Source organism: Narcine bancroftii, chromosome 2 (genome assembly GCF_036971445.1).
Source record: "Narcine bancroftii isolate sNarBan1 chromosome 2, sNarBan1.hap1, whole genome shotgun sequence".
In the NCBI taxonomy this organism is placed as follows: Eukaryota; Metazoa; Chordata; class Chondrichthyes; order Torpediniformes; family Narcinidae; genus Narcine; species Narcine bancroftii.
Window position 1 is genome coordinate 201,234,733 of NC_091470.1, and position 255,190 is coordinate 201,489,922.

A 255,190-nucleotide genomic window follows, 5' to 3' on the forward strand; every position below is an offset into this window, starting at 1 on the left:
CACATAAGCATTTCTTGACAGTGACTTTGCCAAACTATTATCGGGTTTAGATCTTGTTCCAACCTTTCTTTTGAATGAAATAAACCTACTTTAGGTGTTTTTTCTTGTGTCAAAATATACACATTAGAAATAAATTCTTTTTTAATTATCCATCGACTATAATTTGGTCCAAATTTGAAGGATCTTTCAAAACCACTTTTGATCTTAATTTCTCTTTTAAATAAGCACTCAACTGAAAATAACAAAATAGGATACCATATTTAATTATTCTTTGATGAAAGGGACATTAATCGACCGTTATCATAACAATCTCCCAGTTTTGAAACTCCTTTATTATTCCATATATTTTTTAAAGTTATCTTTTGAAAAAAATTATTCCAAATATTAAGCAATTACTTTAATATCGGAGCATCGAGTCGACTTTGGCAACCATTGATAAATAAACTCCTCTGGTATAACTTCTCCTATCTTAACTTAATTCAATGTCCACCCAAGATGGTCTAATTTTGACAAATTAGAAATCTTAATTGTGCTACCTTATAATAAGTTTTAAAGCTCGGAAGTTCCCCCCTTCCCTTTCCAGAGAAATTCCCTGACTTGTTTATTTCAATCTTGGAGCCATTTTTGAGGTGTAGATTCTCCAATGTGTCTTTCTCGTCCCTGCTGCCTTAGACACTCTCCAAGGTTCTACATTCCAATATCCTCCCATCCCATCCCCAACACCTCTCACCTCCTATTGGATTGTCTTGTTCCTTCCTGAATCTTCTCTTCCCACACGACCCACCTCAATGTCCCACCCCCCATCGCTGGCGGACCAACGGCCAGGAACGAGTCCACGCCGAGGCTCCTTTATCGCCCGACGACAACGTTTGCCTGCCTGAAAGGCTAACAGCGGGGTCGCCAATGAGCACTGCCCAGTCTCCCCCGATAGTCGGAGAAAGCCCCTGAGAGCCCAAGCTGCACGTCCAAGCCACCGACATGATCAGCCCCCTCTCGGTCAGAGCTCACCGTCCCCACCCCTTCCAACTTGGCCACTTTTTGCCTGGTCCAAGGGATCCGTTCACAGATGGATTTGCCCCTGGGGCGAGAGAGTGAGTGGATGATTCTGAGAGGGGGGGGGGTTAAATCTCCCCAAGCAGGGGGCCCTTGGAAAAGTCTTGGCCACCTAACGTTCATGAAAGGAGATCACTGGCATGGGACAGGCTATAATTGGGAGGTTTGACAGCAGAGAGGGTCGCTGTGGCCGAGTTGACGGGGGCACCAGCGGGCGAGGCCCCGATCCTGCTCAGAAAACGTCGGGGGCCGCGTTGCTGCGCTCCGGGCAGGACGAGGTGGAGCGCACCGACTGCCAGCGGCCGCGGAAGGTGAGGGAGCTCTTGACGGTGCTTCGGAAGTTCTCTCCCACGAAGTAGTAGAGCAGGGGGTTGAGGCAGCTGTTGGAGGCGGCCAGGCAGAGGGTCACCACGATGGCCTTCTGCACCAGGATGGTGCGCGGCCGGCAGGAGCCTCCCTGCACCATGAGGTGCAGGTGGACGGTCCGGAGGACGTGGTAGGGCAGGAAGCAGAAGAGGAAGGAGGAGAGGACGATGAAGATCATACACACCGGTCTCCTCCTGGACGAGCGCGCCGAGCGGGGCAGCTGGTGGCTGGGGGAGCACAGGCGGCGGACGATGCGGGCGTAGCAGACGATGATGGCCAGGAAGGGGGCGAGGAAGCCCAGCACCAACGCCATGTAGTTCATCTTCAGGATCTGCTCCCAGCTCATGTTCCGGGGCTCGAAGCAGCGGTACCTGCCCTGGCGCAGGTGCGGCGAGGCCAGCAGGAAAGGCACCGAGGTCAGCCCCACGAAGAGCCAGATGGCCAGGCAGACGGCCAGGGCTCTGCGCACCGTCAACAGGCTCCTGGCCCGCACCGGGTGCACGATGGCCACATAGCGGAAGATGCTCAGCGCCGTGAGGAAGAAAATGCTGGAGTAGAGGTTGAGGTAGAAGGCGTAGGTGGAGATGCGGCAGAGGAAGGAGCCGAGCCGCCACTCGTCCTGCCAGTAGTAGGTGATCCGGTAGGGCAGCGTCAGGTTGAAGAACAGGTCGGACAGGGCCAGGTTGATCATAAAGACGGTGCTCGCCGACTTGCGCTGGGTCAGTCGCACGAAGACGTACAGGGCGCTGGAGTTGCACACCAGCCCCACGGCCAGTACCACGCTGTACACGCTGGTGAACACGGGGAACTTGAAGGCGTCGATCCGGCAGCTGTTCGTGGCGTTGTTCCTGTCCATCGCAGACCAGTCCATGACCCGTCACTTCATCTCCCCCCGCCCCACTTCTGCTCCCGCCCGGGGGCCGCGGCGGAGACACTAGTTCTGGGGGGGGGGGGGGGGAACAAAAAGAGAGGTTAGAGTTTTGCTGTGGAGGGGAGGGGTGGGTGGGAGAGAGAGGGAGAGGGGAGGGAGAGTGAGGGGAGGAAGGGGTTGGGGAGGAGACGAGGGAGGGGGAGAGAGGGGTGGGGTGTGTGGGAGAGGGAGGGAGAGAGAGGGGTTGGGGGAGAGCGGGAGGTTGGGGAGAGGGTATGAGACTGAGGGAGGAAGAGAGAGGGTGGGAGAAGGGGGATAGAGACAGGGAGGCCAGGGAAGGGGAAACTCAAGGAAGGACAATTGGATCATTGACTGTAACGGGAAGGATGGTGGTGGTCAGGGGTTGTTTTAGCTTGGAAAGGGGTCCCAACCCCAGAATCTGTGTGTTTCTTGAGCTGAGTTCGGACAGAACCAATGAACAGAATGGAACACTTGGAGATGTAGTGACATGTGCAGGAATGGGGATAAACGTCAGGATACAGATGAGTGAATGAGTGGCCGGAGAGCTGGCCCAAAGCAAACTGAGATTCTGACAAGGTTTCTCTTTCCTGTCCACGCCTCGTATGATTTTGTGAACTTCTATCACGCCGCCCCTCCCCCTTCTTCACTTCCGGCAAAACAAACCCAGCCTGTCTAGTCGCCTCTTACAAATGCAGTTTTCCCATCCAGATACCATCCCTCGTGTGGAGACCAGAACTACACACTATACTCCAACCGCAATCTAACGCTTGCACCTGCACCCCCTCCCTCACCCCCTCCATCACCGTCTCCCTCACCCCCTCCCTCTTCTCTCCGTCAACCACCCCCCCCCCCCGTCCAGCACCGCCACCCCCTCATCCAGTGCCGCCAATCTCTGTCCAGCGCTGACCCCATCCAGCACTGCCACACCCCCGTCCAGCACCACCCCCCTGTCTAGCACACCCACCACCCAAGAATTAGACACACACCTGCTAGTGGGACATTTTGATCAGCTTGGGGAAGTTTGCATGTTGTATGAGGACTAACTCTCTCCCCCCTCTCTTCCCACCTATTCCCCTAGGCTGAGCTTGCACTAACAACTGCCCTTACATTCTCTGCCGATCTTCCACCTAACTTCCCATCCTGCTGGAGAGGTGGACACGACTCACACGTCCACCTTCTTTCCTTGCATCCAGAGACCCAACCCAGACATTCTCCATGTGTCACCTACAAGGACCCTTGAGGAGCACCAACGTGCACATTCTCCCATAACTGACAGTGGACAACAAATATTTGGTTTTGTGAACACTTTTGGGTGCATTTATGGATTTTGATCATAAAAATGTTCCTATCACGTACCACATTTTAGTTATTTTTGTGATTTTCTGTTATTTTAAGTCTACTTCAATGTCATTGAAAATTTATTTTCTGCTTTCCCTCTTGGACGTCTTCCCTGCTCAGCTTGGTGCGGTCATTGACGAACACAGTGAAAACTTTCACCAGGACCTTGGCAAAACGGTAGCAGGACAACTGGAAGCCATCAATGCCGGCCGACTATTGTTGGACACTGACAACGAGGGGCATCAGATGCCGAGCACATGTTAAAATCAGCGGGAAAACATTTTTAGTTTGGTTGAACTGATACAATGTGTGCGATTAATACGTGCTAAATTCACCAAAAGTTCATCTTTCTCCAACTTCCTACGTGATGCAGCAGATCTTAAGCTATTTTTGTGTTCAGCTTGAAGCTGTCGATCGTAATCACTCATTCTTTTCAGGAAGCGTACTTTCTGAGAAAATTACGTTATCCAGTGTAATTAGAGAGGGCATCTGGCATTCTCAAAATCCCTCTTCTGGAAAAAAGAGGGATTCATTCTCCCAGGACCAGAGAGCCTGAGAGGATTAAGGGATTCAAAAATCACGAATGGCTTGGACAGAATAACCGATGGGGACATGGAACAACCAAAAGCACTTGAGATGTATTTGTAATGTAATGTGAGACTGTGAGAACAAAGTTCATTGAAATACTCAAGGGAGTCATGAAAATTTTTCTTGTGGTGTGATGGGGACGTGACAAGGAGAAGTGGATGGGGAGGATTGCTCTCAGCTAGGGATGGACCTACCCAGCTAATGACCTTCCTCTGCGCAGAGCCCCAACGAGTCTGGGAGAGGGGGGCTCTGTGACTCCCCCCTGGATACCTGCTCTCTCCCTCCTGGTCCGGATCCGCAGGTCGGGAACTATGGCTCCACTGGAATCCTGCTGCCCAGAAGCAAGGTATCAGAAATCCCCGGTAGAATGGCAGGCAGGGCAGGGCTGGGCATGTGGCCAGAGCAGCTGGCCTGTGCTGGACAGGGCAAGTGGGCTCGGCAGGGGTGGGCTGTGCTGGGCAGGGCTGAGCTGGACAGGGCTCAGCATGACTGGGCAGGGCAGGGCTGGGCTGGGAAGGACAGGACAGGGCTCGGCAGGGCTAGTGGGCTGGACAGGACAGGTGGGCTGGGCAGGGCTGCCCATGGAGGGAAAGCTCGGGAGTCTCGTCGGGGAGGGGGGTGGGGGGGGGAAGGGGAAATATCTATAGGGGAAGAGCCCCAACGGGGGGGGGGGGGGAGGAGAGAGACCCATCGACGGGAGGAGGGGGAGCGACCCCGGGAAGGCGGGAAAGACCCATCCGGGTGGGCAAACACATTTCCCCTGAATCCGAGGTCGTTCGGCCCTTCGATCCAGGACTAACTGCACGCAGCGACGGAGAACTGGCACATCTTCCCACCTCCCTCCCCAGCCGTTACCGGAGAGCCGGCAGGAAGCCCCGCAGCCCCAGAGGGCGAGTGGAGACCCAACCTCACCTTGTACCCGGCGCTGCCTGTCCCGACTGAAGCGGCTTCGGCGCCGTGTCTCCACTCCGGGGGAAGCGAATGGTTCTGGGCGGGGAGGGGAGGGAGATGGAGAGGGGAGGAGAGAGGAAGGGCTGGACGAGTGGGGAGGGGGGAGTGGAGGGGAGAAAGATGGGGAGGGAGGGAGATGAGGAGGGGGAGGAAGGGAGATGGGGAGGGGAGGGCGAGGGAGATAAGGAGGGAGGGGGAAGATGAGGGGAGCGAGAGAGGGAGGGAGGGGTAGTGGAAGTGGGAGGAATGGGGAGGTTTAGGAGTGGCAAGGAGAGGGGTATGGGAGAAGGAAGAGAGTGAGGGGTAGGGGAGACTGGGGTAGGGAGGCAGTGGAAACGGGTGAAGGGGTAGAGGTTACAGGGGTTAAGAGATAGGGCAGATGGGGAGGGGTAGGGGAGAGGGATGGAAGGGTTTGAGAGGGAGAGGGGAGGGGCAGGTAGGACAAGGAGGGGTAGGGGAGAGGGGAAGAGAGGTCGTAGAAATGGGGAGGGGTGGAAGAGTTGGGGAGGGAGAGGGGTTGGAGAATAGTAGAGGAGAAAGGAAGAAGGGATGGAAAGAGGGTTGAGGTAGAGGAGTGGTGCAGGGGAGAGAGTGGAGGGAGGGGTAGGGGAAGGAGGGGAATGGGAGATGGAAGGTCGGGGAGCAAGGAAGAGGAGGGAAAAGGGAGGGAGAGGATAGGTTGAAGGGTGGCAAAGGGGGCAGAGATCATGGAGGTGTGAGGAAGGGTATTAGAGAGGAAGATAGGAATGGGAAAGTCAGTGAGGGAGGCTCAGTTTACCATTACTGAAATATGCTCTGACCAGAAGTTTGGGAAGAGAGTTGCAGAGATAGGTGGAGGAGTGGGTCGTGTAGATGAAATGCAGAGACTGCAGAAGATCTTAGATTAGGAGAATGGCCTAATCTAGGAGTGGCAAACGAAATACCGTGTTGTAAAGTGTACGATCGTGCACTTTGGTTGAAAAAAATAAGCAAGCAGATTTGTTTTCTAAATGGGGAAAAAATTGAAAATCCCGAGGTGCAAAGGGACCTGGGAGTCCTCATGCAGGATTGGCTGAGGGCAAAGTTGCAGGTTGAGTTGGTGATGAAGAAGCCAAATGCATCGGTGGTGTTCAGTTCATGAGGAGTAGAAGAGCAGGGATGTGATGCTGAGGCTTTATAAGGCCCTGGCGAGACCTCTTGTGCACAGTTTTGGCAAAGACGGTCAAGGTTGGAGCGGCTTCAACGGAGGTTCACTAGGATGACGAGCATTTGATGGTTCTTGGACTGGATTTGTTGGAATTTAGGAGAATGAGGGGCGGATCTCATTTTGAATGTTGAAATGTGTGAACAGTGTAGATGTAGAAAGATAGTTTTCCCACGGTGGGAGAGTCTTGGACAAGAGGGCGCAGCTTCAGGATTGAAGGGTGTCTGCTTAGAACAGAGAATGCTAAGCAATTACTTTAGTGAGAGGGTGGTAAATCTGTGGAATTCGTTGGCGCAGTTTCTGGGTTTCCCACACCACATTCCATCATCATCCCTCACTGGCTATGAAGGGCTCTGGACCATCCCAAGGTGGTGAACAGGTTCTGCTGACCCTCTGTCGGGGCTGTCAGACCATATGCACGTTCCACCACCAGTGGAGAATGAGACGTTGCAGGGGGTCAGGCAGAAATGGTCAGACAACTGCCCTCCCACCAATCTCCCCACTTGTCAGGAAGGCGCAGTGACTGCACATCCTGAAAAAGCTGAAGTGGGCGAGGCTACTGGCTGCCATCATGTCAACCTTCTTCAGGACCTCTATTCAGTGTCCGGCTGCATCACAGTGTGGGTACAGTTGCCCCAGAGAAGTGGATCAGAGGTCAACACTAGACCATAAGAGTGGCAGAGAGGATCACGGGGGTCTCCCCCCCCCCCCCATCGATGTGATCTACTGAGATCATTATCTGAAAAAGGAGTGCAAAATCATCAAGGACCCCCTTCCACCCCCGCACGCAGTATCTTTCAGCTGCTCCCGTCGGGGGAAGAGATCCAGGAGGATCAGAGCCAGCACCACCAGGTTGAGGAACAGTTTCTTCCCATGGGTAGTGAGAATGGTGAGCGACCAAAGGATCTGCTCACACTAACTGCCTGAGACTCTCAAATTTACTAAACAATATTTATTTGTGTATGTGAATAGTTGTCCTGAATATCTATATGTGTGTTATGTCTTGTTGTGTTAACATGTTTTTGCACTGAGGACCGGAGAATGCTGTTTTGTCGGGTTGTACTTGTACAATCAGTTGAAAATAAACTTGATGACTTCTTGGCTATGGGCCTGTGCCCCTCCCCCTCCTGTTTTTTCAGGCGCCTGCCTGTGCTTTGCTCAGGCCTGATACGTGCTGTAAAGAACAGTGTATGATTTCTGTGTTTCTCCAGCACCACAGCATCTTTCTTGTTTAACAGGAGAAGATTTTCTGCGTTGGGTGGGTCCCAAAATTAGCCACCTATCGATGTTGTGGGGACCTGGTATGCAGCCGCAATATTCACAAGCAATGGACCTCACGCTATATTTCAAGTTTCCTTTTATTTCAAACATTTCAGAAAGACACATTACACGTATGCACACCCATGTCTAAGTGAGTCTGGGTGTGTGCAAGTGGGAGTGAGCAAGTCTGTCATAATGTTTCCAGAGAAAACAAATTTCTACTTTATAACACATTGTGTTTGCCTCAACAAAATAATGCAATCCCTACAAAAGGTTTCTCTTGCTCCTGAAGGTAAGGTGGTGAATGCTGTGCTGGACATCACGTTAAAGGCTGTTAGAAAAAGTCCACGTCCTCTGGGGCGTCCAGATCTCTGTACTCCACAACGTTTCTGGGATCCCCCCGCAAAATCCTGCAACCAAATCAAGAGGCGTCATCAACGTGGCGTCGACGTGCAACGGGGGAGAGGGGCAAAGACAAAATTACGTCCGTTAAGGTCTGGTCTTTCTTGAGAAGCCAGATGACAAAGATTAAAAAGAAAATTTGACTAAAAAATGTTAAAATTTAGACATACAGCACTGTAACAAGGCCATTTCGGCCCACGCCGCCCAATTTCCGCCCCATTAACCTACATCCCTAGTACGTTTCAAAGGGTGGGAGGAGACCGGAGTCCCTGGGGAAACACCTGCAGACACAGGGAGATGGTACAAACTCCTTACAGACAGCGCGGGATTCAAATCCTGGTCCCAATTGCTGGTGCTGTAAGGGCGTTGCGCTGATCACGACGCCAATCATGTCGCCCTACTATATAACTCCTGATAAAATTTATTCTGGGGACTGCTGCAGGACACAGAGCAAGAACCTCACGTAGTTACCAGAACTGAGCATTTATAATTCAAGATGCTTGTTTTTTTGCTTCATGGGAGATAGCGATCACATCCTACTCATTTATGTAACATTTCACAACACGCAGCTAAAGCTCTGCAACAATTTTCAACAGAAAACTTCCTTTTTAAAATGAATTTTGTGGTGATCAGAGGAGAGAAAAATGATGGTAAGCAGACTGCACAAACATGAACACAGGTCCCCAACTTGAAACGCTGATTCTGTCCCTTTCTCCATGAGTTTTTGCAGCATTCCCTGTTACACATGATCAGTTTGCTGGGTAAGACCATTGCACATTGAAATGTTTCAGCAGATCAGGCAAAACGTGAGCACCAACCACACGAGGGGTTGTCAGGGAAGGTGACCAACGGGGACAGATAGGGAAGAGACAGAGGAACTGAGAGCAGGGAATAGCATCCCCACAGGAGACTGGGTGGGAAAAGGTATGGTCCAGGGGGCTTGTAAAAGATGTTGGTAGATGGTCTGTCTTCCAAGATGGAGACAGAGAGATCAAGGAAAGGGAGAGAGGTGCCGGAGATGGACCAAGTGAATTTGAGAGCAGGTTGGAGGTTGGCAGTGATGTTGATAAAATTTGGGTGCAGGATGCAGCACCGATATTGTCATTGATGTAGCTGAGGGAGTTGCGGAGTGTTGCCCATGTCAGCTTGGAACATGGATCGCTCTATGTAGCTAACAAAATGCCAGGCAGAGCTAGGCCAGTGTGTGTACCCTTGATCTGGAGAAAGTAGAGAAGGCATTGAGGGTGTGTACCAGTTCTGCTGGACAGACGAGCGTGGTGATGGAGAGAAATGACGGACCTCTTATCAAGGAAAAAGTGGACAGCTTTGAGGCCTTCCTTGTGAAGGATGGAGGTGTAGGGGAACTGGAATAAGACTGTCAGGGCCAGGGATTTGAAAGTTTGTTAAAGTGATGGAGAGCATGTGAGGCGTGTTGATGGGTCATCTTCTACTCCCCCACCCCCCAGACGGAGGTCCAAGGAAAGCATGGCAGTGCGACTAGCTCTGGAGAAATACACAAATTGCTGCCTGCAACATATACTCCCAGTTCCAAGCGTTGAAGAACACATGGAAGAGATTTTATGAAGACTAACACCGTCATTCTGTGAAAGTAAGTTTGTGCTGCAGCTTTGACACTGATAGTTGGTGAACAGGGTCTGTTCAGCGAGATATTATTTAGAAGTTAAGCCTTAACCGTTGTCACAGACGCTGGCAGTGTGATTATTGACACTCTTTCCTTTATGTTAAACAAAACTAAAAATTTAATACAAAAATTGTAGTAAAGGTATCAATGTCATTTTTGATGGATGTGTTCCATGACAATCCTATTTTCTGAAACAGCTGGTTTGTCTTTCTGTATAAACTTGTGCCTGTAGAAGTAGATTTCAGTCTCCATGATGCATTATATGAAACAAAGGCTGTAAGATAGTACTCCAGGCCCCCAATCAGCTCATTTCATTGGATGAACCTGTTTACATAGAGCTAAAATTTAAAGTGAACTCCTCCCTCGATTTAATCGTTTGAGCCATTTCACAACATAAGCATTTCAGACCAATGGCCCATTTAACCCTCTCCACCTTTCAATAAGATCACGGTTGATTCAAACTAGGGTAAGCGTGATGCCATTACAGGGCCAGAGAACCGGGTTCGAATCTGGCACTATCTGGAAGGAGTTTGTACATTCTTCCCGTGTCTGTGTGGACTTCCTCCGGGCACCTTTCAAAACGTAGGTTAATCGGGGTATTTGGGCGGCACAGGCTCGTGGGCCGGAAGGACCTGTTAGTATGCTTTGTGTCTAAATTACTTTCCTGTTCTCTTCCCACACCTCTCAACATTCTTGTAAGGCACTTTCAGGTGGCTAAAATCCCCGATTGTAAAGCTACATATTATGCCAATATGCGGCTGTTGGGAGGCCACTTGAAAGCGCAGGAGGCGCCTGCGAGGCGAACTTTGTAACCCTCCTCCGGGAGGGATAATCGCCGGAGCACTGAGGCCCTCCACGCACGTGAATGCAAGCCGCCTGAAAGCAGCTGCTAAGGGGATGACAGTCAGCTGGTGAGCGCCTGACAGCTTCACTTCCAGCTGCCCCTGCCTCCCCCCCCACCCCCGTCACAGGACGTCAGGGCAGGGGTGGCCGGCGTGGGCTGTCAGAGTTGGGCCGCCCCGTGGTGTGGGGGCTTGTGTCGGGCGGATGTGGGGACTCGCGTAAGACTGTTGGGGGAGCGGGTGTGGGGGCTCGTGTCGGGCTGTTGGGGGGATGGGTGAGGGGGTTTGTGAAGGGCTGTTGGGAGAGCTGATGGCCTGCGCCAGCCGCCCCACAGTGTGGGGACTCGTGTTGGGTTGTTGGGACTCGTGTTGGGTTGTTGGGACTCGTGTTGGGTTGTTGGGACTCGTGTTGGGTTGTTGGGAGAGCGGGGCAGTGGTGTCAGTATGGGGACATCCCGCACTGATAGCCAGCTCTGACAGCCAGCCACCCCAAACCTGATAGCCAAAGGGACAGGAGCCAGAGTGCGCTCAGAGGCGTATCCGGTGCAGCTGTCCCATCAGGTGGCCAGCGCTGCACTTTTAGCGCTGCCAACTGAACGGCAATGCAAAGGGGCGCTTCTGCAGGCGCATTCTTGGCGGAGAACGCACCTGAAGAAGCCTGTAGTTTAAACATGTCAATTTTTTCCTCAAATATATTTAATTCACTGCATCAAGAAGACAATTCCGGGGAGTCATGTGATGGAGTAGTGGCCGGATGGTGAACTCCAGCCCTCTCCAGAAAAGTCAGAAAAAACAAAGCAAAACACAAAGGCACAAAAATAAAAATCAAAGTAAAGTGAATATAAAGGTGGAAAGAAGATGGCAACGAAAAATGAAAAGTCGAAACCAACGGTAAGAAGAGAGGAAGAGAAGACAACGGAAGATGAAGGAGAAGGCCTTACCTGTTCGAAGAGGCCCGCGGTGGAGAGAGAAACCCGCTCCCTCAGGTCGGGAGAAAGTGGACGACAAAAATGGCTCGCTGAGCCGAGTAAAAGTGCGCTGCGCATGCAAAAAAACACACCGACGGGAGGGGTGACCAGCTGGGGAGTCGATCTCCACAGCCGGCAATGACAGCTGCAGAATACCTGCAGCAAGAGGAGAACATAGAAGACAACGAAAATAAGAAAGAAGAGAAGAAAAGGGCAACAAAGAAACAACAGATGGCCAACCCAGAGGAAGAAGAAGAGGAAGAGGAAGAGTACAGTGAAATAGAAGAAGGGAAAGGCAAGACAAAGGATATACTTTCTCTTATTAAAGATTACATGGAGTCATTTAAAGAATGGCAAGCGCAAGAATTTAATGATTTAAGAAGAAGAATAAACAATACAGAAGAGAAAATGAATAAAATAGATATGACCTTATCAGAAATGGGAAAAAGAATGGACAAGGTGGAAGAACGAGAAGCAGCAGTAGAAATGGAGGTAGAAGACTTAAAAAAGAAATTAGAGGAATCTAATAAAAAAGTTAAAGAAACACAAGAACTGTTAGCTCAGAAAATAGATATAATAGAAAATTATAACAGAAGAAATAACATAAAGATAGTGGGCCTTAAGGAAGATGAAGAAGGCAAGAATATGAGAGAGTTTATAAAAGATTGGATCCCTAGGATCCTAGGATGTCCAGAACTACAGCAAGAAATGGAAATAGAAAGGGCACATAGAGCATTGGCCTTTAAACCACAATCACAACAAAAGCCAAGATCTGTTTTAGTAAAATTCCTAAGATATACTACAAGAGAAAAGGTACTGGAGAAAACAATGGAAAAAGTAAGAGAGGACAATAAGCCACTGGAGTACAAAGGGCAAAAAATCTTCATTTATCCAGATATAAGTTTTGAACTCCTGAAGAAGAGAAAGGAGTTCAATACAGCAAAGGCGATTTTATGGAAGGGTATAAATTTATACTAAAGCATCCAGCGGTATTGAAAATATTTATTCCAGGACAACAAAACAGACTATTCTCGGATCCAGAGGAAGCACGAAAATTTGCAGAACAATTACAAAATAGACTGAGAGATGAAGACGTGTAACGAGAGTACAAAAGACTATGAACTAAAAAGACAAAAGTTTTGAACTCCTGAAGAAGAGGAAGGAGTTCAAAACATCGAAAACGATCTTATGGAAAAAAACTATTCTCGGATCCAGAGGAAGCAAGGAAATTTGCAGAACAACTACAAAACAAACAGAGAGATGAAGACATGTAATAAGAGTAAAAATGACCACGATTTATATGTATGTGGGTAAAGAGGTATATGTGTGTATATGTATAATGTGCATACATGAATGTATCCGTATTTAGAGGAAAATATAGATAGTATAGACAAGAATTAATAAGGGAAGGAAAAGGAATAGAGGGAATAAGGAGGGAATTAAAAGTGACCTTTGTCACATATGAAAAGTGAAATCTTTTCTGGGGGGGCTGGGTGGGGGGGTGTTACGGTCACTGCAAAATCAGCTGACGCTTGCGAGTGAATTCGCAAATCCAAATGGAGAGGGGAGATGTGGTTGTCCGACAAGGGATAAAGGACAACTCAGGAGGGGAAGGGGGGTTTGGGGCTAAAGAAGTTATAAATAGGAGAATAAGGAAAATGTTTGATGTTTTAGGAATGTTGTCTTATAAATTATTAATTAGTAAAATATAAAATATTTTATATATAAAATATATAAAAAATTATTAATTAGTAAAATATAAAATACTAATTAGTAAAAATGTGCCATTTAAAATAGAAGAGGAAATAATAGATCCAGCAGGGAGATATGTAATGATAAAATGTCAGATATATTCGGAGTTTTGGAATCTACTCAATGTATATTCACCTAACGAAGAAGATCAAAAGTTTATGCAAGATATCTTTTTGAAGATAGCAGATATGCAAGGGAACATATTAATAGGAGGGGATTTCAACCTGAATTTGGATTCAAATATGGACAAAACTGGGAAAAAAATTAACAGAAAGAACAAAGTAACCAAATTTATAATTAAATCGATGGAAGAAATGCAACTTTTGGATATATGGAGGAAACAACACCCAAAGGAAAAGGAATATTCATATTACTCGGCTAGACATAAAACATACTCAAGAATAGACCTATTTTTGTTATCAGCTCGTATGCAAGATAGAGTAGAAAAAACAGAATATAAAGCTAGAATACTATCGGACCATTCACCCTTAATATTGACAGTAAAGTTAGAAGACATCCCTCCAAGAATGTGTAGATGGAGATTAAACCCCATGTTACTTAAAAGGCAGGATTTTAGAGAATTTATTGAAAAACAAATTAAAATGTATTTTGAAATAAATACGGAATCAGTGGAAGATAAGTTTATACTATGGGATGCAATGAAAGCATTTATTAAAGGGCAAATAATAAGTTATGTAACCAAGATGAAGAAGGACTATAATCAGGAAACAGAGCAGATGGAAAGGGAAATAGTAAATATAGAAAAAGAATTAGTGATGAAGGAAGATATAACTAAAAGAAGAGAATTGGCGGATAAAAAAATAAAATATGAAACACTACAAACATATAAGGTGGAGAAAAATATAATGAAGACAAAACAGAAATATTATGAATTAGGTGAAAAAACGCACAAAATCCTAGCATGGCAGCTTAAGACAGAACAAGCTAAGAAAATGGTATTGGCATCAAGGAAAAAAGATAAACAAATTACATATAATCCAAAAGAAATTAAGGAAAACTTTAGAGAATTCTATGAACAATTATACCGAACTGAAAACGAAGGGAAAGAAGGGAAAATAGATGAATTTCTAACTAAAACTGAACTACCAAAACTGCAAATAGAGGAACAAAATAAATTAACAGAGCCATTTGGAATAGTAGAAATACAAGAGATAATAAAAAAATTACCAAATAATAAGACACCAGGAGAGGATGGATTCCCAATAGAATTCTATAAAACATTTAAAGACTTATTAATTCCGCCCCTCCTGGAAGTAATCAACCAGATTGATAAAACGCAAAGCTTACCAGATTCATGTAAAACAGCAATAATTACAGTAATACTAAAGCAAGGGAAAGATCCACTCACACCAGCGTCATATAGACCAATATCTTTACTTAACACAGATTATAAGATAATAGCTAAATTATTAGCAAACAGATTAGCAGAGTATGTACCGAAAATGGTAAATCTAGACCAAACTGGATTTATCAAAAAAAGACGCACAACAGACAATATTTGTAAATTTATTAACTTAATTCATGCAGTATAAGGGAACAAAGCACCAACAGTACCAGAGAAGGCCTTTGACAGAGTAGAATGGAATTATTTGTTCAAAGTATTGCAAAAATTCAGTTTACCGGAGAAGTATATTAATTGGATTAAAGCATTATATAAGGGACCGTTAGCGAAAGTGACAGTAAATGGACATGTATCAAAGCAATTTAACTTAAGCAGGTCCACGCGGCAGGGATGCCCACTATCACCTTTATTGTTTGCGCTAGCTATAGAACCACTAGCAGAATTGATAAGAATAGATAATAATATAAAAGGAATAAAAATAAAAGACAGGGAATATAAAATCAGTCTATTTGCGGATGATGTTATAGTGTACTTAACAGAACCAGAACTATCAATAAAAGAATTATATAAGAAATTGAAGGAATATGGAGAAGTGTCGGGTTACAAGATAAACGTAAATAAAAGTGAAGCAATGCCTATGAATAATGCGGATTTCTCAAAATTTAAGAAGGAATCACCATTTAGATGGCAAATGCAAGCAATAAGATACCTAGGTGTACAAATAAACAAAAATCTAGGCCAATTATATAAACTCAATTATAATCCACTAATGAAAAAATTACAGGACGATTTAGAGCATTGGAAAGATCTACCACTAACACTGATAGGAAGGATAAACTGTATTAAAATGAACATTTTTCCAAGGATATTATACTTATTTCAGGCATTGCCAATACAACTGACAGAAAAATTCTTCAAAGAGTTAAAGAAAATAATAAGGAAATTTTTATGGAGAGGGGGGAAACCAAGGATAGCACTAGATAAATTAACAGAATGGTATAAACAAGGAGGCTTACAATTGCCAAACTTTAAAAATTATTATAGAGCCGCACAATTAAGATACCTATCAGATTTTTATCAAACAAGGGAAAAACCAGACTGGACGAGATTAGAATTAGATAAAATAGGGGAAAAGATACCTGAACACATATTATATAAATGGGATGAAAAATTGGTACAACATAGAACTTCTCCAGTATTACATCATCTCCTCAATATTTGGAAGAAGATTCATGTAGAAAGAAATGAAACAAATTATCAATTACCAAAACTAATATTGACGCAAAATAAGCTACTCCCTTTTACAATAGATAACCTTTCCTTTAGAGAATGGGAAAAAAAGGATTAAAAGAATAGAAAATTGTTTTTCAGGAAGTAGATTCTTATCCTTTGAACAAATGAGAGATAAGTACAATATAACTGGAGATACAGCACTGGCATATTACCAACTGAGATCCTACTTGAAGGATAAATTAGGAAGCAATTTGAGTTTACCAGAGGGAAGTAACCTTGAATATGTGATTACAGATACAATGTTAATCAAAAGATTTATAACAAATATGTATATTAAACTGCAAGAAAAGGAGAATGAGGAAACAAATGGTAAAACTAAACAAAAATGGGAACAAGATTTAAATATAAAGATAAAAAAGGAAACATGGGAGAAATTATGTTCTGGAACGATGAGAAATACAATAAATACGAGGCTACGTATGATACAATATAATTGGTTACACAGACTATACATTACACCGCAAAAGTTAAATAAATGGGACCCAACAGTATCTGATAGATATTTTCGATGTAAAAAAGAAATGGGAACAACAATTCATGCAATCTGGACATGTGAGAGAGTAGAAAAATTTTGGGATGATCTCAATCAGATATTAAATAAAATAATAGAAAACAATATACCAAAGAATCCAGATATCTTTCTCCTAAGTAACATAAAAAACAAAGAATTTGGAATTGATTTGGAGGATGCACAAAAAAGATTTGTTAAGATAGCCCTAGCCATAGCAAAAAAATGTTTTATGTCAACCTGGAAATTGGAAGATAATTTGAAAATACAACAATGGTATATAGAAATGAATAAATGTATTCCATTAGAAAAAATAACATATAGTTTAAGAAATAATATTGAAATATTCGAAGAAATATGGGAGCCTTACATTAAATACAATAGCGAAAACCTACCGGGGACAAACATTACCTAAGTTGATGGAAGGAGAAGGAAAGAAAAGAATGGACTCAGTAGAATTTCTGGTGAATTTTTGTTGAATGACAACATTGTCTGACTGGTTTAATGCAACCTAGATTGTATACCTAAAATGGATGAGGGGGGGGGGTGGGGGGGTGGCTTGGGAGGAGGGAGTGGGGGGGAGAAAAAGTCACTGTAAATGTGTGAAAAAGAAAAAGTGTATATCATGGCTAATGTGATTGGTGTGAAAAATAAAAAATTTAAAAAAAAGTAGTTCACCGGAGAAGTATATTCATTGGATTAAAGCATTATATAAGGGACCATTAGCGAAAGTGACAGTAAATGGACATGTATCAAAGCAATTTAACTTAAGCAGGTCAACACGACAGGGATGCCCACTATCACCTTTATTGTTTGCATTAGCTATAGAACCACTAGCAGAATTGATAAGAACAGAAAAAAATATAAAAGGGATAAAAATAAAAGACAAGGAATATAAAATCAGTTTATTTGCGGATGATGTTATAGTATACTTAACAGAACCAGAACTATCAATAAAAGAATTATATAAGAAATTGAAGGAATATGGAGAAGTGTCGGGTTACAAGATAAACGTAAATAAAAGTGAAGCAATGCCTATGAATGATGCGGATTTCTCAAAATTTAAGAAAGAATCACCATTTAGATGGCAAATGCAAGCAATAAGATACCTAGGTGTACAAATAAACAAAAATCTCGGCCAACTATATAAACTCAATTATTATCCACTAATGAAAAAATTACAGGATGATTTAGAGCATTGGAAAGATTTACCATTAGCACTAAAAGGAAGGATAAACTGTATTAAAATGAACATTTTTCCAAGGATATTATACCTATTTCAGGCATTGCCAATACAACTGACAGAGAAATTCTTCAAGGAGTTAAAGAAAATAATAAGGAAATTTTTATGGAAAGGGGGGAAACCGAGAATAGCACTAGATAAATTAACAGAATGGTATAAACAAGGAGGCTTACAACTGCCAAACTTTAAAAATTATTATAGAGCCGCACAATTAAGATACCTATCAGATTTTTATCAAACAAGGGAAAAGCCAGATTGGACTAGATTAGAATTAGATAAAATAGGGGAAAAGACACCTGAACACATATTATATAAATGGGATGAAAAATTGGTACAACATAGAAGTTCTCCAGTATTACATCATCTACTCAATATTTGGAAGAAGATTCATGTAGAAAGAAATGAAACAAATTATCAATTACCAAAACTAATATTGACGCAAAACAAGTTACTCCCTTTTACAATAGATAACCTTTCCTTTAGAGAATGGGAGAAAAAAGGGATTAAAAGAATAGAAAATTGTTTTTCAGGAAATAGATTATTATCCTTTGAACAAATGAAAGATAAATACAATATAACTCAAGATACAGCACTGGCATATTACCAATTGAGATCCTACTTGAAGGATAAATTAGGAAGCAGTTTGAGTTTGCCAGAGAGAAGTAACTTTGAAAATGTGATTACAGATACAATGATAATCAAAAGATTTATAACAAATATGTATATTAAACTGCAAGAAAAGGAGAATGAGGAAACAAATGGTAAAACTAAACAAAAATGGGAATAGGATTTAAATATAAAGATAAAAAAGGAAACATGGGAGAAGTTATGCTCTGGAACGATGAGAAATACAATAAATAGGAGGTTATGTATGATACAATATAATTGGATACACAGGCTATACATTACACCTCAAAAGTTAAATAAATGGGACCCAACAGTATCTGATAGATGTTTTCGATGTAAAAAAGAAATGGGAACAACAATTCATGCAATCTGGACATGTGAGAGAGTAGAAAAATTTTGGGAAGATCTCAATCAGATATTAAATAAAATAACAGAAAACAATATACCAAAGAATCCAGAGATCTTTCTCCTAAGTAACATAAAAAACAAAGAATTTGGAATTGATTTGGAGGATACACAAAAAAGATTTGTTAAGATAGCTCTAGCCGTAGCAAAAAAATGTATTATGTCAACCTGGAAATTGGAAGATAATTTGAAAATACAACAATGGTATATAGAAATGAATAAATGTATTCCATTAGAAAAAATAACATATAGTTTAAGAAATAATATTGAAATATTCGAACAAATATGGGAGCCTTATATTAAACACAATAGCAAAAACCTACCGGGGACAATCGCTACCTAAGTTAACGGAAGGAAAAGGAAATGAAAAGAATGGACTCAGTGGAATTTCTGGTGTATTTTTATTGAATGATAACATTGTCTGACTGGTTTAATGTATCCTAGATTTTATACCTTAAATGGACGGGAGGGGGGAGGTGGGGAGGGTGGGAGGGGAGGAGTGAGGGGTGGGGGGGAGAAAATGACATTGTATATGTGTGAAAAGGAAAAAATGTGTATCATGGTTAATGTGATTTATGGTGTGAAAAATAAAAAATTATAAAAAAAAAGAAGACAATTCCAAACAATCACAACACTCAGTAGAAATTCCTCCTCATCTCCAACCCTAACCCTTTAGAACCATACAACAAGATAGCACAGAAACAGGCCCTTCTGCCCTTCTAGTCAGTCAAACCACTTTTTTTGTCTAGTCCCACTGACCTGCACCCAGTCCCTAGCACTCCATACCTCTATCATCCATGTACCTGTCCAAATTCTTCTTAAACATTAAAATTGAGCCCGCATTCATCCATTCCACACTCCCAATACTCTCTGTGTGAAGAAGATCCCCCTAAACTTTTCCCCTTTCACCCTTAACCCATGTCCTCTGGTCTGTATCTCACCTACCCTCAGTGGAAAAAGATTATCTATATTTACTCTGTCTGTCCCCCTCAATTTTAAATACCTCGATCAAATCTCCACTCATTCTTCTACGTTGCAGGGAATAAAGTCTTGACCTGTTTAACCTTTCCCTGTAATTCAGTTTCTGAAGTCCAGGAAGCAACATCCTCGTAAATCTTCTCTGCACTTGTTCTACCTTATTGAGACCTTTCCCTTAGTTCGGTGACCAAAACTGCACACAATGCACCAAATCTGACCTCACCAATGTCTTGTACAACTTTACCATAACATCCCAACTCCTACACTCAATACTTTGATTTATGAAGGCCAATATGTCAAAAGCTCTCTTTACAACCCGATCCACCTGGAATACCACTTTCAGGGAATTATGTATCTACATTCCCAGATCCCTTTGTTCTACCGCACTCCTCAGTGCCCGACTGTTCACTGTGTATGCCCTTTCTTCATCTGTCCTTCCAAAATGCAACAACTCACACTTGTCTGCATTAAACTCCATCTGCCATTTTTTCAGCCCATCTTTCCAGCTGGTCCAGATCCCTCTGGAAGCTTTGATCCCTCGATGTCCACCACACCTCCAATCTTAGTGTCATCTGCAAACTTGCTGATCCAGATTATCAGGGACGTCAGGGCAGGGGTGGCCGGCGCAGGCATTATCATCCAGATCATTGATAGAGATGGCAAACGACAATGGTCCCAGCATCGATCCCTGAGTCACATCACTAGTTACAGGCCTCCAGTCCCAGAAGCATCATCCACCACTACTCTCTGGCTTCTCTCGTCCAGCCATTGTCGAATCCAGTTCACTACTTCACCTTGAATACCTCACATCTGAACCTTCCTGACTAACCTCCTAGGTGGGACCTTGTCAAAGGCCTTTCTAAGTCCAGGTAGACAACATACACAGCCTTTCCTTCATCTACTTTCCTGGTAAATTCCTCGAAAGACTCTGTAAGATTGGTTAAACACGGCCTACCATGCACAAAGCCAGGCCGACTCTCCCTAATCATTTTCTGGCTATCCAAATAACTGTATATCTGATCTCTTAGAACACTTTCCAATCACTTACCTACTACTGACATCAGGCTCACTGGCCTATAATTTCCAGGGTTACTTTTGGAGACTTTTTTTAAAACAACGGAATCATGTGAGCTATCCTCCAATCCTCTGGCATCACACCCACGGCAAAGGACATTTTAAATACTTCTGGCAGAGCCCCTGCAACTTTTCTACACGAGCCTCCCTTAAGGTCTGAGAGAATATCTTGGGGATTTATCCACTCTTATTTGCTTTAAGACGACAAGCACTTCCTCCTCTTTAATCTGTAGAGTTCCATGACCTCACTGCTTGTTTTCCTTACTTCCCATAACTCTGTTCCTGTTTTCTGAGTGAACACTGATGAAAAACATTCATTAAATCCCCCATTCGTTCTGGCTCCATACAAAGCTGACCACTCTGATCTTCAAGGGGACCCATTTTGTCCCTTACTATCCTTTTGCTCTTAATATACCTGTGGAAACCCCTTCCTTCACATTATCTGCCAAAGCAACCTCATGCCTTCTTTTAGACTTTCTGGTTTGAGGTTTTTCTTGCATTTTTTATACTCAAGTACCTAATTCTCTCCATGTTCCCTATACCTGTTATACACCTCTCTTCTTCCAAACCAGATCCTCAATAACCCTTGAAAACCATGTTTCCCCATGCCTTCTAACCTTGCCGTTAATCCTGACAAGAATATACAAACTCTGTACTCTCAGAATTTCACCTTTGAAGATCCTCCACTTACCTCAAATGATATTATCCTGAAATAATATCTCTCATTTGCTCCTCAAAACATTTTGGGTTTCAGTAAGATCTTCCCTGCTAAGCTTGTATATCAATGAACACCTTGAAACTGACCAGTTTGCTGAAAACAGGATACCCCCTAGAACAGTGGTTCTCAACCTTTCTCTTTCCATTCACATATCACTAACTAATCCCTCTGCCATCGGTGCTCTGTGATTAGTCAGGGGTTGCTTAAGGTGGTATATGGGTGGAAATAAAAAGTTTGAAATCCTCTGTTTTAATCGTACCTAACCTAATTGACCTGTTATGTGAATGGTTTCAGAGCTCCAAAGAAAATGGGCCAATGACAATTTTACTCCAGCAAAATATTTCAGTAACAATCGGGTCTAGAGCAGTGATTCTGAACCTTCCCTTCCCATCCACATCCCACCTTAAGCAACCCCTTACTAATCACAGAGCCCCGATGGCATCGAGATGACTTAATGTGGGATGTGAGTGGAAAGAGAAAGGTTGAGAATCACTGGTTTACATTTTGGACTTGTCTCTTGTCTTTGAAACAATATATTCTTATTGCAGGTGTATCAGTTAACCGGAAAATTAGCACGTCCGGCATCCATGATCCCCGCAGGTGCCAGATAATGGGGATTTTACTGTATTAGGTAGAAAGATGAAGGGAGATGTAAAATGTCTTTCATCCAATAGGTGGTGGGATCTGCTATTTCACTGTCTGACAGGATGATGGAGGCAAAACCTCGTACTCCATTTAAACAGTACCTTGGACAAATGTAACCTGCGCACCAGTGCTGGAAAGTGGGATTAGGCCATGTTGTTTTCTCTCAACCGACACAACAGAATGGACGTAACAGCCTCTTGAGTTGCACTGATTCCCAACTCTATACTATATTTCAAGGGTCCAATAACTCTGGGCGGCACGGTTAGCTCAACACTGTTACAGCACCGGCGACCGGAGTTCGAATCTGGTGCTGTCTGCAAGGAGTTTGTACATTCTCCCCTTGTCTGCGTGAATTTCCTCCAGGTTCGTTTAAATGTATGGGAGTTGTAGGTTAATTGGGAAACACGGGCTCATGGGCTGGAAGTGCCTGTAACCGTGCTGTATGTCTATATTTTAAAAAATGAAAAATAAAATTAAGTTTTGGGCTGATAATCTGATGCTTCTTCCCTTTGGATGGACCAGGTTGAGGAACCTGCGTCAGCACAAAGCAAAGAAAATGTAATAAGGGATTTAGCTCTCTGCAAGAAACATTACTTCACATCATTCCTGCAGTGACTTCATGCAGCCCCCGAGCCAGGTAACAGAATGCAGTTCAAAATAAAGGAAATCTTTATGTACAGAGGATATACCAGAATGTTAGAAAGAGAGAAGCCAAATCAACAAAAGTGTGACCAACAATATTTTAAATTTAAAACTTTAAATTAAAGGAAATTTTAAAAAACATTTTTAAAACTTAAATGTAGCCACACCGCAGTTACAGGCCACGAATCCGTGTCGCCCAATTTACACCCAATTAACCAAGACCCCCGGTACGTTTTGAACGGTGGGAGGAAACTGGAGCCCCCGACACGGACACAATGAGAAGCTCTCTACAGACAGGGATTTGAACCAACTGCTGATACTATAAAGGCGTTACGCCAACCATGCCACCTTTAATACCCTTCAGAAACAAACAATAAATGAATAAGAGAAGCAAGGGTCAGTGACTGAGGGAAAATTGCAATTATTTGGAAAGATGACATATGTTTCAGGAAGGAAAGGTCTTGACGAGCAATTCTACACTTCCTCGGTGGAGGGATGTCACTTGGATGTATCTAAATCAAGCTATAACCAACAAATTCAGCTGGAGCCCCTCCAAGGTATTTCACAACAAATTCTTCATAAACAGATGCCCACACTGACCTGTTTCTCGGCTTTCCTGGATAGCCCCCTTGACCGCGGTAAGCATCGTAGGATCCACGCCCGGCATACTGAGGAGGGGGATAGGCAGGGCCCGCTAAAGACAAGGCAGAAACATAATAAACTAGCGTTTGCTAATCACCAGCCAGTAATCTCGTGCTCGCTCCGTGACCAGGTCAAGCAGACAGACAACGAGCAGCAGAAGCAAAATCATTTAGATGTTGGAATTCCAAAATCGAATTAAAAAATGCAGGAAATATTCAAAAGGTCACGCAGCATCTGTGTTCTGATGAATGATCATTAACTGTTTCTCTCTTCCACAGATGTACCCGACTTGCTGAATATTTGCAACATTTCTTGCTTGACATTGCTTGTTACTCCATGATAGGTTTGTAGCTCTCTACAATGTCCCATCCAGCACTTCTAGGGCAGGGATGGCACAGTTAGCTAGAATAAAATCCTATCACCCTCCTCCCTGGCCAACACAGCGACTTAAAGTATGTTCAGGTGCAGCAAGTTCACAAGGATTGGTTTAAACGGATCACATATTGGCAAGGCTGATATAGGAGGCAAGGCTGTCACCCACCATATCAACCTTCTACAGGAGCTCTATCGAGAGCATCCTGGCCAGCTGTCTCGCAGTGTGGAACAGTTGCTGCATGAAAATAAATCGGAAGTCAATCCTCTCGACCATAAAAGTGGCAGAGAGGATCACTGGAGTCTCCCTCACCCTCCATTGATGTGATCGACCGGGGATCATTGTCTGAAGAGGGCGTGCCAAATCATCGAGGGCCCCTTGCACACAGCATCATTCAGCTGCTCCCGTCGGGGGAAGAGATCCAGGAGGCTCAGAGCCAGGCTGAGGAACAGCTTCTTCTCACGGGCAGTGAGAACACTGAACGACCAAAGGAACTGCTCACACTGACTACCTGAGACTCTCATATTCACGAACAAAGTCTATTTATTTATTTGTATACTGGTCCTGCATGTTTATTGTCTTTCTGTGTGTTACGTCTGGTTGTGTGTCCGCCTGTTTTGCATCGAGGACCGGAGAACGCTGTTTCGTCAGGTTGTACTTGTACAATCAGATGACTTGCTTATTATAAAGTTTCTGCAAAATCTGCAAGATAGTCAAATAGGAATCTATAATAATATGGTCACCTTAAACATCCGCTTTGCAAATAATCTAAAAAATCTAGCTCACAAACACAGATAAAGATGAGCATGTGAGGTCAAATTCTTCCTGTCACACTGGTTAAAATAGTGAGCACAGCATTTTGCAAGGATGCTTGATAGTTGCATCTTTGGACTGAATCTGAATTAATGGCCATCAGTGCTGCCACTTTGCAGCAATGGGGCTGCTACAATTCCCTCTCACCAACATACCCTACGTTCATGCTCCCGTCTGAAAAACAGCCGGAAGAGAAGCTGTTAATCGACAGAAGCTGTTAAAACTCTGCCTTGATAGTAACCTCATTAAATGAGGTCACATTGGATGGAATTAAATAATAATTTGTTTGAATCTATATCTTCTAAGATGCTGAGATAATGAGTTTATTGTCTAACACAAATATAATGTACACATGCCCCAAAATTCTTGCTTGCTTCAGTCAAACAGGTAACATTAAATTATCCCAGGTGCAGAAAGAGGTAACAAATATAAAGGACAGATGGATAAATACCATATATTTCTTTTGCTTGGCTTTGCGGACGAAGATTTATGGAGGGGGTAAAAAAGTCCACGTCAGCTGCAGGCTCGTTTGTGGCTGACAAGTCCGATGCGGGACAGGCAGACACGATTGCAGCGGTTGCAGGGGAAAATTGGTTGGTTGGGGTTGGGTGTTGGGTTTTTCCTCCTTTGCCTTTTGTCAGTGAGGTGGGCTCTGCGGTCTTCTTCAAAGGAGGTTGCTGCCCGCCAAACTGTGAGGCGCCAAGATGCACGGTTTGAGGCGTTATCAGCCCACTGGTGGTGGTCAATGTGGCAGGCACCAAGAGATTTCTTTAGGCAGTCCTTGTACCTTTTCTTTGGTGCACCTCTGTCACGGTGGCCAGTGGAGAGCTCGCCATATAACACGATCTTGGGAAGGCGATGGTCCTCCATTCTGGAGACGTGACCCATCCAGCGCAGCTGGATCTTCAGCAGCGTGGACTCGATGCTGTCGACCTCTGCCATCTCGAGTACTTCGACGTTAGGGATGTAAGCGCTCCAATGGATGTTGAGGATAGAGCGGAGACAACGCTGGTGGAAGCGTTCTAGGAGCCGTAGGTGGTGCCGGTAGAGGACCCATGATTCGGAGCCGAACAGGAGTGTGGGTATGACAACGGCTCTGTATACGCTAATCTTTGTGAGGTTTTTCAGTTGGTTGTTTTTCCAGACTCCTTTGTGTAGTCTTCCAAAGGCGCTATTTGCCTTGGCGAGTCTGTTGTCTATCTCATTGTCGATCCTTGCATCTGATGAAATGGTGCAGCCGAGATAGGTAAACTGGTTGACCGTTTTGCGCTTTGTGTGCCCGATGGAGATGTGGGGGGGCTGGTAATCATGGTGGGGAGCTGGCTGATGGAGGACCTCAGTTTTCTTCAGGCTGACTTCCAGGCCAAACATTTTGGCAGTTTCTGCAAAGCAGGACGTCAAGCGCTGAAGAGCTGGCTCTGAATGGGCAACTAAAGCGGCATCGTCTGCAAAGAGTAGTTCACGGACAAGTTTCTCTTGTGTCTTGGTGTGAGCTTGCAGGCGCCTCAGATTGAAGAGACTGCCATCCGTGCGGTACCGGATGTAAACAGCGTCTTCATTGTTGGGGTCTTTCATGGCTTGGTTCAGCATCATGCTGAAGAAGATTGAAAAGAGGGTTGGTGCCAGAACACAGCCTTGCTTCACGCCATTGTTAATGGAGAAGGGTTCAGAGAGCTCATTGCTGTATCTGACCCGACCTTGTTGGTTTTCGTGCAGTTGGATAATCATGTTGAGGAACTTTGGGGGACATCCGATGCGCTCTAGTATTTGCCAAAGCCCTTTCCTGCTCACGGTGTCGAAGGCTTTGGTGAGGTCAACAAAGGTGATGTAGAGTCCTTTGTTTTGTTCTCTGCATTTTTCTTGGAGCTGTCTGAGGGCAAAGACCATGTCAGTAGTTCCTCTGTTTGCGCGAAAGCCGCACTGTGATTCTGGGAGAATATTCTCGGCGACACTAGGTATTATTCTATTTAGTAGAATCCTAGCGAATATTTTGCCTGCAATGGAGAGCAACGTGATTCCCCTGTAGTTTGAGCAGTCTGATTTCTCGCCTTTGTTTTTGTACAGGGTGATGATGGTGGCATCACGAAGATCCTGAGGCAGTTTACCTTGGTCCCAACAAAGCTTGAAAAACTCATGCAGTTTGGCATGCAGAGCTTTGCCGCCAGCCTTCCAGACTTCTGGGTGGAATTCCATCCATACATGCTGCTTTGCCACTTTTCAGTTGTTCGATTGCCTTATATGTCTCATCCAGGGTGGGAACCTCATCCAGCTCTAGCCTTAGGGGCTGTTGAGGGAGCTGGAGCAGGGCGGAATCTTGGACTGAGCGGTTGGCACTGAAAAGAGATTGGAAGTGTTCTGACCATCGGTTGAGGATGGAGATCTTGTCGCTGAGGAGGACTTTGCCGTCTGAGCTGCGCAGCGGGCTTTGGACTTGGGGTGAGGGGCCGTACACAGCCTTTAGAGCCTCGTAAAAACCCCTGAAGTCGCCAATGTCCGCGCTGAGCTGCGTTCGCTTGGCGAGGCTAGTCCACCACTCATTTTGGATCTCCTGAAGATGGCTGCATGCGTGATGGAAGGCTTGTTTCTTCTCTGGCCAGGACGGCTTTTTAAGGTGAGCCTGGTGGGCAGCTCGCTTCTTTGCCAGTAGCTCCTGGATTTCCTGGCTGTTTTCGTCAAACCAGTCCTTGTTTTTCCTGGAGGAGAAGCCCAGTACCTCTTCAGTGGATTGCAGTATGGTAGTCTTCAACTGATCCCAGAGGGTTTCAGGGGACGGGTCCGTGAGACGGGTTGCATCGTCGAGCTTTGCTTTGAGGTTTGCCTGGAAGTTTCCTCTCGCTTCGTCTGACTGCAGGTTTCCAACATTGAACCTCTTTCTGGGGGCTTTATTGTTCCTGGACTTTGGTTTGAAGTGAAGGTTGAGCTTGCAGCGAACCAGCCGGTGGTCAGTGTGGCATTCCGCGCTAGGCATGACCCTGGTGTGGAGCACATCTCGTTTGTCACTTTCTCGCACCAGGATGTAGTCCAGGAGGTGCCAGTGTTTGGATCGGGGATGCATCCAGGTGGTCTTAAGGCTGTCCCTCTGCTGAAAAAGGGTGTTTGTAATGACAAGCCGCTGTTCTGCGCAGAGCTCCAACAGGAGGCGCCCATTGTCGTTGCACTTGCCGACGGCATGCTTGCCCAGGATTCCTGGCCAGGTTTCTGAGTCTTTGCCGACACGAGCGTTGAAGTCGCCCAGGATGACAACCTTGTCGGCTGTAGGGGTGCGTTGGATGAGGTTGCGCAGGTCGGTGTAGAACTTGTCCTTTTCTGCTGGTTCCGCCTGGAGGGTTGGAGCATAGACACTGATGAGGGTGATGTGACGCTTGTTTTGAAGGGGGAGTCGCATGGACATGATTCGGTCCGAGAGGCCTGTCGGAAGGTTTTCGAGTTTGGAGGCAATGAAGCTCTTGACCATGAAGCCTACACCAGATAGGCGTCGTTCATCCGAAGGCTTGCCAGACCAGTAGAGTGTGTAGCCCGCGCCGCGTTCTTGGAGGCTGCCTACATCTGCCAGGCGGACTTCACTGAGAGCGGCTATGTCGATGTCAAGTCTGAGGAGTTCATGTGCAATGAGGGCAGACCGACGTTCAGGTCGGTGGCTGTCAGCCTTGTCTAGCATGGTTCTGATGTTCCAGCATGCTAGCTTGAGTTTGTGAGCATCTTTTGAGGGGGAGGACGTGGAGGGGGAGGACGTGGAGGGGGAGGACGTGGAGGGGGAGGACGTGGAGGGGGAGGACGTGGAGGGGGAGGACGTGGAGGGGGAGGACGTGGACCTGTCCTCGGGCCTGCGCAAAGGAGCTTTTAGGTGGAGTGCAGTGCGCGCAGTACTGGCCCCACCCTTTACACCCATGGTTCGTGTGCCGTGGCCAAGCAAGCTGGGACGTGGCAGCGAGGTCCTTGGGTCGTAGGTTTTATATCGGAGTGGCCTTCTCCTATGCAGGTTTCTTACCCGGGCTGGAGGGGCCTGCCTCCCCTCCTAGGTCGGTCCATACTGCCCGGACCGGGGCCGAGGCCGCCGCAGTTCACCCTGTGCCTGGATTGGGGCCTCGCTCGACCGAGGCCGAGGGCCGCCGTCTCCCCCTTGCTCCTGCCCGTATCGGGGCCGCCGCCGTCTACCCTTTGCCCGGACCGGGGCCGGGGCCGCTGCTGCTCTCCCTGTGCCTGGACTGGGGCCGCCGCCTCCCACTCCCTGTCCGGACCGGGGCCTCCGCCTGCCTCACTCGACCGAGGCCGGGGCCGCCGTCTCCCCCTTGCTCCTGCCCGTATCGGGGCCGCCGCCGTCTACCCTTCGCCCGGACCGGGGCCGCTGCTGCTCTCCCTGTGCCCGGACTGGGGCCGCCGCCTCCAACTCTCTGCCCGGATCGGGGCCTCCGCCTGCCTCACTCGGCCGAGGCCGGGGCCGCCGTCTCCCCCTTGCTCCTGCCCGTATCGGGGCCGCCGCCGTCTACCCTTCGCCCGGACTGGGGCCGGGGCCGCTGCTGCTCTCCCTGTGCCTGGACTGGGGCCGCCGCCTCCCACTCCCTGTCCGGACCGGGGCCTCCGCCTGCCTCACTCGACCCCATATATACCATATATACCATATATACTCATGTAATAATTGACCTCTGTTGTATGTTTTCTGTGTGACCAGTGAAAAAGTAAACCCACCCCACCTGCTCACTTTTGCCTCGGCCACCCTCCCATTCAAGCTCTTGATGCCCCGACTGTGATTCCTCATCCCAGCTGCCTACCCACTGGAACTCCTGTTGCCCCGACCAGAAACCCTTGACCTGGCTGGCTGCCCACTGGACTTCCCAACGCTTCGACCGCAGACCCTCGTCCGGCTGCCTGCCCACCAGTGCTCTCGGCCACAGACTCTCTCCTAGGGCCCCCCCCCCCTCATTCTGAGCTCCTGATGCCTTGAATGATGCAGGTACTTACCACAGTCATAAGTCTGACCAGTATAAGAGTTGACCCCATCAAATTTGACCTGAAAAATTGGTCCAAAAAAATGTGACTATTACATGAGTATCTTTGGCTTGGCTTCGCGGTCAAAGATTTATGGAGGGATAATGTCCACGTCAGCTGCAGGCTCGTTTGTGGCTGACAAGTCCGATGCGGGACAGGCAGACACGGTTGCAAGGGAAAATTGGTTGGTTGGGGTTGGGTGTTGGGTTTTTCCTCCTTTGTCTTTTGTCAGTGAGGTGGGCTCTACGGTCTTCTTCAAAAGAGGTTGCTGCCCGCCGAACTGTGAGGCGCCAAGATGTACGGTTTGAGGCGATATCAGCCCACTGGCGGTGGTCAATGTGGCAAGCACCAAGAGCTTTACATGAGTATATACAGTAAATATTCACATTCAGGTTGGGCAAGAAAAAAATGGCATTTCAATAGTACAGACTGGTCTTTTAGTGGTCCTCGTGTAGCTTACAGTCAGCCTGCAGACATCCAGTAACTGTGCTGCCTTAAGACACAGGAGCAGAATAGGCCATTCAGCCTCAAGTCTGCCCCACCATTTAATCGTTTTCCCACTCGCCCCACTTCTCTCCTTGGCTAGTCAAGAACTGATCAATCTCTGCTCTAAATACACCCAATAACCTGGCCTCAACAAATTTCATAGAGTCACCACTCTCAGTCTGAAGGAATTCCTCCACATCTCTGTTCTAAGTGGACGCCCTTCAACCCCAAAGTTGTGCCCTCTTGTCTGAGGCTCTCCCACCATGGGGAACAACCTTTTTACATCTATTCCATCCATGCCCTTCAATATTCAAATATCCCTCTTTCTCCTAAATTCTGAGGACAGGCATGAGCTGCCAAACACGCCTCATAACTCTTTCGGTCTTAGAATCATCCTTGTGAATCTCCTCTGAATCCTCTCCACCATCAGTACATCTTTTCTTAAAAGAGGAGCCCAAAACTGCTCACAATACTCCGGTGGACACCTCCACACTTCACCAGCCCTGTCCCACCTCCCCCTCCTCCACTGCATCACCAAGGAGCAGATGAACTTCTCGCATCCGCATGAAGGAAAGCCAAAAAGGTGCATATACTGCAAATTTGAAATCGTCACAAAAAACTGCTGCAGATGCTCTGCTTTTGTTGAGGAAAGGTCAGTTCCTTTCCTTTACCTACCTCCGTATCCCATGACAGGGGGGCGTGGCTGACCGAATCCCAGCAAGCCTTGAGGAGTAGGATGAGGGTAACCCATGGCTGGAGTCAAACCTGCAAGCAAACACATCTGGCTGCTTAATTGATCTTGCAACAAGCTGTACAATCATGTCACCGCACATGTCTGAAGAGAAAAAAGGTGAGGAATGACCACAGAATAAACCTCAAGGTAGAGTGAGCCTTATCGTGTAACCTATGCCCCACTTGTCCTGGATTCATTGATGGGAAGCAGTAATATAGGTCAAAACAGAGGTCCCAGTCTCCAGCATTTCAGATCTGTACTCCCTGCATCCAAGTCAGTTAAAAATCCCCACACTTGCAGCAAGGTTGGAATAGCGGTTAGCGCAACACCTTTACAGCGCCAACGATCAGGGCCAGACTGGGGTTCGACTCCCCAGTGCTGTGTCTGTGTCTCCCTGTATCTGCGTGGGTTTTCCCACCATTTAAAACATGTCGGGGATGTAGGTTAATGGGGTGTAGATTGGGTGGCACGGACTCATGGGCCAAAATGACCTGTTATCATGTTGTATGTCTAAATTTAAAATTTTTAAAGTGCATGGTCCCAGATGAGGTGAAATCGAGCTGATCTGTACAGGTCCCACCTTCCCCAGAACGGTCCCAATGTCATAGAAATCGCCCGTCACACATCCATCATTGTATATTCCCATTTCTATCCCCACTGGCACGTACCATTGGAGTAATAGAAGATTGCTCAAGGGTGGCACGGTTAGTGTAGCAGTTAGCACAACACTGTTACAGCGCCCGTGACTGGGGTTCGAATCTGGCGCTGTCTGCCAGGAGTTTGCACGTTCTCCCCGTGTCTGCGTGGGTTTCCTCCCACTGTTCAAAACGTACCAAGGTTGTTGGTCAATTGGGCAGTGTGGATGTGGGCTGGAAGGGCCTGTTACTGTGCTGTATGTGTAAATTTAACCCACTAATTACTGCCTGCCCTTTTCCAACCATGCTGTTGGTACCAATATTCCCCTCGAGAAGGTTACATCAAGAATAGACTGCTTCTGCTCTTTACCTTTCTCTGCCATCCTTTACAGCTGAGCCACCCACCACATCATGGCCTTGCTTCCAGCTGCAATACCCAAGGGAACCATCTTCCTCCCTAGGATTTAGATCCTAAAATGGTACTCCAAAACTGGCCAGTGCTGCTCAGTTGGCATGTTCTCGAACCATGGGGGTGACAACCTGTTGCAAAACGAATCTCAGGGTAGAGAATACTGAGGTTAACCATTGTTCAACCTCTATTAGGTGGAGTTGAGCTCCTCCAGCTGATGATATGACCTACACCTCAGTTAGACAGCACAGAAAGAGGTCCTTTGGCCCACTTTGTCTGTGTTCTTGTTGTGTTGAAACTCCATTCTCAATAGGGGGTTTACAGACCCCCCCCCTGGGAACCACAGCACATTAAATTGGGGGGGGAAAAACAGACTGAAATCCTTAATGGGGGGGAGGGAGCCAAAGTGTATGGGTAGGGCAGGCAAACTGAACGGATTAAACTTTCTTGGGGGGGGGGGTAAGGAAAGGACTTTGCTGAATAGTTGCCATGCCATGCAAGTGTTTTTCCATGTTGGAGGCATTTGGAGAATGACCTTGATAAATGCTTTCAGAGCATCCCTTGGTTTGATGACTGTGTTTGATAGCTTTGGTGTAGTTTTGCTCTCTTTTTTATATCTCCTTCAATTCCAGAAAATAAAAATGCAGGCCGAAGTTTTGCTCCTATTTTTCGCATCCACAATCATCCTCATTTTGCTTCGAGTTTTTGTGGTGGGTAGGGCACAAGAAAGAGTCCTTAAACGAGTCTCCGATTGAGTTTGTCGTTGAGGAGTTTGATGGTGGAGGAAAGCCAGAGGTGCACAATCCAGTGGTCATTGGGAGCCACTAACCTGGAGGAACTTTCTTGGACCCAACACACCAATGGCATTGTGAAGAAAGCACGTCAGAGCCTCTACTTCCTCAGGAGTTTGCGGAGGTTTGGTACGACACCAGAAACCCTGGCAAATTTCTACAGAGGTGCGGTGGAAAGTGTGCTGACCAAATGCATCACAGTCTAGTACAGGGACTCCAATACCCCTGAGCATAAATCTCTCCAAATGGTAGTGAACAAAGCCTAGGATTTCACAGGTAAAACCCTCCCCACTATTGAGTACATCTACAGGGAATGCTTCCATCAGAGAGCAGCAGCAATCATCAAAACCACACCACCCAGCACATGCTCTGGTCTCACTGCTGCCATCAGGAAAGAGGTAGAGGGGCTGCAAGACTCGCACCACCAGGTTCAGGAGGCAGCCGCTCCCCCTCCACCATCAGACTCAACGGCAAACTCAATCAGGGACTCATTTAAGGACTCTTCCGTGTGCACTTTATTGATTTACTTTTTGTTCTCTCAGTTTGTTTGCATTCATTATCTGTTTACAGGTCTTTGCTTACATGTTTTACACTGCATGCAGTTTATTTTTTGCACTACCAATTCGTGGTAATTCTGCCGCACCCACAGGAAAAAGGAATCTCAGGGTTGTATGTGATAAATCTGAATCTACATCTCTTCTGCTAGCTTTTATTGGAGAAAGTAAGCATTGTTCATTAAAAACAAGCCAACTTTTGAGCTTACCCTTGTAAGAAGTGCTTTTGTTTTGCAACAGTTAAATTTTGCCACTTTCAGAAATCTTTTACTGATGAGTTCCTGGGCAAAAATGAACTGTTGGCAATATTCAGTGGAACATTTATGTGGAACATTTCAGTGGAACAATTACATCTCTGCAAAATCCTTCCCTCCCCATATGTTTGTTTTGTTTGAATACATTTTTAATTGGAAACATGAGGCCCAGCAATCTGAAACATTTAGAGTCTGTATATAAAAGGAAGAAAGATAAACCCTTGGTTAATTCAAAACCCTTGGAGATAATTTTGAGAAGTCTGACGCTCAAACAGATGGATACTGAACCAGTGGGTGCTCTGTGACTAGTAAGGGATTGCTTAAGGTGGGATGTGGGTAGAAAGAAAAAGTTTGAAAAACACTGTTTTAATCGTACCTAAATGACTCGTTACGTGCATGATTTCAGAACTCCAAAGGAAATGGGCCAATGACAATTTTTCTCAAGCAAAATATTTCAGTAACAATGGGCTCAAGAGCAGTGAGATTCTCAACCTTCCCTTCCCACTCAAATACCACTATAAGCAATCCCTTATCAATCATAGAGCACCGGTGGTATAGGGATTACTTAAAGTGGTATGTGAGTGGAAAGAAAAAGATTTGAGAACCACTGGTTTAAGGGTAGATAGGTTTCCCGGACTAGATGGAATGCATCCTCAGGCTCTGAAAGAAGTAGTTATAGAGATTGTGGAGACACTAGCAACAACCTTCCAAGAATCAATAGATTCTGGCATGGTTCCAGAGGAATGGAAAATTGCAAAGGTCTCTGCTATTTAAAAATGGAGGGAGGCAGCGACCTTGATGGAGTAGAGGTTAGCGCAATGCCTTTACAACACCAGTGATCAGGACACAGATTCAAATCCCAAGCTGTCCGTAAGGAATTTGTATGTTCTCCCCGTGTTTGCATGGGTTTTCCCCGGGGGGCTCCAGTTTCCTCCCACCGTTCAAAACATACCTGGGGGTGTAGGTTAATTGGGTGGCACACACTCGCGAGCTGAAATGGCCTGTTACCGTGCTGTATGTCTAAGTTTTTAAAAAAATTAAAATTTAAAAGAAATTATTGATCTGTTGGCCTAACATCAATGATAGGGAAGTTGTTAAGAGTCGATTTCAAGGATGAGTTTACAGATGACAAGATAGGCCAAAGTTAGCAGGGTTTCCTTAAGGGAAAATCCTGCCTGACAAACTGACTGCAATTTTTTAGGAAACCACAAGCCGGACATGCAGTGGATGTTGTATATTTGGGCTTGAAAAGGTGCTGCACATGAGTGAGGCTGCTTCACGAGAGCCCATGGAGTTAGAGGAAAGATACTTACATGGATAGAGCATTGGCTGACTGACAGGTAAAGAGAGAGCAAGAATAAAGGGATCCTATTCTGGTCGACTGCCCGTTACCAGTGGTGTTCCGCAGGAGTTATGTTGCATGTTAATGATCTGCAGAATAATTAGCTTTGTGGGGAACTTTGCAGATGATACAAAGATAGGTGGAGGGGCACGTGGTAAGGAGACAACGGAGAGGGTGCAGAGAGAATTAGATCGATTAGGAGAATGGGCAAAGAAGTGGTGAATGAAATTCCACCTTGGAAAGTTTTCGGTCACGCACTTTGGTCAAAGGAATAAAAGGGCAGACTATTATTTGGATGGGGAGATCGTTCAAAATTCAGAGGTGCAAAGGGACAGAAGTCCTTGTGTAGGTTACCCTAAAGGTTAACATCCAGGTGAGTCAATGGTGAAGAAGGTGAATGCAACGCTGGTATTCACGTGAGGAATAGGACACAAGAGCAGGGTGTAATACTAAGCTTTCTTGTGAGGATGTTCAGAGTATGGGGAACAGTTTTGGGCTCCTTATTTAAGGGAGGATGTGTTGGCATGGGAGGAGGTTCAGAGACTTACAAGGATGATTCCTGAAATGAAGGGATTAGCACATGAGGAACATTTGATGGCTCTTTAACTGGACTCTTTGGAGTTCAGAAGAATGAGGGGAGACCTCATAGAAAGCATTTTAAATGTTGAAAAGCCTGGACAGAGTAGATGCGGCAAAGTTGTTTCCCCTGGTAGAGGAGTCAAGGACAAGAGGGCACATCTTCAGGATTGAATGCAGAGGAATTTCTTAAGCCAGAGTGGAGAACCTCTGGAATTTGCTACCACGGCTGGCTTAAGAGACTAGGTCGTTGGGTACACAGAAGAGATTGCTAGGTCTGAATAGGTTATGGGGAGAAGGCCGGGCAGTGGGGCTGAGCAGGAGAATGGATCAGCTCATGGTGGAATGGCTCACCTCTGCTCCCATATCTCATGGTCTTGACTGCTTCATCGGGAAGGGGGCCCATTAATCTTGAGCAGTCCCGAAGGGGGCATAGCTGAAAAATTGTCGAGAATGGCTGGTGTGGAATACATGAGGTATCCTGGTGTTCCCCCATGGCACAGGCTGTACTTTCTATGGCCATGCAGTAGCTCATCTCTATTTATTATCTCATAATTCAAATGTGAAAGAACATTAAAAGTTTGCTCATTAAAAGTAATTCCTGAATTTCATGATTGGTAGGAGAGACCAGGCCCTCCACCGGCTAAACTCCCCTGTGTTTATCCTAAAGGCTCGAGTCAACCACTAAGTAATTACTTAGTAAAGCAGTGCTCGCTTGCCCTCTCATTAAATGTGCAGCAGGCCTTTAGTTTATCACCAACTTAACACCAAGGAAGAAACAGAAAGGTTCAACGTTATCTTAAGAACACATCCAAGTTTCAGAGATCAACATTCTCTACTACTCATTAAAATACTCTAGCTGGTGTTCCGAGGAAGTACAGACACCATGACACTTGTTCTGCATTGAGAGCCTGAGAAGTGTTTGACAGGACAGTGCAGAGGGAGATTCTGAATCTGCTCTCAGTTTGACACGAGAGTGCATGAGCTTTTTCATGCTCTCTGGGTTGTGTGAGCGCATTTTTCCTGCCCCAGGGGGGCCCGACAACTGAAGAGGCTCTCCTTTGCTTTCCGAATGGAGTTCTGTGGGATTCTCCCTCACTGTTCCCCATGTGTAATCTCAAGATTTATGACCATGCCCTTCCCCCCACCAATTTGTTTGGGCATCTGCCTACATTTTGTTCATACTTTGATGAAGGGCTCAAGCCTGAAACGTTGGTTATGTATCTTTATATTTGCTATATAAAGTACACTGTTCGACGTGGTGAGTTTCTCCAGCTTTGTGTTTTTACTTAGTGTGGATGGTGGTTTTCTCCATTTGTAACACATGATCTTCCTATCCTGGATGTCTGACACTGAAATAGGAAAGTGACTGATAATAAACTCACCCATTGCCTGGGCCCCTGGTGCAGGCGGCTGATTGGGTTTGATCTCTGGCAGAGCAGGTCGTTTTGCATCCATGAGGAAGTGATTGAAGAAGGAAACTTCCTTTTTAACCTCTTCAATCTTTTCGCTGTGCTTGTTGAAGATGTGTTTACGCACAAACTCTGGCCCCTGCACACAAAGTTCAGATTGTTAAACACGATGCAAAATAAAAAAACAAAGATAGTGAACGTGGTGATGCTGTGTGACCTGCTGAGTTGTTTCTCCAGCACTTTTGTATATTGCACTGCAATCACAGCATCCAGACTTTCCTGTTCGACAACAAAAATGGTGTATTTTCTCCAGTGGCTCCAAAGCAGCTCATGTGCTTAAAGGTAGTAACTGACACTTCTCATTCCTGATCCCTAATCTCTAGAACTCTATAGAACCCTTCTCTGAGATCTTTCATTCCAGCAGAGAAACCGAGCACAGGATAAAATGACTGCAAATGGAATGACTTTCTATCTCTATTAAGAGGGATTATTTCCACCCTCCCTCCCAAAAGGTGAAACCGCCTGCTCTCCCTTCCACTGGGGAAGACTGCCCACTCTTCCTTCTCCAAAAAAGTTCACTTTTTTTTTTAACTGTGAGATAAAGCCAACTTTTGTTGTTCAAATATCGGCATGGAGGGGACTTGCAGCTCATCGAGATTCCTTTGCTGCTTGACATTCAGGGCCATACTGTGCACGTGAAATGTGCTGCGGTCTTTCCTTCCACTGGATGCAGAACTAAATCATGGCGCTCTTAGGTAATGCTCCAAGCTGAGCTCAACCAATGCTTCAGATAATTTAAATTTTATATCATTAAATTTAGATATATAGCACAGTATCAGGCCCTTCCAGCCCACTATCCCGTGCCACCCAATTGGTGGGAAGAAATGGAGCACCCGGAGGAAACCCACGCAGACACGGGTAGAACGTACAAACTCTTTACAGACAGCGCCAGATTCAAACGCCGGTTGCTGGCACTGTAACAGCGTTGCACTAACTGTGCCGTCCATAAAGCAAGCCAAAACTCCAGGATCCCAAACTGCAGGCCAACACCGAGGATGCAGTCGATTAGTTGCCAACGGAGTACAAAGGAATGACAGAAGGGAAAGTTGGAGATCCTGGTTAGCACCAATACACCGGCCTAAAGCAGACTCAAGGACCTTCACTCACCTTGAACTTCTTTCCACTCAGAGGACACAGCCACTTGTCCTTGGCAAGCTCCTGCGTGTTTGCAACAATAAATTTCTCCACCTCCTGCTCAGAGTCCTTCTTGCCCATCTTTGCTGCCTCTTCCTCGGAGAGACTTTCCCTCACACTGAACAGAGGGGTCAACTTCTCCTCAAACAACTTCTGCCACTCGACAACTAAACAAAAAGCACAAGGCAAATTAATAACTGGCCCTTGTGGTAGGCAGCGGACATGAGGAGAAAAGCGCACTCGGACACTGGGGCACAAAAATCATGGTTGGCTCTTTCACATCTTGACACATGAGCATTGGGCTGAAGATTTAGATAAACTGTCAGCATGTCTAGTTACCACGATCAGGGACAGAATTAGGTGGGAATATTTGCGAGGCCCTAGTGCCAGATGATGAGGATATCCAACAAGTGAAAATCCACCATCGCCTCTTGACATTCAAATAGAATCCTTAATTATCAGTATCCTGGGGGTTACCAGCTCAACTGGGGTATCTGGATACATAAGGAGGCTACAAGAACAGGTGAGAGGGAAGGACTCCTGCAGCAGTTAACCACTCCCCCCACCCCAGAACTTCAAGGATGGAGCATGACAAAATACTCTCCACTTGGCTGGATGAGAGCAGATTTAACAGTAATCCAGGTTGAGGGTGGCAATGATATAGTGGGCCGAAGGATCTACGTCTGTGGTTGTACATAATGTGGCTTGTAACTGGATCCATTCTTGGTACTGCGTGTAGGAAACCACAAGACATAGGAGCAGATTAGGCCCTTTGGCCCATTGAGTCTGCTCCACCACTCCACCGGGCTGATTTACAATCCTCTTTAACCCAATTCTTCTGCCTTCTTCCTGTACCCCTTGATTCCCCCCCTGATCAAGAATGCATCTACCTAACCTTAAATATCCCCAATGACTCCACAGCCTTCCGTGGCAATGAATTCCACAAATTCACCACCCTCTGCATAAAGAAATTCCTCCTCATCTCTGTTCTAAAAGGATATTTTGGTACAGCCTCTCCCCGACTTACGACCATCGTACATACGACTGAAATAAAATAATGGCTGCTTGGGTACGATAGTGACCGTCTCCCAGTTGCCATTCGTAAGCTCGCCAAAGAAAATGGCGAGTAAGAGAAACAACCCATCCCCTGCTGATAGATCTGGCAAGAAGCCGAGGAAGACACTTGATTTGGAATTGAAAATGACTTGATTTACATGCCACACTAGCATACTTCCAACTTGCGTCTATTTCGAGGTGTGACCGGTCAGTCAGAATGGAACCTGGATATATGTACACTGTGCCTTCTGGTTCCAGTCTACCCCATCATAGGAAACATCTACTCCACATCCACTCTATCCAAGCCTTTCAGCATTCAATAGGTTTCAATGAGATTCCACCCCCCCACCTTCGTTCTTATAAACCTAATACGCTGAAAGTTGTGACCACAGTGCATTGCTGTTTCATAGACAGCCCTTCAGGTGGTGGGCACTCAATTCAGTGTCACACCTAATGACCACTGTTGAAAGTTAACATCCTCCCATCATAAACCATCCCCCCACTTCACCACAACACAAATCAGTATGATGGCTCAGCGACTATCTCCAAGGGTACCTTCGTGTTGTGAAACTCGGTTCGGAGGCAGAGGTCCACGAACGTGTACAATCCCACACCGGTTGGGCATTTCATCCTCATTTGGGTATTCACACGTGTTGTAGTAATCAATGGAATGCACAATACGCAGATAAAGCAGCAGTTTATCGAGAACCTGTGTAGGAAGTAGAGAATTATGAATAGTTAACACAATGAATTAACTTTATGAAGGCCCCCTTGTTCACAATTCTCTTAAACGAACCAAGCAACCTTGTCCCAAGCCTACTACCATTGCAGCACTCCTAATAAAAAGCTAACATGTGAGTTAATATCACCCACATGGTCTACAGTCACTGTAGTGATAACATACGAAACACTCCAGTCAGTGAATTGCACGCACCCATTTTCTGCAAACATGAGATCATCATAACCTGCTGTTAAATGTTGGCTGCGATTATTAGCACATGATAGTGTGCACACCACACTATCATCTGGGGATGGGGACAAAAAGAATACAGTGCGGGTCTCCCTCAGTATTGCCCCTCCCACAGTGGGCAGCTCCCCCAGTACTGCCCCTCCCACAGTGGGGGGCTCCCTCAGTACTGCCCCTCTCACTGCAGAGGTGCTTCCTCAACACTGAACGTTGTACTACTCTCTAAATACTGTTGCTCTCCCACCCAATGATGTTAGGCAGCCACTGTACTGATCCAGCATGTGAACTGCATTCACCAGGAGTAGAATCATTTTATTACACAGCTTCACTCATTAAGACACATCCTACACTTGCATATTTTAAAATACATGACGTGCAATCAAAGTGCAGGGTGTTTTCATACTTAAATTTGATTTGGAACAAATATGACATTTCATTGTTATGTCCATGCCACTTTTGTTAACAGCTTCCATACACTAACATCCTCTGAATATTTACATTTCAATTTATATTGATTAGATTTTAATATGTATATTTAACTTTTTAAAAAAATATTCTTTCTTTTTTCTGGCTCTCGCTGAAGGGGGGGGGGTTCTTTCCTTTTTTCTATATATTAAAAAAATGCTCATGTTTAATTGCTGTATATGTCATATATTATTTGTTTTTTGAACGAATAAATAAAGTTTTTAAAAAAGTACACCATTTCCATGGTGGGTTGCATTGAGGCACAACTGACAGTGAATGTAAATGAAGTCTGCTAAGCTATGGTAGTACAGTAAAACTTTGTTAGAATGCAGTAGTTGAGGTCCAAGATTTCATACCGTGTTACAGCCAAGTCGCAGAACAGATGCATATACGTTATGATATCGGAAGCAGGAAAACAGAATACTGTGACTCAAACCCTATAATAAGACCTTTAAACTCCACATATTAACATACACATCTTGTAAATTAATCGTAAGAGTCCCTTTTTGAGTTTGTGGCTGTTAGCCTCTGTTAAGCCTGGCATCCTAAAATCAATGTTTAGGTTCCAGACACCCGCGCTATAACCGATTCGCAGATTAACGAATCGTGTTCTAACGATGTTTCACTGTATTTCAAAGCTCAGTGAGCTAGCGGTGCTCTAACTGTCCATGATCAGTTTTAACGCTGACCTTACAAGATTTGAATTTCCCAGACACCCCACGTTGTTTTAAGACTAATTTCTGTGCTAAGAAAACACAACTTGCCTTAATGAGCTTCTCGTCTCTCTCAATGTTGACCTCTGGGTTTCCTTCTTTTGGTCCATCATCCACAGTATCAGTAGGATTTCCAAGTAACTCTTCTTCCTCCGCACTCACCTCCTCAATCAGGTAATCTGTGATGTTTTTTAGGATGGGGTTCTGGGAGGACAGACTCTGTGTGGGGTGGGGGGGAAATCACAGTGAGTGAGAGCAAACCTGTCTCTTTTAGTCGGATCTGATGTTGGACTGACAGCTCCAACTGTTAATATTGGTATGAGCAATCAGACATGACTGGGAAGGCTGTGGAGCTCAGTCATCACCAAATTTCACCTTGTAGTTCTAATGTGGCGCACACATTGGCATTGCAGCCTCACTGCTCCGGGAGCCATAAGAGATAGGCTATTCAGCCCATTGAGTCTGCCCTGCCATTCAATTATGAGCTGATCCATTTTTCCACTCAGCCCCAGTGCACGGCCTTCTCCCCATAACCTTTGATGTCCTGGCTGATCAAGAACTCATCAATCTCTGCCTTAAATGCACCCAATGACCCGGCCTCCACAACTGCCTGTGGCAACAAATTCCAGATTCACCGCCCTCTGGCTGATGACCTTCCTCCGCATCTGTTCTAGTCGGACGCCCTTCAATCCTCTTGTCCTGGACCCATCCACCAGGGGAAACAACCTTTCTACATCTACTCTGTCTACACCGTTCAACATGTGACATGCAGGTCACCGGAAATTACCCCCCTGTGCATGTTAATGTCCAAACTAAGCAAAGGAGACTTGTTGGGGATGGGAGCTTGCAGAACTGCTCCAATTCTTCCTATGAAACTCGCTCCTCACACGAAATGCCTGGAGATTGAGTAACAGTAAAATTACTGTAAAAACATGTCATATTTTAATCATAACACTTCTACTTTGAGAGAAGGCAGAATGAATACTATCTATAGACAGATGTAAATGGTTGTTGAATGAATTAAATGACAGTTTGTGGCAAGTTGTTTTTTTGCTCTCACGCTGATCAGAACACAGATAAAAAGATTTCAGTGTGTCTGGTTCACAACCTTCCTGATACATTGATTTCATAGTCTAATCTCAGCCATCAATCTCGATCAATCGGTTTGCAACAAACACAGAGAAGGCGAGAGAAACCCCTCAATGGCTGAGAGCTTTGGGATGAATGTACCATGAGAGTAGTCGGTTAAATTACCAGAAACCAAAGTCCAACAAACAAACATAATTTTGTGGACGGATGTTTATGTAAAAAGATAATGAATGATAACATGGATTCTGTCTGGGCAGCATCCAACATTGACTATTTTCCATGGGCCCCTTCTCCCATCTCTCTTGTTCCCTGACCATCTATCTCCTTTCCTCCAGCTCTCCACTCCTTCTCTCTTTCTCTCCCTCTGACTTCTTTCCTCCAGTGCATTTACCCTCCCCTGATCAGTCTTCTACCCCGCCATCCTATCCATGTCCACCTATGGCCTCTTGGCTATTGGCCTGCTCTCCTTCCCTTGCCCTGTCTTCCACCACACACCACATCCCCCACACCTGCTTTTTGCTCACACCTTGACAAAGGTGCTTGCCTCGGAGAGACGTTGCAGGACCTGCTGAGTTTCTCCAGCGCTTTTGTGCATTGAATGATAATGCCCATTTCTGGAAAGAGCGACAGGATGAACCCACTACTTAAACAACTACTTGCAACTATCCAGAGCTCTTTAAATAGCAACTCCTTCATGGGTCAGTTTCCATGTACAATTCAACACTGAACCGGGCAAGAGTATGGGTGACTCAGGATTGGAGGCAGAGTAATAAGGAGGAAGACAGCTGGGAGGAGAGGGAGAGAGAGACTGCTGTGGGTTGGGTGGGGGCTGGGATATGGAGGAGTCACACAGAAGTGAGGGATAGTCGGGCAGCAGTGTGTGGAGGGGACAGGTGGGAAAGCAGGATAAGACATAGTAGCACAAATAGAATATTCGGCACATAGAATCTGCCACCATTCAATCATTTCCCCAATCAGCCCCACTCCCCGCCTTCTCCCCATAACCTTTGATGCCCTGGCTAATTATGAATCTTTCAATCTCTGCCTTAAATACATCCAATGACCCAGCCTCCACAACCGCCTGTGGCAACAAATTCTACAGACTTACAACCCTACGGCTGAAGAAGTCCCTACGCATCTCTGTTCTAAGTGGACGCTTTCAATCCTGAAGTGGTGCCCTCTTGTCCTAAACTCACCCACCATGGGGAAACAACCTTTCTACATCTATTCTCTCCACGCCTTTCAACGTTCAAAATGTTTCAATGAGATCCTCCTCCTCCTCATTCTCCTAAATTCCAATTTAATGCCAAGAGCCATCACATGATAACCCTTTCATTCCTGGAATCATCCTTGTGAACCTCCTCTACAGTTGGCAAGGAGAGCTTTTGTAGATATGTAAAAAGAATAGCAAGGGCAAATGTGAGCCTCCCAGAGACAGGAAAATTCATTTATTGAGAATAAGAAAATGGCAAATGGACCAAGGAGTAGATACAACATCTGCTAGATATACAGAGAACCCAGGGACTGGTGCAGGGGTTCTCAACCTTTTTTGCCGAGGAGTCATGTAATGGAGTAGTGGCCGGAAGGAGAATACCAGCCCTCTCCAAAAAAGAAGAAATAAAGTGAAGAAAGTACAAAGTTCAAGAAACACAAAACATGACAAATAAAAGATAAAGTTGTAGATAAAAGAAAGAAAATGGCACCCAAGAAGGAAAATGTAAAAACAATGAGAAAAAAAGAAGAAAAGACGCCGGAAGAGAAAGGAGAAGGCCTTACCTGCATGAAGAAACAGGGAGCCGCCGTGGAGAAGAGAGCCCGTTTCCCAAGGTTGGTGGTGACCCCGCAAAGTCGCGACCTCCCGATTGCAAAAATGGATCTTTGAGCCAAACAAAAGTGCGCTCACTAAGGAAAAGGAGAACACCGACGGGAGGGGGGCCCAGCTGAGGAGCGGGCAAACACAATGCGACCACCTGAGGGATGCCCGACACCATGGCTCTCAGCTGGAAGAAGAGGAAAGCAACAGGAGCAGGAGGCCCAACAGATGAGTAGCTCAGAAGAAGAGGACCAACAGCAAGAAGCCAAGCAAGAAGAAGCCCAGCAAAGTGAGACAAGCAACTCAATAAGAAGTCAGAAGAGACACAGACACAAGTAAGAAAAGAAGAAGAAGACACAAACACAGGTGCAGACACAGAAGAAGAGGAACGAGAAGACCAAAATCTGCATAGAGAAATAGAAGGTAAAATAGATGGAGAGAATACAGAATTTTTTTTTTCAAGAACAATTGAGAGCATTAAAAGAATGGTTGTCATTAGAATTTCGTGAAATGAAAAGAAAAATGAAAAGTACAGAAGAAAAAGTGAGTAGAATAGAGCTGGTCATGACAGAAATAGGGAAAAGATTAGAAAATGTGGAAGAACGAGAAATAGCTGTTGAAATGGAAGTGAATGACTTAAGAAGAAAATTGGAAGAAATTGACAAAAAAGTTAAAGAGTCACAGAGTTGTTAGCTCAGAAGATTGATACGATGGAAAATTATAGTAGGTGAAACAACATAAAGATAGTGGGCCTAAAGGAAGATGAAGAAGGCACAGATATGAAAGAATTTATAAAAGAATGGATCCCAAAGGTCCTGGGAATGACAGAAATACAGGAAGGAATGGAAATAGAAAGGGCTCACAGAACATTAGCCCCAAAACCACAGTCACAGCAAAAACCAAGATCCGTTTTAGTAAAATTTTTGAGATATATGACAAGAGAAAATACACTGGAGTGGGCAAGGAATAAAATTAGAGAAGACAAAAAACCATTGGTATACAAGGGTCAAAATTTTTCTTTTACCTAGACATAAGTTTCAAACTCTTAAAGAAAAGGAAGGAGTTTAATGCAGTAAAATTGATCCTATGGAAAAAAGGTTATAAATTTATGTAAAGACATCCAGCTGTGCTTAAAATATTTATCCCGGGGGAGCAAAACAGATTTTTCTTGGATCTGGAGGAAACACGAAAATTTGCAGAATGCCTGCAGGACAGAAGGAGAGATGAAGAGATGTAACAAGAATGAAGATAAAATACATATAAAGATGTAAAAATAATGTATATGTAAGAACTGAAGAAGGGAAAGAGAAGGGAAGAAAGGAAGTAAGGGGGAAAAAAGAGGGTGAACTTTGATATATGTAAAGAAAAAAGTCTTTTCTGGAGGGGGTTGGGATGGGGAGAGAATAACAGTCACTGTGAAATCAGTTGATGCTGCGAGCAGGTTCGCAATCCAAATGGAGAGGGGAGTTGTGGTTGCCCGGCAAGGGATAAGGGGCAACTCAGAGAGAAGGGGGGACATTTGGGGTTAAGGGAATATTAGATGTGGGAGTTGTTGAAGTATTTTATGTTTTAAATGTGTTGTCATACATTGAGTTCAAAAAGGGAAAACTGAGAGATGAAAATGGGGAAAAGGGTGGTGGTGAGGAAGCGGAAATGAGATGTAAACAGGATATGAGATGGCCATGTTGAACTATATAACTATAAATATTAATGGAATACATAACCAAATTAAATGAAAAAGGCTATTAAATTTCCTGAAAAAAAAAAGAAAAAAATAGATTTAGCATTTGTGCAGGAAACGCATCTAACTGAAGTGGAACATAATAAATTAAAGAGAGACTGGGTAGGGAATGTAGCGGCAGCATCATATAATTCAAAAGCCAGAGGTGTAGCTATATTAATTAATAAAAATGTACCAATCAAAATAGAGAAGGAAATAATAGATCCAGCAGAGAGGCATGTAAAGATAAAGATATATTCAGAATTTTGGAACCTAATGAAGAGGATCAAAGTTTATGCAAGATATTTATATTTTTTTTTTTAAATTTTTCACACTATGAACCATACTGACCAAAATACACACAAACATTTCCCTCTTGAGTATACACAGTGTCATTTTCTCCCCTTTCCCCCCCTCCCTTCCCTCCCTCCTTCACCCCCCCTCCCCACCCACTAAATGTTCAACATACATGATACATTAAACCCGTTAAACAATGTCATCACACAATGAAAATAAACAAGAAATTTGTGTCATCTACTTTTACATACTGGGTCAGTTCGTTTCGTATTCTTCTCCTTCTGTCATTTTAGGTGGTGGAGGTCTGTGGTAGGACTTCTCTGTTGTGTTCCATGTACGGTTCCCAAATTTGTTCGAATACTGTGATGTTATTTCTTAAATTATATGTTATTTTTTCCAATGGAATACATTTATTCATTTCTATGTACCATTGCTGTATTTTCAGGCTATCTTCTAATTTCCAGGTTGAGATAATACATTTTTTTTGCTACAGCTAGGGTGATCATAATAAATCTTTTTTGTGCTCCATCCAAATCGAGTCCAAGTATGCAAGATATTTTTTTGAAGATTGTAGATACGCAGGGGAATATATTCATAGGAGGGGATTTTAACCTTAATTTGGATCCAATGTTGGATAAAACTGGACAAAAGACTAGCAAAAAGAATAAAGTGGCCAAATTTATGGTTAAATCAATGCAGGAAATTAAACTTATGGATATATGGAGGAGGCAGCTCCCAAGGGAGAAGGAATTATTTGAGTAGGCATCAAACATACTCAAGGATTAATATGTTTTGTTGTCAGCCCATATTCAAGGGAGAGTTAGGAAAACTGAATATAAAGCTAGATTACTATCTGATCATTTACCTCTGTTATTAGCAACAGAAATGGAGGACATCCCACCAAGAACATATAGATGGAGGTTAAACTCCATGCTCCTTAAAAGGCAGGAATTTAGAATTTTATTGAATGCCAAATTAAAATGTACTTTGAAATAAATACAGAATCAGTGAAAGACAAATTTATATTATGGAATGCAATGAAAGCCTTCATTATAGGGCAGATAATAAGAAAGATGAAAAAAAGACTACAATCAGGAAACAGAACAGTTGGAAAGGGAGATAGTAAGTACAGAAAAGGAACTAGAAACAAGGAATGATATAACAAAAAGGAGAGAATTGGCGGACAAAAAAATAAAATACGAAACATTACAAACGTATAAGATGGAGAAGAACATAATGAAAATAAAGCAAAAGTATTATGAACTAGGAGAAAAATCACACAAAATATTAGCCTGGCAACTTAAAACAGAACAAGCTAAAAGAACTGTATTGGCATCAAGGAAAAAGGACAAACAAATTACATGTAATCCAATGGAGATTAATGAAAACTTTAAGGAATTTTATGAACAATTATACCAACTGAGAACGAGGGGAAAGTTGATAAAATAGAGGAATTTTTAGCTAAAATTGAACTGCCAAAATTGCAAGAAGAGGAACAAAACAAACTGATAAAACCATTTGAAATAGAGGAAGTACAGGATATATTAAAAAAAGGTGCCGAACAATAAAACGCTTGGAGAGGATGGATTCCCATTACAATTTTATAAAGCATTTAAAGAGTTATTAATTCCTCCTCTCCTGGAAGTAATGAACCTGATAGAAGAAACACAAAACTTGCCAGATTCATGTACAATTATTCAGCAATAATTACAGTAATACCTAAGATGGGGAAGGATCCACTAACACCAGCATCATATAGACCAATATCTCTACTTAATTCAGATTATAAGATAATAGAAAAATTATTAGCAAACAGATTGGCCGACTGTGTACCAAAAATAGTAAAACAAGATCAAACTGGATTTATTAAGAAAAGATGAACAGCGGATAATGTCTGTAAATGTATTAATCTAACTTATGCCGTTCAAGGAAATAAGATGCCAACAGCGGCTGTAGCTTTTGACGCAGAAAAAGCCTTTGAAAGGGTAGAATGGAATTATTTATTTATTCAAAGTATTACAGAGGTTCAATCTACCAGAAAAATATATTAATTGGATTAAAGCATTATATAATGGACCATATCCAGTAAATGGATATGTATTGAACCAATTTAAATTAAGTAGATCAACTAGGCAGGGATGTCCACTATCTCCCTCACTGTTCACTTTAGCAATAGAACCATTGGCAGAATTGATAAGATCAGAAAATAAAATAAAAGGGATAAAAATAAAGGAGGAGTATAAAATCAGTTTATTTGCAGATGACATCATAGTATACTTAACAAAACCAGAAATATCAATAAAAGAACTACATAAGAAATTGAAGGAATATGGAGAAGTATCGGGGTACAAGATCAACGCAAATAAAAGTGAAGCAATGCCAAATTCCCTTTTAGCAATGCCAAATTTAAGAAAGAATCATCATTTAGATGGCAAACACAAACAATTCGATGCCTAGGTATACAACTAGATAATAATCTCGGACATCTATACAAACTAAATTATCAGCCATTAATGAAAAAATTACAAGACGACTTAGAGCACTGGAAAAACTTACCACTAACACTGATAGGAAGGGTAAACTGTATTAAAATGAACATCTTCCCAAGGATACAATACCTATTTCAATCATTACCAATTCACCTAACAGAGAAATTCTTCAAGGAGCTAAAGAAAATAATAGGGAAATTCTTATGGAAAGGGGGGGAAACCGAGGATAGCATTAGATAAATTAACAGAATGCTACAAACAAGGGGGCTTACAGCTACCAAACTTTAAGAATTATTATAGAGCAGCACAATTAAGATACCTATCAGATTTTTATCAAACAAGGGAAAAACCAGATTGGACCAGATTCGAGCTGGATAAAATAGGGAGAAGGTACCTGAACATATACTATATAAGTGGAAGAAAAGTTGGTGCAACATAAGAATTCACCAGTATTGCACCATCTGCTCAACATTTGGAAGAAGATTCACGTAGAAAGGAATAAAATAAATTATCAACTACCAAAATTAATATTGACACAAAATCAATTAATCCCTTTCACAATAGATAACCTTTCCTTTAGAGAATGGGAGAGAAAAGGATCAAAAGAATAGAAAATTGCTTTTCGGGTAATAAATTATTATCTTTTGAACAAATGAAGGACAAATATGGTATAACTCACAGTATAATGTTTGCATATCATCAACTGAAAACCTACTTGAAGGACAAATTGGGAAGCAGACTGAGGTTACCAGAAGGAAGCAATTTTGAATATGTGATTACAGACACAATGATAATTAAAAGATTTATAACAAACATGTACATCAAACTGCAAAAGGAGAGCGAGGAAACAAGCTGTAAACCTAAATAAAAATGGGAACAAGATCTAAACATAAAGATAAAGAATGAAACATGGGAAAAGCTATGCTCCAGAACTATGAGAAATATAATAAACACGAGGTTATGCATGATACAATATAATTGGTTACACAGGCTATACACCACGCCCCAAAAGTTAAATAAATGGGACCCAACAGTATCAGACAGATGTTTTCACTGTAAGAAGGAAACGGGAACAACAGTACATGCAATTTGGGCATGTGAGAAAGTGGAAAAATTTTGGGAAGATCTAAACCAGGTATTAAATAAAATCACAAAAAGGAACATACCAAAAAATCCAGAGATCTTTCTTCTAAGTAATATAAGAAATAAAGAACTTGGACTCGATTTGGATGGAGCACAAAAAAGATTTATTATGATCACCCTAGCTGTAGCAAAAAAATGTATTACGTCAACCTGGAAATTAGAAGATAGCCTGAGAATACAGCACTGGTACATAGAAATGAATAAATATATTCCATTGGAAAAAATAACATATAATTTAAGAAATAACATCACAGTATTCGAACAAATATGGGAACCATACATGGAACACAACAGAGAAGTCCTACTGCGGACCTCCACCACCTAAAATGACAGAAGGAGAAGACAACAAAATGAACTGACCCAGCATGTAAAAGTAGAAGACAAATTTCTTGTTTATTTTTATTATGTGACGACGTTGTTTAACAGGTTTAATGTATCATATAGAATGAACGTTGAATGAATGGGGAGGGGGGGTGAGGGAGGGAGGGAAGGGAGGGGGGAAAAAGGGGAAGAAAATGACACTGTGAATATTCAAGAGAAAAATGTCTGTATATATTTTGGTCAGTATGGTTCATAGTGTGAAAAATAAAAAATTTAAAAAATAAATGAATGTCTTCCCAAGGATACAATACTTATTTCAAAAGTTATCAATTCCCTTAACAGAGAAATTCTTCAATGAACTAAAGAGAATAATAAGGAAATTTTTATGGAAAGGGGGGAAACCGAGGATAGCGTTAGATAAATTAACAGAGAGATACAACCAAGGTGGTTTGCAGTTACCAAACTTTAAAAATTATTATAGAGCACAATTAAGGTATTCATCAGATTTTTATCAGACAAGGGAAAAACCAAATTGTTTTTTTTTTAAACTTTATTTAAGATTTTATAACATGAATAACATATAGGATTACATTAAAAAAAAATTAAGAATAAAATAATAAAATACAGTATCAGTAATCTAAATAAACTATACCTTCCCCAATAATTATTACACATTAATAACCCAACTCAAATTAGTCCAACCTCCCCTTCCCCCCAAAATAAAGAGTGAAGAATTAATAAAGTTAATAATATATGTGAGAAAAAAACCCACTTACAAAAAAAACAAAAACATAACTGATTAAAATACTAACAAAAAGGAAAGTCATTAATACTAAGATATCAGACTTAAAAAACATATTTAAATCAAACTTAAATGCATATATTTAACAAACGGAGTTAAGCTGAAACATACAAACTCAAACTTAATATAAAAAATTAGTAAAGTTAGTAACATTATCTATCAAAAATTCTTAAACAATAATCAATACTTAAAAAAAATTGTAGCATGAAAAAAAAGATAAAAAAAACCCTTTATCTATAGAGATAAACCTTCACCAAATATCAACTAACTTCACATCTATCATCATATTAGTCACATAAACCACCATCTTAAAACAAAATTCAAACCTCATTAAGCATTGTACAATTCAATTTTAGTACTCTTCCACCATTTTTCCCTTACTCTTGAAGTTATCCAATAAAAGCTCCAATACCACATTTAAATATCCCCAATCATTACGTTAAAATTCAGATATCCAAATAATAAAAACACATCTACAACGAAATCTATATCTTCAACAAATGGAGCATAAACCACAAACAAAATTCAAGCCTCATTAAGAATTGTACAATTCAATTTATAACTTTCACCATTATTCCCTTCGTTCTATAACTAAAATAGCAAAATAATATACACCAGAATTACCACTCCTTTCACCTTAAAGTAAAGAAAAAATTAAAAAAACTTATCCATCCCATTCACATTTAAATTTCAGATATTCCTTATCTACTGAATAAACTTTACAAAAAAAAACCACATCAATTTTTAGTTTTTTAAACAATCAAATACTTTCTTATGCTTTTTTAAAATATTTAAACAAAAAAAACCCCTTCACTCTTTAATCTAATATACAAAAAAAGGGAAAAAAACGGGTAGGAGGTTAAAAATACCCCCTCCCGTCTAAACCGCGCAATGCGGTAACTCCCAAAAAACAAATGGGTGTGAGATAACTCACACGTAGCAGATGACTTTCAGGAAATAGTGCCTAACCAGTTCTCTCCCACAACTCTCACTTCATCTTAAACTAACATCATCATTATTTAATATCCCTTTTTTAAAAAAAAAATTAGAAAAAAAAAGGACAACTCTTCTTTTAATCAGCTCCAACTGCCGAGTCACCATTACAACCATTCCTTCTTGGAGCACGGCTCTTTTCTTCCATCTCTTGTCTCCTTAGAGATCGCGGCGGACTATGTCTCTGTTGAAACTGAGTAATTGGCAGCTCTTGAGCAAATGCTATAGCTTCCTTTGGAGAATCAAAGAACTTTGGTTGGTAACCATCTTGAAAAACCTTCAAAACAGCTGGATATCTAAAGGTTGCCTTGTAACCTTTCTTCCACAACAACTCTTTAGCAGGGTTGAATTCCTGTCATTGGAACATAACTTCTTGACTCAAATCCGCATAGAAGAAAACTTGATTATTTTGAATCATCAAGGGTGATTTTCTCTGTTGTGCATTTCTAATAGCCACTCGTAAAATTATTTCTCTGTCGTAATAATTCAAGCAACGAACCAAAACAGGTCTTGGACTTTGACCTGAAATAGGTCTACTACGCAAGGCTCTGTGAGCACGTTCCAGTATTATACCTTCCGGGAAATGTTCTTGATCCAGCACCTGCGGAATCCATTCAGTAAAAAATTTTCTTGGGTCTGGTCCCTCCATACCTTCCGGCAAACCAATAATCTTTATATTGTTCCGTCTGGATTGGTTTTCCAAATAATCAATCTTTTTCACCAAATTTTTATTTTGAGTTTGTAAGTCTTCGACCATTTTGGTCACATCAAAAACTTAATACCGTATTTCGTCTATATCTTCTTCACACGAATGAAATTTATCTCTCACTTCAAGCTTAAAAGCTCCAAACTCAGCCATCTGTTGAGAATGTATTTTCACCAGAGTATTAAACGTAGTACCAAGTTCAGTCATAATGTTGGATAATACCTGCATTGTATAAGATAATTTAGATTCAAGATTCAATTGGAAGAGATTTTGGCTCAACAAATTCCTGCTTCTTCTGCATAACCAAAGGATCTTCTGTTCCTTCCTTCATTCTGGTTGCCTTCCTTGTAGTATGACTGCGTGTGGAAACCCCAGCCACAGCCTCTCCAGCAGTGACTGGAGGACGCTGGCCGGGGTTTTCCCCAGTCCATAAGTGGGCCCCAGTCCGGGCACAAGGAAAGCAGCGCCGGCTCCGGCCCGGGCAGAGGGTAGGCGGCGGCCCCGATCCGGGCAAGAGCTAAGGGGAGGCGGCAGCCCCGGCCTCGGTCGAGTGGGGCAGGCGGAGGCCCCGGTCCGGGCAGAAAGTAGGAGGCGGCGGCCCCAGTCCGGGCACAGGGAAAGCAGCGGCGGCCCCGGCCCCGGTCCGGGCAGAGGGTAGGCGGCGGCGGCCCCGATCCGGGCAAGAGCTAAGGGGAGGCGGCGACCCCGGCCTCGGTCGAGTGAGGCAGGCGGAGGCCCCGGTCCGGGCAGAAAGTAGGAGGCGGCGGCCCCAGTCCGGGCACAGGGAAAGCAGCGGCGGCCTCGGCCCCGGTCCGGGCAGTATGGACTGACCTAGGAGGGGAGGCAGACCCCTCCAGCCCGGGTAAGAAACCTGCATAAGAGAAGGCCACTCCGATATAAAACCTACGACCCAAGGACCTCGCTGCCACGTCCCAGCTTGCTTGGCCATGGCACACGAACCATGGGTGTAAAGGGTGGGGCCAGTAATGCGCGCACTGCACTCGACCTAAAAGCTCCTTTGCGCAGGCCCGAGGACAGGTCCACGTCCTCCCCCTCAAAAGATGCTCACAAACTCAAGCTAGCATGCTGGAACATCAGAACCATGCTAGACAAGGGTGACAGCCACTGACCTGAACGGCGGTCTGCCCTCATCGCACATGAACTCCTCAGACTTGACATCGACATAGCCGCTCTCAGTGAAGTCCGCCTTGCAGATGTAGGCAGCCTCCAAGAACGCGGCGCGGGCTACACACTCTACTGGTCTGGCAAGCCTATGGATGAACGACGCCTATCTGGTGTAGGCTTCATGCTCAAGAGCTTCATTGCCTCCAAACTCAAAAACCTCCCGACAGGCCACTCGGACCGGATCATGTCCATGCGACTCCCCCTTCAAAACAAGCGTCGCATCACCCTCATCAGTGTCTATGCTCCAACCCTCCAGGCGGAACCAGCAGAAAAGGACAAGTTCTACACTGACCTGCGCAACCTCATTCAACGCACCCCTACAGCCGACAAGGTTGTCATCCTTGGCGACTTCAACGCTCGCGTCGGCAAAGACTCAGAAACCTGGCCAGGAATCCTGGGCAAGCACGGTGTTGGCAAGTGCAACGACAATGGGCGCCTCCTGTTGGAGCTCTGCGCAGAACAGCGGCTTGTCATTACAAACACCCTTTTTCAGCAGAGGGACAGCCTGAAGACTACCTGGATGCATCCCCGATCCAAACACTGGCACCTCCTGGACTACGTCCTGGTGCGAGAGAGACAAACGAGATGTGCTCCACACCAGGGTCATGCCCAGCGCGGAATGCCACACTGACCACCGGCTGGTTCGCTGCAAGCTCAACCTTCACTTCAAGCCAAAGCCCAGGAACAGTAAAGCCCCCAGAAAGAGGTTCAATGTTGGAAACCTGCAGTCAGACAAAGTGAGAGGAAACTTCCAGGCAAACCTCAAAGCAAAGCTCGAGGATGCAATCCGCCTCACAGACTCGTCCCCTGAAACCCTCTGGGATCAGCTGAAGACTACCATACTGCAATCCACTGAAGAGGTACTGGGCTTCTCCTCCAGGAAAAACAAGGACTGGTTCGACGAAAACAGCCAGGAAATCCAGGAGCTGCTGGCAAAGAAGCGAGCTGCCCACCAGGCTCACCTTAAAAAGCCGTCCTGGCCAGAGAAGAAACAAGCCTTCCATCACGCATGCAGCCATCTTCAGGAGATCCAAAATGAGTGGTGGACTAGCCTCGCCAAGCGAACGCAGCTCAGCGCGGACATTGGCGACTTCAGGGGTATTTACGAGGCTCCAAAGGCTGTGTACGGCCCCTCACCCCAAGTCCAAAGCCCGCTGCACAGCTCAGACGGCAAAGTCCTCCTCAGCGACAAGATCTCCATCCTCAACTGATGGTCAGAATACTTCCAATCTCTTTTCAGTGCCAACCGCTCAGTCCGAGATTCCGCCCTGCTCCAGCTCCCTCAACAGCCCCTAAGGCTAGAGCTGGATGAGGTCCTCACCTGGGATGAGACATATAAGGCAATTGAACAACTGAAAAGTGGCAAAGCAGCAGGTTTGGATGGAATCCCCCCAGAGGTCTGGAAGGCTGGCAGCAAAACTCTGCATGTCAAACTGCATGAGTTTTTCAAGCATTGTTGGGACCAAGGAAAGCTGCCTCAGTACCTTCGTGATGCCATCATCATCACCCTGCACAAAAACAAAGGCGAGAAATCAGACTGCTCAAACTACAGGGGAATCACACTGCTCTCCAATGCAGGCAAAATCTTCGCTAGGATTCTCCTAAATAGAATAATACCTAGTGTCGCCGAGAATGTTCTCCCAGAATCATTTCGCGCAAACAGAGGAACTACTGACATGGTCTTTGCCCTCAGACAGCTCCAAGAAAAGTGCAGAGAACAAAACAAAGGACTCTACATCACCTTTGTTGACCTCACCAAAGTCTTCAACACCGTGAGCAGGAAAGGGGTTTGGCAAATACTAGAGCACATCGGATGCCCCCCAAAGTTCCTCAACATGGTTATCCAACTGCACAAAAACCAACAAGGTCGGGTCAGACACAGCAATGAGCTCTCTGAACCCTTCTCCATTAACAATGGCATGAAGCAAGGCTGCGTTCTCGCACCAACCCTCTTTTCAATCTTCTTCAGCATGATGCTGAACCAAGCCATGAAAGACCTCAACAATGAAGACGCTGTTTACATCCGGTACCGCACGGATGGCAGTCTCTTCAATCTGAGGCGTCTGCAAGCTCACACCAAGACACAAGAGCAACTTGTCCGTGAACTACTCTTTGCAGACGATGTCGCTTTAGTTGCCCATTCAGAGCCAGCTCTTCAGCGCTTGACGTCCTGTTTTGCGGAAACTGCCAAAATGTTTGGCCTGGAAGTCAGCCTGAAGAAAACTGAGGTCCTCCATCAGCCAGCTCCCCACCATGACTACCAGCCCCCCCACATCTCCATCGGGCACACAAAACTCAAAACGGTCAACCAGTTTACCTATCTCGGCTGCACCATTTCATCGGATGCAAGGATCGACAACGAGATAGACAACAGACTCGCCAAGGCAAATAACGCCTTTGGAAGACTACACAAGAGTCTGGAAAAACAACCAACTGAAAAACCTCACAAGATAAGCGTATACAGAGCCACTGTCATACCCACACTCCTGTTCGGCTCCGAATCATGATGGGTCCTCTACCGGCATCACCTACGGCTCCTAGAACGCTTCCACCAGCGTTGTCTCCGCTCCATCCTCAACATTCATTGGAGCGACTTCATCACCAACATCGAAGTACTCGAGATGGTAGAGGCCGACAGCATCGAATCCACGCTGCTGAAGATCCAACTGCGCTGGGTAGGTCACGTCTCCAGAATGGAGGACCATCGCCTTCCCAAGATCGTGTTATATGGCGAGCTCTCCACTGGCCACCGTGACAGAGGTGCACCAAAGAAGAGGTACAAGAACTGCCTAAAGAAATCTCTTGGTGCCTGCCACATTGACCACCGCCAGTGGGCTGATATCGCCTCAAACCGTGCATCTTGGCGCCTCACAGTTCGGCGGGCAGCAACCTCCTTTGAAGAAGACCGCAGAGCCCACCTCACTGACAAAAGACAAAGGAGGAAAAACCCAACACCCAACCCCAACCAACCAATTTTCCCCTGCATCCGTGTCTGCCTGTCCCGCATCGGACTTGTCAGCCACAAACGAGCCTGCAGCTGACGTGGACATTTACCCCCTCCATAAATCTTCGTCCACGAAGCCAAGCCAAAGAATGTATTAAGTTCTCCCAGTACATCAAGTTGTATAGGTTCTTCTATCTCAAGAGGTGCAGTTTGCAGCGCATCTCTACAGTTGACAAATGCCTTTGAGTAACTCTTTGTTCCAAAGGCTGTTTGGCACCCTCTTTAGGGGGCTCTACCGATGTAAAATAGAGCTCTACATCCGAACACTGTACCTCTCTCCTGGGATCCATTTCACGCTGAGTCCCGGTGTCTTTCTTGCAGGTAGGCTAAGTTTTAGAAAATATAGTTTTTTGATGATCTGTTGTCGTTTTCTTTTGCTCTTTTTCACCAATTGTACCATCATAAGTTAAATTAACAGCACTGAAATTATCTAAACTTTTAAAGAATTTTAACGGGCATTTCTAGACAAAACAATAAGAGAGTCAGGAGAGGACTGGAAGGCATGTCTGATCCTTACGCCATCTTGCCACGCCCGGAAAAAAACAAATTGGACTAAGATAGAGCTAGATAAAATAGGGAAGAAGGTACCGGAACATATAACTTATAAGTGGGATGAAAAGCTGATGCGATATAAAAGCTCTCCAGTATTGCATCATTTACTCAATTTATGGAAGATTCACTTAGAGAGGAAAAAAATTTACCAAATACCAAAATTATTATTGATGCAATATCAGTTAATCCCTTTTACAATAGATAACCTTTCCTTTAGAGAATGGGAGAGAAAAGGAATTAAAAGAACAGAAAATTGTTTTGGGAAATAATTTATTTACATTTGAACAAATGAAGTACAAATATGGAATAATTCATGGTACAATGTTTGCATATTATCAACTGAAAGCCGACTTAAAGGATAAATTGGGAATCAGACTGAGATTACCAGAAGAAAGCAGCTTTGAATATGTGATTACAGACACAATGATAATAAAAAGATTTATAACAAACATGTACATCAAGCTGCAAGGTAAGGAAAATGATGAAATAAGCTGTAAACCCAAACAAAAGTGGGAACATAAATTAAACAAAAATAAAAAATGAAACATGGGAAAAGTTATGTTCTGGAACTATGAAGAATATAATAAACACAAGGTTACGCATGATACAATATAATTGGTTACACAGGCTATATATCATGCCCCTTTGGCTTGGCTTTGCGGACGAAGATTTATGGAGGGATAATGGCCACGTCAGCTGCAGGCTCGTTTGTGCCTGACAGGTCCGATGCGGGACAGGCAGACACGGTTGCAAGGGAAAATTGGTTGGTTGGGGTTGGGTGTTGGGTTTTTCCTCCTTTGTCTTTTGTCAGTGAGGTGGGCTCTGCGGTCTTCTTCAAAGGAGGTTGCTGCCCGCTGAACTGTGAGGCGCCAAGATGCACAGTTTTAGGCGATATCAGCCCACTGGCGGTGGTCAATGTGGCAGGAACCAAGAGATTTCTTTAGGCAGTCCTTGTACCTCTTCTTTGGTGCACCTCTGTCTCGGTGGCCAGTGGAGAGCTCGCCATATAACACGATCTTGGGAAGGCGATGGTCCTCCATTCTGGAGACGTGACCTACCCAGCTCAGTTGGATCTTCAGCAGCGTGGATTCGATGCTGACAGCCTCTGCCATCTCGAGTACTTCGATGTTGGTGATGAAGTCGCTCCAATGAATGTTGAGGATGGAGCGGAGACAACGCTGGTGGAAGCGTTCTAGGAGCCGTAGGTGATGCCGGTAGAGGACCCATGATTCGGAGCCGAACAGGAGTGTGGGTATGACAACGGCTCTGTATATGCTAATCTTTGTGAGGTTTTTCAGTTGGTTGTTTTTCCTGACTCTTTTGTGTAGTCTTCCAAAGGCGTTATTTGCCTTGGCGAGTCTGTTGTCTATCTCATTGTCGATCCTTGCATCTGATGAAATGGTGCAGCCGAGATAGGTAAACTGGTTGACCGTTTTGAGTTTTGTGTGCCCGATGGAGATGTGGGGGGGCTGGTAGTCATGGTGGGGAGCTGGCTGATGGAGGACCTCAGTTTTCTTCAGGCTGACTTCCAGGCCAAACATTTTGGCAGTTTCCGCAAAACAGGACGTCAAGCGCTGAAGAGCTGGCTCTGAATGGGCAACTAAAGCGGCATCGTCTGCAAAGAGTAGTTCACGGACAAGTTGCTCTTGTGTCTTGGTGTGAGCTTACAGGCGCCTCAGATTGAAGAGACTGCCATCCGTGAGGTACCGGATGTAAACAGCATCTTCATTGTTGAGGTCTTTCATGCCTTGTTTCAGCATCATGCTGAAGAAGATTGAAAAGAGGGTTGGTGCGAGAACACAGCCTTGCTTCACGCCATTGTTAATGCAGAAGGGTTCAGAGAGCTCATTGCTGTATCTGATACGACCTTGTTGGTTTTCGTGCAGTTGGATAATCATGTTGAGGAACTTTGGGGGACATCCGATGCGCTCTAGTATTTGCCAAAGCCCTTTCCTGCTCACGATGGAAAATGTATCAATAGTTCCCAATAGTCGTGTTTGGGTCTTTCTATTTCATCTTGTTAGATAGCCACGTCCTGGTGCCTTCCAGTTTGAACAGAATTCATCATGCGGTAACTCAGATAATCCCTCTTGGTTTTGCACTGGAACTTCAGATAAGTCCACCAACAATGGCTGAGGGAAAATCCATGGCCTTTAAATCATAAAATCTACCATTGAAGTCAGTAACCAACATTTTCAAATGATCAACAATGAGATTTGTAGCAGCGTTAGTTACTTCACACATTCAACCAATAGAATTGTCTGAAATTTCTTGCAGAAATATTCCTTGGGCAGAATTCTAGAAGTGTCATGAATCCAAATATCTTTGTTTTTGCATCAATGAGCATCATATTTGCTTGTTCAATGTAGTTAATTTCTCAAAAATGTCCATCAAGTAACTCACAAGAGCTTTGCCATCTGTTAGCAAGAGCTTCATGTCAGGTTTGCCCTTCAAAAACTTCCTGAGGAGATCAAACAGTTCCATAAACCTTCTGAAGCAGTTTCCCTTTGACAACCACCTTACTTCAGTGTGAAGCAATAATCTCACATGTTCTGCATTTTTATCAACACAAAACTGTTTACAGACATTAACATTTGGCATTAGGTTTGATAGCATTGATACACGACCACAGAATGAAGTATCTCATGTAGAAGAGTGGAAACTTTCTTGGCAACTAAGTTTTCTCAGTGGATAACAATGCACAACCAACATGTTTGGATTTTCATCCTTCATTAAGTTTAAACATTTTGGTTTTTTTTATCCATCATAGCAGGGCACCATCTGCAGCACAAGACACAATCTTTCCTTTTGGTATTTCATTTTCATCCAAATAATTTTTGAGCTGTAGTTAGAGGCTATTTCTAATGATTCACAAAACAACCTCTCTCTTGAAATTCTTCCTGATCAATATATTTCACATACGCCAATAACGGAGCCTCACTGTCCCGTACGGTAGATTCATCCAGTTGTATTGAGAACTTTCGTGATTTCAACTTCTCAATAAGCTGTTTTTCAACATCTTAACCCATGTCATCTATTCTGTTGCAGACAATGGCATTACTCGGACACATTTATTATCCTTTTACAGAACTGTTTTGAGAAACAATCATATTGCAGGTTTAATCATTTCCTCCCCAATCGTATGATTCTTCCCATGTTTTGCTATCAGCAGAGAAATTTCATAATTATCTTCAAGGGTATGATTCAGGGCTGTAGTTTGCACAGCGAATAATGAAGTGATTTTTGATCTATTTTCAAACTTCTCTTTCAGTGATTTAAAATATTCCAATTTCGAATTGACAGGGTTTGGATGTTTTACCCTCAAATGAGCTTCAAGACAGCCTGCTTTCATTGATTTATTTGTCAAAATCTGTTGGCATAAGAGGCCACTGTGTACAGCAAGTATCAACCCAAACCAAGAACTCCACTGAATATTGATGAACCTTTTGCTTGCTTGGTCTGCTTATTTTGAATATACAACAGCGCGAGCTCACTGAGACAGATTAATACAATTGTGCGAGCTCCCTGAGACAGATTGTGGTGAAACCACTTGTATATGTAAATACTTTGACCTTGTATGTTCAACCCTGCTTTCTCTGGCCGGCTCATGATTCCTCCCCTTTATTTCCCCGTAAAGGCTGTCATGCCACAACCCTGCCCCCAGCTGAAGTGTGAGTGTGAGTCGGCAACTCAAGGGATGCTCTCCATCTCTAGCTAATAAAAGCCTTCAGTCTTTTGGTTAATCACAGATTAATCAATTTTTTATTATGTCTTAGAATTGAAAAATGTAATAAAAGTAATGATCGAATCAAAGGAAGAAAACTGACCCTAAAAAAAGGAAACAAAAACTAGCACGGTTTCTGACATTTATTTCTTGCTTTACTTTCTGGGGTCCCTATTTTTTTTCCCCAATTTTGGCGTCCCCCTCACGCTGGCGCAGGACCCCCCCACCACCCCCCGCATCAATACACTAGTGGACAAAGATATATAAAGATACAGGTCTCACTCAGTACTATACAGAAAAAGTAAAGGGGTCTGGATGGAGACACAATTGTGGAGACAATTTTAAGATAACAACAGTTAAAATAAGAGAAACATCGGAAGAGCAAAAACACGTTATGAAAAGAAAAAGAACAAAGTGATTTTACTTGGAAGTTATCACGATTGTGTTCTACTGACAATGTTAGAAAGTCACATCTTTCACACCAACATAACGAGTTTATTTTTTTCAAACCAACTTTTTAATTATTTCCCAAAATATTCCCACACCCCACTAAAATATTCAAGAGCCTCTTGAGAATCTATAGTCTAGTGAGTATGAGAACCAAAATAATCCTAAGTCAAAAATTGCATTTGAGAACTTGGTGAGCTTAAAAATTGATAACTTAACGATCTACATCCCAGAGTTTTGAAAGATGATTTCAAGATGGCGGATGCTTTAGTTAGAATTTTCCAGGGTTCTGTGTATTTTGCACACTGGACGATAGCAAATGCAATCCTCACCAGTTAAAAGACGAAGAGCAAAAAACAAAAGGGGAACTGCCAGTATCAATGGAAGGGAAAACCCTCGGATCAGTACTGAAGAAATACAACAGGACACCTTGACAAGAATAAAAGGATTGACCAAGTAGATGTCAAATGTTTGACCAATCTGCTGCATTTTCTCTGGGAACGTGACTAGTTGAATCGGTCAAATTAATTGCATGATATCACATACAACCCTGAGATTCTTTTCAGTAGGGAAGGAGGAACCAGTGGTTGTGGCATATTTGGATTTCCAGGGCTTTTATAAGGTCGTGCACAAGAAAGTGGTGGTTAATGAACTGACATAAACTGCTGCTGTACACCGAGCAAAGGGTGGGAATTAATGAATCGTTCCTAGATCAGCAGATGGTGGTAAGTGGTTACCTCTGGGATGTATGATTGGGCCCTGGCTGTTCACGATTTGGCTAAGGGGAACAAAGCGTCTTATTTATAAGTCTGCTTCCAATTCTAAACTAGCTGGTAGAGTGTCAACATAGGCGGTAAATTGGGACTCCCCTCTGATGCCGGAAATCAGAAATCACCACAGGGAGTTATGGAAATACTTGGGCTGGCTGCATCTGTGGAGAGAGAAAGAATGCTGACTTTACTGACCTCAACTCTCCCATCCTCGTTCACAGTCTCGGATGACCAGAGTTGTGAGCGGTCATCCAGCGAATGGATGAGTTTAGCCGCCAGTTTGATGTCGTTGCGGACGATCTGCTTGTGTTGCGTAATGCCATTGATGCTGCGGACACGCCTGGCCAGGTCGCGGTTCACTACTGGGCTCAGTTCGCAGTCTCGCAGCTGCAGGAGGGAGAAGGATCACACTGCTGTGGTTATCCAGTCGGCAACACATAGACAGGCCAGCCCGGGGTTCGAGCTCCAAACCAGTCCAAGCACGATAAACCAAATCACCTAATAATGATTTGTCACCAACCACCGTAATTCATATGAATTCCTGCAAGCGTCAAGACTTGCTGAAACACAGCTCTCAAACCTCAGTGGCCAAATTAATTTCTATCCATGGTTACTCTTGCTTATTAAAGGCTGCAGACCAACTGCAGACTGGTAGTGAGCTGTGGAGACACAACTGCTGACCAGGGCTCCGTCCCCATGCTTCAAGAAAGCTTTGTCCTTTAGTGTGGAGTATTCTTCTTCAACTGAGTAGAGGGCAGCATGGTTAGCACAGAGAGCGGCAGTTAGTATAGCGGTTAGTGCAGTGCTTTTAAAGCGCTAGTGACATGGGTTTGAATCCAGCACCGTCTTTAAGGAATTTGTACATTCACCCCTGTCTGTGTGGGTTTCCTCCAGGTGCTCTGGTTTCCCGCCACCCTCCAAAAAACGTACTGGGGTTATAAGTTAATTGGGGTACAAGTAGCCTTCGACTACCTCAACTTCTGACCTAAGCGAGTTATATCCACCCACACATACTGCCAAATTTAAAAAAAATCTTTATTAAAACTACTGTACATGTACAGTAGCTCAAAGTCCCTGCTCCCTGTGGCTCCCCGTGGCACCCTGAGGTCCCCGTTCCCCGGCAGAGGCCCGAGGTCACTGTTCCCAGAGGCAGCCAGAGTTCCCCGTTCCCCACAGCACCCCTAGGTCTCCTTTCCCAGTGGCAGCCTGAGGCCCCTGTTCCCCGTGGCAGGCTGAGGTCCCCGTTCCCTGACTTATACCAACCCCAAGTTACAACCAACCTTTCGGTCCCCATTATGGTCGTAAATCAGGGACTACTTGTATTAATTCTGGCTCGTGTGCTGGCAAGGCCTATTACCTTTCTGTATGTCTAAATAAAAAAAATTTAATAAGACAGAAAATGGATAGTTGACACATGCGCAATAGTTATTTCAATGTCATCAGAGCACTCAACTCTTGCACATCCACCAACTGAACTCCAATACGTGAACTCATTGTGCATGGCCCAACCAGATTCATGCATGCTCACGGGAACGAAGATGACTGCACCCAGCCTATGAACCCCAGAATGCTGACTAATAAGTACGCACGTTTTGGCTCTTACATGCCCTGTATCTGGTTATAGTTTGTCAAGTGCAACATAAACCACATAAATTTTATGTATTTTAAAAAATTTGGTTGTATGTGTAGATGGACGCAAGTCGAGTAAGTCAGGGAGTAGCTGTATTGTGGAATGCTAAGAGAGGTCCCCATTCCCCAATGGCAGGCCGAGGTCCCCATTCCCCAATGGCAGGCCGAGGTCCCCGTTCTCTGTAACAGCCCAAGTTCCCTTTCCCCGACTTCAGAAGGACAGAACAGGCTAGTAGAATAGGCAAATAACGGCCAGAATCATTTTAATGCAAAGAAATGTGAAGTGATGCATTTTATGGGAAGAACAAGAGATAAGACAGAATAAATGACAATGTTCTGAAAGGATGGTGGAGCAGAGAACCCAGGGGGGTGGGGATGGTTCATATTCACAGATAATTGAAAGCAGTTAATCGTCACATACCATTCTGTGCTTTCTCAATCGAAGCATAGAATTCAATTGTAGTTGTCACTTCATAGGAAGGATGTGAAACCATTAGATCTCATTCAGCAAAGATCTTCCTGGGTCAAGGGACTACAGTTACAACGATACATTAGAAAAGCTGGATCTTTTTTCTTTAAAGAAAAGGCTGAGGAGAGTACATAAAATGATGAGGGTCTGGATATTCATTCATTAAGGACCCTCACCACCCAGGCCATGCCCTCTTCACTCTGCTACCATTGGGAAGGAGGTAAAGGATCCTGAAGATGAGCATCTAGTGGCACAACTTCTTCCCCTCCGCCATCAGATTCCTGAATGGACAATGAACCACAGACACAATCTCACTTTCTCCTATTTCCTTGCACCATTAATTTAATTTGAAATGAATTTGTGACATGCTCATGACAATAAATTCTGATTCTGAAGATGATACGAACTGCAAACATTATTGTGAAGTCTGCAGGAGATACTGCCCTCACAACAATCGAGCCAGTGACAGGATTGCTACAGCTTCCAAGACCAGATGGAGTCCACCACGGAGATGTGCAACTGAGCATGTGATAGATCAGATGGAATGAGGCACCCCTCTTCTGCTGGTGGGAAGGGTGCTGTTGGAAGGGGCAATGGGGTAGAATATCTCCCTTTCTGTGCCGTCCCTGGCCCAGGAGTGGTGGGGGAAAAACTTTGTATCTGACCTATCTGGAAATGTAGGAAGCCATTCTCTTTTATGGAGGGTTTGAGTATCATTCCAAAATATTTATATATATTGATTTTCAATCATATCTTCGCACATGTGTGTGTGTGCGAGAGAGTCTGTGTGGTGTGTGTGTACATGTGCGTGCAAGTATGTGTTTATGTTTGAGTATGGTCTGAACAAACAATGTATGTCTCGGTTAGATTATAATAGACTTGAACTAGGGATCAGTGGTTAAGAGGGAATGGGAAGAGCCAATTTCAGATTCAAGTTTACTACTGCACTGTGTGTGATTACAATTTGGAATGTACTGTTAGCAAATGTGGCGAGGACTCTACATTGTGGGCTTGAAGAGGGAAATGGAGGAGGAGTCACGTGATGGAGTAGTGGCCGGACGGTGAACTCCAGCCCTCTCCAGAAAAGTCGGGAAAAACAAGAGAAAACACAAAGGCACAGAAATAAAAGTTACAGAAAAGTGAGTATAAAGGTGGAAAGAAGATGGCGACAAAAAAAGAAAAATCGAAAGCAACGGCAAGAAGAGAGGAAGAGAAGACAAAGGAGGAAAAAGGTGAAGGCCTTACCTGTCCGAAGAGGCCCGCTGCGGAGAGAGAAACCCGCTCCCTCAGGTCGGTAAATAATGGACTACAAAAATGGCTCGCTGAGCCGAGTAAAAGTGCGCGATGCGAATGAAAAAAAACACACCGACGGGAGGGGGGACCAGCTGGGGAGTCGATCTCCACAGCCGGCAACGACAGCTGCAGAACACCTGCAGCAAAAAGAGACCACAGAAGACAATAGAAACAAGAAAGAAGAGGAGGAAAGGGCAACAAAGAAACAACAGATGGTCAACCCAGAGGAAGAGTACAGTGAAATAGATGAAGGGAAAGGCAAGGTAAAGGATATACTTGCTCTTATTAAAGGATACATGGAGTCATTTAAAGAATGGCAAACACAGGAATTTAAGGATTTAAGAAAAAGAATAAACAACACAGAAGAGAAAATAAATAAAATGGAGATGACCTTAACAGAAATGGGAAAAAAAATGGACAAGATGGAAGAGCGGGCAGTAGCAGCAGAAATGGAGGTAGAAGACTTAAAAAAGAAATTGGAGAAATCTAATAAAAAAACTAAAGAGACACAAGAACTACTAGCTCAAAAAATAGATACAATGGAAAACCATAACAGAAGAAATAACATAAAGATAGTGGGCCTTAAGGAAGATGAAGAAGGCAAGAATATGAGGGAGTTTATAAAAGAGTGGATCCCTAAGACCCTAGGATGTCCAGAACTACAGCAAGAATTGGAAATAGAAAGGGCACATAGAGTATTGGCCTCTAAACCACAACCACAACAAAAACCAAGATCTATTGTAGTAAAATTCCTAAGATATACTACAAGAGAAAAGGTACTGGAGAAGACAATGGAAAAAGTAAGAGAGGGCAACAAACCACTGGAGTATAAAGGGCAAAAAATCTTCATTTATCCAGATATAAGTTTTGAACTCCTAAAGAAGAGAAAAGAGTTCAATACAGCAAAGGCGATTTTATGGAAGAAAGGGTATAAATTTATACTAAAGCATCCAGCGGTATTGAAAATATTTATTCCAGGACAACAAAACAGACTATTCTCGGATCCAGAAGAAGCACGAAAATTTGCAGAACAATTACAAAAATAGACTGAGGGAGGAAGACGGGTAATGAGAGTTAAAATGATCACGATTGATATGTATGTGGGTAAAGACAAAAATAGACTGAGGGATGAAGACGGGTAATGAGAGTAAAAATGATCACGATTGATATGTATGCGGGTAAAGAGGTATAAGAGTGAATAGAGACAATGAGCATACATAAATGTATCTGTACTTGGAGGAAAATATAGATAGTATAGACAAGAATTAATAAGGGAAGGTAATGGAATAGAGAGAATAAGGAGGGAATTAAAAAAGTGACCTTTGTGACATATGAAAAGTGAAATCTTTTCTGGGGGAGGCGGGGTGGGGGGAAATAGCGGTCACTGCAAAATCAGTTGACGCTTGCGAGTGGATTCGCAAATCCAAATGGAGAGGGGAGATGTGGTTGTCCGACAAGGGATAAAGGACAACTCAGGAGGTGAAGGGGAGATTGGGGATAAATAAGATAGAAATAGGAGAATAAGGAAAATGTTAGATGTTGTAGGAATGTTGTCTTATAAAGAGTTGAAAATAAGAAAACAGAAATGGAAAAGGAGGAAAGGTAATGATGGAAAAACGGAAAGAGAAGATAAACAAAATATAAAAGGGCTACGCTGAACTATATGTCTTTAAATATTAATGGAATACATAACCAAATTAAAAGGAAGAAACTACCAAATTTAAATGAATAAATGTATTCCATTAGAAAAAATAACATATTGGTTAAGAAATAATATTGAAATATTCGAACAAGTATAGGAGCCTTACATTAAATACAATAGCGAAAACCTACCGGGGACAAACATTACCTAAGTTGATGGAAGGAGAAGGAAAGAAAAGAATGGACTCAGTAGAATATCTGGTGTAATTTTGTTGAATGACAACATTGTCTGACTGGCTTAATGCAACCTAGATTGTATACCTAAAATGGATGAGGGGGGGGGGTGGGGGGGTGGTTTGGGAGGAAAGTGGGGGGGAGAAAAAGTCACTGTATATGTGTGAAAAAGAAATAGTGTATATCATCGCTAATGTGATTTATGGTGTGAAAAATAAAAAAATTTTAAAAATTTAAAAAAAAAGAAGAGGGAAATGGATAAATTTATGCTGGAGATAAATTTGCAAAGGTAAAGGGAAGGAGTCAGTGGGTGGAACGAGAGGGATGCTCTGGTAGGGAGCTGGAGTGCACCATCCACCATGCTGTAACCATTAGATGATTCTATAAAGACCCAAACTGAAATGCAAGAGTTAAAATTCCGTCCCGCTGGGAATTCACAGGGATTAACTTACTCGGATATTCTGGAGATTCCAACAAATTTCCTTAATGTTGACACTTCGGTCAAAGGTGACCCACGCTCTCCGGAAAAACCTGACAGAAAATGATGTTGAAATCTTTCAGCATTCACTGAAATCGCCTCATTGCCTTGTCATTGCACTACTCCACCAAGTGGTGCACAGCACCAGGACAGGCACTCGCTCCCACGAGCTGAGACCCAAAAGCCATCGCACCTAACACCCTCCCCTTGGCACCAGGAAAGGCAATGGCTCATCCCAGTGGACAGGAGCATCCCAGAACTACATGGATGGAGTAACTTTGATCACATGTTGGCATTAGACTTGAAGGAGACAAGTGTATCATGTGGTGCCTCTCCTCTAGAACATTATAAGTAGAAACAGGCCATGCATTAAAATGGTGACTGGAATTCATTGCAGCTGTGGAGGCAGGATCTTTGGGGGAATTTAAAGAGGAAATTAATAGGTATCTAATTAGTCAGGGTACCAAGGGATTATGGGGACAAGGCCGGAACCTGGAACTAGATGCGAGAACAGTTTAGCTTGGGGAGGTTTCACGGATGGGCCAAATGGTCTGCTTCTGTTCCTTTTTCTTGTGAACTTTTCAGCTCCATTTCTGAAGACCTAGGATTTGATCAATCTAATTTGAATCTTGTGCTCCAAGTTTAGCACAAGATTTTATCACCCACCTGCCCACTGTTATGCCATTCCAGTGCAACTCCACGACACTCATCAATCCTGGCTCGAGCACAGGAATGTACACGATTGGCCATTGGCTGCAACTTCCTGCCTCTAGTGCCGTTTAATTCAGAATACAAAGGTGAAGGACAAAGAGAATGGGCAGTATTAGAGAGGTGCACGGAGGGGGTGGCTAGGTTTGGAGACCTGAGGTGGAGTTCAATGGCACACTGTCAAGCTTTTATTCACTGGCCCTACATTCCTTTACAGCCTCTCTTCATGCAGAGAATTTTACACTCACCTGCGTTCCGGCTGTGGCTCAGATAATGCCACTCTCATAAAGCCAGGGAAACGTTTACAAAGCTGCAATGAAAGGAAAACAAAACTTGTTTATTATACTTTTAAAAATCAGCAGAAGAATCCCAGCCCAGCTCAGTGAGAGGTAGGTTTTCAGGCTGAGTTGTGGTCTGCAGCTACGTTCACCCTGACAGGTAGTTTGAGGACCATCATCATTTGGTCTGGTTGCATTACTGACTGGTGCAGAGGTGCCAATGCATAGGACAGAGAGTGGCGAACAGCCCGTGCCATCATGGACATTAGTCTTCATTCCATCAAGGACATCCTCAAGAGGCGGCGCCTTGAGAAAGCAGCCTCATTCATTAAGGACCCTCGCCACCCAGCCATGCCCTCTTCACTCTGCTACCATTGGGAAGAAGGTAAAGGATCCTGAAGAAGAGCATCTAGTGGCACAACTTCTTCCCCTCCGCCATCAGATTCCTGAATGGACAATGAACCACAGACACAATCTCACTTTCTCCTATTTCCTTGCACCATTAATTTAATTTGAAATGAATTTTGTGACATGCTCATGACAATAAATTCTGATTCTGAAAATGGTACGAACTGCAAACATTATTGTGAAGTCTGCAGGAGATACTGCCCTCACAACAATCGAGCCAGTGACAGGATTGCTACAAGCTTCCAAGACCAGATGGAGTCCACCAGGAGTGCTGGGGGAAAAAACTTTGTATCTGACCTATCTGGAAATCACACTCGAGTTGTTTGCTCCTGCGAGTTAAAGTTTATTGTCATTTGATTGCACAAGTACAACCCGCTGAAACACCATTTTCTAGTCGTTGGAGCAACACATGCTGCCACACAACCAGACCTAACACACAACCAATACATGGGCAGAACAAATATACAACGTGCATGAAAATAAATATTGCTTCGTGAATGTGAGAGTCCCCTACAGCCAGTGCAAGCAGCTCCTTTGGTCGTTTAGCGTTCTCGTTGCCTGTGGGAAGAAGCTATTCCTCAACCTGGTGGTGCTGGCTCTGATCCTCCTGGATCTCTTCCCCGAAGGGAGTAGTTCAGGCAGGTATAGTAAATACAGTAAAAAAACCCGTTATCCAGAATTCAAGCAACCGACAAAAAAACCCCCGCACAAATTAAATAGGCAAAAATACGCAAGGTTAAAATTGGCGCACCTCACCTTAGATGGCTAATTATGCACTACGCAATCTCAAGCAACTGGAAAATTAATTTATCCAGCATCTACCAATCCCCCCATGGGTGCTGGATATCAGGGTTTTACTGTACATCAAATTCACTCACCGATATGATTTCTGCCTTTGAGATATTTGGAGCAATGCTCCTCATAAACAATGAGCAGGTTTTGTGAAGTGGCCGAGGTTTAGGAATGACATCCACTTCCTTGTCTTTCTTCTCCTCCTTGAGCTTCTCTTTGTGCTTTTCTTCCTCCTTTTTCTCCTGCTTAGGCTCTTCTGTGAAGCATTTTTAAAAAAAAGATCACAGTTAAATCCCCCATGGTCCGGAATTCATGCCACCAGCAGCTTCAAGCAACCAATAAGAAGAATCGCAGAAAATAAATAGGTAAAAATACAGAAGTTTAAAACTGGTGCCCCCTATTGGACAGATCCATCCAACCAGCAAGTCTACTTACTCTGCGTCTACCAATCTCCATCTGTGCCAGATACCGGGGGACTTTTACTGCAATTTTTTTGGCAGATTGAATCGAATCAGAATTTATTGTAATCAAATTTATTGTTTTGCAGCAGCATTTGAGGTTTAAGATTGAAAAATAATTAGTGCAAAAGAAACGTGAGGTAGTGCCGAAGTTCATTGTCCATTCGGACAACCCTATTGCAGTGCCAGCGACCCGGGTTCGAATCCCGCGCTGTCTGTTTGAAATTTGTAAGTTCTCCACATATCTGCCAGAGCCCCAAGGGCTCTGGTTTCCGCCCTCCCTTCAAAAGAACGTATGGAGGTTGTTGGTTAATTGGGAGACACAGGGTTCATGGGGCAAAAGGGCCTGTTACTGAGTTGTTAAGTCTGAAATTTAAATTTTTAAAACTTAAATTTAAAATTCTGATGGCAGAGGGGAGGAAGCTGCTTTTGTACCATTGGGTGTTTGTCTTTGGGGATGAAGAAGGCGAATGCAATGTTGGCATTCATTTCTAGAGGAATAGCATTCAAGAGCAGGGATGAGATGTTGAGACTATAAGGCACTGGTGAAACCTCACCTGGAGAAATGTGTGCAGTTTTGGGCACCTTATTTGAGAAAAGACATAGTGGCATTGGAGAGGGTTCAGAGAAGATTTACTCAAATTATACCAGGAATGAAGGGGTTACCATATGAGGAACGATCGTCAGCTCTTGAGCGTGCAAAAGGATGAGGGGGATCCTCACAGAGACATTTCAAATGCTGAAAGGCCTGGACAGAGTAGATGTGGCAAGGATAGTTTCCCATGGTAGGGGATTCGAAGACAACTTCAGGATAAAAGGGCATCAGTTTAAAACAGAGACGCGGTCAGAGATTTGAGTCTGGAACATTGCCACAGGCAACTATGGAAGTGAGGTCATTGGGTATATCTAAGGCAGAGATGGACAGATTTTGTCTGATTAGTCAAGGCATCAAAGGGTTACGTGGAGAAAACCAAGGAGCGGGGCTGAGTGGAAGAATAGATTAGCTCATGATCAGAATGGCAAAGCGGACTCGATGGGCCTATATCTTAAGATCGTGTACCACCTTACAGATGTGCAGCCAGCTGTCTTCATCCTGCCAGGGCAATGGGCATGTGGGCTAGAAATCAGGTCAGAGCTTTATTGGGCTTTAGAGGGTCAGCACAGCAAAGGCCTGGCATGGAAATGAACCCTCTCTAGTTTGGTGTGGCATAAAGAGGGTCTTACCTTCTTTCTGTGTCTTCTCATTATCTTCCTTTTGCTTTCCTGAATGAAGATATGGAGACCATAGGAAAAATCAATTCAAGCATCAACAATCTGGCAGTAATACTTTAAAAAATCAAGAGGAAATGGTGCTGCCAGTATTGGTTTGAAGGGAGATTGAGTGCTGCTGGTATTGGGAGGGAGATTGGGTACTACTGGTACTGGGGAGATTGGGTGCTGCTGGTACTGGGAGGGAGATTGGGTGCTGCTTGTACTGGGGGGGAGATTGGGTGCTGCTGGTACTGGGAGGGAGATTGGGTGCTGCTGGTACTGGGAGGGGGAGATTGGGTGCTGCTGGTACTGGGAGGGAGATTGGGTGCTGCTGGTACTGGGGGGTAGATTGGGTGCTGCTGGTACTGGGAGGGAGATTGGGTGCTACTGGTACTGGGAGGGAGAGAATGGTTTGTCAGATTATACATTATAATGCCTATGGGTCTGTACATGTTTTTAAAGGCCTGTTAAAGAGCCAACGGAGTTTTATTTTAAAACCCTGCAACTGCGGTATCTGTGCCTTAAATGGCATTGCCCGTGCAAGGCAGCGGCCACGAAGGACTGCAGTCTCTGGGGAGCAGTGGATCCACACAAGAAACTGGGAAATCACCCCGTTGAAAAGGAGAAGTAGAAGGGATGAGCCTACAGGACGGCGACCACAGTGGTGGACCAGCGAGGGTCCCACACAGGCTGTGGGCGACTTGTGGACCAAGGACTCAAACAGGCAGGGAAACCAGGGATTTGAGAGGACGCTGAGGACAAGAAGGGCTCCCAAAGGACCTTGGGTGCTGATGGTATCCTGATCGTGTCAGATGTTTGGATCTGGAGCTTGGGTTGCCAATGAATCAAACAGGAATCTGTTGTGGAGCAAATCCACGGACACTCAGTGTCTCTGAAGGGACTCTTTTTTTTGTTTCTCTCACTGTAAGAGGCACAGGGCAACACTAATCCTGACTCTTTGTCTTTCTTATAGCAGGCAGAAGGCAACTGTGTAATATTACATGTTCTGCACTATTACATGAGGGAATCTTGGAATACGTAGTACAGTGAGGATTCTTCTGTGAGGAGTCTATCAGGTTATCTCTAACATTCATTTAGCTGTGTAAAGACAATTTACAGAGAATAGAGTTATAATGAAAGGAAAGATCAATTAATACCAAATAAGGGTAGCAGGATAGCACTTTTAAGGGGTTAATTCAGGAGCCTGATAGCTGCAGAGAAGAAACCGCCTTAAAGACTGCTGGTTCATGCTTTAACATTTTTGAGCTTTTTCCTCGATGGGAAGAGAGAGAGAGAGAGAGAGTGTGGCCAGGTTACCAGGTCAGTACCTTCCCTAGTTTTAGACTAAAGGGCACAGGTTTAAGGTGAGAGGGGAAAGAATGTGATTTTATCTACATCCATCATGACATGGAACCTTCCTCAAGAGTGATGGAAGGAGAAATAGGATAATCCTTTTTTTTTAAATTTATTTTTCACACCATAAATCACATTAGCCATGATATACACTTTTTCTTTTTCACACATATACAGTGACTTTTTCTCCCCCCCCTCCCTCCTCCCAAGCCACCCCCCCACCCCCCCTCTCATCCATTTTAGGTATACAATCTAGGTTGCATTAAGCCAGTCAGACAATGTTGTCATTCAACAAAAATACACCAGAAATTCTACTGAGTCCATTCTTTTCTTTCCTTCTCCTTCCATCAACTTAGGTAATGTTTGAGGAGTCACGAGATGGAGTAGTGGCCGGACGGTGAACTCCAGCCCTCTCCAGAAAAGTCGGGAAAAACAAGAGAAAACACAAAGGCACAGAAATAAAAGTTACAGAAAAGTGAGTATAAAGGTGGAAAGAAGATGGCGACAAAAAAAGAAAAGTCGAAAGCAACGGTAAGAAGAGAGGAAGAGAAGACAAAGGAGGAAAAAGGTGAAGGCCTTACCTGTCCGAAGAGGCCCGCTGCGGAGAGAGAAACCCGCTCCCTCAGGTCGGTAAATAATGGACTACAAAAATGGCTCGCAGAGCCGAACAAAAGTGCGCAACCGCGCATGCGCGAAGTTTCGCGCATGCGCGATGCGAATGAAAAAAAACACACCGACGGGAGGGGGGACCAGCTGGGGAGTCGATCTCCACAGCCGGCAACGACAGCTGCAGAACACCTGCAGCAAGAAGAGACCACAGAAGACAATAGAAACAAGATAGAAGAGGAGGAAAGGGCAGCAAAGAAACAACAGATGGCCAACCCAGAGGAAGAAGAAGAGGAAGAGTATGGTGAAATAGAAGAAGAAAAGAGAGGCAAGGTAAAGGATATACTTGCTCTTATTAGAGGATACATGGAATCATTTAGAGAATGGCAAACACAGGAATTTAAGGATTTAAGAAAAAGAATAAACAACACAGAAGAGAAAATAAATAAAATGGAGATGACCTTAACAGAAATGGGAAAGAAAATGGACAAGATGGAAGAGCGGGCAGTAGCAGCAGAAATGGAGGTAGAAGACTTAAAAAAGAAATTGGAGGAATCTAATAAAAAAACTAAAGAGACACAAGAACTACTAGCTCAAAAAATAGATACAATGGAAAACCATAACAGAAGAAATAACATAAAGATAGTGGGCCTTAAGGAAGATGAAGAAGGCAAGAATATGAGGGAGTTTATAAAAGAGTGGATCCCTAAGACCCTAGGATGTCCAGAACTACAGCATGAAATGGAAATAGAAAGGGCACATAGAGTATTGGCCTCTAAACCACAACCACAACAAAAACCAAGATCTATTGTAGTAAAATTCCTAAGATATACTACAAGAGAAAAGGTACTGGAGAAGACAATGGAAAAAGTAAGAGAGGGCAACAAACCACTGGAGTATAAAGGGCAAAAAATCTTCATTTATCCAGATATAAGTTTTGAACTCCTAAAGAAGAGAAAAGAGTTCAATACAGCAAAGGCGATTTTATGGAAGAAAGGGTATAAATTTATACTAAAGCATCCAGCGGTATTGAAAATATTTATTCCAGGACAACAAAACAGACTATTCGCGGATCCAGAAGAAGCACGAAAATTTGCAGAACAATTACAAAAATAGACTGAGGGAGGAAGACGGGTAATGAGAGTTAAAATGATCACGACTGATATGTATGTGGGTAAAGACAAAAATAGACTGAGGGATGAAGACGGGTAATGAGAGTAAAAATGATCACGATTGATATGTATGCAGGTAAAGAGGTATAAGAGTGAATAGAGACAATGAGCATACATGAATGTATCTGTACTTAGAGGAAAATATGGATAGTATAGACAAGAATTAATAAGGGAAGGTAATGGAATAGAGAGAATAAGGAGGGAATTAAAAGAGGGACCTTTGTGACATATGAAAAGTGAAATCTTTTCTGGGGGAGGCGGGGTGGGGGGAAATAGCGGTCACTGCAAAATCAGTTGACGCTTGCGAGTGGATTCGCAAATCCAAATGGAGAGGGGAGATGTGGTTGTCCGACAAGGGATAAAGGACAACTCAGGAGGTGAAGGGGAGATTGGGGATAAATAGGATAGAAATAGGAGAATAAGGAAAATGTTAGATGTTGTAGGAATGTTGTCTTATAAAGAGTTGAAAATAAGAAAACAGAAATGGAAAAGGAGGAAAGGTAATGATGGAAAAACGGAAAGAGAAGATAAACAAAATATAAAAGGGCTACGCTGAACTATATGTCTTTAAATATTAATGGAATACATAACCAAATTAAAAGGAAGAAACTACCAAATTTAAATGAATAAATGTATTCCATTAGAAAAAATAACATATTGGTTAAGAAATAACATTGAAATATTCGAACAAGTATAGGAGCCTTACATTAAATACAATAGCAAAAACCTACCGGGGACAAACATTACCTAAGTTGATGGAAGGAGAAGGAAAGAAAAGAATGGACTCAGTAGAATTTCTGGTGTAATTTGGTTGAATGACAACATTGTCTGACTGGCTTAATGCAACCTAGATTGTATACCTAAAATGGATGAGAGGGGGGGGTGGGGGGGTGGTTTGGGAGGAAAGGGGGGGGGGGAGAAAAAGTCACTGTATATGTGTGAAAAGAAATAGTGTATATCATGGCTAATGTGATTTATGGTGTGAAAAATAAAAAAATTAAAAAAAAAAAAAAAAAAAAAAAAAAAAAAAACTTAGGTAATGTTTGTCCCCGGTAGGTTTTCGCTATTGTATTTAATGTAAGGAGAAATAGGATAATCCTTTACGGCACATGTAGAAACATGAGCAGATGGAGGTGAAAAAAACATTTCCAGATAGTTGGGATATGGATTTTTAGTTGCAATTAGATCATTTATAATTTTATTAAAGAATGGAGCAGCCTTCTGGGGACTAATCCTGATTCATTTGACTGTATGTATCCAACCATTTGAAGTTCAGAGGGATCTGGGATGTGTCTGAGAGTGGCAGCACAGGTGGAGAGGGTGATACTTACCTTTATAAGTTGTAACATTGAGTGTAAAAGTTAGGAAGTCAGCTCTAAAATAGGCAATATTTGAAGTTTGTATGCAGTTGTGTTACCACACTCAGAAAAGATGTGGAGGCTTTAGAAAGGGTACAGGAGGTTCACTGAATGTTATTGAACTAGATGAAAATAGCAAACACTAGAGATCATAGCTTTAAGGGGAAAGGGAAAATGGTTAAAGGAGATTTGTGAAGCGTTTTTTTGAAACACAGGGAGTGATAGGCACGTGGAATGTGCTGCCAGGTAAGATGGTAGAAGCAAATACAATAATTAATGTTTAGACAAGCAGAAGAATAGGCAGTAGGCAGAAAGATATAGATCACGTGCAGACATATAGGGTTGGTTCAATTTGCATCAGTCGGCATAGACACTGTGGGCTGAAGGGCCTGTTTCTATGTTGTTCTGTTCTATGTGAAGGTCAGGATAATAGAAGTGCCCAAGGATATAAAGAACATGAGTGAAGTCAGTGTGTCAGAAGGTAGTTTTCATGAATTTGCAGTACAGTACCCCCGCCCTTATCTGTGGGATATATGTTTCAAGACTCCCAGTGTATGCCCAAACCTGTGGATAGCACCGAACCCTATACAGGGTATGCACCACTTAACGTCCACGATTTGTTCTGTGAAATTGAGTGTCATGTGATGTGGACGTTGTGCAAACGCATATTATTTACTTAGCAAAGCTATATGAGATTTTGTAGTGTACCTGTAAACTTTTTATTTCTAAATAGGGATCATTGTGAGGACCGACACGGGGCTGTGGGCAGTGAGCAGGGCAGTGGGATCAGTGTGGGGGATGTGGACAGAGAGTGGGGCAGTGGGATCAGTGTGAGGACCGACACGGGGCTGTGGGCAGAGAGCAGGGCAGTGGGATCAATGTGGGGACTGACATGAGGCTGTGGGCAGAGAGCGGGGCAGTGGGATCAGTGTGGGGACCGACATGAGGCTGTGGGTAGAGAGTGGGGCAGTGGGATCAGTGTGGAGACTGATATAGGGCTGAGGGGATAAAGTGGGGAAATGAGATCAGTGTGGGGACTGATGTAGAGCTGTGGGGAGAGAGCAGGGCAGTCGGATCAGTTTTGGACCGTGGGTAACTGCAACCACAGAATGTGAAACCGCGGATAAGGGCGGAGGGGGGGGGGGGGGGGAAACCACTGTACGTATATTTATGATACTTGGTTCATTAACTACAGTCCTCGTCTGGTATCCCTTCTGCCCGAAAGCCCCAGCCCGTTGGCTGGTGATTTTTCAAGCGAACTGAGCTTGGCTCACACTCTTCCTCAACCAGCGGAGAAACTGAATATAAAGCAGGGCAATGAGGATCAAAGTTGAGTACTGTGACTTGAATGACTTCAGTGTGAGACATGCTAAAGGTTTGTCGCTGGGGGAGGACTGTGTGTGTGCATTTTTCCCTTCAACTGTCACAGCTGCTGGTGTTATAAAACTTTACAGTACCTGGGTTCTCATCTTCCTTCTTTTCGACTCCCGGAGGCACTATTTCAGGCTCAGATTCTGAGTCGGAGGCAGTGACATCATCCTCGTCATAGCTATCATCTCCACTGTGCTTCCTCTTTCGCTTCTTTGCAGCCTGCATAGTTGCGTGGGGACATAGCATTACTTACCCAGCAAGCACCCACGTTACATCCCTCCTGCCATCGCTCAGAGACCCACAAACTACAGTCGCAGCTACAGGAAGGCAGCAGCTAGATCTCCAGGGATGGACAGTCTCAGCCCTCAGTGGAATATTGAAGTTCAAGAGAGGCTCTGGTGGTGAATTAAGGGAAGAAGGTAGTTTTTCCATTGATTGGGATCAGGTCAAGGACAAGGAGGTGATCAATTCTTTAAATCAGAGCCATTTCTTCCCAAACCGAATGCTAAAGAATAAGTGGCATGGTTAGCGCAAAATATTACAGTGCCAGTGTCCGGGGTTTGAATTCTCCGCTGTCTGTAAGGAGTTTGCATGTTCTCCTTGTGTCTGCTTGGGTTTTCCCCCCGGGGGCTCCTGTTTCCTCCCACCACTCAAAATGAACGGGGGTTGTAGGTCGATTGGGTGTAATGGGGCAGCACAGCTCATCAGCCGGAAGGGCCTGTTATTGCATTATATGTCCAAATTTAAAATTAAAAACGTAGGTGCTACCCTCTGGCCAAGTCAGCCTTTAAGTGGACAGGGAAGGAGTGAGGAAGCAGTGCATTAATGACACAAACAACATACCAAGAGACCACAATAATGACTGAACATATCACCTTTACAGGGACAGAACTCTCCTTGGCAGGCTCACACGGTCCAGCTTCATCCTTCTCTTCCCCGTCCTCGCCTTTCTCTTCATCAGGCACCTCCTTTGATTTGCTGTCGTCTTTATCCTGCTGCACCTTCACTTCGACCGACTGCTCACCACCTTCTGCCTGGAAGGGATTAGCACACACAGCATTGCATGGCCGCTTAAACCCACACACTTTGGTCCTACACGTGCACAGATGATACCAGTGAACACACACGCGCACACTGTAAAACATTCAGAAGGTGATGTATTGGGATATTTGCATATTACACACTAGAGGTCAAACTAAAATAAAATGCCAACTCAGCCTTCTCCCCAGTCAAGTTTTAAAAGAGTGAGGTGCTACAATTTGGAAGAACAAACCATCGAAAGGGATACATAGTGAATGGTCGGGCACGGAGGAGTGTGATAGAACAGAGGGATCTGGGAATACAGATACATAATTCCCTGAAAGTTAAGGTAGGATTGTATAAGACATTGGTGAGGCCAAATTTGGAGGATTGTATGCAGTTTTGGTCACCGAACTGGACAAAAGGTATCATTAAGATGGAAAGAAGGCAGAGAAAATTTGAATAAACAAACAGCACAATAACAGGGCCTTTAGGTCCGTGAGCCCATGCCGATTAACTACACCCAATTGACGTACAACCCCCAGTACGTTTGAACTGTGGGAGGAAACCAGAGACCCAGAGAAAACCCATGCAGACAAGGGGAGAACAAACAAATTCGAACCCCTAGCGCTGGCGCTAACAGCATTGCGCTAACCGCTAACTGTGCTGGGAATTGAATTACATGGAAAGATGAAACAGGTTGGGACTTTATTCCCGGGACCGTAGAAGAACGAGGAGTGATTTGATAGAGGAATGCAAAATGATGAGGGGTACAGAGTAAATACAAGTAGGCTTTTCCCTCTAAGAAAGGTAGGTAAGATACAAACCAGTGGACGTGGGTTAAGGGCGGAAAGGAAAACATTTAAGAGGAATATTAAGTTGCCATGGTTAGCGCAAGACTATTACAGTGTTAGCGACCTGAATTCGAATCCAGCGCTGTCTGAAAAGAGTTTGTGTGTTATCCCTGCATTGGTTTCCTCCCACCCTTCAAAGAAAAAAGCACAAGGGTTGTAGGTTAATTGGGGAGCTGGCCGGCACGTGCCTCTGTAAGTTAAATTTCTATCTTCAAACGGAGAGCAGTGGGTGGGCAGGAGGAGCTGCCCAGCTGAAATGATGAATGCGGAATCAATTTTAACCTTTATGAGAAATTTGGACAGACACTGCATGGGAAGGGTATGGAGGGATAGGGTCCGGGTGCAGGTCAGCAGTACTATCCAGAATAATAGTTTGGCACAGACTAGAAAGGCCAAAGGGTCTGTTTCTGTGCTCTAATGTTCTATGGTACTATATAACTTGGAACGGTACGCAGAGGAGCATCCCTTTCAACCCACCATGTCTAATGGATTCTACCTGTCTACATGTGGACCTATCCCTTCATTCTCTTTACTGTTCACGAGTCCGTATAAATGCTTCAGATGTCGCTATCGTACCTGTGTCACCACCTTCCCCTGGTGCCCTCTCCAATGCTTAAAATTGAGGAGAGAGATGACGACATCCGACACGTAGTGACAATGCCCCCCCAACCCTCCTATTCAGGGGCCTGCCAGCTTTTTGCTCATACCTTGACGAAGGGCTCCGGTCCGAAATGCTGCTGCGTAGGAATGCTGCGTGACGTGCTGAGTTTCTCCAGCACTTCTCTGCGCTGAGCTACAATCCTAGAGTCTGCAGACTTTCTCATGCAATAATGGCACAGCTGCATTTCCAGGTTCACCAGAAGTCAGTGGAGGAGAGTTACCTTTTTGGTGTCTTCTTCCTTCTCTTTCTCCAGCACCTTCCTGTCGTTATCCAAAATCTTCCCCTCTTCCTTCTTCACAGGCTCCATTTTGTCGTTCTTTTCCTCTTCATCCTCCAGGTCTAGAATTTTTACATCAATTTGTGTTCCACCCTCCATCTTTATTACAGCTGCTCAACAGAGAGAGAATGACATGATGTTTATTCCAAGTGAACAGAATGACCCAGTAGATAGTGCTCAGCTAGTTCAGGCTGGGTACACTCGTTACTCTGGAACTAGAGACTTGCAGGACTACAGCATCACCAGAGGACACCACGGTATCTCACAGCCAATAGCTATTATTGCAATGAATTACACTTCCACAAGGAGCGTTCTTTCAACGCTGACTGTCCCAAAATAAAACAATCAATACAGTCAAGTACAAAATTAGGTTCACTTTTTCTGCTGGTAAAAACACAATGCTGGGGAAACTCAGCAAGGCAAAGAGCGAGTTTTCTACAGCAAAGGTAAAGAAGGGCTTGAGTCCTTCATCGTTGGTTATGTGTCTTTATCTTGCAGAGGCTTGTATGACATCAGAAATCCTGGAAAATTTCTACACGTGTGAGGGAAAACGTGCTGGCTGCATCGCGGTCTGACACGGGACACCAATAGCCCACGTGTAAAGCCCCCACAAAATGTAGCAGACACAGCCCAGGGCATCAGGGGCAGAACGCTGCAGCAGCAGGAATCATCAAGGTTCCAGCACACGCTCTGTGGGGACGGAACAGGAGGGAGGACATCAAGAGGGAGAGAGGGACAGGGGCTGCAACAATTACCTGCATCTAAAGCCTTCATAATGATGTTGGCTTTGTCGATGTCGAGGGAGAGACCATCAAACCAGCCATGCTCCATCAGATAACAGTACACGCTGAGCCGTGTGCGAAGGCCAAAGTCAGCCTCCTGTTTGCGTTTCCCAGCCTCATCTGGGTGATACTTAGATCGGAACCTTTAAAAAACGCAAAGAGAACTGATCGTTGGTACAGTTTGGAGCATGGAGCCATGACAAATGTAGCAGTGACGATGAATAGAAAACATGCAGCAAGCAGGGATTTGCCAGAGAGGGAGAGATGAAACAAGGCAGGATAATCGCTCAAACACGCACTGCTGTTTGAGGGTGATGTGATTATACTTATTTTAACTGTCAGACTGGGTTTTGGAAGGGGCAGGGGAGCACTTTTCAACACATGATCTGGTGGTTGAACTGACTTTGTTATAGGTTCTGCCTTTGGGTTGGGGACCCAATCCAGAAACGTGAACTGCCAATTTCCTGCACATTCTCCAACGCAATGCATCACCTTACAATGAGGCCTGCAAGCAGGGTCCCAGGGAGTTTAACACTCAGGGAGGAGGGCCAGTTTAGAAAGTTCTTTGCTTTGCATTTTCTCCACTTATGCTTGATACAATGGGTTCCAACCAGCGCACTGCCATCTCGCCCCTTCAGCAACGGTTGGATACCCCAAACCCACTTGAATTCTATTACTGTGATTTGCATTAGATTGGGTCAGGCCAATGGCTCATCACCGTCAGCTTCTTTAACAGGCTGTTTAGAGCAGAGGTTTTCAAACTTTTTCTTTCCATTCACATACCACCTTAAGTAATCCCTCTGGCATAGGGAAAACAACTGGTTTGGACATTTCAAGGAATAAGAAGGTAGAGAGACAATTTCCTCCTGTTTAGGGAACACAATATTATGATTCCAGATGAACTTCAAACTTTGAATGGAAATCTGGAATTTTTCCCACACAAAACCAGTGAAGTTGGACGTCAATTCCAATTTTGGAGGGGAAGAAGGTATAGGATGTTGGAATCACTCAGGCAGCACCTGTGGAAAAAGAAGCAGTTGACATTCCACATTTAGAACCAAAATTCTTCACCTGAAATGTTAATAGATTCTTTCTCCACAGATGCTGCCTGACCACACCCCCCCGCCCCCCCACCATTGTTTCCAGCATTTTCTGCTTTTATTTCAGATTTCTAATGTCTGCAGTTTATTTTTATTTTTATTCACTGAGATTGATTGAATTTTGTGGGCGAGGGCATTTATGGATTACAGGTTATACCTCTCTTATCCAGCAACTCCCACGGTCCATCGCCATTAGTACAAATTCCTTACAGAGAGCGTGGAACTCGAACCCCAGTCCTGATTGCTGACGCTATAAAGGTTGAATCAGCTGCGACTGTGACTAGGGTTTGAATCCCGCGCTGTCTGTAAGGAGTTTGTACTAACAGCAGCAGATTCAACCTTTAGGATGCCAGCGATCGGGACCGGGGTTTGAATCCCGTGCTGTCTGTAAGGAGTTAGTACTCACGTCCGATCGCTGGTGCTGTAGAGGCATTGCGCTAAGCGCTACGCTAACTGTGCTGCCCCACAGTATTATTTTCTGTTTTAAGCTTTGTTCTATCTTTGATATGTTTCCGGAATTTTCTGTGGTCCGGCAATGGCCAGGTCCCAATGCCACCGGATTAGAGGTTCAACCTGTACAGTTCAAAGTAGGTGGCTGGAACTATGATAACAGATCAGCCATAGTCTCATTAAACAGTGCCACAGCACTGAAGAGCTGAATGGCTTCCTGCTGTCTTCCTGTCACTCAGCTGATGTGAGGGGTTGCTCAAGACAGATGTAGAAGAGAGGCCAAAATTTACGATGGTGCCAGGGCGAGGGATTTCAATTCCGAGATTATTTTGGAGAAGCTGGAGTGTTCTCAGAGTAAGGTTTGGGGCGATTTCATAGAGGTGTACAAGATCAGGGAAGTTATGAATCAAGGACCAGGAGAGAGATTTAAAATTTCAGCAAAACATCAAGAAAAGGCTCTTTTCACTGATATCTGTGAGGAAAGGGAATTGGATCGGTGGGTTGAGTGAGTGTAATTTGCAGGATGACGTGGACAGGACAGAGGAATGGGATGGAGAGGACAACTCTTCTAGGAGTTGGCGTGTGCCACAATTCTTGATGGAAGCTGGAGGGACTCCTGCCTTTTCAAAGCCCTCCTTTAATCCACTCCACTACGTCCTCGCTGCATAATCGAGGAGCATGGATGGGAGAGGTGGTAACTGCAGGCTCCTTCAGATCGTGCAGTCCCAGTTGGGCCTTGTTTGTTTGTCATGAGCTCCTGCCTTGCTTTTTTCAATCATCTCTGGAGAACCCCAAACAGTTAAGACCAAAAAAAAAAGAGAGCCCTAGCAAAAGAACATGAACAAATCACCAATTTTAATTTGATGCTTTTTTTTTTAAAGAAACCTTTTACTTCAAGAATTATTGTTTTTGGCAGCTTACGTACGGATAAAATAATAATACTTAGGTGTCGAAGTCATCTTGAAGAATCTCAAGTGTGCGAGCGAACGTTTTGTAGCTTCTTTTCATTAGGCAGTGGTTGTGACCCCTCACTGACTATACACTAACACTTTCGGATTACTAGACACTGCATTGTGCGCAGTGTGTGGCTAACTAGTAGATCTCATACAAGGGTCTCCACTGCAGCGTGCCAGGATTTGCTTCACATTGCCCTCCTGCACCTTGTCTTCGAAGGGGAGGAAGAAAGGTGTCAGAATTAACATTATACAAACAAAAATGACTACAAACTCCAGATAACAAAAGGACAAAAAAAGGAAGAGGTTAGTTAAAATCGATATTTCCCCGTGTTGCTCATTTCAGTGAAAAAGCACACTGCTGGTTCCCACGTATGAAACACACCAACGAATTCCCTAGGCAAAATTAGCAAATGGAGAAGAGTTCTCAAGTCGGGGAGAAAGATGCAGAGAGGGAGGAAGTGTGCTAATAGTTTGGATCTCATATTTTGACATCACTGTATGCATCATTGAGACGATTACAGGAATCCCATCGTCCTGGCTCAGAGATTAGCTGCTGAAGTTTGTCCTGACTCATCACTGATATTGGTCAGTAATGAAGATCTGATATCCCACTATAGTGATCCCACCATTTCCTCACAGGCATACTCCCAAAGGGAGCAAGGTTTGCAGGAGAGTGAATCCTGGCTGGCAAATTCCTGCTGGGATAACACTCCATTTGTGTTGGGGCGAAGACACCAGTGGCCAGTGCAGCACAGAAGGCTTGCTGTGTTACCCAATGCTCTATCTTCATTGGTCACTGCTGCACCCAGCTATGAAGGTTAGATAACAAAGAATATTTGATGTTAAGTTTGAAAGAAATCTCAAATAAAATGGGGTGACACAGAGAGCATAGAGGTTAGCACAATGCTGTTATGGTCCCAGCGACCCCGGCTCGACTGTGGCGCTCTCGGTAAGGAGTTTGCACGTTCTCTCTGTGACTGTGTGGGTTTCTTCCAGATGTTCCGGCTTCTTCCCACCCTTCAAAATGTTCAAGGGTAATGGGTTAATTGGGTACGACTTAGCAGGCCAGAATTTCCTATTCTTTGTGTGCACAGCATTTAGAAATCAGAAGGATTATGGGCAAAGAAAAAGGTGCAAGAGATGGAGACAGAGCAAGACAATAAAGTCAGAGACAAAAGGGAGAAAGAGAGGAGAGAGCGAGAGGGTAAGCTAGCGTTTACAATTAGCAGATTTGTACAAACCAGACCATGGAGGGGGTGGGGGGGGGAAGAGAGAGAGAGAGAGAGAGAGAGAGAGAGAGAGAGAGAGAGAGAAGTTGGGTAACAACCCTCTAACAGAACATGGCAGGAACATAGAGCCCTCTCCCACAAAAGTGGTGGGCACAGATAGTCAATTCCTAACATGATATTGGAATTTTAAGTTTTTTGCTGCTCAACAGCATGAAGTTACTTGAGGGTGAGTAGACAGGCTTGGTTTACAGATCTGGAGGGGCTGAATTCCTTCCTGTGATGCTGTTCCACAATATCACTCCTCGTTCCAGCACCAGGTGCCCCACTAAGGCTTAATTTTATGCTTCAGCTCTCTATCAGCTTAATTGTTTGATGTTAAATTCCAGCATGTATCCTTTCAATGTGCAACAGAAGAAACGTCTGAAGCAATACAAGATCCAAACATCCTGCTCACGCCCCTATCATGGCCATCCTACACCTGGAGTGGAAAAGAGGTGCTGCACTCATGGGTATCCGTCATCCAGAACTCAGCAGTGCCCATATTACAGAGGTGGAGCAGTACGACTGGTGAGAGAGAAGGAGAGCACCGGAAACCATTGCACAAGTCCCCTTAATGCGCTCCATCACATGAGGAATTCTAAACCAGAAGCCGTTTCCCTTTGAAACACGAATGGATTCCAGCATTTTAGTTTCACCTCTCCCATACTGGACAGCAAACACATGGGGACGTGATGCTCAGCATCGGCCATTCCATTTCCCAAGATGTGGTTGCCAGTCTTGAGACCAGCTTTTACTCCCCACCTTGAATCACTGGTGGAGAAGATGGTGGTGAGCCACCTTCTTCACCTGCTGCAGCCGAGTGAATTGTACCCTCAGGGTTCGGAGGTCCAGATTTAGGCCCAGTGATGATGAAGGAATATGTCATGGCAGAGGAAACTGCTGAGTATCAGGGAAGGGCAGATCACAGCGAATGCCCGTCAACACATCCAAGTGCAGTCACTGGATAAAGACAAAGCTTTGTCATTTACCCACCTCACCCAGTGTAACTCTGGACAAACCCCAAGGTGCCAACTAGAAATGCTCAATGTGGGCAAAAGTTCCAAAAGGGCAAAGGGCACGGGCTGAGAGAGGTTTTTGCAGAGGCGAAGAGTCCTCTGTGATTAATGTGGACTCTAGCACTGTGGGGAAGGACAGGAAGATGTTCACAACTGGTGACCCAAGGATTAGGGCCCTTCAAATATTCCACGTGGAGCTCAAGTAGAGGTAAGAACACCCAGGGGAATTCAGTTCATCTCAAGAGATCCTCATCTCAACAATCTGAGGCTCAGAGTTGTTGGAAAAAGGACACTAGGTCCAGAAAGCTTTGGAACTCCAGTCACATAACATGTTAACAATCTCAGTAACAGTCAGAAAGTCCAAGAGAAAGCATTAAGGATCATTGAGACACTATTTTCTACCAATGGAATTCAATTTAATGACAAAAGTCTCAATCATAAATTATGAATTAAACGGCATGGCCTCATGCAGCAAGGGCCCACCAATGCTGGGACACGGTTAATGAATGAGTTTCATCTCCAGCTGTAGACTTGCCCTAACAAGGTCTGGATTCAGGGACTCCAGAACCAGAAGCAAGGAAGATCTCTACATTGGGCTAGCTGGAACTCAGCAGAGACAGGCTCATCACAACCACAGATCTCCCACACAGGATAATGTGAAAGACATCTGCGGGAGCCCGGGATACTCTTGCACCATTTTCTCTGCCACCTGCTCAGTCCTCTCGGGAAGGCTGGAGTAGGCACTCACGGGGAAGAGAGAAACCTTACAACGGTCACAATTGGCTGCACTTGTTAAGCAAATCCAAAACAAAATGGCTAACAATACACATGATCTGGCCTTTCAACGTGTAACCTCACCATTCTTCATCCTTGTGGGCCAGGAAGAAATCCTGCATCTGCTGCCGACGGAACTCAATCTTGTAGTCGTTGTAACGCTTCACTGATTCGGTCTCATCCACAGAGTCGTCCAGTGACAGCAGGAATTCTTTAAAGGTCTTCATCACTGGGGGTGGGGGCCCCACCTCCAACTCGTGCAGGTTGCCCAGCCTAGGGGTCAGAAGGAGACTAACAGCATCGGTACAGCATGACCACAAGCTTCACCGGAAAATGGTGCTAGATTCTACTCCTCACTTGCAGCTAACCCAAATAACATTTTAAATGGTATTTTTGTGCATTAGTCAGGCAATGTAAGTTTAAGACTCAAGCAACTAGAAAATACACTTATCCGGTATCTACCGAACCCCATAGGTACTGGATATCAGCCGTTTTACTGTACACAGAACATTCTCTTATGTAGCTGGATAAATATAAATACACACTGCCACCTGCCGGCCAGAGGGCTCCTTGGCAAACAAGTGCTGAGACCTGCTAGGGACATTTAGAATTCTGCTCCCTTTCAGCCGCGGGGCTCTGCCCCAATTGTGATCTCACCTGGCCTGGATGGGAATCCCATGGTGCTGTTGCATCATGTGAATATCCGGATGACCCCAGGGTTGTGGGGGTCCATAACTGGGGCCTCCCGCGCCCGCGTATGGCATTTCATACCCAGTGTGATAGGGATCTGCAACGTGGTCCTCCCTAAGAGGAAAGGAAACAGCTCATTAACACATCCTTCCCAACCATGTTGACACGGAGTCACAAAATGGGTGGGAAATGAAGAGCTTGAAGACAATATAGACAAAGGCGTAAAAGGCAGCAAGGTGAGTTATTAAGTTTACCAAAGTTGTCTGGACTCTCAGCAGGTCCCAGTGGAGGCAAAAGGCAGGGAACTATAGGCCAGTTAATTTAACATCTGTTGTAGTTGGGAAAATGCTTGAACCTATTATTAAAGAAGAAATAGCGAGGCACCTGGAGCGAAATAGATCCATCAGACAGACGCACCACAGACTCAGCAAAGGAAAGTCCCGTTTGACAAATTTACTAGCATTCTTTGAGGATATAATGAGTGCATTAGGTAGAGGGGAGCAGGTGGATGTTATTTACCCAGATTTCAGAAGGCATTCGATAAGGTGCATGCAGAAGATAAGGATGCATGGAATTGGGGGTGATGTAGTTGCATGGATGGAGGATTAGTTAACCAATAGAAAGCAGAGAGCTGGGGTACAGGGGTGTTTTTCTGGTTGGCAATCGGTGGTGGGCAGGGTGCCGCAGGGGTCAGTGGTAGGGCCCTCAACTGCATACATGAACGATCTGGAAGAGTATACAGAGTATAGAGCATCTAAGTTTGCTAATAACAGTAAACTGAGTGGAAAAGCAAATTGTGCAGAGGATACGCAGAGTCCGGAGAGAGATAGAGATAAGTGAATAGGGAAGGGTCTGGCAGATAGAGTACAATGTTGGGAAGTGTGAGGTATCCACTTTGGAAAGAAGAATGGAAGATCAAAAGGGAATGCAAAAGGTTGGCTTGCAGGTGCAGTGGGCTATTAAGAAGGCAAATGGAATGCTGGCGGGATTGAATTTAGGAGCAGGGAGGTTATGCTATAATTGTACAAGGTACTGGTGAGGCCGCATCTGGAACACTGTGCGCAGTTCTGGTCTCCTTATTTGAGGAAGGATGAAGGGGTTGGTTAATGAGAGATCAAGTCATCAGGGACTGTACTCGCTGGAATTTAGAAGAATGAGAGGGGAATCTTATAGAAATATATAAAATTATGAAAGACATAGATAAGACAGGGGTAAAGTTGATCCCATTGGTGAGGAGACCAGAATGAGGGGACATAGCCTCAAGATTCAGGGAAGTAGATTTAGGATGGAGATGAGGAGGAACTGCTTTTCCCAGAGGGTGGGGAATCTGTGGAATTTGCTGCCCATTGAAGCAGTGGAGGTGACCTCAGTATATAGATTTAAGATAAGGTTTAGTAGATTTTTACATACTGGGGGAATTGGGGGATATGGGGAAAAGGCAGGTCGGCGGAGATGAGCCGATCATCAGATCAGCCATAATTGAATGGCGGAGCAGGCTTGATGGGCCAAATGGCCGACTCCTGCTCCTATTTCTTATGTTTTAAAAACATCTGAGTCACCGAGCTGTTCACAGAAGCAAAGAATTTGAATGAGGAGTTTGCTTGAGAAACATATGTAAATAATGGTGGTAATCTGGAACCCTCAGGACTTGGCACTAACCAGCAAACTTTGCAGACCACTGCTCTTATTACAACCCATACTCAGTTTTTAATAGTCCTTTACTAGCCCCCATCTTGACAATCTTTTACAGGAGCTCAATTGTGAGTGTTCTGTCTGGCTGCATCATTGTGTGGTATGTTGGCTACAAAAGATCAGATCGAAGTCTATCCTTTCATTCAAGTGCTTTGCCGTTCGGCGTAGATCACGTCTCTCCATCCATCATTGTCTCTGACCCTCTGAATTGTAGTTGTTGCCTCGCGTTTCTAACCAAGTCTATACAGAGGATCATTAAAACAGCCGATGATCACTGGGGTCTCCTTTTCCTCTATAGACAGCAATTACTGGGAGTGTTGTCTACATAGGGCTCAATGAATTCTAGAGGTCCATTTCAACCCACTACCATCAAGGCTGCAGTACAGGAGCATCCAAATCAGGACTGCCAGTTTGGAGAATAGCTTCTCCCTGCAGTCTGTGGGACTGGTGAACAGTATCCTGTAACTGGGACAAACATCCAAAATATTTATATTCATTTAGTTTATTTACCTGATCATTATGTACTCTGTATTGTCTATTTTTGTGCGTGCACCATGGTCTGGAGAGGTGCTGCTTTGTCAGGTTGTATATGTCAATCAGATAATAATAAACTTGAACTTCAGATGCTGCCCAGTAAGCACAAGGATGAAGTTCACAAGCAGCAATAAAAAGCCCGAGTAAGTCTAAAGCAGTGGCTCTCTATCTTTCCACTCACATCCCACTTTAAGTAATTCCTAGGCCATCGGTGCTCTGGGATCAGTAAGGGGTTGCTTAAGGTGGAAAGAAAGTTTGAAAACCACTGTTTTATTCGTCCCTCATGGACTCATTATGTACATGGTTTCAGAGCTCCAAAGGAAATGGGCCAATGGCAATTTTTCTCAAGCAAAATATTTCAGTCACAATTGGGTCTAGGGCAGTGATTCTCAACCTTCCCTTCCCACTCACATCCCACCGTAAACAACCCCATACTAATCACAGAGCCCCGATGCCATCAGTAAAACACAGGATTCTGTTGACACTGTGGTTCAGTGAAAAAAAACACACAAATGCTGAAGAAACTCAGCAGGTCATACAGTGCCTTTATGTAGCAAAGGCTTGAGCCCTTCATCAAGGTGGGATGTGGGTGGGAAGATAAAGGTTGAGAACCACTGGTCTAAAGGGAACATAGGACCTGAGTTTCAGCACTCCAAATAAGCCAAAACAAAAGCACTCCGGACTCTGGCTCCAGCATAAAATATTCCCAATTTCCTGACCCTCTGGAGATCCAGGCCTCATCCACTCACTGACCTACACCGTAAGAGTGGCAAAGAGAATAATTCTCAGCGACCCCCCCCCTGCCCCCAACTATTGACATGATCTACCGGGATTGTTGTCTGAAGATGGCTCACAAAAATCATGGAGGACCCCCTACCACCCCACACGCAGCATCTTTCAGCTGCTCCCATCTGGGAAAGAGATACAGGGGTATCAGACCCAGCACCACCAAGCTGAGGAACAGCTTCTTCCCACGAGCAATGAGAATGCTGAATGACTGATGAACGGCTCACACTGACCATCGGAGCTTTTCATATTAACAAAGCAATATTTATTTATTTATATATATGAATACTTGTCCTGAATATGTGTATGTCTGGTTTTGCATTGAGGAGGGGAGAACGCTGTTGCATCAGGTGGTACTTGTAGTAACATACGTTAAATTAAGTTATCAAGTCAAGATTATTGTCATCTGTACAAGTACCACCCGACGCAACAGCGTTCTCCTGTTCTCGACGCAAAACACATGCAGACAACAATATATATGCAATACAAGTATTTTACCTATAAAAATAAATAAATGGATATTGATTTGTACAGATCGATATTAAACCGAATGAACCGACATTAAATTACTGGAGTGCTGAGGAGTCACGTGATGGAGTAGTGGCCGGTCGGGGAACTCCAGCCCTCTCCGGAAAAGTTTTAAAAAAAACACAGAAAACACAAAGGCACAAACACAAAAATTAAAATAAAGTGAAAGTAAAGGTGGGAAGAAATTGGCAGCAAAGAAAGAAAAGTCGAAAGCAACGGGAAGAAGAGAAGAAGAAAAGACATCGGAAGAAGAAGGTGAAGGCCTTACCTGTCCGAGGAGGCCCGCCGCAGAGAGAGAAGCCCACTCCCTAAGGTCAGTCGAAGTCCCGATCTCGGGACTACAAAAATGGCTCGCGGAGCAAAGCAAAAGTGCGCAACCGCGCATGACAAAAAAAAAACACTGACGGGAGGGGGGACCAGCTGAGGAGTCGATCTCCACAGCTGAGAATGACAGCTACAGCACAACAACAAGAAGAGAACATAGAAAACAACGAGAACAAGAAAGAGAGTAAAAAGAAATCAAGGAAACAACAGATGACCAACCCATTGGAAAAAGAACATAGAGAAATGGAAGAAGGGAAGAGCAAGACAATGGATATATTTTTTTGAAAGAATATATGGAATTAGTAAAAGAATGGCAATTACAAGAATTTAGTGAAATAAAAAGAAGAATTAAAAGTACAAAAGAAAAAGTGAATAGATTAGAGATGATCATGTCAGATATAGGAAAAAGAGTGGACAAGGTGGAGAACGAGAAACAGCCGTAGAAATGGAAGTAGAAGACTTAAAAAAGAAATTAGAAGAATCTAAGAAAAAAGTTAAAGAGACACAAGAGCTGTTAGCTCAGAAGATAGATATAATGTAAAATTATAATAGAAGAAATAATATAAAGATAGTAGGCCTTAAGGAAGATGAAGAAGGCAAGAATATGAGAGAATTTATAAAAGATTGGATCCCCAGGGTCCTAGGAAGATCAGAATTACAGGAAGAAATGGAAATAGAAAGGGCACATAGAACATTAGCCCCTAAACCACAGCTACAACAAAAACCAAGATCCATTTTAGTAAAATTCCGAAGATATACAAGAGAAAATATATTGGAGAAAGCAATGAAGAAAATAAGAGAAGACAAAAAGCCACTGGAATACAAAGGTCAAAAAAATGTTTTCTATCCAAACATAAGTTTTGAACTCCTGAAGAAGAGAAAGGAGTTTAATACAGCAAAAGCGATCCTATGGAAAAAAGGATATAAATTTATGCTAAAGTACCCAGCGGTACTTAAAATAGTTATTCCAGGGCAGCAAAAAAGTCTATTCTCGGATCCGGAGGAAGTACGAAAATTTGCAGAACAACTACAAAACAGACAGAGAGATGAAGACATGTAACGAGAGCAAAAATGACCACGAACGATATGTATGTGTGTATATGGGTATACCCCCCCTGAAACCCTCTGGGATCAGCTGAAGAGTACCATACTTCAATCCACTGAAGAGGTACTGGGCTTCTCCTCCAGGAAGAACAAGGACTGGTTCGACGAAAACAGCCAGGAAATTCAGGAGCTGCTGTCAAAGAAGCGAGCTGCCCACCAGGCTCACCTTACAAAGCCGTCCTGGCCAGAGAAGAAACAAGCCTTCTGTCGCGCATGCAGCCATCTTCAGCGCAAACTCCGGGAGATCCAAAATGAGTGGTGGACTAGCCTCGCCAAACGAACCCAGCTCAGCGTGGACATTGGCGACTTCAGGGGTTTTTACGAGGCTCTAAAAGCTGTGTACAGCCCCTCACCCCAAGTCCAAAGCCCGCTGCGCAGCTCAGACGGCAAAGTCCTCCTCAGCGACAATATCTCCATCCTCAACCGATGGTCAGAACACTTCCAATCTCTTTTCAGTGCCAACCGCTCAGTCCAAGATTCCGCCCTGACCCAGCTCCCTCAAAAGGCCCTAAGGCTAGAGCTGGATGAGGTCCTCACCCGGGAAGAGACATATAAGGAAATTGAACAACTGAAAAGTGGCAAAGCAGCAGGTATGGATGGAATCCCCCCAGAGGTCTGGAAGGCTGGCGGCAAAACTCCGCATGCCAAACTGCATGAGTTTTTCAAGCTTTGTTGGGCCCAAGGAAAGCTGCCTCAGTACCTTCGTGATGCCATCATCATCACCCTGTACAAAAACAAAGGCGAGAAATCAGACTGCTCAAACTACAGGGGAATCACGCTGCTCTCCATTGCAGGCAAAATCTTCGCTAGGATTCTCCTAAATAGAATAATACCTAGTGTCGCCGAGAATGTTCTCCCAGAATCACAGTGCGGCTTTCGCGCAAACAGAGGAACTACTGACATGGTCTTTGCCCTCAGACAGCTCCAAGAAAAGTGCAGAGAACAAAACAAAGGACTCTACATCACCTTTGATGACCTCACCAAAGTCTTCGACACCGTGAGCAGGAAAGGGCTTTGGCAAATACTAGAGCGCATCAGATGCCCCCCAAAGTTCCTCAACATGGTTATCCAACTGCACGAAAACCAACAAGGTCGGGTCAGATACAGCAATGAGGTCTCTGAACCCTTCTCCATTAACAATGGCGTGAAGCAAGGCTGCGTTGTCACACCAACCCTCTTTTCAATCTTCTTCAGCATGATGCTGAACCAAGCCATGAAAGACCTCAACAATGAAGACGCTGTTTACATCCGGTACCGCACGGATGGCAGTCTCTTCAATCTGAGGCGTCTGCAAGCTCACACCAAGACACAAGAGCAACTTGTCCGTGAACTACTCTTTGCAGACGATGCCGCTTTAGTTGCCCATTCAGAGCCAGCTCTCCAGCGCATGACGTCCTGTTTTGCGGAAACTACCAAAATGTTTGGCCTGGAAGTCAGCCTGAAGAAAACTGAGGTCCTCCTTCAGCCAGCTCCCCTTCATGACTACCAGCCACCCCACATCTCCATCGGGCACACAAAACTCAAAACGGTCAACCAGTTTACCTATCTCAGCTGCACCATTTCATCAGATGCAAGGATCGACAACGAGATAGACAACAGACTCGCCAAGGCAAATAGCGCCTTTGGAAGACTACACAAGAGTCTGGAAAAACAACCAACTGAAAAACCTCACAAGATAAGCGTATACAGAGCCATTGTTATACCCACACTCCTGTTCGGCTCCGAATCATGGGTCCTCTACCGGCATCACCTACGGCTCATAGAACGCTTCCACCAGCGTTGTCTCCGCTCCATCCTCAACATTCACTGGAGCAACTTTATCCCTAACATCGAAGTACTCGAGATGGCAGAGGCCGACAGCATCGAATCCACGCTGCTGAAGATCCAACTGCGCTGGGTAGGTCACGTCTCCAGAATGGAGGACCATCGCCTTCCCAAGATCGTGTTATATGGCGAGCTCTCCACTGGCCATCGTGTCAGAGGTGCACCAAAGAAGAGGTACAAGGACTGCCTAAAGAAATCTCTTGGTGCCTGCCACATTGACCACCGCCAGTGGGCTGATATCGCCTCAAACCGTGCATCTTGGCGCCTCACAGTTCGGCGGGCAGCAACCTCCTTTGAAGAAGACCGCAGAGCCCACCTCACTAACCAAAGACAAAGGAGGAAAAACCCAACACCCAACCCCAACCAACAAATTTTCCCCTGCAAACGCTGCAACCGTGTCTGCCTGTCCCGCATCGGACTTGTCAGCCACAAACGAGCCTGCAGCTGATGTGGACATTTAACTCCTCCATAAATCTTCGTCCGCGAAGCCAAGCCAAAGATATATATATATGTGTGTATGTATATATGTGTGTACATGAGTGTATCCGTATTTAAAAGAAAATATATAGAGTATAGATAAGAATTAATAAGGGAAAGAAAGGGAAGAGAGGAAGTAAGGAGGGAATTAAGAGAGTGGCCTTTGTTATATATGAAAATTAAAATCTTTTCTGGGGGGGTTGGGTGAGGAGGAGTTACGGTCACTGCGAAATCAATTGACGCTTGCGAGTGAATTACTAACACTAATAGAAAGGATAAACTGTATTAAAATGAACATTTTCCCAAGGATACAATACCTATTTCAGGCATTGCCAATACACTTGACGGAGAAATTCTTCAAGGAGCTAAAGAAAATAATAGGGAAATTCTTATGGAAAGGGGGGGAAACCGAGGATAGCACTAGATAAATTAACAGAATGGTATAAACAAGGAGGCTTACAACTGCCAAACTTTAAAAATTATTATAGAGCCGCACAATTAAGATACCTATCAGATTTTTATCAAACAAGGGAAAAGAGGGGGCATGGCAAGATGGCGTAAGGATCAGACGTGCCTTCCAGTCCTCTCCTGACTCTATCTTATTGTTTTGTCTAGAAATGCCCGTTAAAATTCTTTAAAAGTTTAGATAATTTCAGTGCTGTTAATTTAACTTATGATGGTACAATTGGTGAAAAAGAGCAAAAAAAAAACAACAACAGATCATCAAAAAACTACATTTTCCAAAAGTTCAAGTTTTGGAGCCTACCTGCAGGAAAGACACCGGGACTCAGCGTGAAATGGATCCCAGGAGAGAGGTACAGTGTTCGGATGTAGAGCTCTATGTTACATCGGTAGAGCCCCCTAAAGAGGGCGCCAAACAGCCTTTAGAACAAAGAGTTACTTAAAGGCATTTGTCAACTGTAGAGGTGGCGCTGCAAACTGCACCTCTTCAGATAGAAGAACCTATACAACTTGATGAACTGGGAGAACTTAATACATTATGGACTGGGGAAAACTTTGGCCAGCGTCCTCCAGTCACTGCTGGAGAGGCTGTGGCTGGGGTTTTCACACCCAGTCATACTATAAGGAAGCCAACCAGAATGAAGGAAGGAACAAAAGATCCTTTGGTTATGCAGAAGAAGCAGGAATCTGTTGAGCCAAAATCTCTTCCAATTGAAAAGATTTTTGTGAATCTTGAATCTAAATTATCTTATACAATGCAGGGATTATCCAACATTATGACTGAACTTGGTACTAGGTTTAATACTCTGGTGAAAATACATTCTCAACAGATGGCTGAGTTTGGAGCTTTTAAGCTTGAAGTGAGAGATAAATTTAATTCGTGTGAAGAAGATATAGACGAAATACGGGATCAAGTTTTTGATGTGACAAAAATGGTCGAAGACTTACAAACTCAAAATAAAAATTTGGTGAAAAAGATTGATTATTTGGAAAACCAATCCAGACGGAACAATATAAAGATTATTGGTTTGCCAGAAGGTATGGAGGGACCAGACCCAAGAAAAATTTTTACTGAATGGATTCTGCAGGTGCTGGGTCAAGAACATTTCCCGGAAGGTATAATACTGGAACGAGCTCACAGAGTCTTGCGTAGAAGACCAATTTCAGGTCAAATTTCAGGTCCAAGACCTGTTTTGGTTCGTTGCTTGAATTATTACGACAGAGAAATAATTTTACGAGTGGCTATTAGAAATGCACAACAGAGAAAATCACCCTTGATGATTCAAATTAATCGAGTTTTCTTCTATGCGGATTTGAGTCAAGAAGTTATGTTCCAATGACGGGAATTCAATCCTGCTAAAGAGTTGTTGTGGAAGAAAGGTTAAAGGCATCCAGCTGTTTTGAAGGTTTTTCAAGATGGTTACCAACCAAAATATTTTTTTTTTAAATTGATTATTGTTTAAGAATTTTTGATAGATAACTTTACTAATTTTTTTATATAAAGTTTGAGTTAAATATATGTTTCATCTTAACTCCGTTTATTAAATATATGCATTTAAGTTTGATTTAAATATGTTTTTTAAGTCTGATATCTTAGTATTAATGACTTTTCTTTTTGTTAGTATTTTAATCGGTTATGTTTTGGTTTTTTTCTCACATATATTATTAACTTTATTAATTCTTCACTCTTTATTTTGGGGGGGAAAGGGGGGGTTGGACTAATTTGAGTTGGGTTATTAATGTGTAATAATTATTGGGGAGGGTATTGTTTATTTAGATTACTGATACTGTATTGTAATTTTATTATTTTATTCTTTTTAAATGTAATCCTATATGTTATTCATGTTATAAAATCTTAAATAAAGTTAAAAAAAAAGGGAAAAACCAGATTGGACTAGATTAGAACTAGATAAAATAGGGGAGAAGATACCCGAACATATATTATATAAATGGGATGAAAAATTGGTACAGGGGAGGAGTCACGTGATGGAGAAGTGGCCGGTCAAGGAATTCCAGCCCTCTCCCGAAAAGTTAAAAAAAACACAAAAAGCACAAAGGTACAAGATTAAAATTTACAACAAAGTAAAAATAAATGTGAGAAGAAAATGGCAGCGAAGAGAGAAAAGTCGAAAACAACGGGAAGAAAAGAGGAAGAAAGAACGTCGGAAGAAGAAGGTGAAGGCCTTACCTGTCCGAAGAGGCCCGCCGCAGAGAGAGAAGCCCGCTCCCGCAGGTCAGTGGAAGTGCCAGGCTCGGGACTACAAAAATGGCTCACAGAGCCGAGTAAAAGTGCGCAACCGCACATGAAAACAAACACACTGACGGGAGGGGGGAACAGCTGCGGAGTCGATCTCCACAGCTGAGAGAGACACCTGCAGCACAGCAGCAGGTGCAAAACACAGACAATAACGACAACAAGAAAGAAGAGGGTAAAAAGAAAACAAGGAAACAACAGATGGTCAATCCAGAGGAAAAAGAAGAAGAACAGAAAGAAATGGAAGAAGAAGAGAAAGGCAAGACAATGGATATATCTTTTTTTAAAGAATATATGGAATCAGTGAAAGAATGGCAATTACAAGAATTTAATGAGTTAAAAAGAAGAATTAAGAATGCAGAAGAAAAAATGAATAAAATAGAAATGGTCATATCAGAGATAGGAAAAAGAGTGGAAAATGTGGAAGAACGAGAAATAATCGTAGAAATGGAAGTAGAGGACTTAAAAGAGAAATTAGAAGAATCTAATAAAAAAGTTAAAGAGGCACATGAGCTGTTAGCTCAGAAGATAGATATAATGGAAAACTATAATAGAAGAAATAATATAAAGATAGTGGGCCTTAAGGAAGATGAAGAAGACAAGAATATGAGAGAATTTATAAAAGATTGGATCCCCAGGGTCCTAGGAAGACCAGAATTACAGGAAGAAATGGAAATAGAGAGGGCACATAGAACTTTAGCCCCGAAACCACAACCGCAGCAAAAACCAAGATCCATTTTAGTAAAATTCTTAAGATATACAACAAGAGAAAATATATTGGAGAAAGCAATGAAGAAAGTAAGAGAAGACAAAAAGCCACTGGAATATAAAGGTCAAAAAATTTTTTTCTATCCAGACATAAGTTTTGAACTCCTGAAGAAGAGGAAGGAGTTCAATACAGCAAAAACGATCTTATGGAAAAAAGGATATAAATTTATGTTAAAGTACCCAGCGGTACTTAAAATAGTTATTCCAGGGCAACAAAACAGACTATCTCGGATCCAGAGGAAGCAAGAAAATTTGCAGAACAACTACAAAACAAGTAAAGAGATGAAGACATGTAATGAGAGTAAAAATGACCACGAACTATATGTATGTGTGTATACATATATACACTATATGTATATATATATACATACACACATATAGTGTGTATACATGAATGAATCCGTATTTAGAGGAAAATATATAGAGTATAGACAAGAATTAATAAGGGAGGGAAAGGGAATAGAGGGAATAAGGAGGGAATTAAAAGAGTGACATTTGTTACATATGAAAATTGAAATCTTTTCCGGGGGGGGCTGGGTGGGGAGGAGCTATGGTCACTGCAAAATCAGTTGACGTTTGCGAGTGAATTCGCAAATCCAAATGGAGAGGGGAGATGTGGTTGCCCGACAAGGGATAAAGGGCAACTCAGGAGCGGGAGGGGAGAATGGGGTTAAAGAAGTTTTAAATAGGAGAATAGGGAAAATGTTTGATGTTTTAGAAATGTTGTCTTATAAAATGTTCAAAACAAGAAAGCAGAAATGGATAAGAAGGAAAGGTGATGATGGAGAAACGGAAACGGAAGATAAACAAAGTATGAAATGGGTACGCTGAACTATATGACTTTAAATATTAACGGAATACATAACGAAATCAAAAGGAAGAAACTGCTAAATTTACTGAAAAAAGAAAAAATTGAGATAGCATTTGTGCAAGAAACACATTTAACTGAATTGGAGCACAAGAAATTAAAGAGAGATTGGGTAAGACATGTAACAGCAGCGTCGTATAATTCAAAAGCAAGAGGAATAGCTATATTAATTAGCAAAAATGTCCCAATTAAAATAGAAGAGGAAATAATAGATCCAGCAGGGAGATATGTAATGATAAAATGTCAGATATATTCGGAGTTTTGGAATCTACTCAATGTATATTCACCTAACGAAGAAGATCAAAAATTTATGACAGATTTTTTTTGAAGATAGCAGATACACAAGGGAACATATTAATAGGAGGGGATTTCAACCTGAATTTGGATTCAAATATGGACAAAACTGGGAAAAAAATTAACAGAAAGAACAAAGTAACCAAATTTAAAATTAGATCGGTGCAAGAAATGCAATTTTTGGATATATGGAGGAAACAAAACCCAAATGAAAAGGAATATTCATACAACTCGGGTAGACATAAAACATACTCAAGAATAGACCTATTTTTGTTATCAGCTCGTATGCAAGATAGAGTAAGAAAAACAGAATATAAAGCTAGAATATTATCGGACCATTCACCCTTGATATTGACAATAGAGTTAGAGGACATCCCTCCAAGAATGTATAGATGGAGATTAAACTCCATGCTACTTAAAAGGCAGGATTTTAGAGAATTAATTGAAAGACAAATTAAAATGTATTTTGAAATAAATACGGAATCAGTGAAAGATAAGTTTATACTATGGGATGCAATGAAAGCGTTCATTAGAGGGCAAATAATAGTTATGTAACCAAGATGAAGAAGGACTATAATCAGAAACAGAGCAGTTGGAAAGGGAAATAGTAAATGTAGAAAAAGAATTAGCAATGAAGGAAGATACAACTAAAAGAAGAGAATTGGCAGATAAAAAAATAAAATATGGAACACTACAAACATATAAGGTGGAGAAGAACATAATGAAGAAAAAACAGAAATATTATGAACTAGGAGAAAAAACGCACAAAATTCTAGCGTGGCAGCTTAAGACAGAACAAACTAAGAAAATAGTATTGGCATCAAGGAAAAAAGACAAACAAATCACATATAATCCAACAGAGATCAAGGAAAACTTTAGAGAATTCTATGAACAATTATACCAAACTGAAAACGAAGGGAAAGAAGACAAAATAGATGAATTTTTAACTAAAATTGAACTACCAAAATTACAAATAGAGGAACAAAATAAATTAATAGAACCATTTGAAATAGTACAAATACAAGAGATAATAAAAAAATTACCAAATAATAAAACACCAGGAGAGGATGGATTCCCAATAGAATTCTATAAAACATTTAAAGATTTATTAATTCCTCCCCTCCTGGAAGTAATCAACCAGATTGATAAAACACAAAGCTTACCAGATCCATGTAAAACAGCAATAATTACAGTAATACTAAAGCAAGGGAAAGATCCACTCACACCAGCGTCATATAGACCAATATCATTATTTAACACAGATTATAAGATAATAGCTAAACTATTAACAAATAGATTAGCAGAGTATGTACCGAAAATGGTAAATCTACACCAAACTGGATTTATTAAAAAAAGACGAACAACAGACAATATTTGTAAATTTATTAACTTAATTCATGCAGTAGAAGGGAGTAAAGCGCCACCAGTAGCAGTTGCTTTAGACGCAGAGAAGGCCTTTGACAGAGTAGAATGGAATTATTTATTCAAAGTACAACAAAAATTCAGTTTACCAGAGAAATATATTAATTGGGGCCATTGGCGAAAGTGACAGTAAATGGATATATATCAAAACAATTTAACTTAAGCAGATCAACAAGGCAGGGATACCCACTATCGCCCTTATTGTTCGCGTTAGCCATAGAAGCACTAGCAGAAGTGATAAGAACAGAAAATAAAATAAAAGGGATAAAAATAAAAGACAAGGAATATAAAATCAGTTTATTTGCAGATGACGTTATAGTATACTTAACAGAACCAGAAATATCAATAAAAGAATTACACAAGAAATTGAAGGAATATGGAGGTGTCGGGTTACGCAAATAAAAGTGAAGCAATGCAAATGAATAATGCGGTTTTCTCAAAATTTAAGAAAGAATCACCATTCAGATGGCAAATGCAAGCAATACGATACCTTGGTATACAAATAAATAAAAACCTCGGCCATCTATATAAACTCAATTATTATTCACTAATGAAAAAAATTACAGGACGACTTAGAGCATTGGAAAGATTTACCACTAACACTAATAGGATGGATAAACTGTATTAAAATGAACATTTTCCCAAGGATACAATACCTATTTCAGGCATTGTCAATACACTTGACGGAGAAATTCTTCAAGGAGTTAAAGAAAATAATAAGGAAATTTTTATGGAAAGGGGGGAAACCGAGGATAGCACTAGATAAATTAACAGAATGGTATAAACAAGGAGGCTTACAACTGCCAAACTTTAAAAATTATTATAGAGCCACACAATTAAGATACCTATCAGATTTTTATCAAACAAGGGAAAAGCCAGATTGGACTAGATTAGAACTAGATAAAATAGGGGAAAAAATACCTGAACACATATTATATAAATGGGATGAAAAATTGGTACAACGTAGGAGTTCTCCGGTATTACATCATCTACTCAATATTTGGAAAAAGATTCATGTAGAAAGGAATAAAACAAATTACCAATTACCAAGACTAATTTTTTTTTTAATTTTTTATTTTTCACACCATAAATCACATTAGCCATGGTACACACTTTTTCCTTTTCACACATATACAGTTCCATTTTCTCCCCCCCCTCCCTCCTCCCATCCCACCCTCCCTACCTCCCCACTCCGTCCATTTAAGGTATGCAATCTAGGATACATTAAACCAGTCAGACAATGTTGTCATTCAATAAAAATAAACCAGAAATTCTACTGAGTCCATTCTTTTCATTTCCTTTTCCTTCCGTTCACTTAGGTAATGATTGTCCCCGGTAGGTTTTCGCTATTGTATTTAATGTAAGGCTCCCATATTTGTTCGAATATTTCAATATTATTTCTTAAACTATATGTTATTTTTTCTAATGGAATACATTTATTCATTTCTATATACCATTGTTGTATTTTCAAATTATCTTCCAATTTCCAGGTTGACATGATACATTTTTTTGCTACGGCTAGAGCTATCTTAACAAATCTTTTTTGTGCATCCTCCAAATCAATTCCAAATTCTTTGTTTTTTATGTTACTTAGGAGGAAGATCTCTGGATTCTTTGGTATATTGTTTTCTGTTATTTTATTTAATATCTGATTTAGATCTTCCCAAAATTTTTTTACTTTCTCACATGTCCAGATTGCATGAATTGTTGTTCCCATTTCTTTTTTTACATCGAAAACATCTATCAAATACTGTTGGGTCCCATTTATTTAACTTTTGAGGTGTAATGTATAGCCTGTGTATCCAGTTATATTGTATCATACGTAACCTCGTATTTATTGTATTTCTCATCGTTCCGGAGCATAACTTCTCCCATGTTTCCTTTTTTATCTTTATATTTAAATCTTGTTCCCATTTTTGTTTAGTTTTACCATTTGTTTCCTCATTCTCCTTTTCTTGCAGTTTAATATACATATTTGTTATAAATCTTTTGATTATCATTGTATCTGTAATCACATATTCAAGGTTACTTCCCTCTGGCAAACTCAAGCTGCTTCCTAATTTATCCTTCAAGTAGGATCTCAATTGGTAATATGCCAGCGCTGTATCTTGAGTTATATTGTATTTATCTTTCATTTGTTCAAAGGATAAGAATCTATTTCCTGAAAAACAATTTTCTATTCTTTTAATCCCTTTTTTCTCCCATTCTCTAAAGGAAAGGTTATCAATTGTAAAAGGGAGTAACTTATTTTGCGTCAATATTAGTTTTGGTAATTGATAATTTGTTTTATTTCTTTCTTCATGAATCTTCTTCCAAATATTGAGGAGATGATGTAATACTGGAGAACTTCTATGTTGTACCAATTTTTCATCCCATTTATATGATATGTGTTCAGGTATCTTTTCCCCTATTTTATCTAATTCTAATCTCGTCCAATCTGGCTTTTCCCTTGTTTGATAAAAATCTGATAGATATCTTAATTGTGCGGCTCTATAATAATTTTAAAAGTTTGGCAATTGTAAGCCTCCTTGTTTATACCATTCTGTTAATTTATCTAGTGCTACATTAGGGTATTACATCATCTGCTCAATATTTGGAAGAAGATTCATGTAGAAAGGAATAAAACAAATTACCAACTACCAAAACTAATACTGACGCAAAATCAGCTAATCCATTTTACAATAGATAACCTTTCCTTGAGAGAATGGGAGAAAAAAGGGATCAAAAGAATAGAAAATTGCTTTTCAGGGAATAAATTATTATCCTTTGAACAACTGAAGGATAAATATAACTCACGATACAGTGTTGGCTTACTACCAGCTGAAATCCTACTTGAAGGACAAATTGGGAAGCAGTCTGAGGTTACCAGAGGGAAGTAACTTTGAATATGTGATTACAGACACAATGATAATCAAAAAATTTATAACAAACATGTATATTAAACTACAAGAAAAGGAGAATGAGGAAACAAATGGTAAAACTAAACAAAAATGGGAACAAGATCTAAACATAAACATAAAGAAGGAAACATGGGAGAAGTAATGCTCAGGAACTGAGAAATACAATAAATACGAGGTTACGTATGATACAATATAACTGGATACACAGGCTATATATTACACCTCAAAAGTTAAATAAATGGGACCCAACAGTATCTGACAGATGTTTTCGCTGTAAAAAGGAAATGGGAACAACAATTCATGCAATCTGGACATGTGAGAAAGTGAAAAAATTTTGGGAAGATCTAAACCAGATATTAAATAAAATCACAAAAAGCAATATACCAAAAAACCCAGAGATCTTCCTCCTAAGTAATATAAAACACAAAGAATGTGGACTTGATTTGGATGGTGCACAAAAAAGATTTGTTAGGATAGCCCTAGCTGTAGCAAAAAAATGTATTATGTCAGCCTGGAAATTAGAAGATAACTTGAGAATACAACAATGATATATAGAAATGAATAAATGTATTCCATTAGAAAAAAATAACATATAATTTAAGAAATAATATTACAATATTTGAACAAATATGGGAGCCTACAGGAGACATCTACCACCTAAAATGACAGAAGGAGAAGGGAATGAAAAGAATTGACTCAGTGGAATTTCTTGTTTCTTTTTATTGAGTGACAACATTGTCTTATTTTTAAAATTTTTTATTTTTCACACCATAAACCACATTAACCATGATACACACTTTTTCCTTTTCAAACATATACAGTGCCATTTTCTTCCCCCGCCTCCTCCCATCCCGCCCTCCCTACCTCCCCCCTCCCGTCCATTTAAAGTACAAAATCTAGGATACATTAAACCAGTCAAACAATGTTGTCATTCAATAAAAATAAACAAGAAATTCCACTGAGTCAATTCTTTTCATTTCCTTCTCCTTTCGTTAATTTAGGTAGTGAATGTCCCCGGTAGGTTTTCGCTATTATGTTTCATATAAGGCTCCCATATTTGTTCAAATATTTCAATATTATTTCTTAAACTATATGTTATTTTTTCTAATGGAATACATTTATTCATTTCTATATACCATTGTTGTATTTTCAAATTCTCTTCCAATTTCCAGGTTAACATAATACATTTTTTTGCTACGGCTAGAGCTATCTTAACAAATCTTTTTTGTTCATCATCCAAATCAATTCCAAATTCTTTGTTTTTTATGTTACTAAGGAGGAAGATCTCTGGATTCTTTGGTATATTGTTTTCTGTTATTTTATTTAATACTTGGTTTAGATCTTCCCAAAATTTTTCTTCTTTCTCACGTGTCCAGATTGCATGAATTGTTGTTCCCATTTCTTTTTTACATCGAAAACATCTATCAGATACTGTTGGGTCCCATTTATTTAACTTTTGAGGTGTAATGTATAGCCTGTGTATCCAGTTATATTGTATCATACGTAACCTCGTATTTATTGTATTTCTCATTGTTCCAGAACATAACTTCTCCCATGTTTCCTTTTTTATCTTTATATTTCAATCTTGTTCCCATTTTTGATAGTTTTACCATTTGTTTCCTCATTCTCCTTTTCTTGCAGTTTAATATACATATTTGTTATAAATCTTTTGATTATCATTGTATCTGTAATCACATATTCAAAGTTACTTCCCTCTGGTAAACTCAGACTGCTTCCTAATTTGTCCTTCAAGTAGGATCTCAATTGGCAATATGCCAGCGCTGTATCTTGTGTTGTATTGTATTTATCTTTCATTTGTTCAAAGGATAATAATCTATTTCCTGAAAAACAATTTTCTATTCTTTTAATCCCTTTTTTCTCCCATTCTCTAAAGGAAAGGTTATCTATTGTAAAAGGGAGTAACTTATTTTGCGTCAATATTAGTTTTGGTAATTGATAATTTGTTTTATTTCTTTCTACATGAATCTTCTTCCAAATATTGAGTAGATGATGTAATACTGGAGAACTTCTATGTTGTACCAATTTTTCATCCCATTTATATATCTGTTCAGATATCTTTTCCCCTATTTTATCTAATTCTAATCTGGTCCAATCTGGCTTTTCCCTTGTTTGATAAAAATCTGATAGGTATCTTAATTGTGCGGCTCTATAATAATTTTTAAAGTTTGGCAGTTGTAAGCCTCCTTGTTTATACCATTCTGTTAATTTATCTAGTGCTATCCTCGGTTTCCCCCCTTTCCATAAAAATTTCCTTATTATTTTCTTTAACTCCTTGAAGAATTTCTCTGTCAGGTGTATTGGCAATGCCTGAAATAGGTATATTTCCTTGGAAAAATGTTCATTTTAGTACAGTTTATCATTCCTATTAGTGTTAGTGGTATATCTTTCCAATGCTCTAAATCGTCCTGTAATTTTTTCATTACTGGATAATAATTGAGTTTATATAGTTGGCCGAATTTTTATTTATTTGTACACCTAGGTATCTTATTGCTTGCATTTGCCATCTAAATGGTGATTCTTTCTTAAATTTTGAGAAATCCGCATTATTCATAGGCATTGCTTCACTTTTATTTACGTTGATCTTGTAACCCGACACTTCTCCATATTCCTTCAATTTCTTATATAATTCTTTTATTGATAGTTCTGGTTCTGTGAAGTATACTATAACATCATCCGCAAATAAACTGATTTTATATTCCTTGTCTTTTATTTTTATCCCTTTTATATTATTTTCTGTTCTTATCAATTCTGCTAGTGGTTTTATAGCTAACGCGAACAATAAAGGTGATAGTGGGCATCCCTGCCGTGTTGACCTGCTTAAGTTAAATTGCTTTGATACATATCCATTTACTGTCACTTTCGCCAATGGTCCCTTATATAATGCTTTAATCCAATTAATATATTTCTCTGGTAAACTGAATTTTTGTTGTACTTTGAATAAATAATTCCATTCTACTCTGTCAAAGGCCTTCTCTGCGTCTAAAGCAACTGCTACTGTTGGCGCTTTACTCCCTTCTACTGCATGAATTAAGTTAATAAATTTACAAATATTGTCTGTTGTGCATCTTTTTTTAATAAATCCAGTTTGGTCTAGATTTACCATTTTCGGTACATACTCTGTAGTCTGTTTGCTAATAGTTTAGCTATTATCTTATAATCTGTGTTAAGTAAAGATATTGGTCTATATGACGCTGGTGCGAGTGGATCTTTTCCTTGCTTTAGTATTACTGTAATTATTGCTGTTTTACATGAATCTGGTAAGGTTTGTGTTTTATCAATCTGGTTGATTACTTCCAGGAGGGGCGGAATTAATAAATCTTTAAATGTTTTATAGAATTCTATTGGGAATCCATCCTCTCCTGGTGTCTTATTATTTGGTAATTTTTTTATTATCTCTTGTATTTCTACTATTCCAAATGGCTCTGTTAATTTATTTTGTTCTTCTATTTGTAGTTTTTGAAGTTCAATTTTAGTTAGAAATTCATCTATTTTCCCTTCTTTCCCTTCGTTTTCAGTTTGGTATAATTGTTCATAGAATTCTCTAAAGTTTTCCTTGATCTCCTTTGGATAAAATGTGATTTGTTTGTCTTTTTTCCTTGATGCCAATACCATTTTCTTAGCTTGTTCTGTCTTAAGCTGCCATGCTAGAATTTTGTGCGTTTTTTCACCTAGTTCATAATATTTCTGTTTTGTCTTCATTATATTCTTCTCCACCTTATATGTTTGTAGTGTTTCATATTTTATTTTTTTATATGCCAATTCTCTTCTTTTAGTTGTATCTTCCTTCATTGCTAATTCTTTTTCTATATTTACTATTTCCCTTTCCAACTGCTCTGTTTCCTGATTATAGTCTTTTTTCATCTTGGTTACATAACTTATTATTTGCCCTCTAATGAATGCTTTCATTGCATCCCATAGTATAAACTTATCTTTCACTGATTTCGTATTTATTTCAAAATACATTTTAATTTGTCTTTCAATAAATTCTCTAAAATCCTGTCTTTTGAGTTACATGGGGCTTAATCTCCATCTATACATTTTTGGAGGGATGTCATAACATAACATAACAATTACAGCACGGAAACAGGCCATTAGGCCCTTCTAGTCCGCACCGAACCAAACACCCCTTTCTAATCCCACCTCCCTGCACAATGCCCATAACCCTCCATCTTCTTCTCATCCATATACCTGTCCAACCTTTTCTTAAATAATACAATTGACTCCGCCGCCACTATTTCTCCCGGAAGATCATTCCACACAGCTACCACTCTCTGAGTAAAGAAGTTCCCCCTCATGTTACCTCTAAACCTCTGCCCCTTAATTCTTAACTCATGTCCTCTTGTTTTCAACTCTCCTCCTCTTAACGGAAATAGTCTATCCACATCCATTCTGTCTATCCCTTTCATAATCTTAAATACTTCTATCAAATCCCCTCTCAACCTTCTACGCTCCAAAGAATAAAGACCCAATCTGTCCAATCTCTCCCCATACTCCAGATGCTTAAACCCAGGCAACATTCTGGTAAACCTTCTCTGCACTCTCTCCACTCTGTTTATATCCTTCCTATAATTAGGCGACCAGAACTGCACACAGAACTCCAAATTAGGCCGCACCAACGTCTTATACAATCTCAACATCACCTCCCAACTCCTATATTCCATGCAATGATTGATAAAGGCCAGCATACTAAAAGCCTTCTTCACCACCCTATTCACGTGAGTTTCTACCTTCAGGGAATGATGTACCGTTACTCCTAAATCTTTCTGCTCTTCTGTATTCCTCAATGCTCTCCCATTTACCACATATGTCCTATTCTGATTCTTCTTACCAAAATGAAGCACCTCACACTTATCAGCATTAAATTCCATCTGCCATTTTTCAGCCCACTTTTCTAAGCAGCCCAAATCCCTCTGCAATCCTTGAAAACCTTCTTCATTATCCACTATTCCACCTATCTTAGTATCGTCTGCATATTTACTAATCCAATTCACCACCCCATCATCTAGATCATTAATGTATATAACGAACAACAATGGGCCCAATACAGATCCTTGAGGCACACCACTGGTCACCGGCCTCCAACCTGACAGACAATTATCCACTACCACTCTCTGGCCTCTCCCTTTCAGCCAATGTTCAATCCATTTGACTATCTCAAAATTTATACCTAAACACTGCACCTTCCTAACTAACCTTCCATGTGGTACCTTATCGAAGGCCTTACTGAAGTCCATATAGACAACATCCACTGCGCTACCCTCATCCACATTCCTAGTCACCTCTTCAAAAAATTCAATCAGATTGGTCAAACATGACCTTCCTCCCACAAATCCATGTTGAGTGTTCCTGATCAGACCCTGTCTATCCAGGTGTTTATAAGTACTATCTCTAAGAATTTTCTCCATTAATTTACCTACCACGTCAAACTTACAGCCCGATAGTTGCCAGGCTTCCTCCTTGAACCCTTTTTAAATAACGGAACCACATGCGCAATGCGCCAATCCTCCGGCACTATCCCCATATCTAATGACATTTGAAAAATTACCGCCAGAGCCTCTGCTATTTCCTCCTTCACTTCTCTCAATGTCCTGGGGAAGATCCCGTCTGGTCCCGGAGTCTTATCCACCTTTATATTCTTCAAAAGCCTTAAAACTACACCTTTTGTAATCTCTATATTCCCCATATTTACCCAATTTGCTTTTTTTATCCCACATCTCCCAATATCCTTCTCCTTAGTGAATACCGAAGAAAAGAAACTGTTCAATATCTCCCCCATTTCTCTAGGTTCCACACACAGTTTTCCACTCTGATTTTCTAAGGGACCAATTTTGTCTCTAGCTTTCCTCTTACCATTAACATATTTGTAGAGCTCTTTTGGATTAGTTTTCACCCTGCTTGCCATAGTTTTCTCGTACCTTCTTTTAGCTTTCCTAATTCCTCTCTTAAGATTCCTCTTACATTCAATGTATCTTTCAAACATCTCCTTAACTCCATGCTTCTTATATCTAATGTACGCCTCCCTTTTTCTTCGAACCAAGTTTCCAATATTCCTTGAAAACCACGGCTCTCTCAAACCTTTTGCCCCTCCTTTTAACCTAACAGGAACATAAAGCTTTTGCACTCTCAAAATCTGATCTTTAAAAGACTTCCATCTCTCTACTACATCCTGCCCATAAAACAAATTGTCCCAATGCACACCCTGCAAGTCCTTTCGCATCTCCTCAAATCTAGCTTTTCCCCAATCAAAAACCTCAATCCTTGGCCCTGATTTCTCTCTTTCTATAATGACATCCTCTAACTTTATTGTCAATATTAAGGGTAAATGGTCCGATAATATTCTAGCTTTATATTCTGTTTTTCTTACTCTATCTTGCATACGAGCTGATAACAGAAATAGGTCTATTCTTGAGTATGTTTTATGTCTACCTGAATAATATGAATATTCCTTTTCCTTTGGGTGTTGTTTCCTCCATATATCCAATAGTTGCATTTCTTCCATCGATTTAATTATAAATTTGGTTACTTTGTTCTTTCTGTTAATTTTTTTCCCAGTTTTGTCCATATTTGAATCCAAATTCAGGTTGAAATCCCCTCCTATTAATATGTTCCCTTGCGTATCTGCTATCTTCAAAAAAATATCTTGCATAAACTTTTGATCTTCTTCGTTAGGTGAATATACATTGAGTAGATTCCAAAACTCCGAATATATCTGACATTTTATCATTACATATCTCCCTGCTGGATCTATTATTTCCTCTTCTATTTTAAATGGCACATTTTTACTAATTAATATAGCTACTCCTCTTGTTTTGAATTATACGATGCTGCTGTTACGTGTCCTACCCAATCTCTCTTTAATTTCTTGTGCTCCAATTCAGTTAAATGTGTTTCTTGCACAAATGCTATATCAATTTTTTTCTTTTTTGAGTAAATTTAGCAGTTTCTTCCTTTTAATTTGGTTATGTATTCCGTTAATATTTAAAGTCATATAGTTCAGCGTAGCCATTTTATACTTTGTTTATCTTCCCTTTCCGTTTCTCCATCATTACCTTTCCTTCTTATCCATTTCTGCTTTCTTGTTTTGAACACTTTATAAGACAACTTTTCTAAAACATCAAACATTTTCCCTATTCTCCTATTTAAAACTTCTTTTACCCCAATCTCCCTTCCCCTCCTGAGTTGTCCTGTATCCCTTGTCGGACAACCACATCTCCCCTCTCCATTTGGATTTGCGAATTCACTTGCAAACGTCAACTGATTTTGCAGTGAACGTAACTCCTCCCCACCCAGCCCCCCCAGTAAAGATTTCAATTTTCATATGTAACAAAGGTCACTCTTTTAATTCCCTCCTTATTCCCTCTATTCCATTTCCCTCCCTTATTAATTCTTGTCTATACTCTATATATTTTCCTCTAAATACGGATACATTCATGTATGCACACTATATATATACACACATATACCCCTTTACACACATACATATAGATCGTGGTCATTTTTACTCTTATTACATGTCTTCATCTCTCTGCTTGTTTTGTAGTTGTTCTGCAAATTTCCTTGCTTCCTCTGGATCCAAGAATAGTCTTTTTCCATAAGATCGTTTTCGCTGTATTGAACTCCTTCCTCTTCTTCAGGAGTTCAAAACTTATGTGTCTTTTTAGTTCGCAGTCTTTTGCACTCTCGTTACACGTCTTCATCTCTCAGTCTATTTTGTAATTGTTCTGCAAATCTTCGTGCTTCCTCTGGATCCGAGAATAGTCTGTTTTGCTGTCCTGGAATACATATTTTCAATACCGCTGGATGCTTGAGAATAAATTTATACCCTTTCTTCCATAAAATCGCCTTTGCTGTACTGAACTCCTTTCTCTTCTTCAGGAGTTCAAAACTTATATCTGGATAAATAAAGATTTTTCGCCCTTTGTACTCCAGTGGTTTGTTGTCCTCTCTTACTTTCTCCATTGTTTTCTCCAGTATCTTTTCTCTTGTAGTATATCTTAGAAATTTTACTAAAATAGATCTTGGCTTTTGTTGTGGTTGTGGTTTAAAGGCTAATGCTCTATGTGCTCTTTCTATATCCATTTCTTGCTGTAGTTCTGGAGATCCTAAGATCCTGGGGATCCAATCTTTTATAAACTCTCTCATATTCTTGCCTTCTTCATCTTCCTTGAGGCCCACTATCTTTATGTTATTTCTTCTGTTATAATTTTCCATTATATTTTCTGAGCTAACAGCTCTTGTGTCTCTTTAACTTTTTTATTAGATTCCTCTAATTTCTTTTTTAAGTCCTCTACCTCCATTTCTACTGCTGCTTCTCGTTCTTCCACCTTGTCCATTCTTTTTCCTATTTCTGATATGGTCATATCTATTTTATTCACTTTCTCTTCTGTACTGTTTATTCTTCTTCTTAAATCACTAAATTCTTGTGCTTGCCATTCTTTAAATGAATCCATGTATTCTTTAATAAGAGAAAGTATTTCCAGTGTCTTGCCTTTCCCTTCTTCTTCCATTTCACTGTACTCTTCCTCTTCCTCTTCTTCTTCCTCTGGGTTGGCCATCTGTTGTTTCTTTGTTGTCTTTTTCTTCTCTTCTTTCTTGTTTTCGTTGTCTTCTATGTTCTCCTCTTGCTGTTGCTGTTCTGCAGCTGTCATTGCCGGATGTGGAGATCGACTCCCCAGCTGGTCGCCCCTCCCGTCGGTGTGTTTTTTTGCATGCGCATCGCGCATGCGCGAGGAGTCGCACATGTGCGTTTGCGCACTTTTACTCGGCTCAGCGAGCCATTTTTGTAGTCCACTTTCTACCGACCTGAGGGAGCGGGTTTCTCTCTCCACCGCGGGCCTCTTTGAACAGGTAAGGCCTTCTCCTTCTTCTTCCGTTGTCTTCTCTTCCTCTCTTCTTACCGTTGGTTTTGATTTTTCTTTTTTCGTCGCCATCTTTTTTCCACCTTTATATTCACTTTACTTTAATTTTTATTTTTGTGCCTTTGTGCTTTCGTTTATTTTTTTCAACTTTTCTGGAGAGGGCTGGAGTTCACCGTCCGGCCACTACTCCATCACGTGACTCCTCTCAGTGACAACATTGTCTGACGGGTTTAATGTATCTTAGATTCTGAACTTTAAATGAATGGAAGGGGAGGTAGGGAGGGTGGAATGGGAAGAGGGAGGGGGGGGGAGAAAACGACACTGTATATATTTGAAAAGGAAAATGTATGTATCTTGATCAATGTGGTTTATCGTGTAAAAAATTAAAAAATTTTTAAAAAAATTACTGGAGTGCTGCCGAAAATCAATGGACAGTTCTCAGCAGGAACACTGGGGGACAGTGAGAAAAGACATAAAAGTATTCCAGGATCAGGGTCTCCAATTACAAGGAAAAGTTCTGAATATTCAAACTATTCTTTTTGTCAGGGGTACAAACAATGGGCAGCTGGAAGAACTCAGTGGTTCAGGCAACATCCATGCACAGAAACGGTCCGTTGACACTTCGGTTCAACACCCTTTATCAAGGCATTGGCGGGCCATTTTTGCGTATGGATGCTGCCTGATTTGCAGAGTTCCTTCAGCAAGATTTCAGCAGCTGCAGTTTCTTTTGGCGTTTCGTTAGTAAAGAGGTGGTGGGAGGTTCTCGTAAAATCTGAGTGATAAGCTTAGGGCTTGAAGTATAACTGATCTACAGAGGACACGTACAGTGGGCCATAAAATGCTCACTCCACAACTCCAGTACTCACCATTCCCGGCGCACTCGCTTCTGGGGTGGGCTGAGGTCGTGTCGCGGAGGGGAGAAACGCTCCCTTCTCCCTCGGTCGTAGTCACGGTACTCTCGACTTCGCCGCTCTCTCCCCCTGTCCCACTCCCTGCAAGGCAAGGCAAGGCTCAGAACAGTGCAGAGCACAATCCAGTAACAGATGAAGCATGCCCTCACCTCACTGAACTCTGGCACCAACAGCACGCAGCCTGGGCACCGCATTAGTGTGAAGACGATGGGGCAGATCAAGGAAGCTATGTTTGATCAGTCCAAAGCCCAGTGTTTAATATCTAAACCCCACTCCACAAAGTCCAAGGGTCTGCCTACCAGGCATATGCAAGAAGTGTGATTCATTCCCTGGTTGAATCTCACTATATCCCCCAAAACTACAAAGGGTCACATGCATCCCTGGAAAACACAGGCCACTTTCCATGTGTTGGGAGCCACCTCCCAGTCTAGCCAGACATTGATGGTGAAATTCATCATTATTTTCAGTGTACCACCACTGCCTTGGGTCAACTGGGGAAATGGGTGCTTGAATCAAGACCTCAAGCATAAAGCTCATGGTCTATGAGGAGGCAGTAACCCCTGGCCTTCTAAGAATGGAACTAGAACCATAGAACACCACAGCACAGAAAACAGACCATTCAGCCCCTCTAGTCTGTGCAGAAACATCATTCCACTAGTCCCACTGACCTGCACCCATTCTATAACCCTCCAATCCTCTCCCATCCATGTATCTATCCAATTTATTCTTAAAAATTAAGTGTGAGCCCACATTTACCACATTAGATGGCAGCTCGTTCCACACTCCCATCACTGAGTAAAGAGGTTCTTCCTAATGTTCCCCTAAACCTTTCCCCCCGCCGAAAGCCATGTATTTATCTCTCCAAACCTAAGAGTCTCTTCGCATTTATTCCTCATAATTCTATAAACCTCTATCAAATCTCCCCTCATTCTTCTTCGTTCTAAGGAATAAAGTCCCAAACTGTTTAATCTTTCCCTGTTACTCAACTCCTGAACACCTGGCAACATCCTAATAAATCTTCTCTGTACTCCTTCCTATAGTTTGGCGACCAGAACTGCACACAATACGCCAAATTTGGCTTTAAAAATGTCTTGTATAACCTCACCATAACATCCCAACTCCTGTACTCAATACTTTGATTTATAAAGACCAAGATAACAAAAGCTTTCTTTACAACCCAATCTACCTGTGTCGCCACTTTCAAGGAATTATATATCTGCGTTCCCAGATCCCTTTGTTCCGCATGGTCTACGTGGAGGTAGTAATCCTGGCCTTCTAAGAATAGAACTACTTCAAGGCACTAGCGATATCCACTAGGAGTATAAACAAACCAAGAGCTGCGTCCGTTCCCAGGTTAATAACTCCAACATTGTATGGGCGACACAGCTGGCATAGCGATTAATGCAATATCTTTACAACACCAGCAATTCAAATCCTGCACTATAAGGAGTTTGTACCTTCTCCCCGTATCTACGTGGATTTTCCCTTGGGGCTTCGATTTCCTCCCACCGTTCAAAAATGTACCGGGGGTGTAGATTAATTGGGTGCAATTGAGCGGTTCGGGTTCGTGGGCCAAAATGGTCTGTACTGTGCTGTATGTCTAAATTTATTTATTTTTTTTAAATCCAATGTCTTAATTTCAGTAAGGTCGCTCCATTTATCAGGTCTCGTCATTCACGAGCACGCCACCAGACACTATTGAAAGATCTCAGGATATAGAAGTAGGCCCAATGATTCTGCTCCGTCATTCTAATCATTCTGACCCATCCTCCCACTCAGTCCCACTTCCGGATTTCCCTCCATAACCCTTGATGCCTCGACTGAGTTCTCCTTGTCCGAAATGCATGGGACCAGAAGTGTTTCAGATTTTGGATTTTTTTGGACTTTGGAATACTGAGTAGCACAGTAGCATCAGCAGAATCCCTGTATCATCTGTTAAACAACAAATGGCAGGGTTTCAGTCTCCACTACGATACTGCTTTTTCATCAAAAGGTTACAGAACACCGTATTTTTTTTCTATGCAATAATGTTACATTCATACATGTAATTTTAGGTGGAGATGAATTCAAGATTTTACATGAAAATAATGGTTTGTATTTACTTTGATTCAGCATCATTTTGACTATTTCACCATTAATCATTTTTCAACAATACCACAGAGAATAAGCAAAAAAAAACAGTGGCCTGGCAGTGGCGATGGCCCAAATAGAGCCTCACGTGGGCAAGTGAGGTCAGGTGTGGAATTTTCCACCCATGACGCTGTGTCTGCGCTCAAAAGGTTTCGGATTTTGCAGGATTCCGGATAAGTGGTACTCAACCTACACCTGTCAATCTCTGCCTTAAACACATCCAACGATCTTGCTTCCTCAGCCATCTGTGGCAACAAATTCCAGACTCATGACCCTCTGACCATAGAAACTTCTCGTCACCTGTTCTAAATCAACATTCTTTTATCCCTGAAGTTGTGCCCTCGTCTTTGAATCCCCTACCATGGGAAACATCCTTGCCACTTCCACGCTGTCCAGGCCTTTCAGCATTCAAAATGCCTCTGTTCCACCCCCATCCTTCTGTACTCCAACGAGTCCAGTCCAAGAGCCAACAATCATTCCTCATATCCTAACTCTTTCATTCCTGCTATCATTCTAGTAAATCCTCTCTGAACACTCTCTATACCAGCACATCCTTTCTCAATTAAGGTGTCTAAAACTGTACACAGTACTCCAAGTGAGGTCTCCCCAGTGCTTTATAGAGCCTCAATATTACATCCCTGCTCTGAGATGCTATTCCTCCAGCAATGAATGCCAACATTCAAGTATCTTTGAAAAAAATGCCTCACCCCATGAATTCCCAGGAATCCCTGGCCCATTTCCACTGACGGTGGAGAAGGAGAGGTCAGGATGGCACAGAGAACCTTGAGCCCACAAAACACATGGAAGCCCAACATAAATGATGCGTGACACACCTACCAGCCAGCCCCATCAGACACTTCCAAACCTATCTGTGAAAGTGCTCACATTAGCCTGATTGGTCACCTCAGAGCTGGAATGGAAACAACCCATCCTTCATTCTGAGGGTGGCTCAGGGAAGTGGAGGAAAATCCCACCCTAACCTGTCATTCCAGTCATCTCGCCGCCTGTCGTCCCTCTCCCGGGACCTATCGTAGTCACTCCTTTCTCGTCGAAATTTATCTCTGCGTCGCCTGTCATATTCGTCGTCACTGTCGCCCATAGCTCATAGATCTATGTTAAATGAAAGACAGTAATGTCAGGCAGTGGGTCCTGTACTGCAGGAGGGCCGATGATGCCCTAGGGTTACTGTGGGGTGACATAGTGAGGAGTAATGTTATACTCAGATAAGGAAGATGCTGGGACTGTTGCCCTCAGAAGAGAAATTTAATAGCAGGATTCAAAAATAAATGCTTGGATTGAGTAAATAAAAAATGTTTTTTTCCTCTAGTGGCTGGAGGTTCAGTGAAGACTGCAAATGGATTCAGCAAGAAAAAAAAAGGACAGTGAAACATGAAAGTCTGCAAACAATGTGATTGTAGTAAAATCACAGAAACACTGGAACACAGGAACTCTGCCGGTCCCACAGCATCCAAAAGGGGTAAAGATATAAAACCGATGTTTCAGGCCTGAATCTTTCTAAAAAGCAGGCAGGCATCTGGATTAAAAGGAAAGAAAATGCAGGGTGAGGAGTACTCCTGGACTCTACGCCTCCCACTGGCCGTATTTCCCTTCTCTCCAGCCTTTAATTCAGCTACTTTTTGCTTATACCTTGAAGGATTCAGGCCTGAAACATCCGACTTTACCCCCCCCCCCCCCCATGGACACTGCAAGACTGGCAGAGTTCCTCCAGCATTTCTGTTTCTACAGAATTTAAATTTCAATTTTAGACATGCTACATGGTAAAAGGCCCTTCCAGTCCACGAGCCTGTGCCACCCAGTTTACACCCAATTAACCTACAATATCCCCCACCCCCACCCCGTACATTTTGAACGGTGGGAGGAATCCGGAGCCCCCAGGGAAAACCCACGCAGACAGAGGAAGAAAGTACAAACTCCTTACAGAAGAGTAGGCAATTCAACTAAAAGCCTATTTCACTGATGTTTACCTCCAATAATATATTTTGCCCAATAACCTTCGATTCCTTCAACATCCATACTTCATTTGATTGGTTTCAAATGAATTCCATCATTGAACGTCCATAGCCCTCCGGGAGAGACCATTCTTGAGATCCATCTGAGAAAAGAGATTTCTTCTCTCAGTTCTAAATGGTCTTCCCCTTATTCTGAGACTGTACCTCTTCAGACAGGAGAATCATCCTACTTATACCACAAAGAACTGGGGACACTTCAATGAGATCACTTCTTATTCCTTTAGCTTCCTCTCTCCTAAGGCCAGACCCACCAGTCCAGAAACCAGTCAAATGCATCTTTGCTGCATTCCCTCGAAAGAAGGTAAACTCAATTTCAGGAAAGCAGGCTAAAACTGAATACACTATTCTCAGAGAGGTCTCCACCAGGCACTATTCAAGTGTAGTTACATTTCTCCACAGTGAATTTATACTCAGACAGCATGGAAACAGACCATTTCACTACCACGGACATAATCACTAGTGAGCGTCCATCTGTATTAATCCCATAATCAAAAGCACTTTGTCCCATCCAAGCCAATCCAGATAGGTTCAAGGTCCTTGCTTCCCCCACTCCCTCAGGTACTCCCCACTCTGGGTGAAGGAGGTCCCCTCCAAATCTCATTCACACCCACCCCCACCCCTCATACCTTGTAGATTTAACTAACTCCAATGAGGGAAATAGATTCCTCCAGTCTACGCTATCTGAATTCCTCCATTTCAGTCATGACCCATTTCAGCATCCTCTGCTCCATGGAGCAGAGACCTGTCACCAGAATGTAGTACAAGGAAACAATGTGGAGGTCATTTAAGCCTGTCATCCAAAGGTTCTGATGGCCAACCCTGTCCCAGACCCACTGCCCTGTTCTCTGGCTAAAGAAATTTTTCAGCATCTCTGTTCTAAGTGGACACCTTTCAATCCTGAAGTTGTGCCCTCTTGCCCTAGACTCTCCCACCATGGGAAACAACCTTCTACATCACGATTAGAGTAGGGGTGGCACGGTGAGCGTAACAGCTGTAGCGATCGACTCCGGGGTTCAAATCCTGTGTTGTCTGTAAGGAGTATGTGCATTCTCCCTGTGTCTGCATGGGTTTTCCGCGGGGACTCTGATTTTCTCCCACTGTTCAAAACACATTCCAGGGTTGTAGGTCAATTGGGCGGCCCAGGCTGTGGGCCGAAAAGGCCTGTTACCGTGCTATATGTCTACATTTTTTTTAATTAAACCGATTCTGTCCACGCCTTTCAACTTTTGTGTGGATCTTCAAGTGGCCACCCATTCAGGTTCCCCGCCCCAATCCCTTGCTAACATATCTGTAAACAGTCTCATGCACTGCCAGACTGAGACCCCCCTCCCCAGCAAATTGGAGGAACACCTCATCTGCTGTCTGGGCACCCTCCAAACTGGATGGCATTAACATCGACTTCTCCAGTTTCTGTGAAACATCCCCCCCTCTTCTTCCCCTGTCGCCTTTCTCCCAGCACTGTCTGTCATTCCCCTCTCCCCCCGCCCGCCCCCCATTCTCCTTTCACAGCCAAAATGAATTCTGACCTCTCTTCTTATTGTATACAATTAATTTTTCTTTGTTGGTCTGGACTCCTCCCCCAGCCATTCGTCCCCTTTCTCTTTTCAATCTCCAGTCTGAGATTTCCTGCCTCGAGGAAGGGCTCAGGCCAAAAACATTGGTAATATACCTTTACCTCCTCTGGATGCTGCGAGACTGGCTAGGTTCCTCCAAAATTTCTGTGTATTTATTGTTGTCCGGTCACTCATCTGAGAGCTACCGGTACCATGTAATCCAGTACTACCCGTTGCACGCTCAGTGACAAAACTGGCTCCCCCACCAGGCTTGCCTGGTGCAGAGGGTGGCTAGACACCCTGCAGGATAAAACACAAGACCCGTTAAAGGGCAGACGAACCCTCTCGTAGGGTCAAACGGCCATCCATGAGGCGCGGAATGGGCATCCCTTGCATTGAACGTTGGTCTGGACCCCCCCCATCCCTCTCGGACATCACCGTGCCATTGGATCTGGGAGGGGATGTCGAGAGGGTGGGCCTGGACCTGGGAACCCTCTCCCCCACCTAAAATTCATTCCTGCACACGTTGCTCCTTTCTGAGGAGTGGGGAATCCTCAAATCAAACCGATTGAAGGGAATGATCATCGCCCTTGTGGGACAGAGAACCAGAAGAGTATTGACTACAAAGTCTGCAGACTTTGGCATTTCACCCTGCTTAACCAAGGAAGGCTTACAGTAAGATCGAGAGAGCGCAGAGAAGATTTACTAGGGATGTTGCAGGGGCTACAGGGAAAGGTGAAACAGGTTGGGACTTTCTTCCTTGGAGTGAAGAAGAATGAGGTTTACACAATTATGAAGGATTTAGACAGAGTAGATGCCAAAAGCTTTTTCCATTTAGATTGGTGGAGGGGAGGTAAATACGAGGGGTCACAGATTTATGTTGAACGGGGGAAGGGATTTGGGTGGGAGGAGAAGGTTGGGGGAGGAACTCCTTCACAGAGGGGTTGTAGGGGGAAACGAGCCGCCTGGGGTGAATGCGGGCTTTCAGAATAAATTGGGTGGGCAAGGCCGAGCAGGGTCATGTATGGGCAGCAGGACGACGGCCTGCACAGACGAGAGGGGCCGACTGGCCTGCTTCCCGGCCCACGTGTCGAACGCGGCCAACAGGGCCCGGCACCAGGAACTGGAGACATAATCAATTGCTGCTCAACCCCTTTAAAGGGCGAGGGTCCGCGGAGCTGGGACCCCACTCCAGGCCGCGTCCGAAGCCTGGGCAGCGGCGGCCCCTCCCCCGCAGGCCCAGCTTTTTAAAAAGGTAAACGGGGCGGCTCATCGAGAACGCGGTGCAACCCCCACCCCACCCACCCACCGACCGACGACCACCTCCCCGGGGCCGGCAGGAGACAGGGGAGCCGACCTCTCGATGCCGCCGATCCCACCGTCCTTCCGTCCGTCCGAGGCGTGCTGTGGCAGCGGCAAGAGCGAACCCCCTAGTCCTTGTGCTTCCTGGGGACGTCCGCGGCAGCGCCACCGTGTGCCTGGAGGCTGCAACCTCCCTGTGTTCTGTCCAGGCTCAAACAGTTTCACCTGGTGAGCACACACCATGGTCCAGGGAAACACACTTTCACTTGGTTGTGAACACACACCATGGTCTAGGGAAACACAGTTTGACCTGGTTGTGTACATACACCATGGGCCAGAAAAACAGTTTCACCTGGTTGTGAACACACACCATGGTCCAGAGAAACACAGTTTGACCTGGTTGTGTACACACACCATGATCCAGAGAAACAGTGCTTCACCTGGTTGTGAACACACACCATGGTCCAGGGAAACACAGTTTCAGCTGGTTGTGAACACACACCATGGTCCAGGGAAACACAGTTTCACCTGGTTGTGAACACACACCATGTTCAAGAGAAACAGTGCTTCACCTGGTTGTGTACACACACCATGGTCCAGAGAAACACAGTTTCACATGGTTGTGAAAACACACCATGGTCCAGAGAAACACAGTTACACCTGATTGTGAACACACACCATGGTCCAGGGAAACATAGTTTCACCTGGTTGTGAACACACACCATGGTCCAGGGAAACACAGTTTCAGATAGTTGTGAACACACACCATGGTCCAGGGAAACACAGTTTCAGCTGGTTGTGAACACACACCATGGTCCAGGGAAACACAGTTTCACCTGGTTGTGTACACACACCATGATCCAGAGAAACAGTGCTTCACCTGGTTGTGAACACACACCATGGTCCAGGAAAACACAGTTTCACTTGGTTGTGAACACACACCATGGTCCAGGGAAACACAGTTTCACTTGGTTGTGAACACACACCATAGTCCAGAGAAACACAGTTTCATCTGGATGTGTACACACAACATGGTCCAGAGAAACAGTGCTTCACCTGGTTGTGTACACACACCATGGTCCAGAGAAACACAGTTTCACATGGTTGTGAACACACACCATCGTCCAGAGAATCACAGTTTCACCTGGATGTGTACACACACCATGATCCAGAGAAACAGTGCTTTACCTGGTTGTGTACACACACCATGGACCAGAGAAACACAGTTTCACCTGGTTGTGAACACACACCATGGTCCAGGGAAACACAGTTTCACTTGGTTGTGAACAGACACCATAGTCCAGAGAAACACAGTTTCACCTGGATGTGTGCACACAACATGGTCCAGAGAAACAGTGCTTCACCTGGTTGTGTACACACACCATGGTCCAGAGAAACACAGTTTCACATGTTTGTGAACACACACCATCGTCCAGAGAATCACAGTTTCACCTGGATGTGTACACACACCATGATCCAGAGAAACAGTGCTTTACCTGGTTGTGTACACACACCATGGTCCAGAGAAACACAGTTTCACCTGGTTGTGAACACACACCATGGTCCAGGGAAACATAGTTTCACCTGGTTGTGTACATTCACCATGGCCCAGAAAAACAGTTTCACCTGGTTGTGAACACACACCATGGTCCAGTGAAACACAGTTTCACTTGGTTGTGAACACACACCATGGTCCAGTGAAACACAGTTTCACCTGGTTGTGAACACACACCATGGTCCGGAGAAACACAGTTTGACCTGGTTGTGCACATACACCATGGTCCAGGGAAACACAGTTTCACCTGGTTGTGAACACACACCATGGTCCAGAGAAACACAGTTTGACCTGGTTGTGTACATACACCATGGTCCAGAAAAACAGTTTCATCTGGTTGTGTACACACACCATGGTCCATAGAATCACAGTTTCACCTGGATGTGTACACACACCATGATCCAGTGAAACAGAGTTTCACTTGGTTCTGAACACACACCATGGTCCCGGGAAACACAGTTTCACCTGGTTGTGTACATTCACCATGGCACAGAAAAACAGTTTCACCTGGTTGTGAACACACACCATGATCCAGAGAAACAGTGCTTTACCTGGTTGTGTACACACACCATGGTCCAGAGAAACACAGTTTCACCTGGTTGTGAACACACACCATGGTCCAGGGAAACACAGTTTCACCTGGTTGTGTACATTCACCATGGCCCAGAAAAACAGTTTGACCTGGTTGTGAACACACACCATGGTCCAGTGAAACACTGTTTCACTTGGTTGTGTACATACACCATGGTCCAGAAAAACAGTTTCATCTGGTTGTGTACACACACCATGGTCCATAGAATCACAGTTTCACCTGGATGTGTACACACACCATGATCCAGTGAAACAGAGTTTCACTTGGTTCTGAACACACACCATGGTCCAGGGAAACACAGTTTCACCTGGTTGTGAACACACACCATGGTCCAGGGAAACACAGTTTCAGCTGGTTGTGAACACACACCATGGTCCAGGGAAACACAGTTTCACCTGGTTGTGAACACACACCATGGTCCGGAGAAACACAGTTTGACCTGGTTGTGCACATACACCATGGTCCAGGGAAACACAGTTTCACCTGGTTGTGAACACACACCATGGTCCAGAGAAACACAGTTTGACCTGGTTGTGTACATACACCATGGTCCAGAAAAACAGTTTCATCTGGTTGTGTACACACACCATGGTCCATAGAATCACAGTTTCACCTGGATGTGTACACACACCATGATCCAGTGAAACAGAGTTTCACTTGGTTGTGAACACACACCATGGTCCAGAGAATCACAGTTTCACTTGGATATGTACACACACCATGATCCAGAGAAACAGTGCTTCACCTTGTTGTGTACATTCACCTTGGCCCAGAAAAACAGTTTCACCTGGTTGTGAACACACACCATGGTCCAGTGAAACACAGTTTCACTTGGTTGTGAACACACACCATAGTCCAGAGAATCACAGTTTCACTTGGATATGTACACACACCATGATCCAGAGAAACAGTGCTTCACCTTGTTGTGTACATTCACCTTGGCCCAGAAAAACAGTTTCACCTGGTTGTGAACACACACCATGGTCCAGGGAAACACAGTTTCACCTGGTTGTGAACACACACCATGGTCCGGAGAAACACAGTTTGACCTGGTTGTGCACATACACCATGGTCCAGGGAAACACAGTTTCACCTGGTTGTGAACACACACCATGGTCCAGAGAAACACAGTTTGACCTGGTTGTGTACATACACCATGGTCCAGAAAAACAGTTTCATTTGGTTGTGTACACACACCATGGTCCATAGAATCACAGTTTCACCTGGATGTGTACACACACCATGATCCAGTGAAACAGAGTTTCACTTGGTTGTGAACACACACCATGGTCCAGAGAATCACAGTTTCACTTGGATATGTACACACACCATGATCCAGAGAAACAGTGCTTCACCTTGTTGTGTACATTCACCTTGGCCCAGAAAAACAGTTTCACCTGGTTGTGAACACACACCATGGTCCAGTGAAACACAGTTTCACTTGGTTGTGAACACACACCATAGTCCAGAGAATCACAGTTTCACTTGGATATGTACACACACCATGATCCAGAGAAACAGTGCTTCACCTTGTTGTGTACATTCACCTTGGCCCAGAAAAACAGTTTCACCTGGTTGTGAACACACACCATGGTCCAGGGAAACACAGTTTCACTTGGTTGTGAACACACACCATGGTCCAGAGAAACACAGTTTCAGCTGGTTGTGAACACACACCATGGTCCAGGGAAACACAGTTTCACCTGGTTGTGAACACACACCATGGTCCGGAGAAACACAGTTTGACCTGGTTGTGCACATACACCATGGTCCAGGGAAACACAGTTTCACCTGGTTGTGAACACACACCATGGTCCAGAGATACACAGTTTGACCTGGTTGTGTACATACACCATGGTCCAGAAAAACAGTTTCATCTGGTTGTGTACACACACCATGGTCCATAGAATCACAGTTTCACCTGGATGTGTACACACACCATGATCCAGTGAAACAGAGTTTCACTTGGTTCTGTACACACACCATGGTCCAGGGAAACACAGTTTCACCTGGTTGTGAACACACACCATGGTCCAGAGAATCACAGTTTGACCTGGTTGTGTACATACACCATAGAAACATTGTTTCACCTGGTTGTACAATCATGCATTGCTTAACTTCCGCAATTCATTCTGTGAAATTTGGTGTTATGTGATTTGGACATAGTGCAAGCACCATGTAATATCCTTGGCAACGCTCTACGGGATACTGTAGTGTAGCCGGGCAGATGAATCTGCTGATCAATGGCCAGGGTTTTCCATCTAGTATGGACACTGCAACTGGAGATGACATCGGGAAATTGCTTCAGTATTTTTCCCCTTGTACAATCATAAACTCAACATCGACTACAGTCGCAGCCAAAAATGAAGCCTTCACCAAAGGAGATCAGGGGAGGCAACAATTACAATTTGGAGGGCCAGAGATCGTGACTGATGGAGAGGCATGATCGCCCACACTGAACGGCAAGGCATCTGAATGAATGAAGTGTACCTTCATTTACTAAATAGCCAAGATTCAGTACTGTATTTCTGCTAATGTATCAGTAGGTTAATACTGTACAATACTGTAAATCTTTTATTTGTAAGTAGGAAAAGTTAACGTTAAAATAACAACAGAAAGTACAGTGCATACAAACCATTAACATAGGCATTTATTATGACTGTAAAGACCAATTGGTTTTATATATATATATATATATGCTGTACCATTATACACCTGGCAGCACAATCGCTTTGTAGACAAAAGATACACGTGTTTCATGCAGGAAGCTGTAGCATTCACTACGGCCAGTTATGTCTGTTACGTCCCGTTTTCCGATCAGGATTTTTGAACTCTATTATAACCGTATGGGACCACGGGTGTATATTGTGGTCGGACGATGCACGAATGAAATCTATGCAGAGTCTGGCTGCATACGTACAGTTGATGTGATTTGGTAAATTCCACTGCTCATTTATTGGCCCAAATTCCCAATTCCTCTCGGTTCTGTTGTATTATCAGATTACCTTCTTCTCCCTGGCCACTAAACCAGCAGTTTTGATGGTAGGTACAAGTAGTAATTGTATTATCAGATTACCTTCTTCTCCCTGGCCACTAAACCAGCAGTTTTGATGGTAGGTACAAGTAGTAACTGCATTCACTTTGCATCCCTGATACCCGTGGACATCCTGCCCACTGCTCATGTCTCTCACAGTGAAGACTGATGCAAAATCCTCATTTAGTTCCTCTGCCATCTCCTCGATTTCCATCATTATTTCTCCAGCATCATTTTGTAGGGTCCTATATCGATTCTCACCTTTCTATTCTTGGGGAAAAAAATTGTATCTTCTTTGGTATTTTTGCTAACTAACTTCGTCATTTCCCTCATGAGTTTTTAGTTAACTTCTGCAAGCTTTTACAAACTTCCCAATCCTCACTAATATTTGCTTCATTGCATGCCCTCTCTTGGCTGTAGCGCTTATCGATCAGCCACATTAGACAGGGAGTTGTGATTAAAAGGCTTTAATCACCTTAAGACATTGACACGTCTCGCATGTTGCTGACCCGGATCCAAGGAGGGTACTGAGGGAGGAGTTTGGGGGTAACTGCCCTTATGGGGATTTCCGGGAGGGGGCAGTCCATACAGTACTTAGACAGTGCTAATAGCTGTACAGTGGTTCCACCACACTGGCTTTGACTTCTTTATCAGTCACAGTTGTGACATTTTTCCAGTTGAATATCTTCCCTTGTTTCGGTCTGTACCTATCCTGCACCTTCCCCATTTTTCACAGAAACTCCTCCCATCGCTGATCTGCCATCATCCCTACCTGTGGCCCCCTTCCAATCGGCTCTGGGCAGCTCCTCTCTCAAGCTGCCATCGTTCCCTTCACTGAAAAACCGACACATCTGACTTCAGTTTCTCCTTGTTAAATCTCAAATTGAACTCAACCTTAATGTGATCACTGCCCCTGAATGGTTTCTTTACTCTCCAGTCCAGTGGTTCTCAACCTTCTTTCCACTCACATCCCACTTTAAGTAATCCCTATGCCATTGGAACGCTGGGATTGGTCTGTGGGATGTGGGTGGGAAGGGAAAGTTGAGAATCACTGATCAAGACCCAATTGTTACTGAAATCTTTTCTTGAGAATAATTGTCATTGGCCCGGAGTTATGAAACCGTGCACATAACAAGTCAACGAGGGATGATTAAAACAGTGGCTTTCAAACTTTTTATTTCCACCTTAACCAATCCCTTACTAATCACAGAACACCGATGGCATCAGGATGACTTAAAGTGGGATGTGAGTGGAAAGAACCGCTGCCCTAGTTTAAGCTCTCCAGTCACCTCTGGTGTATTATGCAACACCCAATCCTCTGGTGGGCTCATCAACAAACTGCATTAAAAAAAAAGACACGCCATCTAGTAGGCTTTCTCGTGAGATCCAGTCCCAACCTCTTTTCCCGATCTACTTGCATGCTAAAATCCCCCGTGACTATTAGAACGTTGCCCTTCTGACACGTCTTTTCTATTTGCTGCTGTAATTTGTTGTCAACTGTGGGGCAGCACCGTTGGCGCCATGCCTTTACAGCACCAGTGATCAGGGCCAGGGTTCGAATCCCATGCTGTCTGAAAGAGCTTTGTACGTGCCTGCGTGGGATTTTCCTCCAGGAGCTCTGGTTTCCTCCCACCGTTTGAAACTTATTGGAGGGGTCTAAGATAATTGGGTGTAAATTGGGCAGCACAAACTCGTGGCTGAAATGGCCTGTTATGTCTAAATTCGTTTTTTTTAAAATTTTTTATTTTTCACACTATAAACCATATTGATCAAGATACATACATTTTCGTTTTCAAATATATAGTGTCGTTTTCTCCCCCCCTTCCTTCCTCCCCTCCCACTAATTTAAAGTTCAGAATATAAGATACATTAAACCCGTTAAACAATGTTGTCACTCAATAAAAATAAACAAGAAATTCCACTGAGTCAGTTCTTTTCATTATCTTCTCCTTCTGTCATTTTAGGTGGTAGATGTCCACAGTAGGTTTTCTCTATTGTGTTTCATGTATGGCTCCCATATTTGTTCAAATATTGTAATATTATTTCTTAAATTTTATGTTATTTTTTCTAATGGAATACATTTATTCATTTCTATATACCATTGTTGTATTCTCAAATTATCTTCTAATTTCCAGGTTGACATAATACATATTTTTGCTACAGCTAGGGCTATCATAACAAATCTTTTTTGTGCTCCATCCAAATAAAGTCCAAATTCTTTGTTTTTTATATTACTTAGGAGGAAGATCTCTGGGTTTTTTGGTATATTGCTTTTTGTGATTTTATTTAGTATCTGGTTTAGATCTTCCCAAAATTTTTTCACTTTCTCACATGTCCAGATTGCATGAACTGTTGTTCCCGTTTCCTTTTTACAGCGAAAACATCTGTCAGATACTGTTGGGTCCCATTTATTTAACTTTTGAGGTGTAATGTATAACCTGTGTATCCAGTTATATTGTATCATACGTAACCTTGTGTTTATTGTATTTCTCATGGTTCTGGAACATAGTTTCTTCCATGTTTCATTCTTTATCTTTATGCTTAGATCTTGTTCCCATTTTTGTTTGGTTTTACCATTTGTTTCCTCATTCTCCTTTTCTTGTAGTTTAATATACATATTTGTTATAAATTTTTTGATTATCATTGTATCTGTAATCACATATTCAGGCTGACTTCCAGGCCAAACATTTTGGCAGTTTCCGCAAAGCAGGACGTCAAGCGCTGAAGAGCTGGCTCTGAATGGGCAACTAAAGCGGCATCGTCTGCAAAGAGTAGTTCACGGACAAGTTTCTCTTGTGTCTTGGTGTGAGCTTGCAGGCGCCTCAGATTGAAGAGACTGCCATCCGTGCGGTACCGGATGTAAACAGCGTCTTCATTGTTGGGGTCTTTCATGGCTTGGTTCAGCATCATGCTGAAGAAGATTGAAAAGAGGGTTGGTGCGAGAACACTGAAGGTGAAGAAAACTGAGGTCCTCCATCAGCCAGCTCCCCACCATGACTACCAGCCCCCCCACATCTCCATCGGGCACACAAAACTCAAAACGGTCAACCAGTTTACCTATCTCAGCTGCACCATTTCATCAGATGCAAGGATCGACAATGAGATAGACAACAGACTCGCCAAGGCAAATAGCGCCTTTGGAAGACTACACAAAAGAGTCTGGAAAAACAACCAACTGAAAAACCTCACAAAGATAAGCGTACACAGAGCCGTTGTCATACCCACACTCCTGTTCGGCTCCGAATCATGGGTCCTCTACCGGCACCACCTACGGCTCCTAGAACGCTTCCACCAGCGTTGTCTCCGCTCCATCCTCAACATCCATTGGAGCGCTTACATCCCTAACGTCGAAGTACTCGAGATGGCAGAGGTCGACAGCATCGAGTTCACGCTGCGGAAGATCCAGCTGCGCTGGATGGGTCACGTCTCCAGAATGGAGGACCATCGCCTTCCCAAGATCGTGTTATATGGCGAGCTCTCCACTGGCCACCGTGACAGAGGTGCACCAAAGAAAAGGTACAAGGACTGCCTAAAGAAATCTCTTGGTGCCTGCCACATTGACCACCGCCAGTGGGCTGATAACGCCTCAAACCGTGCATCTTGGTGCCTCACAGTTTGGCGGGCAGCAACCTCCTTTGAAGAAGACCGCAGAGCCCACCTCACTGACAAAAGGCAAAGGAGGAAAAACCCAACACCCAACCCCAACCAACCAATTTTCCCCTGCAACCGCTGCAATCGTGTCTGCCTGTCCCGCATCGGACTTGTCAGCCACAAACGAGCCTGCAGCTTACGTGGACTTTTTACCCCCTCCATAAATCTTCGTCCGCGAAGCCAATCCAAAGAAAGAATCACATATTCAAAATTACTTCCTTCTGGTAACCTCAGACTCTTTCCCAATTTGTCCTTCAAGTAGGATTTCAGTAGTAGGATATTATGTAGTATGACTCCTTCAAGTAGTATGCCAACCTTGTATCGTCAGTTATATTATATTTATCCTTCAATTGTTCAAAGGATAATAGTTTATTTCCCGAAAAACAATTCTCTATTCTTTTGATCCCTTTTTTCTCCCATTCTCTAAAGGAAAGGTTATCTATTGTAAAAGGGATTAGCTGATTTTGCGTCAGTATTAGTTTTGGTAGTTGGTAATTTGTTTTATTCCTTTCTACATGAATCTTGTTCCAAATGTTGAGCAGATGATGCAATACCGGAGAATTTCTACGTAGTACCAATTTTTCATCTCATTTATATATGTTCAGGTATCTTCTCCCCTATTTTATCTAGTTCTAATCTAGTCCAATCTGACTTTTCCCTTGTTTGATAAAAATCTGATAGGTATCTTAATTGTGCAGCTCTATAATAATTTTTAAAGTTTGGTAGTTGTAAGCCTCCTTGTTTATACCATTGTTAATTTATCTAGTGCTATCCTCGGTTTCCCCCCTTTCCATAAAAATTTCCTTATTATTTTCTTTAAATCCTTGAAAAATTCTAAATTCATTTTTAAAATTTTTTAATATCCCTGCTACTATTTGAATGTCTGAATACCCCAACCATTTCTTAATTCAACCCACCATGATCTTATATCTTCTGATCTGGTCACCTCTTTCCAATAAATTAATGTTGGTCCTCACCACACCACCCCCTCTGCTTACCGTCCTATCCGTTCGATACACCGTCTATCCAGGGTTGACACCAGAACAAGAGTTAAAGGAGGGTAACCAAGGTGGGGGTGGGCAGTCCAACTCTCAAACTCACTCAGCAGGTGAGAGGGGGGGTGCTGGTACCTACCTTCCGATCACTGATGTCCTCTGTCCCTCTGGCGTAGCAAGCAGAAGCACATACTAGGTGCTGCTGATGCTTGACGCGCGCGAGTGAAGGGGCTGGTCTGACAGCGAGCATATGGGGGCACACCACCTCGCTGGGTGGGTAGGGCAATCCCACCCCCTTAGCACTGACCCTGCATCTATCCTTGGACATTCAGCTCCCAATGACATCCATCCTTTAGCCACGTCTCCGTGATGTGTAGCAGTACTACAAGGTCATCTACTTTATTGCTTATGCTTCGTGTGTTAAAATGAAAAACCTTTATCCCTGAATTAGTTACCTTTTTTTTTGACTGTTGTATTGCAACTCATGCCAATGGCTGCTATTTTACCCTATTTGCCAGCCCTTTCACACAAACTCCCCACCTCCTTGTTCATCCATCACCTCTTCCTCATCATTTTGGTTTCAACCCCCTCCCCCAAGAGCATTATCAAACCTCCCTGCCAGGATATTGGTTCCAGTTCAAATGCAACTGTACAGCTCACCACCACCACCCCCCCCCCCGACTTCCCCAGAAAAGGTTTCAATGATCCAAGAACCTGAAACCCTGCGCCATCTTCCTGTTCCGACCTTCCCCGGCTCTGGGAGTGATCCAGAGACAACCATCCTGGAGGCCCTGCTCTCCAGCCTCTTTCCCAATTCCCTAAACTGACTTTGCAGGACCTCTATCCAACTCCTGCTTGTACCATTGGTGCCAATATGAACCACGACCTCTGGGTGCTCACACTCCCCCTTAAGAATATTCTGCATCCACTCTGAGACATCCTGGACCCAAGCACCTGGGAGACACCATGCTATCCTGGAGTTGCAGAATATTCTCTCCATTCCCCTATCGAGTCCCTTGTGACTATCAACCTTCCCTTCTGAGGCACAGAACCAACCACAGGGCTATTAGTGTGGGTCCGCTACCTGGCCCAGTTGTACTATCCAAGGGGGTACACTTGGTTGTTGAGGGGAATGGCCACAAGGGTACCCTGAACTGCCTGTTCCTTTTCCCTCTCCTGTCACCCAGCTACCATCCTCCTGCCTTCTAAGTATGACTGTTTCCCATCTATCACCCTCTCAGTCTCCCAAATCCAGTTCACCCCGCTCCAATGCCCAAACATAGTTTGTGAGGTGGTGCATTTAGATGAAGTCGCCAGGAATGTTGTTAGCTTCCCTGACCATCCCACATTCTGCATGTCTCTGGCTTCCCTTCCCTCTATGAAAATAGCAAAACAGGTTAGAAAAACATGTCCTTCCTTGCAAGAATCAACACTGTTGCCCTTACTTTAGCCCAACTCCTGCATGACTACCTCAGCTCTCTGAAGCCTCTAGAGCCAGCCTCAAATTCCCACTTCTACACTCAGCCGACACACTGGCCACTGCACTCGAGCTTCCTTTTATTATCTACGATTTAAACAAACATCGACCTTTCCTGGTGCTTTTTAAGCTCCTCATTCAGTCCCACTCTCACAGTCCGTGACAATTAAGCCAATTATGGTTCCTCCTTGTAGAATCCTTTTGTCCTTCAACGTGGTTTCCATTACCTTACCCCAAACTCCTGCATTACCACCTCAGCCTTTGCGGCCAGTCCCACTCTGACACTCAGCCACCTACATACTGGTCACACATAATCAGTTCCCATCATACTCCTATGCCAACTGACCTTCCGCACCAACATGCAAGCCTCCACTAAAGAGAAGCATGGTTGGAGTACCGGTCAGCCCAATGCTGTTACAGAGCCAGTGATAGGGGCCTGGGTTCGAATCCCACACTGTCTGTAAGGAGTTTGTATGTTCTCCTGTGTCTGCGTGGGTTTTCCAAAGGCTCTGGTTTCCTCCCACCGTTCAAAACGTGTAGGCTGAAAGGTCCTGTTACCACTCTGCATGTCTAAATTTATTTCAATGAAGTATGTAGAAAATATCTCATCTTCAAAAATCTCCATCATATTGGGTATTATGAAGGGTTTGGTAAGAATGTATAGGTGTGCACAACATCGAGGACTTCAGGGCCTGTTCTGTGCTGTAGTGTGAGAATTTATTTTAACTGAAAGGAGACACAGGGAAAAAGAGAGATGGGGAAAGATGGTGGGGGGGGGGGCCTTGTAAACTGAAACCACAGAAATTCATATTCATACCATCTAAGGTAATCCTCCTCACACCCCCCCTCCCGCCCCCACCACCACCCCCACCTTTCACCAGACTAGTAATCCAGAAACTCATTCACATCCCACAAGGATGCTTTCAATCCTAAATACAAATTTATATTCTGGAAAATAAAGGTAGTTCCTTCTGAACCTTATCTGTTCTTCAGGGAAGCCCATTGTTACCTGCTCTGACTATGCCATTCCAGACCTATCAACGAGGTGGACTCTTACGATGCTATCAAAAACATTCTTACTTGCTGGTTCAAGGGCAACAAGGACAGGGAATATACAATGGCATTGCAGTGATGCCTGGAACTATTTTCTACAATTTCAAGATAATGGCAGTTCTGCGTAAACATGCTTACAGGGTGCCCAGACCTGCCAGTCACACCCAACTCTGCCAAAACCCTTCTGAATTAATCAATTCCTTACCCTCACCCACCAGATGGCATGAATATGAATTTCTCCAGTTTCAGTTTACACTCCCACCCACCATCTTTTCCCATCTCTCTCTTTTTCCCTGTCTCCTTTCAGTCAAAATCAATTCTTACACTACAGCACAGAACAGGCCCTTCAGTCCTCGATGTTGTGCACACCTATACATTCTTCCCAAACCCTCCATTTTCCTTCCACATGCCTGCAAAGATAGTCTCTTAAATGCCCCTAATGTTCCAGCCTTCACCACCACCCCTGGAAATGCATTCCAGGCACCCACAATTCTGCATTAAAAAATACTCCTGATGTCTCTCCTCAACCTTCCTCCCCTCACTTTGCACAGACATTCTCTGGTGTCTGCTATTCCAGCCTTTAGAAAAAGGTGCTCTCAATCTTGTACGATATCATCTTCATCTTCATCTTCTCCAATTAACACTATTTGTTGGTCTGGACTGCACCCCCTGCCATTCTTCAGATGCCTTCCTATTTTTTCCTTATACTTTGAAGGGTTCAGGCCCGAAATGCTAGTCATGTATCATTGTCTCCTATGACGAGTTCCTCCAGTATTTGTTTTCACTACAATCACAGCATCTGCAGACTTCCACATTTCACAAGGACAGTCAGTAAATTAGGGCAGAGGGGACCTCAACTGTACCCCCTCAGTATTATATATCCAAGAGTGCACCACTATCCCTGTGACACCCTCAGTGTTTCCCCTCTGACAGAGACATGCCCTCAGTACTGCAATGGCCACTCAACACAATCCCTTTGCTAGCCCAACATTCTATTGACACTGCCCTCCACCTGCCCAGTTTTACCCAGTACTACCCTCTGACAGAGCAGTACTGCATTTCCTCCCTTTCTGCAGTATGGCAGGCGATTATCACCCCCCCCCCACCACTTCTGACAGCTTTCCTCAACATTGCCTCCGCTCTCAGCACCATCTCTCGGCTCTGCACCTCAGTTGTACAGTGCTCCCTTGTCACTACAGCTCCTCCACATGGGGTGCCATCCAGCAGTACTTAAAACCCTCGGCATTGCACAAGGTCATCACGTGTTTAAATCCCACTCTAGACAAGAATTAAGGCCCTGACATGATTGAAGAAGGACAGGCAGGCCCAGGTGGTGGGTTTAAGAATCAGAAAGCTCAATGATTTACAATGAGACAGGTACATATTTTTATTGCTGTTAAATACAACTTTTACAGTATTGCAAAAGCAGCCAGTACACACTTTACTTCTCAGAGTTCGGGAACTCAAAAGTAAATTTCAAACCAAATGCCAGTCAACCTGAGGCAGTGACCAAGGGGACATGAATGGTCTCATTCGTAATGACAGCACAGCATGTGAGTGATGGCAGCCAGCCCGAGTGTGAAGGGTGGTATGGGCAGAGGCAGGACGTGCCCTCTGTGTGCCAGCACCAGAGCAGGTTTGCTGCCAGCTGTTCTGCACGATTCCATGCTGTTTTAATGCCAATCCACCTCAATGCAGTGGAAGTAGTGAGGTGCTCCAGCCTGGGCCTGCCTCAAACACCAGAGGCGAGCTTAAAACACCTGGCGGTTGGTTGAGCGCAACCTCGAGGTGCAACAAGAACTGCCCAATGAGGTCAAGGGAGAAGTGACAGGTCTGGTCCCTCATCCTTCCCTTCACCACGCCATCGACCAACCAGGGCAGGATTAGAGAGCACTCGTGACATCTCCCCCTCTCACAACCTATGTGCCAGCTCCAGCTGTTTGCAGTTCCTTGGTGACAAGTCTGAAGCCCTGTCAGGCTGATTATTCCAGTGATCACAGATAAACTCAAAGCATACTGTGGTGGCAACAACGTGGCAGACCCTGACCTGTTCAGCTTGTGGTAACACATGGAAGCTGCACTCTCTGAACCACTACCAGAATGTCAGAGATCAATGATCTACATGGTGGTGGGCACAAAAAATAAAGCAGCCCAGGACACGACATAATCCCAACACATAATAATGACATATTGATCTATTGATCACCACAACTGGAGAATCAGCCCCCTGCTCCTTACTCCACAAGACTTCCAGATTGTATATGCTGGTGTGGGAAATAACAAGCAGTGCCACACTGGTACAGGAAGGCACAAGGTGGACACAGCAGAGGCACCTTTACTCTGCTTCGGAGGTTATACCAGAGCTGGGAGGGCTGCATACAGTATCTGGAATGCAAAGATTTTCCACTCTTGGTGCAGCTATGAACACCGACTTATAGAAATAATTTAATTATCAGTCCAATAACTATCATTTTCTTTTGATTATAAAAATAATTGGACAGATACCAATACTACAAGGATTGATATGACACAGGTGGAAAGCATGAATAGCTGTCCCAGGGCAGAGAATGTAGTCATAACGTACAACAGTGCCCACTACCATGGCCAAGAACACACCAGAGAGCATCTCACTGTCCAGTGGACAGGGACCATTTTCCACACTGCAGCGAGGTGCTTCACTCGAGAGGAACGGTGCTGAGGGAACATGTGGAGTGTGAGCAGCCGAAATAGTCGGTGGTCCCATGGTGAAAACCTGCTATGTTTGGGGGGGTGAGGGGAAAAACGGTGGAACTCATTCCTCTCAGCAGGCAAATCTGTCAGGTGGTTGGGGAATTGGTCCCAAGAGATCAGCTCCTGTTGCCAGGGGGAGGGAATGATGCACTGCACAAGAGGATGGAGATGAATAAATTGCAGAGACCCAGCACCTCACAAAATTCCAGGAATTCCCAAGGAAGGAAAAAAATTTCCTTCATTAAACGTGGTGACAAAGAACAGGTTGAACTCTAATCAGAAGGGATCCAACAGTCCCCATAGGAATCTCCACAACAAGAGTCCAAGTCCAAATCCCTCACAGTATACAATCAGGTGGTAGACCCAATAACCCACTGGTCTACAGGATTCCTGCAGTACATTTAGATTTTAAAACCAACATGCAGATTCATACTGTATCTTGTTCCCATTTCCATCTAAAACTACAAACTAAATGTGGGACTAAATTTGGAAGTAACCAGACCCAAATGGCAAGGCTTTTGAGCAAAATGCGATTCCTTCAGAGGCAGTGCCTTCACGTGGCCAAGGTCGAACTGCAAGGTGTGCAAGGCAGTGGAGGAAAACCCAGGCAAGCCTCCAGCACAGAGACCGAGTCTATGACAAACCCAGGGTCACTACGTTAATAGGGTCGACATTGCCAGGAATCCAGGAGAGGTAACACCCGGGACAGTCAAGGCCTAGTCAGTGTGCTCACAGGGACGAGTGGTCAATTATTTCATTAGGCTCAAGAGTGCCAGAGAATTAATGTTGCTTCAATTCTATAAGTTATATAATATATATTTATATATAATCACTGTCTATAAGGTGCACCCGCCTTGCTTATACTGGTTGGAGATTCTAATTTGTTTTGATGTCACTAATTTTGTAAGACAAGAGGTTCGTTCTTCAGTCCAGACCAAGTCAATCAGGAATTAGAGTCTGAGAGAATGAGCAAAAGGAAAGTCAGCAGGTTGGCATCTGAAAAACTGCTCCCACCAGCTGGCCATCCTTCAAGCCCCCATCCGGATGCTCTGGATAATCTGAAAGATTGCTGGAAATGAAGGAGCGAAAGAGACAAGGATTAGAATAAAGTCCATGGACCCAAATCTCCAGTTGTTTGTACCCTTGGATACAGGTGGCTCACAGACACCTCAACAAAAGCTGGTTGGCCCAACTCTCAATGCTCTGGGCCCTCTCACTCACTGGGGAGTGGGGGTGAAAAGATGCTGCTCCTACTCCAGCACCTCTACACCTGATTTGGCCCCAATACAAAAATAAAAGCCACTTTAAAAGTCACTCGAGTAAATAGATACCCTACACAAACACCGATTTGTTGACTGAAATACAGTTTCTCCATTAAAGTGTTCACACTATCACGAGGCAAATGGGAACCAATTTGCCTTGACTGGGAGCAGGGGGACTAAAGCAGGGCCAGGGCTTCTAGGATGAGGTTTAGAAACACGTCGACACATTTGGAACTACTCCTGCAACTGGGGGAAAAAAATGGCGGTTCTGCCACTGGTGTGGACCTGGGGAGAACAAGGAGCTCAGTCTCAGCTGGTGGTTTGGACCCAAGATGGCAATGCCTGTGATCAGCAGCAGCCACGAAGAGACTAAATTTGGTGACTACAAGGGGAGCAGAAGACTGGCACAGGGCACCAGAAAATAGGGAGACCACCCCCTTTCTCCCCCAATTTGAGAAGGAGAAGCAGAGGAGATGACCCACAGGATGGTGACAGAAAAGTGAGGGGCTCAGAGGCTGAAGAACACACAGGCGGGCTGTTGGTGACTCAAGCCAAGCAAACACACATAGGCTGCGAGCTGCTGGCAACAATGGTCAAAGGACTCTCACCAGGCCAGAAACTGGCTGAAGGGGGACCAGGTATCAGAATTGAGAATAGAGAGGGTACAGGGCACTGGAGGCCTGATCACGTTGGGAGCTCGGGTTACCGATGGCTTCAAATTTGGAAGGCTGGGTGCCTGTGGGAATGCCGGAGGTGAACTCAGCGACCTCCCTTTGACTGTAAAGGGTTTTGATAGTAAATCTTTGGCTTAGGGTAGATATCTTCTTTTATTGCATGACAATAAACAATACAGCACAGGACAAGCCCTTTGGCCCTTGATGCTGTGCTAACCCTTAAAAAAAAATCTTGAGCTGGCAATGAATTGAGGGTGAAGACTGCCGAGATGAAATACAAGGTATTGCTCCATTGTGGCCTCGTGTACTGCCACATTGAACCCATCCACAAATTGGACACCTGTCCTATCTTGGCAGTCCCCAAACATTAATATCAACCTCCAATTTAGGTCTGTCAAAGAAATACTCTTCTCAGCCCTCTCCCTCCCACCTGTATCCACCTATTAGTCTGTGCTCCCCATTCCCCCCCCTCTTTTTTCCCCAAGGATCCTCTCGTTCCCCGCCCCACCCGATTCCCGATGAAGGGCCCAGGCTCAAAACATTGGTCGTTTTATTTCTTATGGATGCTGCGAGACCTGCTGTGGTTCAACAGCGTTTGTGTTTAGTGCAGACCAACTGGACAGAACGATGAGTTCTCCCACAGATCCAGTGCAGGCTTTAATGGGAGGAATGGTCAACCTCGGTGTTCACCAATCCACAAACAGGGAACGAGCACAAGTGAGACACCCACCTGATCCACACACCACAAATACAAAGAGAGCCAACAACCAGGGAGCAACTGGGGCCTTCTCCTCCTGCAGGGGCCGCTTGAAAAAAAAAACAGACCATCAATATGTACAGAGTCAGCCAAGCAATGCACCACCCTCCCTCACCATTCACCGATACCATACACCCCATGCCCAAAGGCAAATGGCGCAGCAAGTGTTGTGGTTAGCACGAGGCTGTTACAGCGTCCCGGGTTCAATGTCTGTACTGTTCATTAGGAGTTTGTATGTTCTCCCCTGTATCTGCGTGGGCTTCCACTGGGGGCTCCAGTTTCCTCCCGCCATTGAAAATGAACGAGGCTTGTAGATCAATTGGGGGAGGGCACGGGCTTGTGGGCTGGAAATGCTGGTTTCTGAGCTATACGTCAATTTAGAAAAACATATCATTGGCTGTCAGAGCATTCTCATCTGTCCCTCCCTCTCTCCCCCCATCCCCCAATCGTTTCCTTGGTAAATGTTCTGTCTCACACCAATCTCCACCCCCATCTTAATTTTCCTGCCTACCCACCTACACTTGGGGCAATTTACATTAGCTGTGAAACTGCCAACTAGCAAATCTTTGGCACACAGAAGGAAGCCATAGCATGCAGGTGAATCCAAATAGACAAAGGGGGAGCATGTATTCCTCATACAGAGGGCACCAGAGGATAAGGATATAAAGGCACCTTATTTGAGAAAGGATGGGCTGGTATTGGAAAGTATTCAGAGAAGATTTACTATAATTATACCAGGAATGGGTGAGGATATTGGACTGTACTTGTTGGGAGTACAGAAAGATGAAGGGGATCCTATAGACATTTCAAATGCTGAAAGGCCTGGACAGAGTAGATGTGGCAAGAATATTTCCCATGGTCAGGAAGTCAAAGACAAGGCAGCACAACTTCAGGCTAAAAGAGCATCAATTTAAAAGAGAGGAGGAAAAATATCTTTAGTCAGAGGGTCGTGAGTCTGGAACTTGGTGGCTGAGGTGGTTGGGTGTATTTAAGGCAAAGATTGACAGGTATTTAATTAGTCAGGATATCAAGGGTTACAGGAAAAGGCCGGGAACTGGGGCTGAGTGAGAGGATGGATCACGAGAGAATGTCAGGGCAGATTCGATAGGCCTACTCTGCTCCTATATCTTGTGACCAGTTCAGACTGATCCCAAGTCACCACTACTGTAAAGCAAAAACACAGCATCTCTCTGCCACCATTAAATGGCACAAGTTCATTACATTTATACAAATATTCAGGCAGAACTTTGGGCAATGTCCTATCTGAATAATGGCACCTCATCCCTCCCTCAAGGTGGTTTCAGCAAAGACTTGGCAGCTTTGCACATCAGGTGCTCAATTCCCTGGATGAACAGAATATATTCTGACTCAATGCCCAATATCATGAGACACAAAGCCACTGGATCGCAATGGCCTCTATCACAGACGTAGGGCAAATGAACTTAACAGCAGGGGAGATTTGATAGAGGTACAGGTATGCACCACTTAAAGTCCAAAATATGTTGTGAAATTAGCCGTTAGGCAACGTAGACATTGTGCAAACACCATATTATATACTTAGCAAAGCTATATGGGATACTGTAGTGTACCTGAAAACTTTATTTGGAAGTAGGGATCAGTGTGGGGACCGACATGGGGCTATAGGGAGAGAGCAGGTCAGTCAGATCAGTGTGGGGGATCATCACTGGATTGTGGGAAGAGAGCAGGTCAGTGGGTTCAGTGTGCAGACATATACAGGGCTATGGGAGAGAGCAGGGCAGTGGGAGAAGTTGGGACTGACACAGTACTGTGGGGAGAATGCAGGGCAGTGAGACCAGTGTGGGGATTGACAATGGGGAGAGAGTGAGGCAGTCGGATCAGTTTGGGTGTACAGTATACAATTTCCTATAGCTAGCGATCACTTTTTCTACACTGTTGCGGACTTGCTCGCAAAAACTAAATAATTATGGCACCACAGATGTATATGCGGTAAGACCCATTGCCCGAATGGACGTATCTGTATACAAAATTATGAAGGATGAGTATAGATTGAGCAAGTGCGAGTAGCCTTTTTCCACCAAGGTTATGCGAGATACAAGCACGAAAATCCGCAGACACTGCGGTTGAAGTTAAAAAAAAAAACCACACACACAATGCTGGAGAAACACAGCTGGTCAATTACCAGCCAGAGGATGTGGGTTAAGGGCAAAAAAAAATTTTTTTTGAGGGGGGGATCTTTTAGGGAGCATGGCACAAGGTGCCAGCTGAAGTGGCAAAAGTGGGCTCATTGTGAAGTGTTTGGGCAGGTGCACGGATGGGAAAGGTGCAGAGTAATATGGACTGGATGCAGGTCAGTGGGTCGAGGCAGAATAGCAATTTGGCACAGATTAGAAGAGCCTGTTTTTGGTGTTGCAACTTCTATGGCTCTCCAGGTTGATGATGGAAGAACTTGTGCTAACACTGCGTCCTCCATGATAACATGCCACAGTGCATAGTGGGAGAGCTCCTGTACAACTGGGGGGTGGGGGGAAGGGAATCCACCAGTACCCCCCAGCTCCGACTGGGTCTCTTTCCTCCACCACTGCTGAGCTGGCACTGTATAACCCGCCCCACCTCCCCAGTCATTGGCTCCCATGGCAAAGCAGAGAGGCAGAACAATGAGCTATTGACGTGCGGATCCACCAACCAGCAACCGTGGCCGCACAAACAATTGGACGAGACGAACGTCAATCAATCGTGAGGACGCAATCCGGCCGATAGCCACGTAAACAGGTTCCCCGGTTTCGGGCTGGCCACCGCCCCCCACCCCCACTCCCACTCCCACTCCCACTCCCGGGCTCAGTCGGCCGCGGCGCCCCGGAGACGACGGCTACTCACGGTGCTCCGCGCTACGTTGCCCCGCTGGGTGATGTTTTTACTGTGTTTCTCATTGGCCATCCGGATCCGCTGCTTTGCCACCATCTTCTCACAGCCGCTGTTCAACTGCCAGAGAGGTGGCGACCGGAACCGGGACTATATGAGGGCTGGGGCAATTACTCCCCGCCCACCATCATCCATCATTGGACAACTAGACGTCAATCAAATACTAGACGGGCTCGCCCCCTTCTTGTGCAACCACGTGGCATAATTCTGCTGTCAATCAGATTTTTTCTACTCCATCCATAGTTGGCATTACTTTATTAGTTCAGATTTCACAGGACCACCTCCTGTGGGTATTACTAGACCAAAAGAAAAGCTATCTATGGTGCAATGCTTAGATTATTCTGTGCATCCAAGGATGCATGCTTAGCCCACTGCTCGACTCGTTCTACACTCACGACTGTGTGGCCAGGCACCATTCCCATGCCGTCTAAAAATTTGCTAATGGCACCACCGTTGTCGGCAGGATCACTGACGATGATGAGGAAGTGTGCAGGAGGGAGAGGGATCAGCCCGTTGAATGGTGTAATGGCAGCAACCTCGCGCTCAATGTTAGCAAGACCAAGGAGATGATCGTGGACTTTAGGAGGAAGGCGGGGGGGGGGGGGGGAGAAACACATGATCCAGTCCTCAACAAGGGCTGGGTAGTGGAGAGGATCAACATCTCTGAGGATCTGTCCTGGAGCCTCCATGTTGATGCAATCACAAAGAAGGCTTGCCCAACGGCTGTACTTTGTTAGGTGATTCGGTACGTCACTGAAGACTCTCGTAAACCTCTGCAGATGTACCGTGGAGAGCATTCTGGCAATATTAATGCCAAACGGTTGGAGGGTGCCCAGTTAGAAGATGAGGTATTGTTCATTCAATTTCTGGGTGGTCTCAGTCTGATAGTGTATGAGACCATGGACAGACATGTCAGCAAGGAAATGGGGTGGGGAATTGAAATGGGTGGTCACTGGGAGATTCACGGTATTGTGGTGGACAGAGCCAAGGTGCTCAACAAAGTGATCTCCTTGTCTGCATCCAATCCCTCCAACGTACATCTGGGAGATCCATGCTCTTTGCGGATCTTCCCCCAGCTCTGTCTCTCTCCCTTTTTCCCCCGTCCGCCGCAATAGCGTGAATCTCCCAGTGGCCACCCATTTCAATTCCCCGTCCATTCCCTTGCTGATGTGTCTGTCCATGGTCTCATACACTACCAGACTGAGACCACCACATTTTCTGACTGGACACCCTCCAACTTCACTCACATTCTGGTAAAAAATTTCTATGCACTCTTTTGATCTTATTGGTTTCCTTTCCTGTAGTTAGGTGACCAAAACTGCACACAATATTGGCCTCACTAATGTCTTCTACAACTTTACCATAAGAACCCAACTCCTATACCCAATACAGTAAAATCCCTGGTGACAGACACCTATGGGGATTGCTGGATGCCAGATACGCACATTTTCCGGTTGCTTGAGACTCATTCATTCAATGCCTAACTAATGCAACAGCATTATGAATAAACAGTTTAAAAGACAAAAGACAGTGCAAAATATAAAGTAATTTGGAAAAAAAAACAGTATTGTAGTCCTTAATTATGTAAAGTTCACTTTAATCAGGTAATTTCTGTAATTTACAAAATTTAAATTTAAATTTGAAACCTGGTCGCTGGTTCTGTAACCAGGGTTGGTGCCAGAACGAATGTTAGAGGGTGGCTTTAGCGTGTTAGAAGGGGCTCGTTCAGCGGTGGGGGGGTGGGGCAGGGAGGGGTGCTAGCCGGGACCTACCTGTTGATTGGGTTGGTGGGGTGCTAGCTGGGACCTACCTGTCAATGGGATTCGGGGGTGCTGTTGATGAGGTGGGGGAAGGGGGGTTGTTAGCCGGTGATATGCCATAGACATGGACCAGACAAGTGTTATACTAAATGTTGTGGTACACCACCGACCAACTGCAGGGGGAAACCACTGTACCTGCAGGAGTGTACCACCGGCCTACTGCAGGGGGCAACCTCTGTACCTGCAGGAGTGTAAGGGGACAGGACAACACCTGGCCGGCTGTCAATCACCCTCCGGGATATAAGACTGCGCCGACCTGACGAGGCCTCACTCAGAGTTGCTGCAGCTACAGCCAGCCTGGCTCTGTGGAAGTCTTTGTGGATTGAAGCCTGTTGTACAGTCTTTACCTTGTGTGTGTCTGATTCTGGCTAACAGCGCACCATACTAATACTGGGCTTTTATTAACAGACTCTAGCCACCTCTATAGGGAAAGTATCTCCATCTGTTATACCAGTCGGATGGAGCATCTCTACAGCCAGAGCCAATAGCAAGCAACTCCATACATGAGAAGCAGCCAGTATAATACACCCCCATTACATAATCACATTCACCCCCCCCCCACAAAAATTGACCAATTTTAATAAAATATAATACTGACAAAAGGAAAAAAAACTAAAAGTAGACGAGTTTTTAAAAATTCAGAAGGTAAAGGGTTACAGCGGGATAACACAAAAACTGAATTAATTCAGACACATACCAGAAAACAGGCTACAAGCCTGAGATAACAGAGAGTAGCCATGGTAAATATGTCTATGACTAGAAATGGTCATAGCACAGCCTCTAGGGAGGTTTAGAGATTCGCGAAGATCTGCGCGTGGGAGAGGAGCTTCATCTCCAAACGAAAGACATTTCTCACCAGCTGTGGAAGAGAGTGGAGAGTGTGAGGCAACATTTTCACGTAGAGAGTATTGTTCCTCAGGTTTTTCTCATGATGGGCAGGGCAGGGAAGGAGCCAGGTTAGTGGAAGGGCTAGTAGACTGTAGACCAGGTCCCTGAGGGAAATGGTGTCCTCTCTCACATCAAGAAAAGCAACATGAGCATACTGCAGGTTAGCACGAAGCAGTTGAACACGGGTCAGATTTGCTGGGTCGAACATGTTTTCTTAATAAAACTTCTCACGGTTTAGATAGCCAAGTTGGCAAGGTTGATCCAGACTTCAATTTTCCAGGGAAAGTAAAAACACATTGATAAGGACTTTCATTGGTAGATGTACAAAGCAGTGTATGGATAGAGTTTAATACTTCTGGCAGCACCTCTTGCCAGCAGCTGGTGGGGAGACCTTTCAACTTTAGTGCAAGAGTGATAATTTTCCAGATCGTACCGTTACTGTGCTCCACCTGACCCTTACCCCATGGGTTATAGCTTGTAGTATGACTAATAGGGATTCCCCTATCAAGGAGGTATTGCCTAAGTTCTGTACTCATGAAAGCTGACCCTCTGTCACTATGAATGAAGTTAGGATAACGGAAAATACTGAAAATCATATCAAGACATTTAATAACAGTACTAGCAGAAACGTCAGCACATGGTATAGTGAAGGGAAAACGAGAGAATTCATCAATGATGTTAAGGGAGAAGATATTGTTTGAGGGTAGCGGTCCTTTAAAATCCACACTGAGGTGTTCGAAGGGTCTAGATGTAGAAGTGGAAGGTTTGTAATAGACCATCGCCTTCCCAAGATCAAGTTCTATGGCGAGCTCTCCACTGGCCACCGAGATAGAGGTACACCAAAGAAGAGGTACAGGACTGCTTAAAGAAATCTCTTGGTGCCTGCCACATTGACCACCGCCAGTGGGCTGATATCGCCTCAAACTGTGCATCTTGGCGCCTCACAGTTCAGCGGGCAGCAACCCCCTTTGAAGAAGACTGCAGAGCCCACCTCACTGACAAAAGACAAAGGAGGAAAAACCCAACACCCAACCCCAACCAACCAATTTTCCCTTGCAGCTGCTGCAACCGTGCCTGCCTGTCCCGCATCGGACTTGTCAGTCACCAACGAGCCTGCAGCAGACGTGGACATACCCCTCCATAAATCTTCATCCGCGAAGCCAAGCCAAAGAAAGAAGAAGTTTACACTCCACACAGACTGGACACTCGCTAGTCAGTTTCTTGATATCTTCTAGTGAGTATGGCAAATTGAGGGACTTAATGATAAAATCTAGTGACCCTGGGTGACATAATTCATCATGAAGGCTTTTCAAACGGTCCAGCTGCAGAATTGCACAGGTCATGCGAGAAAGAGCGTCCGGGGAGTCATTGAATTTTCCCAGGTGATAGAATATAATGTAGTCATAAGTAGAAAGTTCAATTTGCCAGCGCATAATCTTATCATTTTTAATTTTGCTCTCCAATTTAGTGTTGAATTTGTGGGCAACAGATTGTTGATCAGTCAGTAATGTGAATTTCTTTCCAGCTAAAAGGTGTCTCCAATAGTGAATGGATTCTACAATGGCTCACGCTTCCTTTTCGATAGAGGATTGCCTGACCACGAAATGTCCAAGAGAAAAAGGCCACAGGTTTACCAGCTTGATTTAGTGTTGCTGCTAAAGCCCAATTGGACGCGTCATATTTCATTTAGAATGGTAAATCCTCACCAATAGCTGACATCAAACATCCTGTTTGATGTGTTCAAAAGCACGGAGGGCTTCTTCAGACTAGTAGTTTTAAACAGTGGCCTCGACTTATCTGTGTAATTGGGCACCCAGTGAGTGTAATAGGAGAAAAAACCCAGGCTGCGCTTGAGGGACTTTTGTGTCGCAGGTGAGGGCAGCTCCATGAGTGGTCTCATTCCCTCTGGGTCAAGGGCTAATCTCCCCTTTACTCACTACGATATGGCCAGTATGGCCAGATGTTTAATGCGGTATACATACTTGTCATTGTTCAGAGTCAAGTTGAGATCCTTGGCCACCTGAAGGAATTTTTGTTAAGTTTTTCCGATTGTGATCATTTAAGTCCTTGTCACATATTGGGACATGGTCCAGATAAGGGTAGGTGGCTTGCAAGTTGTGAGCGTCTACTAGCTTATCCACCTCTCTTTGGAAAACGGAAGCACCATTGGTACTCCAAAAGGGACCCTTTTAAATTGAAATAGTCTGCTGTCTGCCTCAAAAGCAGTAAAACTGCCTTCGTCCTTGTGAATAGGTACCTGGTGGTTGGCTGATTTCAGATCAATTGTGGAATATATTTTGTATTGTGCAATCTGGTTTACCACGTCTGAGATACGAGGCAGGGGATAAGCATCTAAATGCGTAAACCTGTTTGCAGTTTGGCTGTAGTCCATGACCATCCTAGGTTTCGCGCCATTTTTTCCGACTACTACTTGTGCGCGCCAAGGACTTGTACTGGGTTCGATTATTTTTTTCTTTCAATTAATGTCTAACCTCATTCATAATAAAGAGTCTGTCCTCTTTGCTATAATGCCTACTCTCTGTAGCTATCGGGTTCCAATCCAGGGTTAGATCGGTAAAAAGACATGGAGGTTTAATCTTAAGAGTTGATAACCCACAAACAGCCTGTTGGGGTACTGTGATCAATGGTAATGGGCCATTAAACGCCAGTATAATACTTTTCATTTGGCACTGGAAATCTAGTCCTAATATCATCGGAGCACACAGACCAGAGAGCACATGTAATTTGAAATCTTTGTACTCGTTTCCCTGTACCTTCAGGGTTATCCTACAGCAATTTGTAACATCTCATTTTAGTCCAGAACAAGCCATAGAAATTTTGTGTTTAGATGGATACAGGTTAAGGTTCAGGTAGGGTGGATATAGCTGTCAGTACTGTCCAAATTAAACATTCAACAGGCTTCCCGTTTACCTCCACCTTCATCGTGGAATGCTTCAGCCCGTGGGGTTCATCTTGGTTTATCGTCACGAAAGGTAGAATAGGGACTCCCTGCGGTGATCTGTCAGAGTTTGCCTTGTCGCTGGAAGTTCCACTCATGATTTCAGAAGAAGTAGAAGGAGAAGAGTAAGGTGAATCACTGGCTCTCCAGGTCAACACAGCAGAGTTGCGGCGGGGCCCCTGCTTATTGGTAACGCTTGAGCTCTTCTTCATCTTCTTACTCTTCAACTCACGGCGTGAGCTAGGCAAGGACCCTCGCGCCCGGCAGGCTCTAGCCCAGTGCCCTCACTTTTCGCAGTTGGCACAATCGGCTTATCGCATGGGGCACTGAGAGCGAACGTGCAGCACCAATCTACAGAAGTAGCAACTTCTGTAGTGGCCTCTACGCTGGGATGGATTTGGTCACCATGGACACTGGGATGGATCTGGTCTCCCTGGTCACTGCAATGGGTCGGGCCTCCCTGGACACTGGGATGGCACTGGACTCCCTGGATACTGGGATATGTCTGGTCACCCAGGACACCATGATGGATCTGGTCACACTGGACAGTGGGATGGCTCAGGTCTCCCTGGACACTGGGATGTCTGGTCACCATGGTCACTGGGATGGGTCTGCTTACCATGGATACTTGGATGGGAGTGGTCACCTGGACACTGGGATGGGTCTGGTCACTGTAGATCCTAGCATGGGTCCTTTCAGTCTGTCTGGGTTACTGATGGGACATTTGTTACATTCCCAGTGTGTGAAACTCAGTATTGACTGAGCTGGTTTACACACAGGAGCCAGCCTGTTACCGCTGGTTTCCTTCTGCTGAGGTCCTCGGGGAGTTTACATCAGAACTGCTCACATTCCAACAACTTTTTCCCTTTCTGCCAGTGAAGAACAAGTCCCTCTCACACACAGAAACTCTCTGCCAGTTACAGAAATCCACAACCATACAAGGAGCAGTACACAAAGACATGCACCCTGACACGTGCATACAGGCACACAGGCTCCAAACACAGTCTCTTCCACGTTTCTTTGCCTGTCCTCTCGTCCCTCCGTGAGACCCATCTCGGGACCCTTCAGAGTGCCATGGCCCACCTACCCATGCTAAATCCCACCACACACACTGTCCTCTCCAAAGGTATCTTCAATTCACTTCAACCCTGCCAAACATTTAGGAGTGATTTTAGACTTTCTGGGGTTATGTCTGGGTCAAATATAATAGGCAGGCCCTGATAGGTCTGCACGAAAACCCAAACGTTATGCAACAAGACTGGATTTAACTTCCAGTCTCTTCACCCAGCACTTTTTACACCTATCTCCACCGTCCTCACCCCTCCCTGTCTCCATAACCCCCTCCAGTCCCCTACACCCTTCCCTATCTCTGTTACCCACTCCAGTCCCCTACTCCCCCCTCTCTCTCTGTAACCCCCTACACCCTGCCCTGTCTCTGTAACCCCCACCAGTCCCCTACTCCCCTCTCTCTCTGTAACCCCCTACACCCTTCTCTGTCACTGTAAACACCTCCAGTTTCCTCCCCCTCTCTCTCTCTCTGTAACCCCCTCCCCATCTCTCTCTGTAACCCCCTCCCCCTCTCTGAAACCCCTTACATCCCTCACTGTCTCTGTAATCACCTCCCCTCTCTCTCTGCAACCCCCTACACCCCTCCCTGTCTCTGTAACCCCCTCCAGTCCCCTCCCCCTCCCTGTCTCTGTAACCCCCACCAGTCCCTTTCCCCCTCTCTCTCTGTAACCCCCTACATCCCACCCTGTCTCTGTAATCCCCTCCCCTCTCTCTCTGTAACCCCCTACACCCCTCCGTGTCTGTAACACCCTCCAGTCTCTTGCCCCCACCCTCTCTCTGTCACCCCCCGACACGCCTTCCTGTCTCTGTAACCCCCTCTCTCTATCTCTGTAACCCGCTACACCCCTCCCTAACCCGCGGGGATGGACAGGTCCGCTCGGGAATGCTGCCTGGTCGCTGGTGACTGCGTAGCTCAGTACAGGCGGCGTTCACTGCACCGATGTGCCCGCAAGCAGCTCCCCGCCTCCACGCTCCTCCAGGACGGCCCACACCCTCAGGGGGAGGGAGGGAGGTGCTCGGCCGTTCGCAGACGCTGCTGAGAGTTTCCAGGAGTGACTGGTCTCTACGGGTGAGTGTGATCAGAGGGGGTGAGAGTGATCAGAGGGGGTGAGTGTGATCAGAGGGGGTGAGTGTGATCAGAGGGGGTGAGTGTGATCAGAGGGGGTGAGTGTGATCAGAGGGGGTGAGTGTGATCAGAGGGGGTGAGTGTGATCAGAGGGGGTGAGTGTGAGCAGGGACAGCGGTGCGTGTGAATGAGTGCATGTTATCTTGCTGGCGTGATCCGGGGGTCGTGAGTGAGTAGGTGAGTGCGATCAGTGGGGGGTGGGGTGAGTGTGAGCCCGGGGGCGAATGTAAGCGAGTGAGTGTGATAAAAGGGGCGAGCGTGTGCGAGTGTGTGATCCGGGGGTGATTGTGAGCGAGTGAGTGTGATCCAGGGGGCGTGTGAGCGAGTGTGATCCAGGGGTCGAGAGTGAGTAGGTGAGTGTGATCGGTGGGGGGTGAGTGTGAGCCCGGGGGCGAGTGTGAGCAAGTGAGTGTGATCCAGGGGGCGAACATGAATGAGTGAGTGCGATCCAGGGGGTGAGTGTGTGTGATCCAGGGGGTGAGTGTGAGCGAGTGAGTGTGATTCAGGGGTGATTGTGAGTGAGTGAGTGTGATCCAGGTGGTGAGCATGAGCGAGTGTGTGTAATCCAGGGGGCGAGTGTGTGTGATCCAGGGGGCGAGTGTGAGTGAGTGAGTGGTGAGTGTGATCCAGGGGGCGAGTATGAGCGAGTGAGTGTGATCCAGGGGGCGAGAGTGAGCGAATGAGTGTGATCTTGGGGGGAGAATGAAAGGGTGAGTGTGATCCAGGGGGAAAGTGAGTGTGTGTGATCCGAGGGCGTGTAAGTAAGCAGGTGTGATCTGGTGGGGGGGGGGGCATGTTCCAAGATGTGAGTAATGATCCCACAGAAGGGCACCCAGGCGGTTGAAGGAGAAGGGGCAGTGGGCATAGTGTGGTGATCTCAGTGACCTGTCCCACTCTTCAGCTTGGGCCCAACGACTGAGGTAGTCAATAACTCATGCCGAGCTCAGTCCTAAGGGCTGGCACAATCAGCCGTCACTGGCCACTGATCCCTAGGTGTATGTGTGAGAAAGAGGGGGATTCAGCCCTGGTTCCTGCTCCCCATCGCTGCCTAGTGAACCCTGAGTTAGAGGGAGGGGGATATCGGCCAAAGTTCCTGCTTCCCATCGCTGCCCAGCGATGCAGGGGTTGGGGGAGACAGACCCATACCTACAGTCAAGTAGCAGGGTGTGAGTTGGGGGGGGGTGTGGTGTCAGAAACCTGACCCGTGTCCCTAGTCTGGGTTAGCAGGGTTCGTCACTGTTCATCCTTCACAGCACCGTCAGGTGCGCTGTCCAATGGCCTCAGACCGCTGGTGCTGAGCCCCAAGGAAAGGACTCTCGTTTGACCTCACCTGCGTTGTCTTCCGCAGTGTCTGTCCGTCTGGTGATGGGTGTGAACGTGCTGAGGTGTTTCCGCTGGTACAACAAGCGCAAGGGGCAAAGCAAGATGGCCAAAGGCCGCAACCTGGAGGGTAAGCGTTCCCTCTCCAGCTCGCTCACGCCTCACTGTCTCAGCAAGTCAGGCGCTTGGGCAATCTGGGGGTACCCAATGAGAAGAGGAGGAGCAGCTGTGCGACCCCTCGAGTCTGTCCCATTTCCTCCACAAATGCTGCCCGGCCTGCTATTCTCCTTTTGTTTTGGTGTTAATTTCTTCTACAACTACAACGCCCAATGTGAGGTTTACGGTGAAGGGTGTGAGGTTCACGGTGACGAGTTTGAGTGTAAGGTTTACGTTGAGGGGTGTGAGTGTGAGGTTAATGGTGAGGAGTGTATGTGGTTCATGATGATGGGTGTGAGTGTGAGTTTCACGGTGATGGGTGTGGTTCATGGTGAGGGGTGTGAGTGTGAGGTTCACTGTGATGGCTGTGAGTGTGAGGTCTACAGAGATGGGTGTGTGTGTGTGTGTGGTTAACGGTGACAGATGTGAGTGTGTGGTTTACATTGAGGGGTGTGAGTTTGAGATTCACAGGGAGGGTTGTGAGATGGTGTAGTTCATGGTGATGGGTGTGTGTGTGGTTCACGATGACGGGTGTGAGATTCACGGTGACGGGTGTGAATGTGAGGTTCATGGTGAGGGGTGTGAGTGTGAGGTTCACTGTGTGGGGTGTGAATATGAGGTTCATGGTGACAGGTGTGAATGTGAGGTTCACAGTGATGGGGTGTGAGTGTGAGGTTCATGGTGAGGGGTGTGAGTGTGAGGTTAACAGTGAAGGGTGTGAATGTGAGGTTCACGGTGAGTGGTGTAAGGTTGAGGGTGACGGGTGTGAGTGTGAGTTTCACGGTGATGGGTGTGAGTGTAAGGTTCATGGTGAGGGGTGTGAGTGTGAGTTTCACGGTGATGGGTGTGAGTGTAAGGTTCATGGTGATGGGTGTGAGGTTCGCAGTGATGTGTGAGGTTTAAGATGAAGGATGTGAGTGTGAGGTTTCAGTGATGGGTGTGAGTGTGAGTTTCATGGTAATGGGTGTGAGATTCACGGTGATGGGTCTGAGTGTGATTGTCACGTTGAAAGATGTGAGTGTGAGTTTCACGGTGATGGTTGTGAGTGTGAGATTCATGGTGATGGGTGCGAATAAGGTTCATGACTGGTGTGAGTGGGTATGGTTCACAGTGATGGGTGTGAGGTTTATGGTGATGGGTGTGAGTGTGAGGTTCACGGTAATGGGTGTAAAGTTCACGGTGATGGATGAGAGTGTGTCTCATGGTGATGGGTGTGAGGTTCACGGTGAGGAGTGTTAGTGTGAGTTTCATGGAGATGGGTGTGAGTTTCACAGTGATGGATGTGAGTATGTTTCACGGTGATGGGTGTGTGTGAAGTTCACTATGAGGGGTGTAAATGTGAGATTCACAGTGACAGGTGTCAGTGTGAAGTTCACGGCTAAGGGTGAGAGTGTGAGTTTCAAGGTTATGGGTGTGAGTGTGAGGTTAATGGTGAGGGGTGTGAGTGTTCGATTCACGGTGAGGGGTGTGAGTGTGTGGTTCACAGTGAGGTGTGTGAGGTTTACGGTGATGGATGAGAGTTTCACAGTGAGGGGTGTGAGGTTTACGGTGAGGGGTGTGAGTGTGAGGTTTCAGTGAATGTGTGAGTTTCATGGTGATAGGTGTGAGTGTGAGGATAATGGTGATTGTTGTGAGTGTGAGGTTCACGGTGATGGCTGTGAGGTTCACAGTGATGGGGTGAGGTTCATGGTGACTGGAGTGTTTACAGTGAGGGTTGTGAGTGTGAGGTTCATGGTGATGGGTATGAGGTTCATGGTGATGGGTGTGAGTGTGAGGTTCATGGTGATGGGTGTGAGGTTTACTGTGAGCGGAGTGTTTGGTTCATGGTGAGGGGTGTGAGTGTGAGTTTCACGGTGATGGTTGAGAGTGTGCGTCTCACGGTGATGGGTGTGAGGTTCATAGTGAGGGGTGTTAGTGTGAGTTTCATGGTGATGGGCGTGAGTGTGAGGTACATGGTGATGGGTGTGAGTGTGAGTTTCACAGTGAGGGGTGTGAGTGTATGGTTCACAGTGAGGGGTGTGAATGTGAGGTTCATCGTGATAGGTGTGAATGTGAGATTCACGGTGAGGGGTGAGAGTGTTTGGTTCATTGTGATAGGTGTGAGTGTGAGGTTCACGGTGAGGGGTGTGAATGTGAAGTTCATGGTGATGGGTGTAAGTGTGAGGTTCACAGTGAAGGACGTGTGTGTGAGGTTCACAGTGAGGGGTGTGAATGTGAGGTCCACGCTGATGGGTGTGAGATTCACGGTGATAGGTGTGAGTGTGAGATTCATGGTGATGGGTGTGAGTGTGAGGTTCATGGTGTGGGGTGTGAGGTTCACGGTGAGGGGTGTGAGTTTGAGGTTCATGGTGAGGGGTGTGAGATTCACAGTGACAGGTGTGAGTGTGAGTTTCACGGTGATGGGTGTGAGTGTGAGGTTCATGGTGTGGGGTGTGAGGATCACGGTGAGGGGTGTAAGCGTGAGGTTCATGGTGAGGGGTGTGAGATTCACGGTGACAGGTGTGAGTGTGAGGTTCACGGTGATGGGTGTGAGTGTGAGGTTCATGGTGAGGTGTGTGAGTGTGAGGTTCACAGTGAGGGGTGTCAGGTTTATGGTGATGGGTGTCAGGTTCTTGGTGATGTGTGTGAGATTTAGGGTGACGGATGTGAGTTTGAGGTTTCATTGATGGGTGTGAGTGTCAGTTTCACAGTGAGATGTGTGAGATTCATGGTGACAGGTGTGAGTATGAGGTTCATGGTGATGGGTGTGAGGATAACAGAGATGGGTGTGAGTGTGTGTTTCAGGGTGATAAGTGTGAGTGCGAAGTTCACAGTGATGGGTGTACGATTTATGGTGATGGGTATGAGGTTCACAGTGACAGGTGTGAGTGTGTGTTTCACGGTGAGGGGTGTGAATGTGAGGTTCACATTGATGGGTATGAGTGTGAGGTTCACAGTGAGCGGTGTGAGATTCATGGTCAAGGGTGTGAATGTGAAGTTTATGGAGATGGGTGTGAGTGTGTGGTTCACATTGATGGGTGTGAGTGTGATGTTCACTGTGAGGTGTGTGAATGTGAGATTCACTGTGACGAGTGTGAGTATTTGGATCATTGTGAGGGGTGTGAGTGTGAGATTCACAGTGAGCGGTGTGAGATTCATGGTCAAGGGTGTGAATGTGAAGTTTATGGAGATGGGTGTGAGTGTGTGGTTCACATTGATGGGTGTGAGTGTGATGTTCACTGTGAGGTGTGTGAATGTGAGATTCACTGTGACGAGTGTGAGTATTTGGATCATGGTGAGGGGTGTGAGTGTGAGATTCAGGGTGATGTGTGTGAGTGTGAGATTCACGGTGATGGGTGTGAGTTTGAGGATAACGGTGATGGGTGTGAGGTTCAAGGTTATGGGTGTGAGGTTTAAGGTGACGGTTGTGAGTGTAAGGTTCACAGTGAGGGCTATGATTGTGAGGTTTGGATGACAGGTGTGTGTGTGAGTTTCACAGTGACAGGTGTGAGATTCACAGTGATGGGTGTGAGTGTGAAGCTCAAAGTAATGAGTGTGAGGATAATAGTGATGGGTGTGAGGTTCATGGTGATGGGTGTGAGTGGGTGTGGTTCATGGTGACGGGTGTGAGGCTCATGGTGATGGGTGTGTGTGAGGTTCATGGTGAGGTATATGAGTGTGAGTTTCACGGATGGTGTGAGTGTTTGGTTCATGGTGAAGGATGTGAGTGTGAGTTTTACGGTGATGGGTGTGAGATGCACAGTGACGGGTGTGAGTGTGAGGTTCATGGCAAAGGGTGTGAGTGTGAGTTTCAAGGTTATGGGTGTGAGTGTGAGGTTCATGGTGAGGGGTGTGAGTTTCACGGAGAACAGTGTGAGGTTCAAGGTGACAGGAGTGAGTGTGAGGTTAATGGTGAGGGGTGTGAGTGTTAGATTCATGGTGAGGGGTGTGAGTGTGTGGTTCCCAGTGGGGAGTGTGAGGTTTACGCTGATGGATGTGTTTCACAGTGACGGGTGTGAGGTTTACGGTGAGGGGTGTGAGTGTGAGGTTTCAGTGAGGGTGTGAGTTTCATGGTGAGAGGTGTGAGTGTGAGGATGATGGTGATGGGTGTGAGTGTGAGGTTCACGGTGATGGGTGTGAGGTTCATGGTGAGGGGTGTGACTGTGAGGTTCATGGTGAGTGGTGTGAGTGTGAGGATGATGGTGATGGGTGTGAGTGTGAGGTTCACGGTGATGGGTGTGAGGTTCACGGTGAGGGGTGTGAGTGTGAGGTTCATGGTGAGGGGTGTGAGTGTGAGGTTCCTGGTGATGGGTGTGAGTGTGAGTTTCACAGTGAGGGGTGTGAGTGTGAGGTTCACAGTGAAAAGTGTGAATGTGAGGTTCACGGTGATGGGTGTGAGTTTCACGGTGATGGGTGTGAGTGTGAGGTTCATGGTGTGGGGCGTGAGGTTCACGGTGAGGGGTGTAAGCTTGAGGTTCATGGTGAGCGGTGTGAGATTCACGGTGACAGGTGTGAGTGTGAGGTTCATGGTGAGGTGTGTGAGTGTGAGGTTCACAGTGAGGGGTGTCAGGTTTATGGTGATGTGTTTGAGATTTAAGGTGACGGATGTGAGTTTGAGGTTTCATTGATGGGTGTGAGTGTCAGTTTCACAGTGAGATGTGTGAGATTCATGGTGACAGGTGTGAGTATGAGGTTCATGGTGATGGGTGTGAGGATAACAGATGGGTGTGAGTGTGTGTTTCAGGGTGATAAGTGTGAGTGCGAAGTTCACAGTGATGGGTGTACGATTTATGGTGATGGGTATGAGGTTCACAGTGACAGGTGTTGAGTGTGTGTTTCACGGTGAGGGGTGTGAATGTGAGGTTTATGGAGATGGGTGTGAATGTGTGGTTCACATTAATGGGTGTGAGTGTGATGTTCACTGTGAGGTGTGTGAATGTGAGATTCACTGTGACGAGTGTGAGTATTTGAATCATGGTGAGGGGTGTGAGTGTGAGATTCAGGGTGACGTGTGTGAGTGTGAGATTCACGGTGATGGGTGTGAGTTTGAGGATAACGGTGATGGGTGTGAGGTTCAAGGTGATGGGTGTGAGGTTTAAGGTGACGGTTGTGAGTGTAAGGTTCACAGTGAGGGCTAAGATTGTGAGGTTTGGATGACAGGTGTGAGTGTGAGTTTCACAGTGACAGGTGTGAGATTCACGGTGATGGGTGTGAGTGTGAAGCTCACAGTAATGAGTGTGAGGATAATAGTGATGGGTGTGAGGTTCATGGTGATGGGTATGAGTAGGTGTGGTTCATGGTGACGGGTGTGAGGTTCATGGTGATGGGTGTGTGTGAGGTTCATGGTGAGGTATATGAGTGTGAGTTTCACGGATGGTGTGAGTGTTTGGTTCATGGTGAAGGATGTGAGTGTGAGTTTTACGGTGATGGGTGTGAGATGCACAGTGACGGGTGTGAGTGTGAGGTTCATGGCAAAGGGTGTGAGTGTGAGTTTCAAGGTTATGGGTGTGAGTGTGAGGTTCACGGTAATGGTTGTGAGGTTTACAGTGACGGGAGTGAGTGTGAGGTTAATGGTGAGGGGTGTGAGTGTTAGATTCACGGTGAGGGGTGTGAGTGTGTGGTTCCCAGTGGGGAGTGTGAGGTTTACGCTGATGGATGTGTTTCACAGTGACGGGTGTGAGGTTTACGGTGAGGGGTGTGAGTGTGAGGTTTCAGTGAGGGTGTGAGTTTCATGGTGAGAGGTGTGAGTGTGAGGATAATGGTGATGGGTGTGAGTGTGAGGTTCACGGTGATGGGTGTGAGGTTCACGGTGAGGGGTGTGAGTGTGAGGTTCATGGTGAGAGGTGTGAGTGTGAGGATGATGGTGATGGGTGTGAGTGTGAGGTTCACAGTGATGGGTGTGAGGTTCATGGTGAGGGGTGTGAGTGTGAGTTTCACAGTGAGGGGTGTGAGTGTGAGGTTCACGGTGAAAAGTGTGAATGTGAGGTTCACGGTGAGGGGTTTGAGTGTGAGGTTCATGGTGATGAGTGTGAGTGTGAGGTTCATGGTGACGCATGCGGTTCACGGTGATGGGTGTGAGTGGGTGTTGTTCACGGTGACGGGTGTTAGGTTCATAGTGATGGGTGTGAGGTTCATGGTGAAGGGTGTGATTGAGTTACACAGTGACGGGTGTGATTATGAGGTTTCTGTGAGGCGTGTCAGTGAGTTTCATGGTGATGCGTGTGAGTTTGAGGATAACGGTGATGGGTGTGAGGTTCAAGGTGATGGGTGTGAGTGTAAGGTTCACAGTGAGGGATATGATTGTGAGGTTTGCATGACAGGTGTGAGTGTGAGTTTCACAGTGACAGGTGTGAGATTCACGGTGATGGGTGTGAGTGTGAAGCTCACAGTAATGAGTGTGAGGATAATAGTGATGGGTGTGAGGTTCACGGTGATGGGTGTGAGTGGGTGTGGTTCATGGTGACGGGTGTGAGGTTCATGGTGATGGGTGTGTGTGAAGTTCATGGTGAGGTATATGAGTGTGAGTTTCATGGATGGTGTGAGTGTTTGGTTCATGGTGAAGGATGTGAGTGTGAGTTTCACAGTGAGGGGTGTGAGTGTGAGGTTCACGGTGAAAGGTGTGAATGTGAGGTTCACGGTGATGGGTGTGAGGTTCACGGTGTGGGGTGTGAGTGTGAGGTTCATGGTGAGGGGTTTGAGTGTGAGGATCACGGTAAGGGGTGTGAAAGTGAGGTTCCTGGTGATGGGAGTGAGTGTGAGTTTCACAGTGAAGGGTGTGAGTATTTGGTTCACAGTGAGGGACGTGTGTGTGAGGTTCACAGTGAGGGGTGTGAGGTTCATGGTGAAGGGTGTGATTGAGTTACACGGTGACGGGTGTGATTATAAGGTTTCTGTGAGGCGTGTCAGTGATTTTCATGGTGATGCGTGTGAGTTTGAGGATAACGGTGATGGGTGTGAGGTTCAAGGTGATGGGTGTGAGGTTTAAGGTGACGGTTGTGAGTGTAAGGTTCACAGTGAGGGATATGATTGTGAGGTTTGCATGACAGGTGTGAGTGTGTAGTTCACGGTGAGGGGTGTGAATGTGAGGTTCATCGTGATGGGTGTGAATGTGAGGTTCACGGTGAGGGGTGTGAATGTGAAGTTCATGGTGATGGGTGTAAGTGTGAGGTTCACGGTGAGGGACGTGTGTGTGAGGTTCACAGTGAGGGGTTTGAATGTGTTCACGGTGATGGGTGTGAGATTCACGGTGATGGGTGTGAGTGTGAAGCTCACAGTAATGAGTGTGAGGATAATAGTGATGGGTGTGAGGTTCACGGTGATGGGTGTGAGTGGGTGTGGTTCATGGTGACGGGTGTGAGGTTCATGGTGAAGGATGTGAGTGTGAGTTTTACGGTGATGGGTGTGAGATGCACAGTGACGGGTGTGAGTGTGAGGTTTATGGCAAAGGGTGTGAGTGCGATTTTCAAGGTTATGGGTGTGAGTGTGAGGTTCATGGTGAGGGGTGTGAAGTTCACAGTGATGGGTGTGAGTGTGAGTTTCACGGTGATGGGTGTAAGGTTCTTGGTGAGGGGTATTAGTGTGAGTTTCATGGTGATGGTATGAGTGTGAGGTTCATGGTGAGGGGTGTGAGTTTCACGGAGAACAGTGTGAGGTTCAAGGTGACGGGAGTGAGTGTGAGGTTAATGATGAGGGGTGTGAGTGTTAGATTCATGGTGAGGGGTGTGAGTGTGTGGTTCCCAGTGGGGAGTGTGAGGTTTACGCTGATGGATGTGAGTTTCACAGTGATGGGTGTGAGGTTTACGGTGAGGGGTGTGAGTGTGAGGTTTCAGTGAGGGTGTGAGTTTCATGGTGATAGGTGTGAATGTGAGGATAATGGTGATGGGTGTGAGTGTGAGGTTCACAGTGATGGGTGTGAGGTTCACGGTGAGGGGTGTGAATGTGTTCACGGTGATGGGTGTGAGATTCACGGTGATAGGTGTGAGTGTGAGGTTCACGGTGAGGGGTGTGAGTGTGAGGTTCACGGTGTGGGATGTGAGATTCACAGTGACAGGTGTGAGTGTGAGGTTCATGGTGACGGGTGTGAGGTTAACGCTGAGGGGTGTGAGTGTGAGGTTTCAGTGAGGGTATGAGTTTCATGGTGATAGGTGTGAGTGTGAGGATAATGGTGATGGGTATGAGTGTGAGGTTCATTGTGATAGGTGTGAGTGTGAGTTTCACGGTGAGGGGTGTGAATGTGAAGTTCATGGTGATGGGTGTAAGTGTGAGGTTCACGGTGAGGGACGTGTGTGAGGTTCACAGTGAGGGGTGTGAATGTGTTCACGGTGATGGGTGTGAGATTCACGGTGATAGGTGTGAATGTGAGATTCATGGTAATGATGTGTGAGTGTGAGGTTCACGGTGAGGGGTGTGAGTGTGAGGTTCATGGTGAGGGGCGTGAGTGTGATGTTCACAGTGAGGGATGTGAGATTCACGGTAACAGGTGTGAGTGAGGTTCACGGTGACGGGTGTGAGGTTAATGCTGAGGGGTGTGAGTGTGAGGTTTCAGTGAGGGTGTGAGTTTCATGGTGATAGGTGTGAGTGTGAGGATAGTGGTGATGGGTATGACTGTGAGGTTCATGGTGATGGGTGTGAGGTTCAGATTGATGGGTGTGAGTGTGAGGTTCATGGTGATGGGTATGAGGTTCTCGGTGATGGGTGTGATTGTGTAGTTCACGGTGAGGGGTGTGAATGTGAGGTTCATTGTGATGGGTGTGAATGTGAGATTCACGGTGAGGGGTGTGAATGTGAAGTTCATGGTGAGGGGTGTGAGTGTGAGGTTCATGGTGAGGGGTGTGAGTGTGATGTTCACGGTGAGGGGTGTGAGTGTGAGGTTCACGGTAAATGGGTGTGAGGTTCATGGTGACAGGTGTAAGTGTGAGATTCACGGTGATGTGTGTAAGTATGTGGTTCATGGTAAGGGGTGTGAGTTTCAGGGTGACGGGTGTGAGTGTGAGGTTCACAGTGATGGGTGTCAGTTTTATGGTGATGGGTGTCAGGTTCTTGGTGATGTGTGTGAGATTTAGGGTGACGGATGTGAGTTTGAGTTTCAGTGATGGGTGTGAGTGTCTGTTTCACAGTGAGATGTGTGAGATTCATGGTGACAGGTGTGAGTATGAGGTTCATGGTGATGGGTGTGAGGATAACAGTGATGGGTGTGAGTGTGTGTTTCACGGTGATAAGTGTGAGTGTGAAGTTCACAGTGATGGGTGTACGATTTATGGTGATGGATATGAGGTTCACAGTGACAGGTGTGAGTGTGTGGTTCACAGTGAGGGGTGTGAGTGTGAGGTTCAGGGTGACGCATGCGGTTCACAGTGATGGGTGTGAGTGGGTGTTGTTCACAGTGACGGGTGTTATGTTCATGGTGATGGGTGTGAGGTTCATGGTGAAGGGTGTGATTGAGTTACACAGTGACGGGTGTGATTATGAGGTTTCTGTGAGGCGTGTCAGTGTGAGTTTCATGGTGATGGGTGTGAGTTTGAGGATAACGGTGATGATTGTACGATTTACGGTGATGGGTGTGAGGTTCACAGTGACATGTGTGAGTGTGTGGTTCATGGTGAGGGGTGTGAATGTAAGGTTCACATTGATGGGTGTGAGTGTGAGTTTCACGGTGATGGGTGTGAGATGTACGGTGATGTATGTGAGTGTAAGCTTCACGGTGAAATGTGTGAGTGTGAGTTTCAAGGTTATGGGTGTGACTGTGAGGGTGATGGGTGTGATGTTCATGGTGATAGGTGTGAGGTTTAAGGTGATGGATGTGAGTGTGAGTTTCATGGTGATGGCTCTGAGTGTGAGGTTTCGGTGATGGGTGTGAGATTCACTGATGGGTGTTAGTGTGAGGTTAACGGCGAATTGTGTGAGTGTTAGGTTCTCGGTGATGGGTTTGAGGATCATGGTAAGGGGTGTGAGTTTCATGGAGAACAGTGTGAGGTTCAAGGTGATGGGAGTGAGTGTGATGTTCACTGTGAGGTGTGTGAGTGTGAGATTCACGGTGACATGTGTGAGTGTGAGGTTCACGGTGACATGTGTGAGTGTGAGGTTCACGGTGAGGGGTGTGAGTGTGAGGTTCATGGTGAGGGGCATGAGTGTGATGTTCACAGTGAGGGATGTGAGATTCACGGTGACGGGTGTGAGGTTAATGCTGAGGGGTGTGAGTGTGAGGTTTCAGTGAGGGTGTGAGTTTCATGGTGATAGGTGTGAGTGTGAGGATAGTGGTGATGGGTATGACTGTGAGGTTCATGGTGATGGGTGTGAGGTTCAGATTGATGGGTGTGAGTGTGAGGTTCATGGTGATGGGTATGAGGTTCTCGGTGATGGGTGTGATTGTGTAGTTCACGGTGAGGGGTGTGAATGTGAGGTTCATCGTGATGGGTGTGAATGTGAGATTCACGGTGAGGGGTGTGAATGTGAAGTTCATGGTGAGGGGTGTGAGTGTGAGGTTCATGGTGAGGGGTGTGAGTGTGATGTTCACGGTAAGGGGTGTGAAAGTGAGGTTCCTGGTGATGGGAGTGTGTGAGTTTCACAGTGAGGGGTGTGAGTATTTGGTTCACAGTGAGGGACGTGTGTGTGAGGTTCACAGTGAGGGGTGTGAATGTGATGTTCACGGTGATGGGTGTGAGATTCACAGTGATAGGTGTTAGTGTGAGATTCATGGTAACGGGTGTGTGTATGAGGTTCACGGAGAGGGGTGTGAGTGTGAGTTTCACAGTGAGGGGTGTGAGTGTGAGGTTCACGGTGAAAAGTGTGAATGTGAGGTTCACGGTGAGGGGTTTGAGTGTGAGGTTCATGGTGATGAGTGTGAGTGTGAGGTTCATGGTGACGCATGCGGTTCACGGTGATGGGTGTGAGTGGGTGTTGTTCACGGTGACGGGTGTTAGGTTCATAGTGATGGGTGTGAGGTTCATGGTGAAGGGTGTGATTGAGTTACACAGTGACGGGTGTGATTATGAGGTTTCTCTGAGGCGTGTCAGTGAGTTTCATGGTGATGCGTGTGAGTTTGAGGATAACGGTGATGGGTGTGAGGTTCAAGGTGATGGGTGTGAGTGTAAGGTTCACAGTGAGGGATATGATTGTGAGGTTTGCATGACAGGTGTGAGTGTGAGTTTCACAGTGACAGGTGTGAGATTCACGGTGATGGGTGTGAGTGTGAAGCTCACAGTAATGAGTGTGAGGATAATAGTGATGGGTGTGAGGTTCACGGTGATGGGTGTGAGTGGGTGTGGTTCATGGTGACGGGTGTGAGGTTCATGGTGATGGGTGTGTGTGAAGTTCATGGTGAGGTATATGAGTGTGAGTTTCATGGATGGTGTGAGTGTTTAGTTCATGGTGAAGGATGTGAGTGTGAGTTTCACAGTGAGGGGTGTGAGTGTGAGGTTCACGGTGAAAGGTGTGAATGTGAGGTTCACGGTGATGGGTGTGAGGTTCACGGTGTGGGGTGTGAGTGTGAGGTTCATGGTGAGGGGTTTGAGTGTGAGGATCACGGTAAGGGGTGTGAAAGTGAGGTTCCTGGTGATGGGAGTGAGTGTGAGTTTCACAGTGAAGGGTGTGAGTATTTGGTTCACAGTGAGGGACGTGTGTGTGAGGTTCACAGTGAGGGGTGTGAATGTGATGTTCACGGTGATGGGTGTGAGATTCACAGTGATAGGTGTTAGTGTGAGATTCATGGTAACGGGTGTGTGTATGAGGTTCACGGAAAGGGGTGTGAGTGTGAGGTTCATGGTGATGGGTGTGAAGTTCACAGTGATGGGTGTGAGTGTGAGTTTCACGGTGATGGGTGTAAGGTTCACGGTGAGGGGTATTAGTGTGAGTTTCATGGTGATGGGTATGAGTGTAAGGTTCATGGTGAGGGGTGTGAGTTTCACGGAGAACAGTGTGAGGTTCAAGGTAACGGGAGTGAGTGTGAGGTTAATAGTGAGGGGTGTGAGTGTTAGATTCATGGTGAGGGGTGTGAATGTGTCGTTCCCAGTGGGGAGTGTGAGGTTTACGCTGATGGATGTGAGTTTCACAGTGACGGGTGTGAGGTTTACGGTGAGGGGTGTGAGTGTGAGGTTTTAGTGAGGGTGTGAGTTTCATGGTGAGGGGTGTGAGTGTGAGGTTCATGGTGAGGGGTGTGAGTGTGAGGTTCACAGAGATGGGTGTGAGGTTCACGGTGAGGGGTGTGAGTGTGAGGTTCATGGTGAGGGGTGTGAGTGTGAGGTTCACAGTGAAAGGTGTGAATGTGAGGTTCACTGTGATGGGTGTGAGGTTCATGGTGAGGGGTGTGAGTGTGAGGTTCATGGTGAGGGGTTTGAGTGTGAGGATCACAGTGAGGGGTGTAAAAGTGAGGTTCCTGGTGATGGGTGTGAGTGTGAGTTTCACAGAGAGGGGTGTGAGTGTGTGGTTCACGGTGAGGAGTGTGAATGTGAGGTTCATCGTGATGGGTGTGAATGTGAGATTAACAGTGAGGGGTGTGAGTGTTTGGTTCATTGCGATAGGTGTGAGTGTGAGGTTCACGGTGAGGGGTGTGAATGTGAAGTTCATGGTGATGGGTGTAAGTGTGAGGTTCATAGTGATGGGTGTCAGTTTTATGGTGATGGGTGTCAGGTTCTTGGTGATGTGTGTGAGATTTAGGGTGACGGATGTGAGTTTGAGTTTCAGTGATGGGTGTGAGTGTCTGTTTCACAGTGAGATGTGTGATATTCATGGTGACAGGTGTGAGTATGAGGTTCATGGTGAGGGGTGTGAGTGTGAGGTTCATGGTGAGGGGTGTGAGATTCAAATTGACAGGTGTGAGTGTGAGGTTCATGGTGATGGGTGTGAGTGTGAGGTTCACGGTGAGGTGTGTGAGTGTGAGGTTCACTGTGAGGGGTGTGAGTGTGCAGTTCATGGTGAGGGGTTTGAGTGTGAGGTTCACGGTGAGGGGTGTGAGTGTGAGGTTCATGGTGAGGGGTGTGAGTGTGAGGTTCATGGTGAGCGGAGTGAGTGTGGTTCATGGTAAGGGGTGTGAGTTTCAGGGTGACGGGTGTGAGTGTGATAATCACAGTGAGTGGTGTGAGTGAGTTTCATGGTATTGAGAGTGAGGTTCACCGTGATGGATGTGAGGTTCATGGTGAGGGGTGTGAGTGTGAGTTTCACGGTGAGGGCTGTGAGTGTGAGTTTTACAGTGATGAGTTTGAGATTTACAGTGATGGGTGTGAGGATAACGGTGATGGGTGTGAGGTTTACAGTGATGGGTGTGAGTGTGAGGTTCATGGTGAGGGATGTGAGTATGATAATCTCGGTGAGGGCGTTTCACATGTGATGAGTGTGAGGTTCACGGTGAAGGGAGTGAGTTTTACGGTGAGAGGTGTGAGAATGAGGTACACAGTGATGGGTGTGTGTGTGTGGTTCATGGTGATGGGTGTGAGGTTCATGGTGACAGGTGTGAGGTTTATGGTGACGGGTGTGAGGTTAATGATGATGGGTGTGAGGTTTACAGTACGGGAGTGAGTGTGAGGTTAATGGTGAGGGGTGTGAGTGTGTTTCATGGTGATGAGTGTGAGGTTCACGGTAATGGTTGTGAGGTTTACAGTGACGGGAGTGAGTGTGAGGTTAATGGTGAGGGGTGTGAGTGTTAGATTCACGGTGAGGGGTGTGAGTGTGTGGTTCCCAGTGGGGAGTGTGAGGTTTACGCTGATGGATGTGTTTCACAGTGACGGGTGTGAGGTTTACGGTGAGGGGTGTGAGTGTGAGGTTTCAGTGAGGGTGTGAGTTTCATGGTGAGAGGTGTGAGTGTGAGGATAATGGTGATGGGTGTGAGTGTGAGGTTCACGGTGATGGGTGTGAGGTTCACGGTGAGGGGTGTGAGTGTGAGGTTCACGGTGAAAAGTGTGAATGTGAGGTTCACGGTGAGGGGTTTGAGTGTGAGGTTCATGGTGATGAGTGTGAGTGTGAGGTTCATGGTGACGCATGCGGTTCACGGTGATGGGTGTGAGTGGGTGTTGTTCACGGTGACGGGTGTTAGGTTCATAGTGATGGGTGTGAGGTTCATGGTGAAGGGTGTGATTGAGTTACACAGTGACGGGTGTGATTATGAGGTTTCTGTGAGGCGTGTCAGTGAGTTTCATGGTGATGCGTGTGAGTTTGAGGATAACGGTGATGGGTGTGAGGTTCAAGGTGATGGGTGTGAGTGTAAGGTTCACAGTGAGGGATATGATTGTGAGGTTTGCATGACAGGTGTGAGTGTGAGTTTCACAGTGACAGGTGTGAGATTCACGGTGATGGGTGTGAGTGTGAAGCTCACAGTAATGAGTGTGAGGATAATAGTGATGGGTGTGAGGTTCACGGTGATGGGTGTGAGTGGGTGTGGTTCATGGTGACGGGTGTGAGGTTCATGGTGATGGGTGTGTGTGAAGTTCATGGTGAGGTATATGAGTGTGAGTTTCATGGATGGTGTGAGTGTTTGGTTCATGGTGAAGGATGTGAGTGTGAGTTTCACAGTGAGGGGTGTGAGTGTGAGGTTCACGGTGAAAGGTGTGAATGTGAGGTTCACGGTGATGGGTGTGAGGTTCACGGTGTGGGGTGTGAGTGTGAGGTTCATGGTGAGGGGTTTGAGTGTGAGGATCACGGTAAGGGGTGTGAAAGTGAGGTTCCTGGTGATGGGAGTGAGTGTGAGTTTCACAGTGAAGGGTGTGAGTATTTGGTTCACAGTGAGGGACGTGTGTGTGAGGTTCACAGTGAGGGGTGTGAGGTTCATGGTGAAGGGTGTGATTGAGTTACACGGTGACGGGTGTGATTATAAGGTTTCTGTGAGGCGTGTCAGTGATTTTCATGGTGATGCGTGTGAGTTTGAGGATAACGGTGATGGGTGTGAGGTTCAAGGTGATGGGTGTGAGGTTTAAGGTGACGGTTGTGAGTGTAAGGTTCACAGTGAGGGATATGATTGTGAGGTTTGCATGACAGGTGTGAGTGTGTAGTTCACGGTGAGGGGTGTGAATGTGAGGTTCATCGTGATGGGTGTGAATGTGAGGTTCACGGTGAGGGGTGTGAATGTGAAGTTCATGGTGATGGGTGTAAGTGTGAGGTTCACGGTGAGGGACGTGTGTGTGAGGTTCACAGTGAGGGGTTTGAATGTGTTCACGGTGATGGGTGTGAGATTCACGGTGATGGGTGTGAGTGTGAAGCTCACAGTAATGAGTGTGAGGATAATAGTGATGGGTGTGAGGTTCACGGTGATGGGTGTGAGTGGGTGTGGTTCATGGTGACGGGTGTGAGGTTCATGGTGAAGGATGTGAGTGTGAGTTTTACGGTGATGGGTGTGAGATGCACAGTGACGGGTGTGAGTGTGAGGTTTATGGCAAAGGGTGTGAGTGCGATTTTCAAGGTTATGGGTGTGTGTGTGAGGTTCATGGTGAGGGGTGTGAAGTTCACAGTGATGGGTGTGAGTGTGAGTTTCACGGTGATGGGTGTAAGGTTCTTGGTGAGGGGTATTAGTGTGAGTTTCATGGTGATGGGTATGAGTGTGAGGTTCATGGTGAGGGGTGTGAGTTTCACGGAGAACAGTGTGAGGTTCAAGGTGACGGGAGTGAGTGTGAGGTTAATGATGAGGGGTGTGAGTGTTAGATTCATGGTGAGGGGTGTGAGTGTGTGGTTCCCAGTGGGGAGTGTGAGGTTTACGCTGATGGATGTGAGTTTCACAGTGACGGGTGTGAGGTTTACGGTGAGGGGTGTGAGTGTGAGGTTTCAGTGAGGGTGTGAGTTTCATGGTGATAGGTGTGAATGTGAGGATAATGGTGATGGGTGTGAGTGTGAGGTTCACAGTGATGGGTGTGAGGTTCACGGTGAGGGGTGTGAATGTGTTCACGGTGATGGGTGTGAGATTCACGGTGATAGGTGTGAGTGTGAGGTTCACGGTGAGGGGTGTGAGTGTGAGGTTCACGGTGTGGGATGTGAGATTCACAGTGACAGGTGTGAGTGTGAGGTTCACGGTGACGGGTGTGAGGTTAACGCTGAGGGGTGTGAGTGTGAGGTTTACGCTGATGGATGTGAGTTTCACAGTGACGGGTGTGAGGTTTACGGTGAGGGGTGTGAGTGTGAGGTTTCAGTGAGGGTGTGAGTTTCATGGTGATAGGTGTGAATGTGAGGATAATGGTGATGGGTGTGAGTGTGAGGTTCACAGTGATGGGTGTGAGGTTCACGGTGAGGGGTGTGAATGTGTTCATGGTGATGGGTGTGAGATTCACAGTGACAGGTGTGAGTGTGAGGTTCACGGTGAGGGGTGTGAGTGTGAGGTTCATGGTGAGGGGCGTGAGTGTGATGTTCACAGTGAGGGATGTGAGATTCACGGTAACAGGTGTGAGTGAGGTTCACGGTGACGGGTGTGAATGTGAAGTTCATGGTGATGGGTGTAAGTGTGAGGTTCACGGTGAGGGACGTGTGTGTGAGGTTCACAGTGAGGGGTTTGAATGTGTTCACGGTGATGGGTGTGAGATTCACGGTGATGGGTGTGAGTGTGAAGCTCACAGTAATGAGTGTGAGGATAATAGTGATGGGTGTGAGGTTCACGGTGATGGGTGTGAGTGGGTGTGGTTCATGGTGACGGGTGTGAGGTTCATGGTGAAGGATGTGAGTGTGAGTTTTACGGTGATGGGTGTGAGATGCACAGTGACGGGTGTGAGTGTGAGGTTTATGGCAAAGGGTGTGAGTGCGATTTTCAAGGTTATGGGTGTGTGTGTGAGGTTCATGGTGAGGGGTGTGAAGTTCACAGTGATGGGTGTGAGTGTGAGTTTCACGGTGATGGGTGTAAGGTTCTTGGTGAGGGGTATTAGTGTGAGTTTCATGGTGATGGGTATGAGTGTGAGGTTCATGGTGAGGGGTGTGAGTTTCACGGAGAACAGTGTGAGGTTCAAGGTGACGGGAGTGAGTGTGAGGTTAATGATGAGGGGTGTGAGTGTTAGATTCATGGTGAGGGGTGTGAGTGTGTGGTTCCCAGTGGGGAGTGTGAGGTTTACGCTGATGGATGTGAGTTTCACAGTGACGGGTGTGAGGTTTACGGTGAGGGGTGTGAGTGTGAGGTTTCAGTGAGGGTGTGAGTTTCATGGTGATAGGTGTGAATGTGAGGATAATGGTGATGGGTGTGAGTGTGAGGTTCACAGTGATGGGTGTGAGGTTCACGGTGAGGGGTGTGAATGTGTTCACGGTGATGGGTGTGAGATTCACGGTGATAGGTGTGAGTGTGAGGTTCACGGTGAGGGGTGTGAGTGTGAGGTTCACGGTGTGGGATGTGAGATTCACAGTGACAGGTGTGAGTGTGAGGTTCACGGTGACGGGTGTGAGGTTAACGCTGAGGGGTGTGAGTGTGAGGTTTACGCTGATGGATGTGAGTTTCACAGTGACGGGTGTGAGGTTTACGGTGAGGGGTGTGAGTGTGAGGTTTCAGTGAGGGTGTGAGTTTCATGGTGATAGGTGTGAATGTGAGGATAATGGTGATGGGTGTGAGTGTGAGGTTCACAGTGATGGGTGTGAGGTTCACGGTGAGGGGTGTGAATGTGTTCATGGTGATGGGTGTGAGATTCACAGTGACAGGTGTGAGTGTGAGGTTCACGGTGAGGGGTGTGAGTGTGAGGTTCATGGTGAGGGGCGTGAGTGTGATGTTCACAGTGAGGGATGTGAGATTCACGGTAACAGGTGTGAGTGAGGTTCACGGTGACGGGTGTGAGGTTAATGCTGAGGGGTGTGAGTGTGAGGTTTCAGTGAGGGTGTGAGTTTCATGGTGATAGGTGTGAGTGTGAGGATAGTGGTGATGGGTATGACTGTGAGGTTCATGGTGATGGGTGTGAGGTTCAGATTGATGGGTGTGAGTGTGAGGTTCATGGTGATGGGTATGAGGTTCTCGGTGATGGGTGTGATTGTGTAGTTCACGGTGAGGGGTGTGAATGTGAGGTTCATTGTGATGGGTGTGAATGTGAGATTCACGGTGAGGGGTGTGAATGTGAAGTTCATGGTGAGGGGTGTGAGTGTGAGGTTCATGGTGAGGGGTGTGAGTGTGATGTTCACGGTGAGGGGTGTGAGTGTGAGGTTCACGGTAAATGGGTGTGAGGTTCATGGTGACAGGTGTAAGTGTGAGATTCACGGTGATGTGTGTAAGTATGTGGTTCATGGTAAGGGGTGTGAGTTTCAGGGTGACGGGTGTGAGTGTGAGGTTCACAGTGATGGGTGTCAGTTTTATGGTGATGGGTGTCAGGTTCTTGGTGATGTGTGTGAGATTTAGGGTGACGGATGTGAGTTTGAGTTTCAGTGATGGGTGTGAGTGTCTGTTTCACAGTGAGATGTGTGAGATTCATGGTGACAGGTGTGAGTATGAGGTTCATGGTGATGGGTGTGAGGATAACAGTGATGGGTGTGAGTGTGTGTTTCACGGTGATAAGTGTGAGTGTGAAGTTCACAGTGATGGGTGTACGATTTATGGTGATGGGTATGAGGTTCACAGTGACAGGTGTGAGTGTGTGGTTCACAGTGAGGGGTGTGAGTGTGAGGTTCAGGGTGACGCATGCGGTTCACAGTGATGGGTGTGAGTGGGTGTTGTTCACAGTGACGGGTGTTATGTTCATGGTGATGGGTGTGAGGTTCATGGTGAAGGGTGTGATTGAGTTACACAGTGACGGGTGTGATTATGAGGTTTCTGTGAGGTGTGTCAGTGTGAGTTTCATGGTGATGGGTGTGAGTTTGAGGATAACGGTGATGATTGTACGATTTACGGTGATGGGTGTGAGGTTCACAGTGACATGTGTGAGTGTGTGGTTCATGGTGAGGGGTGTGAATGTAAGGTTCACATTGATGGGTGTGAGTGTGAGTTTCACGGTGATGGGTGTGAGATGTACGGTGATGTATGTGAGTGTAAGCTTCACGGTGAAATGTGTGAGTGTGAGTTTCAAGGTTATGGGTGTGACTGTGAGGGTGATGGGTGTGATGTTCATGGTGATAGGTGTGAGGTTTAAGGTGATGGATGTGAGTGTGAGTTTCATGGTGATGGCTCTGAGTGTGAGGTTTCGGTGATGGGTGTGAGATTCACTGATGGGTGTTAGTGTGAGGTTAACGGCGAATTGTGTGAGTGTTAGGTTCTCGGTGATGGGTTTGAGGATCATGGTAAGGGGTGTGAGTTTCATGGAGAACAGTGTGAGGTTCAAGGTGATGGGAGTGAGTGTGATGTTCACTGTGAGGTGTGTGAGTGTGAGATTCACGGTGACATGTGTGAGTGTGAGGTTCACGGTGACATGTGTGAGTGTGAGGTTCACGGTGAGGGGTGTGAGTGTGAGGTTCATGGTGAGGGGCGTGAGTGTGATGTTCACAGTGAGGGATGTGAGATTCACGGTAACAGGTGTGAGTGAGGTTCACGGTGACGGGTGTGAGGTTAATGCTGAGGGGTGTGAGTGTGAGGTTTCAGTGAGGGTGTGAGTTTCATGGTGATAGGTGTGAGTGTGAGGATAGTGGTGATGGGTATGACTGTGAGGTTCATGGTGATGGGTGTGAGGTTCAGATTGATGGGTGTGAGTGTGAGGTTCATGGTGATGGGTATGAGGTTCTCGGTGATGGGTGTGATTGTGTAGTTCACGGTGAGGGGTGTGAATGTGAGGTTCATCGTGATGGGTGTGAATGTGAGATTCACGGTGAGGGGTGTGAATGTGAAGTTCATGGTGAGGGGTGTGAGTGTGAGGTTCATGGTGAGGGGTGTGAGTGTGATGTTCACGGTAAGGGGTGTGAAAGTGAGGTTCCTGGTGATGGGAGTGTGTGAGTTTCACAGTGAGGGGTGTGAGTATTTGGTTCACAGTGAGGGACGTGTGTGTGAGGTTCACAGTGAGGGGTGTGAATGTGATGTTCACGGTGATGGGTGTGAGATTCACAGTGATAGGTGTTAGTGTGAGATTCATGGTAACGGGTGTGTGTATGAGGTTCACGGAGAGGGGTGTGAGTGTGAGGTTCATGGTGAGGGGTGTGAAGTTCACAGTGATGGGTGTGAGTGTGAGTTTCACGGTGATGGGTGTAAGGTTCTTGGTGAGGGGTATTAGTGTGAGTTTCATGGTGATGGGTATGAGTGTGAGGTTCATGGTGAGGGGTGTGAGTTTCACGGAGAACAGTGTGAGGTTCAAGGTGACGGGAGTGAGTGTGAGGTTAATGATGAGGGGTGTGAGTGTTAGATTCATGGTGAGGGGTGTGAGTGTGTGGTTCCCAGCGGGGAGTGTGAGGTTTACGCTGATGGATGTGAGTTTCACAGTGACGGGTGTGAGGTTTACGGTGAGGGGTGTGAGTGTGAGGTTTCAGTGAGGGTGTGAGTTTCATGGTGATAGGTGTGAATGTGAGGATAATGGTGATGGGTGTGAGTGTGAGGTTCACAGTGATGGGTGTGAGGTTCACGGTGAGGGGTGTGAATGTGTTCACGGTGATGGGTGTGAGATTCACGGTGATAGGTGTGAGTGTGAGGTTCACGGTGAGGGGTGTGAGTGTGAGGTTCACGGTGTGGGATGTGAGATTCACAGTGACAGGTGTGAGTGTGAGGTTCACGGTGACGGGTGTGAGGTTAACGCTGAGGGGTGTGAGTGTGAGGTTTCAGTGAGGGTATGAGTTTCATGGTGATAGGTGTGAGTGTGAGGATAATGGTGATGGGTATGAGTGTGAGGTTCATTGTGATAGGTGTGAGTGTGAGTTTCACGGTGAGGGGTGTGAATGTGAAGTTCATGGTGATGGGTGTAAGTGTGAGGTTCACGGTGAGGGACGTGTGTGAGGTTCACAGTGAGGGGTGTGAATGTGTTCACGGTGATGGGTGTGAGATTCACGGTGATAGGTGTGAATGTGAGATTCATGGTAATGATGTGTGAGTGTGAGGTTCACGGTGAGGGGTGTGTGTGTGAGGTTCATGGTGAGGGGCGTGAGTGTGATGTTCACAGTGAGGGATGTGAGATTCACGGTAACAGGTGTGAGTGAGGTTCACGGTGACGGGTGTGAGGTTAATGCTGAGGGGTGTGAGTGTGAGGTTTCAGTGAGGGTGTGAGTTTCATGGTGATAGGTGTGAGTGTGAGGATAGTGGTGATGGGTATGACTGTGAGGTTCATGGTGATGGGTGTGAGGTTCAGATTGATGGGTGTGAGTGTGAGGTTCATGGTGATGGGTATGAGGTTCTCGGTGATGGGTGTGATTGTGTAGTTCACGGTGAGGGGTGTGAATGTGAGGTTCATCGTGATGGGTGTGAATGTGAGATTCACGGTGAGGGGTGTGAATGTGAAGTTCATGGTGAGGGGTGTGAGTGTGAGGTTCATGGTGAGGGGTGTGAAGTTCACAGTGATGGGTGTGAGTGTGAGTTTCACGGTGATGGGTGTAAGGTTCACGGTGAGGGGTATTAGTGTGAGTTTCATGGTGATGGGTATGAGTGTAAGGTTCATGGTGAGGGGTGTGAGTTTCACGGAGAACAGTGTGAGGTTCAAGGTAACGGGAGTGAGTGTGAGGTTAATAGTGAGGGGTGTGAGTGTTAGATTCATGGTGAGGGGTGTGAATGTGTCGTTCCCAGTGGGGAGTGTGAGGTTTACGCTGATGGATGTGAGTTTCACAGTGACGGGTGTGAGGTTTACGGTGAGGGGTGTGAGTGTGAGGTTTTAGTGAGGGTGTGAGTTTCATGGTGAGGGGTGTGAGTGTGAGGTTCATGGTGAGGGGTGTGAGTGTGAGGTTCACAGAGATGGGTGTGAGGTTCACGGTGAGGGGTGTGAGTGTGAGGTTCATGGTGAGGGGTGTGAGTGTGAGGTTCACAGTGAAAGGTGTGAATGTGAGGTTCACTGTGATGGGTGTGAGGTTCATGGTGAGGGGTGTGAGTGTGAGGTTCATGGTGAGGGGTTTGAGTGTGAGGATCACAGTGAGGGGTGTAAAAGTGAGGTTCCTGGTGATGGGTGTGAGTGTGAGTTTCACAGAGAGGGGTGTGAGTGTGTGGTTCACGGTGAGGAGTGTGAATGTGAGGTTCATCGTGATGGGTGTGAATGTGAGATTAACAGTGAGGGGTGTGAGTGTTTGGTTCATTGCGATAGGTGTGAGTGTGAGGTTCACGGTGAGGGGTGTGAATGTGAAGTTCATGGTGATGGGTGTAAGTGTGAGGTTCATAGTGATGGGTGTCAGTTTTATGGTGATGGGTGTCAGGTTCTTGGTGATGTGTGTGAGATTTAGGGTGACGGATGTGAGTTTGAGTTTCAGTGATGGGTGTGAGTGTCTGTTTCACAGTGAGATGTGTGATATTCATGGTGACAGGTGTGAGTATGAGGTTCACAGTGATGGGTGTACGATTTATGGTGATGGGTATGAGGTTCACAGTGACAGGTGTGAGTGTGTGGTTCACAGTGAGGGGTGTGAGTGTGAGGTTCAGGGTGACGCATGCGGTTCACAGTGATGGGTGTGAGTGGGTGTTGTTCACAGTGACGGGTGTTATGTTCATGGTGATGGGTGTGAGGTTCATGGTGAAGGGTGTGATTGAGTTACACAGTGACGGGTGTGATTATGAGGTTTCTGTGAGGCGTGTCAGTGTGAGTTTCATGGTGATGGGTGTGAGTTTGAGGATAACGGTGATGATTGTACGATTTACGGTGATGGGTGTGAGGTTCACAGTGACATGTGTGAGTGTGTGGTTCATGGTGAGGGGTGTGAATGTAAGGTTCACATTGATGGGTGTGAGTGTGAGTTTCACGGTGATGGGTGTGAGATGTACGGTGATGTATGTGAGTGTAAGCTTCACGGTGAAATGTGTGAGTGTGAGTTTCAAGGTTATGGGTGTGACTGTGAGGGTGATGGGTGTGATGTTCATGGTGATAGGTGTGAGGTTTAAGGTGATGGATGTGAGTGTGAGTTTCATGGTGATGGCTCTGAGTGTGAGGTTTCGGTGATGGGTGTGAGATTCACTGATGGGTGTTAGTGTGAGGTTAACGGCGAATTGTGTGAGTGTTAGGTTCTCGGTGATGGGTTTGAGGATCATGGTAAGGGGTGTGAGTTTCATGGAGAACAGTGTGAGGTTCAAGGTGATGGGAGTGAGTGTGATGTTCACTGTGAGGTGTGTGAGTGTGAGATTCACGGTGACATGTGTGAGTGTGAGGTTCACGGTAATGATGTGTGAGTGTGAGGTTCACGGTGAGGGGTGTGAGTGTGAGGTTCATGGTGAGGGGCGTGAGTGTGATGTTCACAGTGAGGGATGTGAGATTCACGGTAACAGGTGTGAGTGAGGTTCACGGTGACGGGTGTGAGGTTAATGCTGAGGGGTGTGAGTGTGAGGTTTCAGTGAGGGTGTGAGTTTCATGGTGATAGGTGTGAGTGTGAGGATAGTGGTGATGGGTATGACTGTGAGGTTCATGGTGATGGGTGTGAGGTTCAGATTGATGGGTGTGAGTGTGAGGTTCATGGTGATGGGTATGAGGTTCTCGGTGATGGGTGTGATTGTGTAGTTCACGGTGAGGGGTGTGAATGTGAGGTTCATCGTGATGGGTGTGAATGTGAGATTCACGGTGAGGGGTGTGAATGTGAAGTTCATGGTGAGGGGTGTGAGTGTGAGGTTCATGGTGAGGGGTGTGAAGTTCACAGTGATGGGTGTGAGTGTGAGTTTCACGGTGATGGGTGTAAGGTTCACGGTGAGGGGTATTAGTGTGAGTTTCATGGTGATGGGTATGAGTGTAAGGTTCATGGTGAGGGGTGTGAGTTTCACGGAGAACAGTGTGAGGTTCAAGGTAACGGGAGTGAGTGTGAGGTTAATAGTGAGGGGTGTGAGTGTTAGATTCATGGTGAGGGGTGTGAATGTGTCGTTCCCAGTGGGGAGTGTGAGGTTTACGCTGATGGATGTGAGTTTCACAGTGACGGGTGTGAGGTTTACGGTGAGGGGTGTGAGTGTGAGGTTTTAGTGAGGGTGTGAGTTTCATGGTGAGGGGTGTGAGTGTGAGGTTCATGGTGAGGGGTGTGAGTGTGAGGTTCACAGAGATGGGTGTGAGGTTCACGGTGAGGGGTGTGAGTGTGAGGTTCATGGTGAGGGGTGTGAGTGTGAGGTTCACAGTGAAAGGTGTGAATGTGAGGTTCACTGTGATGGGTGTGAGGTTCATGGTGAGGGGTGTGAGTGTGAGGTTCATGGTGAGGGGTTTGAGTGTGAGGATCACAGTGAGGGGTGTAAAAGTGAGGTTCCTGGTGATGGGTGTGAGTGTGAGTTTCACAGAGAGGGGTGTGAGTGTGTGGTTCACGGTGAGGAGTGTGAATGTGAGGTTCATCGTGATGGGTGTGAATGTGAGATTAACAGTGAGGGGTGTGAGTGTTTGGTTCATTGCGATAGGTGTGAGTGTGAGGTTCACGGTGAGGGGTGTGAATGTGAAGTTCATGGTGATGGGTGTAAGTGTGAGGTTCACAGTGAGGGACGTGTGTGTGAGGTTCACAGTGAGGGGTGTGAATGTGAGGTTCACAGTGATGGGTGTGAGTGTGAAATTCATGGTGACGGGTGTGAGTATGAGGTTCACGGTGAGGGGTGTGAGTGTGAGGTTCATGGTGAGGGGTGTGAGATTCAAATTGACAGGTGTGAGTGTGAGGTTCATGGTGATGGGTGTGAGTGTGAGGTTCACGGTGAGGTGTGTGAGTGTGAGGTTCACTGTGAGGGGTGTGAGTGTGCAGTTCATGGTGAGGGGTTTGAGTGTGAGGTTCACGGTGAGGGGTGTGAGTGTGAGGTTCATGGTGAGGGGTGTGAGTGTGAGGTTCATGGTGAGCGGAGTGAGTGTGGTTCATGGTAAGGGGTGTGAGTTTCAGGGTGACGGGTGTGAGTGTGATAATCACAGTGAGTGGTGTGAGTGAGTTTCATGGTATTGAGAGTGAGGTTCACCGTGATGGATGTGAGGTTCATGGTGAGGGGTGTGAGTGGAGTTTCACGGTGAGGGCTGTGAGTGTGAGTTTTACAGTGATGAGTTTGAGGTTTACAGTGATGGGTGTGAGGATAACGGTGATGGGTGTGAGGTTTACAGTGATGGGTGTGAGTGTGAGGTTCATGGTGAGGGATGTGAGTATGAGAATCTCGGTGAGGGCGTTTCACATGTGATGAGTGTGAGGTTCACGGTGAAGGGAGTGAGTTTTACGGTGAGAGGTGTGAGAATGAGGTACACAGTGATGGGTGTGTGTGTGTGGTTCATGGTGATGGGTGTGAGGTTCATGGTGACAGGTGTGAGGTTTATGGTGACAGGTGTGAGGTTAATGATGATGGGTGTGAGGTTTACAGTACGGGAGTGAGTGTGAGGTTAATGGTGAGGGGTGTGAGTGTGTTTCATGGTGATGAGTGTGAGGTTCACGGTAATGGTTGTGAGGTTTACAGTGACGGGAGTGAGTGTGAGGTTAATGGTGAGGGGTGTGAGTGTTAGATTCACGGTGAGGGGTGTGAGTGTGTGGTTCCCAGTGGGGAGTGTGAGGTTTACGCTGATGGATGTGTTTCACAGTGACGGGTGTGAGTTTCATGGTGAGAGGTGTGAGTGTGAGGATAATGGTGATGGGTGTGAGTGTGAGGTTCACGGTGATGTGTGTGAGGTTCACGGTGAGGGGTGTGAGTGTGAGGTTCATGGTGAGAGGTGTGAGTGTGAGGATGATGGTGATGGGTGTGAGTGTGAGGTTCACGGTGATGGGTGTGAGGTTCATGGTGAGGGGTGTGAGTGTGAGTTTCACAGTGAGGGGTGTGAGTGTGAGGTTCACGGTGAAAAGTGTGAATGTGAGGTTCACGGTGAGGGGTTTGAGTGTGAGGTTCATGGTGATGAGTGTGAGTGTGAGGTTCATGGTGACGCATGCGGTTCACGGTGATGGGTGTGAGTGGGTGTTGTTCACGGTGACGGGTGTTAGGTTCATAGTGATGGGTGTGAGGTTCATGGTGAAGGGTGTGATTGAGTTACACAGTGACGGGTGTGATTATGAGGTTTCTGTGAGGCGTGTCAGTGAGTTTCATGGTGATGCGTGTGAGTTTGAGGATAACGGTGATGGGTGTGAGGTTCAAGGTGATGGGTGTGAGTGTAAGGTTCACAGTGAGGGATATGATTGTGAGGTTTGCATGACAGGTGTGAGTGTGAGTTTCACAGTGACAGGTGTGAGATTCACGGTGATGGGTGTGAGTGTGAAGCTCACAGTAATGAGTGTGAGGATAATAGTGATGGGTGTGAGGTTCACGGTGATGGGTGTGAGTGGGTGTGGTTCATGGTGACGGGTGTGAGGTTCATGGTGATGGGTGTGTGTGAAGTTCATGGTGAGGTATATGAGTGTGAGTTTCATGGATGGTGTGAGTGTTTGGTTCATGGTGAAGGATGTGAGTGTGAGTTTCACAGTGAGGGGTGTGAGTGTGAGGTTCACGGTGAAAGGTGTGAATGTGAGGTTCACGGTGATGGGTGTGAGGTTCACGGTGTGGGGTGTGAGTGTGAGGTTCATGGTGAGGGGTTTGAGTGTGAGGATCACGGTAAGGGGTGTGAAAGTGAGGTTCCTGGTGATGGGAGTGAGTGTGAGTTTCACAGTGAAGGGTGTGAGTATTTGGTTCACAGTGAGGGACGTGTGTGTGAGGTTCACAGTGAGGGGTGTGAGGTTCATGGTGAAGGGTGTGATTGAGTTACACGGTGACGGGTGTGATTATAAGGTTTCTGTGAGGCGTGTCAGTGATTTTCATGGTGATGCGTGTGAGTTTGAGGATAACGGTGATGGGTGTGAGGTTCAAGGTGATGGGTGTGAGGTTTAAGGTGACGGTTGTGAGTGTAAGGTTCACAGTGAGGGATATGATTGTGAGGTTTGCATGACAGGTGTGAGTGTGTAGTTCACGGTGAGGGGTGTGAATGTGAGGTTCATCGTGATGGGTGTGAATGTGAGGTTCACGGTGAGGGGTGTGAATGTGAAGTTCATGGTGATGGGTGTAAGTGTGAGGTTCACGGTGAGGGACGTGTGTGTGAGGTTCACAGTGAGGGGTTTGAATGTGTTCACGGTGATGGGTGTGAGATTCACGGTGATGGGTGTGAGTGTGAAGCTCACAGTAATGAGTGTGAGGATAATAGTGATGGGTGTGAGGTTCACGGTGATGGGTGTGAGTGGGTGTGGTTCATGGTGACGGGTGTGAGGTTCATGGTGAAGGATGTGAGTGTGAGTTTTACGGTGATGGGTGTGAGATGCACAGTGACGGGTGTGAGTGTGAGGTTTATGGCAAAGGGTGTGAGTGCGATTTTCAAGGTTATGGGTGTGAGTGTGAGGTTCATGGTGAGGGGTGTGAAGTTCACAGTGATGGGTGTGAGTGTGAGTTTCACGGTGATGGGTGTAAGGTTCTTGGTGAGGGGTATTAGTGTGAGTTTCATGGTGATGGTATGAGTGTGAGGTTCATGGTGAGGGGTGTGAGTTTCACGGAGAACAGTGTGAGGTTCAAGGTGACGGGAGTGAGTGTGAGGTTAATGATGAGGGGTGTGAGTGTTAGATTCATGGTGAGGGGTGTGAGTGTGTGGTTCCCAGTGGGGAGTGTGAGGTTTACGCTGATGGATGTGAGTTTCACAGTGACGGGTGTGAGGTTTACGGTGAGGGGTGTGAGTGTGAGGTTTCAGTGAGGGTGTGAGTTTCATGGTGATAGGTGTGAATGTGAGGATAATGGTGATGGGTGTGAGTGTGAGGTTCACAGTGATGGGTGTGAGGTTCACGGTGAGGGGTGTGAATGTGTTCACGGTGATGTGTGTGAGATTCACAGTGATAGGTGTGAGTGTGAGGTTCACGGTGAGGGGTGTGAGTGTGAGGTTCACGGTGTGGGATGTGAGATTCACAGTGACAGGTGTGAGTGTGAGGTTCACGGTGACGGGTGTGAGGTTAACGCTGAGGGGTGTGAGTGTGAGGTTTCAGTGAGGGTATGAGTTTCATGGTGATAGGTGTGAGTGTGAGGATAATGGTGATGGGTATGAGTGTGAGGTTCATTGTGATAGGTGTGAGTGTGAGTTTCACGGTGAGGGGTGTGAATGTGAAGTTCATGGTGATGGGTGTAAGTGTGAGGTTCACGGTGAGGGACGTGTGTGAGGTTCACAGTGAGGGGTGTGAATGTGTTCACGGTGATGGGTGTGAGATTCACGGTGATAGGTGTGAATGTGAGATTCATGGTAATGATGTGTGAGTGTGAGGTTCACGGTGAGGGGTGTGAGTGTGAGGTTCATGGTGAGGGGCGTGAGTGTGATGTTCACAGTGAGGGATGTGAGATTCACGGTAACAGGTGTGAGTGAGGTTCACGGTGACGGGTGTGAGGTTAATGCTGAGGGGTGTGAGTGTGAGGTTTCAGTGAGGGTGTGAGTTTCATGGTGATAGGTGTGAGTGTGAGGATAGTGGTGATGGGTATGACTGTGAGGTTCATGGTGATGGGTGTGAGGTTCAGATTGATGGGTGTGAGTGTGAGGTTCATGGTGATGGGTATGAGGTTCTCGGTGATGGGTGTGATTGTGTAGTTCACGGTGAGGGGTGTGAATGTGAGGTTCATTGTGATGGGTGTGAATGTGAGATTCACGGTGAGGGGTGTGAATGTGAAGTTCATGGTGAGGGGTGTGAGTGTGAGGTTCATGGTGAGGGGTGTGAGTGTGATGTTCACGGTGAGGGGTGTGAGTGTGAGGTTCACGGTAAATGGGTGTGAGGTTCATGGTGACAGGTGTAAGTGTGAGATTCACGGTGATGTGTGTAAGTATGTGGTTCATGGTAAGGGGTGTGAGTTTCAGGGTGACGGGTGTGAGTGTGAGGTTCACAGTGATGGGTGTCAGTTTTATGGTGATGGGTGTCAGGTTCTTGGTGATGTGTGTGAGATTTAGGGTGACGGATGTGAGTTTGAGTTTCAGTGATGGGTGTGAGTGTCTGTTTCACAGTGAGATGTGTGAGATTCATGGTGACAGGTGTGAGTATGAGGTTCATGGTGATGGGTGTGAGGATAACAGTGATGGGTGTGAGTGTGTGTTTCACGGTGATAAGTGTGAGTGTGAAGTTCACAGTGATGGGTGTACGATTTATGGTGATGGATATGAGGTTCACAGTGACAGGTGTGAGTGTGTGGTTCACAGTGAGGGGTGTGAGTGTGAGGTTCAGGGTGACGCATGCGGTTCACAGTGATGGGTGTGAGTGGGTGTTGTTCACAGTGACGGGTGTTATGTTCATGGTGATGGGTGTGAGGTTCATGGTGAAGGGTGTGATTGAGTTACACAGTGACGGGTGTAATTATGAGGTTTCTGTGAGGCGTGTCAGTGTGAGTTTCATGGTGATGGGTGTGAGTTTGAGGATAACGGTGATGATTGTACGATTTACGGTGATGGGTGTGAGGTTCACAGTGACATGTGTGAGTGTGTGGTTCATGGTGAGGGGTGTGAATGTAAGGTTCACATTGATGGGTGTGAGTGTGAGTTTCACGGTGATGGGTGTGAGATGTACGGTGATGTATGTGAGTGTAAGCTTCACGGTGAAATGTGTGAGTGTGAGTTTCAAGGTTATGGGTGTGACTGTGAGGGTGATGGGTGTGATGTTCATGGTGATAGGTGTGAGGTTTAAGGTGATGGATGTGAGTGTGAGTTTCATGGTGATGGCTCTGAGTGTGAGGTTTCGGTGATGGGTGTGAGATTCACTGATGGGTGTTAGTGTGAGGTTAACGGCGAATTGTGTGAGTGTTAGGTTCTCGGTGATGGGTTTGAGGATCATGGTAAGGGGTGTGAGTTTCATGGAGAACAGTGTGAGGTTCAAGGTGATGGGAGTGAGTGTGATGTTCACTGTGAGGTGTGTGAGTGTGAGATTCACGGTGACATGTGTGAGTGTGAGGTTCACGGTGACATGTGTGAGTGTGAGGTTCACGGTGAGGGGTGTGAGTGTGAGGTTCATGGTGAGGGGCGTGAGTGTGATGTTCACAGTGAGGGATGTGAGATTCACGGTAACAGGTGTGAGTGAGGTTCACGGTGACGGGTGTGAGGTTAATGCTGAGGGGTGTGAGTGTGAGGTTTCAGTGAGGGTGTGAGTTTCATGGTGATAGGTGTGAGTGTGAGGATAGTGGTGATGGGTATGACTGTGAGGTTCATGGTGATGGGTGTGAGGTTCAGATTGATGGGTGTGAGTGTGAGGTTCATGGTGATGGGTATGAGGTTCTCGGTGATGGGTGTGATTGTGTAGTTCACGGTGAGGGGTGTGAATGTGAGGTTCATCGTGATGGGTGTGAATGTGAGATTCACGGTGAGGGGTGTGAATGTGAAGTTCATGGTGAGGGGTGTGAGTGTGAGGTTCATGGTGAGGGGTGTGAGTGTGATGTTCACGGTAAGGGGTGTGAAAGTGAGGTTCCTGGTGATGGGAGTGTGTGAGTTTCACAGTGAGGGGTGTGAGTATTTGGTTCACAGTGAGGGACGTGTGTGTGAGGTTCACAGTGAGGGGTGTGAATGTGATGTTCACGGTGATGGGTGTGAGATTCACAGTGATAGGTGTTAGTGTGAGATTCATGGTAACGGGTGTGTGTATGAGGTTCACGGAGAGGGGTGTGAGTGTGAGGTTCATGGTGAGGGGTGTGAAGTTCACAGTGATGGGTGTGAGTGTGAGTTTCACGGTGATGGGTGTAAGGTTCTTGGTGAGGGGTATTAGTGTGAGTTTCATGGTGATGGGTATGAGTGTGAGGTTCATGGTGAGGGGTGTGAGTTTCACGGAGAACAGTGTGAGGTTCAAGGTGACGGGAGTGAGTGTGAGGTTAATGATGAGGGGTGTGAGTGTTAGATTCATGGTGAGGGGTGTGAGTGTGTGGTTCCCAGTGGGGAGTGTGAGGTTTACGCTGATGGATGTGAGTTTCACAGTGACGGGTGTGAGGTTTACGGTGAGGGGTGTGAGTGTGAGGTTTCAGTGAGGGTGTGAGTTTCATGGTGATAGGTGTGAATGTGAGGATAATGGTGATGGGTGTGAGTGTGAGGTTCACAGTGATGGGTGTGAGGTTCACGGTGAGGGGTGTGAATGTGTTCACGGTGATGGGTGTGAGATTCACGGTGATAGGTGTGAGTGTGAGGTTCACGGTGAGGGGTGTGAGTGTGAGGTTCATGGTGTGGGATGTGAGATTCACAGTGACAGGTGTGAGTGTGAGGTTCACGGTGACGGGTGTGAGGTTAACGCTGAGGGGTGTGAGTGTGAGGTTTCAGTGAGGGTATGAGTTTCATGGTGATAGGTGTGAGTGTGAGGATAATGGTGATGGGTATGAGTGTGAGGTTCATTGTGATAGGTGTGAGTGTGAGTTTCACGGTGAGGGGTGTGAATGTGAAGTTCATGGTGATGGGTGTAAGTGTGAGGTTCACGGTGAGGGACGTGTGTGAGGTTCACAGTGAGGGGTGTGAATGTGTTCACGGTGATGGGTGTGAGATTCACGGTGATAGGTGTGAATGTGAGATTCATGGTAATGATGTGTGAGTGTGAGGTTCACGGTGAGGGGTGTGAGTGTGAGGTTCATGGTGAGGGGCGTGAGTGTGATGTTCACAGTGAGGGATGTGAGATTCACGGTAACAGGTGTGAGTGAGGTTCACGGTGACGGGTGTGAGGTTAATGCTGAGGGGTGTGAGTGTGAGGTTTCAGTGAGGGTGTGAGTTTCATGGTGATAGGTGTGAGTGTGAGGATAGTGGTGATGGGTATGACTGTGAGGTTCATGGTGATGGGTGTGAGGTTCAGATTGATGGGTGTGAGTGTGAGGTTCATGGTGATGGGTATGAGGTTCTCGGTGATGGGTGTGATTGTGTAGTTCACGGTGAGGGGTGTGAATGTGAGGTTCATCGTGATGGGTGTGAATGTGAGATTCACGGTGAGGGGTGTGAATGTGAAGTTCATGGTGAGGGGTGTGAGTGTGAGGTTCATGGTGAGGGGTGTGAAGTTCACAGTGATGGGTGTGAGTGTGAGTTTCACGGTGATGGGTGTAAGGTTCACGGTGAGGGGTATTAGTGTGAGTTTCATGGTGATGGGTATGAGTGTAAGGTTCATGGTGAGGGGTGTGAGTTTCACGGAGAACAGTGTGAGGTTCAAGGTAACGGGAGTGAGTGTGAGGTTAATAGTGAGGGGTGTGAGTGTTAGATTCATGGTGAGGGGTGTGAATGTGTCGTTCCCAGTGGGGAGTGTGAGGTTTACGCTGATGGATGTGAGTTTCACAGTGACGGGTGTGAGGTTTACGGTGAGGGGTGTGAGTGTGAGGTTTTAGTGAGGGTGTGAGTTTCATGGTGAGGGGTGTGAGTGTGAGGTTCATGGTGAGGGGTGTGAGTGTGAGGTTCACAGAGATGGGTGTGAGGTTCACGGTGAGGGGTGTGAGTGTGAGGTTCATGGTGAGGGGTGTGAGTGTGAGGTTCACAGTGAAAGGTGTGAATGTGAGGTTCACTGTGATGGGTGTGAGGTTCATGGTGAGGGGTGTGAGTGTGAGGTTCATGGTGAGGGGTTTGAGTGTGAGGATCACAGTGAGGGGTGTAAAAGTGAGGTTCCTGGTGATGGGTGTGAGTGTGAGTTTCACAGAGAGGGGTGTGAGTGTGTGGTTCACGGTGAGGAGTGTGAATGTGAGGTTCATCGTGATGGGTGTGAATGTGAGATTAACAGTGAGGGGTGTGAGTGTTTGGTTCATTGCGATAGGTGTGAGTGTGAGGTTCACGGTGAGGGGTCTGAATGTGAAGTTCATGGTGATGGGTGTAAGTGTGAGGTTCATAGTGATGGGTGTCAGTTTTATGGTGATGGGTGTCAGGTTCTTGGTGATGTGTGTAAGATTTAGGGTGACGGATGTGAGTTTGAGTTTCAGTGATGGGTGTGAGTGTCTGTTTCACAGTGAGATGTGTGATATTCATGGTGACAGGTGTGAGTATGAGGTTCACAGTGATGGGTGTACGATTTATGGTGATGGGTATGAGGTTCACAGTGACAGGTGTGAGTGTGTGGTTCACAGTGAGGGGTGTGAGTGTGAGGTTCAGGGTGACGCATGCGGTTCACAGTGATGGGTGTGAGTGGGTGTTGTTCACAGTGACGGGTGTTATGTTCATGGTGATGGGTGTGAGGTTCATGGTGAAGGGTGTGATTGAGTTACACAGTGACGGGTGTGATTATGAGGTTTCTGTGAGGCGTGTCAGTGTGAGTTTCATGGTGATGGGTGTGAGTTTGAGGATAACGGTGATGATTGTACGATTTACGGTGATGGGTGTGAGGTTCACAGTGACATGTGTGAGTGTGTGGTTCATGGTGAGGGGTGTGAATGTAAGGTTCACATTGATGGGTGTGAGTGTGAGTTTCACGGTGATGGGTGTGAGATGTACGGTGATGTATGTGAGTGTAAGCTTCACGGTGAAATGTGTGAGTGTGAGTTTCAAGGTTATGGGTGTGACTGTGAGGGTGATGGGTGTGATGTTCATGGTGATAGGTGTGAGGTTTAAGGTGATGGATGTGAGTGTGAGTTTCATGGTGATGGCTCTGAGTGTGAGGTTTCGGTGATGGGTGTGAGATTCACTGATGGGTGTTAGTGTGAGGTTAACGGCGAATTGTGTGAGTGTTAGGTTCTCGGTGATGGGTTTGAGGATCATGGTAAGGGGTGTGAGTTTCATGGAGAACAGTGTGAGGTTCAAGGTGATGGGAGTGAGTGTGATGTTCACTGTGAGGTGTGTGAGTGTGAGATTCACGGTGACATGTGTGAGTGTGAGGTTCACGGTAATGATGTGTGAGTGTGAGGTTCACGGTGAGGGGTGTGAGTGTGAGGTTCATGGTGAGGGGCGTGAGTGTGATGTTCACAGTGAGGGATGTGAGATTCACGGTAACAGGTGTGAGTGAGGTTCACGGTGACGGGTGTGAGGTTAATGCTGAGGGGTGTGAGTGTGAGGTTTCAGTGAGGGTGTGAGTTTCATGGTGATAGGTGTGAGTGTGAGGATAGTGGTGATGGGTATGACTGTGAGGTTCATGGTGATGGGTGTGAGGTTCAGATTGATGGGTGTGAGTGTGAGGTTCATGGTGATGGGTATGAGGTTCTCGGTGATGGGTGTGATTGTGTAGTTCACGGTGAGGGGTGTGAATGTGAGGTTCATCGTGATGGGTGTGAATGTGAGATTCACGGTGAGGGGTGTGAATGTGAAGTTCATGGTGAGGGGTGTGAGTGTGAGGTTCATGGTGAGGGGTGTGAAGTTCACAGTGATGGGTGTGAGTGTGAGTTTCACGGTGATGGGTGTAAGGTTCACGGTGAGGGGTATTAGTGTGAGTTTCATGGTGATGGGTATGAGTGTAAGGTTCATGGTGAGGGGTGTGAGTTTCACGGAGAACAGTGTGAGGTTCAAGGTAACGGGAGTGAGTGTGAGGTTAATAGTGAGGGGTGTGAGTGTTAGATTCATGGTGAGGGGTGTGAATGTGTCGTTCCCAGTGGGGAGTGTGAGGTTTACGCTGATGGATGTGAGTTTCACAGTGACGGGTGTGAGGTTTACGGTGAGGGGTGTGAGTGTGAGGTTTTAGTGAGGGTGTGAGTTTCATGGTGAGGGGTGTGAGTGTGAGGTTCATGGTGAGGGGTGTGAGTGTGAGGTTCACAGAGATGGGTGTGAGGTTCACGGTGAGGGGTGTGAGTGTGAGGTTCATGGTGAGGGGTGTGAGTGTGAGGTTCACAGTGATGGGTGTCAGTTTTATGGTGATGGGTGTCAGGTTCTTGGTGATGTGTGTGAGATTTAGGGTGACGGATGTGAGTTTGAGTTTCAGTGATGGGTGTGAGTGTCTGTTTCACAGTGAGATGTGTGAGATTCATGGTGACAGGTGTGAGTATGAGGTTCATGGTGATGGGTGTGAGGATAACAGTGATGGGTGTGAGTGTGTGTTTCACGGTGATAAGTGTGAGTGTGAAGTTCACAGTGATGGGTGTACGATTTATGGTGATGGGTATGAGGTTCACAGTGACAGGTGTGAGTGTGTGGTTCACAGTGAGGGGTGTGAGTGTGAGGTTCAGGGTGACGCATGCGGTTCACAGTGATGGGTGTGAGTGGGTGTTGTTCACAGTGACGGGTGTTATGTTCATGGTGATGGGTGTGAGGTTCATGGTGAAGGGTGTGATTGAGTTACACAGTGACGGGTGTGATTATGAGGTTTCTGTGAGGCGTGTCAGTGTGAGTTTCATGGTGATGGGTGTGAGTTTGAGGATAACGGTGATGATTGTACGATTTACGGTGATGGGTGTGAGGTTCACAGTGACATGTGTGAGTGTGTGGTTCATGGTGAGGGGTGTGAATGTAAGGTTCACATTGATGGGTGTGAGTGTGAGTTTCACGGTGATGGGTGTGAGATGTACGGTGATGTATGTGAGTGTAAGCTTCACGGTGAAATGTGTGAGTGTGAGTTTCAAGGTTATGGGTGTGACTGTGAGGGTGACGGGTGTGAGGTTAATGCTGAGGGGTGTGAGTGTGAGGTTTCAGTGAGGGTGTGAGTTTCATGGTGATAGGTGTGAGTGTGAGGATAGTGGTGATGGGTATGACTGTGAGGTTCATGGTGATGGGTGTGAGGTTCAGATTGATGGGTGTGAGTGTGAGGTTCATGGTGATGGGTATGAGGTTCTCGGTGATGGGTGTGATTGTGTAGTTCACGGTGAGGGGTGTGAATGTGAGGTTCATCGTGATGGGTGTACGATTTATGGTGATGGGTATGAGGTTCACAGTGACAGGTGTGAGTGTGTGGTTCACAGTGAGGGGTGTGAGTGTGAGGTTCAGGGTGACGCATGCGGTTCACAGTGATGGGTGTGAGTGGGTGTTGTTCACAGTGACGGGTGTTATGTTCATGGTGATGGATGTGAGGTTCATGGTGAAGGGTGTGATTGAGTTACACAGTGACGGGTGTGATTATGAGGTTTCTGTGAGGCGTGTCAGTGTGAGTTTCATGGTGATGGGTGTGAGTTTGAGGATAACGGTGATGATTGTACGATTTACGGTGATGGGTGTGAGGTTCACAGTGACATGTGTGAGTGTAAGCTTCACGGTGAAATGTGTGAGTGTGAGGGGTGTGAATGTAAGGTTCATATTGATGGGTGTGAGTGTGAGTTTCACGGTGATGGGTGTGAGATGTACGGTGATGTATGTGAGTGTAAGCTTCACGGTGAAATGTGTGAGTGTGAGTTTCAAGGTTATGGGTGTGACTATGAGGGTGATGGGTGTGATGTTCATGGTGATAGGTGTGAGGTTTAAGGTGATGGATGTGAGTGTGAGTTTCATGGTGATGGCTCTGAGTGTGAGGTTTCGGTGATGGGTGTGAGATTCACTGATGGGTGTTAGTGTGAGGTTAACGGCGAATTGTGTGAGTGTTAGGTTCTCGGTGATGGGTTTGAGGATCATGGTAAGGGGTGTGAGTTTCATGGAGAACAGTGTGAGGTTCAAGGTGATGGGAGTGAGTGTGATGTTCACTGTGAGGTGTGTGAGTGTGAGATTCACGGTGACATGTGTGAGTGTGAGGTTCACGGTGACATGTGTGAGTGTGAGGTTCACGGTGATGGGTGTGAGTGTGAGGTTCAGGGTGATGGGTGTGAGTGGGTGTTGTTCACGGTGATGGGTGTTAGGTTCATGGTGATGGGTGTGAGGTTCATGGTGAAGGGTATGATTGAGTTACACAGTGACGGGTGTGATTATGAGGTTTCTGTGAGGCATGTTAGTGAGTTTCATGGTGATGGGTGTGAGTTTGAGGATAACGGTGATGGGTGTGATGTTCAAGGTGATGGGTGTGAGGTTTAAGGTGACGGTTGTGAGTGTAAGGTTCACAGTGAGGGCTGTGATTGTGAGGTTTGGATGACAGGTGTGAGTGTGAGTTTCACAGTGACAGGTATGAGATTCACGGTGACAGGTGTCAGTGTGAGGTTCATGGTGATGGGTGTAAGTGTGAGGTTCACGGTGAGGTGTATTAGTGTGAGTTTCATGGTGATGAGTGTGAGGTTTATGGTGACGGGAGTGAATGTGAGGTTAATGGTGAGGGGTGTGAGTGTTAGGTTCATGGTGAGGAGTGTGAGTGTGAGAATCATGGTGACGGGTGTGAGAATCACAGTGATTGGGTGTTATATTCATGATGAGGGGTGTGAGTGTGAGCTTCACGGTGAGGGGTGTGAGTGTGAGTTACACGGTGGTGGGTGTGAGATTCATGGTGACGGGTGTGAGTTTTACGGTGAGTGGTGTGAGTGTGAGGTTCACGGTGAGGGGTGTGAGTGTGAGAATCACAGTGAGGGGTGTGAGTGAGTGTCATGGTGATGAGAGTGAGGTTCACCGTGATGGGTGTGAGGTTCATGGTGAGGAGTGTGAGTGTGAGTTTCATGTCGATGTGATTGAGTTTCACAGTGAGGTGTGTTCGTGTGAGTTTCACGGTGATGAGTGTGAGGTTTACGGTGACGGGAGTGAGTGTGAGGTTAATGGTGAGGGGTGTGAGTGTTAGGTTCACGTTGAGGGGTGTGAGTGTGAAAATCACGGTGACGGGTGTGAGAAACACATTGATGGGTGTTATATTCACGGTGACGGGAGTGAGGTTTACAGTGAGGGGTGTGAGTGTGAGGTTCATGGTGAGGGGTGTGAGTATGAGAATCTCGGTGAGGGCTGTGAGTGTGTTTCACATGTGATGAGTGTGAGGTTGACAATGATGAGTGTGAGGTTCATGGTGATGGGTGTGAGTTTGTGGTTCATGGTGATGGGTGTGAGTTTTACGGTGAGAGGTGTGAGAATGAGGTTCACAGTGATGGTTGTGTGTGTGTGGTTCATGGTGATGGGTGTGAGGTTCATGGTGACGGGTGTGAGGTTCATGATGATGGGTGTGAGGTTTATGGTGAGGGGTGTCAGTGTGAGTTTCACAGTGAGGGGTGTGAGTGTGTTTCATGGTGATGAGTGTGAGGTTCACGGTAATGGGTGTGAGGTTTACAGTGACGGGAGTGAGTGTGAGGTTAATGGTGAGGGGTGTGAGTGTTAGATTCACGGTGAGGGGTGTGAGTGTGTGGTTCCCAGTGGGGAGTGTGAGGTTTACGGTGATGGATGTGAGTTTCACAGTGACGGGTGTGAGGTTTACGGTGATGGGTGTGAGGTTTAAGGTGAAGGATGTGAGTGTGAGATTTCAGTGATGGGTGTGAGTGAGTTTCACGGTGATGGGTGTGAGATTCACGGTGACGGGTGTGAGTGTGAGGTTCACGGTGAAGAGTGTGAGTGTGAGGTTCTTGGTGAGGGGTGTGAGTGTGAGATTTATGGTGATTTGTGTGAGGTTCACGGTGATGCGTGTGAGGTTTAAGGTGACGGATTTGAGTGTGAGGTTTCGTTGATGGGTGTGAGTTTGATTTTCATGGTGATGGGTGTGAGATTCACAGTGACGGGTGTGAGTCTGAGGTTCATGCCGAAGGATGTGTGAGTTTCATGGTGATGGGTGTGAGTGTGAGATTCTTGGTGACAGGTGTTAGTGTGGTTTTATGGTGATGGGTGTGAATGGGTGTGGTTCATGGCGATAGGTGTGAGTGTGAGGTTCACGGTGAGGCGTATGAGTGTGTGTTTCATGGAGGGTGTGAGTGTTAGTTCACGGTGATGGATGTGAGTGTGAGGTTCATGGTGATGGGTGTGAGTGTGGTTTCAGTGACGGGTGTGAGATTCACATTGATAGGTGTGAGTGAGGTTCACAGCGAAGGGTGTGAGTGTGAGGTTCACGGTGACGGTGTGAGGATCAGGGTGAGGGGTGGAGTTTCACACAGACCGGTGCGAGGTTCAAAGTGACGGGAGTGAGTGTGAGGTTAATGGTGAGGGGTGTTAGTGTTAGGTTCAAAGTGACGGGAGTGAGTGTTAGTTTAATGGTGAGGGCTATGAGTGTTAGGTTCACAGCGAGGGGTGTGAGTGTGAGGTTCATGGTGAGGGATGTGAGTGTGATGTTCATGGTGAGGGGTGTGAGTGTGAGAATCTCGGTGAGGGCTGTGAGTGTGAGTTTCACATGTGATGAGTGTGAGGTTCATGGTGATGGGTGTGAGGTTTATGGTGAGGGGTGTCAGTGTGAGTTTCACAGTGAGGGGTGTGAGTGTGTTCACGGTGATGGGTGTGAGATTCACGGTGATAGGTGCGAGTGTGAGATTCATGGTAATGATGTGTGAGTGTGAGGTTCACGGTGAGGGGTGTGAGTGTGAGGTTCATGGTGAGGGGCGTGAGTGTGATGTTCACAGTGAGGGATGTGAGATTCACGGTAACAGGTGTGAGTGAGGTTCACGGTGACGGGTGTGCGGTTAATGCTGAGGGGTGTGAGTGTGAGGTTTCAGTGAGGGTGTGAGTTTCATGGTGATAGGTGTGAGTGTGAGGATAGTGGTGATGGGTATGACTGTGAGGTTCATGGTGATGGGTGTGAGGTTCAGATTGATGGGTGTGAGTTTGAGGTTCATGGTGATGGGTATGAGGTTCTCGGTGATGGGTGTGATTGTGTAGTTCACGGTGAGGGGTGTGAATGTGAGGTTCATCGTGATGGGTGTGAATGTGAGATTCACGGTGAGGGGTGTGAATGTGAAGTTCATGGTGAGGGGTGTGAGTGTGAGGTTCATGGTGAGGGGTGTGAGTGTGATGTTCACGGTGAGGGGTGTGAGTGTGAGGTTCACGGTAAATGGGTGTGAGGTTCATGGTGACAGGTGTAAGTGTGAGATTCACGGTGATGTGTGTAAGTATGTGGTTCATGGTAAGGGGTGTGAGTTTCAGGGTGACGGGTGTGAGTGTGAGGTTCACAGTGATGGGTGTCAGTTTTATGGTGATGGGTGTCAGGTTCTTGGTGATGTGTGTGAGATTTAGGGTGACGGATGTGAGTTTGAGTTTCAGTGATGGGTGTGAGTGTCTGTTTCACAGTGAGATGTGTGAGATTCATGGTGACAGGTATGAGTATGAGGTTCATGGTGATGGGTGTGAGGATAACAGTGATGGGTGTGAGTGTGTGTTTCACGGTGATAAGTGTGAGTGTGAAGTTCACAGTGATGGGTGTACGATTTATGGTGATGGGTATGAGGTTCACAGTGACAGGTGTGAGTGTGTGGTTCACAGTGAGGGGTGTGAGTGTGAGGTTCAGGGTGACGCATGCGGTTCACAGTGATGGGTGTGAGTGGGTGTTGTTCACAGTGACGGGTGTTATGTTCATGGTGATGGGTGTGAGGTTCATGGTGAAGGGTGTGATTGAGTTACACAGTGACGGGTGTGATTATGAGGTTTCTGTGAGGCGTGTCAGTGTGAGTTTCATGGTGATGGGTGTGAGTTTGAGGATAACGGTGATGATTGTACGATTTACGGTGATGGGTGTGAGGTTCACAGTGACATGTGTGAGTGTGTGGTTCATGGTGAGGGGTGTGAATGTAAGGTTCACATTGATGGGTGTGAGTGTGAGTTTCACGGTGATGGGTGTGAGATGTACGGTGATGTATGTGAGTGTAAGCTTCACGGTGAAATGTGTGAGTGTGAGTTTCAAGGTTATGGGTGTGACTGTGAGGGTGATGGGTGTGATGTTCATGGTGATAGGTGTGAGGTTTAAGGTGATGGATGTGAGTGTGAGTTTCATGGTGATGGCTCTGAGTGTGAGGTTTCGGTGATGGGTGTGAGATTCACTGATGGGTGTTAGTGTGAGGTTAACGGCGAAGGGTGTGAGTGTTAGGTTCTCGGTGATGGGTTTGAGGATCATGGTAAGGGGTGTGAGTTTCATGGAGAACAGTGTGAGGTTCAAGGTGATGGGAGTGAGTGTGATGTTCACTGTGAGGTGTGTGAGTGTGAGATTCACGGTGACATGTGTGAGTGTGAGGTTCACGGTGACATGTGTGAGTGTGAGGTTCACGGTGATGGGTGTGAGTGTGAGGTTCAGGGTGACGCATGCGGTTCACGGTGATGGGTGTGAGTGGGTGTTGTTCATGGTGATGGGTGTTAGGTTCATGGTGATGGGTGTGAGTTTGAGGATAACGGTGATGGGTGTGATGTTCAAGGTGATGGGTGTGAGGTTTAAGGTGACGGTTGTGAGTGTAAGGTTCACAGTGAGGGCTGTGATTGTGAGGTTTGGATGACAGGTGTGAGTGTGAGTTTCACAGTGACAGGTATGAGATTCACGGTGACAGGTGTCAGTGTGTGGTTCATGGTGATGGGTGTAAGTGTGAGGTTCACGGTGAGGTGTATTAGTGTGAGTTTCATGGTGATGAGTGTGAGGTTTATGGTGACGGGAGTGAATGTGAGGTTAATGGTGAGGGGTGTGAGTGTTAGGTTCATGGTGAGGAGTGTGAGTGTGAGAATCATGGTGACAGGTGTGAGAATCACAGTGATTGGGTGTTATATTCATGATGAGGGGTGTGAGTGTGAGCTTCACGGTGAGGGGTGTGAGTGTGAGTTACATGGTGGTGGGTGTGAGATTCACGGTGATGGGTGTGAGTTTTACGGTGAGTGGTGTGAGTGTGAGGTTCACGGTGAGGGGTGTGAGTGTGAGAATCACAGTGAGGGGTGTGAGTGAGTGTCATGGTGATGAGAGTGAGGTTCACCGTGATGGGTGTGAGGTTCATGGTGAGGAGTGTGAGTGTGAGAATCATGGTGACGGGTGTGAGAATCACAGTGATTGGGTGTTATATTCATGATGAGGGGTGTGAGTGTGAGCTTCACGGTGAGGGGTGTGAGTGTGAGTTACATGGTGGTGGGTGTGAGATTCACGGTGACGGGTGTGAGTTTTACGGTGAGTGGTGTGAGTGTGAGGTTCACGGTGAGGGGTGTGAGTGTGAGAATCACAGTGAGGGGTGTGAGTGAGTGTCATGGTGATGAGAGTGAGGTTCACCGTGATGGGTGTGAGGTTCATGGTGAGGAGTGTGAGTGTGAGTTTCATGTCGATGTGAATGAGTTTCACAGTGAGGGGTGTTCGTGTGAGTTTCACGGTGATGAGTGTGAGGTTTACGGTGACGGGAGTGAGTGTGAGGTTAATGGTGAGGGGTGTGAGTGTTAGGTTCACGTTGAGGGGTGTGAGTGTGAATATCACGGTGACGGGTGTGAGAAACACATTGACGGGTGTTATATTCACGGTGAGGGGAGTGAGGTTTACAGTGAGGGGTGTGATTGTGAGGTTCATGGTGAGGGGTGTGAGTATGAGAATCTCGGTGAGGGCTGTGAGTGTGTTTCACATGTGATGAGTGTGAGGTTGACAATGATGAGTGTGAGGTTCATGGTGATGGGTGTGAGTTTGTGGTTCATGGTGATGGGTGTGAGTTTTACGGTGAGAGGTGTGAGAATGAGGTTCACAGTGATGGTTTTGTGTGTGTGGTTCATGGTGATGGGTGTGAGGTTCATGGTGACGAGTGTGAGGTTCATGATGATGGGTGTGAGGTTTATGGTGAGGGGTGTCAGTGTGAGTTTCACAGTGAGGGGTGTGAGTGTGTTTCATGGTGATGAGTGTGAGGTTCACGGTAATGGGTGTGAGGTTTACAGTGACGGGAGTGAGTGTGAGGTTAATGGTGAGGGGTGTGAGTGTTAGATTCACGGTGAGGGGTGTGAGTGTGTGGTTCCCAGTGGGGAGTGTGAGGTTTACGGTGATGGATGTGAGTTTCACAGTGACGGGTGTGAGGTTTACGGTGATGGGTGTGAGGTTTAAGGTGAAGGATGTGAGTGTGAGATTTCAGTGATGGGTGTGAGTGAGTTTCATGGTGATGGGTGTGAGATTCATGGTGACGGGTGTGAGTGTGAGGTTCACGGTGAAGAGTGTGAGTGTGAGGTTCTTGGTGAGGGGTGTGAGATTTATGGTGATTTGTGTGAGGTTCACGGTGATGCGTGTGAGGTTTAAGGTGACGGATTTGAGTGTGAGGTTTCGTTGATGGGTGTGAGTTTGATTTTCATGGTGATGGGTGTGAGATTCACAGTGACGGGTGTGAGTGAGTGTCATGGTGATGAGAGTGAGGTTCACCGTGATGGGTGTGAGGTTCATGGTGAGGAGTGTGAGTGTGAGTTTCATGTCGATGTGAATGAGTTTCACAGTGAGGGGTGTTCGTGTGAGTTTCACGGTGATGAGTGTGAGGTTTACGGTGACGGGAGTGAGTGTGAGGTTAATGGTGAGGGGTGTGAGTGTTAGGTTCACGTTGAGGGGTGTGAGTGTGAATATCACGGTGACGGGTGTGAGAAACACATTGACGGGTGTTATATTCACGGTGAGGGGAGTGAGGTTTACAGTGAGGGGTGTGAGTGTGAGGTTCATGGTGAGGGGTGTGAGTATGAGAATCTCGGTGAGGGCTGTGAGTGTGTTTCACATGTGATGAGTGTGAGGTTGACAATGATGAGTGTGAGGTTCATGGTGATGGGTGTGAGTTTGTGGTTCATGGTGATGGGTGTGAGTTTTACGGTGAGAGGTGTGAGAATGAGGTTCACAGTGATGGTTGTGTGTGTGTGGTTCATGGTGATGGGTGTGAGGTTCATGGTGACGAGTGTGAGGTTCATGATGATGGGTGTGAGGTTTATGGTGAGGGGTGTCAGTGTGAGTTTCACAGTGAGGGGTGTGAGTGTGTTTCATGGTGATGAGTGTGAGGTTCACGGTAATGGGTGTGAGGTTTACAGTGACGGGAGTGAGTGTGAGGTTAATGGTGAGGGGTGTGAGTGTTAGATTCACGGTGAGGGGTGTGAGTGTGTGGTTCCCAGTGGGGAGTGTGAGGTTTACGGTGATGGATGTGAGTTTCACAGTGACGGGTGTGAGGTTTACGGTGATGGGTGTGAGGTTTAAGGTGAAGGATGTGAGTGTGAGATTTCAGTGATGGGTGTGAGTGAGTTTCATGGTGATGGGTGTGAGATTCATGGTGACGGGTGTGAGTGTGAGGTTCACGGTGAAGAGTGTGAGTGTGAGGTTCTTGGTGAGGGGTGTGAGTGTGAGATTTATGGTGATTTGTGTGAGGTTCACGGTGATGCGTGTGAGGTTTAAGGTGACGGATTTGAGTGTGAGGTTTCGTTGATGGGTGTGAGTTTGATTTTCATGGTGATGGGTGTGAGATTCACAGTGACGGGTGTGAGTCTGAGGTTCATGCCGAAGGATGTGTGAGTTTCATGGTGATGGGTGTGAGTGTGAGATTCTTGGGGACAGGTGTTAGTGTGGTTTTATGGTGATGGGTGTGAATGGGTGTGGTTCATGGCGATAGGTGTGAGTGTGAGGTTCACGGTGAGGCGTATGAGTGTGTGTTTCATGGAGGGTGTGAGTGTTAGTTCACGGTGATGGATGTGAGTGTGAGGTTCATGGTGATGGGTGTGAGTGTGGTTTCAGTGACGGGTGTGAGATTCACATTGATAGGTGTGAGTGAGGTTCACAGCGAAGGGTGTGAGTGTGAGGTTCACGGTGACGGTGTGAGGATCAGGGTGAGGGGTGGAGTTTCACACAGACCGGTGCGAGGTTCAAAGTGACGGGAGTGAGTGTGAGGTTAATGGTGAGGGGTGTGAGTGTTAGGTTCAAAGTGATGGGAGTGAGTGTGAGTTTAATGGTGAGGGCTATGAGTGTTAGGTTCACAGCGAGGGGTGTGAGTGTGAGGTTCATGGTGAGGGATGTGAGTGTGATGTTCATGGTGAGGGGTGTGAGTGTGAGAATCTCGGTGAGTGCTGTGAGTGTGAGTTTCACATGTGATGAGTGTGAGGTTCATGGTGATGGGTGTGAGGTTTATGGTGAGGGGTGTCAGTGTGAGTTTCACAGTGAGGGGTGTGAGTGTGTTTCACGGTGATGATTGTGAGGTTCACGGTGATGGATGTGAGGTTTACAGTGAAGGGTGTGAGTGTGAGTTTCATGGTGATGGGTGTGAGTTTGTGGTTCATGGTGATGGGTGTGACATTCATGGTGATGGGAGTGAGGTATACGGTGAGAGGTGTGAGTGTGAGGTTCACAGTGATGGGTGTGTGTGTGGTTCATGGTAATGTGTGTGAGGTTCATGGTGACGGGTGTGAGGTTCATGGTGACGGGTGTGAGTGTAAGTTTCACAATGACAGGTGTGAGTGTGAGGTTCACAGTGATGGGTGTGTTTCACGGTGATGGGTGTGAGTGTGAGGTTCACGGTGAAGAGTGTGAGTGTGACGTTCACGGTGATGGGTGTGAGGTTTACGGTGACGGATGTGAGTGTCAGCTTCACAGTGAGGGCTGTGAGTGTGAGGTTTCGGTGAGGTGTGTGATTGAGTTTCATGGTGGGTGTGAGTGTTAAGTTCAGGGTGAGGGCTGTGAGTGTGAGGTTTATGGTGAGGGGTGTGTGAGTGTGAGTTTCTCAGTGACAGGTGTGAGATTCACGGTGATGGGTGTGAGTGTGAGGTTCATGGTGAAGAGTGTGAGTGTCAGCTTCACAGTGAGGGCTGTGAGTGTGAGGTTTCGGTGAGGTGTGTGATTGAGTTTCATGGTGGGTGTGAGTGTTAAGTTCAGGGTGAGGGCTGTGAGTGTGAGGTTTATGGTGAGGGGTGTGTGAGTGTGAGTTTCTCAGTGACAGGTGTGAGATTCACGGTGATGGGTGTGAGTGTGAGGTTCACGGTGAAGAGTGTGAGTGTGACGTTCATGGTGATGGGTGTGATGTTCATGGTGAGGGGTGTGTGTGAGTTTCACAGTGACCGGTGTGAGGTTCACGTTGACGGGTGTGAGTGTGAGGTTCACGGTGAAGAGTGTGAGTGTGACATTCATGGTGATGGGTGTGATGTTCATGGTGAGTGGTGTGTGTGTTTCACATTGACTGGTGTGAGGTTCACGATGACAGATGTGAGTGTGAGATTTATGGTGATGGGTGTGAGTCTAAAGTTCATTGTGACAGGTGTGAGGTTTACGATGACGGGTGTGAGTTTGTGGTTCACGGCGATGGATGTGATGTTCACAGTTACGGGTGTGAGTTTCAGGGTGACTGGTATGATGTTCACGATGAGGGGTGTGTGTGAGTTTCACGGTGACCAGTGTGAGGTTTACGGTTACGGGTGTGAGTGTGAGGTTCACGTTGACGGGTGTGAGTTTGTGGTTCACGGTGACGGGTGTGAGTAGATGTGATACCTGTGAGGGTTGCTGATCCCGTGTGTACTAGTCACAGTGTGGTTCATGTGAAACGCATGTGCACGATGTGCCTGGAACTCATCCTTGGCCTCTTCTGTCCTCTGCTCAGGTCCCGTGTCTGAACTGGATTCCATCCACCAGAACAAGGCCGTAGCCGGCGGCTGCCATCACGGTAGCTCTGCCTACTTCAGCCAGAAGGCGCGCGTCTCCTTCAGACATGAGTTGGACTCACCCACTTGTGCCATCAACTCCACCATCTGACCCCCCCCCCCTCCTCACCCCCCAGCAGCATCCAGCTACACATTGGCTGTTACCATGATCGTGGCCTGCACTGTGAGCCGGCGTGGGACCACGTCCAGATCTGCCCGGGGCCTGCTTGCTCCTTTGTCTGCCTTGTAGCGGGACGGGGGTGAGGTGGGTGGGGTAGCCAGGATGGCGGAGCTTCACTCACCTGAACAGCGGAGCTCTGTACCTTCACCCTTTTCCCTTTGTTCACAATGCAGGATTCTCACCTGATCCGAAAGACAAACTGTGCTGGTCATTGAACCACAGGGCATCAAAGCAGGCCCTTCGTTCTATCGACCTCATGCTGATCATGTCTTTCCTCACCCTGATATGTCCATCTGGGTGTCCCCAAATTGGCTTTATTTTCCACTCCCAGTTTCTTCTGCCATTTCGGCCCACAAGTCCGTGCCACCCAATTTACACCCCATTAACCTACACCCCCTTATGCTTTTGAAGGAGCCCCCCCCCTGGGAAAACCCACGCAGACAAGAGGAGATCGTACAAACTCCTGACAGACAGCGCGGGATTCGAACCCTGGTCCCAATCGCTGGCACTGTAAAGGCGTGGCGCTAACGGCTACACCCACCGGGCCTCCCCAATGTTGGACATTATTATGCGGCTGCCCATGTAAACACCGTGTCTATAAATTCCTTGTAAAACATGGGTTGCGTTTGTCATTACAGAGCAAGAAGTCACTTCAAAGTCCTGCTGACGTTCCTCTCACCGAGAGTGTGCTCAGTCAGTGGGTGCATCAAAGGGTCTGGGCCGTCAGAAAACAGATCCTTGGGTTTTATCAGTTGGATTTAAACCAGGAGAAGGGAGAGCAGCCAAGAACCACAGGGTCGGGTGGGGTGAGGGAATCGGCTGGGGTGTGAGCGTTCGTGCGTGGGGAGAAGGTCTGGGGAGGATGGGGAAGGGGAGGGGATGGGTGGGGATGTCAAGGAAGGGGAAGGGATGGGTGGGGAGGTGTGAAAGGAGAGGAGACGGATGTGGAGGTCAGGGAGAGGGGAGGGGACATGGGGAGGTTGGGGGAGGGGACGTGGGGAGATCAGGGAAGGGGGAGATGGGTGGGGATGTCAAGGAATGGGAAGGGATGGGTGGGGAAGTGTGGAAGGGGAGGAGATGGGTGGGGAGGTCAGGGAGAGGGGAGGAGACGGGTAGGGAGGTCAGAGAAGGGGAGGGGATGGTGGGGGAGTTGGGGAAGGGTGGGAAGGTGTGGAAGAGGAGGGGACAGGTGGGGAGGTCGGGGAGAGGAGAGGGGATGGGTAGGGAGGTCGGGGAAGGGGAGGATAGTTGAGGGGAGGGGAGGGGAGGGGAGTCAATGGGTGGGGAGAGGGTTCAATGGGTGCTAAATCTGGAATTTGTTGCCACAGGCAGTTGTGGAGGCTGGGTCATTGGGAGTATTTAAGGCAGGTTCCTGGTTAAAGGTTACACTGGACAACAACATTTTTCAGAAGGTTGGCTTCCTGAAAATAAATGGGGGATTACGATAAACAACTTCAAGCTTCACAAAGATAATTTCCGATTTGCTGTATCATTAGGAAGTTGGAGAAACATTAAATGTTGCTGCTCATTTTCACTTGTACTCAGCATGTGATGCCTCTCATGTCAGTGGCCAACAACAGTCGGCCAGCATTGATGGATTCCAGTTACCATAATACCGCTTTTCCACAGTCACAATGTCCTGGTGAAACCTTTCACTGTGTTGTCACTGCACCAAGGTCAGAAGGGAAGACGTTCAAGTGCCAATGTAGAAAATGAATTTTCAATGACATGTCTGCTTGAAGTAGACAAAATATGTCAGGAAATCACAAGTAGGTTATATCTAAAATATGGTATTTTAAGGTGATTTTCGTGATTGGCACCCCAAAATCCATAAAATACACCCAAAAGTGTTCAGGAAGTAAAATCTTCGTTGTCTAGTGTTATGGGGAGAAGACTAGGCAGCAGGGAAGTGGATCAGATTGTGATTAAATGGCGGGGCAAACTCAATGGGCTGAATATCCTTTTTCTGCAGGTGTTGGGGAAAAGGGTCTGCCTGCATGTGATGGGCCGAAGGGCCCCTTTTCTGTGCTGTGACCCACTGATTCTGTGGCGCAAAACAGAGCAGAGAAAAAGAGAAGGACTGAGAGATTTTATTGATTTGAACTGAATTCCCTACAGATATGGGCCAAGGGCTTCAGCACCTGACCTTTCCTGAGGGCTGTGGTCACCCTACTCATCCGGATTGATGATGGTCACGTTGCCCTTGATCCCGTAGTTAATGTCTGCCCATCCGATCACGTTCCCCCTCTCCCTCCGACTGCTGACCGGCATCTCAGACTTGCAAAGCACAGAGTCCCATAGGTTCAGGTCTGTCAGCTCTCCCACGTATCTCTGCTTCCTGTTGAATCCCCCGCCCACGCTGTCCTGATCTTGCCCCAGGATCACCACCCCCTCGGCCACCACCTCCCTCCTTTCATTAGAGTTTTTGGCCACGGTCCGCTTGCCATGGACCCAGGCCTCGGACAATCCCGTTTGGCCGTCCCAGGTGACGCAGATGGGCGTCCACCCCACCGAGGACATGGGCGCCCTAAAGTCCACCCGGGTGCCGGCCAGGTGCAGCCTCAGCCAGCCGTTGGCCACCTCCAGCAGGATCTGGTTGTGATGAGCGCTGGTCGCATAAGAGAAGATGGACATGGTCTGCTGCGAGTCAGTCAGTATCTTGGCGCACAAAGTGAAAGCTCGTAGCCTCATGGGTTGCTTTGGCTGCACAACGACGTAGCCACTGTCAGAATCCTCAGGGAAGAGCAAAGATTTAAGCAGGAGGCCTGTGAAGGAAACGGTGAAAATTTAGTGTTTGTGTGGCAGTGTGTTCAAATCTGGCTGCGAGACAAAGAGGAGGATCATTGAAGGGGCTGAGAACGTCTGGTTGTGCATCTGCGTGCTGAGCTCTGGGGATTGGAGAACACAGTTTTGCCAGGTTGTGCTCATGCAACTGGATGACAATAATCTTGACTTGAAGAGCCCTGGGATCTCCCTTTCCTCTATCAGCCACACTCACTGGGAAAGGTGCTTAAATCGGGCTCGAGGAATTTTGATGGCCTTTCCACCTGGCACACAGTATCTTCGGCCTACTACCAATGGAAGGAGGTGCCTAGAGCAGAGAATGTTACAACACAGAACAGGCTCTTCGGCCCACAATGTTGTGCTGACCAATATATACCACCAGGAGAAGAACGGAACTCTTCCTACCCCGTAACTATTTTCCTTCCATCCATGAGTCTGTCTAAGAGTCTCTTAAATGCCCTTCGTGTTTCATCCTCTACCATAATGCTTGGCAAATCATTCCAGACACAACTCTGAGTAAAAAAAAATTACCCCTGAAGTCTCCCCTAAACTTCTATCCCTTCACTTTGTACAGATGTCCTCTGGTGTTTGCTGATCCTGCCCTGGGAAATAGGCACTGGCCGTCCACCCTATCTATGCTTCTCAGAATCTTGTTGACCTCTATTAATTCTCCTCTCATCCTTCTACATTCCAAAGAGAAAAGTCCCAGCTCTACTAACCTTGCCTCATGTGACTCATTTCCCAATCCAGGCAACATCCTGGTGAATCTCCTCTGCACCCTCTCTGTGACTTCCACATCCTTCCTGTAATGAGGTGACCAGAACTGAACACGATACTCCAAGTGTTGGTCTCACCGGAGATTTGTAGAGCTGCAACATGACCTTGTGACCCTTGAACTCAATCCCCCAACTAATGAAGCCCAGCGTCCCATGGGCCTTCTTAACTATCCTATCAGCCTGTATGGCAACCATAAGGGACGTCTGGATTTGAACCCCAAGGCCCCTCTGTTTCTCCACACTGTTAAGTAACCGAGCATTAACCCTGTACTCAGCTTTCTGGTTTGATGCATCACCTCACACTAATCTGGATTGAACCCCAACTGCCACTTCTCTGCCCGACTCTGCATCCTGTCTATATCCTATTGTAACCTACAACGATTCTTAGCACCATCCACAACCCCTCCTTCGAATCATCTGTAAACCATCCTTTCGCTTCTTCTAGGTTATTTCTAAATATGACAAAGAACAGGGGTCCCAGAACAGATCCATGTGACACTGATCTCCAGGCTCAGTACTTTCCATTCACTACTACGGCCAAAGCCAATGTTATCCGGACTTGAGGAACCGAGTTACAGGGAAAGGTTAAACAAGTTAGGACTTTATTTCCCTGGAGCCGAGAATAATGAAGAGAGATTTGATCAAGGTATTTAAAATTATGAGGGGGATAGACCGAGTAAATGTAGGGAGGCTTTTTTCTTTTTTTACGACTCCAGAAATAAACCGGTTTTAGTGGCTTGTTTAAGTACATACCGGAAATAACAAATCATGAAATTCTTTATAAAATTCAATTGTAAACCCGTCTTCTCCAGGCGATTTTCCACTGGGCATAGATTGTAATGCCTCTTTAAGTTCTAAATCAGTAAATGAACCATCCAACATCTTAATATCCTCTTCCTCGAATAAAGGTAAATTTAAATTCACCAAAAAGGATTCAATCTGCTCCATATCCGAGGTCCCTTCAGATCCCGGTAAAATGTATGAAATTAATCATTAATATCCTGTGGTTTATGTTATCTCTGAATGTGTTCAGTTTTCAACTGCTAAGCTAAAACCTTATGTGCTCTCTCACTCAACTCATAGTAACGGTGTTTCGATCGTTGAATCATTTTTTTCATAATTGTATTATTACAAAGCTTCAATTTAGGCAACTATATTCTATTCTCCTCTGTTGAATTTTTCTGAAATGTCTTCTCTAACACTGCAATTTCTTTTTCTAAGTCCTGAATTTCTACTATATATTGCTTCTTCACTTTTGCTGTATAACTGATAATTTGACCCCGTAAATATGCTTTTAAAGTATCCCATAGCATAAACATACTTTGAACTGAACCCTTGTTCGTTTCTAAAAAAAAAACTTAATCTGGTCTCTTGCAAACATAATAAATTCAGGGTTTTTTTAAACAACATTTCATTAAATCTCCAATGATAACTAATTTCTGCCATCTCAGGGGAGGCTTTTTCCACTGAGGGTAGATGAGATACAAACCAGAGGTCATGGGTTAAGGGTGAAAGGAGAAGGTTTAGGGGGAACATCTTCGCACAGAGAGCGGTGGGAGTGTGGAAGGAGCTGCCAGCTGAGGTGGTGAATACGGGCTCGATTTTAACATTTTAAGAAGAATTTGGACAGGTATCTGGATGGGAGGGGTCAGTGGGACAGTTCGGCACAGACTAGAAGGAAGGACTGTCGGGCCTTAATATTCCGTGAATGGCAAGGGCATGGAGGGTATGTGCGGGCAAGCTGAGCAGTGCAAACTGGCGCTATGGTCAGCACCAGTATCGGGCAGGGGGGTGGGGGGGTGCTGAAGGGGCTGATCCTCCTGATGTTTTGCTGCATTTCCTATCTCCAGGCCCATCTAATCAACCTTTCCTCCAGTGCATCTTTTGTATCCTCTTCCCATGGTCAATATACGGTAACCACCCCACCCCCCACATCCTTCCAGGTATCTGGCACCTATGGGGGGGCGGATTGGTAGATGCTGGTCAAGCGAATTTTCTGGTTGCTTGAGATTGCGTGTTGCGTGATTGGTGAGCAAGCCACTAGGGGGCGCTAATTTCAAACTTGTTTTACCTATTTCCATTTTTTTTGTGCTGGTTGCTTGAGGAATTCCTCATCTGTTTTCAGTAAGGGGGAAATCAAGGCTATAGGGTGTTCAAAGGGCAGTTACCATTGCTGGAGAGGTTACAGGGAGAGAATTAATGGGGAAGCACAGTTGGGATTTGGAATGTTCTTCCTGCAGGTGGAGACAGGCTCCAATGTAGCACAGACATGTTGGGTGGAATGGCCTCTTTCTGTGCTATAGCCATCCCGTGATTCTAGAAGCAGGAAGAAGCCATTTGGCCTCGACCACAGTCGGCAGCAGAGCCTCACGCTGGGCACTGGCACACCTCAGGGCTGGGCGCTCAGCCTGCTGCTGTCCACACTGCCAACCCACGGCAGCTCAGCCCAGTTCAATTCCAGCGGGCAGGCAGGGGATACAACAATCATTGGTTACAGCGGGGCGGGGGGGAGGGGGGAATGTGGTGGGTGGGGCATGTCACAGTGAGGAGGTTGGGAGGAATCTTAAAGTGGTAAAGACAAAGGAGATGATTGTGGTTGACCATTCTCCGCCACACATCCACGGTCCATTGGGGTGAGAACAAAGTTCCTTGGCCTGCGGGCAAGGAAAAAGACCCATCCTAGACTCACAACCCCTCCTCATTAATCAAGAGCACCTAAGGAGGCCTAAGGAGACCAGGGCTACCGGCCCCCACCTTAACAACCTTTTACAGGGCGTGTCTTGTCCGACTGCATCATCGTGTGGGACGGGAGCTGCAAGGCATTGGACCGAAAGTCAACACAGAGGGTCGTCAAAATGAGCGAGAAGATCACTGGGATCTCCCCTTTCCTCTGGCAGTGCTGTCTAAATAGGCCTCAAGGAATTCTAGACGACCCTTTCCATCTTTGACCCACTGCCACCAGAAGGGGGTATTAGAGGAACATCAGAATCAGGGCTGTCAGGCTGGGGACCAGCCTCTTCCTGCAGGCTGTGCGATTTAAATTTTAAATTCTAAATTTAGACCTACAGCAGGATAAAATTTTGGCTCACGAGTCCATGCCACACCCCATTAACCGACACCCCCCCCCCCCCACCGGTTTGAATGGTGGGAGAAAACTGGAGCACCCCCCCCAGGGGAAACCCCACGCAGACACAGGGAGAGTGTACAAGCTCCTTACAGACCGCGCGGGGGTCAAACAAGACCACTTCTCCCATATGCATTTCTCCAATCTGCCTGACCAACCTTCACGCAGAGAACACTACAGCACAGAATCAGGCCCTTCAGCCCATCTAACCAGTGCCAAACTATTATTATACCTTGGACCACTGACTAATGAAACCCTTCCCCCCCCCCCATGAACTGAAGTAAATCACGAAAATCTGCAGACGCCACGATTGAAACACAAAATTACCGGAGAAACTCTGCTGGTCAAACTGTCCTTTATAGAGCAAAGATAGAGAACAAACGAGCTTCATCGAGGTACGAGCAAAATGTCGACAGGCCTCTGAACAAAATGGTGGAGGGAGGGGCGGGGAAGGAGCGCGGTCCCACGGGCAGGAGTTGGAGAAGGGAGGGAGGGCACTGCAGCCAACAGGGGGTGGGGGAATGTCTCTGTGAATGAAGAAGGAAGGGGGTGGAGAGCTGGAGGAAAGGATGGGGGATACGGGCGGGAAGTGGGCCGGCAGAAACCAGAGAAGCCAATATTAATGCCATCCGGCTAGAGATCGCCCAGATGGAAAATGAGGCATTGCGCCTCCGATTACTGGGTGGACCTGGTTTGACGGTACATGAGGCTGTGGGCAGACGTGTCAGCGCAGAATTTAAAGGGTTGACCCTGGGAGATCACCGTCACTGACACGGACAGAGCAAAGGTGCTCGGTGAAGCGATCTCCCAACCTGCGTCCAGTCCCTCCAACAGAGAGGGAGCCCCACTGAACCCTCTCTGCACTGAAATTGAACACAACCTCATGTGGCCATTGGTTTAAACCCCGCCTGTACATGCCTGCGCAGTAGCTCCCTGTGATTGACGCACGTGTCTGCTCAGATGCCTTGGCACCAGACTTCGTCTTCTCATTCGGCCCTCCACACACCTGCCCACTTGCCACTGGCGTCTCGGGGACGGTGTGGGGGGGGGAAGGGTCCACACCGGGTGACGCCATCAGAGGTGAGGGAGGGTGACACCAGGACAACTGTCTATGAAATGTTTGTGCCATGTTTCAGCAGAAGTGTATTATCTTTTATAAAAACATCCCCATTATTCGTTCTAACAACAAAACCATTTTCCATAAGCCCTGCTGAACTTTTGAGGCTAAACCTCAATTCTCGTTTACTTTTTGAACCATCTAACAAGCTCCGGTCAGAGCCATCATTATGACCTGATGGCAACGATGCTTCAAATCCCACAGTTTCGTCTGCAAGCAGCCATCAGCAACCGCTGTTGTTTTTGTTGCTGCTGGTGTTTTTACAATCACTGCTTTTGTCAGATTTTCTGGTGTTTTAGCCACAATATTGGGGCCATTAGTGATTGTAAATATATTCAGGCTGTGCATATTGTAATTTAAAGGTGTAATTGTAATTTTGCCGTTTGTTTACCTCACTACGATTGCCGTTACCTTCAGTGATCTACGAGGATTACCATTTACCAGTAACGTTAGTACAAAAAACATTACTAGGGATTCTGTATGATCTGATACGGGAGCAGGGCCATGGGGGAGGGGGGTGACACTAACCCTAGTGATGCCCCTGCCACTTGCCGTCTGTTTACCAATGCCATTGCAGGCTGTTTGGGTCCTTTGCTCCCCCACCCACCTAGGCATCATCAGAGGCCCAGATACCCTGGCTCCATCAGCACTCGTGGGGCCGTGGGCACGGAATGGCCTGTGTTGAACTGGGCGAGTGAGAGGGAAGGAAATTAAATGGGAGAAGGGTGAGATCATCTCCTTGGAACCTAACCTCAGGGCAGCCCAGTTGGCGTAGCAGTTGGCACCACGCCTTTACAATGCAAACAATTGGGAATGGGGCTCAAAACCCCGCGCTGACTGTAAGGAGTTTGTATGTTCTCCCTGTGTCCTTGTGGGTTTTCCCCGGGGATCTCTGGTTTCCTCCCACCCTTCAAAGATGTAGCGGGGATTGTAGGTCAATTGGGTGGCATAGGCTTGTGGGCCGAAAGGGCCTGTAAAAATCAAAAATCAAATTGAACCTACCTCTGGAAGCTCCAGCAGAGCAGGTCGTGAACAGGGTGAGGAGGAGGAGAAAGATCTTCATCTTGCGTCCCTGTGGCACTCAAAACCTACACAGACAGATGGGCTGAATTTTACAGGGACAGTCAATGACCAAACACACAGCAGTCAGGATGGCAGTGCATGTCAGTACGACATTCTCTGACCTATTGTGAGGGGGAACAGTTGGAGGGGCAGTGTGAGGCGGAACAGTCGGAAGCACAGTGTGAGGGACACTCAGAGAGTTAGGGTGGACTGTTGGCTGGGCTGCAGAGAAGACCCACACACTGTGTGCCGGCCGCAGGTGGAGGGGGTCACCAGATGTCAGTGAGGACTCCTCACCATGGGGTCCGGAATTGGCCAGTGAAGTGAACAGTCTCCTCCTCTTGTCTCTGTTTTGTCTCAATGTTTGAGGGGTGTTTAAAAGGTTCCTCCTTGCAGCCCCCACCCGCCTCCCCACCCCTCTCCCCACCCAGCCACGAGGACAGGTGAGGGTGCCGCATGTTTCACTTACCCAGTGTCTAGGCCGGTGAGGAGGAGCGGTCAGCCGGCCACTCTGTCGGCTGCTTCCCTTTATACAGAGCGCAGCATTCTCCTTTAGAGAGTGGGCCAATCAGCAGAAGGGCAACAATTCACTGGGAAGCTGTCCCATGTCATAGAGACGGTCGAGATCCAGGGTCACTGTGACACGTTGGCTCCCCCAGCACGGCACATCGAAGTGAAGGGGTAAACAGCAGGTCTACAGTCTGATCCGATGACAAATTCGTCAGCCACTCACTCAAACACACACACCCCCGCCACGGCACATCAAAGTGATAGGGTAAACAGCAAGTCTACAGTTTGTTCCATTGACCAGTTCATCAGCCACACACTCACATTCAATCAAACACACTCACATACACTCACAAATGTACACACTTGTGTATGCACACACTCTCACACATACACAAACTCACGCTACTGACACAAACACATGTGCATGTATACATGCAAACACTCACAAGCACACCTGCACTCACATTCTTGCACATACGCACGCAAGCACCCACACAGATAATCATGCACACACACCCTCACACACGCGTGCACAAATAGACTTGCACACACAAACTCTTGCACACATGTGCACACACCCATGCATGCACACAGACATTCAGACACACACACACAAACACACCCAGACACGTGTACATATACATAGACAAACATGCAGGCAGACACACACACATGTGTGTGTGCACGCATACTCTGGGGTGACTGAAGAATTGCCAGTGGAACTCAAATAGATCATCAAAGGTGAGATGTGAAGACGAGCTCTGCAATGTTATGAAAGGAGACACCAGAAGACTTTTCAGATGTGTGAAGAGGCAGATGTAGAGAACGACCCACTGGGAAACAAGGCTGGAGAACGGATAGCAGGCAACCAAGAAGTGGTGGATGAAGTATTTTTCCAGCAGAAACCTGAGAGATTCAGTAGCCTAGTGAGTGAAGGAGAAGGTGCTGGGGAAGGTGAAGGGGCTGAGGGTGAACGAGGCCCCTGGACTAGACGGGCTGCAGCCCAGGGTTCCGACAGAGACAGCTGAACCGTGTATGTTGGGAATGGCTCAAGACGAATGGAAAGTTGCAAATTCGACTCTTTAAGACAGGCCCTTTCTCTTTTTCCACTGAGGGTGGGTGGAACAAAAATTAGAGGACATGGGTATAGGGTGAAAGGGGAGAAGGGGAGAAGATCAGAACTTCCTCTCATTGAGAGCGGTGGGGGTTGGAATGAGCTGCCAGCTGAGGCGGTGAACGTGGGCTCAATTTTAACATTTAAGAAGACTATTGGAAAGCACAAACTCCTTACAGACAGCGCCAGATTTGATCCCAGGTCACCGGCGCCATAACAGCGTGGCGCTGCCTGCGGCTTCCTCCCTGCTCAGTTCCTCCCTCACTATATTCGTCCCTGCTAACTGCCCCTCCCCACCCTCGTCCTGATCTCCGGCAATTCACCACAGCTCAGCTGAGTGGATCCAATCTGGTTCATCACGACCCCCCACCCTCCCCCGGACGGATTGGCCTGTGTTGAAAGGTCCAGTTACTGATTGAGGGAGTTGACCACGTGCAGCCGGGTTTGCTGCCTGCCAGGTGTTGGTGACCAGACCAGGCTGACCCACACATTGGCCGCCATCTCTGGCAACAGTCCTCTGTCAACAGGCAGCCCAGATGAAGGTCGTCACCTTCCCTCTTTGACGGAAGAGACAAGCCTTCATGGGGAGAAATTGAACCGCACACAGTTGGGGAAAGAGGGGCAGAAGATTTCATACATAAGTGGGCTGTTAATTTTATTATAATCTGGGGAAAAAAAAACACCAATAATCAAACACATTTTGAGTATCTGGTATAAATTGAATAATTTAATTGGTACAAGAAAGAAAATTACTCCAAAAATAAATTAATTTCTCTAACTATGGATAATTTAAATCTACATACCTGGTTCCATAAAGGGATCAGATACGTAGAAGATTGTTAATAATGTCATTTGAACAATTAAAAAATAAATACAATATTTATAACAATACAATTAAGAGCTTTTCTTAGAGAAGAATTAGGTCCGACTATGATGTTGCCAGAATGTGGTGAAATGCAGATTCTAAATTCAAAAGGGGATCACAAACACATTAACATCAGTTATGAATTCTATAATCCAATTGGGAGTTACAAAGATGGGAATCAGGCTTGAACATTAGTGTCAATGATAAACACAAGCTACGACTGTACGACCAACACAATCGCACCTGCGTTTCACCGGGTCGCAGGTATGGCTGCCTCACCTCCACGAATCCATCGCGTCTCCCTCTCAGGTTATCAGTGATTCACACACAGCTCTGCGCCTTCATGCTGCGCTTAGCTTGAGTCAGATTTCCAGGTAACTGTTACGCCTGGTCACCACCAAGGCGACCTTGGCGAATTGAATTTGGTGTTTGGACAATCTCCCTCCCCCCGTCCCCCAGCAGGAACAATGTTGAGTCCTGTGGATACTCCACCCCTGTAATTATTTTCAGAAGGTCCCCTAATTCTACCCAGCAGGGTCTCCCCTTGGTGCCTGGTCATGGCGAACACGCAGAGACTCATCTCCACACCACAATTCAGGGGCCTCTGATTTGACCCTGTGCAACTTTTGAGGCATGAGGTACGGCTGGTGTAAGAAGTTGTACTGCACCAGCCTGGACCTGGCGTGAACGGCCGCCTTCATGCTGTCCCGGCAGAGGTCGGACCAGCGTCGCTCAGGAATTGTGGTTCCCAGATCTTTGCCTCGCTTCATGGAGACCTGGTGTCGGGCTCTCGTTTTGGAACAGGAGATGATTCTATGTTCTCTTCGCTGTTAGTTAAAAAGTACCGACGACAGGAGAGAGAGAGAAAAAGTAATGGAGTGACTTGAATATATACTTTATTCTGTGTCGATTCATGTCAAATATTTTGCAAACGGTGCTGTGTGTGAAGATTTTCACGGGAATAGTTTGCAAACGAGCTTTGTAAGTAAATGAGTGTGGATTTCTTTTTAAAAATGGAGTCGTTAGGGAGTGGAGATGTGCAACGTGATCTCGGTGTACGTGCTCATCAGTCACAGGCAGGTTCAATAGGCTGTGGAAAAGGCGGACGGCTGTTGGCCTTCATAAAAAGGTGAACAGAGTCACGGAGTAGAGACGACCTTCTGCCGTTGTCCAGGGCCCTGGAGCATTGTGTCCAGTTCTGGTCTCCTCATTTGAGGAAGGACATTCTGAGGGAATGCAGCATGGATTCACAGGGTTAGTCCCCAGGAAGGCAGGATCAACGTACGCTGGAAGGTTGGATAAACTGGGTTTGTACACATTGGAATTTAGAAGGATGAGGGGAGATATGATTAGAGCCTATAAGATTATTAAGGGATTGGACGCGATAGAAACTGACTACACGTTCCAGATGTTGGGTGGAGACGAGGATTCGATACCACAGTTTAAGAATACACAGAAGGCCCTTTAGGACAGAGATGAGAGAATTTTTTTTTACCCAGAGAATTGTTGGTCTGTGGAACGCTTTGCTGCAGAGGCAGGTTCTCTGGGTGAGTTCAAAGGAGTTAGATGAGGTCCTTGTAGACAGGGGAGTTAAGGGATATGAAGAGAAGGCAGTGACAGGGCACTGATTGTGGAAGATCAGCAATGATCCGAATGAATGGCAGTGCTGGCTTGACCTACAGTAAAAACCTGGTTAGAACACAGTAGTTGGGGTCCAGGATTTGATACCGTGTTACAGCCGAGTTGCAGACTACGGGGCTGGAGCGGCTGGTGCTGGACTTCAGGGGCTTGAGTGTCTGGCCCAGGACGTCAGGGGCCCAAAGTCCCGCACCGGCCGCCCCAGCCCTGACATCCCATGCCGGGGTCTGTCTGGCAGCGGGGAGGGTGGCTGTCGGCAGTGGGGAAGGGGCTGTCAGGCAACGGGGAGGGGGCTATCGGTAGCGGGGAGGGGGGCTGTTGGCAGCGGGGAGAGTGCGGGAAGGGGGCTGTCGGCAGCGGGGGGGGGGGGTGGGTTGGCTGTCGGTAGCGGCGAGGCGACCTGACAGTCGGCTGCCCCTGCCCCGACTTAGGAGCCAGTGTTTGCTCCGCGGCACCTCTCCCCAATTCAGATCTTTCAGATGGCAGAACACCGCCTTCACCACTACCACCTGAACGTCCCTTTGCAGACACCCACAGCCGCATTCTCCAGGCGATTCCACCTGAAAGCGGCTTTTGGGGGTCCACGGACACCCATGCTCTAAGCAATTCTGCGGATTAACGAATTGCCTTCTAACGAGATTTCAGTGTATTAACCATTTCCAGCAGTTTTAACGATAATCAACTGTGAATTGCTGGGTGATACGGTTATTAATTTATTTAGATCACTTAAGAAAACACCCGGCCTGTCCCCTGTGGGCAGAGCTCTGTCACTGGGCCAAGCAAGGAGGACAGAGGTAGAAACATGGAGACCAAACAAGGTCACCTGAACCTCCCTGAGCAAACTGGCACTGGGCCCTAGGTCAGCGTGTTCACCAAGATCAACACTGGCTGGAACCCATGGCCAGGCGACTGGCAGCGAGCCGACTCTCTCTGCACTGCCCTGCCTCTCACTGGGCCTTAGTGGGCTGACAATAAAAAGCCTCAGACCGGGCTCTGCACCTTCATGGAGCAGGACTCTCTGTGTTGGGACAGTGGGTAAGTGAAGCTTTTCTCGGTTACCTGCGCAGGCCATGGGGTAGGCAGCGGACACCCGCCCACAGCCTTGCCTTGAGTTAGTCATGGCAGCTGGGGAACCCGGCCCCAAGATGAGCTGGCAGATATCCAACCATCCTCATGGAGGGAGACACCTCCTTTCCCCTCAGTTGCACAGGGTCCTTGACTGCCCACCCCTCTCCTTGCCTCACCTCCTGGCCTGATGGTACTTGTTTGAGGGCAGGGACAAGGGGTTGCGTTGGGGAGAGAACAGGCCAGGGGCGAGAGGCTGCATCAACTCAGGTCTCAAGGTCAGAACTAGTGGGAGGCCAATCTTCCCCTGGAGGAGTGACTCAATGGGACAGGCCCATCACCAGACTCTGGAGATAAAGCCCTGGGAGCACGTGTGGGAATACAAGACCCTGGGACTGTGTTGGGCAATGCAGGACCCTGGGGCTGTGTATGGAATGCAAGACCCTGGGACTGGTTGTGGGAGGAGGGAATGCAGGGCCCTGGGACTATGTAGGGCAATGCAGGATCCTGGGACTGTGTTTGAGAGAATGGAGAACCATGGGTGTGTCTAGTGGAATGGAGAACTCTGGAACTGTGTGTACGGGATTGTCAGCCCCAGGGACTGTGTGTAGGGAAATGCAGGAGCTGGTGAGCATGTGCAGGGGAATGCAGGACCCAGGGACTATGTGTATGAATGTGCAGGACCTGAGAACAGCATGCATAGGAATGCAGAACCCAGGGATTGACTGTAGGGGAACACAGTACCTGGGGAATGTGTGTAGGGGAATTCAAAACCCGGGGGCCAGTGTAGGGGAATGCAAATATTGGGGACTGCATGTAGGGGAATACAGGTCAGGGGACTGTTGTGGAAATACAGGACCGAGAGACTGTGTGCATGGAAATGCAGGATGCAGGAAAATGCAAGACCCAGGGACCATGTGTAGAGGAAGGTAGAACGCAGGGACTACCTGCATAGAAATGCAGGACTCTGGGACCATGAACACAGAAAGGCAGAAATGTGCAAGGGGAATGCAGGATCTGAGGACCGTGTACAGGGGGAACGCAGAACCATGGGACTGCATGCAGGGGAACACAGAACCCAGGAGACCATGTGCATGGAACGCAGAACCCAGGGGACTGCGTGCATGGGAACGCAGAACCCAGGGGACTGCGTGCATGGGAACACAGAACCCAGGGGACTGCATGCAGGGGAACGCAGAACCAAGGGGACCGGGTGCAGGGCACCAAGGGTTAATCAGGTCTGTTCTCTCTGTCCAGGCCAGCCTTGACCATGAAGCTGCTACTCCTGACCTGCGCGGCTGCTCTGGTCTCTTCGCTGGTGGGCGGTGAGCAGCGGGAAGGTAACGGCAACGTCGTGCACTCGGCCGATGGTCACACCCACTCACCGGGGGCTGGGATCACCCTCAGGCACTCATTCCCCCCCTTTATTTTTTTTAAACATGCAAACTTTATTTAAAACTACAACATGACACCAAATATACACAGATCTACGACTAAAAACCCACCATTACCGTGGCAGAAACCATGTGAAGCAGCGATCTATTACACAGTATTTTACATGAAATTAAAACACGATTTTTATCATCGAGCGCACACACACTATCCCCTGGGGAGGGGCCACCATTCCTGGAATTCAGACGCCGTCCCCTCAGATACCACATGGCTCCTGCTCCCACACCGCACAGACGTAACCCTGAGCGAGGGAAAGCAATCGGTTCCACCCGTGACTTGCCCAGGACCGGCGACAACGACAAGGTTCTCCGAGCGCCCGGCCCCCTTCCGCACCGGGTAGCCATAGATCAGGAGCCACAGGGTCTGAAGTGCAGCCAGAACATGAGGAGAAGCCCCTTCAGGTGGGCGGGGGTGGGTGCAGTCTCACGCATTCCGCGTTAAGCATGGTTCACCGTCTCCTCCCGGGCCGGGGATGTGACAGGCAGCTGGGGTGTCAGGAAGTGATAACACTCGGCCACCCCAGGTCCCCCATTCTCTCAAACACACAGACCTCCACTGGAGAGACCCCCGCCCCCTCACTGCTGGGCGGTCACTCACTCCCTGTACCACAGGCAGCCCCGTGATGGAGGTGTCCACTACTTCTCTCACCGGGGTGGGGGTGGGCATGGCTGGGATCACACACACTCGCTTCCCCCCTCCATCACCCAGCCCCATGGTCGGGGTGTCCACTGCCCTGTTCACACAGACAGACAGCCACGTAGCCATTGCCTTTGGTGGCGGGGGGGGGGGGGGGGAGATGTTTAGCCCCGGAACATGTCTCTGGTCCACGGGCAGGAGTGGTCCACCTTGATGCACGACCACTGGGGATCCGTGACACAGAGCTGGGCCAGTGGCCAATCACTACTCTCAAATCAGAATCAGAACACTACAGCACAGGAAGAGGCCCTTCAGCCCTTCTAGTCTGTGCTGAACTACTATTGTGCCCAGTCTGACTGACCTGTGCCTAGCCCACAGGCCTCCGTACCCCTCCCATCCATGTACCTATCCAAATTCCTCTTAAATGTTAATACTAAGCCCACATTCACCACTTCAACTCATTCCACACCCCCACTGTTCTCTGGGTGAAGAAGATCCCCCAAAGATTTCCCCCTTTCACCCATATCTTCCGGTCCTTATCTCACCCAACCTCAGTGGAAAAAGTCTGCTGGCATTTATTCTTTCTGTACCCCTTCTTATACCTCCCTCAAATCTCCCACCATTCTTCTGTGCTCTAGGGAATAAAGTCCGATTTCCCACATCATAACCCAGATTGTTGATATAGATGACATACAATGGCCTCAGGACCGATCCTTGAGGCACACCACTAGTCACAGGCCTTCAGTCATTGAGACAGTCACCAACTATCACTGTGTGTTCCCACATAGATTTCCCATCTACTACCTCATCCTGAATACAGAATAACCTCCCATGCGGAACAAAGGCCTTACTAAAGTCTATGTAGACGACACCCACTGCCATTCCTTCATCAACCTTCCTGGTAACCTCCTCGAAAAAAAAACTTTGAACAATTGGTTAAGCACGGCCTCTCACACGCAAACTCATGCTGACAGTCTCGGAACATCATAGCACGGGTACAGGCCATTCGGTCCACAACCTGGATAAACACAAGAAATGGGAGCAGGAGTCAGCCATTCGGCCCGTCAAGCCTGCTCTGAAATTCAATGAGATCGTGGCTGATCTGATGATGGGCTCATCTCCACCCACCTGCCCTTTCCCCATATCCCCTAATTCCCCAACTATGTTAAAAATTGATCCAACCTTCCCCACCCTCCGGGGAATGGTTCCTCCTCATCTCCATCCTAAATCTACTCCCCTCATTCTGGTCTCCCCCACCAATGAGAACAACTTACTGACCTCTATCTTCAAAGCCTTTCATAATTTTATACGTTTCTATAAGATCCCCTCTCATTTTTCTAAATTCCAGTGAGTACAGGACCCAGATGACTCCCATCTCTCATTTCCTCAACTAATCCTTTCCTACCTTTGCTTTAACCAGCCTTTCCAAAAGCACATCAATCCTCCCTCTCAGAATCCTCTCCAGTAACACTCCCACCACTTCATGTCAGGCTCACCAGCCCGCGGTTCACTGGCCTGTCATTCACCAGTTTGTGGCTCACTGACCCACTGTCCAACCATTTAACAGCCTGCAGCTCACTAGTCCACCATTCACCAGCCTGTGGTTCACCGGCCCACTGTCCACCAATGTGCGGTTCACCGGCTTGCTGTTCACCAGCTTGTGGCTCACTGGCCTGTCATCCACTGGCCCACCATCTACAAGCCTGTGGCTCACCAGCCCACGGTTCACTGACCTGCCGTCCATGAGCCTGCAATTCACCGGCCGGCGGCTCACCGGCCTGTCATCCCCAAGTCCGTGGTTCATCAGACTGCGATTTACCGGCCAGCGGCTTTGACCCATCCTTAAAGCCTTGCATGTATAACGGCAGAACATCAACCTCCCTCCTGTCTGGGCCAACAAAGATTCAAAAATGTCTGCCAGGCCTCCGGGAATTTCTTCCCCTCTTTCTGCAATGGCCTCAGATAGTCCTGGTCAGGCCATGGGAACTTATCCGTCTGTATGCACATCAGGACTGTATGTTTCCGGTTAACACCCTGAACCCCAAGGGACTTCTCCTTCTCAAGATTCAGTGTCATATTACACAAAATTGCCTTTTGGCTGCTGTAAGGCAGATTCACCATCAGCCTAAAGCTCCTCTTACAGAAGCAAATGAGGCTGTGTTCCCCCCCACCCAGTCCAATTGTCTGTGGATTTGCCTCCATGGCTCCCACAGCCTTTGAACCCTTACCGAGTCCCATCAAAACCGTCGTCAACCCGAGCTCCATATCTGAACCTCTGACTGACGCGATTAAGAAGGCCTCAGCACCCCCTCGCATGTTGGATCTGATGCCTGGTACCCCAGCGGCCAGTTTTCAGCCTGTCTCCAGCTGGGTGTGAGTGACCAGCAGCCCTGCCACATGTTGGGTTCCTTCTGCCATGGAGCCCCCTCTCTGGACCACCACTGTGATCACTAACCTGTGGGAGGGGGGGAGCGGATGTTCTCCCCTTTTTCTGGTGCCCTGCGCCAGTCCTCTGCCTCCCCAGAGTTTGCAACCCAAAGTGGCCACCATCTTGGGCATGGACTCCGTGGTTGGCTCCTTTAATGGGCGGTTTGAAGCCTGTGCAGTCAACGGTGGTCAGACCCCGCAGGGGGAGCGCAGTGTCTCCGGTCCCCACGGGTCTGCAGCAGCACCGCCATTTTGAGATGGGGAGTCTTTGTTGAAAGGTCTCCTGTGGCTCTATGCACTTCCCTTCTCTCGTCTCTCCGCAGGACTGCTAGAGGAATCGCTGGTGTTCCCAGAGAACACTCAGAGTGACCACGTGGTGGTGGAGCCTCAGATGCAGACAGACCTCAGCGACCTGACACTGTGCGTGCGGTACAACACCGAGCTGCGGACCAGGCATGTCCTCGTCTCCTACAAGTCCCAGGAGCTGGCGCTGAGCCGCGAGAATGACACCACCATCAAGGTTAGCATCGGGAGCAAGGAGCTCCTCTTCCGGCTGCCCCCCAGCCTCTGGGGCTGGGTCCACCTCTGTGTCACCCGGGCGATGAAGGAGCAGCTGGTCGGCCTGTACGTCAATGGCGAGCCAGCCAGCCGGAAAGTGCTGGAGGGCTCACAGCCCGTGACGGCTGGGGGCAAGTTGATCCTGGGTCACGAGGAGGGCGTCGTCGGGAAAGAACAGAACTTCGTGGGTGAGCTGCTAGACGTCAACCTGTGGGACCGGCTGCTGGCCCCCAGAACAATCCGAAACCTTTACAGAGGTGACTCCTCCCCTCAGGGCAATGTGATCGGCTGGTTGACGGCCAGAGTAGACACCAGTGGCAAGGTCACGGCCCAGAAATCAACCAGAACCCAGTGAACGCAACACGCTCATAAACTCCCACCAATAAAACCCTCTCTCCTACAGAATCAGAATTTATTGGTCATGAAATTTGGTGTTTGGCGGCAACGTCAATGCAAATAAACCACTTTTATAACAATAAATTTTTTTAAAATGCACGAAAAGTCAGGCAGCATCTGTGGTTCATTGATCATTCCGGAATCTGACAGCAGCGGGGAGGAAGCTGTCCTTGTGCCGCTGAGTGGCTCTCAACGGAGAACTTCAGAGCAGGGATGTGATGTTGAGGCTTCACAAGGCCCTGGCGAGACCTCACATGGAGCATTGAGAGCAGTTTTGGGCTCCTCATTTAAGAAAGGGACGTGCTGACGTTGGAGAGGGTTCGAGAAGGTGCACAAGGATGATTCTGGGATTGACAGGGTCATCACATGAGTTGACAGCTCTTGGCCTGAACTCGTTGGGATTTAGGAGAATGGAGGGGGTGGGGATCCCATTGGAACGTTTCATATATTTAGACATACAGCTCGGTAACAGGCCATTTTTCCCCACGAGTCTGTGCTGCCCAATTTACACCCAATTAACCTACACCCCATGCTACGTTTCAATCAGTGGGAGGAAACTGGAGTCCCTGGGGAAAACCCACGCAGACACAGGGAGAACGTACAAACTCCTTACAGACAGTGCTCTAAAGGCATTGCGCTGACTGCTACACCCTATTGAAAGGCGTGGACCTTTTGTAATAAAACTGCACCTGCTGCTCTCTCACTGGCATCCACTGCTAAATAAAATTGTCTGTCAAAATCAGGACATTTTAACACAGAGCAATGGCAGAGCATCTCCTTTAAATTTTCCAAAGTTGTCTGACACACTTTAGTCCACACAAATTTCTCCCCTTTCTTCAAAAGGTTGGTTAAAGGAAGAGCAACCTCAGCAAATTTTCCTGTAATATCCTGCCATTCCTAAAAACCTTCTCACTGCTTTCTTGCCATTGAGAATAGGAAACTCAGAAATTGCATTCACCTTAGCTTGAATAGGTGCAACTTTGCCATTGCCTACATAACCCAAGTATGTTACTGTGGCATTTGCCAATTGACATTTTGCTAAATTAACAGTTAAGTTTGCTTTGGATAATCTTGCAAACAATTTGTAGATGTAGAATGGTTGTTTCCTGTGGTGGGAGAGTCTAGGACAAGAGGGGACGACTTCAGGGTGGAAGAACGTCCACTTAGATTAGAGATGGGAGGAATCTCTTCAGCCAGAGGGTGGCCACAGGTAATTGTGGGGGCCAGGTCATTGGGTGTATTTAAGGCCGAGATTGACAGGTTCTTGATTAGCCAGGGCATCAAAGGTTACAAGGAGGAGGCGGGGCAGACAGGACGGGATTCCGCGACCCGAGAGCCAAGGAATTCCGTTTGATGAGCATTCCCCCTAGGGTCGACGTGCTTCCAATTCTTCGGCCTCCCCCCCACCCCTTCACTCCCTCCCGACCACCAGCCGCTCACTCCCCTCGACGATGGGCCTGACAGACATCCTGGCTCATCACGCGATGAAAGGGGCCAGAGGCTGGGACCCTTCCCCAGTTCAGAACCTTCAGACTACACCCCTTCCCTAGACTGGGACCCACCTCCGGCCCAGGACTGGTCTGGGACCCTCAGACCTGGACTCCATCCGCCTCCCGCCTGGATCTGGGACACTCCCCCGGTTCGCGACCTTTGACCATGACCCTCACCCAATCTGGGACCTTCGAGTATGACCCTTCCACAATCCGGGACCCTCCCCAGGTCTGGACCCTCAGACCGCAAACCTCCCCTGGTCCAGAACCCCACCCCCCCATCCCAGTCTGGGACTCTCCCCTGGTCCGGGACCCCCCAGAATGTGAGCCTCCTCCAGTCTGGGACCCTCAGACTGCAACACCACTCCAGTCTGTGACCCCCCACCCCCAGTCTGGGACACTCCCGTGGTCCGAGATCCCCCAGAACAGAACCCTCGCTTGGTCCAGGACCCTCGCCAATCCAGAACCCCATCCCCCATCCCAGTCTGGGATTCTCCCCTTGGTTCGGGATCCTCCCCACCTCCCAGACTGGGACCCCCAGTCCTGGACCTCCCCCCCCCACCACCAAGTGGCACCTCCCCTGCCACCCAGTGACACCCCCACCCAGTGGCACCTCCCCTGCCGCCCAGTGAGACCCCCACTCTGTGGCACCTCCCCTGTCGCCCAGTCACACCCCCACCCAGTGGCACCTCCCCCGTCGCCCAGTGACACCCCCACCCAGTGGCACCTCCCCAGCCGCCCAGTGTCACCCCCACCCAGTGGCACCTCTCCTGCCGCCCAGTCACACCCCCACCCAGTGGCACCTCTCCTGCCGCCCAGTCACACCCCCACCCAGTGGCACCTCTCCTGCTGCCCAGTGGCACCTCCCCAGCCACCCAGCGGCACCTCCCCAGCCACCCAGCGGCACCTCCCCAGCCACCCAGCGGCACCTCCCCAGCCACCCAGCGGCACCTCCCCAGCCACCCAGCGGCACCTCCCCAGCCACCCAGTGGCACCTCCCCTGCCACCCAGTGACACCCCCACTCAGTGGCACCTCCCCAGCCACCCAGTGTCACCCCCACCCAGTGGCACCTCCCCAGCCACTCAGTGGCACCTCCCCAGCCACCCAGTGTCACCTCCACCCAGTGGCACCTCCCCGCCACCCAGTGACACCCCTACCCAGTGGCACCTCCCCAGCCACCCAGTGGCACCCCCACCCAGTGGCACCTCCCCATCCACCCAGTGGCACCTCCCCGGCCACCCAGTGGCACCTCCCCGGCCACCCAGTGGCACCTCCCCGGCCACCCAGTGGCACCTCCCCGGCCACCCAGTGGCACCTCCCCGGCCACCCAGTGGCACCTCCCCGGCCACCCAGTGGCACCTCCCCGGCCACCCAGTGGCACCTCCCCGGCCACCCAGTGGCACCTCCCCGGCCACCCAGTGGCACCTCCCCGGCCACCCAGTGGCACCTCCCCGGCCACCCAGTGGCACCTCCCCGGCCACCCAGTGACACCCCCACTCAGTGGCACCTCCCCGGCCACCCAGTGTCACCCCCACCCAGTGGCACCTCCCCAGCCACTCAGTGGCACCTCCCCAGCCACCCAGTGTCACCTCCACCCAGTGGCACCTCCCCGCCACCCAGTGACACCCCTACCCAGTGGCACCTCCCCAGCCACCCAGTGGCACCCCCACCCAGTGGCACCTCCCCATCCACCCAGTGGCACCTCCCCGGCCACCCAGTGGCACCTCCCCGGCCACCCAGTGGCACCTCCCCGGCCACCCAGTGGCACCTCCCCGGCCACCCAGTGGCACCTCCCCGGCCACCCAGTGGCACCTCCCCGGCCACCCAGTGGCACCTCCCCGGCCACCCAGTGGCACCTCCCCGGCCACCCAGTGGCACCTCCCCGGCCACCCAGTGGCACCTCCCCGGCCACCCAGTGGCACCTCCCCGGCCACCCAGTGGCACCTCCCCGGCCACCCAGTGGCACCTCCCCGGCCACCCAGTGGCACCTCCCCGGCCACCCAGTGGCACCTCCCCGGCCATCCGTAACCCTTCCTGAACCGATTTTCTGCTTGTTTCTGCCTGCGCTGCCCGTCAGCAAGACTTGTTGGTCCGCGCTGAGAGAAGAAGCTGCTGGGCCGTCAACCCCCTCCGCCCACAGACAATGTCAGGACGCGAAAAGTCGGTAGACTCCGGCCTCCCACTCCCCACTAAAGGACAGAGGGCAGAGACGGCGCGGGAGGTAGAAAAACAACGCGACACCACACGGTCAATCGCAGTCACCATCTTTAATCCTGGCGCCACAGCAACTTCCGGTTGAAACTGCGGACACTTCCGGATTAGCACCAGGGGTTGGTGGCGGCGAGAAGGTGGGTTAAGGTCGGCGGCGACCGTTCAACTCCCCCTACCCCCCCTCACTGTCTCCTCCTCCCCCGGTATTCCCCCACTCCCATGACCACCTGTCCCCCCCCATGACCATCTCCCCTCTCCATGACCATCTCCCCCTCCCCATGACCATCTCCCCCTCCCCATGACCATCTCCCCTCTCCATGACCATCTCCCCCTCCCCATGACCATCTCCCCCTCCCCATGACCACCTCCCCCTCCCCATGACCATCTCCCCCTCCTCCCATGACCATCTCCCCTCTCCATGACCATCTCCCCCTCCCCATGACCATCTCCCCCTCCCCATGACCATCTCCCCTCTCCATGACCATCTCCCCCTCCCCATGACCATCTCCCCCTCCCCATGACCATCTCCCCCTCCCCATGACCATCTCCCCCTCCCCATGACCATCTCCCCTCTCCATGACCATCTCCCCCTCCCCATGACCATCTCCCCCTCCCCATGACCATCTCCCCCTCCCCATGACCATCTCCCCTCTTCATGACCATCTCCCCCTCCCCATGACCATCTCCCCCTCCCCATGACCATCTCCCCCTCCCCATGACCATCTCCCCCTCCCCATGACCATCTCCCCCTCCCCATGACCATCTCCCCCTCCCCATGACCATTTCCCCCTCCTCCCATGACCATCTCCCCCTCCCCATGACCATTCCTCCCTCCCCTCCATGTCCCCTTTCCACCTCCTCCTGTGCCCGTCTCCCCCTCCTTGCCTGCTGCCCCATGCCAGTTTTTCCCCCCCGCCACACGTGATAGTTTCTCTCTTGCCCCAACCCCTCCCAGCAGGTGGTGATGAAGCCCCCGGTGAGGGCGAGAGCTGCCCCGCGGCGGTACGGTGCGGAGACGGTGCCCAGAGGGGCAGACGGCGAGGGTGAGGAGTGGAGCCACAAGGAGCGGCGGGCGCTGCTCCGGGCACTGAGCCGGCAGAGTGGGGCCCGGGACATTGACCTGTTTCCCATTGAGGCGGCCGTGAGCACCCGCAGCACCCACGAGGTGAGCCGCGGAGGAGGTAGAGGGGAGTGATGAGGATGGTGGGGTTGGCGCGACGGAGAGGGTGTGGGAGGGCGAGTGTGGGTGGTAAGAAGGTGTGTGGGGATTGAGGGTGAAGGGAGGGGTGAGGAGGAGGGTTTGGGGGAGGATGTGGGAAACAGTTCAGGCAGAAGGAGGTTGCTGGTCTGATATTTTGCACCCCCGACCCCACCCCAGGTGGCCACCTTCATTGAGGATCTGAAGCTTCGGTCAGCTCGAAGCGCCTTGCAGAGAGAGGTCAACCAGCGGGTGAGGGGACGCCAGCGACTGCGGGCCCCTCTGCAGGTGAGGGACGGGGCTTATGGGGTTCCCAGGGCTTGTGGGTGGAGGGGGTGACGCTCGGGGCTTGGTGAGGGGTCTTGTGGGAGACCAGGGGCACAGTGAGGGGATGGAGTGCCAGGGTTCAGTGAGGTAACCCCCAAGGTTCATGGGGGGTGGAAGAGAGATGTGGTGATGGGGACGTAGAAGAGAGATGTGGTGATGGGGACGTAGAAGAGAGATGTGGTGTTGGGGACCTCGGGGATGTGGGGGGGAGGTCCAAGACTACCTGGGGTGGGGGTCATGATAGTGGGACACCAGGACACAGGGAAGTTCTGAAATTTCCCATGATGGTGGGGGGGTCTCTGGGTAAGGAGGAGGGGTGGATGTGGTGATGGGATCCCGGGGTTTGGTGGGGCAATGGGGGGGAGCAGTTTAGGGAGAGACTCCAGGGCAGAGGGAGGCCTGGGTGGAAGGTCTCCAGGTGCGAGGCTTCGGAGAGGAGTGTTGGGTGAATGAGACGTCAGCAATCCAACGACCCTGCTGACTCCAGCAAGGAAACCTCCATCACTCAACATACTGAGTGGCCACGTGGACTCCCTGATTATTGGGCAGTCATCAGCTCGCTGCTCCCCGTGGGCTGGATCCCACCATGTGCTCCTGAACCCAGTCTGCACTCCTTCCTCAATGACAGAGCAGCTGCCCAGACATCAACCAGGGACCCTTCGCTGCATTTCCAGGTCAGGCAGGAGAGCGGATCTGCACACAGCGTCCCAGATTTATTGTCAGAGTGACATCACATACCACCCTGAGACTCTTTTTCCTGCGGGCCAGGCAGAATTACCACTTATTGGTAGTGCAAAAAAATCTCTACACAACATACACATGTAAGAAATAAAGAAATATAAACAACTGTCCAAATACAGAGAGGGGAAAAAATAAAAAGCACTCCTTAAGTAAGTCCCTGATTGAGTTTGTCGTTGAAGAGTCTGATGGTGGAGGGGTGGCAGCTATTCCTGAACTTGGTGGGGCGAACCTTGTGGCCCCTAGACCTGATGGCAGTAGTGAAAACAGAGCGTGGGCTGGGTGGTGTGGATCCTTCGTGATCGCGCTCCGACAGCAGCGTACCCCTGTCGATGGTGGGGAGGGTTTTGCCTTTGATGTCCTGGGTTGTGTCCACTACCTTTTACAGGGCTTTATGCTGGGGGGGGGAGGTTATTGGTGTCCCCCATACTGGACCGTGATGCAGCCGGTCAGCACACTTTCTACCAGACATCTGTCGAAATTTGCCAGGGTTTCAAACCAAACCTCCATAAACTCCCAAGGAAGTGGAGGTGCTGACAAGCTTTCTTCACGATGCCATTGGTGAGTTGTGTCCAGAAAAGATCCACCGAGATAGTGACTCCCCAGAACTTAAATTTGCTCACCCTCTCCTGGAAATTGTTCTGGGTCAGTAAGCCAGTAGTCAAGGTGAACCCAGCACTGACTTCCTGAACAGAACCGCTGCTCATCCCATCTGCCACCTTGCCCAGCCTTGGCATGCGGTGCGGAGTCTGTCCCTGCTTTCTTCATCAATCGTTTCCTCGCCAGGATCCACAACATTGCGACTACGGTGGGTCCTTGACCGGACACGCTGAGTGCACATCTCTCCCCATGATGCTGAGAACCTCCGGCTCTTCACAACCCTGACAAGGGTTCAGGCCAGAAACGCTGCTTATACATCCCTGTCTCCCATGGTGGCAGTGATGGGGCTGGGGGGTGTTGTGGAGGAAAGGGACCTGCTGAGTTCCTCCAGTTTCTTTGAGTGTTTACTATTTTAGACTGATAACATGAATAAGATGGGTTCAGAGGGACACGGGCGGCTGGGATGAGTGTGAATGGGACGATTTAGGTCAAAGGGCCTGCCCATGCTGAGTGGCTCTGATTAACTCATTGCTCAAGGGATTGGATTTAGGAGCAGGGAGGTTCTGCTACAACGGTACCAGGTCCTGGTGAGGCCGCATCTGGAGCACAGCGGGCAGTTCTGGTCTCCTTACTTGAGGAAGGATGGACCAGCTTTGGCGGTGGTGCAGAGGGGATTCACCAGGTCGATTCCAGGGATGAGGGGGTTGGCTAATGAGGAGAAATTGAGTCGTCTGGGACTGTACTCGCTGGAATTTAGAAGAATGAGAGGGGATCTTATAAAATTATGAAAGGAAGAGATAAGATAGAGGGAGGTAAGTTGTTTCCACTATTGGGGGAGACCAGAACTAGGGGACATGGTCTCAAGATTCAGGGGAGTAAATTTAGGACGGAGATGAGGAACTGCTTTTTCCAGAGGGTGGGGAATCTGTGGAATTCTCTGCCCATTGAAGCAGTGGAGACGACCTCAGTAAATATATTTAAGACAAGATTGGATAGATTTTTACATAGTAGGGGAATTGGGGGAATATGGGGAAAAGGCAGGTAGGTATAGATGAGCCCATCATCAGATCATTGAATGGCAGAGCAGGCCCGATGGACATAGAACATTGCAGCACAGTACAGGCCCTTTGGCCTTCGATGTTGTGTCGACATATGTATTCCTACCAAAATAATACTGACCCCTTCTTGCCTTGTAACTGTGTCTTTTTCTCTGATCCATGTGCCTGTCTAAGAGTCTCTTAAACGCTATAATGTTCCAGCCTCCACCACCACCCCTTACAAGGCATTCTAGGCACCAACACTGCAAAAAAAAACCTACCCCTGACGTCTCTCTTAAACTTCCCTCCCTTCACTTTGTACAGACATCCTCTTGCGTTTGCTACTCCCGCCCTGGGAAATAGGTGCTGGTTGTCCACCCTATCTAAGCCTCTCAGAATCTATTAAGTCTCCTCTCATCCTTCTACGCTCCAAAGAGTAAAGTCCCAGCCTACCTGGCCTTATTTTCCAATCCAGGCAACATCCTGGTGAATCGCCTCTGCTCCCTCTCCGTACCTTCCACATCCTTCCTGCAATGGGGTGACCAGAACTGAACACAATACATGTACCCTCACCAGAGATTTGTTGAACTGCAACATGACTTCTTGACTGTTTAACTCAGTTCCCTGGACTAATGATGCCCAGCCTCTTGAAGGCCTTCCTAACTACCCTTTCAACCTGGGCAGTGACCTTGAGAGATGTATGGATTTGGACCCCCTTTTCCTCCACTGTTAAGTATCTTATGTTCTAACTGCTGTGGAGGCTGGTATGTTCAGCAGACAAAGAATTGCTGCAGGAATTCTGCATGTCCAACAGCATCCGTGGGTAGACATGGTGTTGTAAGGGCTCATGTGGATCCCGCAGGTTAAGAATCAGATCAAGGTTGAGGTACAAAGCACACGTTTATTTTGGGAATGCAAATAGGGTAACAGGGTTGAAATGCTAAATGAACCCACACACAGTACACAAAGGGTAAATATACACTTTGGATAATGAGGGAAAACCAACAGAAACTTAAGTATGCAGATTCAACAATCAAGATGATACTACGTGTCCCCACCCCTTGACCAGTGCAGACATGGCTCTAGCTACCTGACCTTGGGACTCACCCCAATCCAGTTGGAAAAGTGATTTTTACATGCTACAAGGGGGTCAAAAGAGGCAGAACGAATGGGCACATGGCCCTTTATAGGGTATTGGGGGGGGGCAATCACAGGGGGCAGGCTGGGCCCCGTTGGCCTGTGGCTCGAAGCCAAGTGTGGGGGTCAGCCGAGGTGATTCACCTTGGCCAATGGGATGAAGGTCCGGGCGGGCTGCCTGGACTGCAGCACCTGGTGATTCAGATGGGCCAATCGCAAGGGTTACCTTGATGGCCTGGGGCGAGTGCAAGGTGCCCTCCGAACAGGAGTGTGGCAGCGCCACCCTGTGGTGGCCGCAGCCTTTCCATTCCACACACCCAGCCAGTGACTCGGGAAAGGGTCCCAACCGAGACAGGGACTGACGATTTCTTCCCCCTGGACCGTATCTGAGCCGCCGAGTTCCTCCAGCGATTCTGTCGGCTGGAAATGCTCATTAGTGCCTGCAGGGGGAGGCAACGTGCAGGCTACAACCCGGCTGTTGATGCGGCTCACTGGCCGCCTCTTGTGTTTCCAACAGCTTCTTGGATTTTGGACCTGCAGCCCCTGGAAAGTGCACATCAGGCAGCGTCTGGAGAGAGATGGCACTCTGGGTTTTCAAGATCCTTTTGTTGTCACGTAATACAGTAAAACCCCTGATATCTGACTCGTGGAGGGGGTGGGGGGGGGGGGTGGGTGGAATTGGTAGATGCCAGATAAGTGTGCTTTCTGCTTGCTTGAGACTTATTCTTACAAATAATCTTTTCTTTGGCTTGGCTTCGCAGACGAAGATTTATGGAGGGGTATGTCCACGTCTGCTGCAGGCTCGTTGGTGACTGACAAGTCCGATGCGGGACAGGCAGGCACCGTTGCAAGGGAAAATTGGTTGGTTGGGTGTTGGGTTTTTCCTCCTTTGTCTTTTGTCAGTGAGGTGGGCTCTGCGGTCTTCTTCAAAGGAGGTTGCTGCCCGCCAAACTGTGAGGCGCCAAGATGCACCGTTGGAGGCGATATCAGCCCACTGGCGGTGGTCATTGTGGCAGGCACCAAGAGATTTCTTTAAGCAGTCCTTGTGCCTCTTCTTTGGTGCACCTCTGTCTCGGTGGCCAGTGGAGAGCTCGCCATATAACACGATCTTGGGAAGGCAATAGTCTTCCATTCTGGAGACGTGACCCACCCAGCACAGTTGGGTCTTCAGCAGCATGGATTCGATGCTTGCGGACTCTGCCAGCTCGAGTACTTCGATGTTGGTGATGAAGTCATTCCAATGAATGTTGAGGATGGAGCGGAGACAGCGCTGATGGAAGCGTTCTAGGAGCCGTAGGTGATGCCGGTAGAGGACCCATGATTCGGAGCCGAACAGGAGCGTGGGTATGACAACGGCTTTGTACACGCTCATCTTTGTGTGTTTCTTCAGGTGGTTGTTTTTCCAGACTCTTTTGTGTAGTCTTCCAAAGGCGCTATTTGCCTTGGCGAGTCTGTTGTCTATCTCTTTGTCGATCCTTGCATCAGCCAAGGTAGGTAAACTGGTTGACCGTTTTGAGTTCAGTGAGCCCGATGGAGATGTGGGGGGGCTGGTGGTCATGGTGGGGAGCTGACTGATGGAGGACCTCAGTTTTCTTCAGGCTGACTTCCAGGCCAAACATTTTGGCAGTTTCCGCAAAACAGGACGTCAAGCACTGAAGAGCTGGCTCAGAATGGGCAACTAAAGCGACATCGTCTGTAGAGTAGTTCACGGACAAGTTGCTCTTGTGTCTTGGTGTGAGCTTGCAGGCGCCTTAGATTGAAGAGACTGCCATCCGTGCGGTACCGGATGTAAACAGCGTCTTCATTGTTGAGGTCTTTCATGGCTTGTTTCAGCATCATGCTGAAGAAGATAGTAAAGAGGGTTGGTGCGAGGACGCAACCTTGCTTCACGCCGTTGTCAATGGAGAAGGTTTCGGAGAGCTCATTGCTGTATCTGACCCGACCTTGTTGGTTTTCGTGCAGTTGGATAACCATGTTGAGGAACTTGGGGGGGCATCCGAGGCGCTCTAGTATTTGCCAAAGCCCTTTCCACACCTGCATTAAAAACCTTAACGCATTTTACTTTATTTTCAGTCACATTCTTTGAAAACATTTAACCGTCGCTGCATCTGCAGGTTCCTCCCCACCCCCCTCCACAGAACCACCCGATAGATGAACAACATAGTCAGAGATAATTAACCTCCTCCCAAGTTTACAGATGAAGCCTCTGACTGGGGCGACACTTACTAAGAAGGGATAAGGATACATTTTAAGGGAGTCGCCCCAATGCCGAGCGGCATCAACCTGGGCAACGCCATCGCTGTTTCACACAACTTTGTTCAAACAGCTGCCATGAGAAAAGCCCGACCAAGGCTCTCTGCTGGCTGGATATTTGCTCCCACCTTTATATTACTTCAGACAAACGTTTATTTCTTCAGTTTTAAAATTGAGTATTTATTTACCTATTATTTTATTCCTATCTATTTCAATTTTTAAATTTATTTTCCTTGATTTTATTGCCAGTTGCTTGAAGCTGCCGGTTGCCTGAACTCCAGATACCGGGTTTTACTGTGTTGCGCAAAATTGGGCAGACACGATTCGCTGTGAGACTTGCCCGGTGTGCTTTGCAAAAAGGAGCAAAGAGAGTCCCTTTGGAGTCACGGAGTGTCCGTGGACTCGACTCCAGCGCTCCCGCAGCCACACAGAGCCCGGTCTAAACTGTCGGCATTTTCTGTCTGTGTATCCATGCCTTCCCTGATCCACTCACTGGGCCACTCCTTCGGGGCCACTCCTTCCTTGATCAACTCAGTGATCTACCCCTTCCCTGGGCCAAGCCTTCCCGGGGCCACTCACTGGTCCACTCCTTCCCATGGCTGTGCCTGCCCTGGGCCAAGCCTTCCCGGGGCCACTCACTGGGCCACTCCTTCACCCCTCCCTCCTTTTATTGGCCCTCCACCAATGAATGTAATGCCCCAATTACTGTCTCCTCAAATCAACTCAGCTGTCTCTCTTTTTATAAGCTCTCACAAAGCTTTTGCTTCTCCCACTCAGTCCCACTACACATCTAAATAAATAAATAACTAAACCCCCTAGGCGACTTACCACTAGTGCAAAAAAAAATACTGTTATAGACTGACATGTAAACAAATAAAGGAATGTAGACAAACTGGGAGGATGAGGGTGTGATTGGCCCTTCACGCAATCAGACAGGATTGAATGGAGGTTGCCTGAAAACAAGGCCCACGGATACGTCCTGACCTAGATCCCAAACTTCCCCGAGGGCCACACTCACCCGGGTTCGGGTCCGTGGGTTGCAGCAGGCTTGAATCACTGCAAGATGTTGAAAACCGAAATGAATCCCATAGCAAGCTCGTCACAGTGAGGATTCTTTGTGTCCGTTTGTTCTACAGGCGGGCGCTGCTTTTGAGAGGGACAAGAACTGCAGGGGCTGGGGGGGGGGGCGGGGGGGAGGTGCGTAGCGGCCGCAGCAACCATAGGAGCAGAAATAGGCCATTCAGCCCATCAAGTCCACCCTGCCAATTAATCCTGAGCTGATCCATTCTCCCACTCAGCCCGACCACCCAGCCTTCTCCCCATTACCTTTGATACCCTGGCCCATCAATCTCTGCCTTAAATACAGTAGTCCTTGACTTATGACCATCCATATATATGACCAAAATAAATACTGCATAAATTAAAAAAAAATCTTGGGGTGAAAGTAGGGCCTATCTATGGAAAATAGAGCCTATGGTAGAGGTGGACAAGCGGCCTCGGTGGCCGCCTTGTTGTATTTGATTAAACGGATACTTGCGTCCATTTTGAGGTATGACCGGTCGGTCAGAACGGAGCACGGTTGTAGGTTGAGGACTACCTGTACACCAAGTGACCCAGCCTCCACCAACAAATTCCACAGATTCATTGCCCTCGGGCTAAAGCAATTCCTCCTCATCCCTGTTCTCAGCGGACGCCCTTCAATCCTGAAGTTGTGCCCTCTTGTCCTGGACTCACCCATCGTGGGAAACATCTACTCTGTTCATGCCTTTCAACATGCAAAATGTTTCTCCTAAATTCCAACGAGTCCAGGCAAAGAGCCATCAAACAATACTCACGATCATATCCCTTTCATTCCCAGAATATCTTAAATGAGGAGCCCAAAACTGCTCACAATACTCCACGTGAGGCCTCGCCGGGGCCTTATAAAGCCTCAACATCACATCCCTGCTCTTAGATTAGAATCCTCTTGGAAATAAATGCCGGCATTGCCTTTGTCACAACCGACTCAACCTTCAGGCGATCCTGCACGAGGACTCCCACATAGGGATTTTCAATTTTCACCCGATTTTTAAAAAATAGCCTGTGCAGGGGAAGGAGCTGCACTCTGTGGGGGGGAGAGAGAATCAGAGTGGAGGTTGGGTAGGAAGGGGGTGACCACCCCCAGCATGCTGACGCCTCCGTGTCTCCCACAGATCTGGACGGAATTGGCAGAATCAGCGACAGGTTCAGTCGACCTGGGGATCTGCACGGCTGTCTGCCAGGTGCCTTCCCCCTGTCCCCCCTCACCCTCGTCACCCCTCCACCATCCTCAAACCCCCACCCTCATCTCCCCCCACCCTTGTCCTCTCACTCCCAGACCTTGCCCCCATCCTCGCCTCCCCCTTGTCCCTCACCCTCATCTCCCAAACCCTCATCCCCCATCTTGACCCCCACCCTCTTACACCGTTCTTCCTCCTTACCCCCTCTTCTCCCCCCTTAACTCCAACATCCCCATTCTCACTTCTCCCCCTGCTCCACCCCTCTTAGTCTCTTCTTCATACCCTCCACCTATCCGGATTCTGCTCCTACCCTCAGACACTGATGATCGCAGCCACGGAACCAGTGTGCCGGCAACACTCAGTGCCGCCAGTCACTGCCCGTGGTCAAGGCACGGCAGCAGTGGGTGCCGAGAGTGTTGGAGAGACTGCCGATGAGTCCCTCCCCACAGAGGGTCCCTGCGAGCAGGGGTCTGACTCGCCATCCCTGGACCACTTGGACCCCGACCGCCAGGATCAGCAGCTGGACTTTGCACGGATTTACCGGTTCCTGGTGGCTGCGGTGAGAGGGGCTCCGCTGCCCCAGCTCGCCCCGATGGGTGAGTACTGACCTCTGACCCCTCTGCTTGACGTCTCACCCTTCCGCCTGACACCTGATCAAATCCTGACCCCTCCGCCCAAACTTAGATCCTTCCACCTGACCGCTTCCCCAACCCCTCTACTTGACACCTGACTCCACCGCAACCACCCTACTGCTTATTTCATGGGTGAGTACTGACCCCCCCCCACACTCCCGCCAGTCGGCCCACTGTGTGAGTACTGACCTCTACCCCCTCCCTCGATTCCTACACGACCTCTGACCTCTCTTCTGGACCCCAACCCCTGATCCTTTTCCTCTCCTCTGCCCCCCTCTCCTCCAACTCTAACTCTTTCCCTCCCCTTTTTCCACCCCTCTTCCCTTCCTCTCTCCTCCCCTTTTCTCCTCCCTCCCTCCTCCCCTCATCTCTCCTCTCCCCCTCTCCTTACCTCCTCCCACTCACCTCTCCCCCCCCTTCTCTTCCACATCCAACCTACCCCCTCTCTCCATCCTCCCCACCCTCACGCCCTCTCTCCCTTCACCCCAGAATCGGCTGTGATGCTGGACCTACTGCTCTCGCTTCCTGCGGAGGTGGAGGGGCTGCGTATCCGTGAGCTGACGGCGCACATGGAGCAGAGTCACGATCGCTTGGAGCGGACCATTCGCTGCTCCTGGACTCCCGTGGCTGGAACCTCAACCCCTCACCCTGCCCCAGCCTCCGATGATGAGCCTGGCTCCCAGCAGGCAATGGCTTGGCCTCTCAACCCCTTCGGTGTTCCTTTAGGGCTACTGGCAACAGCAGTGAGCTCGGACCTCAACCCCCTGCACTACTCAGTGCCTACACCTCCCTCACCACTCCCCTCATCATCCCCTCCTCCCTCAGCACCCCCACCCTCCTTGAGCTGAACTCTGACCTACGTTCAGCAACTCTCCTCGGCCCCTGCACGAGACAGGGTAATAACCACCTCTCTCCCACCGGGGTAGGGTCTCACCTCAACCCCTCCCTCACCACCGATTTCCCCCCCCCCCCCATCCCACCGAGAGGGTCTTCCACCCCCACTGAGAAAAGATCTCACCCCAAGCTCCCCAGAAAAGGGGGGGGGGCATCGTCCCACTCCCCTCCACCACTGGGAGAGTCTCCCCCCCGCACTGAGGGAGGGTCTTTCCCCTCCCCCCGTGCCTCCGAGGGAGGGGCGACTCAATTCCCCCGAACTGCTCTCCAGCCCTGCTGTACGGATGGTACGTGCTCCGGACCCTCCGCACAGACACGGGAGGCGGGGTGGGCATCCCCTCCCACCACCAGCAGCCTCTGCACCCCTCCCACCCGCCTCCGGCCGAGCCGGGGTTTGCTGGGCGGCATCGCGGTGCTTTCCGGACCGGAGTTATCTCCGGTCCGGTCGGTTTTCCTCGTTGAGGGCGGAAGGGACTCGATCTGACCCAGACGTGGTTGGGGAACTGTGTGGCACCTGAGAAAGAAGGGACGTCCCTCTTGAGACCCTGCCTTTAGGACACAGGAGCAGGAGTCGGCCCATGGAGCTAGGCCATTCAATCTAACGATGGGCTCATCTCCACCGACCTGCCTTTTCCCCACACCCCTTCACTCAAGATTCAATTTATTATAATCCTCTAATAAAACAAGTGTCCTATTACATGAGATTCCTTTTTGCCTGATTGGACGGATTTGCCTGCGGCAGGAATGAGCCTGATGCGCCTCTTACAGTCAGAGAGAGAGAAGCACCCCCCCTCCCTCCCCGAGTCACGAAGTGTCCGTGGATTCGCAGCCACACAGGGTCCAGACCTACACCTCCAGCGCCCCTGGCGCATCCCGCTTCCGATACCTGGCGCCCTCCGGCCAGTGTCTCCAGGGAGTTTCCCAATGGTGGTCTCCCCCAGCCTCAGCGGATGCCTCGCCTCCCCCTCTTCGCTGGTCCACCTCCTGCGGGTCATCCCCTCCACCTCTCAGAAGGGGCGTGATCTTCCCGTCCTCTGGTGCCCTGCTTCCCCCCTCGTGGCCGCTGCCATGTCGGGTGCGGAGCCCGCGGGCGCAAGATTTCCCCCGTCACCTCCCTCAGTGGGGCCGTTCCAAGCGTGTGCGGAGCCCTGCTGCATCTCCGCTCCCCTTGGGTCCACTCCGCTGTCTTGATATCCACAGTTTTAAATTTGAATTTAGATATACAGGGCCCTTCTGGCCGTGACACCCAATCTCCCCCCCCCATACGTTTTGAACCCGGTGCCCCCCCCCCCCACCCCCGGGGAAACCCACGCAGAACATCGGGAGAACGGACAGACAACGCCGGATTCGAATCCCCGATCGGGGGGAGGGGGGGATTACAACCCAAGAAGGAGAGGCAGGTGGGCCGAATAAGACGCACTCTGATAGGACAGAGTGAGGAGAAGGAGCTGGGGGGGGGGGGGGGTGCCAAAGGTGGAAATTGATGTTCGATGCTGCCCAAGCTTGGTCCCAGTGTTCAACATGAGCGTTGGCTGATTTGTGCTGGACTCTCCACCCTCTGGGTGATTTTGGACGTACAGGCCCTTCCAGCCCACAAAATACCCCAATTAACCTACACCCCCACCCCCGGGATGTTATGAAGGGCGGGAGGAAACCCACGCGGACAACATACAAGCTCCTTATTGAACCTGGGTCTCCAGCGCTGTTAACTGTGCTGCCCAGTGGATGGTTTCCTTTTGCGCTGGGGGTAAAAGGGTGGTAACAGTTCTCAAGGCTTCTGACACTGGCGGGAACTGATCGTTGAGCCTGATATCTCCAGCAGGAAGGTGCTGACCACAGGTTTCTCACTCTCCCTTCGACTGGCCCGGCAAGGATATAAACACAAACCTGACCTTTTCAACATGAGTAACACAAGGGAGGTGGGGGGGGGGGGGGGGGATGTAAGAGGTAAGTTCTGCACACGCAGAAGGATGGGTGCAGGCAGGGACAACAGGATTACACGTAATTGTCTTCTGCCTGCCGTCAGGCAGACAGAGTCGCCGTTAGTGTTGCCTGAAGTGCCTTTTACAGGAAGAGAGAACCTTCAGATGGACTCTCCTGCAGCCGGCCAGTCTCCAGTTCGCCCCATCGGCCGCCCGAGCTCCAGATGCAAAGCTCCGACACGAGAATATTCGATAAATACGTGGAGCTGTGAAGAATGGAGGGTTCCGCTGTAGAGAAATTCTAGGCAGCTGCTATTCAACCACTGAAAATCTGTCACCAACGGAAAAGGAGAAAGCTATTTTAGGACCATGGGACGATAGAACATTTCAGCGCAGAAAACCGACCATTTTAGTGTGCGAGCAATTCTGCCTTGTCTCACTGACCGGCACCCAGTCCTTAGCCCTTCACATCCCTCCCATCCATGTACCTGTCCAAGTTCTTCTTCAGTGTTAAAATTGAGCCCATATTCACCCTTTGGCTCATTGCACACTCCCACCGCTCTCTGTGTGAAGACGTTCCCCCTAAACTTTCACCCTTAACCCATGTCCTCTGGTTTGTATCCTACCCTCAGTGGGAAAAGCCGACATACATTTACTCTGTCCATCCCCCTCATTTTAAATTTCTCTTATCAAATGTCCCCTCATTTTTCTGTGCTGCAGGGAATAAAGTCCTAACCTGCTTAACCTTTCTCTGTAACTCAGTTCCTGAAGTCCAGACAACGTCATAGTAAATCTCTGCCCTCTTTCTATCTTATTGATATCTTTCCTGTAGTTCAGAATCCTCCAAATTTGGCCTCACCAATGTCTTATACAACTTTACCATAATATCCCAACTCCTGTACTTAAAACTGATTTATGAAGGCCAATATGCCAAAAGCTCCCTTGACAACCCTGTCCACCAGGGAATTATATATCTGTATCCCCAGACCCTTCTGTTCAACCGCACACCTCAGTGTTCGACCGTTCAGTGTACTCCTTTTTTGGCTTGGCCTTCCAAAATGCAACACCTAAAAGTAAAAGGTAAAGGGACCACTATTGCCATGTTACACTACATTTAGAATGTAACATACATGAAATTCTTTAACGTTTGTGTGATATAGAGAATTTAGGTTAAAAAGACTTAAGTTAAAATGTGATGATTAATCATAAACAGGGAAGCCAGAATGGACAGAGAGTTTACTAGCAGTCAAGGACAGAAGGAGCTGCTGAATATGTTTTTTTAAACCTATCTTTTCATGGTCATAGTGAGAGACATGCAGGAGACAAAGGATTGATAAGAAGTGTGAGAAACAGAATTCAGTGAATGTAGAGTTCACAGCGTACGTAACGAACGTGATAATTAATAATGCAGTTATACTTAGAATGTTTTTGTAATACTAACCAATTAAAACAGTATTAATAAGAAGGGGAAGGGCAAATAATAAAGGTATAAAAATCAATGCACTGTATGTATCGGGGCTTAACTGGTGAGAAACCAGTTGAGTCCAACTCTGCAGACTTGTAAATAAAGCTTGTCGTGTCATCAGTTTTAAAGAGACTCATGTGTGAGAAGTTTTATTTCTGACAAATGGGGGCTCGTCCGGGATCTACACTCCGGCCGTGAGGGGAGGCGAGAAGAGGGACATCGGAGGCGGTGCACCCCGCTGAGTTCAGCGGCTCCTAGTCCCTTGCTCGTCGCTTCGGGCGGCTTGAGCAAGTGGTATCCGGACAGGGTGACACGACAAGACGGAGAGGAGAAGGGTGACGGTTCAATCCCCGGGAAGACACCGGTAAGTGACGACTTACGATTGTGGTGTGGGGATTGGGTAACAGGTGTAACGGGATACACCTGTTTGGATAAAAACCTAACGGAATAGATTAAGTATAGATCTTTTGTCGTTGTGTGAGAACCCTGTCGCGGGACTCTAGGATAGACCCCAGGGAAACCTCGGCGGTAACCGAAGGAGGGACAGCACCTCCGACGAAGTGCCGAGAAGAGAGGGGTCAACCCCAGGAAAACCTCAGCGGTAACCGAAGGAGGGACAGCACCTCCGACGAGGCGTCTGAGAGGAAGGGAGTAGGGTCCAGAGCGAGAGGGTCCTCAGCAACGATAAACAGATCTAGGTGGGAAAATGGGAGGATCAAAATCTAAGGGCTCGTCTGAAAATTCAGGACAATTCCTGGGAGTACCCCTTGACAGCCCTTTGGGGAGAATGTTTGAAAATTGGGATAGTAAAAGATATCGGGACAAAAACAAGAAAAAGATGGTCCAATATTGTCTCCTTTGGTCAAAACAACCTATTAAAGGTTCCTCGGTTTGGTGGCCGAAATTTGGATCTGATGAGGATTGGGTTAGACAAGCATTAAACATATATGTAAATTCGAGACCAAAGGTGAATCAAGAAGAGTCAGCATATGCATTTTGTTGGGTTCCCTGGCCAGGATCCTTAACAGAATGTTTTAAATTGAGAGTGGCAGGAGAAAAGAAATGGGAACCTCTGGACAACCTTCCCCCTCCTTATATTCCCCCGGTGCCTACTGCGCCCGAGGAAAGCTTATTACCGGAGGGGAAAGGTGATGAATCTGATTGCCCCGAAGGGGGCCGGGATAAAAAGGATGAATTAAGGGAGTCGGACCCTAAACTTCCACCGGTAAACCGACCCTGGACAAGATCCCAGACTGGTCCAGGACCATCAAAGTTTTCAATAAACCTAAATCCCCTGAGAGAAGTTCCTATGGGAGGACCGGGAGGGGGAACGGGATATGTGAATGTTCCCCTAACTAGTACAGAGGTGCGGGGATTTAAGAAAGAAATGAAAAAGTTATTGGAAGATCCTATAGGACTGGCTGAACAGCTTGACCAATTCTTGGGACCAAACACATATACGTGGGAAGAGATGCAGGCAATAATGGGAACATTATGATTATCCAACTGCACGAAAACCAACAAGGTCGGGTCAGATACAGCAATGAGCTCTCTGAACCCTTCTCCATTAACAATGGCGTGAAGCAAGGCTGTGTTCTCGCACCAACCCTCTTTTCAATCTTCTTCAGCATGATGCTGAACCAAGCCATGAAAGACCCCAACAATGAAGACGCTGTTTACATCCGGTACCGCACGGATGGCAGTCTCTTCAATCTGAGGCGCCTGCAAGCTCACACCAAGACACAAGAGAAACTTGTCCGTGAACTACTCTTTGCAGATGATGCCGCTTTAGTTGCCCATTCAGAGCCAGCTCTTCAGCGCTTGACGTCCTGCTTTGCGGAAACTGCCAAAATGTTTGGCCTGGAAGTCAGCCTGAAGAAAACTGAGGTCCTCCATCAGCCAGCTCCCCACCATGACTACCAGCCCCCCCACATCTCCATCGGGCACACAAAACTCAAAACGGTCAACCAGTTTACCTATCTCGGCTGCACCATTTCATCAGATGCAAGGATCGACAATGAGATAGACAACAGACTCGCCAAGGCAAATAGCGCCTTTGGAAGACTACACAAAAGAGTCTGGAAAAACAACCAACTGAAAAACCTCACAAAGATAAGCGTATACAGAGCCGTTGTCATACCCACACTCCTGTTCGGCTCCGAATCATGGGTCCTCTACCGGCACCACCTACGGCTCCTAGAACGCTTCCACCAGCGTTGTCTCCGCTCCATCCTCAACATCCATTGGAGCGCTCACACCCCCAACGTCGAGGTACTCGAGATGGCAGAGGTCGACAGCATCGAGTCCACGCTGCTGAAGATCCAGCTGCGCTGGATGGGTCACATCTCCAGAATGGAGGACCATCGCCTTCCCAAGATCGTATTATATGGCGAGCTCTCCACTGGCCACCGTGACAGAGGTGCACCAAAGAAAAGGTACAAGGACTGCCTAAAGAAATCTCTTGGTGCCTGCCACATTGACCACCGCCAGTGGGCTGATAACGCCTCAAACCGTGCATCTTGGCGCCTCACAGTTTGGCGGGCAGCAGCCTCCTTTGAAGAAGACCGCAGAGCCCACCTCACTGACAAAAGGCAAAGGAGGAAAAACCCAACACCCAACCCCAACCAACCAATTTTCCCTTGCAACCGCTGCAATCGTGTCTGCCTGTCCCGCATCGGACTGGTCAGCCACAAACGAGCCTGCAGCTGACGTGGACTTTTTACCCCCTCCATAAATCTTCGTCCGCGAAGCCAAGCCAAAGAAAGAAAAGAAAGATTTTCACCCCAGGAGAGGCAGATGATTCGACGGGCTGCCCTCCTCATGTGGGAATATGAACAACCTGGGGACCCTAGACCCCATGAACAAAAATATCCCTTAAATGAACCCAGGTGGGACAAACGAACACCCGAGGGATTGGCAAGTATGAGACAATATAGAGAGTGGACAATTAAAGGGATACGGGAGGCTGTGCCAAAGGGTCACAATTTTACCAAGGCATTTGGGAACCACCAGGGGAAAGACGAGTCCCCTACTGATTTTTTGGAGAGGGTGAGAAAGAATGTCCAACAGTATGCTGGTGTGGACCCTAGTACACCAATGGGTGAACAGCTTATTCGAATTGAATTTGTTTCCAAATCATGGCAAGACATTAGAAAGAAACTAGAAAAGGAGGAGGACTGGAGTGAAAAACCCCTAAGTGAACTGTTAAAAAAGGCACAAAAAGTATATGTGCAGAGAGAAGAAGAAGATCAAAAGAAGGCGACAAAGGTTATGGTACAGACTATCCGACAGATGAATGCTGAATCCAGAGGGGAAAGAAAACCACCCAGTGGTGCCTAATCCCTATACTATTATGAGTCGGATTCCCCCAGACCATGAGTGGTTTAGTGTTATCGACTTGAAGGATGCCTTCTGGACTTGTCCGTTAGAAGAGGAAAGTAGAGATATGTTTGCGTTTGAATGGGAAAATCCATGGACAGGTAGACGGAGACAGTTTCGGTGGACTGTATTGCCCCAAGGGTTCACTGAATCTCCAAACCTGTTTGGACAAATGCTAGAACAAATCCTGATGGACTATCCACAATCTGATGATTCCCAACTAATGCAGTATGTGGATGATTTACTATTATCAGGACCCAAGGAACAAGAAATGAGGAGAGAGACCATTAGACTCTTGAATTATCTGGGGAAAAAGGGTCTACGAGTGTCCAGAAACAAGTTACAGTTTGTTGAGAAAACTGTGATATATCTGGGACACCAGATAAGTAAAGGACAGAAACGAATTACCCCTGAACGAATTGCGGGAATCACTAGAATGCCTTTACCCCGTAATAAGAAGGAAATAAGACAATTCCTGGGACTCTTAGGATACTGTAGGTTATGGATAGAGGACTACTCAGCTTTGGTGAAGTTTATGTATGATAAACTGACAAATGAAAATGACTATCCATTGAAATGGACCCAGGAGGAGGAGGGATGGTTCGAGGACTTGAAACATCGCCTAACACGAGCCCCAGTGCTCACTCTGCCCTCTTTAAAACAGCCCTTCCAGCTATTTGTCACTCATAACCAAGGAACAGCTGTGGGAGTTTTAACACAGGAAAAAGGTGGTCAGCGACACCCAGTGGCTTTCCTTTCCAAAATGATGGACCCAGTGTCTCGCGGATGGCCGACGTGTATCCAGGGAGTAGCGGCTGCTGCTCTGTTGGTAGAGGAAGCACGTAAACTTACTTTTGGAGGAAAGATGACTGTGTACACCTCCCATTCTGTGAGTGTTTTATTAACACAAACTGCCCATCGATGGCTGACTGATTCTCGTATATTAAAGTATGAAACCATTTTAATGGTTGGAGAAGATTTACAGTTTGCAAAAATTAATAGCTGCAACCCAGCTCAGTTTTTATACGGCAGTGAAACAGAGAAAGAGGTGGAGCATGACTGTGTCGAGTTGACAGATCTTCAGACCAAGACCCGAGAAGACCTTTGCGATACTCCGCTGGGAGAAGGATATGAATTCTACATTGACGGCTCCGCCAGATGTGTTGACGGAATGAGAAGAAATGGGTATGCTATAATAGAAGGAAATACTTGGAAAGTAGTAGAATCCACGAGACTACCCGGAAGCTGGTCAGCACAATCCTGTGAACTATATGCCTTGCAGAGAGCCCTCAGAATACTGGCAAAGAAAATTGGAACGATTTACACAGATTCCAAATACGCATACGGAGTAGTGCATACCTTTGGTAAGATCTGGAAGGAGCGTGGTCTAATTACATCAAGAGGAAAGGAATTGGCACACGAACAGATGATTACTCTGACTTTAGAAGCCTTAACATTACCCCAAGAAATAGCAGTGGTCTACATACCAAGCCATCAAAGGGGAGATAACCCGACAGCAATTGGAAACAGACTGGCTGATGAAGAAGCCAAAAGAGCAGCCATGCAACAAGAAGTCCGTTTGCTGACTTTAATCCCAATAAGGCAAGGCATAAAGACAGCTCCCATTTTCACTGCTAAGGAAGAAAAGAACATGGATCAGCTGGGCGCAAGCCAATTACCTGATGGAACATGGAAAACACCAGATGGAAGAACTGTTCTAAATAAAGAAATAACTCGCAACATTTTAAAACACCTGCATCAACAGAGCCACTGGGGCACTCAAGCCTTATGTGACACAGTGCTTCGAGAATATGTGTGTAAGGGAATCTACACCTTGGCCCAACAAGAGGTGCAAAATTGTTACCTATGCACAAAAATTAATAAGAAGATAATGAGGACAGGGACCATGGGAGGTCAACCATTAGCCATACGCCCTTTTCAACGTATCCAGATCGACTTCACAGAGTTACCTCAAGTTCAAAGATGGAAATATCTGTTGGTGATAATAGATCACTTTACCCGATGGGTAGAAGCCTTCCCAACAATAAATACTACAGCCTCTACAGTAGCTCGCCTCCTCCTAGAGCAGATAATCCCCAGATATGGTATAATGGATTCTATAGACTCAGACAGGGGTCCACATTTTTCTTCAAAAATCCAGCAATTGATTTGTGATGCATTACAGGTCTCTTGGAAATTACATACCCTTTGGCATCCACAAAGCTCAGGTAAGGTCGAACGTATGAATGGAACACTAAAAATCCAATTGACAAAGTTAATGGTGGAAACTAAAATGCCTTGGATAAAGTGTCTGCCCCTAGCCTTATTGAGAATTCGTACTGCCCCACGAAAAGATGTAGGGCTGTCCCCTTATGAAATGATGTTTGGGCTTCCCTTCTGGAGTACAGTTGAGGGGTGTCCCACCTTGGGGGAAGGGGATATATTTGTTAGGAACTATTTACAGGCACTGTCACGCTCTCTTACAGATTTACGAAAGAGAGGACTATTGGCACAAACACCGCCTCTAGACTTTTCTTTACACAAAGTGGAACCAGGAGACTGGATTCTTATCAAGACCTGGAAGACTGAAAAACTCCAGCCCCAGTGGGAAGGTCCATACCAAGTTCTCTTAACTACAGAAGCTGCAGCACGAACAAGAGAGAAGGGGTGGACACACGCATCCAGATTTAAGGGACCTGTAGAGGCGCCACAGGACCCTGATACGAACTCAGATTGGACTTGTATTCCTGGAGAAAAACCTCTTACCTTACGATTTCGCAAAAAGACTTAATTCACAATGTTATTGTTATGTTCTTTGATTTTTCTTAGTTTGCCTATGTCTTTATCAGGTGTGAAATGTAAGAAATGCAGAGATACAGTGGTCCTGTTTCAGGACCACATTTGGGGAAGAAAGGAAGGTAATTTCATTTCCCATACCTCAGTTCCTGAGAAATGTTGGGCAGAAAATACCACCCAACATCCATATACCCCTTGTGTGGAAAAAGAAGGAAATAATATGGGTCATTATATACAGATTCCTAATACCACTCCTTTCCCTCTTAACGGTTGGAAAGGTGACTCAAGCCCACCATGCCCTGATGGACTCTGGTTTTGCATACACCAACGTACTGTTCCAATGAAAAGTTACACTCCACACTTGAAATTGCCTGTCCCTTTAAGACAGCCGGACTTAGTTCGAGTCCATCCAAATAACCATGTAAGTTTCAGTAATGCAATTGGGGGAGATAACCTTTTTGTAGATCTGGCAACTAAAATTGCAGGAACTTTTAATGTAACTAATTGTTGGGTCTGCGGGGGTCCACGGATGTCAGAACAATGGCCTTGGTGGGGAGAACCTCTCAATTCATTGACCATGATTTCCCGCATTTGGACAACTAACCGAACGAGATCAAGAGAAACCTGGTCTCTCTCTAACATCCCCTCTGGTTTTTATTGTCTCTCACGAGCCGGCAAATACCCAGTAGGAGAAAGTCCCTGCAAGGCTGTATGGATTCGCATTTCACCTGGTGTTTTCACTTGGTTTCCTAAACCTCAGACTTGGTTCTTATCCACTGTTTTTAAAACTAATTGCCTACCCCTATCTAATAGCAGTATTCAGTTTTGGAATTGTACCACTTCCACCATCACAGGACCATACCAATCAAATCCTGTTCTTAAAAGAGTTTGGGAAAGGGGGTATGGAGTATCCCCAAATGGATTATTCTGGGTATGTGGTAATAAAGCTTATACTCGTCTTCCCTCACAGTGGAGTGGAACTTGTTTCCTAGGAATAATCCGCCCAGAATTTTTCCTTCTACCCCACGATCACGGTCATAAATTAGGCGTGAAGGTCTTTGATACATTACATCGTGAACCCCGCTCTACCACGGTACATTTGGGAGAATGGAGAGATGATTGGCCTCCAGAGCGCATAATTCAATATTATGGTCCCGCTACATGGGCTCAAGATGGATCTTGGGGTTATCGTACTCCTATATATATGTTAAATCGCATAATTCGCTTACAAGCAGTGCTTGAAATTGTTACAAATCAAACAGCTATAGCCCTGCAATTACTTGCATCCCAGCAAGGTCAAATGCGCTCTGCTATATATCAGAACCATCTAGCCATAGACTATCTCCTAGCCACGGAAGGAGGTGTATGTGGCAAACTTAATTTGACTAACTGCTGCTTACAGATTGATGATAATGGAAAAGCCATTCGTAAAATCGCTGATAATATTCGTACATTGTCCCATGTACCGGTTCAAACCTGGCATCCTTTCCCACAATTTAATTGGATGGACAAATGGTTTGGAGGAACCTGGTGGCGTACCTTCTTGTGGGTCATCGGAGGTATTTTATTCCTCCTACTTATTTTGCCCTGTATTATTCCCTGTCTACGCAGCCTGGTGATTTCCATGGTCGAACAAGCTATGCAACCAGGGGGGATGGGAGACCCTGTAAGACTTTTATTTCAGCGTGAGATTAATGTATCATAAAACATTTCTCTTCCCTAGCTTAGAATCCCCATTCATATCTATACATATATTCAACACATTTTAAAGAGAGAAAGGGGTGGATTGTGATATAGAGAATTTAGGTTAAAAAGACTTAAGTTAAAATATGATGATTAATCATAAACAGGGAAGCCAGAATGGACAGAGAGTTTACTAGCAGTCAAGGACAGAAGGAGCTGCTGAATATGTTTTTTTAAACCTATCTTTTCATGGTCATAGTGAGAGACATGCAGGAGACAAAGGATTGATAAGAAGTGTGAGAAACAGAATTTAGTGAATGTAGAGTTCACAGCGTACGTAACGAACGTGATAATTAATAATGCAGTTATACTTAGAATGTTTTTGTAATACTAACCAATTAAAACAGTATTAATAAGAAGGGGAAGGGCAAATAATAAAGGTATAAAAATCAATGCACTGTATGTATCGGGGCTTAACTGGTGAGAAACCAGTTGAGTCCAACTCTGCAGACTTGTAAATAAAGCTTGTCGTGTCATCAGTTTTAAAGAGACTCATGTGTGAGAAGTTTTATTTCTGACAGTTTGTCTACCGTGAGGCGCCCAGCACCCCTCACAGAAACCTACAGCATCTGGTGTTCCTAGGAGGTATCTCCTCTAAGTACTGGACCAGGCATGAGCCAGCTTAGCTTCTGAGATCAGACAATCTCAGGTCACCTCACCCTTGTCTGCATTAAGTTTCCATCTTCCATTTTTCAGCCCATTTTTCCGGCTGGTCCAGATCCCTCTGCAAGCTTTGAAAACCTTCTCTCGCTGTCCACACCTCCAACCTGAGTGTCGTCTGCAAACTCGCTGATCCAATTTACCCCACTATCATCCAGATCATGGAGCTCGATGGCAAACGGCAAAACTGGCACCTGTCCTGTCTCATTCCCTAATGGAACATTCAGTATTGCACTCCCTCTGGTTGGTACCTTTGTATATTGATTTTAAAGATGTTTCTAAACGCATTTGTCAAACTCTAAGCCACCCAGCCCTTTGACAGTACGGGAGTCTCAGTCAATATATGGAAAATTAAAATCCCCTATTCTCTACAGATTTATTCCTCCAATTCTCGCTGACTATTGGATGGTCTATAATACAACCACACGGTTGGGGGGGGGGGGGGGGCGGGGCGGGGCGGAGGTGTTCCCTCTGTGTATGGACCACCGTCTGCACGAACCCCATTCTTCCCCACAACCCCCCCTCCCCCACCACCCCGGAACCAGAGCCCCACATGGAAGGAAGATGGTGCGGACTACTCTACCCCAGCACCACAGCGTACTGATCTCTACCTCTGGCCAGGCAAAAGCAGGGGGTTACACGAAATAACGTGGATGCTCCTCAACGGACGGGTGGCCGATTTATACTTTGCTGGGTGGGGAGCCTGTTCCCTGGGTCCCCTCTCCTCTCCCCTCTCTCCCCCTCCTTGCGATCCTTAATATGCTTGTAGAAACCCTTAGGATTTTCCTTCACATTGTCTGCCAGAGCAACCTCATGTCTTTTTAAACTTTAAGATTTCCTTCTTTTCTTGCATTTTTATAGTCCACAAGTACATTATTCGCTCCCTATTGCTTTATAACTGCTGTAGACTGCTCTTTTCATCTTAACCTGATTACTAATATCCCTCAACCCCTCTCTTCCCTTCTCTCCACTTCTCGCTCTCCCCTTTTCTCTCCTTCCCCACTCTCCCTTACCTCCCTTCCCCCTTCTCCTCTCCCCCACCCCCCACGATCTGCCTCAGCCTCCCCATCTGTCCGTCGACCTTTCCCCTCTGCTGTGCCCATGCCCTGTGGCCCCTCTCCACGCTCCCCCACCCTGTCCTCCTTTCACTGCACAGACCCCGTCCGCCGCGCTGAGCCCCAGACTTGAGTGCAAGTCTGTTCAGGTGCAGTGAACGATCATATCTCTCCATCCATCACAGTCTCTGACCCTCTGAATTGTAGTTGTTGCCCCCCCCACCCCACCGTTTCTAACCACGATGCAAACCCTTCTATTATTTCCATTTTGTCTGTTTCTGTTTCTTTTTCCTTCCATCTTTCCCGTTGTAACTAAATGTTCTAATGTATCTTCACATGATGTGTCCAAAGTATTTTGATTGCTGTTTTCTGATTCTTTATAGAACTTCTTCGTTGGTTACCCCATCTGTATACGAGATATAGGGGCTTCTTCTGAGAAGCCACATCTCTGCTGCATTAGAAGTTAAATACAGACTCTGGTGGTTGAAGATTTTTTTTCCACTGCATTGGTAATGGTCAAAGACTCACAGCTGAACAGCAATATCGAGCAAATCTTGTGGTGTCAAACTGCAGGGCTCCTGTCACTGACGGTCTGGGCTAATATTAGATCACTTCTGCAGCTCAGGCTGATCGGAACACAAACTCTATCTTCAGTGTGGGTGGGGGCTGCCTTCTGGAAACTGAAACTGGCAGGTTTCCCTGCAGAGCGGCACATGCACCCGCCCCCACAGGGAGCAGCGAGCCCTCCCTCCCTCCCGAGACCAGCGATCCCTCTCTCTCTCCCTCCCCTACTGGGAGCAGCGAGCCCTCCCTCCCTCACTCTCCTCCAGAGAGCAGTGATCCCTCTCTCCATCCCTCCCCCACAGGGAGCAGCGAGCCCTCCCTCCCTCTCTCTCCCACCTGAGAGCAGCGATCCCTCTCTCCATCCCTTCCCCACAGAGAGCAGCAAGCCCTCTCTCCCTCCCCCTCTCTCTCTCCTCCAGAGAACAATGATCCCTCCCTCCCCCACAGGGAGCAGCGAGCCCTCCCTCCCTCTCTCTCCCTCACGAGAGCAGCGATCCCTCTCTCCCTCCCTCCCCCACAGGGAGCAGCAAGCCCTCCCCTCCCCCCCTCTCTCTCTCCTCCAGAGAGCAGTGATCCCTCTCTCCATCCCTCCCCCACTAGGAGCAGCGAGCCCTCCCTCCCTCTGTCCTTCCCTCTCTCCTCCACAGAGCAGCAATCCCTCTCTCCCTCCCTCCCCCACAGGGAGCAGTGATCCCTCCCTCCCTCTCTCCTCCAGAGAACAGTGATCCCTTTCTCCATCCCTCCCCTACAGGGATCAGTGTGCCCTCTCTCCCTCCCTCTTTTCATCCCTCCCCCACAGCCCTACCCTCCCCCTTCTACCCTCCCCCACAGAAAGTAGCAAGCCCTCTCTCCTTCCCCTCTCCCTCCACAGAGAATAGTGAGCTCTCCCTGTGGGTCAGGGTGAGGATTATGGAGAAGGCCAGGGTCACAGTGGAGGTCAGGGTCACACTGAAAGTTGGTCAGGATGACAGGCACGGTGAAGGTCAGGGTGGGAGTCCAATCCCTTAACCCTCCCCTTTCAATCCCTTGCATCCGACTGGGGAAGGTCGACCATTGTCCACCCTCAATCTCCTTCCCCTCTTGGGGGAGCTCCTTCCAAACTCATCATTGTGGAGCTGCACTGAAACAGACCCTTCTGTCCATCTAGTCTGGGCTGATTTAATATTCTGCTATCCCGTTGACCCTTGTGCAAGTTTATATTTCTCCATGGCCCTCCCCCTCCCCATCCCTGTGCCTATCCAAATCTTAAATGTCAAAGTGAAGTCCGCGTTCACCCTTTTGGGTGGCAACTCGTTCCATACTCTCACTAGTGCTGGTGCAGACCCAGGGAGGGTGGGGAGCAGAGACACAGCGATGCTCTGCAGGGTCCAACTGCCTGGTCCTAATGCCAAAAACTGCATGAAGGCTCTAAGCCATTGGTTTTCAAACATTTTTGTTCCACTCACATCCCACCTTAAAGTAATCCCTATCCTCTTTGATTAGTAAGGGATAACTTAAGGTGGGATGTGAATGGGGGGAGGGAGGGGAAAAAAGGTTGTGGACCATTGCCAGCGGCACGGTTAGCATGGCGGTCAGCGCAGTGCCGTTGATCGGGACCGGACATGGGGTCGAAACCTGTGCTTGTGTGTTCTCCCTCGTGTCTGTGTGGGTTTCCCCCCGGGGGGCTCTGGTTTTCTCCCACCCTTCAAAACGTACCAGTGGGGGTGAGGGGTTGGGTAGGTCAATGGGGTGTAAATTGGCCGGCATGGACTCATGGGTCAAAATGGCCTGTTACCGCGCTGTAGGTCAAAGTGTAATTTAAAAAAAAGTAAAGTTGGACCCAATTGTCACTGAAATATTTTACATGAGAAAAATTGTCATTGGCCCATTTCCTTTAGAGTTATGAAACTCTGCACATAATGAGTCAATGAGGTACAATTAAAAGCAGTGGTTTTCGAACTTTTTCTTTCCATCTATCCTCCACCTTGAGTAATCTCACAGACACTTGAGGCCACAACAATATTTAAATGAAAACCTTGTTTTCTATCATTTCACGTAACATAAATACTTCTAAAGGGGATTTTTTTGGGTGTACTCGGTAGGGGAGAATACGGAAGAAACCAAAACTTGACTCCTTTACAGCGAAGAAACTTAGAGCAGAGGCCGGAGGGGGAGTCACGTGATGGAGTAGTGGCCGGTCGGGGAACTCCAGCCCTCTCCAGAAAAGTAAAAAAAAGACAGTGAAAAAACAAAGGCACAAACACAAAAACCAAAATAAAGTGAAAGTAAAGGTGTGGAGAAAATGGCAGCAAAGAAAGAAAAGCCAAAAGCAACGGGAAGAAGAGAAGAAAAGACGTCGGAAGAAGAAGGTGAAGGCCTTACCTGTATGAGGAGGCCCACCGTGGACAGAGAAGCCCGCTCCCTAAGGTCAGTTGAAGCCCCGAACTCGGGACTACAAAAATGGCTCACGGAGCCAAACAAAAGTGCGCCACAGCGCATGCGTGACTCCTCGCGCATGCGCGATGCGCAAGACAAAAATAACACTGACGCGAGGGGGGACCAGCTGAGGAGTCGATCTCCACAGCTGAAATTGACAACCACAGCAAAGCAGCAAGAGGAGAACATAGAAAATAATGAGAACAAGAAAGAAGAGAGTAAAAAGAAATCAAAGAAACAACAGATGACCAACCCAGAGGAAGAAGACCAGCAGCAAGACACTTCTAATAAAAATAAGAAGACCAAAAATACCCAACAAAATAAAACAAACAAGCCAACAAGAAAACCAGAAGAGACAGAGGTAAAGGACACAGATCCTGGAGTGGACTCAGAAGAAGAAGAGGAAGAACACAGAGAAATGGAAGATGAAGGGAAGGGCAAGGCAATGGATATATTTAAAAAAAATAATATATGGAATCAGTAAAAGAATGGCAGTCACAAGAATTCAGTGAAATAAAAAGAAGAATAAAAAGTACAGAAGAAAAAATGAATAGAATAGAAATGGTCATGACAGAAATAGGAAAAAGAGTGGACAAGGTGGAAGAATGAGAAACAGCCATAGAAATGGAAGTAGATGACTTAAAAAAGAAAGTAAAAGAATCTGATAAAAAGAGACACAAGAGCTGTTAGCTCAGAAGATAGATATAATGGAAAATTATAATAGAAGAAACAATATAAAGATAGTGGGCCTTAAGGAAGATGAAGAAGGCAAGAATATGAGAGAATTTATAAAAGAATGGATCCCCAGGGTCCTAGGAAGACCAGAATTACAGGAAGAAATGGAAATAGAAAGGGCACACAGAACATTAGCCCCTAAACCACAACCACAACAAAAACCAAGATCCATTCTAGTAAAATTCTTAAGATATACAACAAGAAAAAATATATTGGAGATAGCAATGAGGAAAATAAGAGAAGACAAAAAAAACCCACTGGAATACAAAGGTCAAAAAAATTTTTTCTATCCAGATATAAGTTTTGAACTCCTGAAGAAGAGGAAGGAGTTTAATGCAGCAAAAACAATCCTATGGAAAAAAGGATATAAATTTATGCTAAAGTACCCAGCGGTACTTAAAATAGTTATTCCAGGGCAGCAAAACAGACTATTCTTGGATCCGGAGGAAGCAAGAAAATTTGCAGAACAACTACAAAACAGATAGAGGAAGATATGTAATGAGAACAAAAATGACCACAAACTATATGTATGTGTGTATGTAGGTATATATATATATGTGTATATGTGTATGTATATATTAAAAAAAATAGAATATAGGTAAGAACTAAGAAGGGAAAGAAAGGGAAGAAAGGAAGTATGGGGGGAATTAAGAGAGTGACCTTTGTTGTATATAAAAATTAAAATCTTTTCTGGGGGGGGGGGCTGGTTGGGGAAGAGTTACGGTCACTGCGAAATCAGTTGACGCTTGCGAGTGAATTCGCAAATCCAAATGGAGAGGGGAGATGTGGTTGCCTGACAAGGGACAAAGGGCAACTCAGGAAGGGGAGGGATAGTGGGGTTAAAGGAATTTTAGATAGGAGAATAAGGGAAATGTTTTATGTTTTAGAAATGTTGTCTTATAAAGTGTTCAAAAAAAGAAAGCAGAAATGGATAAGAAGGAAAGGTGATGATGTGGAAATGGAAAGGAAATATAAACAAAGTATGAAATGGCTATGTTGAACTATATGACTTTAAATATTAATGGAATACATAACCAAATCAAAAGGAAGAAACTGCTAAATTTACTGAAAAAAGAAAAAATTGATATAGCATTCGTACAAGAAACACACTTAACTAGAACAGAGGCCGGAGGGGGACATAGATGTAAAAAAACGTTGCGAGAGGCTGATCCAGACACAACAAACCACAATGGTCCCAGCATCGATCCCTAAGGCCTACCACTGGTCATAGGCCTCCAATCTGCGAAGGGATCGTCCATCACCACTCTCTGGCTTCTCCCATCCAGCCGTTGTCGAATCCAGTTCACAACTTCACTGTGAGTACCTAGTGTCGTGACCTTTCCTGACTAACTTCCCATGCAGGACCTCGTCAGAGGCCTGACTAAAGTCCATGTGGACAACATCCACAGCCTTTCCTTCATCAACTTTCCTTCTAACCTCCTGGGAGGGGGGAAGATTTGTTAAACAAAGCTATGTTGGCAATCCCTAATCAGTCCCTGACTATCCAAATACTTGTATATCTGATCTCTTAGAACACCTTCCAATCACTTACAAAGTCGGCTCGTAAATAACATCAAAACAGATCTGAAAAGTATATAAAGAGAGTCGATACAGGACCATGCGAAAATGATGCTGGATTATGGGAGACAAGGAGACGGAGGAGGAACTAAATGAGGATTTTGCATCAGTCTTCACTGTGGAGGACACTAGCAGTGTCCACTGGAGTGAGGGCAGGTCCTACCTCAAGGGAGAAGGTGCTGAATGGTCTCAGGGTGGATAGGTCTCCTAGACTGGATGGGTCGGACCCTTGGGGTCTGAAAGAGGTCGTGGTTGAAATTGCGGAGGCATCGGTAATGATCTTCCAGGAATAATCCTGGCATGGTCCCGGAGGACTGGGGAAATTTCCCCTCTCTTCAGGTAGGGAGGGAGGTAGCAGGAAGGATATGACAGGCTGTGTCAGCCAGACATCAGTGGTTGGGAAGATGTTGGAGTCGATTGTCAAGGACGAGGTTACGGAGTATTTGGAAGTGCTCAACAGGATTGGCCAAAGCTGGCATGGTTTCCTTCAGGGAAAATCTTGCTTGACAAACCAATTGGAATTCTTTGGAGAAATGACCAGCCGGCTGGGTAAAGGAGAAATAGTGGATGTTGTGTGCTTGGATTTGACGAGATGCTGCACGTGGGGCCACTTAACGGGATGAGAGCTCGTGGTATAACGGGAAGCGTTCCAGCTTGGGTAGAGCACTGGCTGATTGGCAGGAAGCAGAGAGTTGGGACCCTCAATCAGATATGATTTTCCCAATAAAACCTCCTTCTCCTATCTCCAGCTGAGATCTTAAAGGATCATTTTGGTTTTATTATATTGTATATGCTGAACGTTTAATGGGTTTGGAGGGGGGTGGGAGGGAAGGTAGGGTGGAAAAAAAGGGGAGAAAATGCCACTGTGTATATTTAAGAGGGAAATGTTTGTTTGATTTTGACTGATATGGTTCACTGTGTGAAAAATAAAAGAATTACTAAGGATAATTTGGGACCATCTGTGGCCCTGCCTGCATGTGGGAACATGGAGATTCTAATTCGGAGGGCGAATACGCACAAGTTTATCTCCCATTCTAAAGTGAAGGCCCGAAGCCGGGCTTACAAGGGTCATGGGAAAGGTGGGAGACGAAATTGGGCACAGCAATCTGTGCACAGTGCTGGTCAGATTGGGGCAGCATGACAGCAGATATTAATACCAGGTACAGGTTGGTGGAATACAATTCCCTGCATCAACTGTACCTCACCCCACAAAAAAAATTACATAAATCTAAACCAGAAATCTCAGAAATGTGCTTTCGGTGTGGAGATTGGAACCTGGCTGTGTACAAAGCTGAGATCCTCCCGGGAGGACCTGGGGGAGATTTTCCACAGGATCCGGGTTTGTACCTTCTGGGGATGGACATGGGTTTTAAACTGTCCAGATACCAAATTCAGCCTGTGAAGGTTGCCTTGTCGGTAGCCAGGAAGTGTGTAGGGGGCCACGTGGAAGTCCGACTCCCTCTAATTACCCGATAGAATATGGAGATTCAGAGTCGTATTCCCTTGTACGATTTAAGGAGAGAATATGACAGGTTCTTTGGGGTCAGACAGCCTTAGCTGCAGCATATAGGGAGGCAGATCTAGTTAGACCCCTCCTCAAGGTAAAAATCCGTACTAATAGTGGAGCGATTGCAATCAGCGAAGTGGGCCGGGGCGCAGACGATGAGCTCTTCTCCATTTTACCTTATGTTTCTTTATATTTGGTTCCTTCAAGAGTTGGCGACTCAATAGGTTCTTGATGCTTGTTTAATTTGCATCATCTTTTCCTCTGGGTTTTCGGGTCTGGGAGGGAGGGCAGAGGGGGAGAGGGGGCGGGCGGGCGGGGGGGGTGGTGTGGAATGGGCTCTGAATGTGATCGATCATTGCCGAGAAAGATTGCATGGTTTGTTTTGGGATTTGGGAGGGTCGTGGAAAATCAATATTCCAAACAGAAAAACAATGTGGTTTGTGGAATAAATGGCCAGGTTTGTAGATGATACAGAGAGAGATGGGGGGGCAGGTGGCATGGAGACACTGGAGAGGCTGCAGAGAGACTGTTAGATGGGAGAATGGGGAAAGGATTTCTATGTTGGGAAGGGTTCACACATTGGTAGAAGGCGTAAAATGACAGACTGTTATTTGGATGGGGAGATCATTCAAAATTTGGAGGTTCAAAGGGATTTGGGGGGGGGGTCCTTGTGCAGGATATCCCAAAGCAGTGGTTCTCAACCTTTTTCTTTCCACTCACATCCTACTTTAAGTCATCCCAATGCCATCGTGATTAGTACGGGGTTGCTTAAGGTGGGAAGAAAAAGGTTGAAAACCACTGCTTTAATCGTCCCTCATTGACTCGTGATGTGCATGGTTTCAGAACTCCAGAGGAAATGGGCTAATGACAATTTTTCTCAAGCAAAATATTTCAGTCACGATTGGGTCTCGAGCAGTGGTTCTCGACCTTCCCTTCCCACCCACACCGCACCTTAAGCAGCCCTTGATTAATAACAGAGCCCCGATGGCATCGGGATGACTTAAAGTGGGATGTGAGCGGGAAGAAAACAGTTGAGAACTGTGGTGCGCTGTTAGCCAGAATCAGACACACACAAGGTAAAGACTGTACAACAGGCTTTAATCCACAAAGACTTCCATAGAGTCAGGCTGGCTGTAGCTGCAGCAACTCTGAGTGAGGCCTCGGGAGGCCTGCGGAGGCTTATATCCCGGTGAGTGATTGACACCTAACCGGGTGGGGCTTGATTCCTTCAGGCTGACTGATTGACAGCCGGCCAGGTGTTGTCCTGTCCCCTTACACTCCTGCAGGTACAGGTGTTGCCTCCTGCAGTAGGCTGGTGGTGTACCACCACATTCACTCCCTTCTTTAAAATTGTCCCGGGGGGGCAGTAACAAGGAATCATACCCACTGTATGTGTATATTTACAGGTTGAGACGGTCCAGCAGCCGCCGTGGTCTCTGTGACCGTCGTATGACTGGCTCCTGGTCACTGGTTGGAGGGGAAGTGGTGGGGCTGGCGGCAGGGGTCTGTGTGACTGGTGTGGTGCTGCGCGGAGGGGTGGCCGGGGGTGGCTGGGGTCGATGTATGAGGGTCGTATTGGATGGGTGTGGGGGGCAGGTTCGTTTCCCAGGGCTGAAGCGGGCCCTTGGTGGTCAAGGAGGCCCTGTGTGCCCCATAGCAGCCTGGGGATGGGGATGTATGCCCGGTCAGCATCGTCCTGGGTTGGAGGGTGGTGTGGTGTGGTGGGTGCCCCTGCTGGTGCCAGGTGCCTGGTTGAGACGGTGTCCTCCCTGCCACTACCGAACCTAACGTAAGCGTAGTTATGGTTTGCATGAAGGAAGAAGACCTGCTCGACCAGGGCATCAGTCTTGTGTGTCCGTACATCCTTATGCAGAAGCACCTGTCCCGGGGACGTGAGCCATGCTGGAAGGGACATTCCAGTCGCCGACTTCCTGAGGAATGAGAACAGACGTTCGTGAGGGGTCTCGTTGGTAGCCATGCACAACAGCGACCGAATGGCATGGAGCTCCGCGGACAGGGCGTCCTGCCAGTTCTCAACAGCCCACCCTTTTGACCTGAGAGCCAGGAGGACTGCCTTCCAGACCACCCCGTTTTCGCGTTCCACTTGCCCATTGCCATCGCTCGTCATGCGACTGGTCGTGATGCCCCTCACCGTCAGGAACTGGCGCATCTCATCACTCATGAAACTAGACCCCCGGTTGCTGTGGATGAAGGCGGGGTAGCCAAACATGGTGAAGATCTGCCCCAGGGCCCTGACGATTGTGGCCATGTAGGTGTCCGAGCAAGGGATAGCGAAAGGGAAGCGTGAGTACTCGTCCACTACCGTGAGGAATTAGACATTTCGTTTCGTGGAAGGCAGGGGCCCTTTGAAGTCCATGCCGAGATGCTCGAAAGGCCAAGTAGCCTTTACAACATGGGCCTGGGACGGGCTGAAAAAACAGGATTTACCCTCTGTGCAGACCCGACAGGCCTTGGTCATGTCCCTGACATCCCTGATGGTGTACGGCAAGTTCCGGGACTTAATGAAGTGGTACAACCTGGTGACACCTGGATGGCAGAGGGACTCATGCAATGCCTGCAGCCTGTCATTGTGCATAGACTTGCAGGTGCGAGAGAGGGCATTGGGGCAGTCATTAAACTGTAGGTTGCCAGCTCGACTCTCCAGCGCAGGATCTTGTCGTTCTTGATCTTGCTCTTGTGGGTAATGTTAAACATGAATGCCATGGCCTACTGGTCAGTGAGGAGGGTGAATGAATCTCCTGCCGGCCAGGTAGTGGCGCCAGTGGCGGACCGCTTCCACAATCGCCTGGGCCTTCTTTTCAATGGCGGAGTGCCCTAGCTCAGAACCGTGGAGGGTCCTCGAGAAGAAAGCGACAGGGCTCCCCTCTTGGTTGAGGGTAGCGGCGAGGGCTACCTCAGAGGCATCGCTCTCCACCTGGAAGGGAGAGTCCTCATCGTGGCATCCGCGATGTCCAGCCTAATGCAGATGAAGGCTGCCTGCGCCTCAGGTGGGAGGGGAAAAGTTGTAGATTGGGACAGTGGGCGGACCTTGTCCGAGAAGCGAGGGACCCACTGTGAGTAATAAGAGAATAGGCCAAGGCATCTGCGGAGGGCCTTTAGCATGGGGGGGAGAGGTAACTCCATTAATGGGCACATCCTTTCTGGATCTGGGCCGACGACTCCATGGGCCACAATGTACCCCAGGATGGCGAGGCGGGTGGTGCTAAACACACACTTCTCCTTGTTGTAAGTGAGGTTCAGCTCCCTGGCCTTCTGGAGGAATTTCTCCAGGTTAGCATCATGGTCCTGGTGGTCACCGCCACAGATAGTGACGTTATCCAGATACGGGAATGTCACCTTCAGCTTGTGCCGGTCTACCATGTGATCCATCTCCCTCTGGAAAATGGAGACCCTGTTCGTGACCCCAAAGAGAACTCAGCAGATCTGGTACAGGCGCCCGTCCGCCTCAAAGTCGGTATAGGGCTTGTCCTTTGGGTGGATGGGGATTTGGTGATACGTCAACTTCAGGTCAATGGTGGAGAAAACGCGGTAGCGGGCTATCTTGTTGACCATGTCAGCGATCCTTGGCAGGGGGTAGGCGTCCAGCTGGGTTTACCGGTTAATGGTCTGGCTGTATTCCATGACCATTCTTGGCTTACTTCCCTCTTTGACCACCAGGATTTGGGCTCTCCAAGGGCTGTTACTGGGCTCTATGACACTTCCGCCAGGAGTTGCCGCACCTCCACCTTGATGAAGTCTCTGTTTGAGGCATGATAGTGCCTACTTCTGGCGGCGATTGGCTTGCAGCCTTGCGCAAGATGTGGGAAGAGCGCCAGTGGGGTGATGCGCAGTGTGGAGAGGCTGCAGGTTGGCTGGGGCTGGTAGGTTGGCGTGCTGTGTAATGTGAGTGGAGGTTGGGGCTCCCCGAAGGCAAAGGTGACACTCTGCAGGTGGCACTGGAAATCTAGGCCCAGGAGGACTGAGGCGCAGAGTTTTGACATGACCAGGAGCCTGAATCCTGTGTAAGTCTCCCTCCCACAGTTATAACGGCCGAGCAGTGCCCAAGGGTACCAACAGTCTTATCCTTGGCGGCGAGGGCGATTGAGCAGGTGGTGGGGTGGATTTTTATTCTCAGGAAGTGGGCCACGCTCTGGTGAATGAAGCTCTCGGTGCTCCCACTGTCGATCAGACACTTTGTTACCTGCCCATTGATTTGCAC

General features: G+C 46.7%; 8 protein-coding genes across 16 annotated transcripts; 3 read left to right on the forward strand and 5 right to left on the reverse strand.

The window, feature by feature from the left end:
* Positions 1-1,113: 1,113 nt before the first annotated feature.
* On the reverse strand, positions 1,114-5,228 carry cysltr3 (cysteinyl leukotriene receptor 3). 2 transcript variants are annotated; one of them, XM_069920105.1, is made up of 3 exons: positions 5,150-5,216; positions 4,432-4,565; positions 1,114-2,359 (listed from the first exon to the last, which is right to left on the reverse strand). In XM_069920105.1, exon 3 carries the CDS (start codon positions 2,288-2,290, stop codon positions 1,286-1,288), a length of 1,005 nt encoding a protein of 334 aa, XP_069776206.1. In that variant the 5' UTR covers positions 2,291-2,359; positions 4,432-4,565; positions 5,150-5,216; the 3' UTR covers positions 1,114-1,285. The 2 variants fall into 2 exon arrangements, with proteins under 2 accessions (XP_069776206.1, XP_069776205.1); XM_069920104.1 differs by lacking the exon at positions 4,432-4,565 and having other exon boundaries at positions 5,150-5,228.
* A 2,483-nt stretch (positions 5,229-7,711) lies between these two features.
* Positions 7,712-120,717, reverse strand: srrt (serrate RNA effector molecule homolog (Arabidopsis)). Of its 5 annotated transcripts, none has more exons than XM_069920108.1 (21): positions 120,634-120,717; positions 116,674-116,803; positions 113,519-113,644; positions 87,504-87,650; positions 86,931-87,119; positions 81,256-81,425; positions 80,444-80,610; positions 78,564-78,722; positions 77,775-77,907; positions 71,802-71,840; positions 70,206-70,375; positions 68,890-68,951; positions 67,908-67,986; positions 62,385-62,576; positions 41,186-41,353; positions 39,545-39,698; positions 37,907-38,100; positions 36,713-36,878; positions 30,709-30,798; positions 23,334-23,427; positions 7,712-8,041 (listed from the first exon to the last, which is right to left on the reverse strand). In XM_069920108.1, the coding sequence occupies exons 2-21, from the start codon at positions 116,790-116,792 to the stop codon at positions 7,966-7,968; spliced, it is 2,694 nt and encodes an 897-aa protein (XP_069776209.1). In that variant the 5' UTR covers positions 116,793-116,803; positions 120,634-120,717; the 3' UTR covers positions 7,712-7,965. The 5 variants fall into 5 exon arrangements, with proteins under 5 accessions (XP_069776209.1, XP_069776207.1, XP_069776208.1 ...); XM_069920106.1 differs by having other exon boundaries at positions 86,931-87,137; XM_069920107.1 differs by having other exon boundaries at positions 86,931-87,137; positions 120,586-120,653.
* A 13,580-nt stretch (positions 120,718-134,297) lies between these two features.
* Positions 134,298-141,349, reverse strand: LOC138754996 (stress-associated endoplasmic reticulum protein 2). Its single transcript, XM_069920111.1, has 3 exons — positions 141,215-141,349; positions 138,332-138,407; positions 134,298-136,734 (listed from the first exon to the last, which is right to left on the reverse strand). The coding sequence occupies exons 1-3, from the start codon at positions 141,296-141,298 to the stop codon at positions 136,694-136,696; spliced, it is 201 nt and encodes a 66-aa protein (XP_069776212.1). The 5' UTR covers positions 141,299-141,349; the 3' UTR covers positions 134,298-136,693.
* A 6,959-nt stretch (positions 141,350-148,308) lies between these two features.
* Positions 148,309-197,469, forward strand: LOC138752590 (uncharacterized protein C17orf114-like). The gene is made up of 3 exons (XM_069915379.1): positions 148,309-149,063; positions 150,469-150,570; positions 196,633-197,469. The coding sequence occupies exons 2-3, from the start codon at positions 150,486-150,488 to the stop codon at positions 196,782-196,784; spliced, it is 237 nt and encodes a 78-aa protein (XP_069771480.1). The 5' UTR covers positions 148,309-149,063; positions 150,469-150,485; the 3' UTR covers positions 196,785-197,469.
* A 1,457-nt stretch (positions 197,470-198,926) lies between these two features.
* LOC138752591 (mucosal pentraxin-like) lies at positions 198,927-206,340 on the reverse strand. 2 transcript variants are annotated; one of them, XM_069915381.1, is made up of 3 exons: positions 206,186-206,340; positions 205,657-205,742; positions 198,927-199,618 (listed from the first exon to the last, which is right to left on the reverse strand). In XM_069915381.1, the coding sequence occupies exons 2-3, from the start codon at positions 205,715-205,717 to the stop codon at positions 199,023-199,025; spliced, it is 657 nt and encodes a 218-aa protein (XP_069771482.1). In that variant the 5' UTR covers positions 205,718-205,742; positions 206,186-206,340; the 3' UTR covers positions 198,927-199,022. The 2 variants fall into 2 exon arrangements, with proteins under 2 accessions (XP_069771482.1, XP_069771481.1); XM_069915380.1 differs by having other exon boundaries at positions 205,657-205,759.
* A 2,013-nt stretch (positions 206,341-208,353) lies between these two features.
* On the forward strand, positions 208,354-216,482 carry LOC138754997 (female protein-like). Of its 2 annotated transcripts, none has more exons than XM_069920115.1 (3): positions 208,354-208,469; positions 212,166-212,248; positions 215,747-216,482. In XM_069920115.1, exons 2-3 carry the CDS (start codon positions 212,179-212,181, stop codon positions 216,334-216,336), a joined length of 660 nt encoding a protein of 219 aa, XP_069776216.1. In that variant the 5' UTR covers positions 208,354-208,469; positions 212,166-212,178; the 3' UTR covers positions 216,337-216,482. The 2 variants fall into 2 exon arrangements, with proteins under 2 accessions (XP_069776216.1, XP_069776213.1); XM_069920112.1 differs by lacking the exon at positions 208,354-208,469 and adding an exon at positions 210,772-210,878.
* Positions 216,483-220,060: 3,578 nt separating this feature from the next.
* Positions 220,061-231,850, forward strand: snapc2 (small nuclear RNA activating complex, polypeptide 2). 2 transcript variants are annotated; one of them, XM_069920116.1, is made up of 6 exons: positions 220,061-220,216; positions 221,035-221,244; positions 221,458-221,565; positions 229,562-229,630; positions 229,944-230,223; positions 230,749-231,850. In XM_069920116.1, the coding sequence occupies exons 2-6, from the start codon at positions 221,044-221,046 to the stop codon at positions 231,105-231,107; spliced, it is 1,017 nt and encodes a 338-aa protein (XP_069776217.1). In that variant the 5' UTR covers positions 220,061-220,216; positions 221,035-221,043; the 3' UTR covers positions 231,108-231,850. The 2 variants fall into 2 exon arrangements, with proteins under 2 accessions (XP_069776217.1, XP_069776218.1); XM_069920117.1 differs by having other exon boundaries at positions 221,038-221,244.
* On the reverse strand, positions 224,868-229,644 carry LOC138755000 (uncharacterized). The gene is made up of 2 exons (XM_069920119.1): positions 228,388-229,644; positions 224,868-227,163 (listed from the first exon to the last, which is right to left on the reverse strand). Exon 2 carries the CDS (start codon positions 226,672-226,674, stop codon positions 225,886-225,888), a length of 789 nt encoding a protein of 262 aa, XP_069776220.1. The 5' UTR covers positions 226,675-227,163; positions 228,388-229,644; the 3' UTR covers positions 224,868-225,885.
* Positions 231,851-255,190: the final 23,340 nt, after the last annotated feature.

Excerpts from the sequence above, each read along its gene's own strand:
- LOC138752590 (XM_069915379.1), top strand. The coding sequence starts at position 150,486 with ATGGGTGTGAACGTGCTGAGGTGTTTCCGCTGGTACAACAAGCGCAAG. Across the intron at positions 150,571-196,632 it reads CAAAGGCCGCAACCTGGAGG|GTCCCGTGTCTGAACTGGAT; the intron begins GTAAGCGTTCCC and ends TCCTCTGCTCAG.
- LOC138755000 (XM_069920119.1), bottom strand. The coding sequence starts at position 226,674 with ATGACCACCAGCCCCCCCACATCTCCATCGGGCTCACTGAACTCAAAA.
- LOC138754996 (XM_069920111.1), bottom strand. The coding sequence starts at position 141,298 with ATGGTGGCAAAGCAGCGGATCCGGATGGCCAATGAGAAACACAGTAAA. Across the intron at positions 138,408-141,214 it reads GCAACGTAGCGCGGAGCACC|CGGCCCCTGCAGGAGGAGAA; the intron begins GTGAGTAGCCGT and ends TTTTTTTTCAAG. Across the intron at positions 136,735-138,331 it reads ATTTGTGGTGTGTGGATCAG|CAATCTTTCAGATTATCCAG; the intron begins GTGGGTGTCTCA and ends CTTCATTTCCAG.
- LOC138752591 (XM_069915381.1), bottom strand. The coding sequence starts at position 205,717 with ATGAAGATCTTTCTCCTCCTCCTCACCCTGTTCACGACCTGCTCTGCT. Across the intron at positions 199,619-205,656 it reads CTCTGCTGGAGCTTCCAGAG|GCCTCCTGCTTAAATCTTTG; the intron begins GTAGGTTCAATT and ends TTTCCTTCACAG.
- cysltr3 (XM_069920104.1), bottom strand. The coding sequence starts at position 2,290 with ATGGACTGGTCTGCGATGGACAGGAACAACGCCACGAACAGCTGCCGG.
- srrt (XM_069920106.1), bottom strand. The coding sequence starts at position 116,792 with ATGGGCGACAGTGACGACGAATATGACAGGCGACGCAGAGATAAATTT. Across the intron at positions 80,611-81,255 it reads TATGAAGGCTTTAGATGCAG|CTGTAATAAAGATGGAGGGT; the intron begins GTAATTGTTGCA and ends TCTGTTGAGCAG. Across the intron at positions 41,354-62,384 it reads ACGAGGATGGGAGAGTTGAG|AGTCTGTCCTCCCAGAACCC; the intron begins GTCAGTAAAGTC and ends CACCCCACACAG.
- LOC138754997 (XM_069920112.1), top strand. The coding sequence starts at position 210,847 with ATGGAGCAGGACTCTCTGTGTTGGGACAGTGG. Across the intron at positions 210,879-212,165 it reads TCTCTGTGTTGGGACAGTGG|GCCAGCCTTGACCATGAAGC; the intron begins GTAAGTGAAGCT and ends CTCTCTGTCCAG. Across the intron at positions 212,249-215,746 it reads GGGCGGTGAGCAGCGGGAAG|GACTGCTAGAGGAATCGCTG; the intron begins GTAACGGCAACG and ends GTCTCTCCGCAG.
- snapc2 (XM_069920116.1), top strand. The coding sequence starts at position 221,044 with ATGAAGCCCCCGGTGAGGGCGAGAGCTGCCCCGCGGCGGTACGGTGCG. Across the intron at positions 221,245-221,457 it reads GCACCCGCAGCACCCACGAG|GTGGCCACCTTCATTGAGGA; the intron begins GTGAGCCGCGGA and ends ACCCCACCCCAG. Across the intron at positions 229,631-229,943 it reads TCTGCACGGCTGTCTGCCAG|ACACTGATGATCGCAGCCAC; the intron begins GTGCCTTCCCCC and ends TCCTACCCTCAG.